The following is a 288,358-nucleotide window of genomic DNA, read 5'->3' as shown; positions in this document are numbered from 1 at the left end:
CTAGGATTGCCTTGGGCTAATGGAAACATATGCCCTATGGAGCAGGGACTGGATCCTAGATTCTAATCTAGCCTGGTACTTACAAACCATGCGTATGGAATTTCAGATCAAAGGTGCTAGTTAAAACTTCTGCTCTGGGTAGTTTTGGCATTCTCTTCACTGTTTCTAGGTTCTTTACCCATTCCTGTCCCATTGCTTATGATCTTACATTTAGAATCTATATTTCATCCAAGTTGAATCTTCCAATATTTTACTGAGTTTTAGTTAGACTATCTACATAGTAAGTTCAAAGTTCAAAAGGAGCATGATAAAACATGTAACAAATATGTTTTTTCAAAAGCTATTATAAGGTCAAATAGCAGCTCATTTTTTTCTCTGCTCAGGCTTTTTAAAACAGGGAAGCTACACGGTTCTATTTGTAGATCTATTCTGATTTCTATTCTAAAAATAAAAAAATGATAGGCATCACGCTGAAAACACGTAAATGAAAGAAAAAGTCAGGAGACTTACACCAAAGAAACAAAACCCAAGGTTATGAACATGACAGGCTCTGTGTGAACCCCAGCAGTGTTGGCAATAAACCCAAGAGGCACTCTGAATAAGCATGAACAAAATTAAGACTTGTGAGTTAACGGTTTTATTTGTTGGCTCTTGCTTAGGGTTCAGGTACTTTGAGTTCAAGGTCATGGACTTCAGATAATTTATTTTCAAAGTTCAGTCCTAAGTATGTGACAGTTGCCTTCATTGTGTGATTTGACAATTTTCCAAAATTGTTCGCCGCTGAAGAATACATCCCACTAGTCTGTCATGGAACCTCTCAACCCCCGGTACTTTGTTGCTTGCCATCTTCTCTGACAGTGGTTATTACGTGTCTGGGTCACAGATCTCTTTTGAGAATCTGACAAAAGCAATGGACCTCTCCTCCTTACTCCTACCACCAAAAACAATGCATAGGCCACATGCGCTAAGTATTAGGAGCAATTTCAGGAGTTTCAGGGGCTCTGCGCACCCCTCACCATGCCCAACTACAGGCAGATTAAGACTTTTGCTCCTTTAGGACTTCAAAAGAAATGTGTTTTTAAAATGTGCTAGGGATTTTGCCAAATTGAGGGCAATATGTTCATGGGTTAATTCTTTCATATAGTTAGGTAATATTTGTTAAACTATTATAGTATATTTTTAACTGATAATTAATAGCATCTTCAAAAATTAAGACACTGAAAATGTGAAAGGCAATAAAACTAAGAAAGTCTATATTTGTAAATAACTGAAATTACACTTTTCTTCATTCAATCAGTAATTATTAAGCATCAGCTATGTTTCAGACATTATGCTATGCCCTGGGAACAAAATGAAGAATAAGTTAACATATCACCTAACACTTACAATAAAATGGCAAAGGCTTTGGGGGGGAGAACTGATAAAAAATAAAGAAATAAACATTTATCAAGAGCTTGCTGTATGCCAGGCTATGTAGTCCATCTTTCTTTACAGCCAAACGCAGTATTTTTATTTTAAAATTATTTACAATGTTTTATAATGAAAACACTCTAACACAGAAAACCAAGGTCACTTTGCACTATCTAGATTTGTTTTTTTAAAAGTTAACTCTAGAAGGCAAGTAGAGGGTGCATAGACAAGAGAGACTTGAGGGAAAGAGGGTACTAGTTATAGGCTTGTCTGAGTTCTTGAAGGCTTGAACTAACTCAATCTTGATAAGGTTGGACAGGAAGTATATTTGAGAGATAGGGCTTAGTGACTAATTAGTCCAAAGACGTTAGAGGTAAGTAAAAATTGGGACTGACCCCTAGGTTTCTGATGTGAGTGGCATGGAGAAAGAAGGCATCTGAGATAGGAAATGAATAAGAAGCATCTAGATGGGAATTTTTACAGTCAAACCTAATAATTAGGGGTAACGGGGAGTAACACACAGTAAAGCTTCAGGAAATGTTTCTGTTAATCTTCCTGGTAAAAAATGCATCCATCTGCATGACCTCAGGTCTTAGATTCATTGAACTCCAGAGAAAACAATATTTCTACTGAAGCCAAGTATCTTTAGGCTTTTGTGAAGTTTTGTTATGTGTGAATGTGTGTACAAATGTGTGCTGTTTGTGAAGAATGGTTATCTCGTGAGTTTGCTCATCAAATTTAAAAATATATACAAAACCTCTCTTTTCTTCCATTTGGACACGTAGAATCTTAGGACCATGACGCATCACTGCTTCCTCCCTTGCATGCCAGACTATCCACATTATCCATTCAAGAGGCAAGACTGCCAGGCGATAAACCCTGTGTGGGAGCAGGTCATATACACCAAAACAGCTCAATGACACCCTCTAGTGGGGACTCTCCATGCTACAATTTTGAGGAGAGGGAAAAAAGTATGTCCTAGTTTCTGCTTCATCTTCTATTTTAATGTATGGCATTTTGAAAATTTGCACGTTTTGTAAGAAAAGAAGTTCTTTAATGCTGAATATGTTCTTATGGAAGATTGAACTAAAAAACAGAAACATAGTGTCTAAGATGGACTTAGAATCATATAAAATATATAAAAAAGCAAACTGACTTCAGAATGGCAAAAGGAACCTCTTACTCAGCTGTAATGACCCACTAAGATCCCCCAGAAGATGGTTTTGTCAATTCAGTCTGACTGCAATGACCAGAAACATCCTTCCTGCAGAGACATATTCAAAGCAAAAGTAAGGAAAAGTCTATTATAAGCACAACAAAGCCAAAAAGAGGCTATGTGAGAAAGAGAAAGAAGAGAAAAAAGGAAGGTATTTTTGTATGTCAATACATCTTTGCTGGGGCAAAAATCTCAGGTGAGCTTTCTTTGGTTAGGAAATAAGAGAATATACAGACAAGCTGAGGACAGAAAAGGGTCTGTAAATCATTCTATCTTGGGTAGAGGGTTAAAAGGGCATTTGTGAACATGAGCCTACACTATTTAGGGCATGATGGATAATAAGTGCATTTTGCCATTATGACACCATTGTGGGTGTCAATTGGTCAAGACCCAGTACTCAATTCTCTGCAGTTGGGTCCACTGCAAATGTCAATACTGAGGCTTAGTAAAATGCCTGAAGCCTTGCAAACTACCCTGCCAGGAGTGGAATTCCCTGAGGTACGCTGTGGAGGATCCCACAGGACCAGCTGCAGACAAATCTCAGCCGCAGGTGACGCATTTTCAGCAACCCCTTCATGAATAAAAACTGAAAACTGATATCATAACCCACTGCATGTTGTTCATTTTATGTCTGCTGATTATTTCTACTTCTCCTTAGTTAGTGCAGATGAAGGCACTCAAAAAAAGATCCTTTTGTAAAATGCTCAAGTTCATATAAATGTTTAAATTACATAGACCTGATCTGATCCTCCAGATAAAGCCTCTGGTCCCCAGGTAAAAATCATTTCTGCATCTCTTTCACTGGAGGCTTCTTTCAGCCAGGATGTTTCATAAACATTCTATATTCTAGATTAGTAGACAGAAGATCATCTCAATGCAGTTTAGCATAAAAGAGGCAACTGGTGACTACATGAGTCAGAAGATTTGGATTACGAGTTTGGACCCTGACCCTGCAAATAACAAGCTTTGCAGCCACAGCTGAGTCATTAAGCATCCCTGATGCTGTTTCCTTGACTGAAAAAACAGGGGAAATTGTCCATAATATTTGTATATCATGGGGTTTACCGAAGGATTAACAAGACCACATATGCAAAAGCACAAAGTATACAGTACCCAATTAGTGTTTGGTTTTCTAAATCATTTTTATGACTTTATCCTTTATAATAGTTATAGTTATCTTGAGTTTTATTTTTAGTCATTTTTTATTCAACAAACAGATGTTAAAGTGAAGGATATTTTTCCCAGTTATAAATGACAAAATATAAGCGAGGTTGGTCAAGTGCAGGGACTCAAACTTTTCAAACTGAGTGTCTCCTTGCAGGCGTGTGCCCACCATCCTTCTGCCCAACACATTCCTCTTTTCTCAGAGATAGGATCACACATTGATTCCTAACAGTAGCACATCTGCTACATCTTATTGTGTAGATGTTATTTGATGCCTAAGAATTCACATAAATGGTTTGAATCCTTTTATCTTGAAGCAGGAAGTCTTCCTTTGCCATTCTTAAATAAAAACGTAACGCACAGCATGGTGAAAATAGTTAATAATACTGTATTGCATATTTGAAAATTGCTGAGAGTCTTAAAAGTCTTCCTCCCAAAAAACACTGTAGCTATATTAAAAACAAAATGTAGTCCAGATGCACTCAGAACTATGACGTTAGAAATGCCTTTATACTAGGAAATGTTTTGCCTTCAAGAAAAATTTTTTAAGGAATATATGTATACTTCTTGGTTGTCCCCTATTAGGAGTTTATTGATATCATTACGGAAAAAGTGTAAAACTGGAAGAAGAAAATACCCGCTAGAGGAGAAAAATGCACTTTGTTGTTGATTTTTTTGTATCTGTATTTGTTTCCAAGGGCTTCAGGAACAAAGTACCACAAACTGGGTGGCATAAAACAACAGAAATTTATTCTTTTATAGTTCTGAGGCTGGAATTCCAAAATCAAGGTGTCAGCAATGCTGATTTCTGCTGGAGGCTTTAAGGGAGAATCTGTTCCATGTTTCTCTCCTAGATCGTGGTAGTTGCTGGCAATCCTTGGTGTCTCTTAGCTTACAGACACATCACTCTAATCTCTGCCTCTATCTTCACATGGCATTCTCCCCTATGTGTCTTTCTGCATCTGTGTCCAAATTTTCTTTTCTTTATAAACACACAGTCACTGTATTAAGGTCCATTGTAATCCAGTATGACCTCATCTTAATTTGATTTCATGCGCAATAACCCTATTTCCAAATAAAGTCACATTCGAAGGTTAGGATCTGAACATATATTTTAGGATGATACAATCCGGCCCACAACAAATGTCTGACTCAAATACACTAAACAGATCCAAATTTAAACTTTTTCATAATTCTTTTCAGAAAATAATTTTCCATAAATTTTTCAGAAGTTAACAGTAAACAGAAACAGCAAGCATATTTAAAAAGGAAAAATCTCTTTTTAAAAAAAGCATTGTAACTTGAGCTAAATGCTTTAGAATAATGTTTAGTACATCTAGCAATACTTATATCTAATAAAAGTGTCAATCACACTTTATGGGAACATAAGGAAGAATGGGAAACTTTCATTCCCTTAAAATGGTGACTTTAGATGCAAAGGTTTTACATTGTAAACTCCTGTTTTTGAGTCACAATTTTCTACATCAGAGAGAGAAGTTAAAAATTTAAAGTTACACAATTATACACTTCTAATTTGAGGCATTTGTTTCGACTTCTTCAGCAAAACTTTTTATGAGCTATACTAAGTAACAAGATTGATGAATTTTATATTCTACCTTTTTTCATTTTCCCTGGGGCAGCTAGCTAAGAAGCAGCTTGTAGGATGTCAAAAATTTGAGAAACTCGACGTCTAGATAATCAAGCATAGAAAAATCCAAGCAAAATTGAGTAATGGGTAAAAGGTGGGCTTCCACTCAGAGAGCTGAGTGCAAATCTCTGCTCATCCTTTCATTAACCACATAACCCCAGGCAAATTATTCAATCGATTTTAATGCCTACATCATGGTATTGTTGTGGAGAGATTAAAAAGCAGTCAAATACAAAGCAGTGGACACAAATTAGGTGCTTAGTTGGTAATTTTACTGATTTTCAAGTGTTAATTATTTTGCACCTGTTTGTACTTGCCTCAGTTAATGAGAATCTTAGTGTCTATGAGTGCAGGCCTTAAAAAAATATTGCCTACAAAGCAAAAGAATACACAATGCAATTTTGCTTCCAAAAAGCACATTCTTTTACCTAATCAGCATAGTTTAAGAAATGGATTTTATCGCAAAAAAAATAGAAGTATTATATTAACTTCGTGCAAAAATGGGGAGCAAAGTGATAATACATGGCATAGCCAGGATAGTGAGAAGCACAGAACCAATCCATGAACTCCAAATAGCAAAATGAACAAAACTTTCATAAAAGAAAGTGCTGACAAACAGATATAACTCTCTCAGATTGGACCTTCCTTGTTTGCATTAGAACCAAGATGTGTAGATACTTCAGCTATGTTCTCATTACTCCATCTTTCCTTCCTTCAAACTTCCTTCCAGAAAATAATCCTAGGGAACTCAATGCAGCTAACTCTACCTCCCTCAACTACCATTTTGATCTCATCACTGCAATAATCTCTTATCAAATAACAAGCAATGCTCACAAATTTTATTCCACCAACCAAACTGCCCCAATTCAAACCCGACTCAGGATCTAGCCTAAGTATTCATTCTTCTTAAAAGTCTTACATTTTTCATCTCTGGGATATTTTACATGCCATGCTCAGTAACTCTCAGCATAGTTTAGGAAATGGATTTTATTATAAAAAGGAAAGGATATTAGTAACACTGTGCAAAACTATAGAGTGCCAGAGTGATAACACATAGCCACAAGCAGAAGAGTAAACTACCCCCCCCCCGCAAAAACAAAAAACCCAGACACTCACATCTCTCCTTCCTTGCAATCTCTCCTTACAACTCCCTTCCACAGAGGTTTTCTAGACACCCTCCTGCTGGCTTCATTCTCAGACATGCCCTCACCTCTACAACAGCCTCTCAAATCCCTGTAATACTTAGCACTCACTCCACCTACACCTGTGGTTGGTGGAGTGTATGCTTGCGTGCGTCCGCCTCTCGCAAATGCTTTTCTGTTCTATCACTTCTGTACTATTTTTATGGACTTTTCTGTACCATCTCCCATTAAATAAAGAATATATATATATATATGACATTTACTTCTCGTCATTTTCCTAATACATAATAATTACAGATTCCTAGAGAACCTGTGGAAGAACGCACCTCTTCTACTGGTTGTCAATGTGCCCAGATAAATATTAAATACCTTCCTTAAAAGAAGTTTATAATCTAATGTGGTCAAATGAGTTTTAAACAATAGGTAGTTGTCAACAAAGTCACTGTATTTCAGTCATAAGTACAATGTTTCCTTGATTTGAAATAAATCTCTAGAAAGTAACGTCTCTAAGTGACAGAACAAAGGAACGTGGTATTTCCCCGATTTGTAGTTTTAAAAGCTGTGCACCATCCTTCTTTTTGAATTGCCACCCCGTCATGTTTGAGAAGCGTTGGCTGTTCTGTGCTTAGCCCCATTCATTACCCTGACATCCTTTGATTCTGCGCCCGCTCCCCAGCCACCATCCTTCCTTGTTGCCGAGGTCCTGCCAGTGTAGCTCATTCAGTAGCCATCATCACAGTGAACTATATCCCAGCAGCTCCAGATGGAAGATGGAGGTAAACAGCTCCCTTAAGAGCGCTCGCCGATGCAGTGCCATCAATCAGCCCACAGCTGGGACCAAACCACTCAGTAACTGAGCCAGCAACTTTCTGCCAAAAGCATAGCACATTTCTTAGTGCCCAGCTTCCTTCAAGAGGGAGATGTCACAACTACGTGTTTTAGCATTCAAGTCCTTAATACCTAATATTTATGCCTCACTTTCTGTAACTGTGACCAGTAATATTCTTCATCTAGGTTTAACTTTTTTCATTATTATTTCATTATTTCAACAGATACCTAAATTGGTAGCTGTATGCACTTTACTTCCCTCTGGAAAGGCAAAGTCTCTTGTTTGATTGTTTCTTTAATAAATCATAATACAAAAAATCAAATAATAGGTTATTTTACAATGTTAGTTGGTACATTAAATAATTTTTATGGATCATGCTCAGTTAAAGACAGTGGTAACATCCGCTGACTGGTGACATGCAGCAATGGAAAGTGGTTTATTTTTTTCTGCAAGTAGCGGATGGGGGGTGGTCCTTCTTTAAGCCAAGATCAAAATTGAGAGTTAACAGTGGGAACTCTGCAACACAAGAGCCTTCGCACCCACACAATGCAGGATAAACATCCTTATGATGACCGCCAGGGATGCCTTCCTCGCCACCGTAATGGTGAGCAGGAGGGTGCTGCAGTAAGACACCACCATGGGCTATTTGAGTGAAAAACAACAACGAGTGAGAAATAATAAACTGTATTTATAAGCATATATTCCATTATAAAAGTGTTAAACTTAAGTTATGGCACTTGCATCACTTAGCAACATATTTAGGTTAACTGGTAAATGTAATTTCCTTGGAATAAATAATGTTATTTGCATCACATTTTTTTTTTTTTTTTTTTTTTTAAGGAAGAGGTCCAGAGTGCTCTGGAGGGACTTACAGGTACTAGAGCTCTACAGCAACATGCTCCCCTGTGACCTCTCCTTTTCTTTTTTAATATTTATTTATTTATTTATTTATTCATTTATTTATTTATTGGCTGTGCAGGGTCTTAGTTGCAGCACGTGGGATCTTTTAGTTGTGGCATGCAGAATCTTTAGTTGTGGCATGTGGGATCTAGTTCCCTGACTAGGGATCGAACCCAGGCCTCTTGCATTGCGAGCACAGAGTCTTAGCCACTGGACCACCAGGGAAGTCCCTGCATCACATATTTTTAAGAAGGATACCCTCCCCCCTGCCAAATTGTACACAGTTTCCCTATTCTCTGCAACTATCTTCTCCAAGATGTTGGGGATCTCCCATGTCTGTGTCCTAATTTGCAGATAGTTGGAGAATTCTCAAGAGCTGCAAATCATCCTTTGCTGGTTCAACAAACTGATTTCCTTTTCTTCAATTAGTTAAGAAAACTCAGTCCACCTACAGACAACAAATACCTATTTTTGCAAACATTTTCCAATTTCTGTACACATACACTCACTTACACACTCCTGCTTCCACCTAATTTCTACTTCAAATGTGCAAGGAAGTTCTAAGGAAATATGACACAGATAGAATGATAAAGTCATTAATTCCATATGGTTACGTGTGTGCACTAATGCACACGAGAAATTCCAGGTAGGAGTAACAGCATCTAAATCAGGGAGCTGGCATTGAGTTGAGTGATAAGAAAAACAATGGAATCAGCTTCTGGTAACTTGGGAATTGCCCATGTCAGCATCTTCACTCTACAGGTGAGGAAACTGATACCTGGAGACATGAAATCACCTGCCTCATGAATTCACACTGAACAGGCCCAAGAGTTTAGATGGTTTAAGTCTGCCATAGTAAAGTGCTGAAAGGAAAAGATTATGAAAATCATTTAGGAAATCATTCTGTCAAGACAGTACAAAGTACAGTAATTCCTTCTACAAGTATCTATTCAGCAACTAATATATTCAAGTAATTATGTGACTTATGAAAACATGATTGAATACCCTGCACCAAAGAAAAGATAAGATAAGCTCAGAAGGGACTTCCCTGGCGGTCCAGTGGCTAAGACTCCGCACTTACAATGCAGTGCGGGGTTCGATCTCTGTTCAGGGAACTAAGATCCCACATGGTGCACGCACAGCCAAAAAAAAAAAAAGAAAGAAAAGATAAGCTCAGAAGTAACTATAAGGCAGACTATAAACGCTGTGTATGTAAGTTAAGCCTCTCTACTTACTATCCCCACCTCAAGGCAATAACCCATTTTGGTAAGGGAGATATTATAATATAAGAAATAAAGTTGGGAAATCTCTGAAACTATGTACAAAACATTTAGATGCAGGGCAATTAAACATACCAGAACATAAGATAATGCATTCAAATTTACATACAGTTGCCAGGATAGATACTTAGTGCTATGTATAAAAATAATCTACATGTAAAGTAAAATTCCAAATACACATTTTCAAGGTGGAAAGTATGTACCTCTTGGTGGATGCTAGATTTTTGTTTTATAAACCAAGACTTTAGATTATGCATAGAAGCTAACCTGCCCTGGAAATTAATCCCTAAACAAAAGCGCATGCTCTTTTATTTTAAAAATATCTACCAAAGACCTGTAAGTTTAAGGTTCTTCAGAAAAGTATATGCCTTTTAATGCCTCAGAATGAGAGTTTAGAAAAAGATGACCAGGCCTTGGTGTAGGGCATCCTTTTATTGGAAGGAAGTTAGCAGAAATGGTTTTCTCTTATCTAACACATTTCACACTCTCTGACACAAGACTGCACCAAACTGCACTCGCCATGCTACAGCTTTCTTGTTTGGGAGGCGTTTTCGCACTTCCAGAAGCCAGGAGGTTATGTTGCTTCTAATAAGCCCTGCCCACTTGGACTTGTGTTGACTCAGAGCACCAAGGCCTGGAAAGGTTGATACAAAGGGCAATATGTGGGAGAGCTCCAGACTCACAGAGTGAAAGGATCTGATTAAAGATCCTCTATTTATGAAACATTATAAATACAGCATCTCATTTTGTCCTCACACAGGTCCTGTGAGATGTCAGGCAAGTATTAGAATTCCCACCTCACAGATGAAGAAACAGAGATCCTTGACTATGATTCCAAAAAGGTTAGGTTAGGGGCAAAACTAGAACTTGATTCGAGGCCTCCTGGCTGCAAAGCCTTTGTCCTTTCCACCACACCATATGTAAACCAAAGGCAAATTTTGGTCATGATAATATTTTTTACATTTGAAAAATACTTGAGTCTAATGTGCCAGAGTTTAGATGAATAAATCAAATTGGCACAAAAGAAGCATGCACTCTCTTCTTAGCCAGGACATTTTCTTCAAGGTAAGGAACCAAGATATTTATGGATGGAACCCTTAATGAACAAGTTAATGTAAAATAAGTTGCTAATTACAAAGTACAGTTAATAAATCCAACAGGTAAAAACAAGTGTGAAACTTGAACCACAAAATGAACTTGAAACACAGCCCCTGTGTGAGAATGGACTGATGGTTCCTACTAGCCTGGAAAATGGAAATTGTTTGACTTTTTTATTTAAGAAGGAAAAAGTTGGACTCGAAGTGGACAAAGCTCTAGAGATAGATACGCTACCTAGAAGCCCTATTGCTGTCTGCTTTTTCACTGCTGAAACTTCACAGACACAAGAAGAAGTAGAGCAGAAACACCATGTAAATTATTGAAGGGATGCTGCCATTTCCTGAAGCAGCTGGGATAGTCTGTCCATAAAACATTAACATGACATTTCTGAGTTTTGACAGGTCATTTGGAAGAGAAAGGGTAAAGAATACACAAGCCCTTTGGTGGGAATGGAGACATTTGTTCTGATAAAAACAAACAAGCACCATGGCTGGTCTGCACGCCAGCTTCTACTGAAAAACAGAGAGAAAACATGAAAATTTAAAGCCCAACAGTGAAATGGATTAAACCTGATTTGTTCACTATAATATGAACAGGCAAGATTAGAAGCATCTAAAGCTTTTCTCTCTCCTTTTACTTCTTCAAGAAAGAAAGATGCTCTGCCTCCTGAACTATGCTCAGCATTTAATTTATGCCTCTAGTAAATAATTGAGCTGCATGCCCTTTGTACACAGTGAATTAATGTGTTTATCCATCGTGACCAGAGGGGAATAAAGGATAAAAAGTATTAGTTTCCTTAGCTGGCAAAAGGGCCATTCATTTTTCTAATAATGATTTTTCAGAGTACTGGCTTATAGGTAGGGCCCAACTTCCTTGCGTGAAGGCCATCATGAAGAATACTGGCAAAGAACCACCTGTCGAAACCAGAATCACCCCTAGAAACCAGAATCATTCCTTGGTTGTAGCCAATGAGGATCCAAAAAGTCCCCATCTTTAATAATAGCATATTTGTTGTGATAAACATACCACAATGCTCCGAGTATGAATTCATTATTCCCTAAGTCCATTTCTATATAAATAATCTTTGCACATATATACAAACCCAACCATGTTATACTTTCTCAAAAAAAGGTTAATTAATGCCACAATATCTTCCTTTAGAATACTGCCTATAAAAATACAAAATCAGGGCATTTATAAAAACAAACTTCAAGATATGGTGAAATAATTTTACAGATAAATGTCTTGCCATACTGGCATTAAACAAATGGGCACAGGGCAATGTGATTTTTCAAATTTTCTCCTTACACAAATATGAAAAGTAAGCCAAAGGAGAAAGATTACAAATAAGTGGGTTAGTAATGGTTATGGTATTAAAAACCAACATTCTATAGGGAAATTTTTTATTTTCCCTTTTGTAGTTTAACTCATTAATTAAAAACATAAATTGATAAACTCAATTAGGTTGATAGTTTCTCCATTTTAGTACACTTTTCTGAGAATGACCCCAAAATAGGTTCATGGGAGGTGGGATTATTCTGTAGATATTAACTTCCAAAAAGTCATCTATATACTCCAAGTAGCCTCAACTCTTTTAAATTACTTACTAAGAATCCAAAATTATTTACTTAGACTTTATGTAAAGTTATTTACATGATTTTTCTTTGCATAACACCTATTAATACACCAGCTTCGCAGGGTACGCCTTAGAAAGTGAAGCATTCAGAAGTTCTATAAGAAAGGAGATCTCATGAAAGTAGAGAGGAGAAGGACAGAGGAGGGGCCTCTAACTCTGACTGGTGGAGGTGGAGGGAGAGGGCAGGGTAGGGATGAACAAGGTACTTCACAGTGGAAGAAACTTCCATACAGAATTTTTGAACTTTGGTTAACTTTCCTTTCAGCTTGGCTGACCAAACTAAGCAATCTTAATCTTTTAAAGTCCACCTTCATATCCAGCCCTCTCTAGCTGTCCTTTTGTAATCCTTCCCCAATCTCCTTATGCTTTCTCAAGTTTTAATAACCAACATTACACACAAAATCCAGGGACAAATATCCCATATATGCATGGAAGATTATGTTCTCTATTATTCACAATTTATTCTTCGATGTTGCCAAGTATTTCATTGACATTATTTGTACTTAGCAGCACATCCATTCATCCAGCAAATATTTCCTAAGCACCTACCATGTGCCAGACCTTGTTCTCAGCACTCTGGATACTTCAGTGGGCAAAACAGACAGTGATCCCTGCCTTAGTAGAGCTGATATTTTATCAAAGAGAGACAGACAATAAGCATAATACAAAAGAAACTGTAGAGCAGTGAAAAAGTGATAAGCGCACAGAAAAAAAGAAAAGGTAGAACAGTGTAATGTGACTGAGACTGCTGAAAGTTGGAGAAGAAACACTGAGGGAATCAACCAGATTGATTATGATATATGTGTGTGTATATACATACATGAAATACACAAACTATACACACATATGTATAAATGGGATAATTTTTCTGATGTACTGCAGACTAAAGCTAGTATGGAAGCTCCAAGGTATAACTGATACCCTAGGCTCTTCTATCAGCCTGCCAGGCCCATGGCCCCAATTCTGAAGGTCACCTTGTGGTCACAAGATAGCCACTGTTCTCCATCTATCATGTCTACACACCAGGTAAAAGTAAAGATAAAGAGGCACAAAAAAGGCACTTGTCACTGAGTAAGTCCCCTTGGTAAAGATTCCTGCTTATAGCTCATTAACACCTATATCTAAAGGGAGGCTGAGAAGTGTTTTTTTTAGCTGGGTAGATAGACACCCATTGATATAACATTTCTTTTAATGAATTAAGAAAAGGGCAAGTGGATATTGGGTAGGCAACTAACAATTCCTGCCACAATAGTTTTAATATAAAGTTGTAATTAATCTTAGACCTCCTGTCTCTCTGAGAGTCTTAAACTAATAGTATAAATTTTAGTATTAAGTACTTAGGGTTTTTCCCTCCAGTTATTGCCTTAAACTTTCACACAAAGAACATAGTCATTTTTCCCACTCATATAGCCAGTTTACTTCTTGTTGAAGTCTTCTCCACTCTCAGCATTTTGCTCCCAGTCTTTCCTAATTGCTTGACTACCACAAATGTTTGATATTTTCCTTTAATAAAAAACATAGGAAAAGCTGTCATATTACTGTCTACTAAATTGATAACTGACTTTTAACAACAAATATCACTATGTAGTATGGAAATTTTCCATAAATTTCAGCATTAAATTTGTTAAAAGGAGGCAAAGTCTCAAGTTCAGTGACTCCCAGATATCTGGACCTTTATAATTAAGAATCTCCTCAGATGAATTTTGTCTAGCAGGAATCAGACATCTCCAGCCCAACTGTAACACTTTCTAATTTTCTTATTAAATGTTACTTTTTTATATCAACGTATTGGTTATAGGTATCATTACATTACTCTTATTTTACAAATCCTTGGGACAAATAAGAAAATAAATTTTTACTTAGATGTGTAAAACCAAAATATAACTGATAGTTTTCTCCTTTTCATTTTGGAGGAAGGAGAGAGAGAGCAAGGGAGTGAGTGAAAGAGAGAGAGCCATGGATACATAGATACATAGATGAAGATACAGAAATAGAGGAGAGGTGGAGATGCAGATGCAAATAGAGATGGAGATGGAGATAGAGAGCTATATCCTGACTACACTGCCCACTCTAGCTAAACGAGCTGTTGGTAAAAGGAAGAAGTACCACTGTTCATTAGAGTTTGACACAGACAAGCATGACGTGACATCGTGGCCACTAAGCTCTTGACTCCTTAACTATTTGTTAAACAGACCGAGATCCTTTGTTCTACCTACAGCCAATGTCATACCCTCTCCAGATACCACAGAAAGACTGAAAAGGAAAGGGAAAGGGCAAGAGATTCACAGAACCGATGAAGGTGAGAAATGGATATCAACACCGAAGGAAAGGGGAAAGAGAATTAAGAAAGAGATGAGAGAAGATGTAGAAGAGAAGATGGCAGAAGAGACCCAGGAAATTCTGGAGGGTTGAGTGATGTCTTCTTGTCACATTCCCCACTTCTTTTAGGAGGTGGGTTGTTTGATCTTTCAGTTTCTCCTGATCCTTTTTATTTCTTCTGGAGTAACCCCAAAAAACCAACTGTGAGAGAAATGGTGCTTCCAACTGAACAACAGTGACCAGAGCAATATTCCTGGGAGGCAGAAGAAATCAGTCAAGGACCAACCTCCCCAGATACTCGTCTAATTCCACCCTCCGCTTCTTCCCCCTGTTTTAAATAGCCGTACATGAAGCAGCCATAAACTGAGAGGAAAATGGCCGAAGGGTTCCTAGCAGCTGAGATAAATTTTCTCTCTCAGAAAAGCAAGAAAACGCAATGATCGAAGCCCTAAATTACAAATCAGAGACCACCTACCATCTGCCAACCTGCAAGTCACTCAACTTCCTACAAAATAGGACTAATTATTTTAATGAGCACATAACGTATGTCTGAAAAGCTCTTTAAAAGTATACACTATCGGTCCGTTTCTCCCCCAGTCTGGAAGGACATTGCTGTGGAGGTGAGAGGTGTCGCTTCCGAGTCCCTCGTTCGGATTCGCCTACCTGCCTCCGTCGCCTGCTCTCGGGTGGCCTTGGCGTTGAGTCGTCACCCTGCAACTCCGAGGTCGGCAGCTGGTAGCTCTCGCCCGCGTGCGGCCCAGCGCGGCCCCAAGGCGCGCCCTGCGGCCTCTGCGGGGAGGCGGGCTGCCGCGGGGCCCTCGACGAACCGCCTGGCTTCGGAGGCGGCCAGCCCGGCCCGTCCCCGCTGCCCTTGTCCCCGTTCAGTGTGACCTTGGCTAGTCACGGGACCTCTCTGGTCCCCGGGTTCCCACCTGCAAAAAGGCAGGGTAGGTTCTTCCTCCGCGGGTCTTGAGGCGTAAGGAGCAAGGTGGGCGCAGGCCCGGCGGGCGCCGTCTGTGTGGTGGCGTTAGGGCTTAGAGTCGGGAACCTGGACGAGGGTCACCGTGTCTGTGGCAGGAGGGCGGCCCACACGGCCGCGCTCGCCCCGCGTCTCCAGGCGGCCCGCTGGCCCGCGGGGGCCTTCAGGCCTGGGAGGCGAGGTCCGCCACCTGGAGGGTGGAGGAGGAGTGGGCGGGGGCCGGGCTGGCCCCGCCCAGTAGCAAAAAAAGTGTAAAGTGTTAACAGCAGTTTGACAAACGAGCAACAGTGAAACGAGGAGTCAAACAGTGGTTTCCAGGTGTGTTAAATTTAATGTCTTAGCAAGTGTACAAGGTCTTTGAGGTTAGACGTACAACAGAAGGTAAAACTGAATGTTATCATAATTACAGTCTTAGAAAAACTAAAAAAAGTTCTTGGAAAGTATTATGTTTCTCTTGGATTTTATTTGTAGGAGGAAGGTAGAAAACAGAAAATCATAGCTATGTGAAGGGAAACCAACTTTGTGGGTTTTATATTTGATTTTTCTTCTTGTTTGTTAGAGAAATGATGGCTACAGGGTTCCATTTGCTGCAGACTTTGCAAGCCAAATCGCTCAGGGAAGTAGGAAGGAAATAACATACAGAAGAGGAAAACGGCCAAAATTAGTTAAATTGTATTCTCGGTAATTCATTAATACAGGACCACACGTGTAGGGTGTTGTAGCTTCTCTTATGAGGTTAAAAAAAAAAGCATTCACCTCAGGTGTCTGGCTACAATGACACACCTTCAAAATGCTAGTAATTAGTATAAACACTTTTGCCAAAGAATGAAACATATGCAAGATTGTATCTAGTGCTTTTATAATTATTCACATCAAAAGGAGTGCCCGGGTGAGTCCAGCTGAGCAGTGTGAGAGGCAGCTTCCTGCTGTGAGGCGACAGTAGTTCAGATCCTTCTTTTTCAGGGACAGCGTGCCCCAGTTGGTATCGGAAGGGTTCCTCATTGTTATCGCTTGCTCCTGCCTCCAGGACAGCCCCTTCCACAGCCCCCCACTGTGGGACCCTCCATCCTGCAATGAGCCATCTGGAGAGGAAAGGCTGGCCCCAAATCCCTCTGGAAGTTGTTAGCTCTGTCCCACACTTGGCACCCAGGGACTCCAGGGAGACTACCTCTTAGCAGGCTTTCTTCCCATGTCAGGAAGCTGACTGTACCCTTTTCACTACACTGTCAGCTTCAACCATTCTCCAAATTACAAGACAAATCTCTAAAGCAGACACGGGCTCCCCGTGGAATGCAGGCTGCTACCCTGGGATTCCTTCTTAACAAGCACGAGGACCTTGTGGTGTAATTTAAGGGGAAAGAATCCCACCCTGTTTCCTTTGTGTAGCTTTTGAAAATTATTTAAAATCTAAGGAAACTGTAAACAAGACGAAAAGACAACCCTCAGAATGGGACAAAATATTTGCAAACGAATCAACAGACAAAGGATTAATCTCCAAAATATATAAACAGCTCATGCAGCTCAATATTAAAAAAACAAACAACCCAATCCAAAAGTGGGCAGAAGACCTAAATAGACATTTCTGCAAAGAAGACATACAGATGGGCAAGAGGCACATGAAAAGCTGGTCAACATCACTAATTATTAGAGAAGTGCAAATCAAAACTACAATGAGGTATCTCCTCACACTAGTCAGAATGGGCATCATCAGAAAATCTACAAACAATAAAGGCTGGAGAGGGTGTGGAGAAAAGGGAACCCTCTTGCACTGTTGGTGGGAATGTAAATTGATACAGCCCCTGTGGAGAACAGTATGGAGGTTCCTTAAAAAACTAAAAATAGAATTACCATATGACCCAGCAATCCCACTACTGGGCATATACCCAGCGAAAACCATAATTAAAAAAGACACACGCACCCCAATATTCATTGCAGCACTATTTACAATAGCCAGGTCATGGAAGCAACCTAAATGCCCATCGACAGATGAATGGATAAAGATGTCGTACATATATGCAATGGAATATTACTCAGCCATAAAGAGGAATGAAATTGGGTCATTTGTAGAGACATGGATGGACCTAGAGACTGTCATACAGAGTGAAGTAAGTCAGAAGGAGAAAAACAAATATCATATATTAATGCATATATGTGGAATCTAGAAAAATGGTACAGATGAACCGGTTTGCAAGGCAGAAATAGAGACACAGATGTAGAGAACAAAAGTATGGACACCAAGGGGGGAAAGCAGGGTGGTGGGGGGGGGGGTGGTGGGATGAACCGGGAGACTGGGATTGACATGTATACACTAATATGTATAAAATAGATAACTAATAAGAACGTGCTGTATAAAATAAATAAGTAAAATTTTTAAAAAATTAAAAAAATAAAATCTAAAATACATAGAAAAAGAATGAATAATAGAAGAAGCCAAATAAATCTGCCAGTACAGTAGTCTCTGACCATGAGCTTGGGAGTTAGTTAGAAAACCTTGTGTGTTCCATCATTGACTAGTTGTGTGATCTCAGGCAGATTACCTAACATTGCTGCTCCTCAGCTTTTGCATCTGAAAAAGATATGCATGTGTGTTTGTGTGTGTATTAAAAGATTTATAGAAGCTACTTAGCACATAGAACTGTTAGCCATTAGTATAAAGATAGAAGACATCGGAGAACTACTGGTGCTCCTATACCACATCCATTCATAAAAAGAACTTATTTAATGTCCCTACTAGGTAGCAAGCTTCTGTAGTAAGTTGTGGGAAGCAAAGGCAAACAAAAAACCTTCCTTCCTCTCAAAAAGATTTTTTCTCCGAATGATATGAGGCCAGACTGTGCTAAGGCAGGTTTTAACAGCGATCTTTCACATTCTGAACTCAAGACTGTAAAGTATCATAGATGACCATCTCGTGCAACCCCTTACACTATGCTTAGATTTCTTCTCTTTACTGTCTTTTCTGAAGAAAAAAAATCAGCTTCTCCATAATAAGACCGCTGTATATGAGAGTCCTTAGAGAAAGTTAAGCCTCAACAAAATGATAGCTGCTTAATGCTTTACTGCTTACAAGGTTTTTTCAAATGCATGTTATCAACACCCTTTGCAAACAACCTTTTTCAAGTTTACTCACTACAAGATCCACCTTCTCCCCACTGCTTAGTATCATGAGGTCTCCTCTCCTTTCCCTGAGTGTCATGACACCCTTCTCTCCTGCTACCCAGCAGGCAATGGTAGGTGTGATCTCAAGTAGCACTTGTGTAAAAGAAAACCTGCAATTCTGATGTGTCAGGGAACTCAAATGTAATCACCCCCACCCTCCTTTCTTCCTGCAAGGCAGTTCTTTTAAAAGACAAAAATCTACTTTAAATTCTGAGCCCATGCTCTTTTATTTTCTACAGCACTAGCAAGAGGTCGTGTAGCCTGCCTGGGCTTGAACATGAAAACCTCCACTGAGGATCATTTCCTGCTTTAGATGACGCAGCCTGCTAGAAATCTCTTTAATATACTGAGTTCAGGGTTGTTGGCGTCCCTTTCTTATCACATCTCCTGCCATCGCTGCTCTGGTCTCTATGCTCCCACCAAGATGAACTGGTTGATATTCCTCACAGCACACTCCGCTCTCCTCTGCCCTGAGTCTCTGCCCTTGCCTTCCCTCTCCCTGGATTATCCCTTCTTTCCCCTTTCCTTTCCCTCCCCTTCTTTATTTTAAGATGGAGCTTAGCCATGCCATTCTCCAGGAAGCTAATTATGACCACCCCAAACTCACACATACCCCTTCATCCCAGGTTTATTCAGCACTCTCCACACTTTCTATGCCTGCTTCTAGCATTGTGTCTGTTTTGTTATAATGTACTTATCTCTGAGCCTGACACCCTGATTCTAAACTGCGACCCTCTTGAAAGCTTAAGCCATATCTTATTCTGCTTGATAATTCTAGTACCCACTACAAAATAGTCTCTCAAAAATGGTTATTGAAAGAACAAACTGGTTTTTTTTCTCTTCCCATAACTCTCATTCATTCGTTCTAGTTTGATCACACAGAACTAAAAACAGGGCTAATTCTTATTTGACACAAGTCATTTGTACATTTGAGGAGAGTTGTCATCTCATGTCATACCATTCATGTACTCATTCATTTGTTCATTTGACTGGCAAATATTTAGTTGATAGCCTTCTACCTGACAAATATTATCGAAGACACTACAGAAGAAGAACAGATAAATGTAGTGCAGACCCCATCATTAGGAAGAATATAATTTTGGATAGGGTCCCTACCCAATTTGGACAGTGATGGTTCCTACCCTGTCATCGTCTACTGTATTCCCACTCAGCCTGCTATGTGTAACCACATTTTTTAATTCCTTTTTTATTATTTTGGAATTTTGTTATGTAAACTTTAAAAATATCATTACATATTCTTATTTTCTCCATTTCATAGACAAGAAGTAGCAGCTATATGTACTATCATGCACCCTCATCTTTTGCTTAACAATATATTCTGAAAATCGTTCCTAATTAGTACACAGAGAGCCTCCTTATTCTTTTTCATAACTACAGAGTATTCCATTATAAGGATATATCATAGTTTGTTTAATTAGTGCCCCAGTTATGGACTGCTCCTTCTGCCCCAATTTTAGACATTTCACATATCATAATTATAGACTCTCCTGAGGTGGACCCTATACTCTCCCAATTCATTAAACTTACGTTTGCATTAGCTTTGAAGCAATTATGTTACCCTTCTGCTATTACTAATACGTAAGCTTTTTATCAAGTAAAATGCTAATCTTTTCCACGTGAAATGGTATAAAGTCATTTATTCTCCTTTCTGTACTTTAAATGATTTATTTCAGTATAAAGGGAAAATTTTGCATTTATCATCACTAAACTTAATTTTGTTTCAATTCATCATTCCCACATTCCAACATGACTTCTTGAATCTTAACTCTATTATCAATCACATTAGCTATTCTTCACAGATTGGTGGAATGCACAGATTTGATAAGTGTGTTTTCTATTTTTATCCAAGTAATTGATCATCTCACTCTACCACAGTAAATCTCTTTTTCAGCGGATGAGATCTCCTTCCTCATTCCCATAACCTTCCCTTCATCCTGGACCCTTGGCTTAATCCTTTTCAAGTTCCCTGGTTCCATGTTCCTCAGTCCTGCCCTCCACAACATTTTCACTCTTCCCTTTCCACTCACATTACTCATATCCTACGCTCAGAATCCTTCCTTCCCACTTACATCCACCGTAAAGAAAATCCACTGGACCTTGCTAATATCCTAATTTATTTTCTTCCTTTCACAGGTAAATGCAAATGCACAATCTGCACTCAGGGTTTCTACTTCCCCCGACTCTTGTTCTGGCCACCACATGACTGAAACATGCCCACCAATGGTACCAGTCAGCCCCATGTCACCAGACTCCTCTGCATTCTGCACAGATGTTGAAATACCAGCAGTTTGAGAACACATGGCTCAAAGCCTCCCTGACAACACCTGGTGTTACTGAAGAGCAGCTGCCTGCTCTTGCCAGAGGCTCGTTCCTAAACTCACCACATTTCCTGCTGTCTTATTCCCAACCCAAGTCACTCAATGAGTTTGCAACCCTTGCTTTGAGTAACAAGACTGAGTTCTAATAAAATGCACCAAAGTCCTTCCATGGGACCCCTTCAGAGCAGCCATCTTTGCATAATATGCATTTATTCCAGTGATATGGCCATTGCTTAAAATATTTTAGCCACCTGTCTATGGTGCATTCTTTTATGTAGTCTTAGGGGTAGCAAATCTTTCTTTTTTTTTTTCTTGAGGGTATATTTAAATTCACCTTTTAACCAAAAGTTATTTGAAAAGGTGAATTTTTTAATTTGGCTGTTCATGTTTTTAGTCAAACACAAAGAGTAACTAATTTAATGTAGAAAATTTCCTTGTGAAATTGTTTTAAAAGGCAATTCTGAGAGAGGAATAAAAATATTATTTGAATAAATGGCAGAATCTTTATTTAAAAAGTATAATTTTTAAGGAGACTACCTTAAAGATCAACAACCCTTTTGATGTATATGGTTTGGTTTGCTTAAAAGTGAAGTCTCTTTACTTACCTAACTGGAATAATGAAACTCCATCCCCTGCTTCTCTAATACCTCCTCTAATGGGGACTAAGGAGGAAGAGGCCTCTGGTCTAAGAATTTACTAGTCCCAGTAAGCTTTGGCATGGGTTTTGTGTCACTAAGAGAACAGTCACTGACAAGTGTGTGGCCCATAAACGGGGTGGTTCTTATTCCTAGAAGGCCTTACAAAGATCTAAAAAAAGATCATTAAAAGCGAAAAGGAAGATTAATAAAATCACTAGCACTGTTCTACATACTAACTTGAAACCATATCTTCATTGTGAGATGCAATGAACTTTGAAAAGTGTGGAGCAGCTAAGAAATGTTTACCTGTTCTCTTACAGATTTAATATAAAGTCTGGGGCTTCCCTGGTGGCGCAGTGGTTGAGAATCTTCCTGCCAATGCAGGGGACACAGGTTCGAGCCCTGGTCTGGGAAGATCCCACATGCCGCGGAGCAACTGGGCCCGTGAGCCACAATTACTGAGCCTGCGCGTCTGGAGCCTGTGCTCCGCAACAAGAGAGGCCGCGATAGTGAGAGGCCCGCGCACCGCGATGAAGAGTGGCCCCCGCTCGCCGCAGGTAGAGAAAGCCCTCGCACAGAAACGAAGACCCAACACAGCCAAAAATAAATAAATAAAATATAAAGTCTGAAATGATGGCACTGGCTTTCAGGCATGTCATGAAGGACTTCATGCCATTGTTTTGTTTTATTTTATTTGAAACAAAACCAATAGGCACTATATGTATGTATGTATGAGTGTACACACATATATATATATATATGGAGAGAGACAGAGAGAGAGAGAGAGATATGGCGGGGGGAGAGAGGTTGGAATTGGCTGCTTACACAATTATGGAGACAAGCTGAAGACCCAGAAGAGCCAGTGGTGTAGTTCCAATCTAAGTTTAAAGGCCTGACAACCAGGAATGCTGATGGTGATGGTGTGAGTTCCAATTTTAAATCCAGCAGGTTTGAGGCCCAAGAAGAGCCAATTTTTCAGTTTGAATCCAAAGGCTAGAAGACATCAGTGCCCCAGCTCAACCCATCAGGCAGGAAGAATTCCTTCTTACTCAGTATTTTTGTTCTCTTCAGGTCTTTAATTGATGGGATGAGGCCTACCCATATTAGGGAGGGCAATCTGCTTTACTCAGACTACTTACTTAAATGTTCATCTCATCCATAAACACCCTCACAAACACATCCAGAATAATGTTTGACTAAATCCCTGGGCACCCAGTCAGGTGGACACATAAAATTTATCATCACAATACTTAAAAATTTATGTCTTTTTAATTTAAAAATATGGATTTCTAGCTCCTCTTGACATAATTCAAATTGTATGGCAACACTGAAGACTCTCATTCCCGTGTAGTAACACAAAGATGGGCGCAAGCAGAGGTTGTCACAGTGCCCATCTCTCCCTGTGACACTGTGTCCCTCCCACCTGGTTTTCCTAGCTGGCCTTAGCACACAGTTGAATTTAGGACCCCCTAGTTTAAGCTTATTGTCTGTAAGAGCTAATGTTTGTCTTTGGGAGTGACAATGTGTGTATGTTCCTATAGTTACTGTTTTAGACAATGAGAAAACTAAGAGGCATATATACAACTTATATTAATGGGGAGATTTCAAAGGAGAACTGAAATCGGGGTGCACATGGCCACCCCAAAGAGTTCTAAAGGATTTGAAATACTGAGACTCCTTCTCCTGTCCCCTAACTACCCTGAGGTACAGAGAACGACAAAAGCCACCACAGACTGGAACTCCTGAGGCGTTATTCTAGACCGAGTTATGCAGACACAAGAACATATCATGTTGGGGAAAAGGGACTAGCTCCTGAGGCAGGATAATAAATCCAGAGCTTTTGCATTGATTGAAATAGAAGTGATTCTGAAAGTGAGTAAATACCCTAGGAGATTGGTTATTATGGACTTTTTAAAAACATTGATTTCTCAGTTCTTAATTTCAGACAAATATTGGCAGTTTCTTAATGCTAAAAGGTATAAGTGAAGATTAAGCACTGAACCAGAGAGCAGCTTTGGGCTAAAGGGAAGTAAATTCAAACTCCATTACAAAGTGGTGAATCCAAGTACCGCGTCAATTAATGAGTGGTTTCTACCTACCTGGAGCCTGGGTTCCTCTAACAGCTCCTTCCACTATTCGCCAGTAACCCTCCAGGTGAACTTTTATAAGCTTCATTTTGAACTCTGGTGGTCTCTAAGGTCCTTTAGGGGGGAAAAGCATATCCTATTCTCCTATTCCCTATGGCTCCTAAAACAGAATTTTCACATAATAATGGCTCAGTAAATATACTATATTAAATGAATGGATTTAATTTCCTTAAATACATCCCTCATAGCTAAATACAACATTCAAGTTAGCAAAAGCACTGCTGACTAAAGAAAATGAAATTGTGATAATCACATGCACACACGCAAAAACAATTGAAACACACTACCTTGTTATTTAATCAGCATGGTGGATGCAGGAAGAGGGAGTCATTTCTCATATTTATAAATGTGTTCTCAGTCATATGTGTGTAATCTTTTTGTAATATATATTAATCGAATCTTCCAAATATTAATAGATTCCTAGATTAACACGTTTTCCCCTACAACTAACATGTTCACCTAATTTATGCTTGAAGACAGCAGTACACATGGAATTTCTGTTTCCTTCATGTTCAGAAAAGAGTAGAGAAATCAGAAAAGCAGGTACAGAAGACCCACGATGAAAGAACAGAGGATTAAGGATAAAGAGAACCAAGTTAGATTGCCACACACTCTAATGATGAGTCCGTTTGCTTGGAATTGGGAGGATTTTAGCGGGTTTTTTCCAGAAGGGGACTAACGTGATGAATTGATTTTTCTAGGAAGAAATAATCTGGTAGCTTCTTCAGACCCTCCCCTTCTGAGGCAGGGGGACAATCAGAGGATGCTACTGTAATCCAGTGATCTAGGGGGGAAGTGGCCTTGCATTAGGGCATTGCTGGTGATAATGGAAAGACAGTGACACATATAAGAGATGTGTTGAAGGAATAATTGACAAGGGCTCATGCCTGATAAAGGGAATGAGAAGACAGGAAAAAAAAAAAAAAAAGTCCAATATCAAAGTTTGTACTCCGTGGGCTTGAAATAGTGAGAATTCCATTGATATAAATAAGTCTGATAAAATGAGAAATAATAAAATTGGTCCTATGTATACACTACCAAATGTCAAATAGATAGCTAGTGGGAAGCAGCTGCATAGCACGGGGAGATCAGCTCGGTGGTTTGTGACCACCTAGAGGGGTGGGATAGGGAGGGTGGGAGGGAGGGAGACTCAGGAGGGGAGAGATATGAGAACATATGTATATGTATAATTGATTCACTTTGTTATAAAGCAGAAACTAACACACCATTGTAAAGCAATTATACTCCAATAAAGATGTTAAAAAAATAAAAGAAAATAAAATAGGTCCTGGATTGCCAAATCTGAGATGACAAGAGGACATATCTTCTCTATGCTACAGTTTCCACCTCTATAAAGTGGAGGAAATAGCATCTGTTTTTAAGATATTAATAAAGATTAAATGAGGTAATATAAAGCACTTAGAACAGTGTCTGGCACTTGGCAAGTACAATCTAAGTCTTTGTTTACTATATAAATATACATCTATAAACAGCTTAAGATGTAAGAAGAGATTTTAAATATGAGGTCCTCTACTTAGATATTGATTAAAGTATCACTAACCTCTTTTCTGCCTCAGGCTCTTTGTATTTGCTGATTTGTTTCTCCTGCCCTTCAAATGGCTAGCTTACCTCTAATCACTGATGTCTTACCTCATGTGTTAGCCCCACGGGAACATATTTCCATGTCTAAATTAGCTCACCCTCCAAATCCCCACATCTGTCTGTTGTTTACACCACCTTGTTCTTACCATAAATTTTACTATAAACGGTGGTTGTTGTTTTTACTTTTAGTTTGCTAGTTTATCAACTATGCCCACAGACTAGGATGTTAAATTCCACAAAGACAAAAATAGTACCTGTTTTGTTAACCATTTACCATGATTCCAGGTACCCAGTGAGAAGCTGCCTCTGTCAGGATACAAAGTGTGGCAGGATTAAGGGACTCAAAAGAGATAGTCACATAAACTAGCAACGGAAGGAAACTGCCCTTAACTCCAGGTACAAAGGAGCAAGCAGAGGAAATGATGTTACCCTGAGCCCACTGAGAGCTGGTGGTAGAGAAGGGACTGGCCAACAAGAGCTGAAGCCAGAACCGAGGTTCAGCAGTGAGGAGGGAAGATAAATAATAAACCTAATTCACTTTCCTCCCATCCTTCCATTGCCTAAATACAACCAGAGTGCAGGGCAAGGAGCTAGGGTAATGCAGTCTATGGAAATCAGCCTCTCATGGCACAAAGCAGGGCAGAGAAGAACTCAAGGGCAAGCAGAGAATAACCAGCACAGTGTCCAGTGAGACCTAGTAGTTGCTCAATCTACGTAGAGATGACAGTTAAAGCCGAAAGTGTAGACTGGAATTCTAGCAGAAGTATATTTAGAAATGAAAAGAAAATCCAGGAGCAAATCTTAAGAAATGCCCATATTTAGGGACCAAGAAAAGAAAGGGCATTTAAAGGAAGGAACATGCATGATATTTGCTTCTGGTCACCCATTTTTTCATATGCTGATTCTATAATTTTACCTGTGAATATTTTCAGTAACAAACTGTCACATCCCACATTTCAACTGAGACAAATTTCCCATCCATCATGAAGCTTGTGGTGTTTGACTTTATTAGAATGTAGAGTTCTGCCTTTGAGTCCACTGGTGAGGAAAAATGATAAATATAGTAAAAAGAGGGAGAAAATCAATTGATTGCAATCACCATGTCACTAAGCAAATTACTCTCACTAACTTTAAAAGCAAACTTGGAAAAGGTGAAGTAAGTAGATATCAAAATGTCCTGCTTTATCAGAGAAGTCTGAAAAGCAGGGGAGCAAAAATTCATGAAAAATGATATAAGGCCCTTTTCAGCTTTCGTCTACTGATCAGATGATTAAAAGAACACAGAGATATTGTTGTTTTTGTTACAGCTACAGAAACACTGCAACTGACAAAACTCAGATGGACCCTCATAGCAGAACTGAGTGAAATGCTTGTATTTGTATCAGTAATATTTGTATTTTCAGTTTCTCTTTTAAAAGACCTATAATTGCCAACAGTGCCCTGCTGTAGCTCCCCTAATGTAAACTATGATAATCTAAGCTTGAAATGTTACATTTTTTGCAAAAAAAAAAAATTTTAATGTAGGCACTTAAATCATTTCATATGAGTTCTACCAGAAACATTTCTAGAAATTTTATAGGATAAAAAAAAAAATCTGGTAATCTTTATTTAACCAGGAGATGGGATTGTCAATTCTGTTTTCCAAGCATAGGGCAGTTGAGACCAATTTTAATCATCAAGCCCTTGGAATTTGGTTTGGGGGAAAACTCAAACATCTATGGCAGTGTGAGTAGATAATTAGAGTCTTTTAGAACTTTGAAGATTAGCTACATAATCAGAAGCATTTTAGCTCCATTTCACCCTTATATACCCATAATATTGCCCTTCTGATTATGTAAACTGCAGGATTCAGGCAGGGATACTGGGTCATAGTAAGGTTAAGCATGAAATCATCCTTAGAATATGGGGCAGAGACTTGCTCTGTTTTCTTTGCCCCATTATCCCTAGAAAATACCTGGCACATAATAAGCACTCAATAAATAGTTGCTGGATGAAAATGAATGAAAGAATGATCACTTTAACCTTATCTAAAACATGTATCTTCAGAACGGAGAAAAGCACTAATAGTGAATCATCCTGGGAACTTGAGTAAAGACTTAGCCTGAGGGTACCTGAATTAGATAATAATGATAAATTTGTTTCACCTGAAATTTTCCTTTATGATTCAGGAGGCTCTTTTTAAGAACCAGCCCATAGTGTGGAAACTTCTCAGTCTACGATTTGATAGATCATTTCGTATCCTGACTTTCAAGTCGCTTCAAATTATTAAGTCACAAACCTGACAAACAGATATCACCCACAGCAGGTTCCATGTGTACTTAGTTTTCGTTCTTAGCATGGATGAAAATAGAAACAGCAAAAGTACTTCTTTTACCTAGTTTATGTAAATGAGATGATCCATCTTTATACTAAATTTGGATTCTATTGATCCCAACCACAGGTAACTTGTTTGAGAGAAGGGAATGGAGATAAAGAATCCTTGTAAAATTTAGCCCGGAACAAAGATGAATTTAATCCATTTGTTTCTATTTATCCTGGAAGCAGGTATTCTAATGAATGTATCAGGAACCCTATCCTGTGACTCTCTGTAGAAACATTTGAAGAAAAGATTTATTATCACCTGATTTTTTTATAGAACCAGAATTGTGAGTAGGCGAATACTGGAAAATGTCTTTTGACATGGAGCTTTTAGGCTCCATTATTCACATTTACTCTATGGTACCAACTGCATGATATCTTAACTGGAAGCAGAAAGTTTCACCACTTGACCACCAGACACCAGATGATCTAGGTGTAAGCAAACTACACCATCTCCAATATGTTCTTGGGGTATACCTGCAACCTGCTGAGAAGACAGAAGCTGTGCTTTAGTTGTGGAGATTTTGACTGTCTCACTTTTTAATTTATTCATGCAAATATTATATATTGGTTGCCTACTGTGTGCCAGTGCTATGCTAAGATTTGGTCATTTGTAGAGGAGGCCAGCTTCCTCTAGGACAAGAAAATAATTGTAAACTGCAAGGTGGGGTTCTATTCATGAACACGAACTAGATGCAACTTAGATTGTTCAGTATCTTTGGTGGGCTGGCCATTTTCATATTCATTATTCCATGTGATACACATATTTTTTAAGAGTTTTAAAAATGGAACTGAGAGTGATTAATTAGTCAGCTCAAGGTCACAGAGTTAGGGAACAGGCCTTCTCCTCCACATACTGAGTTCTCTCTACCAAACCTCATTACGTGCTGCATTGCTACCCTGGAGCCTCCTGTCCTAAATCAGTGTTTCCTCTTCCACAATATATTCCAGACTGGAAGGAAAATAAACAAGTAAACATATTTGTTTATTTGTGAGGCAAATAAACATATTTTATGAGGGCCAAGAAATTCCAAAATCCTCTAAAGAAAGAGATTACAGTTTTTAAATCGGAATAAAATGTAAAGAATAAATTGAGAAATATGGCTAATGAAGGTAGATAAAAATAGGTCAAACATAAAACTAATTTTTAAAATTCTGATCAGGTAAAGGGATCCCTAAAAATTAAATGAAATATCTGATGGACTAAAAGGGTCAAAAGCCAAAGATGTAAAACTAAGTTCTTTCATGTCTTAAGAGAGAGGTCACAGGTTGAAAACCTAGTCAGTTTTCAAATATCACCCAAGCTTGAAACTCATACTAGAAGCTTGTAAATTTTATACCAATATTTTTTCAGACTAGAATATAGGTCCTTAGCTTAGCATGCAATTCCCTTCAAAACCTGATGTTGACATCCTCTTCCAACTTGTATTAACCCTCTAGTCTGATTTCAGTGTGTCTCCTGAGCCTTCCTAATAGCCCATGCATGTCTGGGTGACACCACTTAGCACACTATGTTATAGTCATCAGTTACTTACCCAAATTCCCCATAGATGACTATCTTGGAGGACAGAGACCTGATCTTGACAGCTAACATGTATTGAGTGCACAGCCATGTGCCAGATACCACTCACTCCAAGTGCTTTTCTCACTTAATTTTCAAAACAACTCTCTGACCTAGGTACTATCCTCATTTTACAGATAACAGGTAAAAGAGATTCAGTACCATGTTCAAGGCTAAGGACTAGTAACCCAAATCTAGAATTCTATAAATCTAGCTCCAAAGCCTTAGCGCATAACCACACCAGCCTTCCTCTATTGTTCATACTTTTACTCCCAAACACTAACCGAGTCCCTCGCGTGGAGCAGATGCTCATTACATGTTGGACTGATGATTGAATGAAAGCCCAGATCAGCTCCTCCTCCACCACTCCCCCACCTCCTTATATCTCAACCTTCATTGCAGGAGATTTACTGCCCAGACTAAAATTAAATTAGATTGCTTTCCTTAACTACACACTGACTAACTTGTGAAGGGCGACAGCTCAGAAATATATATGTGGCAAGGGGATATCAGTCCAGAACTAAGTTCTCCACACATTACCCACTAAGTGATATTTGAGAGTTGGCTGTATTTGATAACACATACTTAGATCCAAATATCTCAAGATCGTCATGAAATATTCATGGCTTTATATTTATGAAATCCTCATTGCAATTCATAAATACTAACAATAATATTTTACCAAGAGCAAAAAAAAAAGGATTATAGAATTAAGTGATTTGATTTGGCAAAGATCTGTCAGTAAATCTCTGGCTGAGACTGAAATAGATACTATAAATCTGACTACTAAGTCTCAAGAGGGAAGAACTAGTTTTCTCCCACCAGCTCACCATCTTGCTGCTAACTACATTTTTTCTTCTTCCTAGTTCCCTTTTTCTCCTTTTCCCTCTTATCTCATTCCTACCCTTTGCCAAACACAGGAAGTATGTTGTAGGGAAAATAGGACAACCCCTGTGGGATCCATAAAGAAAAAAATCCCTGAATTCCTCAGAAAGCATCCACCCTTTCCCTTTCAGGAAGCTTTGCCTTTTCCTGAAACCACTTAGTAGTTATAAAGGTATTACTGAAAGCTTGTTCCATAGGTAAATCAAATGTTCTCTTAAATGGGCCCAAAGGCAAATTTTCTCTTAGCACAGCATTCTGTCAGGACCAGACTGGGGTTCTAACATTCTATGTTTTCTCACCCGTCTTACCCCAGAAACAATAAGACCAACAAGATGTAAAGTCAACCTTCCATTGGCATTTTTCCAGCATTAATCAAGCAGTGCCTCCCTTTCTTAAAACCTTCTCACCATGGAAGAGACTGCCAGAATTTAACCATGTAATGTCAAAAATGAGAAAGAAAATACAATTGAATCAGTTATTCAGAAAAAGTACGTGAATCTTCCTAAGTCTTTTACACAGTATTAAAAATTTTATTATCATAATAGAATGAACCTGAAGGATGTAATTCTTCTTTAGTCAACAAATTAACTTAAAATCATAATATTGAGTAGATAATAAAGTACAGATCAACTGGTTTTCGGACCCACCAAAAAGTATCTATGTAATTTAGATAGCCTTAAAAGGTTAACACAAAATCAATATTTGACTTATTAATACATTTAAATTTTATGCTGAAAATGCATTAAAGATTTAATGGAAGAAAATAAAATTATTCTAAGGTTCCAAATTAAGTAGAGTTAATGCCACAAACAATATATCATTTTCACTGTTTTGTGAACTAAAAGTTCTAAACCACAGTAGGAAAAATTGCACAATTTTTCACTGGTATAATAATAATTTAACTCTCCTATGGTTGAAAAAATGAACTATGATTAGCTGTCAGTTTTGCAAGTTGGTACTGAAAATGTTTTACTTTTTGTATTAATAACAAAATCCAAATGCCAGTAATTTTTTAAAATTAATTTTACAGAAGTCTATTCATACTTCTTTGTTAAAAGAGTGAATAAGCAAAGAAAGCAAGCAAAGATATATAAAAAAATTTCAGTGCTTTTGAAATATAATTGGGCATGTGGGAAGATATTGAGTGCATCATAAAAATATGTATAAAAATAAGAGCTGAAATATTAGAACCTATATATAGAAAAAGAAACATTCATGTGGGCTACGTACCAGTAACTCTACTTTGGTGAGGAGCACTCAGTTACTTTGATAATTAGAGTTTGGTGAGAAGTGAACTATGTAATTTTGCATTTCCCTAAAACTGGGAGCCCTGTGTTGTAATCTGTAATCAATGTCTTCATTGCAGTTCTGAGCATAGTTACCTACGATCAAGAGAGCTTACTTCCAGTAATTTTTTTCACATGGACTGAATATTACATGAGAATTTTAGATTATTTTAAGGTCCCTTTTCTTTTTTTCTTCCAATCAAAAGCTCTTTGGCAGCAATCTGGGCCCCCACCTGCTGGTCAGCTTGAGAATTTATGGAATTAATTTATCCTGCTGCTTTGACTTTTGGCTGTTACTTAAGATTGGCACCCATTCCCATTTGCACAACATAGCACAACTTGCATGCTTTAAAATATTTTTAATGTGCAGCCACAAAATCAACTCTTGAAGTTTATCTTTGCTGTTCTCTAAATTAAGTGCCATAAGTTTCTCCAAAATACAGGGAAGAGACAATTAACTTGAAACAATTTTATTTATGCCAAGTCTTTTCCTGAAGATTTGCAAATAATTCTGCAAGGATTTAAGGAGTCTATGAAGCAGTTTTATTTGAAGGAAAATCTCTCTCAAATGACTAAATACCTCTCTTTATTATTTTTGCTTCTGAGTTTTTATTACAAAAGAAGGAGAAGAACTCCTGAGAGACTGACAAATGATCTCCAAGGTTTCTACCAGCTCTAACATTCTGCAGTTCTATGAAAATAGATTGATGCTGATAATGCCCAGGAAAGATTTTACTACAAAATCACTTCTGTCTGACTCAGGTCCTAAAACTTAGAGTTTGAACTAAGGATATTTTAAAGGCAAATAAGAACGTTTCTGCATTATTCATAAGCCGATTAACCAAATAAAGGAAGAACAATTTCTCCTAAGACTTTGATGATATGTTTTCTTAAAATAGCTTTGCCTTTCTTTGCTTTATTTTCCTTTCTTTTTCCCTTTTATTCTTTCTTATAATTATATTCTTTGAGGTGGTTCATATGTCTTCTCCCTGAAATATTAAAACTCCAGCTTTCTTATCACCTCGTTGACACTATTTTAACATGCTCTTAAATGGATTTCATAATTCATCTGCAATAAGTCATATTGTTTCATTTTGAACAATTAGACCTGACATCCATATTGAAGGAAAATGAATAGATACTTTAGTTGGAATTACTTGAATTCTTTTTTTTTTTTTTTTTTTTTTGCCCTGTTTCTCTAATCCAGATAAAACTTACGTTTCCAAAGAAAAGCCACCTATCTACTCACAGAATATTAGGAAACTAGATCAATCTTGAACAAACAGGTAGGAAAATTTCCCCATGAAATTTTCATTAAAACTAAATGGTCCTGGAACAGAGACGTATTAGTTCAAAACATGTTTTTGTAGGTTCCAGGCCTTAGTTCCCCTAAGGCAAAGATATTTCGTTTAACAACGAAATATTCATATTATAAAATTCATACAAATTCAGTGAGCAAGACAGCAGTTGTTCTTTCAGATTTATTTGTTCCTACACTATGTACTCTACTCCTGCTAAAATAAATTCCAACAACCATCCTAACGGCATGCAAACAAGATGTCGTCTCCCTGATTCTTAGAAACACACCCTCCCGCCTCCCGAATCCCATATTCACGGTGAGCTGCTGCCTCTCTCTTACATTCACGACCACACATGGGGAAAGACTGCCAGGGCCATAGGCGTTGTCCCCCACTCATCTCTCGCTTCTGCCTCAGCCCACTACAGTCTCACTTTTGATCCCATTTCTCCAGTGAAAATGCACTTCCTCAGAACCGCCAAGTTGCTAAAAGCTAGTGGAAAACCTTCACTTTCCAAGGTCTTTGACCTGTCCTTAACATGCAATACAATTGTCTGTTCCTTAATTCTTAGCTTCTGTGAAAACACTCCTGATTTTTCATCCACTTCTCTGGCTTCTTCTTCTCCACCCAAATTTAAATGTCCCATCTCCTCAGGGACTAATGCTGAACCCTTCATGTTCCTCATTCTCCATTCTCTCCTTCAGTGGTCCCCTTCCCTTACGTGATTTTCTTATGCCAACTCCTCCCAAATTTACAGTTGGCTTCGTACTTCACTTCTAGGCTCCAGGTACAAAGACTCAACTCCTTAACATCTCAAGTTGGATGTCATGACAACTGATCAGCTAATTAGCTCCAATGATCATCGTCTCCCTCACCTGCTTCTTTTCTGTTATGTCGTATCTAGTTTCCCCTAGAGGACATGTGAGGTCATCCTTGATACCTAACTATTCCCCATCCACATAACCAAACAGTTATCAAATGCTGCTGGTTCTACCTCCGGTGTCTCACGTGTGTTCATTGTTTTCTCTGTCTCCTGCCATCCACTCACCTGACCCACTATCATCGCTCCCCCAATCAGTCTTCCTAGATTGTCTCCCCATATCCATTCTCCATACATTATGAAAATATTTTAAAAGTTCAAATTTGATTATGCTACCGATTTAAAGGCTATCAATGTCTGTCCAGGAAGATTAAGATGACTAACCAGGACTACACAGCCTCCCCCATACCTGACTGGCTAGCCCTAATTTGTGTCTTTCTCCCTCACTTCACACACTCCTAGAAGTCTTGCCAAACAACTTTCTCTTACATCTCCTAGGCACCCCTAGCTGCAAAAGAGGCTAAGAAATGTGATCTTTTAGCTGGGATCCAAGAAAACAGGTTCTGCTATTAAGGAGCAAGGAGAGAATGAATACTGGGTAGCAGCTTGCAGACAATGTTAATTCTTAGGAAGAAAATGAGAAAGTAAAATTGTGCTTATAGGTTTATGAGTTGAGATTCACATACCCCAATCTGCCTCTCTTGATAGATTGTAAACTTAGGAAAGCAGGGTCTATTTCTCTCGTGTTCACAATTTTATCTAAGCATCTAGCCCAATGTCTGCTACTTATAGGTAATCAAAATATGTTTGCTGAATAAGTGAATAAAATAATTAAGGAAAAGAAATGGATAAATGAGTATACATGGCCTTCCACCACACAATATCTCTTAAAACTTACTTGACGTGTTAATGCAGTATGATAGTGTTAGTGCTATTTACTGAGTATCTCTGGTGCCCTATATCTGGGTACATGGTAGGATTGCACATCCAGCACTCCTTGTGTCTGGGTGAAGCCCTGTGATTGTGGCCAATGAGTTGTAAGCCGAAGGATTTAATTGCCAACCTGAGACCCACCAGCACTCTCATTCCCACTGCCAGAGCAACCAACAACTTAAGAGCTGGTAGTTTCTCCATTTGCTTGGGTTTCTGAGAAAGGTGATATAAAGTAGCCAACCTTGGGCTTCCCTGATGGCGCAGTGGTTGAGAATCTGCCTGCCAATGCAGGGGACACGGGTTCGAGCCCTGGTCTGGGAAGATCCCACATGCCACGGAGCAACTAGGCCCGTGAGCCACAACTACTGAGCCTGCGCGTCTGGAGCCTGTGCTCTGCAACAAGAGAGGCCATGATAGTGAGAGGCCCGCGCACTGCGATGAAGAGTGGTCCCCGCTTGCTGCAACTAGAGAAAGCCCTCGCACAGAAACGAAGACCCAACACAGCCAAAAATAAATAAATAAATAAATAAATAAAAAGTTTTTAAAAAATTAAAAAAAAAAAAAAAAGTAGCCAACCTTTAGTGAATATGTGACATAAGCAAGACCATATTCCCAGGATTCACAGACTTTCCCCATCATACAAATGTAAATTCTTTTAATATAGTCAACTGAGGAAACATTTTACTTGCTATGAAATACATTAAATTTATGTAGTGGATTCACAACTAACTTGACCTCTGAAACAATAAAGTCAACTTTTAAAAGTCAAGTTAAAAATAATCAGTTTGAAATAACTAGCATAATAAACAAACCCAGTGTGAATGAAAAGAGAACACTTAAGGTAAAATATATTTTCAAGAAAAGCCTTTACCTTAGTATTTTAAAGAACACAGAAATAAAAATTTTTTAAAAATTAAATACTTGCATTTGAACCAAAGTAAGTAATAGCAGTATAACAAGTGGTACAATTAAAAGAGGTCTTTTTTATCCTTTTTGTTACACATATAAATTAAGCACGGGTAATACATTCATATGTAATTGTACCTAATAAATATTATTAAAGAGTACAATATAGAAATACACATTTTTTAGAGACAAAAATCTCACTGAGGTACCTTTAAAATATATTAATCTGGCTAATCTGCTTTGTTTCCCACTTTCTGAATCTATAATTAAATGTAGATTTTGAAAAATGATTAAAAGCTATCATATCTTTTATCCTGAAATTGTGTAGGCCATAAAAATTAAACATAATTTGGCTAATATCAAGCAATTTTATCCTTCACAAATAGTACAATTAAAGCCTCTATTCTAAAATTTCAAAAAATTATTACTAGACAATATTTAGCTTCTTCCAAACCAAGCGCTTTTAGTTGCTTTTAACCATTTTCCCCTAACATACGAGTCCATGGTTATTATATTATATGATGTGAATCTCCTGTACAGCAATACATTTAACTAGATACTCAAGGCATGTTCGAGATTTGCTACCCTTTTCTGGAAGAGCTGATTATTTTCTATGAGGATGAAAAAGATGTTACATTGCAGTCAGTTGCTTTAGATGACTAATAGATTAACCACCCAAGCAAGAAGTGTAAATGGAAATAATTGGGTGTCTCTTTCCTTATAACTTAATCTTATAACTCCTATGTAGATAGTGTCATCTGAGTGCAGATTGAAGCTAAACTTGTTAAAGGCTCTGAGATTCAGGGTTGTACACTATTTTTATTCTCCAGTTCATTTCTAAATATAATAAATAATTTAAGAGTTTTACTATCAGTTCCTTAATATAAAAAAGGAAAATCTGAAGGAGTTTAATGGGGCAATGTAGGCAGTGAAAAGATGACACTGTGAAAATTAAAATATTTCAAGGGTCATGGATTTAAAAGATTTGTAAGTATTCTCCATCAAACTTTCCAGCTTTTTTTTTTCTTTTTTTTTAGCCTACTCCATGGAATTTTGGAATCATGTTGAAGATTATAGATCAAAACTTCTCTGTAATGATGCCAGGAAATACAAGCACTGAACATTTCCAGATGAACCCACTGGCAATTCCAATACCCATGTGTAAAAGCCTCATTTACTTTTTTTAAAGTAGCCTTTCACACAATCTGAATAAGTATCCAAAGTATCACCATTGTAATTCACATAATATATCTTTGCAAAGAGTCCTGAAAAGTCAGCACAAAACACACTACCAACCAGGCCATTTGGACCAGAAACCATATGCTCAAGTACACCATGAAAAACAGTATTTCAGATAGGGCAGATGCTTGGCAAAGCCTTGGATCACCAGCTGAGCCCTGCTTCCTCCAGGAAACACCAGCTGGGTGACAGTCGGCATCCTTCCAGGGGCAATGGTTCCCATCGGGCCATCAGAGAATGTAAAGAGTTTGGGCCCCCTATAGTTCAGTCATCCATGCAGACACACATTGTGAGCAAAATGTGTGAGTGAATGTGCCCAGCCTGATATTTCCCAATGTCTTGTTCTTCGGTGTCCTTTAAGACGACCCATTGCCACAGCCCATTTTGCAGATTGCTGGTCACTTAGACTTTATCTTTGTTTTTGATGACACAATATTCAGTTTTCAAAACTATTAGAAGTTGTACTCTGTGTCTCTTTTGACCTTAGACAATGTAAAGCTATTTCCTTCATAACCTTCTTAAAAGAGCCTTAATGGAATTTTGAATTTTTTTCTATTGTAAAAATTCTTAGGTTTTTGTCAAAAGAGATTTGAAATACCACAGAAAATGATGTACTCACATCCCTCACCACCACCTCCAAATAACTGAATTACATAAATAAAACATTACATAGAAAGTGCTTTGCTACAATTTAGGGGACGTAAATTTAACAAGACCTGGCTCGTTGTAGGAAAATTCAACTTACCTTTTCCTAATCCTTTTATTCTATACAGGGAAAGAAATTTATGTCAGTTAAAAAAAAATCTATTCCTGCTTCTCGTAACTGAATCCATTATTTTTCTCTATGATCCATCAGGTAAAAACAAGAATAATAGATTGCTTTGACAGCAACTTGAACATAAATATCTCCAAGAATCAAATGTGGTAAGTCAAACGGGTTTCAGGTAGTATAAAAACAAGAAAGGATAACCTTCTTTTTACATTTCAAAATCAGATCTTACTAAAAAATTTATTGTTATTAGCTGCTACAAAAAAAGTAAATTATATAGTAGTTGAATTTTCACAATGAAATGGGAATATTTTAATTCATTTCTGTATATGTTCAAGCAGGACTGAACTCCAAGAAATAAACTCAAAGACAATGAGCTATTTTCCTTTAATTTTTAATAACTGGTTATTTATAATTTGCTCTTTGCATTAGATTCTATGACTTTAAATAAATAATTGAATTCGTCCTATACATAGTCAACTAATTAGAAAGATTAGTGTTGACCTTACCTTACAAATATTTGCTGTTCATAAAGGAATCAAGGGGCTCTATAATTGTTAGCTCCATATGATCCATTTTAGTTTCAAAAAAGTTTAAGTGTATATACACATACATACACCTATTTTATATGTATAGTATAGATACTTCATCTCAGGGGACTATCTCCTTAATAGACACCTACCCAGGATCCAATCTTCTCTAATTTTATTCAGATAAGCCAATCTCCCAACCTGTCTCCAGAAAAGGTAACCATATTCCCAGCTTCAGTGTGGCAGAATTTATTCTCAGTCAGCACATAGGAGTCTATTATTGGTCTAGGGTTAGGCACATGACCCCAGTTTGCCTGAACAGAAAAAGAATGATGAGAGTATTAACCAAGATGGCGGAGTAGAAGGACGTGCTCTCACTCCCTCTTGCGAGAGCGCCAGAATCACAACTGGCTGCTGGACAATCATTGACAGGATGACCCTGGACTTCACCAAGGAGGATATCCCACGTCCAAGGACAGAGGAGAAGCCACAGTGAGACGGTAGGAGGGGCGCAATCAGAGTAAAATCAAATCCCATAACTGCTGGGTGGGTGACTCAGAGACTGGCGAACACTTATACCACAGAAGTCCACCCACTGGAGTGAAGGTTCTGAGCCCCACGTCAGGCTTCCCAACCTGGGGGTCCGGAAACGGGAGGAGGAATTCCTAGAGAATCAGACTTTGAAGCCTAGTGGGAATTGATTGCAGGACTTTGACAGGACTTTGACTCTTCCAAAAAAATTGCAGAGGAAGGAACACTCCCAAACACATTCTATGAGGCCACCATCACCCTGATACCAAAACCAGACAAAGACACTACAAAAAAAGAAAATTACAGACCAATATCACTGATGAATATAGATGCAAAAATCCTCAACAAAATACTAGCAAACAGAATCCAACAACACATTAAAAGGATCATACACCACAATCAAGTGGGATTTATCCCAGAGATGCAAGGATTCTTCAATATACGCAAATCAATCAATGTGATACACCATATTAACAAATTGAAGAATAAAAACCATATGATCATCTCAATAGATGCAGAAAAAGCTTTTGACAAAATTCAACACCCATTTCTGATAAAAACTCTCCAGAAAGTGGGCATAGAGGGAACTTTGCTCAACATAATAAAGGCCATATATGACAAACCCACAGCAAACATCATTCTCAATGGTGAAAAACTGAAAGCATTTCCTCTAAGATCAGGAACGAGACAAGGATGTCTACTCTCACCACTATTATTCAACATAGTTCTGGAAGTCCTAGCCACGGCAATCAGAGAAGAAAAAGAAATAAAAGGAATACAAATTGGAAAAGAAGAAGTAAAACTGTCACTGTTTGCGGATGACATGATACTATACATAGAGAATCCTAAAACTGCCACCAGAAAACTGCTAGAGCTAATTAATGGATATGGTAAAGTTGCAGGATACAAAATTAATGCACAGAAATCTCTTGCATTCCTATACACTAATGATGAAAAATCTGAAAGAGAAATTATGGAAACACTCCCATTTACCATTGCAACAAAAAGAATAAAATACCTAGGAATAAACCTACCGAGGGAGACAAAAGACCTGTATGCAGAAAACTATAAGACACTGATGAAAGAAATTAAAGATGATACCAACAGATGGAGAGATATACCATGTTCTTGGATTGGAAGAACCAACATTGTGAAAATGAGTATACTACCCAAAGCAATCTACAGATTCAATGCAATCCCTATCAAATTACCAATGGCATTTTTTACGGAGCTAGAACAAATCATCTTAAAATTTGTATGGAGACACAAAAGACCCCGAATAGCCAAAGCAGTCTTGAGGGAAAAAAATGGAGCTGGAGGAATCAGACTCCCTGACTTCAGACTATACTACAAAGCTACAGTAATCAAGACAATATGGTACTGGCACAAAAACAGAAACATAGATCAATGGAACAAGATAGAAAGCCCAGAGATTAACCCACGCACCTATGGTCAACTAATCTATGACAAAGGAGGCAAAGATATACAATGGAGAAAAGACAGTCTCTTCAATAAGTGGTGCTGGGGAAACTGGATAGCTACATGGAAAAGAATGAAATTAGAATACTCCCTAACACCATACACAAAAATAAACTCAAAATGGATTAGAGACCTAAATATAAGACTGGACACTATAAAACTCTTAGAGGAAAACATAGGAAGAACACTCTTTGACATAAATCACAGCAAGATCTTTTTTGATCCACCTCCTAGAGTAATGGAAATAAAAACAAAAATAAACAAGTGGGACCTAATGAAACTTCAAAGCTTTTGCACAGCAAAGGAAACCATAAACAAGACGAAAAGACAACCCTCAGAATGGGAGAAAATATTTGCAAATGAATCAACGGACAAAGGATTAATCTCCAAAATATATAAACAGCTCATTCAGCTCAATATTAAAGAAACAAACACCCCAATTCAAAAATGGGCGGAAGACCTAAATAGACATTTCTCCAAAGAAGATATACAGACGGCCACAAAGCACATGAAAAGATGCTCAACATCACTAATTATTAGAGAAATGCAAATCAAAACTACAATGAGGTATCACCTCACTCCTGTTAGAATGGGCATCATCAGAAAATCTACAAACAACAAATGCTGGAGAGGGTGTGGAGAAAAGGGAAACCTCTTGCACTGTTGGTGGGAATGTAAATTGATACAGCCACTATGGAGAACAATATGGAGGTTCCTTAAAAAACTAAAAATAGAATTACCATATGACCCAGCAATCCCACTACTGGGCATATACCCAGAGAAAACCGTAATTCAAAAAGACACATGCACCCGAATGTTCATTGCAGCACTATTTACAATAGCCAGGTCATGGAAGCAACCTAAATGCCCATCAACAGACGAATGGATAAAGAAGTTGTGGTACATATATACAATGGAATATTACTCAGCCATAAAAAGGAACGAAATTGAGTCATTTGTTGAGACGTGGATGGATCTAGAGACTGTCATACAGAGTGAAGTAAGTCAGAAAGAGAAAAACAAATATCGTATATTAATGCATGTATGTGGAACCTAGAAAAATGGTACAGATGAGCCAGTTTGCAGGGCAGAAGTTGAGACACAGATGTAGAGAATGGACATATGGACACCAAGGGGGGAAAACTGCGGTGGGGTGGGGATGGTGGTGTGCTGAATTGGGCGATTGGGATTGACATGTATACACTGATGTGTATAAAATTGATGCCTAATAAGAATCTGCAGTATAAAAAAACAAACAAAACAACTAATACTAAACTTTCATTGGGTTATTTGTATGGAAATATGTTAATATAAATGTTTCAGACATTACATGAAATTTCTAAAAATCTTATATTTGTATTTGTATGGAAATATGTATGGAAATATGTTAATATAAATGTTTCAGACATTACATGAAATTTCTAAAAATCTTATATGTTCTGGTATAATGTTATAAGTAATAATCCTAGTTATTACTTTAAAATGTATATCTCAGAAATAACTAATTTTCTTGTCAACTGCATTATTATGAACTTTCATCAAATCTTTAACCATGGTCATTTTTAAGTCTTTTGTCATTTACAGACAGTTCTGGGTGTACTCTGATGATTTTGCAAATATGTTCCTATAAAAGGGTTTCATCTTCAAGAAATTCATGGAAAAGACTCTGACAAGTACAGGTTTCTGGTAACTGACTGTACTGCTGAACTGAATGAATAAGCATTTTCAGAACTCTAATGAAAAACTGATGAACTCATAAAAGTGCTAACAAAAGATCAAGATAAAAAAAAAAATTAATTACATGGGACTGAGTGAACTGATGAGGATGAGTATAATTTTTGTGACTTTCTGTCTGAATTAAAAAAAACAAAATCCCACAAGCACTCAGAGGCAAAGAATATACAAATCAATTTTCACTGCAAAGTAAAGGAGCTGTTGCAGTGGAGGATTACTGGACTGAATGTCAATATTATGACATAGTATGAGTGTGTTTCATGTTTGGTAATTGCAATCATTGTTGCTTTTGTTGTGGTCATCCATATACAATGCTTGGTGTCAGTCTATTTATCTCTTGTAAAAATAAAATACAGTGTGTGTGTGTGTGTGAAAAAAAAAATTTTAGAACTAAAAGAACAAACAAACAAAAAAAGAATATATATACATGTATACTGTATAACTGAATCACTTTGCTGTACACCTGAAACTAACACAACATTGTAAATCAGCTACACTTCAATTAAAGAAATAAAATTTTAAAAATCTTTAAAAAAAAAAATAAATAAATAAAATTTAAAAAAAAAAAAAAAAGAAAAAGAATGACTTTTATGTAAGCTGAAAATGCAAAGAGAGAGGCTTTCCATTTTCTCCTGCTGGGTGAAGAGAAGAGGGAACCCCAGTTTGTTCTGAGAGCCATCTGTGACCATAGGAATGAGGAATGAGGACAATGCTGATGGCTGGAGGGAAGGTTGGGAAAGGACTTTGGATCATTGAATTGTTAATGGTATTGTGCATGGAGTCCTCTCTATCTTGTTAAATAACAAAAATTCAACTGAGTAAATTTAAAGATCAAATTGGCTTTATTCAGTGATTCGTGAATTGGGCAGCATCCCATTTAACAAACAGAAAGGAGCTCGGCCATGCTGTAGAAAAGCAAGGGTTTTTAAAAGCAGAAAGGGGGTGGGAAAAGAACATCATTAGCAAATAATGCATTGTTTCTGACAAGGTCGCCCTCCTGCCCTCCTAAGTGGGATGGAAGGGGTCTATCATGCTGGCCAGGTAATTCCAGGTTGACTGGTTAAAGATTACATTTCTGGGAAATGCTGAAACTGCAATTAGTTTAAGTATTAAGTCTTGGTTTGCTGATATGGGGCTTAGCACAAATGACTCCATTTGGGGCCTGTTGTCTCCTTTTTAACAACTTCTGTCTTCCAGTTACAGAGTATACAGATTTACTTAGTGCTTAATCTACTTTGTGTTGAGGTTTCTGTAACCGCTTAGAAATGCTCTTCTTCCCCTTTAAAGAAAGATGAAAGAAGATACTCAAAATATTCTCAATATACTCAAAATTTTCTTATGAATTTTTTCATTCATATTGCTTTACATTAGAAGATCTTTGAATATATATTTGATTTTGAAACCCCCTTTGAGAGCTCTCCCTAATCATCTAATGAGGCACAGAACTTGATACACCCATTGCTTAAGAAGAAATAACATTCTTACAAAGGTTAATGAAAACTTAAGATGAGTAAAAACCCTCTTGTCCTATCAGACAAAAAATACAGTTTCATAACCAACGTTATGAAACCTTATTATTCCTTATTCCTACTCTCTAGATCTGAAACAGAGTTTGGCCTGTTTTGTAGCCTATATACCAAAGGTACATTTTAAAAATTATTCAGAAACACCAGGCCTTAGCAATCCTACTGCTCTCCTCTCATTTTCCTAAACTATTTTGATACTTATTTCTCAGATCTGGCAGGCTATTAGATGTTTCTTGCATATTTCCAAGATAATAACTCATCAGCTTTGCAAGCTGATTCTTAGCATTAAGGGATTAAAACTAATGTAGATGAATCTCAGATGACACATACCGAGGTAGAGAAAAATTCCATCATTTCCTTCTACAAAATGAGACAGATTTTAATTCTATTTCTCAACAGCTGCTTCATTTTTTTATGCATAGGAAAAAAATATGTGCAATTACTCCAAGTACAATCAAGTCATTTAACATGTCTTTGCGATCATTGTAGTTCCAGGATATTTTAAAAGAGAAAAAAAAGTCTCAAAGCACAGGTCCTGCTGTGCAGCAAAGCAATCAAATTCCTTCATAACAACAGCCTGATGGGATTCAGCAATCCGAGGAATAATGAATAACCACCTTAATCAGTAAACAGGAAAATGCTACAACAGTCACTGAGTAAAAATTCGCTATCATCTGTTGATCCTCTTGAACAGCATTTCAAACAATAAATAGAAATGTGTCTCTTTTAAGAAGAAAAATAACTTTGTGTAGTGCATTTGATTTTGCCAGGCAGTGGGGAGATGATATTTCATCTTAGACTGTCCTGCAGTATTGCCCAGTTGATAAAATGCGCATATAATCTTTTTTGTATTATATGGCCAAATTTACCTTATCACTTGAATACGTCAAGATAAATTTATTTTTACAGTTGGTTAATATGATTGTATTTCTGAACTGATTATTGAACTCTATTGCTACTTCATTATTTGATGTTCTTCAGTGTTCATCATGCAAAGTTATTTGTATCTGAATATGAAGACCCTGTTTCAAAATAATCTTCAAATTTCCAATGCAGTGTCTCAAATGTTGGCCGGTCCTTAGGCTCTGCATTCCAGCACTCCGACATGATGTTGTAGAATTGCAATGGACAGTTAGATGGTTGAGGGAGTCTATAGTTTTGACCCAACATCTGGATTACCTGAGCACCTGTCAAACCTAAAAAATATAAAATGGAACCAACAAAAAACAAGTTGGAAATCAGAGTCTTAAATTCATAGATACTGACACTCTAGAGGACAAAGCAAATTGACTTCCCCAGAGAAACTATGAAGTCTACCTTCCCAGGCTGCAGAGACTAAACTAAATCCTGCAGCAAGTAATGTCTATAAGACTGCAGTTCAAGAGCAAAGGAGAAGGAGGCAATAAACCACCTCATTAATGCAAATCATCATCATCAAATTTTATCTGTTATGCTCCCACAGGCACATGGTGTGGTCAGCCTCATAACTCTGCCCTCTAAGTCTGGGCAAAGCAGTTAAAGTCACACCTAAGTAAGTGACCTGCAGCAGAAAGGCCCACTTCAGAATTAATTACTCACCACTATAAGGCATTTTGCCATAAGTAATGATTTCATAAAGAAGGATTCCAAATGACCACACATCAGACTTAATGCTGAATTTATTAGTACGAATGGCTTCAGGCGCAGTCCACTTCACCGGCAGCTTTATTTCGTGTTTAGATTCATAGATGTCTTCATTATCTACCTGTTAATGCATTAAGGAATCAAGCTAAGTTAAAGTGGGGTTTTTTTTGGTCACCCTCATTCATCTGTAACTTGCTTTGCATTAAAATTTAGAGGGACAAGATTCAAAATGAGTTTAGTCCAGGGCTTCCCTGGTGGCGCAGTGGTTGAGAGTCTGCCTGCCAATGCAGGGGACACGGGTTCGAGCCCTGGTCTGGGAAGATCCCACATGCCGCAGAGCAACTAAGCCCGTGAGCCACAGCTACTGAGCCTGCGCGTCTGGAGCCTGTGCTCCGTAACAAGAGAGGCCGCGATAGGGAGAGGCCCGCGCACCGCGATGAAGAGTGGCCCCCGCTCACCACAACTAGAGAAAGCCCTCGCACAGAAACGAAGACCCAACACAGCCAATAAATAAATAAATAAATAAATAAATTAAATAATTAAAAAAAAAAATGAGTTTAGTTCAAATGATAATTACAGTAGCAAATTCCAAATCTGACACACAAGACTGAATAATCTGCGGGAATTCATTAATGAAATATTACTTGAGGGCCTACTATGTGCTAAAAGTAGCACTGCAAGGAGCACTGTAATACATACGGGAAATTCATCTGTGATGACACTGGCTTTACACCTGGTCTTTAGCAAATATAGAAAGTGAAAGCAAAGCCTGTTTTCTGATTTACTGCTGGTATTGAAGAGCCACTAACATTGATAATTACCATGTAACCATTTTCTAATACTGAAAAGTAGGATCCAAATGATTTAAATTAATATATCAACTCACTGGGGATCTAATTAATTTACAAAGAGAAAAGATGATAAATTCATAAAGATCAAAAGAGAATCATTTACTTGTGTTTCATGCCCCACACTCATATTTTTACGATACAATGCAGAAATAAAAAATTAAATTCAGATAAAAACACCTAACATTATATCTCCTATATTAGTGTCTTTTGGCCTAATGTCATAAAATGGGAGCGGAGGTGGCAGGATTTTAAAAGCCAATGTTTGCTGAAGAATTTTGGCAGCATGCATATTAGTCTGGCATAAAGTGAGCAACAACGGGTAGGGTAACTCTGTACAAAGTGTGCTGCCTTTTTTAAGGGAAACAGAGGCAGACAAACAGAGGCTACTGGTACTGAAAAACTGATCGTTTATTCAACTGCAAACTTAATTACATACTTTCCCATCTGGTTGATCATCGTTTTTTTCTGTTTCTTTCTCTTTGGTGAAGAAATAGAAATAAGAAGTAGTTTGTCTGTAGAGCCCTGGGATCCTGAAATGGTCTATGGACCAATAGAACTTGGAGAAATATGTCGAAAAATAACAGTAAATCTATTAGTATACTGGTCTAGCCTTTTGACCCATTACTAACTAATTAAAACAAAGCCAAATCTACCTTAAAAACTCTTGCAAGTCCAAAATCTGCCACTTTGTAGATACTATGTTCACCAACAAGGACATTTCTGGCAGCCAGATCTCTATGGATGTAGTTCTGGGACTCCAGATAGGCCATTCCAGAAGCAACCTGGGCTGCCATGTCTACCTGTTGCGTCAGATGGATTTTTGATCCAGCATCATCTAGGTAAAAAGAGAAAATAAGAGATTCACTTTGGAGAACATTTGAACTATTGAAGCAAATTCTAAGAATTTTGATGAATGAGCTATCAGTGGGATTAAGTGCCATAGCACTGAGAGAAAATAAATATAACAAGTACAAACCGTTCCATTCCCTGTGAAGGGTTAATGAGGCAACAATTTTCAGAGCTCAAACACATTTCAAAGCTGAGGCCCTCCTTTCCCTAAATGAGCATTATTGGGAGAAAGGAGCAACAGTACCACATGATCCAAACACAGCTATAAATATCTAAAAGAGTCCAGGTATTGCCATTTTTAATACCACATGTCACTGACTCATCTCTTCATGGAAATTGTTACTTGGTTGCCTCTGGATTTCTTTGAAACATTTCATAGTTGTTTTAGTCTTTAAACCTAAAAATAATACTAATTTGCATGGCTGAACCAATGAAAAGTTCTCATTCTTCCATCATATTGTTCTTAAAAACTAGCTCACAAAATAATGAAGGCTCTATATATGTAGTTATAAACTGTGTATATTACATTTGTACTCCATTAAGCTTGATGCATGCATTAAATTTTCCTTTCTTAGCCTGTTATTCTTAGAATAGGTTGCTCATCTCTCTATGAAGAGAGATATGAAGGTATAGGCATGATATACCTTTTGTAGACATAGTTTCTCCTCCTGCAGATTCTATATAACTAAGTATAGGAAATTTATGTAGTAGAGTCAGTTTGATCATTACTAGAGAGATTAGTATTATTTTGTGGTGACTTTGTGAAATGGGGTCAGCCATCCCTGGATAAGTGTTTAGCTGCCATACTGTTGGTAGATGTCTTCAAATTTCTGGAGAACTGAAGAGGTCTCATATAAATCCAAATTATCATTATCCCTATCTGAATAAGCCAAATATTACCAAAAATGCATTGAATTTATGGTCAAGAGTCCCAGACGCAATTCCTGACTTGAGCAACTACAGTACAGGAGTGAGGAAGATTGGTTTGAAGCTAGAGTGCCAGAATTTGAATCAGGGCTCTGCCTTATGTTTCTTCCTGACTTTGGGCAAGCTGCTTAACACTCCTGTGTCTTAGTTTCTCCATATATACAACAATAATTATCATAACCTTGTGGTTTTATTTGTTAAAATGAGAATTAAATGAGTTAGTACATGTAAAGCACTTAAAACAGTACCTGGCACCTAAGAAGAACTCAGTAAAGCCTACCTGTTCTTATTATCTATCATTGCTTCTGCCTGATCAGAATTAAACAGTTTAAGATTTGTTAAGCTAGAGATGCATAAGGATTACCCAAGAGGAAATGTCTAAAAGAAGACAAGCATATGGTTCTGAAGCTCAGAGGAAAGCATGCAGCTAGAAATATGGATTTAACAGTCATTGTTTAGGAGCAAGAGTTAAACATTAAAAGTGGGTAAGATTGCTAGAAAGTGATAGAATCATGAGAAATGCCAACATTTACAGTGCACATATAAAAATAAACCTGCAGGGGGCTTCCCTGGTAGCGCAGTGGTTGAGAATCTGCCTGCCAATGCAGGGGACACGGGTTCGAGCCCTGGTCTGGGAAGATTCCACATGCCGCAGAGCGACTAGGTCCGTGAGCCACAATTGCTGAGCCTGCGCGTCTGGAGCCTGTGCTCCGTAACAAGAGAGGCCGCGATAGTGAGAGGCCTGCGCACCGTGATGAAGAGTGGCCCCCACTTGCTACAACTAGAGAAAGTTCTCGCACAGAGATGAAGACCCAACACAGCCATAAATAAATAAATAAATAAAATTAAAAACCACTCTTTAAAATAAATAAATAAATAAATAAAATAAAATAAACCTGCAAGAAAACTGAGATGAATCAGCCTAAAGAATGAGAGAAGAACCAGAAGAGAACATCCTAACAGTCAAAGGTTTGAGTAGAGAAATCACCACCATTGTCAAATAAGTCCAGCAAGATAAGAACTAAAAAGCATTTCTAAAATATAATAATTAAGAAGTCACTGGAAACACTGGTTGCAGGAAGAGAGTCTTGCTGGAGATGCAGTATAAAGGGTTAAGGGCTGAAGGGGAGCTGAGGATGTGGAGATAGCAAGAGGAGATATCAATTTCCAAAAACCTAGTCAAGAAGGGAAGACAAGAAGAAGCTAGCAGAGAAAAATGTAAGTCAAGGAAGGGAAAGCAATTATCATGAAGTTCCTGATAGTGAGGGATTGTCATTGATAAGGTAGTAGAGGAGTTTCTGGGCTGCTGGTTATGTTGTCATTCTTGATTTGCATAGTGGCTACACAGTTGTTTACTTGCTCACTTCATAATTACATGATAAATATATATGTAGAAAGGACGTAAATCATGCATGTCCTTTCTACATGTATGTCATCTTTTACAGTTAAAAAAATGAAATAAATGGAGTCAAGGGAAGTTTTCAAATGGGAAAGACCTAAGCACAGTTTGTGTGTGAGTGTGTGTGTTTTTTTAATGCAAGCAGCATATTTAAATAGGCTCTGAGTAATAAAGGCCATTTATGACAAACTTGCAGGTAACATCATACTCAATAGTGAAAAGCTGAAAGCTTTTCCTCTAAGATCCAGAATAAGGCAAGGATGCCCACTCTCACCACTTCTATTTAACGTAGTATTGGAAGTCCTAGCCAGAGCAATCAACAAGAGAAAGAAATAAAAGGCATTCAGATTGGAAGAGAAGAAGTCAAACTTTTACTATTGGCAGATGACATGATACCATATACAGAAAATCCCAATAATAAATAAGATTCATTTATTATTAGAATAAATGAATTCAGTAAAATTTTAGGATACAAAATTAAGATACAGAAATCTGTTGTATTTCTATACACTAATAATGAACTATCAGAGAGACAAAACAATAAAACAATCCCATATACAAGCAAATAAAAAGAATAAAATACCTAGAAATAAATTTAACCGAGGAGGTAAAAGACCTGTACTCTGAAAATTGTAAGACATTGATGAAAAAAAGTGAAGATGATACAAATGAATACAAATGAATGGAAAGATGTTATGTGTTCATGGATTGGAAGAACTAATATTGTTAAAATGTCCATTTTAACTACCCAAAGCAATCTACACATTCAATGCAATCCCTATCAAAATACTCACAAAATACCGACAGAGCTAGAACAAATAATCCTAAAATTTGTATGGAACCACAAAGGACCCTGAATAGCCAAAGCAATCTTGAGAAAGAAAAATAAAACTGGAGGTATCACACTCCCTGACTTCTGACAAAGCTATAGTGATCAAAGCAGTATGGTACTGGCACAAAAACAGACACATAGCTCAATGGAACAGAATAAAGAGTCCATAAATAAACTCATGCTCACCTGGTCAATTATCTACAACAAAGGAGGCAAGAATATATAATGGGGAAAAGAAAGTCTCTTCAATAAGTAGCATTGGGAAAATTGGACAACTACATGTAAAAGAATGAAACGACCATTTTCTCATATACAAAAATAAATTCAAAATGGGTTAGAGACTTAAATGTAAGACCTGAAACCACAAAACTCCTAGAAGAAAACATAGGCAGTAATCTCTCTGACACTGGTCTTAGCAATATTTTTTTGGATCTGTCTCCTCAGGCAAGGGCAACAAAAGCAAAAATAAACAAATGGGACAAAATCAAACTAAAAGGCTTTTGCACAATGAAGGAAACCATCAATAAAATGGAAAGACCGTCTACTGAATGGGAGAAGATATTTGCAAATGATATATCCAATAGGGCGTTAATATCCAAAATACATAAAGAATTCATACAACTCAACATCAAAAACAGATAAACAATCTGATCAAAAATTGGGCAGAGGACGTGAATAGGCATTTTTCCAAAGAGGACATACAGATGGCCAACAGGCACATGAAAAGATGCTCAAATCACTAATCATCAGAGAAATGCAAATCAAAACCATGAGATATTACCTCACACCTGTAAGAATGGCTATCATCAAAAAGACAAGAAATAGGGGCTTCCCTGGTGGCGCAGTGGTTGGGAATCCGCCTGCCAATGCAGGGGACACGGGTTCGAGCCCTGGTCCGGGAAGATCCCACAGGCCACGGAGCAACTAGGCCCGTGCGCCACAACTACTGAGACCGTGAGCCATAACTCCTGAAGCCTGGCGCCTGGAGCCCGTGCTCCTCAACAAGAGAAGCCACCGCAATAAGAAGCCCGCTCATCACAACAAAGAATAGCCCCGACTCGCCGCAACTAGAGAAAGCCCGCGCACAGCAACAAAGACCCAACACAGCCAAAAACAAATTAAAAAAAAAAAAAAAAAAAAGACAAGAAATAACCAGTGTTGGTGAGGATGTGGAGAAAAGGGAACCCTAGTGTTTTGTTGGTGGGAATTTAAATTAGTGCAGCCACTATGGAAAACAGTATAAAGATTCCTCAAAATATTAAAAATAAAACTGCCACATGATCCACCAGTTCTACTCCTGAGTATTTACCTGAAGAAAATAAAAACACTAATTCGAAAGATATATGCACCTCAAAGTTCATAGCAGCATTATTTACAGTAACCATGATATGGAAGCAACCTAAGTGTCCATCAACAAATGAATGGATAAAGATGATTGGAACCCCGGCTGACACCGTGACTGCAGCCTTGTGAGAAACCCTGACCCAGAAGACCCGGCTCAGCTGCACCTGGATTCCTGACCACAGAAACTGTGAGATAATAAATGTTTGCTGCTTTAAGCCACTAAGTTTTGGGGTAATTTGTCGTGCAGCAATAAATAATAGGTGGATATTAGGAGAATAATATCAGTGCTACGTATATGGTTAAAAGCATGGACTATGGAGCCAGATTTCCTGGGTTTGAATTCTCATTCAACCACTTTGAATAAGTTACTTAATCTCTCCATACCTCAGCTTCTTCAACTGCAAAATGGGGATGATAGTAATAATACTTAGTTCATGAGGTTGTTAGAAGAATGAACTAAATTAATACTTGTATAGGACTTAGAAAAATTCCTGACACACAGTAAGTGCTATATAGTGTTTTTTAGAGGAAAAAAAAAATTAAAATATATATGCTCCTCTCCTACCACTATCCCATATGGTTGATTTTCCAGTAAATCACCTCATTTAATACTCAGAACAACTATAGGAAGTATTTTACCCTGTTTGATAGGGGTTCCTACCACTCAGAGGAACAGGTAATAATTTATAGAGTAGAGATTCAAATCCAGGATATGTTGGAGGCTGAAATGTCATGCGTCATAAATTTATTCTGTACTGCCTCCCTAAAATCCACCTTACACTCCTGAGCACCCAAAGTCAGGGGCTATGAAGAGACTTCCATTCATGCAGACAGCAAATAGTTATGGAGTTGTGTTCAGTTAAAGGGTATCTCAGTGAAAACATTCCTGTCTGCTTCAATCCACTTAACTGAACTGTCTGTGAGAATGATGAACAACATGCTAGGACTTGATTTGTAAAACAAAGAAAATATACTGACATATATTAGATGCTCTATAAGTATTTATTGGAAAGAAAACAAGCCCAGCTAAACTAAAAAATGCAGATATTTATCCTCTTTAAACTTCAGTAAGAAATACCAGGCATCAATTACCCTTAGTGCTAAAGTTTTTTGACAAGCCTTTTCCATTTTGGAGAAATTTATTACAAAAAGAGATTCAGCCAAGCTTAGGGACTACAAAGATGGTTCTATAGAAAAATGTGTGTTATTTCAGCTATCAAATACAACATCTAATCTTATTACAGTGGATATAAAAATGTTTTCACTGACAGGCACAATAGTGAAGGAAACTGAGTAGTAACATATTTCCTGCCCTGAAAAGTACAGTGGCCTAGGAACTGCATACAACCTCAGAGCACACTTCTAATACAGCAGCCAGATGTCAAAACTGATATAAACGTTCATAGACTTGTGACAATTTACATCTGCAGCAAGGAAATATTTTCAATTATGTTCCATTACTCAAGAGCATTTCAGCTTAATAATATTTATTATTATGGGATGTTTCAGAGCGGCAGATACACTTTAAGATCACTTTGCTGAAATCAAATCCTCTTGATTGGGAAGGGATTGTCTGTAATGAGCATGCCTTCATTACTCCCCCTGGCTGCTAAGTATCCGGGCAAAGGAAGGCCTTTGTAAACTTGACCCTGATAGTTCAACCCAGAAGATGACAGAGTTCGTGCTCAACCCTGAGTAAAACACATCAACAAGCCACAGAAATCCTCAATGTCAAAGGAGTTTGCAATATACTAAGCGTATCTTTGCAAGCTGATACCAAGCACAACAAAACAAGTCCCAACTGTATTAGGTTCAGGGTAGCCCTGACTTAATCTATCCATTAATTTATTCATTCACTTAGCCAACACACAATTAGTGCACACCTGCTGTGTGCCTGACACCGTTCTAGCACTAAAACAAAGAAAAATCTCTGTCATCTCCAAGTTGTATTTTAGAAGACACTAAAAATAAGCTACATAAATATGTCATGCATTATATGACGACTAACAGCTAGGAAGAGAAAACAAAAAGCAGGAAAGAGGAATACAGTGAGTCAGCAAAGGGAGATTAAATTTTAGAATTTAGAGGGTGACCCAGGAAGGACTCGCTGTAATGGGAATACCTAAGTAAAGACTTTAGGAAGTGAGAAAATGAGCTGTGCGGATAAGTAACGGGAAAATTTTTCAGGTAGAGGAAACGGCAAGTGCGCAGGGCCTGCAGCAGAGCACATCTGGAAGATACAAAGAGCAGCAAAGAAGGGCAGTGTAGTTGACAGAGTGAACCAGGGCAAAGCTGTGGGAGATGGGGTCGGAGAGGTAATGGAGAGCCAGGTCAGGCAGGACTTTATGGGTTACACAGAGAGAACAAAGGAGTCACTGAAGGTTTGGGGCTGAGGAGGGACGTGACCTGATTTACATTTTAACAGGATCTCTCCAGCTACTGTGTTGAGAAGAGACTGAAGGGGTCAAGAACCAAAAGAGGGAGACAAATTGGAAGGCTACTGCAGAATCCAGGAGAGAGGTGATGATGACTCGGACTGGAGTAGGAGAAGTGGTAAAATCCTGGATATATTTGGAAAGCAAGCCTGTGGGATTTGCTGGTTGGTCAGATATAGGATGTGAGAAGTAGAGGTGACTCCAAGATGTTAGGCCTGTGTGTTGACATTGTCAGAGAAGGAAAGACCACAAGAGGTGCAGATTACTGAGGATAATATCAGAGATCGGTTTTTGGACAAATTATTTTGAGACATCTAATAGACATATGTAGTAGAAATGAGGGCTGTTTGCAAACTTCTGTTTTTTCCTGCTTTTAAGCACTTTAGAGGGCTATACTCCTCTACTCCCTTTGAGTTGATTTAACCAAATGAAAAGGGCACAGAAATTACCTCTATCACTCCTGGTCAGAAGCTTTAAGAGCCAGAATGAGATTAGTCATATTCCCTGCTGCTGCCAAGGTGATCAAAAGACCTGAGTCACCAGCCAATCTATATCTCACATGTTGCATGAGCAAGAATAAACACCTGTGTTAAGACTCTGAGATTTGGAGGGGTTTGTTACTGCGTCATACCCATATTATCCAGACTGATACAGTGTTCACGTGGAAAAGTTAAGAAGGCAGTTGGATATATGATTCTGAAGTAATGGAGGGATATAATTTAGGCAATTGGTAATACATAAATGTTATTAAACAATAAGACTGGTTGAGATTAGCAAGGAATCTGGTGATGTTGCAAAAGAGTCTTGGGAAACTCCAAGATATTGAGAGGTGTGGGAGATGAGAGAAATCACATAGATTGAGAAGAACTGGCAAGAAAGGAAGAGAAAAGGACATTGGATGAAGTGTCCCAGAAGCCAAATGAAGGTAGTGTTTCCAGAAGGTAGTGTTACCAGAAGGAGACAGTGTCCATTGAATTGAATACTGCTGATAGATCTGAGTATTGAGAATTGACTGTGAGATTTAACAGCGCGAATGTTTATAATTTGACAAAGCATTTTCGTTAGAGATGACCTGAAATGGTTCCTGTACTTTTGTCCCTGGGAATAAGGCAAAAGGAGTCAATGGCTGAGGTTAGTCTCTCTATGGTGGGTAACACAATCTAATACTGTTAAATTTGATATCTTTATGCAAGGGAGCTAGGTATATTTTTGTTTTTAACAGCACTTAGCAAGTCTTATGTCCTTTGTTCCTATCTAGTCTTGCAATTTAATATCACCAGCTTCACAGGTCACTCTGAAATGAGAGAATACCCCTATCTTTCCGATATCTTTGTTCCATTATTCTCACCTCCCTTTACCTCTATACATTCTATCAGTCCTACTCTGACATTCCAAGAAAGTATAGAAAACGCCTCTTTTTAAAGCATGGATTATTCTCTCATTACTTGATCTCTACTTCTTTGAACATCTCATTTTAGTGCTTATAATATTGTTGCTTATTAAATTATTCATTTGTAATAAACGTCAAAATTCTACAGTGCCCTTAAGTCTTCTCAGACTACAGGAAGCAGATGTAAAAATAAAGTAATAGTATACTTCTGCTTCTTAGTCTGAATATTCTAATGTTGCCTAGCGGTTGGAAGTATTTTAAATTCCAACAAGCACAATGTTGTCCAAAACTGGCAAAGAGAAAAATGAGGGTGCCTGTCCCTCCCTTCCCCCGAAAGCATTCCATGTCCCCTAATTCTGGGCCATAGAAAATACTGGTCCATGACTGATAATGTTCAATTAGTTATTGTAGGAAACAAAGCATCGTGAAAAACATCTATTCTTCAATTTTCCACATGACATTTAAGTACTCTGATATGTCTATGGTGAACAATTTGTTCTTCCACTACATAAATATTTTTCCTCCCTTTGAGTACACAGTATATACCCTATTAAAGAGTAGTTGAGCAATTCAATGGTAAGACATTCATTGTCACAGATATACCATAGTAGATATCCTCTGGGTTATAGAAGCCTTGCTAAATTGACATTTATAGGACTAGCTAAACTAAATTCCTCTTTTTTCCTTTTATTAAGTATTTAGCTTACTTTGGAGATATTCTTGCAGACTTCCATGTCTCATCAACTCTGTAATAATATAAATAGGATCTTCTAAAGTGCAAACAGCATAAAGCTGGATAAGCTTTGGATGTCTTAGGTTCTTCATTATCTGTGCCTCCCTCAGGAAGTCATTTGGATCCATTGAACCTGAAACAAGAAGAGGGGAAATCACTTTATGTTACTGAGGCATTCCTATCCTCACAGCAGCCTGGTGGGAATCACCAAGATTGCTTCCTGCCTCTCAGTAAAGTAAGAGCATCAGTGTCACAAATCTTCAGATTTATCAAGGAAGAGAATCAGTTCAACCAGGGCAACCTAATAACTGATGTGTTGGTGCATCAGGGCTGTGCAGCTTATGTATTATGACCTGTAGGTGAAGAGAGGTTGATTCAGGTTCATGTGAAAAATGAAGGAAAAAGGAAACACTGACAGTCTAATTGATAAAACAAGGCAGGCATCTTAGGAACACAAAGAGAAGACATTCTATTAATATGAACACTGGAAGACACGGAATGTTTAATTACTGCAGCGAGTTTTTCTGTCCAGGATGCAGAGACTAATAGTTGCCCTGTCCTTGGTACCCACTGTGGGAAGAGCTGGATAACTTTCCTAAAAAGCAATGACATTCTGCCATATTTATGTCTTTAATTCTGCAAGGACATATATCCATAGTGTAGGCCAAGTAGAAAACATTCAAGGGCCACTCCCAAAACTTAGTGATTTTTTCCTCCTATTGAAGCTGATATTCAACATTTTCTCCTGTATTGATATCTCCACAGTTGGTTTTAATAGCTTGACCAAATGATAAGGGAGATATTGGAGCCTATTTTGAAGACTCATCTACAATTAAATTGCACTTAAATGGCTCAACTCTGACTCACCATGCAAAGTGCCAAGTATCAACAGTTAACATCAAATAAAACCTAAGAGAAAGAATACCTGGAGTTACCTTTCTTTAGTCATTTAAAAATCTTTTATTTCTTTTAGGATATGATGTTTCAGAGCCATTGTTGTAACTGAAGGAATACTGTCGCTTCACATCTCAGTATTCACTATGGATAGTGCAAATATCATTTTCACTGATGCTTAAAGAGTCTGTTTCGTTCCTCATTCTCTCATACAGAAGACTTCACAGCTAATATTTGAACCCCAGGCATGGATAAGCTTTGACATTCCAAGCTAACACTCTGTTTATTAATATGCAGTTAGAAAGAGTTACATGTGACCTGCAGATCATTTCACATAAAGCATTTAGGCAATCTATCCTTTGGTATGCCTTTTGAGAGTCTAGAAGTTCACTACCCAGGCTCGATCAAATCCTAGCTCACTGTGTGATCCTGAACAAGTTACCAAACGTCTCTGAACTTTAGTTTCTTCATCTGTAAAACATGGCTAATAATCCTACTGACATAAAATCATTGTCAGGATAATAGCATTGTCTGGTACATATGTGTTCAATGAGTGTTGACTATATTTGTATTATTATTAATAATATGCATATTCTTAGGAAAACCAGACAGATCAACTGTAAGCATTTCTTCACAGGCTGAGGGGAAGAGGCAAGGACTTACAGAGGGAGAATAGGGGGAAATGGCCTATTCTGTTCTCCATCAATTTTTGCTGAGCTCCCTCACTTCCATCTCTACCACTATTCTGCTCCACATAATCAAATAGGATTGAAGTCCTGAATCATTGTGGCAAAATGGAGCTAAGAATAAAAGAGGCATCCAAACCATAATAAAGGACCATTTTTGGTTATTATAATTAGTTTGGCCTATGGTTAGTTACGGATATAGTAGGATCATTCCCCCACCCCCAAATAATCTGATTGATGAAGTTTCCGGTGATAGCAGCAATTATGATCTCCATTCAGATGATTTATCTACAATATGTTTCTATGTTGATGCTTTGGGTGGCCGTCAGATTCATGGAATGCAGGACACTTAAATCATTGCCAAATCACACCATCCGCTAGAGCTGAAACCATGGTACGTCAGGAGCCTCTGCAGGGGAAGCCTGCTCAGAGCTCTCCTTGGCTACGCTGGTTACAGCTGACCAGCTGCACAGCAAAAGAGACCCAATCTCAACTCAGCTAGTAATGCTACATTAAATATTAATTTTTGCCTGTCAAAGCTACTGTGGGAGTTGATTTCAGGCTCGTCTTTATTGCGTGGTAGTCTGCTAAGCAATAAATAGCTGAGAAGATTGATTAATGGCCCCAGTGAAGTGAAGACATTTAAGCAATCACCAAAGCTGTTTGCTGCTATTACACTGTAAATCAATATTAATTATTCCTCTTGGAGAGAAAACTATCATGGCGCTATTTTTTAATACAAGAAATCTGATTTTTTTGTTCTCTTTTGACCTCCAAAAGGCCTTCCTTAGAGAGCAGTGTTAGGATGGATAGCTAGCTGCTTCTTTTTTTGGAAAAAAATGATCAGATTGGACAATAAAGTTTAGTCTCAGTTGTTAATAAGATTAGGATTCAAAATCATAATCATATCTGCAGTAATTCTGAAAATCTCAGGTGCTGGGATAGATCATTGTGGTCACTACAGAAAGTGATTATAACACTTGCTTGGTGCCCACACTGGCTGTCCCATGACCTCTTGGTCATTTACACTGGCAAGTTGAGCTTATAAGTATCAACATATGCCATTTAACCTTTGCCATTCTCGTTCTCGTACCTGGTTTTAATGTTTTTACTGCTACCGGAGTGGTATTGTTCCATAGGCCCTCCCACACTTCGCCGAACTGACCAGATCCTAATCTCTTCAGAAGCTGTATGGAGCTGCGGTCGATCTCCCACTGGTCCACGGTTTTATATGACAAATCAAAGGGAGCTGGGACTTGTATCTGCTTCACAGAATAATTAGAATACTGGTAAGAAAAAAGTTACATTCAACAACTTTTTGGTTGAAAATAACAGTCTAGGTACTTTTGAAAAGAGACATCATTTTTAAAAACAAAATATTGTAAATTTTATTCGAATTACTTTTAAATGGAAAGCAACTGTGGTAGAATCTGTATCTTTGCCTCTTCCAGCTGATCTCCCAAATCCTGCTAAGTCGGGCACCTTGCTGCCCATCTGTCCCACATGACACCCAAATACCTCCCTCCCACCTATGTGGTGGGAGTTCCCTTTGCCTCCTTGCCTACATAAATCAAGTTTCAAGGCTAAACTGAAGTTCCATCTCATCCACAATTATCTCCCCAACTCTTTGGCCTATAGCATTTACCATATGTATCACAAAATTTCTCATAATTAATTTCATCTTTTTTCAAATTCATTTACTTATTTGTTCACTCATTTACTCATTTATTTAATAAATAAATTTTTTTCAAGCACCAACTAGGTTCCATTCTGTAAATAAAATAGGTAAGGTCTCTGCTCTCCTAGAGTGCATAGTCTAGTTTGTCATCTGCCTTTAGAAATTTATCTTATCTCCTCCACTAAGTCATCAGCATCTTGAGTGCACAGAAAATCATCTACGCTTTGTAAACTCTTTTCCCTACCAGAATTCAACAATATTGGTTAAACTAAGAATTTTTAAGTCATATCTTTGTATCAGGCGAACTATTTCTTAGCATAAGCTCAGATACTCTTGTGAGGTCATTCCTGTACCATCTAAGATGTACATACTTATACCAAAATTGCCTATTCACGTCTCAGGATTTAACTCATAAATTCCCTGCATATGGGACAGAATTCTTCAGCTTCTAATTGTCTGTAGAGTTCTAATCAGGCATCACAAGGAAGCTTTCACCGGTCATCCAGGTATAAACCACAGGGTTGGCTATACCACTGACAGTACCTGAGACCTGAACTCTGATGCGAAACTGAGGGCTTGCCCCACTGAGGTGTATGATCACTACTTAACTTTAAACACATTTAGGTAAAACATGCAAACAACAGAATTTAATGACAGATGTAGATAAATTCTATAAATGCTACCTCCTCCCACTAAACAGCCAGGCCAAACAATCAAACTGTTAGAACAGTTAAATGATATCTATATGCAGACAACCAGATAATGAACCTGGTCATTTCATGTTAATAATCTTGAATACAGATCATCTAAGTAAGAATTGTATTCCAGAACTTCTTTCCCCCTCCAGCCATATCATTAAATGCTGCAATAACAAAGATACCAGATTAGTTTCTTAGTGCAAAGAATGAACATTTTCTGTGTTCAGTGGTTGCTTGAGGTTAGGACTTGGCAAACTTCTGAAAAGAATGAGACGGTAAATATGTTAGGCTTTGTGAGCCATATAGTCTCTGTTTCAGCTATTAAACTCTGCTATTATAGCAAAAAAGCAATGACAATCTGTAAATGAATGAGCATGTATGTTCCAATAAAGCTTATTTGTAAAAATAAGTGTGGGGCCGTATTGGCTTAGGGGCCACAGATTGCCTATCTGTGCCTTGGGTATTCAAGGACCTTTTTTTCTGAGCTGACATATCACATGACAAATAACTCCAACACCTGAAGGAAAAAAATTAACTTCAAAAATAAAGGAACACAGCTTGAAAGCATTTCACCTTTAAGCATGGTTTTCCCAGCTTGACACACAGGCCATCGCTTGTCTTGGTGTAGTGACTCACGAATTCACTCAGTGTTGAAAAGGTTCTTCTCCGGGTGAGGAAAAAGTCCCCTGCATCTAGTCTTCTGATTCTGTAGTGTTTCACAACCCCTTCGTCTAAAACTGGAACCCAAAATAAGTCCTTTTAATAAACTTCTTGCCAAAGCAAAGGAGATTTGCTTATTTTTTTTTTTTTTAGATTTGCTTATTTTGTGATGATAGTTTCAATGCATGGAATAAAATTTTAACAAATTCTATTTATTTCTCAACTTTGTTTCAGAAAAGACTTCAGGAAGCTTACAAAGGACATACAGCAGACTAAAAAGGAAAAAAGAATGTGGAATCATATTTTAAAGGAAATATAAAAATAAAAGAGTACAGTTAGCACTAAAAACAAAACTTTGATTTGAGGCCTAGTATACTTGTTTAAAACAGCTATAAAATGGACTCTATCATTCTAGCAATGTAAAGAAGGAAAGAGTTTCAGAAACCACAGTGTTCATAAGATAGAATCACTAAAGATGTTTAGAAACAGTTCTTTCTGGTACAGAGACAAAGGAGGATTTCCTCCCATGAAATTCTATAACATGGACACTAAAATAAAATAGTGTTCTCAGAAAGCAAAATCTATGTGTAGATATAGATATAAATACAGATAGAGATGGAGAGAGGGAGAGAGGGAGGAAGGGAGAGAGAAATATTATTGAGCCTTAAAAAAAGAAGGAAATCCTGTCATTTGCAGCAACATGGATGAACCTTGAGGCTATTGTGCTAAGTGAGATAAGATGGAGGAAGACAAATACTGCGTAGTATCACTTATATGTGGAATCTTTAAAAAAAAAATTAAACTCATAGAAACAGAGTAGAAAAATTGTTGCCTGGGAATGGGGTTGGGGGGAGCAGGATTAGGGAGAAGTTGGTAAAAGGGCATAAAACTTCAGCTATAAGATGAGTAAGTTCTAAGCATCTAGTATATAACATGGTGACTAAAGTTGATAACACTGTATTATACAGTTGAAATTTGCTAAGAGAGTAAAACTTACATGGTCTCACCAAAAACGGAGAGAAATATGTGAGGTGACAGATATGTTAATTAACTCGATGTGGGGAGGGGGAATCCTTTCACAATGTATATATATTTCAAATCATCATGTTGTACATTTTAAATACCTTTTTATTTTATTTGTCAATTATACCTCAGTAAAACTGAAAAAAATCATTTCATCTGCATACAGGAGAATATTTTATTTTTGGTTCTTTATAATAAAATGCAGAGAGCAGGCAAACATTTAGCTCCTCCAAAAGTAATATAAGGTTCTTAAATTACAATTTTTTAAGTGTCTGGAACACATCCTTGTACTCTCTGATCTGTCAAATTATCATTCCCACTGACTACAACTCTTGGGGCAATGTTAATTGCCTTATATAATCATCACCAAACAGAGGGGTTTTATTAGGATACAGAGCTAAGCTCATTACAGATTCCCATTTATGGATTAAAAGGCTAACAAAAAAATCAAAGAGAGATGTAAACAATTTTAGCCCCAATTCATTTCTCCACAAAGTAATAAAAATATTATAAGTAGAAAGGTAGCTAAGTATAAATTATACCTGCAATTTATATAAATTGTTGGCCTGAAAATTCATTTGCCATTTATCAAAAAGAAAAGTGCATAAAGTATGACTGAGATGTCTAGCAAGCCAACAGATCTATAATTGGAAATGATGGGAGGCAATAAAAAAATTCTCCTTTTTTAATCAAGATGGACCATATCTGGTTCCAAACTGAAGTGGACTACATGGAAATTAAACTTAGGAATTCCCTTTTAATGCATCACAAAAGACAATGATTTCTAAGCTAGAAACTAAAGTCAATAGACGACTGAAAGGTTAAAATACTCTTTGTGATTTTCTTAATAAGGGATGCAAATCCCAATGATTGATATGGCTTTGGCAATTGCCAATGATCGTAAAGGAAGCCTAAATAAATGTTTGCCAACTATTTGTAGATAAAGGTTTAAACTCTCAACTGTAAAAACCAATACTTTCAATACATCTAGAGTTGTCAAGCACAATAAAGGTAATTTTGTTTAATAGAAAAAAGCTATAGACAGGAAGATGGGAGACCCAGGTTACAATTTAACTAGTATGTGACCAAAACATGGCAATGTCACTGGGCCTCCATTTCTTCATCATTAAAAGAGCAGGCTTTAAGAAAACTCCAAATTTCCAAATGTTTCCACTCTAATGTTCCAACATTTCTAATGGCTGTTGCTTTCTCTCTCTGAATTCTCATTTCTTTCTGTAGTGCTTTCAGAAAACTACAAATTGTGAAAACTACACATTACCAAAAAAAAAGTAATTCTCACCTTGGAGCCTTGAACACCACTTGAATGCTTTTTCTATGAATTTTCTAGTAGCCAGCCCCTCTTCAGGTCTCAATTTAAATACTCAGAACCAGCCTTCCCCCATCACCCTGTTGCATGTACTCCTCCCAGCTCCTTTCTATCACATTACCCAGTTTAATTGTGACGGTGGATTTATCTCAGTGGAGGCGGCTCTGTGAAGGGCAGGGACTCTGTGTCTTGAACTAAAACCTACTCAGAGCCTGACACAGAGTAACAACTAACATAACCATCTGCTAGATGAATGAATGATGTCACTAACTCTTGGATTTGAAGAGAAATGTAAGCTTCTGAAATGTCTGCTGCAAAATTAAACAGGTAATTATACAAATACTTTTAAGTCAAGACTTCCCTGGAATTTTATTTTTAAATAGAGGAAAAAAACTTAGCCCCAGCATATAAATACTATTAGAGGACAGTCATTCATGTTTATATCTAATTTCTTGAGCTTTGCAACATAACACAGGAATAAGTATTCCATCTCTGACCAGCATCATAGATTACTTATATGCAGTTCATTTAAGTTTTCAGTCTAGCCAAGACTGAAATACATATACATATATATATGTATATATATATATATATATATATATATATATATATATATATATATATATATATATATATAATTTTTAAATTAGATCACAGAAGCTACATCAGGGAAATTCAATACACCATAGTCAGGATGAAGGCACTTTTAATATTGTATTCCTGAGTAATCAAATCCAAAATAAGTGTTTTTTTTAAGTGATTTTAATTTGTTAGTAGTGAGTCCACACATTTGAAAACTGTCATTCCTAATAAAGATTGAATTCAGAAGGTCTCAGAACTAAGGAGAAATGAATTTTCTATTCCTTTTCTGGTTTGCTTTGATCTTTATTATTGAACCAAACCTATTCCAAATTCTACAGGCTATAAGTGAATGATAATGCTTGTGCCATTCTTATTGTGAATTACTATGAGTTCAGATTAGTTAAGCATTTTAGTAGTTTAACTGCAAAACATGTAAACATTATATAAAATATAATGGAATCATCCATCAACAAACTCAGTAGCATCACAATTGAATGAATTGAGCTACGAAAAGCCAGGCATTCTGAGTATACATCTTGACTCTCATTTATGCTGTTTGACCTAGGGGAAAATGTTTCACCTGTCAACTGCTTAATCTACCAGAACATGTCCAAGAATTAGAATATATTGTAGAGATGAAGGTAAGTATGTATGAGGAGTACAATAAAGGTTTGTTGAACATTGAAAGGATTCAGCTATTTCTGCCCATGACCTTCTATAAGGACCATGGCACTGGTCACCTGATTATTTGGCCACCTTCACATCCAGGGTAACTAATTCTGCGAGAATGCATGTGATATAGATGGAGTCTTATGATTTCAGTCCTAAATGCCAGGCCCAAATGAATTTATAAGGAGTTGGTGGCAGACGTAGAAGCCCAGCTTTCTCCTAATGGTGAGATCTTATCGTATAGTCTCTGATGATAGAAAAGAGTTTGTCTACCACTGCACAAAGGAGTGAGATTTCATCAAAAAACACTTTAAAAGAGTTTTTTTCCTCAATTTACCACATGACTAACATATTATTCAGAACATATTAAATAATTATGATATTCCAAAATTAAGTTTTTAAAAGACAGAACCTCCAGAAATTAAAGTTAATTTTAGTACAATATAAACATTAAGTTAGAGGCTATGTCTGCAAGACATGAGACAACCTATTAGGCTTAGTGAAAAATATCAGTATAACAAGTAGTTTGGCATTTTACAGATAAACAAATGACTGAGCAGAGTTTCATTTTTCAGCTGGTCTTCCGGCATCATCTGGGCACAGCCTTATTCTTACTGACTGAAAATAATCTGGTCCCATACTGGGTAAAACAATATGACTTAGATGATTGAGCAAAGGATTGAAAATCAAGAACTCACTGCCCTAATCTAATTCTCCCAGTGATTTGTTCTTTGACCTTCGGCAAGGAATTTCATTTCAGTTTCCTTATCTAGAAAATGAAAATAATGATCTTATCTATATACTCTCACAGGGATAGTTTGAGTGTCATTATTCACAAAGGATGATAGACATTTCTAAATGTGCAATGTGTGAGTACTATACTAGAATATCAGTATTATCAAATAGCTTTGTCAACAAGAGAGCCACTTCCAAAGTAAAAGTTTCCACTCTTTGCACAATAAAGGCTACATAACATAGTGGCTACCAAACATATTAAGTGAAGAAACTGCCATTAATTCTGTGTGAGAGAACTCCTACACATGTAAACTCCTGTTTCTTTGATTTCTCTTTGGAAGGGTGGTTTGTACTTTTCAAAACTATTATAAAGAGAATCATGATAACACCTCCTATACCATTGCTTTAGAAATCATGCTAAGATAGTTCTACACCAGTAAGTAAATAACATTAAATTGAGTTATTACACTGTCTCCCCCATTAAAACAGAATCTAACACACACACCCATTTTACACTGTGTTTTGTTCTACAGCAAACAGAATAGAATTCCTGTATGAGTAGTTTTGAAAGAAGAAATTACACCTCTCTCAAAATATTAAAGTGGTATCATGTAGAAGACTTGTTCTTTTCTGATGAAGAAAAAATCCACTAAACCAAAAGGAACAAACTGATTTGACTCTCTTCATGCATAAAACTCAACTACTGGGTCCCCAAGGTCACCTGTCTCCCAGCCAGGCATATTCAGTGTGCTGTGGACATCAGTCAGTAAGTTTGACTACTAAACTGCTAGGTTAAGTGAAGACTCATTAAGAGAATGTCTACATTAGGTGACTCAAAAAACTTAAAAAATCTATTTGAAGATACATCTGATAGCTCTCATGTCCTGAGGTCTTCCAGCATTGTTACCGGTCCAGTAGACCAGCTGAGGTACTTTTATAGTCAAAGACAACATAATCAACTACCCTTACGTGCAAACATCAACTATCTCTTCCATATTATATAGCATGGAAATCCATGAGCCTGAACCACATATCTGTCCAAATACTTAGGATATTTTTGAGAAAACTGTTGGTCTTATCCTCAAGACCCCTATGGTCTAACTCCTTATTAAAACAGGCCAATCCCCAATCAAAGCTGGCTCTTAAATTTTCAGAACAAAATGTCAGTTTTGTTGTTTATACATATGATACCTTATGAAGATGAGCATCACTTTAATTAATACATAATATAACATTCAATATTTTGTCATATAATTTAATTAAAAAGCATCTACCACAGTTTTACATGAAAATAGCATTTGTAGCATCTGATATTGCACAGAAAGTCTCTGGGAAACAACTTGACTTTTTATTCCTCTCGGGACTCTTAACTTCTCATTCAGTATTATATCTGCAATAAATCATCAGGAATTTACATCCATGGATTATATTATCTCAGTTTCCTACAGAAAGGCTTTCACTGGACTAAGATTTAATGTGACATGAAAGCCAGTGCTTCTACTTTCCAAAACTTACCCTAAGGAAATAATCCAAGTATTTACATGCATTCATTTAGTTATATATCTGCTTTGTTCCAGAAAGATCCAAAGGCTTGCATACATTATCAAAATAAAATGAAATTTAAGATAAGTGGACAAAAAGGAAAGGAAAGGACGATGACTCCAGGAACAAGGCTGGTATGCTTTATGTAGGGTATTCTTTAGACTTCCATCCATGTTTGCTAGATGTGGGCCAAAGATTTGGCTCTCCGCATTTTTGACAGCTCAAAACCATGAGAGAAACTCATTCAGTTACCTGAGTCCCTGAATAAAATATTAATAAACTCTTACTCAAAAAAAAAAACCAAAACACTATTGCTGGTACTGAAATGAGAGAGAAATTTCTCACATAGGTCTTCATAAAACACACACACACACACACACACACACACACACACAGAGAAAATGTAATGAGCAATATCATCGTCAAGATTCTTAATAGTAAATACACTAACACATTGCAAAGGGCTGGTTCTTATAATGTCCACTAATGTGGGCCCATTTCCAACATGAAATTCAATGAAAACATTTGTATAGGAAACTAACTACTGTTCATCAGCCAAAACAGGGAAAGCAATATGTATAAGAATGTTCACTGCAGCATTTTTACAGCATTAAATGACTGGAAAATTGTAGCAAATCTGAAAATTAAGAGTTAAAACTATAATCATAAAAATTATGTAGTAACAAGAAAAAATAGATAATGTGTTAAGTGAAATAATTGGGATACAAAATTAAGAGAATAGTATTATTTTAAACATGAGGATACATCTGGCTGCTCAAACATCCTGGAGCCTTTTCCAGCTGAAGGAACCCAGCTGAGGTTCCTTGTGAAAACCATAACTGCATGAGGGCCAAGATGATTCAATTTGCCAACATGGTAACAGCTGAGTGAGATTGGCAGATTTGTGAGTATTTTACTCACTCTGTTTTTCCAAACCAACTGTAATGAAGGTATAGTGAATTTAAAATAAAAATATATACATAATGCTTCCCACTTTTTTAGAGAGGCAACGTAAGAATTAACTACCTAAGACAATGTCCACATATACTGCTCAAGACACTGACTATAATGATACTTGATATTCTTTATATAAAGACCCCCCCATGAACTCATTTCTCTTTGAACTTAACGCTTAAAATATAATGCACCTCTTCTTCCGTAACCCAGTGAGAAGCGCAATATGGTTCCCTTTCTGCCTTAACTGCCGGAGAACTCCCAGCTAAACTGATTTCTAAACTGTGATACTTATCTCCCACTTGAGGCTCAGCAAGATCTATTTCTTTGTTCTTTTTCATTGATTTGCCTTTTTTATGTTTAGCTGTATTTTGCACTGTGTTTCAGCAATGTAAGCCAACTTAAATCCTTTCGTAGAAGTAAATAAACACATTCACAAATGAAGTGATAAATAATCAAATAAAATGGCACATCTACTAAACATAAGAAAGAATTTCTAATGAAATGAACTGCCCAACACCAGAATAGGCTGGTTCTCTGGGGTTTCTGTTCATGGGAGGTTTGATGCTCCCCTTAGAAGTTTCAAATTATAAGAGATCTTAGAAAGAGCAATATGAGACTAGACAGTTTTTGCAAATCCTACTATTCTATCAACGAAAGGAGAATATGATATCTGAATGACAAGAAATTTTAAAGATGATTTCGTCTAAATGCCTCTTTTACTGATGAGCCTAGAGTTTCAAAATAAACTACTATTTGTTCGCAGGGTTGGAATCCAAGTCTAGTCATCTAGGGTGTCCTGTGAATGACAGTAGAAATAGTAGAAACCTTTAACTGTTTATTTCCTGTTTCCTATTTTGTTTAGTTGTTGTTGTTTTTTTTTCAAGTAATAATTTACTAACTTCTCAGGAGAATGTTTTAGGACTTTTAGAATGCCATCTTTCCCTTCCCTATCAAACTCTCCCCAAACCCTGAGGAAGCCTTCTCTATGATGAAGGAGAACTCAGTCCCTGAATCTCTCTTCTTCTCTGCACCCCATTTCGGTAATGAGGAGACATGTTAAACAGAGTGAACATGAAAGTCCTGGAGATATGTAATGGATGATAATTGAAATACCTTGAAATCAATTTTTATCTTCTTGTGAAAATACAGAGGACCTTCTCGTGTATTAGCTAATTGATTTTCACAGCAGAATACCGTCTCCTTCCTTTTTTTCATTGTTTTTACATATGCAAGACAACTTTTGGTAATTTGCTCATTATTCCTTCGTGTTTCCAAAAGCAGAGAGCTCTCATTCTTGGAAATTTCTTCATATTAAATGAGGACCCTTGATATAAGATATATTCCTGCTATTTATTTCAGACAAGTATTAGGCAAAGTTTACACAAGTCTGTTTAGATTTGGTTTCATTTGTCATAACTTCCGGCCAGCACAGTTCCGGTCACGTTAAGGTAACACTTCATATAAAGACAAACCATCTCCTAGTCACAGGCTACACTTTGAAGGCTGGCCAACCATCTTCCTAATGACTCTCACTAGTTCAGGGGTGAACCAGGTAAACAACCGTGGGTACTCAGGATGATTCATCACTACCCCAGAAAAACAGTTCAAAGTACATGTTCCAATGCAAGGTGGGCCAACACCTCCATCTTTCTGTGCAAAAGGTAATATTCTTGACGCATAAACATAAAAGCAATTGGATTTTTATTGAGCACCTGCCTTCAGCAAGCACTGTGCTAAGTGCTTTTTTGTGAAGTATTTTATTTAATTCTCATACCAACCCTGAGGGATATGGATATTATTTTCATCATTTTACAGAGGAGAAACTAAAGTCGAGGGAGATTTAAATACTTTTCCCCTGGATACAAAGCAGGTAAAATATTCACTCTGTGAGTCAAAACCAGGGAACGAGACTCTGAATCCCACGCCACACTCTTCATCCCTCCACTAGCTGTCTCCTTCTATTGCCAAACAGCAAGTATTTTTAGGCAACTCTCACAAGACACTGCTCACAGCTCCGGGAGCAAGTAGGCTTATTGGTACTATTTAATCTTGAGGTGAGGATAATGCTGCAGAGAAGGTCTATTTCTGCAACTGACACTTTTAAAGGGAAACACAGGTTGAACATTCCTCCATCTAACACAGTGATTCTACTTTTCTTATTCTTACTGGTTCTCAGGCTTCTCTGCCTCCATCTTCTCCTTCTATATTGGTTCTCACCTGGGCCACCATATCAGCTCTCACAACCATTCTTAGGAATATTGCAGACATTTGGCTTCTGATGACTGTACTGAATGTGCAATGACCCCCCAGTCTCTCTCTGCTAAGCTGCTCACTCAACTTCCCTGCCAGCACCTCAAATGTACAAAGTCAAAATTTTCATTCACATTATCTTACTCCCCAAGTTTCCTCCCCAGCTTGAATATTCTATCTCAGTGAAGGGCACTGCCATCCTGAAACCCAGACAGTAAAGCTAGAGATTTGGGGGTCATGCCGAATTCCTCCCTCTCCCTGACTTCTCATCTCTGGCCCAGCATTATGTCCTGTCAGCCCGTACTCCCCACTGCCATCACCTTGTGGCGCGCCCCTTAAAGCCTCTCTTCTGGACCACTGCAGTAAGCTCATACACTGGTTTCCCTGTGTCCTGCGTCACTGTCCAGCTTCCACAGTCACCAGAGTCATCTTCTATAACACAATGTGAATTTGTTATTCTCCTTTCTAAAGCTCTTCAAGTGCACCCCATTGCCTAAAGTTCACACGCCTTAACGGAATTCTCTCCTGCACCCTACCCTCAAGGTTTAAACACTTATCTGTAGTTTCCTGAATGCACCATGGTGTTTTGTTTCTGTGCATTTGCACAGACTATTTACTCCAACTACAATGCCACTCTATTTACGTGCTATAGACAAGTTCATTTTTCGAGGCCCATTTCAGGCGTCTCCTCCTCGATGAAGCCCCTAGACTCAAGCAAGCAGAGCAGCTCACTTGGCCCTTCATATCCCACTGCACATCGACTTCTGCTATGAAGTCATTCCACAGTATTGCTCCTGTAATTTATACTGTACCTCTCCTACTGGATTTTGAGCCCTTTGATTGCATTTACTTATATGAGACATGAGGTCAGTGAATCATTCTCTCTTGGCCTTTGCAATGGCTTGCAATAGGTGGCGCATCATTCCCCATCCCATAAACTTAGGATGCAGCTTTGTACTTGCTTTGGAGTGGGGGCAAACACAATATATGGCACATCCTAGCAGAAGCTTTAAAGAGTCTGAACAGTATGTCTTCCCCTTCCCCCCTTGCCCTTCCAAGGAGAGTGCCATACCCAGGCTGCAGAGTTTATTACTGTTTAGTGGGAGAATCCAACTGACACTCTGATGACCTCATCTTCCCAAACGAGATAATGCTAGCATAATATTCTGCTTCCAGATTTCTCTCAAATTTCCAGTGTAAGAAAGCAATCCTCATTTCTACTCCAACCCATCATGAGTCTGTATAGAAAATTAAAGTGTGGGACTTCTCTGGTGGCGCAGTGGGTAAGAATCTGCCTGCCAATGTAGGGGACACAGGTTCGACCCCTGGTCCAGGAAGATCCCACATGTCACAGAGCAACTAAGCCCGTGCGCCACAACTACTGAGCCTGTACTCTAGAGCCCGCGAGCCACAACTACTGAGCCCGAGCGCCACAACTACTGAAGCCCATGCTCCGCAACAAGAGAAGCCACCACAATGAGAAGCCTGCGCACCACAACGAAGAGTAGCCCCCACTCGTCGCAAGTAGAGAAAGCCCGCGTGCAGCAACAAAGACCCAATGCAGCCAAAAAATAAATAAAAATTTTTTAAAAAGAAAGAAAATCAAAATGCTTTCCTTGATTTCAACTATTTGCTTAGTCTTGTAAAAACCAGAGTAACACAACAAATAAGTAGATATCTTTCCTATACGAGTGTGTCTTTTCTATTTAGTTGGCATCTCCCCTCCACTGCCAACTAGAATATACACTTCACGAGGGCAGGGACTGTCTTGTTTACCATTGTAGCCCAGCCTTCTGAATACCAACTGCACATAGTATGCATTAAATAAGTATCTGATGAATGAATGAATGAATCCCAAGTTCTTTAAGGCCTGGATCATCATTTTGTTCAGGATTATACACATATGAGATATACAGAAAATGATGCTTACTAAAATTATATGAAAATAGGAAAATAATTTTTGCTTCTTTCCTTTTATGTTTTTGCTTCCTGCATATTTTATTTCTAGCAAAACATTTTTAAAAGCATCTGCAGGTGAAAGGGAGATAGCTATGAGAGAGGATTTAAGGAAAGTCCCTGCCCTGCTGAAACAAATAAGGAAATAAATTTAGTCTCTGCCATGCATAGGCTTTTAAGACAACAGAATACTTTCTTAAATTGTAATCCCTGTGCCAAAGCGCCTAATAGCTTAATGCAAAGCACGTTTCTAAAATGCATTAGAAATGACTTCATGATAGATGCAATGCTGACAAATAGAAAGTAGCTAATATACATATATCATTTTAAATACACAGTTTAAAATTAGAGCTACTCTTTTATTAAATTGGACTGTATTTATTTCATTCACTTTTTACATCATGAACACATCTTATGTAACTTTCACTACAAAGAAACTAGATACCTGAATCATTAAGAAAAATGTAAACCCTAGTCAATTTTTTGACATTAATAAAGTAAGATTACTGCCAGTCGGGTGTTTTTAATATTTATAGTACAAGTTGCTAGAGGTATCTTAAAATTACAAACTTCTTTTCAACTAAAATCAGATATTCTTCCCCTTCCTATAAATTAATGGGTCATGAAAACAGACAATCTAAACTACTGTATTGTTTCCATGATGGCATGCTATTTCTTGACATGCCACAAGAGGGGGCACATGTTTGACTGAAAGCCCTCAGTAGCTGCAGTTGTAAAGAGTGGGGAGCAGAAAGCAGAAGCCAGCATGGTGTTTTGGTTTTAAAATAAAGGTACACATATAGCATTCAGCATTGCAGACAATGTCCCTGTTTGTATAAACACTATGTGAAATATTCTGGTTAAGCTTAATTTTACAATTTTTTTTCAGTAACACGTATTTGCCACTCAGAGTAACAAAAAGAAATTGCTTAGATACTTTAAGAATCAGGTAACCTTGAAATGTAAACGTTTATTTAGCAATTATTTCCCTGAAGTATAAAATGGACTAAATTGCTCAAGCCTGGCGGTAAGGAGGAGGAATTGGAAGGCCTGCTGGTCTCTGACTTTCATTTCCAGAGCAGAGATGTCTTAGTTTTCTGTTCAATCCAAAATTCAGCACCATGCCTCAAATGTTCTTCCTTATCTATGCCTCCTTTTGTAATCCACTGCTCAACTCTGCTTTTAATCCTTCCCCCTTTTCCCAGTTTGAGATCATTAAATTTATATATTATCAAAGCCCAAGATCCAGAGAGAACTGGTCGGGCACCTCAGGTCTGGCAATGTCTTGCTATCCAAAAATATAACCCATATTGAATTTATCATGATCTCATTTATAATACATACAATCTAGCACCTTGTTAGTTATTAAAGCATACTGGTGGCAATGGATGAACAATTTACAGATCTCAATTTTATTTTTTAAAGGGTTCAAAAGTGCATCACAGAAAATGATTTATTTTTAATCTAAGGAGCACCTGATTTTTCAAAGGAAGAAAGATTCTTAAGAATGAACATTATCTAAAGAGAAAAATAAGTTTTATGCATGCTATTTTCCATTTACTCTTACTCACTATTTGGTATAGTGTTGACTGTTGTCTCATTTCCCTGTAATGCCCTCCTTTTTTAATCCCTTTCAGAAAATAACTGTTCTCTTTTCTGGATTCTTAAAGCACTTTGCATATTAGTGCTTTATATGCATAATAATCAAGTGCATGTTATAGTGTGAACTGCTTAGTTGTTTACACAATTATGCCATATAGCAAACACAAATGAAAGTTCTATGATGAACGGGTGAATGAATGAATCAATGAATACATGAATGGTTAAAAAATAATTCAAAATATTCTTGCCAATATTTTTGAAAATTGATTTTTTATATACAGAACCAAATGCAATGCATAATCCTTTATTGTATCAAAAAGCAAATAAATAAACAAAGGGTTAGCAAGGACATTTGGAGACATTTGAGTATGTACTCTATGCTAGATAATATTATTGCTTTAGTGTGAAAATTTGGGGGGTTAATAATAGGGTTGTAATAATGTAAGAGAGGTTCCTTATTCCTGGGACATACATACTAATACTAAAGTTTTTAAAGGTGAAGTGACATAATACCTGCAACTTACATATATGTTACATATATGAGACATATATAGATATGTGAATGATGGAAAGTAAATGTCACCATGTGTTAACAATTGATGAATTTAGGTGAAAGGACATAGTTATCTTTTCAACTTTAAAAATAAAGTTAGGGAGAAACAAAGACTCTATATGTTTATATGGAGTTTTGGTATTTAATGGTGTGGAGTTGTTTTGCAATTATTTTTTTTCCTGGATGCTCAGAGAATTTTTCCTTTATGCCTGATATTAAAGTATTTTGAAAAGATACCCTAGGTATGTATCTTTTCATTTATGCTACTTAGAACAACTAGGAGTACTTTTAATCTACAAGCACAGATTTTTTTTAGCTCAGGAAAGTTTTCTTCTACTACATATTTAACTGTTGCTTCCATTTAATTATCTACTAAATGTCAAAGAAATGTCTTCTGTTTGTGCATGATCTACCCTTACATATTTTCATTGATTTCTCTTCTCTCTCCAGAGAGCACTCAAGTCTGCCCTTTACATCCCTAAAGTGACAATTTTTCTGCTTCCTATCTCCCATCTATTGCCTTTTCATGCTCCTTTTGATGCCTAATTTCATAGAGTTTGTGTTTTCTTGTATTTTATAGTTTCAAATCAAATGCTTTCAATTTTTTTCTTCTGTTCCTTTTAGTGAATATGTTTCAAAAAATGAGTTTTCTCTACATCTTCAGGTTATTGTTTATCATCTATTATACAATTATTTTTTCCCAAATCATGTTTGAGAGAAAAAGAAATGGATCTATGATCAAGTAATTTGGAAAACTCTGGGTTGAAAAGCTAACTTTCTTGGCTGTAGGACTTCTGAGACTTTAATGTGCTTTTGTTGAGTCAGAGGATATAATATGAGGTGTTCTTCAAATGTATTTAACTCCTGAACCCTCTGTCCTATGGAACGCTTTTGACTTACCAAAGAATTCCTGTTCTAGAACATAAGTTGGAAAATTTTGTTATTGAGCATCCAGAATCTCATGACTTTTGTTTTTATTATACTCATCCTTGAATGCAAAGAAATTTGATGCTCAGGAAAAAAACATATGCAACCTGTCCTCCTTTCCATCCACTTAGATGAGTGTACATTTCCTTCTCTTAGCACACGCACAGCAGGGCAGCTAACACACCAAGCCTCTAAACATACTTCCGATGTCTAGCAAATGTTCAGCTCCTGTGGTTTTGCTGGAGGAAGGGTGGATATTCTCCTACTCACTTGGCATGCCTGCCATAAGAAATAGAATCCAGTCCTTTGTAATTGCTATGGACTGAATGTTTGTTTTCCCTTCAAATTCCTATGTTGAAGCCCTAATCCCCAATGTGATGGCATTAAGAGGTGGGTCTTTGGGAGGTAATTAAGATGAGGTCATGAGGGTGAAATCCTCATTATGGGATTAGTGCCCTTATAAGAAGAGAAAGAGACCAGAGCGCTCTTTCTCTCTGCCATGTGAAGATACAACAAGAAGGCAGATCAGGAAGAGATCCCTCACCGATATCAAATCTGCTGGCACCTTGATCTTGGACTTGTAGACTCTGGAACTGTGAGAAATAAATATTTGTTGTTTAAGCCACCCAGTCTGTGGCATTTTGTTATAGCAGCCCAAACTAAGGTAGCAATGTTGAGTTGTTTGTTTAACCAGAAGAATGTATGAAAAACACAATCACAGGAGAGCAGAGGTCTTATTTCCTTCTTTCTTTAAGGTTAACTTCACCTAATTTGCAACACAGTCATCATCTGTCATCTTCCGCCCTTATAACATTTACTATGCTGGAAGCTGCTGTTCCACTTGGATGTAGAAAAGGGGGGGGGGGGCTATGCACAGATGCCCAGGGAAGACCCAAAACACTAAGTCGGTTCCAAAACAGTGGCTGCCTGGTTTCCTGGTATCTGCACGTCCTGCCTCTCCAAGATAGGGGCACACACTGAGCAGGGGTCAAAGCATCCTCGCACCTTCTTTATGACTAGCCCTGACCGATGCAAAAGTCAAAGTCTGCTCCTATATGTCAGTTCACCTGTATTCACATTGAGGTTGGGAGAATATTAACCTAGAGTCTAACAAATCATTGATTGATAGACTCAGTTTACAGGGCTACTCTGATTCTGTATCTCTCATGTATATTCTTGAATAGAATGTAGTGGATGCTAACTTAAATGATTGTTAGCTAGCCGCTATCTTCATTTGAAGTACAACATTGGACAAAATGTAAATAAAGGATCAATTTAATTTGGCAGCCAATAAAATGGAAAAAAAATAAGAGAATGGAATATGTCATGAAGTATGAAAAGGTAGGAATTTCACCAACCTCCACATGACTTATCAACTTCTCATTTATTTAATATCTGGAATTGATTACTATAAAGTTACATTCAAAGGGCAATAATATGCATCAGCTCTTTGTTGTGCTTGCCTCCAAATAGCTCAAACTACTCATACAGAAAAGATATTTTTAATAAACAAAATAAGGTAAGCAGAAGAGAAGAGAAAACTTAGATGAGTCAACATGTGGTGTTCACAGAGAAGCAACAGAAAAAAAAATGCAAGCAACCTAAAGAATACTGCAACTTCTAGAAATGCTAGCCATGGATTTTCAGTAAAATAGAAGATTTCTCCATGAGCAGTGCCCTAGAGAAAAAAGTTCTTTGCCTGTGCATCTGTGTGTGTATGTTTGTATACACACACAAACACAGATATATGTACTACATAATAAAATGTTAATTTAACTTTATAGAGTATTTAAAACATCTGAAATATAATTTATCAGTAGTAACATTAAGAAAAGGCAGCATATACAATAACTGACCCAAAAAGCCACTTGCTATTATAGGCAATGATATTTGCAATTAAGTTGAACACAACTAAATTATGACTTTAATTAAAAGGCATTTTCTAAGATGGCACCAACATGTTTAAAATTCAATACATTTTATATGAGATACTGGAGTTATTAACAAAAATTTCTTTCTGCAGCTTGTGTATTTTTTAAAAAGCAAAACATCATCTCTAACCAATATCAAAATGCTCCCAGAATCCATAGACATTTCATTGCATAATAAATTCAAGGAGCAATTTTTTCCAACCATTTAATACTTGCCCCTCCTTGGGATATACAATTGTATTTACATCCATGGTTAATAGTAATAGAATTCCTGACACACTCTTGTGGCCACTATGTCCACATTAATTTTAAATGAAGAATAAATGGAGGCTCAGAGGACTGATAATGAAACACACACAGCCTTTTGCCATTGGTCAGCATTAGATTAGAATGAATCAGCAGGTCTTAAAAAATTTTGGGAGCAATAATGGTATCTCAGTGGCTGGTGGAAAGTGAGTTTGCGTCTGAACCCTGTGCCAGGCGGAGAGAGACAGGGCCACAATGCAAGTGACATCCTTTTCCAATTTTGTCTCCTCTACAAAAGTCTTGTTACCTGGAAACTACTAACCTGTTAAGGTGAGAAATTGTCTTTCTAAAATAAGTCTGAAACACAGCAAAGAAGAGGATTATTTGTGATCTTACATGGTCCAGACTTCAGAGGTTTAAGAATATGACAATGGCCTTGCTTATCTTTGCTCTTGGTAGATGACAGGGTAAAGACGTGAGTGTTTGAGCATCTACTGTCTTTACAAACTGTACTAGAAACTATGGAGCTAGAGAAGAAGCATGAAACAGAAGCAATAAAAGTATGTTGCTTCAGCTCAAGGACTGTATAAACTAGTTTGAGAAGCACATTTTTACCTACAGTGAAAGAGTTACTCATAAATATAAAAGACTCTTTGAATATGTAAGTTCAACATGAAGGATACACACAAGGTCAACATGAACAGATACACATCTTCCCTAATGAAGCTGCTGTTATTCTCATTACTTTTTGAATTGCCTTCAGAATTAATTTATAAGGCATGCAGAAATATTTACAAAGTTACAAGTCCATGGTTTCGCTCGGGTTAATCATCCATGTTATTCAGAAAGTGGCGTCAGATAATTCTGGCCACTTCCAAGTATCAAAGCTGCACTTAAAGAACATATAATTGCCCAGGTAAGGCCTTTAACATAAAGTGATATCCTTTCTGTAAAGGGAGTTCTACCATTTGTGCAATACTTTGAACAACAGCAGTCTATTCCTTTGAAGGATAAAACATTTATTTGGTTCTAAAAATTCTAGTATATTTATTTTAAAATTAAATTATGTTGCTACAGAGACCTACCTATATTCTCAAGAACAGACTTCATAGCAATCACAAAGTACTATTATAAAAGTCCTGCACGTTCCATGGGACCTACATGTTCACTGTAATGGAGATGTATTACAGTGAGTTCTCAGCTCAAAATCAGCAGTCACAAGTCAAAAAAGAGATAATGGCCCCTTGTATGTCCTCCTGCAATTACTTCAAACACCTCTGAACTTAATTCCTTTGGTCCCCTCTTCTCTCTTCCTGTAAGTATCTCCTCCCATGGACCTCATCTTGGCTCAATTGACCACTATCCCCCAATCACTCAAGTCAGAGATCTGCAAGTCATCCTGGATTCTGCATTCTCCCTTATTTTACCCCATTTCTGATCAACTACCAATTCCTGTAGGCTCTGTCTTCTAAATATTTCTCACCTCCATGCCCTACCCTCTATTTGCCAAAACTGCCCTGGTTCAAGCCATCACCTGTGGAGATAAACAAGACTCTCTAGCAAAGAGCCCCAGGAGCTCTTTCTAGATGGCATGGTAATGGGTCCACTGGGCCTGTCCCACCATCGCCCCCTATGGCCAGCAAGAAGGACTGCAGCTGAATTCAATTTCCAACAGGCCCTACGATTTCCTTTTCTACAAAAGAGAAGCAGCAATTTTGCATGGTGCCGAAGTCCAGAGGTACTGGGCTTTTCAAATTACCCTGCAAATAGTTGATGTCCAAACTCACTTCTTAGCACCAAAGCAAAGACTGCTATCAAGAGTCCTAAGGCCATTCCCACACTTGCCCCATAAAAAAAAGGAGGGCAACAGAGGGGTCGTGAGGCTTCTGGGGACAGAGGAGCATTAGTGCAGCCAGCTGAGTGTAGGTTCCCTGGCCCTACTCCGCGGAATGCTGACTGCCTCTGCTGTCTCACACCTGTGATTTCAGACAGCAGCAAGTGATGCCTCTGTGTTTGCCCCGTCACTCCTCCCCAGACTATTATCTATAAATCTTTCATCCGTTCTGTTCTCCACTCTGTCATCAAAGGTCAGACCAAGTCATTTTCTGCCTAAAGCTTCCCTCTATATTTGGACCTGTAGAAAAAGCTCCAAATTCCTCAGCATGGTATACAAGGCCCTGAACAGTCTAGTTCCAACTTTCCTTTCCAGGCTCACATTTGGCCATTCCTCCTCTCCTCCACCTCTGCTCCCCATCCACACACGCGCGCGCGCACACACACACACACACACACACACACACACACCTGCACTGTCCTCCCCACTCCCTACCCTCCACTCTGTGCATTTGCCTTGCCAGGAATAATCATTCCCACGCGGCTACCTTGTGACACAAACTGAACACAAGTGCTGCCTCCTCTGTGAAACCTTCCTAACTCCTCTCTGAGACTGGGCCCCTGCCCCCTCTCGTCTCACCAGACAGCTGTGTTATCACCCTCCTGGAGCCTGGGGCCAGGGGCTGTGCCTCACTCTCCCTGCTGCCCTAGACCTAGCAAAAGCCTGGCACAGACTAGGCACTCAAATATTTGTTCAAGAAATAGACAGTGTATAAATAAATGATATCAGCTACTAGATGCATCACCCTGAACACTGCTGATGAGCTTTTTTGCCTCATGTCCTCTGTCATTTTTCAACTATCTTCAATCTATTATCATTCGCTCTTAAAAAGCTTTCGCTGAGGATGAATCTGGAATTCCCTCTACTACCCTAGAGATTTTCCTATGCTGAGCTGCCTAAAGTAAAATTACAATGTGCAATGCAAAATCCTTTCTGAAAAAACTCGCCTGAAATTCAGTTTTATCCCTCAAGGTGTATTTTTCCGAAAGTGTACTTTAAGCGATAATACAAATGCTTATGGAATGCCAAACATCAAATTTATATTAATGGCAATAACAATAATACTTTCCTTTAAAGTAATTGACTGAAGTCAAGAAATAGCCAAACCAGTTGACATGCAGTCAGAATTTCATATTTTTCATCAGAAAAACAATTCTCTACCAATGACAAATAACAGTAAGGCCCCTAAAACTACCTGTCATGCATCTAATGAAGACGGATTCTCTGGCTACCACGTATAATACGTAATATCCAAAAGCACTGCTGTAATTCACAGCTAATTAGTGTCTTGCCGTTATGAGAGGTGTCATAGCCCTAACTCTCTCCTCAGCTCTCTACTCAGACCTCACAGGAGCTGACAGCCATGCAAGGATCCCAACAAGCCAATTAGCACCCACCCCAACCCTGGGTTGCTGTTTCTCAGCAGCCTGCCCCAGCATCAATAAATCATGCCCCGTCGTGAAGCACTTCTCTGACAGCTGCGAGCCACTGTCGCCTGAGGAATAAAGACAATACTTCTAAGGAAAACTCACGTGGGAAAGACAGAGATAGAAAAGGGATATTATTTGCCTTCCTTTAGCAGCATAACTGTCAGCAAAATTGAAGACCATCAATTCAGACTGAGTAGGAGACAACTGCCCTGAGAAATAAATCCATGACTGGTACACCTGAAGATCCTTAGTGGTAATCAACAGTCAGCAATTGGGTTGTTCACTTGTTTGTTCGTTTTAATGTATATTATATCGAAGACCCTTTTCTTTCCATTTTTCTCCTGTATAGTCCTCCTTCTGGCTAATAAGAAAATTATCCTTTCGGTAGAACATAATGGTCTGCATTTACTTTGCCCCCTAGTGAATACACAGCAATCAGATAATTTGTTTGAAAGACTCTAAATGGTTTGACTTCATTGAAAAGGAATCTGTAATGTTATGCTGGTCTCCAAGTAGGGCCTACAAAGCTTCCTAAATCCATAAGCAAGCATTACAGTATTCTCAGCACATAACAGCCAATATCCTTGTAACTTTGTTCTAAGCCTATAAAGCTGTTTTGCTCCCTAATATTCTACTAAGAAAGTGTTCAGAATAGTCACTGTAGCCTATTCAAAGATATGACTCAGTTAATTCTACTTTTTCTTTGTTTTCCTCATAGAAATATTCTTCTTCTATATTATTAATGCTAGAATCTAAAACATTTAATCTAGCTTTTGGCTAACTAATGACTACCTAATATATAAGCACCTGTAACACTTAAAGAAAATTCTCAGGTCTCCTGTGCTTTTTCTTTCCTAGGGTATTGTAAAGTAAACATGCACTTGACTTTCAGTTGGAAAACTACATTTGACCAAATGTTACATGTCATTGGTTAATTAAGCACATTTGCATTCAGCATTTCAATTCATTTTCTATTTACCAGGCAAAGACAAATGAAATGCAAAAAGAAAAAAAAAAAGGGTATTATGGCAAGATCAATTTTGACAACAGTTTAGATTTTGCTTCTTGTTTATCATTTCCCTAAACGGATAGGCTCCTAGATAATGCAAAAGTGAGAAAACACAGGCATATCCATATATTTTTCATCTCATACGTAGAGCGTGTGTATTTGAAACATTTATAGTCACATCTAGCCACAGACAGAAATTGTTTTGCTAATTTTTATATTACTCTTGAGTAGTTCAATAGATTTAATTTTGGTACTATTGTGAAGATAACAGATAAGGCAAATTTAAAATTAACATGTCCATGTTCACACAGAAGGTTCATGACTACAGACTCTCAAATCCACATTTAAATCACACAGAACAATGCCCATACCTGAAAGGGAGAAGTCGCCTTTCTGACTTTCACTTTCTCTGATTAGAAAAGCACCTGTCTGATTTTCTGAATATAATAGTTGTTTTTCAGCATCTGCCCTCTTGATTGCTCCAAAGAACCACCTAAAAAGAGAGATAAAAAAAAATAAAAAAAATAAAAAAATTAAAAAAGAGAGAGATATAAACTTTAATTAACCAGTCAACATTCATTTTTTTTAAGGAGCAAGAAGTTTGGCAAGAAAGTTCCAATATCAGAAGGGCTTATACTCTTTAGTGATACTGTAACAGGTATAAATGGTAGTTTTTGATACTTGACATGATTTTTCTGGATGTCTGCAACACTCACCAGGAGTCTTTAATATATTACAAAATAGGAATTTGGCTGATGCCTCTGCTACCACATGTCTTCTCACACCTGCATTCTGTCTGAGAAACCCTGTGTTCTCCTGTCAAATCCAAAGCTTCTAGGGCGGGCCCACCACACGGTAAGTTTGCCGTGTTCCACGCTCTAAAACTATTCACATCACCATCAGACTGTCCCACTGCCTCTCCTAACACCTTCTAGGTGTTAGGAGGCAAACATTCCAATCCAGGGATTCATATATTTCACATCAAAGTGTGAACAGTAAAAATGTAGTTCTCTGGGTTTTAATTCCCATCTTTCTCCCCTCCATCACTGCCCAACCCCCCGCCCCCCATAATATAAGATGATTTTGCATGTTTAAAAGGAAATTTTCATCAGTGGAGAGATTATGTGAAAAAGATTTCTGCCTGGGATGTATCTTCTTAGTGTCCCCTCCACTTCTCATCTTTACACTCTTATCCTTAACACTCCAGAACTACAAGAGTCAGTAAATGTGAATGTAATCAACCCCAACAAAGAATTACGGATTTTAATATCAGAACCAGTTTAAAACATATATCAAGTCAGCAGACACTAATGTGATAATAAGAGGAAACTGAGACAGTCAGCTTTGCGTTAATGACCTTTCACTATAGGATCAAAATGTCGATCTTTATCATTAAAGACTTCAGGTAAAACATTTATCTTTCTAGGCATCATCTTTAAAAATGTAAACACTCAAAGAGAAGAAATGTAGGCTTGAGGGAAGAAATACAGGTCAGGTGAGAAACTGCAGGCTGGGAGAGGTCCTCAAAAATTGGTTCCAATTGGTTTGACAGGTCATGGGTATTGGGGAATATGAGTGCACTAAGGGTGACACAATTGAAAGGAAGAGGGGAAGAAATTGAAAAAAAAGAGACATTAAAATATAATTACCTTCTAACAAAAGTAAGATGTTTGTTTACCATTTTCCCAATCATCAAATTGCAAATTACACAATATTAACTATATTAGCCAGGAAATGCCAGATTATGTTGGAACAATGAACAACTCCAAAAATCTCAGTGGTTTAAGACAATAAAGATTTGTTTTTCACTCAACTGCACGTCCACTGAAGGTCATCTGTGCTATGTCCATCCCTATGTCCACCAAAGAATTTCCATCTCCATGCTTCCACGATTGACTAGGCAGGCTGGATTGGAAAACGTGGCAAATCACAGGCTGGTTCCTGGAGCTTCTATTTAAACCTTCTGCTCAAGAATGAGCCCACTGAGAAATAAGTTGTATGTTCATACTAAATTCAAAGAGAGTAGAAAATGCAATCCTACTATTTCCCTGAAGGCAGAAAACTGGAAACATTTGGTAGACTACACTAATGACTACCATATTGATTCAATATCAGGAACCAAATTAATGTCCATAGGCTATTGTTTGTCCAAATGAAATTTTAAAAGGCTTGGAAACATTCCAAGGTGGCCATGGAATGAATTCACAGAAAAATAGAAACGTATGTTTTCCACTATTGCAGAAATAAGTAAATATCAATAGAATAATGGAACATAATAAAAAACTCAAACAGACCCAAACATACAAATTAGTGATGAAAGGATGGATTAGTCAATAAATGATGCTGGTACCATTCATAATCCATATAAAAAAATTAATTGCTGCTACCTATAGCATACACAACAATTTTACAGAGATTAAAAACCTAATGTAAAAGGCACATTCTAAAACTTTCTGAGACTATTGGACTAAGGAAGTTTTCTTCCACAATACAAAAAGAAAAAGAAGACATACAAGCCTTAAGGGAAAAGATTAATAATATTTATTATACCACAATTAAAAACTTGCAACACCAAGATTACCATGAAATAAAATTAAACTATAAGCCACAGACCTGGAGGAGTCTTTGCAGAGTTATTTGCAGAGCATATAAACAAGAATAAGATTAGTATTCAGGGGGCTTCCCTGGTGGCACAGTGGTTGAGAATCTGCCTGCCAATGCAGGGCACACGGGTTCGAGCCCTGGTCTGGGAGGATCCCCCATGACGCGGAGCAACTGGGCCCGTGAGCCACAATCCCTGAGCCTGCGCATCTGGAGCCTGTGCTCCGCAGCAAGAGAGGCCGCGATAATGAGAGGCCCACGCACCGTGATGAAGAGCGGCCCCCACATGCTGCAACTAGAGAAAGCCCTTGCACAGAAACGAAGACCCAACACAGCTATAAATAAAAATAAAATAAATAAACCCAAAAAGTTAAAAAAAAAAAAGATTAGTATTCAGGTTATATAGAGACCTATAATCACTAAAAACAGAAGACAACACAGTAGAAAAACTGACACAGTATTTAACTGGATAGATCACAGAAAAGAAAAACCCAATAACTAATAAAAATAAGGAAAGAAGTACAGCCTCTGTCTATTGCCAGTAATTAGGAATATTAAGAATATTAAATATAAAAAAATGAAATGCACTTTCACACTTTCCAGGCTGGACAAAATTTAAAACTCTCACATTCAGGCACTGGGAAAAACGTGAAACAAGAACCTTTATATAATACTAGTGGCAACGTAATTTGGTACAACTAATTCAGAGAACATTTGGCAATATCTAGTAAAGCTGAATATTTGTATGCTACTTAATTTCACTTCTAGATTGTATACTCTGTGTGCTCAAGGAAATATACCACAAGCACATTCACTGAAGAATTCTAGCATGGAAAATTGGAAACAACCTAAATGCCCACCGTAGGGGAATAAATAAACTTAATTATGGATATAAAATGGAATACTATATGGCAAGTTAAAGCAAATAAATTGTTGAGGGACAAAAGGAAGTTGAAGAATGATATATACCTTTATAATACTATTTATATAAAGTTTAAACAAACACATTAAAAACATTAGATATTTTTATGGATAGCATGCTTAGTGAAAGCTAATAGTTAAAGTACTCAGGCAATTTTTTTTTAGACTCCATTTCCAGCAATGGCAAAATTTCTTCACACAAATATTTCAAGCAAAGAAGCAACATGGATCAAATATACTTATCAACCCCATGCATTTTCCTGATTTCTAGTGCATTAATTATGCAGCAACATTAAAATGTTTGGTCCAAATATAAATATGTAAACCTTTACAAGAATTACAATTTATCTAACAGATTAAATTCTTAGAAGTACAATTATATCTCCTATATCTCATTATTCTAAAGAATAAATACTCCATTACATAAGCTTTACATACATACATTACATTTGTATTTTGGATAATCAAGTTTATAAAATGATGTCTTTTCTCTGCTTAATATATGTATAAGCAAGCAGGTTTTGTAAATCAAATGATTAAAGATATAGTAATTTTACTACATTTGTAGAGAGGAACTGTGTGGTGAATTTTTTTTAATTCTTTTTTGTCTCACCAATTCTGGATTCTTTTTTTTTTTTTAATTTTTTAATTTAATTTTATTTATTTTTTTATATAGCAGGTTCTTATTAGTCATCCATTTTATACACATCAGTGTATACATGTCAATCCCAATCGCCCAATTCATCACACCACCACACCCACCCCCCCAAATTCTGGATTCTTGTACAATCACTTTACAAGGCACATCACACCAGTAATGAATTGAAAATAACAATGAAATACATGTAACTATTTGACTGGATGCATCAGCTCACTTAATACCTGGAATTCTACTTGGCTGAGCTACCATCAAGAAGTGAAGAAAATAAATAATTGTTTTCTGGATGTAGTGGCATTATAATGCCATCTTTCATACTCAAAGATGATGCGTCTGCTATAGATTGTGATCGCTAGAGCATGTGCTGCTGTACAGACTAATGAGCAACCGATAGTTCGTTCTACCCTCTGCACAGGTGAAAATTGTTCCTTACTTTGTGGTCTGAGCCGTGGGCAGAACTGTCATTCTCCTCAGTTCTGCCTTTAGAGCCCCTGCTGGTCCCACTCTGGAAGGGCACATACACCCCAGGCCTCGCTGTCCACCACAGCCATTTTCAACGCTCTCTTTAAACTGTAGTTCTTATGTGCAGTAAACACTGAGTGCTGAGAAGAGATCAGGATATCCTAGGTGGTAGAAAGCATCAGGGGAGAGTCTTATAGATCGTGAACCTCGAAATGTGGATCAGCATCAGCATCACACGGAAGCTTGTTGGAAATCTGCAGGCTTCACGTCATACCTACTGAATCAGAAACTCTGAAGCTGGGGCCCGGAAATCTGGGTTTTAATAATTAGTCCCCCAGTAAATCCTATGCACACTAAAGATTGAGAACTACTGAGGTACAGAAATAGTAAAGAAGTTGGAAATTTACACAAGACATCTGAAAATAAGTTAGATTTGGCACTTATGTGTAAAAATTATCCAATAAAATGATACTACACACACCCACACATACACATTTTATTGATATTTAATGAAAATAATCTTTATTACTATGCCATACTGCCATGAAAGAGATCTTGCTTAAGAATAACCAAAAAGGAGAGGAGATCCATAATAACCTATAATCTTGGAGAAAAATGCTTCAGTTAGATGAAAATGGAGCAAAAAGTACACTGCCTGTTTTAGATGATAGGAGTATGTAATTGAAATCTAAGATTCATTCTGCAAACATTTGAGTGTCTATTGTGTGTAAATTCTGTAGCATGGACATAGGAAGATCTGCAAGACATACTGCTGAATGAAAAAGGGTAAATTGCAGAGTACTAGGAATATTATAGTTTTATTTATATTTTAAAAACCAACAAACCAAAAATTATATGTGCTTACTTCTCTGGAGATTAGGGAGAGATGACAAAATAGATGACAAAAGACTGTCACTTTTTACTCTGCATTCTTCTCTATAATTGGATGTTTACGATAAGATGTAGTTATATCATTTCACAATTTATTTATACACAAAAAAATGAAAGAAGTCAATCAGGTATATGCTACAAAAACCTACATGTCATAAAGATCTGGACTAGAGATTTTGGCAGTTAGAATTGATAGTTACAAGAAAAATCTCAAAGGAATATGGGATGGGTGATTATAGATGAGCAGTGAAACAGATGGAAGATCACACATGACACCAGGGTTTCAAATCTGCATGACTGGAGGACAATGTACTCAGCAGCGCATCAGAAGGCAGACTGTAATAACAAGTAAGAGCTACAGCAACTCCCTGGGAAAGTTATGCCTGGATTTCCTCATTTGTAAGTGGGACTAATAATCATTACCCTGTAGGCTTGTTTTGAGATGAAGAAAAATAACGTGTGTAAAGTGCTTGATGCCAGGCCACATTCATGCTTAATAAATAGCACCTATTTTAAGATAACTGATTTAAGGGAGAAATTATACATTTGGTTTTAGACATGATGGATTTGAGGTAAAGATAGAACATGAGTGAATATGTGAACATGATCTCACTTCTCTAACTGTATTTGTACTAACTTTGTCGTTCTGCCTGCCCAGTCTTGACTAGGTCATGCTGCCACCAGGTGGCAGTACACCATTTTACTAAACCAAAAAGGCTAACGAAAGCTATATGGTGATTAACTGGACTTTATTTTACAAAAAAAGGCACAATGCGTCTTTCAAAAACAAAAAATCGAAATTTATGCAGTGTTACTGAACATCAACATTTAAATAATATAGATCCACCAGAGGGCAAACAGCAGAAGCAAGAAGAACTACAATCCTGCAGCCTGTGGAACAAAAACCACATTCACAGAAAGATAGACAAGATGAAAAGGCAGAGGGCTTTGTACCAAATGAAGGAACAAGATAAAACCCCAAAAAACAAGTAAATGAGGTGGACATAGGCAACCTTCCAGAAAAAGAATTCAGAATAATGATAGTGAAGATGATCCAGGACCTCAGAAAAAGAATGGAGGCAAAGATCGAGAAGATGCGAGAAATGTTTAACAAAGATCTAGAAGAATTAAAGAACAAATAGAGATGAACAATACAATAACTGAAATGAAAAATACACTAGAAGGAATCAATAGCAGAATAACTGAGGCAGAAGAAAGGAAGTGACCTGGAAGACAGAATGGTGTAATTCACTGCTGCAAAACAGAATAAAGAAAAAAGTATGAAAAGAAATAAAGACAGCCTAAGAGACCTCTGGGACAACATTAAACGCAATAACATTCGCATTATAGGGGTTCCAGAAGGAGAAGAGAGAGAGAAAGGACCCGAGAAAATATTTGAAGAGATTATAGTTGAAAACTTCCCTAACATGGGAAAGGAAATAGCCACCCAAGTCCAGGAAGCGCAGAGGGTCCCATACAGGATAAACCCAAGGAGAAACATGCCGAGACACATAGTAATCAAATTGGCAAAAATTAAAGACAAAGAAAAATTATTGAAAGCAGCAAGGGAAAAACGATAAATAACATACAAGGGAACTCCCATAAGGTTAACAGCTGATTTCTCAGCAGAAACTCTACAAGCCAGAAGGGAGTGGCATGATATACTTAAAGTGATGAAAGGGAAGAACCTACAACAAAGATTATTCTACCTGGCAAGGATCTCATTCAGATTCGATGGAGAAATCAAAAGCTTTACAGACAAGCAAAAGTTAAGAGAATTGAGCATCACCAAACCAGCTCTACAACAAATGCTAAAGGAACTTCTCTAAATGAGAAACACAAGAGAAGAGAAGGACCTACAAAAACAAACCCAAAACAAGTAAGAAAACGGTAATAGGAACATACATATCGATAATTACCTTAAACGTGAATGGATTAAATGCTCCAACCAAAAGACACAGGCTTGCTGAATGGATACAAAAACAAGACTCATATATATGCTGTCTACAAGAGACACAATTCAGACCTAGGGACACATACAGACTGAAAGCAAGGGGACGGAAAAAGATATTCCATGCAAATGGAAATCAAAAGAAAGCTGGAATAGCAATGCTCATATCAGATAAAATAGACTTTAAAATAAAGAATGTTACAAGAGACAAGGAAGGACACTACATAATGATCAAGGGATCAATCCAAGAAGAAGATATGACAATTATAAATATATATGCACCCAACATAGGAGCACCTCAATACATAAGGCAACTGCTAACAGCTATAAAAGAGGAAATCGACAGTAACACAATAATAGTGGGTGACTTTAACACCTCACTTACACCAATGGACAGATCATCCAAACAGAAGATTAATAAGGAAACACAAGCTTTAAATGACACAACAGACCAGATAGATTTAATTGATATTTATAGGACATTCCATCCAAAAACAGCAGATTACACTTTCTTCTCAAGTGTGCATGGAACATTCTCCAGGATAGATCACATCTTGGGTCACAAATCAAGCCTCAGTAAATTTAAGAAAATTGAAACCTTACCAAGCATCTTTTCTGACCACAACGCTATGAGATTAGAAATGAATTACAGGGGAAAAAATGTAAAAAATACAAACACATGGAGGCCAAACAATACGTTACTAAACAACCAAGAGATCACTGAAGAAACCAGAGAGGAAATCAAGAAATACCTAGAGACAAATGACAATGAAAACACAATGATCCAAAACCTATGGGATGCAGCAAAAGCAGTTCTAAGAGGGAAGTTGATAGCTATACAAACCTATCTCAAGAAATAAGAAAAACTCAAATAAACAATCTAACCTTACACCTAAAGGAACTAGAGAAAGAAGAACAAACAAAACCCAAAGTGAGCAGAAGGAAAGAAATCATAAAGATCAGAGCAGAAACAAATGAAATAGAAACAAAGAAAACAATAGCAAAGATCAATAAAACTAAAAGTTGGTTCTTTGAGAAGATAAACAAAATTGATAAGCCATTAGCCAGACTCATCAAGAAAAAGAGGGAGAGGACTCAAATCAATAAAATCAGAAATGAAAAAGGAGAAGTTACAACAGACACCGCAGAAATACAAAGCATCCTAAGAGACTACTACAAGCAACTTTATGCCAATAAAATGGACAACCTGGAAGAAATGGACAAATTCTTAGAGAGGTATAACCTTCCAAGGCTGAACCAGGAAGAAATAGAAAATATGATCAGACCAATCACAAGTAATGAAATTGAAACTGTGATTAAAAATCTTCCAACAAACAAAAGTCCAGGACCAGATGGCTTCACAGGTGAATTCTATCAAACATTTAGAGAAGAGTTAACACCTATCCTTCTCAAACTCTTCCAAAAAATTGCTGAGGAAGGAACACTCCCAGACTCATTCTATGAGGCCACCATCACCCTGATACCAAAACCAGAGAAAGATACTACAAAAAAAGAAAATAATAGACCAATATCACTGATTAATATAGATGCAAAAATCCTTAACAAAATACTAGCAAACAGAATCCAACAACACATTAAAAGGATCATACACCATGATCAAGTGGGATTTACCCCAGGGATGCAAGGATTCTTCAATATACGCAAATCAATGTGATACACCATATTAACAAACTGAAGAATAAAAACCATATGATCATCTCAATAGATGCAGAAAAAGCTTCTAACAAAATTCAACACCCATTTATGATAAAAACTCTCCAGAAAGTGGGCATAGAGGGAACCTACCTCAACATAATAAAGGCCGTATATGACAAACCCACAGCAAACATCATTCTCAATGGTGAAAAACTGAAAGCATTTCTTCTAAGATCAGGAACAAGACAAGGATATCCACCCTCACCACTATTATTCAACATAGTTTTGGAAGTCCTAGCCACGGCAATCAGAGAAGAAAAAGAAATTAAAGGAATACAAATTGGAAAAGAAGAAGTAAAACTGTCACTGTTTGCAGATGACATGATACTATACATAGAGAATCCTAAAGATGCCCCCAGAAAACTACTAGAGCTAATCAATGAATTTGGTAAAGTTGCAGGATACAAAATTAATGCACAGAAATCTCTTGCATTCCTATACACTAATGATGAAAAATCTGAAAGAGAAATTAAGGAAACACTCCCATTTACCATTGCAACAAAAAGAATAAAATACCTAGGAATAAACCTACCTAGGGAGACAAAAGACCTGTATGCAGAAAACTATAAGATACTGATGAAAGAAATTAAAGATGATACCAACAGATGGAGAGATATACCATGTTCTTGGATTGGAAGAATCAATATTGTGAAAATGACTATACTACCCAAAGCAATCTACAGATTCAATGCAATCTCTATCAAATTACCAATGGCATTTTTTACAGAACTAGAACAAAAAATCTTAAAATTTGTATGGAGACACAAAAGACCCCGAATAGCCAAAGCAGTCTTGAGGGAAAAAAACGGAGTTGGAGGAATCAGACTCCCTGACTTCAGACTATACTACAAAGCTATAATAATCAAGACAATATGGTACTGGCACAAAAACAGAAACATAGATCAATGGAACAAGATAGAAAGCCCAGAGATAAACCCACGCACCTATGGTCAACTAATCTATGACAAAGGAGGCAAGGATATACAATGGAGAAAAGACAGTCTCTTCAATAAGTGGTGCTAGGAAAACTGGACAGCTACACATAAAAGAATGAAATTAGAACACTCCCTAACACCAAACACAAAAATAAACTCAAAATGGATTAGAGACCTAAATGTAAGACTGCACACTATAAAACTCCTAGAGGAAAACATAGGAAGAACACTCTTTGACATAAATCACAGCAAGATCTTTTTTGATCCACCTCCTAGAATAATGGAAATAAAAACAAAAATAAACAAATGGGACCTAATGAAACTTAAAAGCTTTTGCACAGCAAAGGAAACCATAAGCAAGACGAAAAGACGACCCTCAGAATGGGACAAAATATTTGCAAACGAATCAACGGACAAAGGATTAATCTCCAAAATATATAAACAGCTCATGCAGCTCAATATTAAAAAAACAAACAACCCAATCCAAAAATGGGCAGAAGACCTAAATAGACATTTCTCCAAAGAAGACATACAGATGGCCACGAAGCACGTGAATAGCTGCTCAACATCACTAATTATTAGAGAAATGCAAATCAAAACTACAATGAGGTATCGCCTCACACTAGTTAGAATGGGCATCATCAGAAAATCTACAAACAACAAATGCTGGAGAGGGTGTGGAGAAAAGGGAACCCTCTTGCACTGTTGGTGGGAATGTAAATTGATACAGCCACTATGGAGAAGAGTATGGAGGTTCCTTAAAAAACTAAAAATAGAATTACCCTGTGACCCAGCAATCCCACTACTGGGCATATAACCAGAGAAAACCATAATTCAAAAAGACACATGCACCCCAATGTTCACTGCAGCACTATTTACAATAGCCAGATCATGGAAGCAACCTAAATGCCCATCGACAGACGAATGGATAAAGAAGACGTCATACATATATACAATGGAGTATTACTTAGCCATAAAAAGGAACGAAATTGGGTCATTTGTACAGACGTGGATGGATCTAGAGACTGTCATACAGAGTGAAGTAAGTCAGAAAGAGAAAAACAAATATTGTATATTAACGCATATATGTGGAACCTAGAAAATGGTACAGATGAACCGGTTTGCAGGGCAGAAATTGAGACACAGATGTAGAGAACAAACGTATGGACACCAAGGTGGGAAAGCGGCAGGGGGTGGGGACGGTGGTGGGATGAATTGGGAGATGGGGATTGACATGTATACACTGATGTGCATAAAACTGATAACTAATAAGGACCTGCTGTATAAAAAAATTAATTAATTAAAAGAAGAAAAGCAGGATGTGTTTATACACACTCTTGAATATTTATAAAATATTTGTGGAATGTTACCCAACACTGTTTTGTACAGTTTTTTTTTTGATTGTGTGTATGTATTACATTTTTCCTTAAGAAAAAAAAAGCATTTAAATAATATAGATATCAATCAAAATTGAGGGAAATCAACCTGTTAATAGATGTGGTATCTCCATGAATGTTTCCTCATTTCATTTACTAAAGTCTTATTCTATCCACTCTGCTGCCTCACTGAGTGGCATGAAGTAGGACACTCATAATTCCAATCAGATGGAGGTAAATTCCTCCTACATTTTTTAAAAGGGAAAACCCATCCTCAGTAACTGCTGGCTAAGGTTTACAAAATTTAACAAACAATTTCTTTCCCCAATGTCTCCCTAAAATCCAAGACAGCTGACCTTAAACCACAGTAGACAGACCCTAAAAATATAAACTCCTAAAACCAGTCCCAGAAAAACACATGGATCTTCCCAGAAACGGCAAAAGGGAAAGTGGGTAGATCAACTTGACACATAGCCAACCCCGGGAAAGTACCCTGGGTGCCTCCCCTGGTGGAATGCAGGCTAGGGGTGTTTTTATTGTTGTCATCACAGTTACACACGTTATCAGGGATAAACCCACCTATTGTCCTCACCAGTGTGGTTTGGGAGGATCAGTGACACTAACATTTCTGCAAAATAACTACAGTTTGCAGGGTACACTCATAATCACATTTAGCCATTTATGGTACCTAAATGTAAGGCTTGGAGTCATGACCCCTTGAGCTATGGAAGTTCTATATGGCTCGCCTGCATTGATCTGTGTTTCAGCAACATTGCCAGGAAAGCCTCTACTGAAGTTCCTTACGGTCCAGGTAATCATGTCCCTTCCCCTCTATAAAAATCTCCTTAGGCTCAGCATCCCCCTTGGCTTGCAGTCAATGAACCCTGTCACTTTTCCCCGCTCCCCTACCATGATAAGGACAAAATAATAATAATAATACTGCTCCGTGTATTTTCTTATTCTTTCCTTCCTTTCCGTTTCCCCCACCACAAACTTTGTCCAATGCATCATCACCATTTGGACTTTGGTAATATTTTACTATCTCTTACCTTTAATCTTAACAGCTTCCACTTCCAGATCACACACAAGGAGCCAGGCACTGTTGCTACAAGTTGTATGTGCATCACCTCAGTCTCTCTCCCCCTTGCTTACACCACCACCACTAGATTAATCATCTGAAAATATGACCTGCTACATCTCACTGGTTCATACACATTAAAAAAGTTTTAAGGGTTCCCTTTGCTTATGGATGAAAACCCTTATTAACCTGGAATTCCAAGCCCACCTCCATCTAGACGCCAGCCATTTCTTCAATCTTATCTTCCCTACATCAACTGTGCTCCAGCTAAACACATCCCCTCACCGCTGTTGGTGGTAGCATTACTTAAACCTGCCTACCCACAATTCCCACAGTTCTCAGCCTCTACCCCTCTGGTTTGGAGTGCAGCACACAAAAGCTAGTGCTGCACAGTTTTACTTTTTATTTTTAGATTATTCCCTGTGTTCACTTGAGGCTGCAGACTTCCCTGGCACAGAGACTGAGTCTGATAACACCACATATGCCTTTTGGAGCAGTTAAATAAATACTTGTTGATGAACAGTTAACACATTGTACCTCAATGTGGGCATCTTATATAGTCTTTTGGTTTATACTGAATGTTGGACTTTAGATAACACCTGTGTTTTCATGTAATCTTTTATCTGTGCTTGCCACAGAGCGTGGAGGGTAAAGCACTTAAGAGAGAAGCCTTACCTGCTCTGGGCCAGTTGCAGCACAGATTCGAATGTTAATTGGCCTCAAACCACGGATACCAATCTGACCACTCTCTTCTCCCAAAGAGGAAAAACACTTCCACATGAATGTAGAGCCCAAAAATGAGGCTGACTCTTCTGTTCTCCAAAACACGAGCATGTCAGGGCTGCACACATGGAAACTGTGCGTGATAAAATGACAATGTCGGGCTTCCCTGGTGGCGCAGTGGTTGAGAGTCTGCCTGCCAATGCAGGGCACACGGGTTCGAGCCCTGGTCTGGGAAGATCCCACATGCCGCGGAGCAACTGGGCCCGTGAGCCACAACTACTGAGCCTGCGCGTCTGGAGCCTGTGCTCCGCAACAAGAGAGGCCGCGATAGTGAGAGGCCCGCGCACCGCGATGAAGAGTGGCCCCCGCTTGTCGCAACTAGAGAAAGCCCTCTCACAGAAACGAAGACCCAACACAGCCATAAATAAATAAATGAATGACTGAATGAATGAATGACAATGTCACAGCCAGTATCTGAAGTACGACTTGCAGTCACAGAGAAACCAGGAAATTCCTTGCGTGGGTCATTCGATAAAGCTATTTTGTTGCTATTATTCACCTTTATAGTCATCACAAAAGGGGACTTTTGAAGGAATTTTCTTAGGGAGGAAGTAAGGTGAACTAATTGGTACTTTCCCCACTGAGGAAGGTGTGTACCGTGTGTTTATGAAAGAATCTGATTGTAACCTGACTCCACTTCCCTGAGTCTAGTCATCAAAAGTATGCAATTCCTCACAAAAAGTTTACAGAGAATACAGCAAAGTTCAGATGGGCATTTAATCTCAAGGCAGTGTTTTTGCTTCACAACAATTCCCGATTTGTGTAAAAGGAAATAAAAGCTAATACTGATGTCTCTTTTAAAATAAAAAACAAGATGTGCACATATATTATGGTATTTCCAATCATCAAGCCTGAGATAAAAGTGTAAATTTAAATCTGTCTGCTTTGTTTTTGTACATTTGTGATAATGTTTGTCCTAGAAACTAGAGGAATATGGGTTAGAGTTGAAAGCATTAACCATTAAAGAGTTTCTATCTTTGTCCCATCCAAAGAAAGTATATGCAGTTGATTTTATAATTCCTGGGGAAATGCTTTACTTCACAAAACACCACAAATGTTCATTCGGATTCCTTATATCAATAAGCTTTGGGGTAGTAGCGCTTCTTTTTAATAGTTATATGGGTCACCAATTTCAGAGTGACAGCCTCACTTAGTTTCCTACCAAAAAAATAGTTATCTACTTTCATGAATCATTTCCTTTCTCACTCCAAGACAAAAATAAAATGAACTTTTAAATTCACTTAACTTTAAAGAATTTTAATTTCTGGTGTCATGAATGATATTATCTCATCCCACTTTATTTAAGCCGCTGAGTATCCTTTAAAACGCTACAAAATAACTTGTTCTTTGGGAACTACTTTCATGGAATAAACAAGACCAAACATTTGACTCTAATCAGCTGGTAGTCCCTGTGTGCACCTGCTCTGGATGGGTTAATAATGATATGCTTTGGACTTGCAGCCCAGTCTGCATTTACTGGATACAGGTTTCTCATACAAAAAGAAAAAATGAGGAGTATCTGTCTTCTTTTTTGCCAATATCGGAGGTGATATTCAAAGTATTTTATGACTGATACAGCACAGGTACCCACTATTAGGACAGACACCAGCAAAAGCAGAGGCTCACTTCCACGTTTCAGCCGTGGTACTTATCATTTTAACACTAAAGGATGCACTGTGCCATCCCTTACTTTCATTAAATCCTTTATCCAAATAAAAGATAGTAAACATCTTTAAAATATCTTAACCTTCTTATTACCCTACAGGGTAATATTGATATAATTTTCTATGTGCTTTATAAGCTGAAATATATCAGTAATATTTACTTCATAATAACTATATGGAGAACAGGTGAAAAAGCAAAAGAGGAAAAGAAGGGTGTATTTCCTTTCCTTTGAGAATCTTAGAGTATCGAGGGAGGGATAAAAGACGTTTTTGACTGAGTAATAACTCAAAAAAGAAAGTGATAAAACAAAAAGAACATTTAATCACCAAGGGTGTACCACCAGAGATATGAACAACTAACAGTGAGTCAACGATGGAAGCCTTCTTAAAGAAAATACGTTTCAAGTGTATTTTCTTAAGTGAATACGGATTTGGAAAAGATGAGAAATCCGAAGAAATGAAGGGCAAGGGCATGTGCACAAGTAAAGAACCAACAAGGTGTCTGTGAGCAGATAGGTTTGGTGGGCAACACCGGGGGAGAAGGGTCCATTAAAGGAAGAAACAAGAAAACCATTTCTTTGATGTTTATAGGTAATTCCATGTGGAAACTACTAACTCCATGGAAGAAGTAGATCTTCAGCAAAATTCAAAAAGTTCATTAGGAGGATAAGATATTGCATTTAAGATTTAGCATGGTAGAGAATATTAAGTTTGGGACACACCAGCAAAAATGATAGAAAATTTTGACTTGTTCTTTAAAAATTATTTAAACAATAAATTTAAGAGATGACAGTATGGAGGGTGGGAACAAGGAAGAATTCTTCTGTGGGAGGAACACAGGAGAGTTGGTCAGAAGTTTAGAGCTGGAAAGAAATTTTTATCTGGGCTCACGGGTAAATCTTTGAAACTCAATGTAAATGTGTTTTAAAGAGTACATGCATTTTTCTGGGAAAAGAATACATCATTTCATTAAATTCTCAGTGACGCCTGTGACAGAAAATACTCATCTTCTTCAGTAAGGCTAAGTGTTTTTTCCAGGTTCACACAAGAGCTGGTGACAAAGCTATAACCAGAGTCTACCACCAAAAAATTCATTCACTCATTCATTTTTCATTCAACAATTACAACAATTCATTCAAGCACCTACACTGAGCCAGGCACAGTTCTAGTTGGTAGAATTACAGCAGTCAATGAAAGAAACAAGAAGCCCCGCCTCTGTGGAGCTCACGTACTTGTGGGGAAAGACAGCAATAAACAAAATAAATGAGTAACTATATAGTGTGTTCGAAGGTGATAAGTGCAAAGGAGAAAGAAAAAAGAAGCAAAAGAAGGAAGAGGGAGAGTGCATTTTTAAAATCACTCTTAGTAGGCGGCAGTAATTCCAGAGGGTTTTCCTGTGTGTTCCTAAAGTCAAAGTAATCAGAATAAATAGAGCTGTGGAGAAAAACTGAATTGAATCTTTGAGAGAAGTAAATGAGTGAGGATCATAATCCACTCTAGGATTGAAGCCAATATCCAGGTTTTTCAACTGCAGTTTGGCCAAGATCTATCAGCAGGTTTTTTTTCTAATTAAGGAATAAACAGTGTCCATCAACTCCACTCATTTCTATCACTGATGTTTATGGAAATGCAAAACAACAGGAGCTACGAGTTTCCTCCAAGGGTCTTCTTGGAAGCAATGGCTCCTTAGCCAAAGAAAAGTGAGCAATCTGTTTAAAGGGAAGAGCACCATTTTATGAAAAATAACTATACACAGAATAGAAATAATATTTTTGATTATAATAAATAATGTAGGATTTGTTCATAGATATCTCTTAAATCCATATAAAAATCAAAATGTTTAAATGAAATTGTCTTTCACATTTGGCAAACATACAATGAAAAACAAAATCTCTACTGTCTAATCTTTATCCATATGTGGCACAGAGACACACATATATATGTGGATGTGGATGTGTAAGTGTGTGTGTGTATGCCTGCAGCTACCATCACAGATGTGCACTAATTTTACTGCCTTTTTAGGGGTTTAAATGAAGCAGGTGTTCCCAGGCAGACAAAGAGTGAGACAAAGAGTTCACTAAAGGTCAGAAAAAACAGTTTTTTTCTTTTTTAATAATTTGACCCTGTGCACCCAGCTACCCACTAAAGATGACATCATTAATAATTACCAATAATAATGTTAGCATAAATAACCAAAGTTTATAACCTATGTAAATGCCACCCACTGGACTTTGAAATGGTAGAAGCTGAACGCGTCCACAAAGCAGCTGGTTCTTGTCAAAACGAAAGCCAGAAGCAGTGCCAGAAAATACACCTTTTGTTTTCAGTGTCAACAAGCTATTTGTCAGGAAACAAAAGGAAGGCTCTGCCAACCCTGGAGGATTTTTCTGAACCTGAAAATTGGTTTTCTGCTTGTTTTTGCTTAGAGTTAGAGGAAAAGGCAGTTGCACAAGTATATTAAAGCTTCACTCCTGGGAACTGTTATGAGGAAAGGTTGTCTGTTAAAAGCAAAACTGTCCCTCACCTGCCCCACACACACCAGGGCCACTTAACTTCCTCCAGGGCCTCAGTTTCCAACCCCAGTTTGCCTAAGAAAGCCAGGAAGAATGTGTACAAGGCAAATGCCCCCAGGCCTGAGGTGGAGCTCCGGGTGCTGCAGGTTCCCAAGGGCAGCACACAATTCAGAGGCTTGGAACCAGGTACCATGGTCTGAGAAGTACAGCCCTGTTTTCTGAGTGGAAAGCCTTTCTCTTATGTCTTTATCATCGACCCCAAACCTTTGTTCTCTCGGGTCTACTCTGCCCCACACTGGACTTCACTCTCTCATTTTCAACCCATCCAACAAGATATAAATTCAGTCCAAACTTCATGCAAAATCTGTGAAGAGCAAAGATTTAAGTACAATCTAGAATAGAAAACAAGTTCAAACATGTATCAGAAGTCTCTGTTCTTAGAAATTTATATCCTCTCCCCTGAGGAGAAAATTTCCCATCACCTCTTTTCCCTCAGGTCCAGGGCCACCTGCTTTTACAACAAAATACCCTCTGCTTTTGTATGCAAGGCAGTTTGGTTCTGGGCCTCCTTCTGGATACTCCAATAGACATTAAATTATTCTGTCCAATAAAGGCCCATCCACTCCAGGTCTTGAGTCTCATCAGCACCAACAGTCAGAGTTTTGAAAATAGAATTTTTTTCAGCACATCAAATCCTTAGGCAGAGCATCTCTCACACCATAGTCCATATCAGAGGGCGTCGATGTAGTTATGCCGCCCTCTGATATGCATTCTCTTGCTGACAAGGACAAGGACACACCCAAGCATAAGGGTGAAGGGGCAAAGTTTCGTCCAGTTACAATTTATGCTTTAAATAATGCAACTTTATTAAAATAATGAATTACTTTAATTAGGTTAAAATATTTGTTCTCTCAGAGTGTCTTCATTAGGGGATAAACTCTAATGATACACAATGTAAATATTACTTATAAATAGCACATAACTATTTGTACACAAGTATGTGTTCTAAGAAGCTGAAATATGCCCTGCGTGGATGGCCACCTTACTAATTAGCCAATTGCAATTCAATAAGGTTTCATTTCATAATTTTGGTGATACAAAGACTTTTCCAGCTACTATAACAGTATGCTAACTTCTTGGCCTGGGATTAACTGAAGAACTCAGTGAAATACAGAGTACACTAAACTCTGACCTGTCAGTTGTGTCCCAGCAAAGAGATTTTTAAATCTTACACATTTGAAAAGACTTGCTGTTGGAATGAGAGCACAGGACAGGAGTACCCTAGAGCTTCAGGATTGGGACCCGCAATAAGAACGAGGGGCAGGTTTTGCAAGGCTGAGTGATGGTAGATTTATTATATAAGACACCTCCTTCCCATTCAACTCCTACTCCTCCTTTGGATTGCAGCTCAAGCCTCTTGGGCTAGGAAATCCTTGTCTCCGCACAATACTTGCAGGTGCCAAGAGAGCAAAACCCTATCTTTCTGCTCATCACTGCAATGCTCAGAGCCTAGCACAACACCTGGTATTAAATATAATCTCAATAAATACCATGAATGAATGAACAAATTATTATTTGGGGATATGAGTCTTACCAAGTTAAAGTGAGTGTTACAAAGTTAAAGCTGACCAAATAACTTCAAAAAACAGATCATTATTATAGAGAGAATTGTCTGAAGGTTTGGAACAGAGAGCAAAAGAATAAGTCAGATTTTATCAGTCTTGAATATCCTCGTAGCCAATCAGATGATCACAGTCCTATAAAAAGGGTGACAGTAACAACAATCACCATAAGGATAACATTTGGATTTCACTTTACAATTCACAGCGTCATCACCTATATCATGGCACTCATTCTCATGGCAAATCTTGGGGTAGTCAGAGCAGGCGCTTCAATATCCCCATTTTGTGGAGGGGGAAACTAGAGCCAGAAGAAATTGCATAACCTGATCAAGTCATGCAGAGAGCAACCAGTGCCAGTGTGTTGGTAGATGTCCGAAGCAGTTAGGTACGACCTCTCTAAAACTGCAGGAAATGTGTGTAGGAAATGTGGACTTGTCCTCAAATCAAAATTTTACTCTACAGAGTGGGTCAGAAATATAAAGAAACAATTGCATAAAGAGGAGCATCAGGTTGAAACTATTATAAAAAGACATTTTAAAAATTTTACCTAAATTCTTAGAAAACTGCCCCACAATGTGGTCTTAGTAAAAAACAGGATGTCTGGGGACACATCCCTTTCATTGTGAATAGATAAGTTCTTTTAGCTGTCTCCCAGAGAGAATGCTAAACAGAGTGAACCATTGCTTTGGACTATTGTAACAAATCATATACTTTCATTTTTCATTTTTTAAATTTCTCTTCAACTTCACTGATTTCCCACCAAAAAAAAAAAAAAAGAAAATCACATGAGGATACTTACCCTTTATTTTCTTTGACATTCTGCCTAAAAAAATATTATATGCAACACAAAGTATTGTTCACTTTCAATAGTTTTGACTTACTAAGAGCCAACTTATTAAAAATGTTCCCACAGGGACTTCCCTGGTGGTCTAGTGGTTGAGACTTTGCCTTCCAATGCAGGGTGTGCAGGTTCGATCCCTGGTCAGGGAACTAAGATCCCACATGCCTCGCGGCCAAAAAACCAAAACAGAAAACAGAAAAAATATTGTAACAAATTCAATGAAAGACTTTAAAAATGGTCCACACCAAAAAAATCTTTTAAAAAAATGTTCCCGCAGAATAACAGAGTATACTTTTTTAAAGTTAAACACTAATTCCTGTTTGTTGTTCAGAGGTAGGCTCGGTTGCATAAGGATCAAAATTTGAAAATGGAAAGCAAAATAAGATTCAAATACATATTTAAATAAGTAAAACAATCCTAAAATTATAGATGATATTGCAAATAATGAATTATGAAGCTTAAAGCAGCTTTTCTATACTATCAACCAAAAAATTGATTAAGCATCTCAAAAATAAAACCAAATTATCACTTATTCTTTCTATAGAAAATGATATTACAAAATCACTTTCACATGAAGAGCCAATCAAAGAAAATGAAGTCAAAAAAAGCAGGGGAAAAATTTATAGAGAATGTAGTTCATTAATATCTTACTATAGTTATAATGTTTATTATGTGTCAGCTTCTTTAAATAATTTGTAGTGATTTCACCTTCTGTTCTTGATAAATATTCCCCTTCTTACCAAATTTTGTCTACATAATTTTGAATTCTTTTTTTAAAGAGAACCTCCCCCTCCAGACTATATACGTTATAGGCCCATGAAACCTAGATCCACCCATGTTCAGAAATGTTTTCTTAGACAGAAAATCTCAATGACAAGACACAAGTTTCCCACCTCCTTTAGTTTCCATGTACATACTCATAACATTTTTAAACTTTGCATTATAGTAATTTTCAAACACAGTCCGAAGTGGAGAGAATAGTTTAATGACCCATTTTTACCCAATAGTCAACTTTAATAATTATCAACATTTTTAAAATCTTATTTCTTGTAGCACAGGCATACCTTGGAGATATTGAGGGTTTGGTTCCAGACCACTGAAATAAAGCGAATATCACAATAATAAAGTGAGTCACATGAATTTTTTGGTTTCCCAGTACATATAAAAGTTATATTTACACATATTGTAGCCTATTAAGTATGCGATAGCATTATGTGTACAAAAACAATGTAATACCTTAATTAGAAAATACTTTATTGCTTTAAAATGCTAACCATCATCTGAGCCTTCAGTGAGTTGTAATCTTTTTGCTGGGGGAGAGTCTTGCCCCCATGTTAATTGCTGCTGACTGATCAGGGTGGTGGTTACTGAAGGTTGGGGCAGTTGTAGCAATTTCTTAGAATAAGACAACAGTGAAGTTTGCCGCATCGATGGATTCTTCCTTTCATGAACAATTTCTCTGTAGCATGCAATGCTGTTTGATAGCATTTTACCCACAGAATTGCTTTCAAATTTGGAGTCAACCCTCTCAAACTCTGCTGCTGCTTTATCAACTAGGTTTATGTAATACTCTAAATCTTTTGTTGTCATTTCAACAATCTTCATAGCATCTTCACCAGAAGTAGATTCCACTTTCTTTGCTCATCCTTAGGAAGCAACCCCTCATCCGTTAATGTTTTATCATGAGATTGCAACAATTAAATCACATCTTCAGGCCCCACTTCTAATTCTGGTTCTCTTGTTATTTCTACCACATCTGCAGTTCCTTCCTCCGCTGAAGCCTTGAACCCCTCAAAGTCATCTATGAGGGTTGGAATCAACTTCTTTCCAACTCCTTTAATGTTGATTTCTTGATCTCTTCTCATGAATCACAAATGTTCTTGATGGCATCTAAAATGGTGAATCCTTTCCAGAAGGTTTTCAGTTTACTATGCCCAGATTCATCAGAGGAACCACTATCTATGGCAGCTATTGCCTTATGAAATGTAGTTCTTAAATAATAAGACTTGAAAGTAGAAATTACTCCTTGATCCATGGGCTGCAGGATTGATGTTGTGTTAGCAGACATGAAAACAAAATGAATCTCATTGTACATCTCCATCAGAGCTCTTGGGTGACCAGGTGCATTGTCAATGAGCAGTAATATTTTGAAAACAATCTTTTTTTCTGAGCAGCAGGTCTCTAAAGTGAGCTTTAAATATTCTGTAGGCCATGTTGTAAACAGATGTGCTGTCGTCCAGGCTTTGTTGTTCCACTTATAAAGCAAAGGCAGAGTAGATTTAGCATAATTCTTAAGGGCCCTAAGATATTTGCAATGGAAAATGAGCGCTGGCTTCAACTTAAAGTCACCAGCTACATTAGCCCCTACCTAACAAGACAGTCAGCCCATCCTTTAAAACCAATTCTCCTATCTAGCTATGAAAGTCCTAGATGGCATCTTCTTCCCACCTAAGGCTACTTCATCTTCATTGAAAATTTCTTGTTTAGTGCAGTCACCGTCATTAATTATCTTCGCTACATCTTCTGGACAACTTGCTACAGCTTCTACATCAGCACTTGCTGCTTCACTTTGCATTTTTAGGTTATGGAGATGGCTTCTTTCTTTAAGCCTCATGAATCAACCTGTGCTAGCTTCAAAGTTTTCTTCTGCAGTTTCCTCACCTCTTTCAGTCTTCGTAGAACTGAAGAGAGTTAGAACTTTGCTCTGGATTAGGCTTTGGTTTAAGGAAATGTTGTGGCTGGTTTGATCTCTGTCTAGACCACTAAAACTTTCTCCATATGAACAGTAAGGCTGTTTCGCTTTCTTATCATTTGTGTGTTCACTGAAGCAGTACCTTTAATTCCCTTCAAGAACTTTTTCTCTCTGTTCACAATTTGGCTAACTGTTTGGCACAAGACGCCCAGCTTTCAGACCATCTTGGCTTTCAACATGCCTTCCTCACTGAGCTTAATCATTTCTAGCTTTTTATTTAAAGCAAGAGACATGCAACTATTCCTTTCACTTGAACACGTAGAGGTTATTAACTGGCCTAACTTCAATATAGCTGTGTCTCAAGGAATAGGGATGCCTGCTGGTGGAGAGGGGAGAAATGAGGGAACAGCCGGTTGGTGGAGCAGTCAGAACACACACAAAGTTTATCAAGTTCTCTGTTTTATATGTGGTACGTGGAGCCCCCAACAATTACAATAGTAACATCAAAGATCACTGATCACAGATCACTGTAATAAATGTATTAATAACAATAAAGTTTGAAATGCAGCATGAATTACAAAAATGTGACACAGAGACACGAAGTGAGCAAATGCTATTAGAAAAATGGCACCAATAGACTTACTCAACACAGGGTTTCCACAAACCTACAATTTGTGAAAAATGCAATATCTGAGAAGTGCAATACAGCAAAGCAAAATAAAACAAGGTATGCCTGTATATATCTAATTGATCTGAATACAAAAATGGCACCAATAGACTTACTCAACACAGGGTTTCCAATATTTGGCGGGAAAATTGGAGTAAAATAAAAAGAACTACAAAAATTTCAAAGGTTTTATGTTAATTTTTAAAAATGACATTTTATGATCAACTAACTTTTAAAATCAGATTCTTCATATTCTTTAGAAACTAAAAAAATAAATTTTAGAATGTTTTAAATGCTGAGAAATATCTAGAAGGAAAAACGTTAAAATAAATAAACATTTACTGAGGCCTACTCTGAGACTATGCTTGCTTTTACAAATTTAAATTATAATTGGAAAAACATACATGTAGATCAGTATAAAAAGAAAAAAAAGTCAAAACATTTACACTACCTAACCATATCATATATCATTTTGATGTCAGATAATTGGAGAAATACATTTTAAAAGAAATGTATTGTGAAGTGTTTCATAATTGACATGTATGATCAATATGTCAACGGTGCAGAAAAAATTTCACATATAGTGGCTGATAAGGCAGAGACTATGAAAAAAAAAAGACTAATGCTGTATATTGCCTGAAATATATAACTATACTCCTACTTTCAAATTAAAGTGCTATTTTTAGGAGTTTGATTTGACAAATAAAAAATAAGGATTTTTCTGCCTTATAATTTCTCTATGCTGCCTACAATCTTCATGTCCATTGTATGTAATTAACTGAAATTAAATTACAGCAGTAATCATGTCACTTTAAAAGAAATCCCTGATAACAAAAATAAGATTGCAAAACTGTTTAACATAAATTTTCTAAGCAAACGTATACATATCTTCCTAGTGCTTTTTCAAAACCGTACCAGAGAGTCCCTTTAAGAATAATAGAAAAAAGAAGAACAAATTGAACCTAAGAGACAGACAGAAAGAAATAATAAAAACAACATTGGAAAAAACAAAAAACAGAAAAAATCCACAAGACAAAAATTGATTTTTTTCAAAGATTAATAAAAGGTATAAACCTCTAACAATATTGTTCAAGAAAAAAATCAAAAACAAATGATCAATATCTGCAGTTAAAGAACGGACCATCACAGATTCCTACAGACATTAAAATAAGAATAAAGGAATATTGTTAACAACTATATATCAATAAATTTGACAACTTGGATGAAATAGACATGTCCCTTGATAAATACATCTTACCCAACTAACACAAGGAGAAATATAAACTCTTAATAACCTTACATTCATTAAAGAAATTGTATTCATAATTTAAAACCTTCCCACAAAGGAAACTCCATGTCCCCAAGGCTTTACAGGTGAATTCTACCAAAATTTAAGGAAGAAATAATATCAATCTTACACACAAACCCTTTCAGAAAATACAAGAAGAAAGGATATTTTCCAATTTATTTTATAAGGCCAGAATTACTCTGATATTAAAATCAGACATTTCAAGAAAAGAAAACTACAGATAAATATCTCTTATTAGCCCAGATGCAAAACCTTTAAAATATATTAGTAAATTAGATCCAAATATATATATATATATATCTCACAAGTCAAGTGGGGCTTATCCCCACTTGGGGATAAAGAAAGTTGATTTATATTTAAAATTCAATGTAACTGACCATGTTAATGGACTAAAAATAATAACTACATAACCTAACCTAACCTAACATCACAGGATGGTGAAATAAGAACAGGATAGAGATACAAGTAGTTATATACCTTGTAAGAGGCAAAGTGTGCAGCTAAAGCCCAGTAAGTTTAACTAACTACTAAAATAGAATGCCACTAATTCTCAGAAGAATGTGACAGAGTCTAGAGTAGCTGCAAGAATGTCCTGTATTCAACCAAAAATTAGCAGTATTGCAAAGAAACAGGAAAGTGTGATCCACACTCAAGAAAAAAATGCAGTCAATAGAAATTAACTCCAAGTAGGCCCAGATATTGGGTTTAAAAATGGGCAAAAGACTTGAACAGACACTTCACAAAAGGAGGTATAAGACTGGCCAACATCCACAGGAAATGGTGCTCAACATCATTAGTCATTAAGGAAGTGCAAATTTAAACCACAGTGAGATATTTATACCCAGTAGAAGGGCTAATATGAAAAAGACCAAGAATATCAAACACTGGCAAGATACAAAGCATCCTTCATATGTTGTTGTAAGAGTGTGAAATAGTACAGCACTTTGAAAAACTATGTGGCAATATCTTATAAAGTTAAACATACATTGACCCTATGACACAGCCATTCCACTCTTGGGTATTGACTTAAGAAAATGAAATCATGTCCACAAATAGACTTGCACAAAAGTACTGATAGCAGCTTTACTCATGATGGCAAAAATGGGAAACAGCCCAAATATCCATCAAAGAGAAAATGAAAAGGCAAATTGTGGTACAGCATACAATGAACTAGGACTTAACACTAAAAATCAAACTAATGGTAATACAACAACATGGTTGAGTCCCAAAACCATTATGCTGAGCAAAAGAAGCAAGACACACAAAAATAAATGTAGGACTGCACTTATGTGAAGTGCCAGAAGAGGCAAAACTAAGAAATCACAACAGTGTTGGTCCAGGGGCAAGGGAAGAGGGAGTGTCTGGAAAAGGACTATGAGGGAACTTTCTGAGGTAATGGGAATGTTCTACATCTTAATTGTGTTGTTTGTATGGGCGTATGTATACATTTATCAAACTTCTTCTTAATGTAAGTTTAGGATCCATGCATTTTGCTGTGTGTAATCTGTACTTCATAAACTTACTTTTTAAAAAAACCACACTATGTAGTTTTTATAATGCCAATATTTCCTTAGTTATACTTGAAAATAAGTAGGTTGGCATTTGCAAAAAAGATTCACTTGGAAAGTTTGACCTCCTCAGAAATCTCCCTTTAATAAAATGTGTCTGTGCTGCCTTGGGCACCTACAAATGTCCACCCTTCCTTTTTAGATGCCCCATATGAATATAACTGTCCTGGCTTCTGCTTCTTTAGGATTCTATTCTCAGGTAAGGGATGGGTATGGAAATGTTAGTCTCTTGAGGATATTAATATCTACTTCCCTGGTAAGATATTTACCTTTTTAAAAAAGATCTTCTGCATAGAAGGCTTTAACTCAAAAGGACAGCAAAAATTCCAGGCTCCATGAAAAGGAGAAGCTGGGATTAGTGCAGCCTCATAACATCTGTCAAATGATACCACATAGGCTGCCACTGCTTCTTTGATTATGACAATATAGACATACTCACATTTTCAGGGGACTAACTGGTGCTCAAAGCCTGAAGTCAAGAAAGTAAATATCTAATCTTCAATATGTCATACAAAGCTATGCTTCTGGTTAGCTAGTTTTTTTTAGAAAGGAAATATTAAGACCAAGAAGTAAACAAAAATACATTGTTTGCTTTCACTTTTATTTGAAAAATGACTATAAACTTCATCTTAAAATCTATATATGGACTCTATGCTTATTTAACTGTAAAAAATTATTTTAATTTTCAGTTCTAAAAGGAAACTACCACTACTGATGAAGGCATTGTGAATTTATGCCTGAACCCTGAACATATTTTCAAAGTAATCAAGCCCTTTTCAGAAATAATAAAGCTTGAAGCCACACCCTTATAATTTTGACCTTTTTAAAAGACCAGGCTTATTAGAAGGCCCAAACACCCAAGGTATGTGATTATATCTTTCTCTGATAGTCTATTTTTCAGCAATGTTCTTACCTATTACTAACCTTTCATGGGTTATAATCTTTTGTTGTTATGAGTCATGTTACATAGATTCTGTAATACAGGACAGTAAACACACCTAGGAGAACAAGCTAAAAGTTCTCGGTTTATGCTTGAGTCCAAAGTCGGCCATTTACTCTCTGGAAATGAATATGTTTTACATGCTGCATGACCTCTGACCTCAGCTTCCTTCTCGACATTTCTATTGGATGCCTCTTATTCTGGTAATCTACCAATAACTCTATAAGGCACAGAGAGCAGGAGTCCTATCATTCCATGCTCTTCTTCCTTCATGACAGTACCTACAGTAGAGGCACTTTGTGTTTCTTCATAATGCTAAAACCATCAAAAATATTTTTTAAAGACTCCAGTGATATAGACTATGGCTAATTCATACATTTATTCATTTACATAGTTTTTGACTTTGGAATCAAGACTACTGATTTCACTTCAGAAGAGTGCAGCAAGTAAGTCTCCAATTAAAATGCACTAATGTAAAATAAAAATAAAAATCTTCAGAATCTAGGGTTATGCAAAGAGATCTTAAACTTTTCACCAGAAGTATGATACATAATAGGGAAACATGATAAAATGAACCTCAGCAAAATTAAAAACTTTTGCTCTGTGAAAGACCCCATTAAGGAGATAAAAAGACAACCTAAAGACTGAAAGAAAATATGTATATTACATGCAAACCACATATATGACAAAGGGTTAGTGTCTAGAATAAATAAAGAATTCTTAAAACTCAACAGTAGAAAAAAAAAAATCCTTTAAGAAAATGAGCAAAAGACATAAAGAGACACTTCATGGAAGAGGATATACAAAGGGCAAATAAACACATAAAAAGATCTTCAACATCATTAGCCACTAGGGAAATGCAAATTAAAATCAAAAGATATCATTACCACTTCTCAGAATGGCTAAAATAAAAAACGACAATACTAAATGTTGGTAAGGACGCAGAGCAGCTGGATCACTCATACATCGCTGGCGGGAATATAAAATGCTGCGGCCACTCTGGATAACAGTTTGGCTAATTTTTATAAAACTGAAATGCAACTATCATATACTTAGCAATTGTACTCTTGGGCATTCATCCTAGAGGAATGAAAACTTATGTTCACACAAAAACCTGAGTAAGAATGTTTATAGAAGCTTTACTTATAATACCCAAAACATGTAAATAACTCAAATGCCCTTCAGTGGGTGAATGGTTAAACTGTGTGCATCCACATCATGGAATACTATTCAGCAATGAAAAGGAACAAACTACTGATACCCACAACAACCTATATGAATTGCCAGAGCACTACACTGGGTGGGAAAAAAATCCAGTCTCAAAATGTATAATTCCATTTATGTAACATTCTTGAAATACAACTAAGAAATGGAGATTAATAGTTTTCAGGGGATGGGGCCAGGGGCTGGAAGGACCAGGAGTAGGGTGGTGAGAAGCAGGGCAGTGGCTGACTACAAAAGAGTAAGAAGAGGGATTCCTGTGGTGATGGAACTGCCTGAATCTTGACTACATCGATATCAATATTTTGGTTCTGATATTGCAGTATACTTTTGAAGGATGTTACCATTAGGGAAAAGAGGGGGAAAGATATACTGAATCTCTCTGTATTATTTCTATCAACTCCATGTGAACCTACCATTATCTCAAAATAAAATGTTTAACTTAAAAAACTGATGTTTACAGCTATTCCATTTAGAATGGATAAACAACAAGGTCCTACTATACAGCACAGGGAACTACATACAATCTTCTGGGAGAAACCATTATGGAAAAGAATATTTTTAAAAAATGTCTCTATGTGTATAACTGAGTCCCTTTGCTGTACAGCAGAGACTGGCACAGCATTGTAAATCAACTCTACTTCAATTAAAATAAAACTGATGTTTACAAATTGCCCAGTCTCTTAAAACTCAGAGTGCAATCAGTTATCCCACTTGTTTATAATTTAATATGCTTTCTTGTTTAATAAATAAAAGACCTACAAAGAAGAAACTGAGGTTTACTTTATCTATGCTTCAGGCATTAATGGTTGTAGCAATTATAAATTACTGTGGCACAAGATGTCAAAATATCAACTGTGTGATATATTTAAAGGTATCCAAATTATTAGTTGAAATTGAGTTGCTACTCTTTTCAAGGAACCAAATTTGAACAGCAAGCAAAAATAACATATACTGATAAAGTTAAAAAAAAATGTAAAGAAAAAGAACAAGGAGGAGATAAACATCCACTTCTAGAAAGATGACAGAGAAAAAGCCACAGGGCACCAATCCCTGTGCCCCAGTTTTCCAGTAAAATGTTTGAAGTCAGTGAGATGACAAACAAGACACACTGGTTAGTAAGGAAATTCTAAGTGACTGAAGAAGAGATGTACCTAGAGTAATTCTTGAGTAATAGTGCCCAGAAATTTGATGTTGTTGTTGTTGTCATTTAAGTAGTTCCCACATTCATGGCCAAAGCATAATACGGACAATAAAGGGGCCAGAGTAGATCAAACACCAGTTACCATAAGAAAATAATAGATGATAGATAGATAGATAGATAGATAAAGATTTGTTTTCACTGATGAAAAAGTGTCAGGTATGTGAATAATGGGTACTTCAAGGAGCCAAGTTCTTAGGGATTCAAGTTAGAGAAAACTGGCTACTCTTCCCACAAGAATAATCGAAAAGGAAAGATCTTGAGAACACAAAAGGTGAGTTATTAAAGAGATAATCCTCACAAATGATTTACCAGAAGAAGGGAAATGCAGCCTGTAAGTAAAGGATGCCATGACTTGGGACCTGGAGAAACAGAGAAAGGTGTCAATATGGGGCAAGAAATAAGTGTATGGAGTAGGGAAGAGATGATAAGGAGTTCATAACAAATCTCAAAAAGTATTGGACACGGCCATCATGTTTGCTTTATGCAGAGTGATATGCTCCCACAGGGTTAGGATCAGGCCTTAAAGAGTTGGCCATGGACCACCCTAAACTGACTGATGTGTCGAAGATAATAATTACTAATTACTTTACATGATGAAAGGACTAATGAGAAAACATATTTAAATCATCTAGTAGTGTTTAAACACTTCTACTCTTTAAGATGAAATAACTTCCATCCGTCATATTAGTAGAGCAAAATAAAAACAGTCCCAAATAAAGACCCTCGATAGAAAAGAGACAAGGAGCTATAATTTTTAAAGTGTCAAATAGGATGATAAATGACAATACTTATAACAATAAATATTATGTAAGCAAATGAATATTATATAATGAATAATGGATATAAGCAGCCTAAATGGTCCATCAGGTCATAGAATTTAAGACTGGTTTAAAAGACCAAATATAACTGCATGTTTTACTATTTGGGGCACCAAAGGTAAAAAGATACAGAAATAATAAAAGTAAAATGTTAGATAGATGGTTATCCACTTAATTTTTTTAATCTTGAAAAAACAATATCAATTTAGAAGAAGTAGAGTTTGGAGGTTTTTGAAAGCATCAGAATAAAAAGGTCATTGTAATTGATAATCATAATTAAAAATTAAAATATGTTAATATGTATAAAGTAGTATAAATCAAAATAACATAAAGCAAGAAGTAGTTGAAATTAAAAGGGAAAACAGAAGATTTTTAATCCAGTATTATAGGTCTACAAAAGATTCAGTAAGCAAAAAAATGTTAATGGCTTAAAGAAGAAAAAATATGATTAAAAAGGTTAAGATTTTAAAAAATTAGAAGAAAACTTCAAAGAGAAACAAGAACTTTTGAGGGTTTTGTTTGTTTGTTTGTTTAATGCTAATGTACAGGAGTGAGTCAGGATAGTTAGAGACACTGGTCAAAAAGAACTATTCAGAGGGAGGATCAGGGGTTGAGGGAGAAGCCAGCCAGTATCTACAAGAAAGGGAAACTGAAAATCATTATAATATTCATAAAAAGTGTCCAAGGCAGGGACTGTGCAACATAATGTCATGAGAGGATGGGCGGCTAAGGCACAAAGCCATTCTAGCCACAAGCTACTTGAATGAAAACTACCGGCGTAGACATTATAAGTGAACAGTATCCACAAATAGCACCACCTGGGGAATGCTTTTTTGCTGAGTTCTTGGATTCATTAGAAGTAAGTTAGCAATATCTTAAAGTGCCAGGCCTACCACACCAAAAGAAATAGCATTTTGCGGGACTCCTGAGGTATTATTCTCCCTCCTTTCTGCTTCCCCCCTCAACTCCCCTGTGCACTTTGGGACTTAAGAAAAATAAAATACTAGCATAACCAAAATCAAAAACAGAAGGCGGCTTTGCTTCTCCCAGAAGCACACCTCCAATCAGCCTCTCACTCTGCATACTCAGACAATGGAGCCTGTCCTCAACACCACACAGCCTCAGGAAGGAGTAGTATCTACGGAACAAATATAGCAGAAACTCAAGATTCATAGAGTAGGCAGAATAAACCTGTTTAATAATGCAGCATTCAAAAACAAATCTTTAATAAGCATGAAGTGTATTGATGAATGTGCCTAATCTACTCAGCATTGTTATTACACTTCATGCTTAAGGCACTTTACATTGTTAATTAATGTTGGTTAATATTCGAAGTCCTTTTAATTACAGCTAAAATGTCAAGTAGCATTACAGCAAGAACATATTTATTTATATTTTCATGTTTGTGTTTAATTTCTTAGGGGAAGGAGAAACATATTTGAGATGCAGAAGGTAATTTTACATGATGACAACACAGAATTACTCATTATTTTTGTGTGTTTAGAGCTATTTTTAGATGTGCATACATTGCATTGAATTCATTAAGAAAAATTCTCCTATAAAGACATAAATAAGAGAAAAGCAAATGCAATGTCAAGGATCTTAAAATGCCTGGGACTGAAATCTAAATACCTGTTTAGTAATAACACAGCCTTTTGCTGATGTTAGTACAAGAGACCAATTTGTTCAACTCCCAGATTTTCCCCTTTTGCCCTCAGCATCAATGAGCAAGAAAGGCTGTGTTCTCAAAACTATACAATGGCACATAGGCTGTCCCTTATTAAAGAGAATCAGTTTGAAATGCCAAACACAGATGAAACATCAGCACAAGCTAATTAAAAGGCCACTCTTCAATTCCAAAATCTAAGTGAAAATAATAGTCTTTCGTACCCGATCAATAGACCTGAAACTGGTTATGTTCTCCAATATTCTTAGGATAAATATACATATTCATGGACCAAGAAAGACTTCCTCTCCCTTAATATCAAAATTAATGATTTAGGAGTAATTTGGCCATACCTTGTATATCAACGGTTCAGGGTAGAGCAAGTTATTGCATCTATGAGAACACCTACAAAGTTCTTTATTTCTCCCTATGTCTTACAACTTTAATGAGCAATAATAATTCAAATTCCAGACTCTAAACAAAATTTTACAAAATCATTTTCAGCTAGATCTGCACTCCCCCTCCCCCCAAAAAAGTCAGGTGGCAGAGATAGAAGCCAAAGGGAAAGAAATGAGGAGTGAAGTCAGAGAGGTAATGGTAGAAATGGGGGGGGGGGGGGGGCGGTGGTCACTTCAAGGAGACTTGGGAGTTAGCTCTGAGTGAGATAGAAGCTGCTGGAGAGTTTCAAGCAGAGAAGTAATTTTAATTTTTTGGCATTTTAACAGAGTCATTCTGCCTGCTGGGTTGGGCATAGATTATATTTAAGGCAACAGTCAAATCAGAGAGGCCAGTTAGGATGCTATCACACTAAGCTATATTGAAAGATCAAGATGAGTTGGACCAGACAACGGCAGGGGCTGGTAAGGTACTGATTTGTGGATATTTATTGAGGATAGAGGCAAAATGATGTTCTGACTGATGAGAAGTGAGGTCTGAAAGGAAAATGGCAGTTGGTGATTCCAAGATATTTGGCCTGAGCAAATGGAGGCATAGTTGCTATTGACAGAGCTGGGGAAGACAGTGGGACAGGTTCATAGGAGGAATGTAGGAGCTCAGTTTTGGAAGTGTTGGAAATGCCTGGAATTTGGAAACTTCCATTAGGATATAGTGATGTCAAGTATATATGTCTCAAGTTGAACGAGGTGACCAAGAAAATGAGGCCAGATAGAGAAGAGGATTAAGGTCAGAGGACTGGGCACTCCGATATTTAATGGTCAGGGAGAAGAGAGGGTGCCAGCCCAAATGTCTCAGTCAGTTATGCAGGAGAAAACCAGGTGACTGGGTATCCTGGAGATCAATTAAAAGAAGTGTATTAAGGATGGTGGAGTTATCAAGTGTGTTAAATATTATAGTATTGGTAAGATAACTAAGATGAGGACTAAGAACTGACCGATGGATTTTGCAATGTGGAGTTTCTTGGTGACCTTTAATAAGAGCAGCTTCCTGGAGTGACAAAGTCTAACTGCAGTCAATTCAAGAGAGAATCAGTCAGCAAAATCCAGCTTGGGAAGCAAAGGAAATACATTTCAAGGAATGTATCAAGAATGAGCATAGGGGGCTTCCCTGGTGGCGCAGTGGTTGAGAATCTGCCTGCCAATGCAGGGGACACGGGTTCGAGCCCTGGTCTGGGAAGATCCCACATGCCGCGGAGCAACTAGGCCCGTGAGCCACAATTACTGAGCCTGCGCGTCTGGAGCTTGTGTTCCGCAACAAGAGAGGCAGCGACAGTGAGAGGCCCGCGCACCGTGATGAAGAGTGGCCCCCGCTCGCCGCAACTAGAGAAAGCCCTTGCACAGAAACGAAGCCCCAACACAGCCAAAAATCAATAAATAAAATAAATAAATTAAAAAAAAACCACATCAAATTAAAAAAAAAAAGAATGAGCATAGAAGAGGAATCCAAGTTAAGAGAGATTAAAAGGTACAAATAAACCAATTGTAATGTATGGGCTTTATTTAGATTCACAAACAAATCACAAAATAAATCCACAAAAATTTAGATTCAAACCAAATATTAAGAAAACGTTTATAAAATTATGGGAAGTTTCACACTGACTAGATATTTGATGATATTAGGGTTATTTTATATTTTTAGGAGTGATCATCATACTCTAATTATGTTTGTTTGTTTAAGAGTATTTCATGTATTTTAGAGATACTTACAAATGAATTTACAGATAGAATTATATGATGTCTAGGATTTGCTTCAAAATAACCCATGGTGGGGTGGGAGCAGAGGTGGGAAAAAGGAGTGTAAGGATATTTGTTGAAGTTGAGTGATGAGACAAGGGGTACTGTTTTCTACAGTTTTGTAAATGTTGGAAAATTTATATAGTAAAAACAAGTTTGTCTGACCAAATACTTGGTTTCTAAAAATAGAAAAGCAATTTAAGAAGAAATGACAAAGTTACCTTCTTTGCTTGGACAAAGCCTCTCTCCATGACAAATCCTCCAGTGATAAGGATAGTTTGCTCCCCTCTTTCAGCAGGGACTGAGATCCATCAGATAGGTTAAGCTCCAGGAATGCAGTAACCTTGCCAATTACTTGGGTTACCCTTAGCAAATATACTTACTTTCTGCTGGATCAAACTAAACTGTATGTTATTTATACTCCTATTTCTTTACAATGGCACAAAATTATAATAACCAAAAGTTACTAAAATATGTCAAATGGATAAGAACATAGGTTTGAAAAACAAGTTGGGATCATTTTTCTCACAACAACCCCTTACAAAACTAAACCACTCAGCATGTTCAGTGATCTCTGTCAGCTGCAACAATGCAGTTAGAATGTTAAAACGAAATGCTTTTTGAAATATTTTATCTTCCTAGAACTGTTAAGCAAAGATTCCTGGGAGATGTTCTTTCTTTGCATTTGAAGAAGATTAGCTTCTATTAAGTTAAATTCAAAGTCAAACTGAAAATGTTCCTTTGGAAAGGAAAAAAATAGTATTTTGTGCATTAAATAAATGAAATGAAAGCTTTACAAGATAAATATTAGTCTTCTTAATTGCAAATGTAAATGTATAGATAAGGTAAGCAAAGTAAGGGACCTCTGTCCTAGGAAAAGTCATCATTGGAACTGTGCAGAAGCTCATGTAAACCTTCCCTGATAAATGTTCAGCTATCTATTATTTCTTCATAAGAGATTTCATAGTCTACATGTGAACATGTCAGCAGAACAAAAGTTGGTTTTACTATTATGAACATAGTATTTCTTTGACAATTAAATCAGCAAATAATAAATCCTTCTTGTTTGCCCTAATGGAGTACTTTCTTTGTGAGACCTTCTCAACCAGTGGGAGCAAGCAAGGCTGTTAACTTCCTCTCATTCCCTACAGAAGTCTTCTGTTGTACCACTTTGCCTATACAGCCAATTTTCCATTAGTGAATGTAAAAGACTTCTTATATCACGATCAAGTTGCTTTAATCCGAATTGCCCACAGTCCAGGCAGGAGGCCAATTCATTGCTAGGTCCCTGAAGTCACTTGGTTTCATTCTCTGTATGATGAATATGCATATTTTTGTGGGTTCTTTTCTTTTTACATTGTGAAAGATGATGAACCCTAAAATGTAACATACCATTTGGGTGGTAGAAAGAGGGTATAGAATGAGGGAAGAAAAGGGTTTAACTCACTTTCAGTGACAATGATTAGCATTTTATTTTCTTCACTATGGACCCAACAGAAAGCCTGCCTTTGAAAAGTTACATTGGCTATAGTCTCCTTAGTATAAATGCTTATGTAACACAAATGCAAAAGCTCCAGGGATATTTATTTTAATGCAGTTAAATACTATAAGCCTAGAATCATGAACTTCCCTACAGAACACATGTGTCTGACATACTTCCATTCTTAGCATGGAAATGCTAGGTATCCTTACCTAGGCTTCCCTCAACTACAAACCAAGCCATATTGTCTGTCTGCTCCTCAATCCCCTTTCCTATCCTCTCTAATTTCTCACATACTCTCACTTTGTATTCCTTAAACATTAGCTTTATTTTATTTTATTTTATTTTATTTTAGCTTATGGGATCTTCGGTTTGTTCCTTACATCTCCTTTTCTGATGTTTATTAAAAATTCATCTGTCTTTTTTACCAACATTTTAAACTATGTCCCTTCCTTCCCTTTGTCTCTATTTTTTTTTTTCTTGGCTCCTTGTGTGTTTCTCCTCTAATGCATGTGGGTCTTACACAGGGCTGAAGCCTCTAGTGAGGGCACTTTTCTGCCTCACTCTGCAGATCAAGAGATAATCAGAATGAATCCTACACATGTGCACAAACACAAGCTGACTGCAATCCCGGAAACACGGAGAAATGGCGGGGAGGTTGTATCAAGTTCTCCAGCAGACAAAGATGTGTGCCCTTGGTTGAAATTGAAAAGAAATGAAACAAACAAGTAAGAGGCAGAGGAGACAGCACCAAACAGTGTTAGAGCCAGAAAAGCAAAGTGGGAGCCAAGTAAGGGAGTAGCGAGGTAGGTTTTTGGCCAACAGTCTTTAATTGTATTCTATCAAACAACCTGTCAGTTTGGCTTAGAACTAGTCGCTCAACAAAGCTCAGAAAGACAATCTTTTAAAGTACTCTTTAATTAGTATATAAAGATATAAAATTATTTTTATTTATAATTTAAGATCCTAAAACATAAGACACGTCTAGACTGATCATCATTATTTACGTATTAAAGTAGGTTATAACAACAGACCCCTACAAAACTCAATATTATGTTCTAGAAAGTACAAATAAAAAAGAATTCAAAAAAAAAGAAAGAGAGAGAGAAGGAAGAAAATAAGCTAGAATTAAGGTCAAATACAGTTATTGTGAACAAGCATTTAACTGGACTCTGAGCTTCCTCATAGCTAAGAATAAAAATGTGATGTATAATAAATTAAGAATTTATTACCTGCTATAAAGAAGTAAATCAATTTTTCAAGAGAAACAAACAAACTTTGCCTGTGCTAATTTTACAACAGGTTCTTACACTTTTTAAACACCATTCCTTTTAGAATATCATAAAACCTATAACCCCTTATCCTAAAAAATGCACAAACATACATCACACAAATTTTATATGCAATTTCAGAGGGTTCATAGACTGTCTCAAGCCCCTCTCTGGAACCTTTAGGAGTTCATGGTCTAAGGTTAAGAATTGTTATCACTGGAATTTGGGGAAGGAGTATCTTAAAAGTCAGAGTGGATAATGACAACAGTAATTGCAAAAGCTATAAGTTTTTTATTTTAAATAAATTTATTTATTTATTTATTTTTGGCTGCGTTGGGTCTTCGTTGCTGTGCGTGGGCTTTTTCTAGTTGTGGCGAGTGGGGGCTGCTCTTCTTTGAGGTGCGGGTGCTTCTCATTGCAGTGGCTTCTCTTGTTGCAAAGCACGGGCTCTAGAGCGCAGGCTCAGTAGTTGTGGCTCATGGGCTTAGTTACTCCGAGGCATGTGGGATCTTCCCGGATCAGGGCTCGAACTCGTGTGCCCTGCATTGGCAGGTGGATTCTTAACCAATGTGCCACCAGGGAAGTCCCAAAAGCTATAAGTTTTTATGTCTTTCTTATATTAGGAGGATAATATTCAAGGATAATTCAGTGAAAATAGTATTGTGAAGAGGGCAGAGTCATAAACAATATCTGATCAATCAATATCTACATTTGAACTTTTGGCCAGAATATTTGTAACCTTTACTTTTCATGATTGAATCATGAAAATCATTCTTTTAATCATTTCTTTCAATGTTCAACAGAAGCACAGAATCTACAATACTCAGATAAGTAAATCAAATAGCTGTTTATCATTCTCCTACTTTATTTTACAGTTTACTAATAAACATGCCTCAACAATATATTATTTGGTTTTATTTGCAGACTTCACAAACTAGAATCATATTATATGCCATCTCTTGAAATTTACTATCCACTCAACATATTTCAAAAACATACCCATGCTGTTGCATGCCACTCACTTCATCATTTTCACTATTGTATAATATTTCATTGAATAAATAAACCACAATTTATCCCTCTCCTACTAATGGACATTTGGATTGATTCCAGTCTTTCGCTATTAGAAATTGAATTGCTATCAACATTTCCTAGGAAAAGGTTTTACTATAGAGATGGGGGAAGGGAAGAACTCATAGGCTCATTGTTAGTAATAGTCTAGGTCATAGGCTAGCTGGTTAAATGGATGTTCATTTATCATCATGCTTTAAATCTTACCTTAAAGTTGCACATACTGTTTTGTATTTATCAAACATGTTTTTTTAAAAAATAAAGTTTTTTTTTTAAAAAAATTGGTAAACTAGAATATTTTCTAATATTAAAATTTTCAGAAAATGTACAATTATGCTTTAAAATATATCAGGGGTTTCAGTAAGCACCAAAATTATCATAAGAGAAAAATCATCTATTGGGATCCTTTGATCTCCATTAATTATTATGTAACTATTTTGCTTTCTACCATTTTACCAGGACCTGCTAAATCAATAGCACGACTTTCCATTTTCCTAAACTACTGCTTTTTAAAGTGAAGCTTTTAATAAGAGGTAGTACAGAGTTCAGAGTGATTCAGCATCAACACCAATATGTGCCTGATTCCTATAAACTACTGCCTAACACAGATACAAGATATTGAGTCACTGGGACTTCCCTGGTGGCGCAGTGGATAAGAATCTGCCTGCCAATGCAGGGGACACGGGTTCGAGCCCTGGTCCGGGAGGATCCCACATGCCACGGAGCAACTAAGCCCGTGCGCCACAACTACTGAGCCCACGAGGCACAACTACTGAAGCCCGCGCGTCTAGAGCCCATGCTCTGCAACAAGAGAAGCCACTGCAATGAGAAGCCTGCACACCGCAACGAAGAGTAGTCCCCGCTCGCCACAACTAGAGAAAGCCCGCGTGCAGCAACAAAGACCCAACGCAGCCAAAAAAAAAAAAAAAGATATTGAGTCACTTTTCTATTGTTTTTATCTGAAACATCATTGTATTCTCTGCATGATAATAGCCTGAAGTAAACTGAGGAATATCTTACAACTATAGTATATCATAGAAGACAACAGGGCTTACCTTCACAGACAAACTTCTTTAAAAGTTACATATATTTGCTGCCTGTACTTTAAGACCTTGAACTAAGCTCAGTCTTTCCACATGACCCCAAAACTTGGGAGTATAGCACTCAAGAGAAAAATTCTTTAATTTTGCCCACAATTTTGGGAAGGTCAAACTGCACTAAAGGTAAACCCTTGACTTATCCTCACTCTGCCCCAACTTCTAAATCTAAATATCTAAACTTATCAGAGGATGTTTAAAAGCTACCAACTTTGATGCCCTAGAGAAGGGGAAATTTTTGGTAAATCCCAACCAAACAGACATAGTCCTTAGGACCCTGCATACTCTGCTCAGAGACGAAGGCAGCTAAGTTCCACTGCCTCTTTTGATTTTGCTTTTCCTCGGCTCAGGTTCTCAGGATGGACCCAAGTCCAACGTGTAGAGCCTTATCATACAATACTTTTTCTATGGCTCAACCCAGCCTAAACCTCCCAGTGCAGAGTCCCAGGCAGAGTACGAAGTTCCTTGTTATAACTCGCTCATTCTCTTTACTGAATGACATCATCTGTATTTACATTATAAAACAGCTTTTTAGTGTCACCAGTAATCTTCCAGCAAATCTAATGGTCTCTACCTCTTCCTCATTACTCTGACCTTTGTTTAGCATCTGACCCAAAACCTCCTTCTTGACATTTTATCTTCTTATTTTGAGTAAGATGCTCATTGTTTCCTTCAGGGGCTCTTCTTCCCTGTATGAGTTAGGTTTTGCTTCATAACAACTACAGTATTCCCTGCTTATCTGAGGGGGATTGGTTCCAGGATACTGATATCTGTGGAGGCTCAAGGCCCCTATATAAAATGGTGTACTATTTGCATATAACCTACGCACATCCCTTAAAGATACTTTAAATCATCTCTGGATTACTTATAATACCTAATACAACATAAATGCTAGGTAAACTGTTGCCAACATGTGGCGAATTCAAGTTTCACTTTTTGGAACTTTCTGGATTTTTTTTTGTCCAAATAGTTTTTATCACATTTAGCTGAATACACAGATACAAAACCTATAGATATGAAGAGCTGACTGTGTTTGGTTAACTCAGGAATCTAAAGGTGAGCAATTTGGGATGGGCTCCACTGACCTTCGCTGGGCTTGATCATGAGTCTCCACTCAGCTGGTAAGTCAGCTGGGACAAAATAGGGCTTCTCTTCAAATGGTCTTCCCTCCTCCAGGAGGTTTGCTTGAGTTTTTTCGTAGTAGTTGCAGAACTCCAAGAGCAAAAAGAAAGCAAGCCCCAACATGCAAGCCCTTTTCAATCTCTATTTTTGTCAAGAAGGTGTGATTCTCCCCAAACCAGGACTTGTCTCTTCTACGTCTGCATACATTCAGCCACGTATTTGTTTCCTCATTCATCCATTAACATATTATTTTTAAGTGCATTCTATATGACAGAGAGTCGTGCGACTCTACAGCATTTTTCAGCATCTGTATTATGCTGGCTGAAAAAGAGAAAAGCAGACCCTAGCATCCAGGAGTTTGCCTGGCACTTATGACTAGGCCTGGGTGTTCTCCTCTTGAACACAAACAACATCACAGAATACCAACATCAGAAAAGGCCACTCTGTGACCATGACGGATCAGGACAAAAACAAGATCAGATTCTTTTTTTTTTTTTAACATCTTTACTGGAGTATAATTGCTTTACCATGTTATGTTAGTTTCCGCTGTATAACAAAGTGAATCAGCTATACGTATACGTGTATTCCCATATCCCCTCCCTCTTGCGTCTCCCTCCCACCCTCCCTATCCCACCCCTCTAGGTGGTCACAAAGCACGGAGCTGATCTCCCTGTGCTATGCGGCTGCTTCCCACTAGCTATCTATTTTACATTTGGTAGTGTATATATGTCAATGCCACTCTCTCACTTCGTCCCAGCTTACCCTTCCCCCTCCCCGTGTCCTCAAGTCCACTCTCTACATCTGCCTCTTTATTCCTGTCCTGCCACTAGGTTCTTCAGAGCCTTTTTTTTTTTTAGATTCCATATATATGTGTTAGGATATGTTATTTGTTTTACTCTTTCTGACTTATTTCACTCTGTATGACAGACTCTAGGTCCATCCACCTCACTACAAATAACTCAATTTCATTTCTTTTTATGGCTGACTAATATTCCATTGTATATATGTGCCACATCTTCTTTATCCATTCATCTGTCGATTGACACCTAGATTGCTTCCATGTCCTGGCTATTGTAAATAGTGCTGCAGTGAACATTGTGGTACATGACTCTTTTTGAATTATGGTTTTCTCAGGATATAGGCCCACTAGTGGGATTGCTGGGTCATATGGTAGTTCTACTTTTAGTTTTTTAAGGAAACTCCATACTGTTCTCCATAGTGGCTGTATCAATTTACATTCCCACCAACACTGCAAGAGGGTTCCCTTTTCTCCACACTCTCTCGAGCAATTATTGTTTGCAGATTTTTTTGATGATGGCCATTCTGACTGGCTTGAGGTGATATCTCACTGTACTTTTGATTTGCATTTCTCTAATGGTTAGTGCTGTTGAGCATCCTTTCATGTGTTTGTTGGGAATCTGTATATCTTCTTAGGAGAAATGTCTATTTAGGTCTTCTGCCCATTTTTGGATTGGGTTGTTTGTTATTTTGATATTGAGTTGCATGAGCTGCTTGTAAATTTTGAAGGTCAATCCTCTGTCAGTTGCTTCATTTGCAAATATTTTCTCCCATTCTGAGGGCTATCTTTTCGTCTTGTTTATGTTTTCCTTTGCTGTGGAAAAGCTTTTAAGTTTCATTAGGTCCCATTTGTTTATTTTTGTTTTTATTTCCATTCCTCTAGGAGGTGGGTCAAAAAGGATCTTGCTGTGAGTTACGTCATAGAGTTTTCTGCCTATGTTTTCCTCAAAGAGTTTTATAGTGTCTGGCCTTACATTTAGGTCTTTAATCCATTTTGAGTTTATTTCTGTGTATGGTGTTAGGGAGTGTTCTAATTTCATTCTTTTACATGTAGCTGTCCAGTTTTTGCAGCACCACTTATTGAAGAGTCTGTATTTTCTCCATTGTATATCCTTGCCTCCTTTATCAAAGATAAGATGACCATATGTGCGTGGGTTTATCTCTGGGCTGTCTATCCTGTTCCATTGATCTATATTTCTGTTTTTGGGCCAGTACCATACTGTCTTGATTACTGTAGCTTTGTAGTATAGTCTGAAGTCAGGGAGCCTGATTCCTCCAGCTCCATTTTTTTTTCTCAAGATTGCTTTGGCTATTCGGGGTCTTTTGTGTTTCCATACAAATTGTGAAATTTTTTGTTCTACTTCTGTGAAAAATGCCAGTGGTAGTTTGATAGGGATTGCATTGAATCTGTAGATTGCTTTGGGTAGTACAGTCATTTTCACAATGTTCATTCTTCCAATCCAAGAACATGATTTATCTCTCCATCTGTTTGTATCATCTTTAATTTCTTTCATCAGTGTCTTATCATTTTCTGCATACAGGTCTTTTGTCTCCTTGGGTAGGTTTATTCCTAGGTATTTTATTCTTTTTGCAGTGGTAAATGGGAGTGTTTCCTTAATTTCTCTTTCAGATTTTTCATTGTTAGTGTATAGAAATGCAAGAGATTTCTGTGCATTAATTTTGTATCCTGCTACTTTACTAAATTCATTGATTACCTCTAGTAGTTTTCTGGTAGCATCTTCAGGATTGTCTATGTATAGCATAATGTCATCTGCAAACAGTGACAGTTTTACTTCTTCTTTTCTGATGTGGATTCCTTTTATTTCTTTTTCTTCTCTGATTGCTGTGCCTAAAACTTCCAAAACTATGTTGAATAATAGCAGTGAGAGTGGGCAACCTTGTCTTGTTCCTGATCTTAGTGGAAATGGTTTCAGTTTTTCACCATTGAGAATGATGTTGCTTATAGGTTTCTCATATATGGCCTTTATTATGTTGAGGTAAATTCCCTCTATGCCTACTTTCAGGAGGGTTTTTATCATAAACGGGTGTTGAATTTTGTTGAAAGCTTTTTCTGCATCTATTGAGATTATCATATGGTTTTTATCCTTCAATTTGTTAATATGGTGTATCACATTGATTGATTTGCATATATAGAAGAATCCTTGCATTCCTGGGATAAAGCCCAGTTGATCATGGTGTATGATCCTTTTAATGAGCTGTTGGATTCTGTTTGCTAGTATTTTGTTGAGGATTTTTGCATCTATGTTCATCAGTGATACTGGCCTGTAGTTTTTTTTGTGACGCCTTTGTCTGGTTTTGGTATCAGGGTGATGGTGGCCTTGTAGAATGAGTTTGGGTGTGTTCCTCCCTCTGCAATATTTTGGAAGAATTTGAGAAGGATAGGTGTTAGCTCTTCTCTTAATGTTTGATAGAATTCGCCTGTGAAGCCATCTGGTCCTGAGCTTTTGTTTGTTGGAAGATTTTTAATCACAGTTTCAATTTCAGTGCTTGTTATTGGTCTGTTTATATTTTCTATTTCTTCCTGTTTCAGTCTCAGAAGGTTGTGCTTTTCTAAGAATTTGTCCATTTCTTCCAGGTGGTCCATCTTATTGGCATATAGTTGCTTGTAGTAATGCCTCATGATCCTTTGTATTTCTGCAGTGTCAGTTTTTACTTCTCCTTTTTCATTTCTAATTCTGTTGATTTGAGTCTTCTCCCTTCTTTTCTTGATTAGTCTGGCTAATTGTTTATTAATTTTGTTTATCTTCTCAAAGAACCAGCTTTTAGTTTTATTGATCTTTGCTATCATTTTCTTCATTTCTATTTCATTTACTTCTGATCTGATCTTTATGATTTCTTTCCTTCTGGCAACTTTCAATTTTTTTTATTGTTCTTCTTCCTCTCATTGCTTTAGGTGTGAAGTTAGGTTGTTTATTTCAGATTTTTCTTGTTTCTTGAGGTAAGACTGTATTGCTATAAACTTCCCTCTTAGAACTGCTTTTGCTGCATCCCATAGGTTTTGGGTCGTTGTGTTTTCATTGTCATTTGTTTCTAGGTATTTTTTGATTTCCTCTTTGATTTCTTCAGTGATCTCTTCGTTATTTAGTAGCATATTGTTTAGCCCCCATGTGTTTGTATTTTTTACAGTTTTTTTTCCTGTAATTGATATCTAGTCTCATAGTGTTGTGGTCAAAAAGATACTTGATACAATTTCAATTTTCTCAAATTTGCCAAGGCTTGATTTGTGACCCAAGATATGATCTATTCTGGAGAATGTTCCATGATCACTTAGGAAGAAAGTGTATTCTGTTGTTTTTGGATGGAATGTCCTATAAATATCAATTAAGTCCATCTTGTTTAATGTGTCATTTAAAGCTTGTGTTTCCTTATTTATTTTCAGTTTGGATGATCTGTCCATTGGTGAAAGTGGGGTGTGAAAGTCCCCTACTATTATTATGTTACTGTTGATTTTCCCTTTTATGGCTGTTAGCATTTGCCTTATGTATTCAGGTACTCCTAGGTTGGGTGCATAAGTATTTACAATTGTTGTATCTTCTTCTTGGATTGATCCCTTGATCATTATGTTGTGTCTCTCTTTGTCTCTTGTAATAGTCTTTATTTTAAAGTGTATTTTGTCTGATATGAGATTTGCTACTCCAGCTTTCTTTTGATTTCCATTTGCATGGAATATCTTTTTCCATCCCCTCACTTTCAGTCTGTATGTGTCCCTAGGTCTGAAGTGGGTCTCTTGTAGACAGCATACGTATGGGTCTTATTTTTGTATCCATTCAGCCAGTCTATGTCTTTTGGTTGGAGCATTTAATCCATTTACATTTAAGGTAGTTATTGATATGTATGTTCTTATTACCATTTTCTTAATTGTTTTGGGTTTGTTTTTGTAGGTCTTTTCCTTCTCTTGTGTTTCCTGCCTAGAGTTCCTTTAGCATTTGTTGTAAAGCTGGTTTGGTGGTACTGAATTCTCTTAGCTTTTGCTTGTCTGTAAAGGTTTAAATTTCTCTGTCAAATCTGAATGAGATCCTTGCTGGGTAGAGTAATGTTGGCTGTAGGTTTTTCCCTTTCCTCACTTTAAACATGTCCTGCCACTCCCTTCTGGCTTGCAGAGTTTCTGCTGAAAGATCAGCTGTTAACCTTATGGGGATTCCATTGTATGTTATTTGTTGCTTTTTCCTTGCTGCTTTTAATATTTTTTCTTTGTATTTAACTTTTGATAGTTTGATTAATAGGTGTCTTGGTGTGTTTCTCCTTGGATTTATCCTGTATGGGACTCTCTGTGTTTCCTGGACTTGATTGACTATTTTCTTTCCCATATTAGGGAAGTTTTCAACTATAATCTCCTCAAAAATTTTCTCAGTCACCTTCTTTATCTCTTCTTCTTCTGGGACCCCTATAATTAGAATGTTGGTGTGTTTAATGTTATCCCAAAGGTCTCTGAGACTGTCCTCAATTGTTTTCATTCTTTTTTCTTTATTCTGCTCTGCAGTAGTTATTTCCACTATTTTATCTTCCAGGTCATTTATCTGTTCTTCTGCCTCTGTTATTCTGCTACTGATTCCTTCTAGAGAATTTTTTATTTCATTTATTATGTTGTTCATCATTGTTTGCTTGCTGTTTAGTTCTTCTAGGTCCTTATTAAACATTTCTTGTATTTTCTCCCTTCTGTTTCCAAGATTTTGGATCATCTTTACTATCATTACTCTGAATTCTTTTTCAGGCAGACTGCCTATTTCCTCTTCATTTGTTTGGTCTATGGGTTTTTACTTTGCTCCTTCATATGCTGTGTATTTCTCTCTCTTCTCATTTTGCTTAACTTACTATGTTTGGGGTCTCCTTTTTGCAGGCTGCAGGCTTGTAGTTCCCACTGTTTTTGGTGTCTGCCCCCAGTGTGTAAGGTTGGTTCAGTGGGCTGTGTAGGCTTCCTGGTGGAGGGGACTGGTGCCTGTGTTCTGGTGGGTGGGGCTGGATCTTGTCTTTCTTGCAGGCAGGGCTGCATCCGGTGGTGTGTTTTGGGGTGTCTGTGAACGTAGTATGATTTTAGGCAGCCTCTCTGCTAATGGGTTGTGTTGTGTTACTATCTTGCTAGTTGTTTGGCATGAGGCATCCAGCACCAGAGCTTGCTGGTCGTTGAGTGGAGCTGGGTCTTAGCATTGAGATGGAGATCTCTGGGAGAGCTCTTGCCGACTGATATTACATGGGGCTGGGAGGTCTCTGGTGGTCCAATGTCCTGAACTCAGCTCTCCCACCTCAGAGGCTCAGGCCTGACAACTGACCGGAGCACCAAGACCCTGTCAGCCACATGGCTCAGAAGAAAAGTGAGAAAAAAAAGAAAGAAAGAAAAAATAATAGAATAAAATAAATAAAGTTATTAAAATAAAATGTTTTTAATTATTAAAATAAAAAAATTTTTAAAGTAAAAAAAAAAAAAAAGAGCGAGAGCAATCAAACCAATAAACAAATCCACCAATGATAACAAGTGCTAAAAACTATACTAAGATAAACATAAAAACCAGAAACTAGTCAGTCGCATACAGCAAACCCCAAGTCTACAGTTGCTCCCAAAGTCCACCGCCTCAATTTTGGGATGATTCGTTGTCTATTCATAGACAGGTATTCCACAGATGCAGGGTACATCAAGTTGACTGTGGAGATTTAATCCGCTGGTCCTGAGGCTGCTGGGAGAGACTTCCCTTTCTCTTCTTTGTTCGCACAGCTCCTGGAGTTCAGCTTTGGATTTGGCCCCGCCTCTGCGTGTAGGTCACCCTTTGTCGTCTGTTCTTTGCCCAGACAGGAGGCAGTTAAAGGAGCGGCTGATTAGGGGGCTCTGCCTCACTCAGGCTGGGGGGAGGGAGGGGTATGGAATGCGGGGTAAGCCTGAGGTGGCAGAGTCCGGTGAGAAGTTGCAGCAGCCTGAGGCACACCGTGCATTCTCCCGAGGAAGTTGTCCCTGGATCATGGGAATCTGGCAGTGGCGGGCTGCACAGGCTCCCAGGAGGGGAGGTGTGGATAGTGACCTGTGCTCGCACACAGGCTTCTTGGTGGCTCCAGCAGCAGCCTTAGTGTTTCATGCCCGTCTCTGGTGTCCGCACTGATAGCCGCGGCTTGCGCTCATTTCTGAAGCTCGTTTAGGCGGTGTTCTGAATCTCCTCTCCTCGCGCACCCTGAAACAATGGTCTCTTGCCTCTTAGGCAGATCCAGACTTTTTCCCGGACTCCCTCCCAGCTAGCCGCGGTGCACTAGCCCCCTTCAGGCTGTGTTCATGCCGCCAACCCCAGTCCTCTCCCTGGGATCCACCCGAAGCCCAAGCCTCAGCTCCCAGCCCCCGCCCGTCCCGGCGGGTGAACAGACAAGCCTCTCAGGCTGGTGAGTGCTGGTCGGCACCCATCCTCTGTGCGGGAATCTCTCCGCTTTGCCCTCCACACCCATGTCTGCACTCTCCTCCGTGGCTCTGAAGCTCCCTCCCTCCACCCACCCACAGTCTCCACCCGCGAAGGGGCTTCCTACTGTGTGAAAACCTTTCCTCCTTCACAGCTCCCTCCTAGAGGTGCATGTCCCGTCCCTATTCTTTTGTCTCTGTTTTTCCTTTTTTCTTTTGCCCTACCCAGGTACGTGGGGAGTTTCTTGCCTTTTGGGAGGTCTGAGGTCTTCTGCCAGCGTTCAGTAGGAGTTGTTCCACATGTAGATGTATTTTTGATGTATTTGTGGGGAGGAAGGTGATCTCCACGTCTTACTCCTCCGCCATCTTGAAGGTCGATCAAGATCGATCACTCTTAATCATATCTGAACACTCACAAAAGACTGGACATTGTCCAACAGCAAAAATAACCAAGCATCCCCCTATCTTAACTAATATAAGTGACTGCTGTTTCTTTCCCAATTATAGCTTTATATATAATATATATAATTATATATAATTATATTATATATATAATATATATATAATATATATATATTATATATATAATATATAATATATTATATTATATATTATATATTATATATATAATATTAATATATAATATAATATATATAATATATATAATATAATAATATTATAATAATATTATATTATTATAATATTATTATATTATATATATTATATATATAATTAATATATAATAGCTTTATATATAATATATATAATTATAGCTTTAATCTTGATCTAGTCTTCCCTCTTTCTCTATAAGATTAATTAAAATACACAATCATACAGTTACCCTCACTTCCTGACAGCAGTCAATCCAGAGCAAAGTCTTGCTTCCTTCAACTCTCCCCAGAGTCACAACCCCAAATCCTGTAATGTGTCCTAACACACTCTTACTGAGATGCTCCACTGTTGTCCGTGGTGTGTGTTCTCCTCTCCTGAAATGAACAATAAACTACTACAGGTGTGTTGCTGGTAGTCTTTGTCTAATAGGCATTGACATACATTCTTGGTTTAATAGTCTTACCTCCGGAAATTATAAAATTCTCTGGAGGAAAAGAATTGTCTTATTCATTTGGGGTCTCCTATTGCTCAAAAACAGTGCCTTTAACAAAGTAAATATAGACAAAAAGTTTATTGAATGGATACATGAATCCCATAGACTGTATCTTCTTCAATGACTAGAAATGCTGAAAAGATTTTGGAGAAAGTGTCCTGAGTCCTACTTCACAGAAATTACACAGGCACCCTCCTGAGATGACTTCCTGGCAGTGACTTTGCAAGCAGCACAATTCTGGGGATTGCAATAATGTCCTTCCTGTAATGGGAATCTTGGTATGTCATAACTGATTTTCAGAAATGGCTAAAAGTATATGTGATATTGGAACAGCATTAGAGTGACTTAAATCTATTGAATTACTGGCCTTTCATTGGAACTATATAGGATTCTTCTGAATCATCCAAATCATGCTGCCAACGTGCTATGCAACATTTGTGTTCGTGGCAATATTTATTTTGAAATAAGATTCTAAATGCCTTTCAAATTAGCAACCTAATAAAAAGTTCAAAAAAGTTCTCAGTAATACTATTTCTTGAATTACATTCTCATTTTACCCTTAAGAAGGCACAAAATTAATGGAAAAAAACCTCTAATTTAGAAATTTAGTCTGGATTTAAAGGCAGTATATAAGATGTCCTATCAATAAAAAAGCATGAATAAAACAATTAAAGAAGCTAACACTAAAATCAATTCAATTTTTAAATAGGAAAAAAAAAATCTAACTGAAAACCTTTGTAGAAAAAAATGATATTACAGAAGGGATAGTCTAGTGTAGTACCTGAAATTAGCCAAACAAGCAAGAAGTTGGGTAATACAGATCACACGTTCTATGTTTGCATCTATGCATTTTAGCAAAATTCTTCTGTTATGTTAATCTTCAAAGAAACATTCACATAAACTAACCGCTAAAGTTGCAGTCCCAAGAAAATAGCCATCAGGAGGTCTGAAATGTTATTCAAACTGCTATTAATCTGCATAACTATCTTCCCCAGAAAAACTGGCCCAATCTTTCCAGTGCTAAGAACTCCCATTAAAAATGGGAGTCAGAGAATGCTGCAGAGAAATTAGCAGCTAATCAGTAAGAAAACTAGTGAAAAGAACATGTAATTATTCTGTTCGGTAATGTTTTAGAATGTAACAGTGAAAATCTACTAATATTCAGTAAAAGAGTCAAACTTTCAGCATGCATGAACTGAAAAATATTTCATATACATAATAGTTTGAAATTATGTCTGTTCACCATAAAAACTGAAATTACAACTCTGGCCCCACAACAATAATTTTGCAAACTGGGTTTTGGTTTTCTGTCCATTAAAAGCTCAGGCCAATGATTCCTTTACTTTAAATTAACCACAGTATAGTTTACCGTGTATATATGTCATTTTTAGATATCACTTCAGTGAGATTCACAATCAGTTCCTGGCTTGATATTCATTCCACACTACAAAGAATATACAAATCAGTCTGTGACACCCTTAGTATTTCTCCCCCAGGGACAGATTGAAGCCACTAATTTCTAGAAGCCTGTAAATTATACTATTATGATTATGAGTCCAACCAGAAATTGAGGCATGAACAATTCACTGAGAAAAGAATGCAAAATGGCCTAATGCCTTTAACAAGGAAACTCAGTAGATTTTCCTGGTAGGTAAAAAAGCAACTCAGAGAGGAAAAGTTGAAGAAAAGAGGTGGCTCTGACAGCTGCTTTTTAAAAGACCTGAGATTGGTAGATAAGCGATCATCATTTAATTATTCATTTACTCAACCAACATTTGTGAGTGTTTATTAGGCACAGGCACCACACTAAGCTCCAGAGCCCATGGCAATAGCTCCTCTTCCCCCCTCCCCATCCAGAGCTTACAAGTCTTACAGAAAATAAATGAGAATAATGACAAATGATGCTAAAGGCTCTGAGCAGGAAGACCTAATGTAGTCTAGAATGTCAGGAAAGGCTTCAGGGAGAGAGGAATAGACACTGAGACCTGAAGGATGAATGAGAGTTGGTCAGAAAAAGAAGAGGAGGGAGAGTTGGCAAGCAGGAGAAGAGCCCACTCCTATAAGAAGCCCAAGACCACAGGTGAAGGAAAGTATGGAAGAAAGATGTAAAGACGCTCGGCATGTGAGTGCTGTTATAGGGAGAAAATATTGTGAGCTGAGGCTGGAGTGGAGGTGCGCAAAATATTATATACTTAGGCAGAGGTGAAGGAAGAATTGCCCAGCTAAATAACAGATAACATTTCTCAAACCCTTACTATGGTCAGGTTCTCTATGGTGCATGCTTTCTGCACAAATAATCACATTTATGCCACATATCGATCCTATGAGATAGGGGTCATTTTTATTCCTATTTAATATAAATTGCTCAAGGTCACACAGCTAAGTTATGACAGAGCCACATTCAAATTCAGATCTTTGGGGCCCATAGTCTGTGTTTTTAAGCACACCACAGGGCAGATCAAAAAGGGCGACCAGCATTATACCTCAGTCAAAACTCTGTACCACTAACGTTTGGACCTAGTTAAAATATCCACCAGAAAAACCCAAAAATTTATTTGATTTTTATTTACCATATAGATTCTCACTGTGGTATTGGCAGTTGGAAAATACAAAGGGAGTTTTCTGAGCTGAAAACCAGACAGTTAACTGAGGCAAAGTCTTGTTTGTTTTTCTTTGGGGACCCTCAAGACCTAGTACACAGGACATACTAGTTGCGTAACAACAGTCCTACTTTACTATATAGAAGGTTGTGTCTACTTAGATGTCAGTTTGGTGAAATGCTTGAAAAAGTTAACACTAGGATATATCTACAGAGACAAACCAAACATTTCAATAAATTCACTTGAACAAAAACAAACCAATTTGAAAAAACAAACCAATAGAATCTATCTTTTTTTTTTCAAAGAATGAATTCAATCAAGTTGGAATTTAGGTTCTAATCTTTAAGACTGAAGCAAAGTAGTTTATGTGAGTTTATTTCACTCACAAAATTTTTTCCACTACTAGTAATTTGTTAAAAACCTGAAAAGAAAAATAAGAGTGGTTCTGAATGGCATATTGCAGTTGAAATTTCCAGAGTATTATCAATTTTCCTAGAAAAGATTAAGAATGACTCCTGACTTATTTTAATGACTCCATACTATGGCACTTAATTGCTTCTCAAAGGTATTTTGAAATGCATGTAATCAAGTTTTACTTCTATTAATCAACTATTTTAAACTGTTATTAATTACACTTATACTTTAACTGTGACTTTAATGAAGTTCAGTTGGTTCCTCTTTCCCTCACTTCTGTGATTTTGCCATTGTTCTTATAAAGTGTATTTAATTTAGCAGTTAATTATCATTTTTCTTAAAAATGGTGACAATGTATATAAAAATGCATTAAATAACTGAGATAAACAGTTATATAAACATAAATGTAGTACAGTTATATTAATATAAAAAATCATATAACATTATACCTGAAATGTAATTTTTTACAAATTATTTTAGCAACCTATTTGTCATATTGTTATTTTATATCAAAGGATAAAGAAAGAAGACTACATCATAATTCTATAGATGAATTCATAATTCATCTATAATTCTATAATGCAGTCATTTAACAATAGAGTTTTCTAATCAATCTCGGTATATAAATATGCTTTTGTTGATTTAAATTATTTGCCTTAAAATTCTTATCTTGGGATTATCCAAAACATTTAATTTGATAAACAGCCATATATATTTTTATAATGCATTTAACTTATATACATAAACGTCTTTTTTAGTTTCTTAAACTATAGATCTAAGTATACTTTGTCTTAGAGGAAAGAAACTGAAAATGTATTGTTTTCAATTTCTACATATATGCATTTAGTCTTCCCTGAAAACTAGCACAAAGAAAAAGAAATAAATGATCTGGATTAAGAATATTTATAGGAGGGACTTCCCGGGTCCAGTGGTTAAGACTTCGTCTTCCAGTGCAGGGGGTGCGGGTTTGATCCCTGGTCGGGGAGCTAAGATCCCACATGCCTCGCGGCCAAAAAACCAAAACATAAAACAGAAACAATATTGTAACAAATTCAATAAAGACTTAAAAAATGGTCCACATCAAAAAAAATCTTAAAAAAAAAAAGAATATTTATGGGACTGCTTGCCGATAGGTGATTTTCTAGTGATTTAAACTACTCACTATTTTCTAGTGATTTAAACTACTCATATCTACCCAAGTAGATATGTTAGACTGGTTTGTGAATGTTCTGATGCCTTTTTCTTTCTTTCTTTCTTTATTAATAATAATTTTGATTTTTAAACCCCCTTGTTCCTCTATCTTTAAGATTCAAAAGCAGGCTTTATATCCCAGCAGAGAAAGAAATCCACTGACATCTAGGCTGAAGATGACTAGGAACACTGTGTACAACTTGTATTAGATAATTATTAAATTCCACAGTATTCAAATCACCAAATAGTAAAGTTGCAATTGTATTTTTACATGGTGGTATAAAAGAATTCTCTTTCTGAGCATATACTACTTTATTTCTCCATGCTACTCTCTTCAAGCCAGACAATGGCAATGACTTTAAATTAGATAAAATCTTGACAGCACTCTAGTCTGACACATTAAAGAGGCCCACGATCAGGAAAATATTCCCTAAACAAACGGAGAGAAATTCCATTACCTTCAAACTTCATAAAATTCTAACACTTTTATCCCGTAAGCATAAACTAACAACAAACTTACAAGTTACAAATATTTATTCTTGAGATCTTTTTCAAGGCAGCCCATAAAATGGTGAATAGGAGAGGAATTGGAAATAATCTACCTTTACATGGCAATAAGAGGAGTAGGAAAATCTTTCCACAAAGTAATTCTGAGCCTAGAGCAATTTAGCATAAAGCACACTTAAACAATTAGACAAACACCTTTTAAACTCTTTGTAGATGAATGATGCTTTGTGTAAATTATACAACTGCTGATCATTTTGCTTTTCATCAACATATTGCATTACTTGAATTTTTTTAATAATAAAAACAATGCAATTTAAAGCCATTGCTCTTGGCTCCATGATTCGTATGTAATTTCCATACCATTATTTTTTGGGTGAACTTTATATCTCTAAAAACACTATGAATTTAAAAAGTGTACAGAGAGTATTGAGTGATCAGAGCCTAAGAGTAAGATTTTTGAGGGATTCCATGTTGAAGATGTGGAAGGAAAACACTCATCTATGAAAGGATCTAGGAGTTCAAATTGAAGATAAAACAATTATTCTTCCTAGAAACAAAATAAATCATTAAGAATGGGTTTAATATATCACTTAATGTAAAATATTCAGAAAAGGTAAAGCATTTCTAGGTGGAATTTAATAGTCAATTATAAAATTGCTTTATCTTTTAATAATAGTCTAGTTCTTTTTTTTTAACATCTTTACTTCCTAGTGTTAAAAGAAACAAAGAAACAAACCAGGGTTTCCCTGGTGGCGCAGTGGTTGAGAGTCTGCCTGCTAATGCAGGGGACACGGGTTCGAGCCCTGGTCTGGGAGGATCCCACATGCCGCGGAGCAACTGGGCCCGTGAGCCACAACTACTGAGCCTGCGCGTCTGGAGCCTGTGCTCTGCAACAGGAGAGGCCGCGACAGTGAGAGGCCCGCGCACCGCGATGAAGAGTGGCCCCCGCTCACCGCAACTGGAGAAAGCCCTCGCACGGAAACGAAGACCCAGCACAGCCAAAAATAAATAAATAATAAAATAAATTAAAAAAAAAAAAACTATTTGGGAGATTATTAAAAATTAACTTTAAAAAAAAAAAAAAAAGAAACAAACCAAACACTGAAACTTATCTGATTTGCCCTGCCACTAATAACTCCAAAAGTATTTGCACTGTCTTCTTATTAATGTAAGTCAAGAATAAAGACATTAACAGATGAACACTAAAATACATTCACTAAACTAGTCTAATAAGGAACTAGATGACTCAACTTTCATTGGTTTCCCATTGCCTCTCATCTCACACATGTGAATATAAACAATAATCTTTACTTAATACTGTATACTGAGCTCATTGTAAAATAAACGTTAACTTTCATAGTATTCATAAGGAAAAAAATGAAGTACAAGTTTGAAAACTCATATAAGAAAGTTATTAAAAGAAGTTTTTTTTAATAATTCCCTGGGTATTAAGGCACTATGGGTCATTTGGACACCCTCACTTAGAAGACTAAGTTAAAACTGCTTCTACTTGAAATGGGGTGAAATTCTAGAGGCTACAGCCACCTGCACTAAAAGTATTGAAGCAATTTTGCCATTTGGTGGCAAGAAACCTCATTAGCAATCTGGGTTCACGGGTGAAAGCCATGGTGTACACTTAAAAGGAAACAAGTTGCTCATGCTGACCAGGAGACGTAACAGCAGCACCTGGGCAACAAGTTTTTATCCCAGTGGATGCGAAGATCCCAAGAAAAGCCCACCACAGAGACACCAGATGGTAGCGACGATCCCAAGAAAAGCCCACCACAGAGACACCAGATGGTAGCGACACAGGGGAACACTGCTGAGAACAAATTCCAAGAGGAAAGGTCAGGAGTTATATACAGAGGGAAAAGAGTATTCTTGGCTACAGACAGCCCCTGAGAATGAAAAAATATCCACAATACTTTAGTTGTCTTATTTTGTCTTTGGTAGGCAAAAAGAATCTAAATAAGTAAGGGTGCTGTGCTTGATCCTGTTACCCAAAACATTATCTCTTTTGAATTGCTTGTCTTGTATTAATTTACTTGCTCTCTTCAGCATTTGCTGTTCTGTCAGGTATGAATGTAGCTGAACCACTACACTTGAAACATAAGAAGTCATGTTCCCAGATAATCAAGGAATCTAGAGCGCTAGAAGACCCCAGAGACCTTACAGATGAGGAAACGGAGGCCCTAAGCAGTTAAATGAATTGAAAATATCCAAGACTAGTAGATTATGAATTCAAGGCACTAGTATTAATATTACAGCATTAATTTAATAGTATATGTTACACTGAATATAAAACATACATAATACCATACCTTACATGGAAATCATGTAGTAGTGAAAATCATATCATAAATGCACATAATTAAGCATTCAATGAATAAGTAAGGCTATTTCGTATAGATTATCACAGAAATAAATGTTCATACAGGTGATTTTCTCATTTGAGAATTGAATGATTCCATTTGTCAAAATTCTAGATTTCAGTTCATTTCTATCTAGGTGTAAAATAAGACGCTTCCTAACATTTATAGGCCCTTGGCGTTGGAAAGAATCTCAAAAGCCCCCCAACTCCCTTTTGTATTTGACTTTGAGTTTGGAAAGCAGCAACAATGCACCATGGCTCTTCCTACAATTTTATTCCCTGGGCCAGTAAGGGATGCTGCAGCTCACATCAAAAGAAAAAACACATGAGAAAATGAGTGAATCCCCAGAGGTTCCTCTACTAAGGACCCACTCTATAAAATGAGTCCTGAGAGACATTCCCAGTCTTAGGTTTCACTGGAACCAGGCAGCAAGAAGTTTAGGGCAAGTAGCAGTCTGTGCCTGCTTCTCAACACACCAGACCCCAAGTATCCATTGTCAAGACCTTGCTTTATTTACTTTATATTCAACTACCACTAGCATAACCTTGCCCCTTCTCCCCCCATGCCACTACTCCACCTGACACTTGCATAGATGGATGGATGGACGGATGGATATGTGCATAAGTACATAAAATTTTCTTCCTTGGTTCCACTATAACTCATAGGATTTATTCAAATATCAGGGTAAAGTCTTAATCTCCTTTTCTGGAGAAATAATGTCATTATTTTTCTTGTTAAAACTTCCTAAACATCTGTAGCTGGCTAGTTTCTAATCATAATAAAACCCAAAAAATATCATAATTTGGGTAGCATAACTCCATACCTGGGACTCAAAGAAAAATATCCAGTTATAATTTCACTGGGAAAATGTAGCATCTTCTAAATGTGACCTTCTACATTAGTTACCACTGTGTGTGCATATCAGAACTGGAGTTGATGCTTCCAAAAGTTTAAAAAAAGAGAGAGCTGGACTTTAGATTTGCAAGTGTAGTTTAAGGAAGATCTATGATATACCTGCAAATAAAATGCAGTTCTGTGTTAAAATGAGGCATGACTTATTTTACAGCCAAAGAAAAGATAGAGCATTAAATGCACCATTCATTTTTGTTGATGAAAATGCACCCAGGGCCTGTGGGTATACAAACTGTAATAGAAGTCATTTCAACAGTTACCTTCCAGTTTCACTCTCACCTAGCAGGGGAGGTGTGTTTCAATTAGAAGATTCTTGCCAGTACTTCCTTATACTTTCTAGGCAGTTCTTTGAAAATTAGTGGGTTTTGCAGATAGGTAAGAAGGAAACCTCATTACCCGCCCTCAGAGAGCTGAGAAATAAAATGTGTGTACTACTCACGGCTCTGCCTGGAGGCTCCTGTCCTCAGCCACATAGTTATTAGGAATATAGCCCTGCAGCTGCTGGCCGGAGCAGTCTGCCCTTTTCTCCAAGTGCCTGGCGAGCCACCAACCCTCGTGGGACGTGTCCAAGACTTGGAGCTTGTCGCCCGCGTGGAAGCTCAGGTCCTCTGCGGTCCGAGCCTGGTAATCAAACAGAGCCACAAAGTACTGGCCCTGGCTTCTCTCGGGCTCCGGACACGGCGGCCGGGGAGGATCGGGGGGGCAGACAGTCCATGGGTTCTGAATCACCACCGACTTGTCTGCCTCCCGAGACAAGCAGGGGAGACAGGGCTCCAGGTACGTCCGGAGCCTCAGGCAGATGTTACCCATGGCGCCCCCGTAGGCAGTGGGGGAGAGGGGTTTCTCCCTCTCCCCTTACTCTCTGCAGATCCACTTTCTCTTCCTCCACCTGGAAACTTTGAAATCAGCACCAGTCCTCCAGGTTTGGGGAGCGTGTACCAAGCCCTGGTTCACAGCAGTCCGGCCGACCTGCTTGGAGAGACTCACCGGCTTGCTCTCTGTGGCCGTAGCTGCTGCCCCAGAGAAAAACCGGGTGGGAGCTGGGCAGCTGCTCGGTGGGAGAGTGGCTTTTCTTCTTGTCTGCTTAGGAATCCCACCACAAAAATAAATATGGGAGGGCTTTACTTAGACAAACGTCTGAGAACAGAAAAGAGTCCTCTTGCCTCTCATCCCAAGAAAAAGTTACCAAGCGAAAGAGGTGAACTCCAGGTAAGATCTCCACCTCTTACCTTTGCCAGCAGCTCTTCTTCCGCGTCAGGTCTGTCTCTGTGGTTTGACCAGTCCTGACCCCCACGGCTCGCTCTTTTATGCCAATGAATAACCAACCGGCCCAGGCTACTGCCTTTAACATCCTGAGCTGGGAACAGACTGTAATAATTTCTTCTTACTTCCTGGTTCTTTTGTGTCTGTGATCTAAATGGGATTCCCGGCCTCTCTACCTCTCCCTTCTCCCACACCCAAGAGAGACTAGCGCCCTCACCAGGGAACCAAACTCTTAAGAGCAGCTGTCAAAATCCATGCTCCTGGACAGACGGGCTAGCCCAGGGAGCATTTTGTCCTGCTATGCTACCGGCACAGAAATTAAAGGCAGAGATATTTTTCTTCCATAAGGACGAGTAGGATAGTTTTGCCACCACTAAGGGAAATAAAATGGAAAATTAAAGTGTTTAGGTATTTGTTACTGGACAAAGGGCAATTGGGAAAGAGCCATTGAGTTCCTACCTTTTTTTTTTAATCACTGTGAATAGATTTTAATAGCCTCAAAATGCATTTACAGTCTGGAAAAATACAAGAGCAGCTGACTAAAATGGTGAGAAACCGAAACACTGCATTTTCCCACAAAGACATGTAATTTCCCATCCTTCAGAAACACATACACACACACACACACAGACTAGGTGACCAGCGGAGAGAAAGAGTAGGAGGGCTGCATGTGAGCTGCTGTGGAAGCTCCTTCTATTCAACGTTGACTCCAGGTCTGCACTAGTTCTTGCTAACTTCGTCGGCAGGAGCTCAGGAACTAATGAAGCCGACATCAGGGCAGCCATGGCGATAGGCAGTGAGTTTTGATCTACTTCCCCTAGTTCAGGGCAGCTGTCTCACAAATGGGTGCCTTGGATCCCAAGAACACCTAGGCAGTAAGTATGGGTGGGTCAACACAAGACCATTTTCACTAGTAGAGTACACTGCAGACTTGTTTATGTTGTGTCACTTCTTTTTGTATAAGGCCTTTATTACAAAGTTGCTCTCTTAAAAACAATTTCTCTAAATGTTGCTGGAGCCTTGAACCTGGTTAACCTAACCCCAGTACAAACTCAAAATTCCTGTTCTTTGTCAAATAGCAAGGCATTTTTAGTAATCGGAATAACTGAACTCAAGAAAAAGAAAAAAAAAAGAAAAGAAAGACAACCAGAGGACCATGGCCTTAGCCCCTCCTGCTATTTCCTTGTACTAAAATCAGGCATTCATGGCGGACAGATCATTTGGTTAAAACAAGATCTCATTTTCTAGGTTTCTCCAACCGTCTTCAGAGTCAGAGTAGAAAGTACTAATTTGGCAGGAAGAGAAAAGCCAAAAGCCAAGCCAGGTTTGTTTGTTTGTTTGTTTATTTGTGATATGGGACCGAAAAGATAATTCCAATATAAAACAGAAGAGAAAATAATGATTATATAATATTGAGAAGCCATAAGAATATTTGGTTCCAAACACAATATTAATTATAAAAAGTGTAGGATCCTATTAATGCCCCTAAACAGAGGCATAGATGCTAAAGTCCTTCCAGAGATATCTACATGATCTAGAATATGAAATAAGATTTGGAAGCAACTAGAGAGATGTATTCAAAACCAATTTGTAAGTGGAGTTTAAGACTTAAGAAATTTGAAGTTTCTAAATTCAAATATGCCTCCATTATGGTTATGACAAGGCATTCCAGAAAAAGACAGAGTGGTAGATCTGCACAGCACAGTCACTGAGCTAGTGAATGAAACTGAAAAAAGAAACCAGCCATCCAAAGACATCAGGTAAGTAATGGCCTGAGAAACCTGAGGCAAGGGGTGGGGAGAGAAAAGGTTTCCTTGTGTCGATAGCACCAGAATTCTACCGTCACCCAAGCTTGAAGCCTTGCAGTCATCTTTTACTCTTTCCCTGGTTTCTTTGAGCTAATCAATCACTAAATTCCACTTGTCTGTCTTTCCATTTATTCTACACTTTTTTTTATTCCTTCTGAATGACAGCTGGGTGTTGGACAAAACAAATATTCTTCCCTAGATTATTCCAGAGGGCTCGTAACTAATCCCCTTTCCTCCAGCTTATCTAGTATTTCTGACTCATCTTGCACACCACTCCCAGAGCAGTTTTTATAATAGCAACAATGCCAGAGGTGATATGAGTACTAGTAAAAGTAGCTATCAGTTTTGAGGGCTTTCTATGTGCCAGGCACTGTGCTAAGAATGTTACAAATGATACATCATTTAACTCTCAGAAAATAAAAAACAACAATACCTGTGAGGAAGGTAGTATTTTTTTAAATTTTAGTGAAGAAGAAACTGAAGCAGAGAGGTTAAGTAACTTGCCCAAGGTCACACAGCCCCCACGTGGCTGAACCATGAGTAACACCCTGGTCTCAATCTGACTCCAGAGTCTGAGATTTTAACTCCTGTGTTTCAATGACTCTAAAAAAAAGGCTAATATTCTTCGGTGTAAAATCCTTCACGGATCTCCAACATGTTTGGAATAGAACCTGCTGTCTTTATCAGGACACACAAGGCTCTGGTAACTTCTCGAACCTCACGGCCCTTTACTCCTACATATACACACTGTGATGCAGGCTCACCAAGCCACCAGCCGCCCCTGAAGCCCAAGGCCCTCTTTCCTGCTGCACCTTTGCTCCTTTCTGTACCTGCTCCCCTGGTGACTTCCTTGTGATTTTTCCAGGCAGGTTCAAGTAGCACCTTCTCTGCCATAATAGATTAGGGGCCTCTACTCTGTGTGCCCCTAAAACCTGGCACACAAACTTCTATTGGTCTCCTATTAAATTCCACTTGATGCCCTTACTTGTTTGCTTTCCCCAGGAGAATAAAATTTCCTTCTTGGAGTCTTCAGTGCCTTGTACAATGTCCAGTATGTAAGTAGTAAACACCCAATAAGTATTTGTTGAAGGAGGGAAGGATGGAAGGAAGGAAGGGAAGGGAAGGGAAGGAGCCACTGGGGTAAGATAAACACGTATACAAGTATTCACGAATGAGAGCAAAGAGTGTGAAAAGAGCTGGGACCACAAAGGATAGTGACGTTCTGTCTATTGCCTCTCAGTCCCCTTTTTTCCACGCATTGTTTCCCAAATGTTAGACTCCTTTGCCAGCCTCCTGCCTACAGCCACTCTCCTTCCATCCTTACCAAACACTGCCACCACATTAATCTTCTTAAATCACTCTCCTGCACAATAACCTTCAACAGATCCTCACATTGCCTGGAAGATACGGCTTGGAATTCAAGACGAAAGAATTTGTACTTTATCCCATCTTTATCAGACGTACCCTTTCAACATCCTCCTTCCATTACTGCCTTATGTTAACCCTCCCACTCAGCCAAATAGGTTTACTGTGTCTCCAATAGGTCTTGTTCATTCCCGCCTCTGATCCTGTCTCCTTTGCCATGCTTTTTCTTGGTATTCCTTCCCCTCCCAACAGACTTCTGCCTGCATTTTGAGGCCTGAATAAAAATCCCATACCTCCTTTAGAACCTCCTTGTCCATTTCTGCCAAAATGATTTTTCTCTTCCTTGAGTTTTACTAGCTCCTGCAACCCCACATCCAACACACACACAGCGTTAAATGAATTTAGCCATGCTCCTGTATCTGATTTGCTGAGCACTGCAACAGAAAAAATCCCACAGCTACTCAGTTTTATACCAGGACAAATTAATGATCTCCAACTCCTGCTAAGCCCTTTGCTCTGCTCAACATTCTTTTACATGCTGGTCCACTTAGATGCGCTTCTCCTCATTTTCTAGTAGCACTTTTCCAAATCATCCACCATTCTTCTTAGACTCTCTGCAGATATCCTTTTTCTCTAATGATGAACTTGTCACAGAAACTCCAAATCTGTTCAATATTAACCGATTCAATGTCCTTTTCTTGCATCAAAAAATATTATCTACATCGGCAAATCCTTGCACTTTCTTTCTCCCTGAGACAAAAACATCTACTTGCCTATCCAATATCCAGTTTGTTCTTCCTACTAACAGAACCTTACTTTTATAGAAGTGAAAGGCTGCAGATTTCTTACAACTAGAAGTGGCCAAGAAGAAAGTAAGCAGAAGTCATTGGGTGGGGGTTTCAGGAAAGTCCCTTAAAAAAGGCAGACTCACCTGGAGGATCTACTCTCTTTCCCTTCCCTCTCTTCTTTTTCCTCTTGCCTGAAACTCAGTTGAGATGGCTGGACCTCCAGCAGACACCTTAATTATTAGAAGCCAACATGGACTCAAAAATGAAAAAAAAAAAAAAAAGATGCTAAATTAACCTCAATTTTCTTTTGTCATAGGAACTGCTATTATAAAGGGGAAATTTTTCACTGACAGCAGCACTTAGGGAATATCAAAGCCAAATGCTGTTCAGCATTAGTTGAAACAAGCTAGAACTGTTGAAGGATATGAACTTTGAGGAGCCGTTGCACGTTAGATCCTTACTGTTCGTAACTGAAGTATTTTTCCTGACCAATGACAATGGACTACTTTAAACATCAGCCAACACGGGAATCAACCTTTCCTATCCAAAGGGTTGTTTTCAATACTTAAAGAGTATAACCAGGAAACTCCATTTCTAACGCTTCAGAAACCATGACATTTCCCCTCAGTGAACTAGGCAGTGGATTTCTTTACTGATATGAGTTCTCTTGCTTGCAAGTAAATCAGTTCAGCTTGGAAGAAAAAATTTTAAAAATCTTTAATTAAAAAAATGGTAAAACCTCTTTAAAGCTCTTTGCTTCTTTCTTTGGCACTATCAAAGACATGAAATAGGCATAGTATGTCTAGATTTCAGCATGATACTGAAAAAAATATTCTAGCGATATCTGTAAAGGGATAAAGAACTTGCTTTCTTTTTACTATTTTTTATTTTTATTTTTTATTTTAGGCCACACCGCACGTCATGCAGAATCTTAGTTCCCCGACCAGGGATCAAACCTGTGCCCACTGCAGTGGAAGCGCAGTCTTAACCACTGGACCACCAGGGAAGTCTCACTTGCTTTCAAAAAGGACTGAATATTCTCATGTATACAATCTCCTAGAAGCAGCTGATAAGCCTTTTCCAAAATGGAAATAAGTAAACATGTTTCACCCAGGTGGTTTGTCCTTGCCTGTTAAACAAATACTTCATTAATCAAGGTTCTCATCTATCTAGCAGCAAAATTATTTTAGTAATCTTGAGGACTCTCTCTAGTCTGTTAAAAACCATCACAATTCCCCCAAATGATAGAAAATGGAAACACCTAGAAGTCTGTTTGTTTGTTTGTTTGTTTTCCTTAAGCCCTTCTGATATTTTGACAAACCTGCGATAGAAAATTTGTGGCTGGGTAGACAGAGCATGAGCATATATAGTATTAAAGTATGATTCCTAGGGTTAATCTTTTAAGTTTCTTGGCTAATTCCAAACTCCATGTGCAAAATAAGATTAGCAGAGCCATGACTCTGCTGGGGTTTAACTCCTCTCAAAAGATTAATCCTTACTCAATATTGCTATGGAAAAGCCTTTTCTAATGTACATGAGATAACAGGAAAGTTAGATAGAATCACAACTGGCTGAAGAAATGAACCCAAATAGCATAGCTTGTTAATCGATGTTGTTTGAGTGGAGGTCTCTGGTGCACTATCTCAAGGAGGCAGCATGGCTTGGGGGTGAGAATTCCTGTTCCCTTGGCACTCTTTGGCTCTGTGGTCTTGGATAAATTATTGACCGCCTAGCCTCAGTTTCTTCATCTGTAAAATGCTGACAATTCCTAGACACTAACATTTACCTCGTAGAGTTATAAGAATTAAATGAGAAAATGCATTACAATATTTAGCCCGCAGTCCAGGACATGGTAGCTGCCCAATAAATATTAGCCGTTATTATGAAAATATGTAACTGGGCCACCCCTGGGGTACCTGTGCCCTCTCCTTGTACTACTAAAAATAGTTATAGGAAATTATCACATTCCCAGCTCACTCCCACTTCAAACAAAAGCAAAATGCAGGCAATATATCCAATTCCAAAAGCACTGCTACATACATAGCTAAAACTATGGATCTGTGAGGATGTGAAGGAGACAGTTACATTGCATGGGAAAACAACCTTTTTAAACCTCTTTTAAAATCTCTGGTTTTCCCCATAAATTCTCTCCATATGACTGCTATCCCACCCATCATTTCTTAGTTCTCACCCTCCGCAGCTGTATCCCTCTCCCCATCTCTCATCATCCTTTCATTCGCATATTTCTTTCAGGAAAATATCAACTTATAAGTTTGTATGAACTAAAATTAAAATTACAGGACTTCCCTGGTGGCACAGTGGTTGAGAATCTGCCTGCCAACGTAGGGGACATGGGTTTGATCCCTGGTCTGGGAAGATCCCACGTGCCACGGAGCAGCTAAGCCCCTTCGCCACAACTACTGAACCTGAGTTCTAGAGCCCGCGAGCCACAACAACTGAGCCCACGCACCACAACTACTGAAGCCTGCACACTCTAGGGCCCGCGTGTCACAACTACTGAGCCCACGTGCTGCAACTACTGAAGCCTGCAAGCATAGAGCCTGTGCTCCGCAACAAGAGAAACCACCGCAATGAGAGGCCTGAGCACTGCAATGAAGAGTAGCCCCTGCTCACCACAACTAGAGAAAGCCCACGTGCAGCAGTGAAGACCCAATACAGCCAAAAATAATAATAATAATAAATAAAATAAAATAAAATAAAATTACACCTGCATCGCCCCCAGTAGATCAACTAAAGTATGTTTCAATCTTATATTTTATGTTAAGATTTGGCATTAAAAGATTCCAAAATACCAACATTTATTATAAAATTTTAAATGATAAAATAATGTTATAGAACACTAGAATGCTTTTGTTCAATCTATTATGCCCTAGCCCCATGGATGGGGTGGAGTCTCTTTCTTGCTCTTGCTTTCAGCATGGAAGGACCTCTGAAAAGTCTGAGAATAGGTCTGTATGAGCCATGTAAGTTAACAGCGTCATTAGTAAATAGATGGTGTGTTTGTGTGTGTGCACGCATGCACGCACGCACCCCAATTTCTCTGTTAATGAGATAGGTTGGAACATATAGAAGAGGAATCTATCCCAGATAAGCATGTGGGAAAAGAGGGCAGTTAGAAACAAGAAATGATATCTAAACTGAGACTTGAAGAAAGAATAAGAGTTACCCAAGTGAAAAGGGGAGTGAAAGAAAGTGCTCCAGGTAGAGGCGAAGCAAGTGTAAAGATCCAGAAGAAACACAAGAGCTGGTGTCTTTTGAGAACTAAAGGCCACCCTCACCTGACATTTCCAGGAGGTCTTATCCAGGTACAGAGCAGACTCAACTCTGCTTAATTTGTCACATCAAACAAGAAAGGATTCAGGCTGGGAGACCTGCAGATGGTTAAGGGAAACTGGCTGGGGCTTTGGGCTACCTTCTCTCTCTCTCACCTTCGACACAAAGCAGAGCTGAGCAGGCATCAACATTCACAAACCTGATCTAGCCCAGCTGCTCATCAAACTTGAATGTGCTTGTGAACCATCTGAGGATCGTGTAAAAACGTAAATTCTGATTCCGTAGATCTGGGGTGAGGCCTGGGAGTCTGCATTTCCAACGAAGTCCCAGAGGATGCCCATGCTGCTGATTTCTAGACCACAGTTTGTGTAGCAGAATTTAGTGACAAATCACAGCTTGCTTCTCTGAGTGGGACATCAGCAAATGCTCAGCTGACAATCATTTACCTTTGAAAGTAATGCTATTGTCTAGTCTCTTTTTATCCTGAAAGAGATTTTAAAGACCATTTAGTCCAATTACCTCGTTTTAGAATGAAGGAAATAGCTCAGAAATGAGGAAGTGACTTGCTTCAGGTCACTGAGCTACTATATTGATGACAAAGGAATGAATACCCAGCACTCCTGCCCAGGAGGATCCTTCCTCTCCACCACACGGCCGTCCTCTTCAAGAAGTCCAGTCAAAAGAGGATTCCATACAATCTGTGGTTGTCATAGTTGGGGGAAAGAGGACTCAAGGAGTAGAAGATGAAAAGGACCAAGGATCATTTTGATGTGACCCTATCCAGGATCCCAGAAGAGGATTATGTGAGCTTTGGGGTAGGACTCCAATCTCCTGATTTTCAGTCTGGACAGCTTATTTTGTATCCTTCTAATTATGATGTCCACGAATCATGTAACCTGAACCCAGGCTTCCCTTTCTTATAATGCTGCATTTATGATACAATAAATCCCAGTAGTAATTTTTTTAGCATTCTTAGTATTTTTTAGTATTTGCAAAATTCCAAGAGTATTTACAAAATCCTAACCCAAGGGGTAAAAAGAATATTGCCATACGTCTAATAGGCATTCTCCAATTGAAAGAGATTGTAATAGATTTATTTCTGTTAGTCATTAGCAACAATAACAAATGTACTGGTTTTTACTTATACATACATGATTTTATATAAAATCAAAGAAAAAAATTATTATACAAAACTTCCCAGATTTAGAATTTTCCAATGTCCATGTCAAGTAATTGGGCAGAGCTTCAAGAATTTCCTGTTCAGCTAGGCCTTTTTTTGTGTCTCAATAAATAAGTAGTATATTTGGCATTCTTTATTTTGATATTGAACTATTCCTAAGTAACCACATTCAGGTTTCCACTGCTCATATAAATGGTTATTGTCTAATTGTCTCATGTTTTTAAGCATTTCTTTTCATTTGTTCCTTGATTTAAAAGAAAAACCAATCCTATTATCTTCATAAATTCCTACTATTTAAAGTCAAGGTTAAAAAAATATTTTGGTTGACTTCAGATAAATACCTCTAATAAATTTTCAAAAATAATAAAAGACTTTAGATGGTTAGATTTTTTTCAAGCTCTTGGAATTTTAATAACTAAGCTCATAATAATGATGTTTTAGCAATATTTATATTGAAACTCTCTTGTTAAACCATGTAATATGTAGAGGTTTGTATGGCACAACAATTTACAGACTTGTACGTGGTGTAATTGCTGTCCTGGACCTTGAAAAATGGTTGATGATCTTGGAAATGTAACCAAGTCTCAGAGGATTAATGCTCCTTGGAGAATCATCAAGGTAAATATGTTCAACATATTATAAAAGCCTATTAGAAGGTAGTTTGCATTTCCTCAATTGAATTTAAACCATAAGTAACATCTTGACCCCCATGTACAGAGTGATATATGCATTTGTTTCACGTTAGCATGAAAAGCCTATAATCTGTGTGCTATGCTCATCTTCAGAAAGGAGTTTTCATTACAGTATGGTTGACTGTACACATTTTTACATTTCCTCAGTTAAGAGAAATTACAGAATATCAAAACTTAAAAGAGTACATATGAATTGAGTTACAAATCCATGTTACAAACCTAGCCCCAAACGTATAGAGTGTGACAAACCTCCCTCTTATCACCCTTCACTCTGGCCTCCAGCAGAGGGTCTGTCTCCAGCCACTGGAGTCATCTGCTAAAGCTCCATTGCCCAGTTAGTGTTCGATGCAATCAGAATTTTGTTCAATTACAAAAACACTCATCTGCTGGCTTATCAGAAGCAATTGTGTGTAACACTCACACTTTAGAAGATTAAACCATATGTTACTAATGGACTGGTTGAAGGAAGTACACTCTAGTGACTGCTATAAAAATGTGGCTTGCCTATTGGCAATTATTTATTTCAGTCATCCTCAGGGCTTATCTCCTTTGCTTCACTGAGTCAACAAATATTTACTGAGCTCCTATCATGTATCAGGCACTGGGCTAGTGCTTGGGGTTATAACATTAAGTTAAAAAAAAGCATAGTCTGTCCTGTGTAAACCAAAAATGTGACCAGATCAATACTGTCAGTATAAAGGGAGATACAGATTTAAATAAGGAATAAGTTTGTTTGGAAGTAATGTCTCCCTCTTTGACTTCCACAAGAATTTTCCTCTTTGATAATATATTCAGTACATAATCATTGAAACATCACCTACTGGGTATCAGGCATGGTGGTGCTTGCTCTTGAGAATATAGACATGAAAAGAGATACAGCCCATATCCTATATAGAATTTATAATCTAGTGGAGGAGACAGCATTACACAAATAGTTATAGAAATAATTAATCACCACTTGCTAAGGACTATGAAGCAGAAGTACCAAGTGCTATTAAGAAGACTGTTGTACTCTATTATATACCAGTCTTTAGAGCTATACTTGCTTCATCTTTGTATCTTCCACAGAGCTTGGCAAAGTAGATTGAAAAAGTTGACACTTAAGTATTTGTTGAGTGACTGAGCCCTTAATTTGAGAACCAGGTCAGAAAACAGCACTCCTTAAAAATGGAACTATTAATCAAAATAACTCTATGTGGTATTTATTATTACTGTTCAAGGACATTTCTAGTCCTCCTCCTCCAAGCACATGGTAAAATTGTACTTTCCTATCCTCTTGAAGATAAGCATGACCATATGACTTGCTTTGACCAACGTTATTAGAACTAGTATGTATCACTTCCAAGTAGGAAGAATGTAGTTAATTGCACACTTAAGAGGAAGTGTGCAATTAACTACATTTCCTTTCCGTACCATGACAACAATGTTCCAGATGAAAGGTGATCTATTAGCCTGCATCCCTGGCTGAGCAAAACATGGAGCAGAGCCTCACTACCAGCCAGGTACATATAACCTAATGAAGAAATAACCTTGGTTGTTTTAGGCTTCAGAATTTTTAAGTATTGTTTCTTGTAGAGCTTAACCTAACGCTAACTGACTGATAAAAGTTAGACTTCTGCGGAAAGTGTACCAGGGATTGGGGGTTGGGCAGTGGGAAGACACCTAGAAGAATAGTAAATAAACTGCTGGTAAGATTAGAGTGATTCTCAAATCTCAGCAAAAGGCTTAGGGTACTCCCTGAAAAAGGAAGTATCCCTTTGAAATAGATCCTAGTAAACGTAATATGTTTGTCATGAGGAAATACGTTATGTAATTATGAAGGATTTTCTGTGTATATCACCAATAAGAAATATTGAAAGAGAAGAGCAGACAAAAAGAACATTTCAATATGTCTCTGCTGTATGTACTCTGCTTTTAGTTACCGGTTATAATTATAGAATTTTGGTAAGAATGAGAAAGGCTCCCATTCTAGGACATATTAGAGTGAAGTTCTCATCTGCTTGGTAACAATTTCCCTTTCCAAATTTTGTAGTCACTAAGCAATTTTCTCTGTTTGGGGCTCCTGAATGTACCTCACTAGTTCCACCAAGTATACCAGTTATTAGGAGTTAAAATTTTGACATATGTTTGACAAATCATTCTTCCATGAATTTAACTAGAATATATTTTATAAATGTAATCATTTGGGGTAATTTGATTTTTTAAAAGTTTCTAAATATATATTATTGAGGACCAGGTCCTGCATCATTGTTGATTCTACTAAAGTACTGATGCTCCAAGACACTCAGTCTGAAGTAGCTGTCACCCTTAGGTGACACAACATTTGGTGATTGGAGACAACATTGTCAGTGTCTTAACTAAATAGCAGCTGTGGCTAGAAAGAGTTATGTAGGTTGAAGTTATGAGAAATGAGAGAAACATTTACAATAATAACTTTGGTCTTAAACATGATACAGAAGTTAAACTGTTAAATGCTAAATTGTTAAAATGACTGCTACTTCCCTGCTGCCACAACACATGAGACAGAATTTTTTTAAATAATCTTTCTGAACTGGACTATCTTTTCACATTTAATGTATTTATTTTTTACCATTTGTAAAATACTATCAATACAAATATTTTGAGAATTGTTACTAATACGTGTTTTATGAGAAAGGTATTATTTCTCTATTTTACATAATTCATGAGCTTAACCAAATCCTTAAGTATAATTTTATTATGCTGAAAATCCCATTTTCTTCCAGTTAAATATACTTTTAATTTTATTCAGAAGAATGTAAGGATGGGGCAAGAATTCACGTAACAGAAATGTGATGCAATGATCTTGGCTAAAGAACTATCTATTCTTTTAAGCAGTGGGTTTCAATAGTTATTCTTAAGTAATGACAAATGTCCCTTGTATACTGGACAAATTTCAGTGGAGGAAAATCATAGTCAATGACTTAGAAAATCTTAACTGGAAATAAAGAGATATACTGAACTTAACAGGAAACAAAATGCATCAATACAATAATAATAAAAATAAATTTAGCAGAAATCACTGTTGAGAACACTAAATAACAAAACACTAAACTTATTAAAGATGAAAGGGGAAGTGACAGATAACTGATCATTATTTTAAAACTGTTCCGAGAAGACACTACAGTCCATGGCTTATTTTCCTTTGTGCATAATATTATATAGAAAACAATTTTTCAATTCATTCAGTAATATTTCTACTACACTTTTCCATTTTAATGTGTTCATAAATATTAATCAGTTCCCACAACAACACTGTGAGATAGCTAAGAATTATCCAGAGTTGACGGACTGAGAGCTTAAAATGATGTTTGGCTATGATGCCAAGGACTGCTTAGGGAATTAACAGAAGAGCTAACAACAAAGTCCAGAATCCTCGCTCCTGGCTGTTGCTAGGGCAAAGAAGACTGTCAGAGAATTTCTTGTCCTGTCCTGACTCATATCTTCCAGTGACACAGAAGTCAAAAGCACCTGCTCCCACATTACCCCTGCCTGGTCAGCAAAGCTATCACAGATGCTTCTTCTAGCCTAGTTCTTGGTGTTTCATAGAGTTAGGTATCTCACATCTCCCTAGAAAATATTAAAAAAAAATTTAAATCCACAATTCAGAGACCTGCTGACGACTCAAGAAATCCTCAGTGAGTCCGAATAAGGAAAGTCTACTTAGAGCTTAAGAAGGAATATTGTGCAGAGCTACAACCAGTCATACTGGGACTGACTCATCTGAATTCCTTTAAAGTTAGGGAGGTGTGGTCTGTATGCAGCTGCTGCTGACCAACAGTCCCGGTTTACCAAGGACTGAGGATCTCCTGGCACAAAATACTATCTGTGTTAAAACTGGGGAGGTCTCAGGCAAATCCAAATAATTAATGAGCTTACCTCTCGGTAATGAAATATGCTGGTTCTTCTTTGCTTATTTTATGTGACGAAGTGAATTTAACCAGTTGCTTTATTTCTGCAAGTAATCAGATATATAAGGGGCAAAATTAAATATGAGGAAAAATTTTAAAGTATTTTTTAAAATACTTTTTTATTGCATTATGGTCAAATTTTCATAGCAAAACTTCATATGTAGTATTCAAATTGCCATGGGGACCATCAGTAGGCATAAAAAGCCACATTGAAAACTTGTCTTAAGATTCTTTCCTTGTATGAGAGTCAGACTGGAGAGGTCTAAGTCCCCTTGTCCCATCCCAAGGCCTCTTCTCATCTGTAGCTCTCCGCAGTCTTACCTCAGAGCTCTATTCAGGGACAAAGGAAAGTTCCTACTCTTCTCCAGGATACAAGAGAATCTGAGCTGCTGCCCTGTTTCATCTGCAATGGCTCCTCCCTGCCGTGACTTGCTAGGTGAGGTCTTCTCTGGTTACAACCCGGGAAGCAAGGAACACTCACTGCACTGGGGTGCCCCCATCATCCTCTCCCTCGTGAGTGCTCAGCCAGAAGGGAAGGAGCAGAGATTAGGCTCATTTCAACCACCCACGGGGGTCTCTGCTCTCACCAAGGCCCCTCTGCTTCTCTTCTTCCACCTGCTTGCTGAACTCTTCTCTCCTTTTGAGAGAAAAACTGGCTGTTACATCATCATCCATTCATTTCTCTGCTTTGGATGGAAGAGACTGCTAGGTCACAAGGTTTTTGTTGCTTCTATGGCTACTTACTATCTCTGTGACTATGAGCAAGTTTGAGTTTTGTTTTTGTTTTTTTAATCTTGTGATGCCCAGTTCCTCATCTGTAAAAATGAGGATAATTATAGTATCTACACCATATGGATCATTGTGAAGATTAAATGAGATAATAGATGTAAAATGCTTATAAAATTTTTGACACAAAGCCCTCAATAAAAGATAGTTAATTATATTATTTATCTTCTTGTGATTGTTTAAATCCAAGCTTTAGAATTATGAAACTAATAGCTATGCTTTTCTTCTCACCTCTTACCTCATTCAGATTTGTAATTTGATCCTCGTAGTAGGTTCACAGTGCTATTTCAATATGATTTTTCTGTAAGTTATGGTCTCCTCTCCTCTGATTTAAACTGTAATTACTCCTTAACTTCTTTCCTGATTATTGTATTTATTTATACATTCCCTTACTCATTAAACAAACATTTTTTGACTACTTCCTATATTCCAGGGACTGTGCTGGCACTGGAGAAAGCCTGTGCTTCTTTCTTTCAAAGAAGATGGAGAATCACCTTCACTTGGTCGTAGATCTTGATGCAAATCCTGCCTATGACCAGATTCCTTCGTTTGTTCTGACCCTGCCAGATCAACTCATGCTCTTACAGCAGTTACACAAAGCTGGACACTGACATGTCTTACAAGACAATGTACATTGGAGAATGAAAACTGGAGGAGACGGCTTTTTGACCCAGGAGTAGACTATCCCATCTTCTGGACACCCTCAATATCTTCCAACAGTTATGAGCATGGCATCCAAGGATTTGTTAGACAGAGGTATTTAACTTGTTGGCTACCATTATTGTTTATTCCCAAGATCAAAGACAATAGAACACTCCCATAGGGACAGTCTTGTTCTGCTTCTAATGCCTCTTGACCAATCTGGAAAAATGAGTCTAACCAGGCTGGAATCCAGTTATTAGATATAGGAGGACTCATAAGAGGTTGGGATGGACACACAGACTCCTAAAAACAAATGTTGGTGAGGAATTTTTATGGTTCCAGGCTTTGTACTAGGTTTTTTTTTTTAACGTATTTTGCCTCTTGAGTTAGTTTGGATTGGGTCCTTAGTTTATTTTGTCTGATATGCTGTAGTCTCCCCTGCTTTCTCTTTTTTTTCTTTTAGCCATGCGCGTGGCTTGCGGGATCAAACCCATGCCCACTGCAGTGGAAGCCCGAACCACCGGACCACCAGGGAATGCCCTGTGTTATGTATTTTAATACACACAACACCCCATGTGAAATAAATGCCTTATTTAGTTAAACTTTCAAAACTGTGATGTACAGCAAACATACCGAAAAGTGCATAAAACTTAAACTTGCAGTTTAATGAATTGTTGCAAAATAATACTTATGTAACCCCTACTGAGACGGTCTTGCTCAGTTGTCTTTAGTTCATTGACTATAGGCTGGGATGGCTGGAGTGGCTAAGATAATGTCTCATCATCCAGCAGGGTAGCCCAGACTTATTGAAATGGCAGTAGCAGTGTTCCCCAAGAGTATGGAATCCCTCAAGGCCTCTTGTGACTCAGGCACAGAACTGAAAAAATGTCTTCCACTGCACACTGTTGGCTGAAGCAAGTCACAGGCCTAGACCAAATTCATGGAGTAGAGAAGGAGACCCTATTCCGTATGGGAGGGTTTGCAGAGTCATATTGCAAGGGGCATAGATACAAGGAAAAGAAGAATTATGGTTGTTTTTGAAATCTACCACAACCAGTGTTGTGATTTTTTTTTTTAAGAGGTGAAAACACAATATAGGAATTAAGGATGTATCAACTAAGTGATTATAATGATTCTCCACGAATATTCAGCTTGGCAAAAAGAAGCGAGAACATAATGGCAGCGAAGGACAGTGAAGAGGAGATGGGAATCATTGGATTGTAGATATCAGTGGACTCAAGGATTGTTGGAGCTGGAAACTTGAAGACGTGAGCTGGAAAATAGAAGCGGGTAGTAAGAGAGTGGGATGCTTGTTTTTGAGATTATAAAGAAGGTGGGAGTGGGCAACAGAAGTGGTGTGAGTGACAAGATCATTGTAGAAGAGAAGTTAAAGGAATTGAGAGGCTAGGGTATTGGAAACACTCAAAATTAAGAGAGAAGTGGAGATGGAAAAAATTACAATGAGCTAAGAACTAAAACCTTCAGGAATGGGAAATATGAAGGCAGGGACTGAGGTAGGTTGATAAATATATATATATTAAAATATACATATATATTTAAATATTAAAAATATATAATATTTACATTTTTGTATGTTGGAATAGGTCTGTCTGCAAGGACATTTATTCAACTTACAGCAGTTATTTCTAGGAAGATAAATTATAACTTGTTGAGTAATGATGAAAGACAATTTTCACTTTCATTCTATTTGCTTCATTTTTGTTTACAACACACATGTATTATGCATAAATAACTATAGTGAAATAGAGCTTTAAAAAAAGAAGTGGCTGACTTCTTGTCACACAGATCTGGATTTGAATCTCATCTGTAAAATGAATATGCTCTTACCTACCTCTATGTTGTGATGATCAAGTGAGGTCATTACTTAATGTTCTTAACACAGTGACTGGAGCATGGAAGAAGCTCAATATTGTTTGCTATTCCTCCACTCATTGACAAGCCCCCCTACCCACGTGCAAGTGCATTGTGTGAGTGTGTGCACGCCCATACACCACAGAGAGAGAGAGAGAGAGAGAGGACAGAGGTCATGTGTGCACCCAGACACTCTGTAGCACTTGTGTACTCTCCTTGGAGTACTGTCATATTTGGGGGCAAAAAGAAAAAAAAGAAAAAAAGGAAAAGATGGACATATTGTTTATATTGCTTACCTGGCTAATTTCCAGAAGAAACTAATAATAATAAATTATGCATATATTGACACTTCCACTGCAAGCCAAAAGCAGAATTTATTCAACCATTCTCATTAAGTACTGTTTGCATGTCCAAATGACATTTTTAAAATACAGCTTTAAGAACAAGAATAAATTACAGTGCATAAAAAATGCTGTTTTCCAAGGGTCAACAGTTCTAATGAAGAGTTTAATAGGCAGTATTATCTTAATATAGGCAGCATCTATTAATAGAAACTAGAAAAATTCTGTGAACCTCACAATAAAATATATAAACCAAAGTTTTTAAAATGAGTATTTTTCTACATGATGCACCGTTAAAAAGTGTGACTGGGGAAGTTAATTCTTAGGTTCCCAAAATGTTAGCATAGGCTATTTTTACCCTGTGATAATTTATACAGCCTGCATGAGAGCTCTTATGAAGACAGTGAAGAGTCTACCAAAGGTCAAATGAAAAATTAGTGCCTGATAGACTTATACTAGTATTTGACAGGACTAAAAATTAATGGTTGTCAGAACACTGCCTGAAACTGTGGCTCCAAGAGATTAAAATCTTTATTATAAATCTGTGAAATCCTGATTTATTGATTACTGAGAACATGGATTTAGAGTGTCAGTGAAATATAGTGTCTCCTGCCTCCAAGTAAAAGCTTCCTTGAACCCATTCAACAATTCACAATGGATGAAAATGGAAATTAGGAAATGGAAATTCATACATTCATTCAATGGGCATTATGTGCCAGGCTGTGTGCTACGGACTGAGATACAAAGATGCACAAGACACAGGTCCCACTCTGAACTAACTTACAGCTGGTAGAGAAGCCTGACACAAAAACAGGTAATAATAAAACAACCCTAAAGAAAAAATACTTAATGTACTTAACAGTAATGGGGAACGTGTACCTTACAGAAGTGGGAGGATTTCCTATTACTCACCTCCATTTCTAACTAGTGCTCCTATTATGAGGCAGAACTAGCTAATGTGGTCAAAATGAGTAGAGCTTTTCTTTATGCTAACAAAAATGGTGAAAGGATTAAGAAGCAGCAACCACAGAATGACCACAGAATTGCTCATTGTACCTCCCATCCCAGATCCTGACAAGCCCAGACACGTTTTTAAAGGACTGTAAGCCACTTGTGAGTGGGAATTGTGGTGATGGAGAAGGGGACAGGTGTGGCCTGGAAACCCACCTTAGCCAACCAGATGTGTTTGTGATTGTGTTTCCACAAATCCCAATACCAGTTTCTGTGGGTAGGTAGGCATGAAGAATAGAGAAAAGAGGTTAAAAGCAACTCAAAAACAAAGATAGGGGAGATAATACATGATTTACTTTTTGCTTCCTGCCTAACAAGTTTTTTGACTACTAAACTGATTTTGCTTTAAGATCCAGAAATTTAGAAATCTAAGCAACAGTCCTTCTTTGTTTATCTCTTTTATTTTTGTTTATAACAAGTCAATTTATATAGAAATATGTTAGAGAAAACTAATAAAGCAGATTACTATATTAAAGTCTTTCATGATGGCAGATACCTCATGGTGCATCTCCAATATTTTCCAATGGTATTTATAGCTTCATGTGTAAAGTTGGTTTCTTTAGATGGTGTACTCGGATCTTGCTTTTTGAACAAACCTGATAACCTCTGACTTTTAATTGCACTTTAGATAATTTACATTTAATATAATTATCATTATGCCTGTGTTTAAATCTACCATATTGTTACTTGCTTTCTATTGCTCCCAACTGTTCAGCATTCCTTTTATTTTTTTCTCTTTTTCTGCCTTCTTTTGTATTAATTGAATGCTTTTTAAGAATCCATTTTAGAGGAATAGTGGTTGGAATGTTTAGCTGAAACACAGGAGTGGGTCAAATTATGGAAAAGTATATCAGTACCATTACCCAGTTACCCTGTTACCTGAGGTTTTTCTGGGATAGAGATCTTAGGACGGATGTCTAGAATTGGATTAAAGATGTCAACACATATAAACCATTTCTAAGACTCTTGATACTCATTTGTATACTGCTTTTCAAAAGGGTTGGTGTGGAATATTTTTGTTACGAGGTGTTTACGAAAAAACATTGGTAGAGAAGGGTGGATGAGCAATAAAATAATCAATTTTGAAGGTTGTTTTCTAAAATAATAAATAGATACCATTATTAAAAAAAAAAAAATTTCAAATATCCGATTCTACAGATGAGGAAACCGGGGCAAAGTAAAGAATCAAACTATATTAAGTTATGAGAGGTGTTGTTACTCATTTAATGAAACTTTTTGTACATCTTAAAAAATGCATGATTGGAAGGAGATAAAAGGTCAAAAATGAAAATATACAGATAAGATGCATTCAGTATTTGTCATGAAAGTAAACATCCTGCTTAAGAGGTTTGGAGACAAAGAAGTTATGGATTCATGCCTGAGCCATGGGGAACTCCACATTGACTGGATCACACTTCATAAGGGGTTTCTGAGATATGTTCATATTTGGATGCCTTTGAAGAATCGAAACTTTTACTCACCTAAGTACTTGAAAGGCATTCTGTATCTTATCTGACAATGTGAGTCCCAGGGAAATAGGAGGGAGAGCATGAGAGCGAGCCATTTGTATGGGTCCCTGAGAAAGGGGCCCTACATTCTGTCCCACTGCAAGGTTAAATCCCCTGTATGGAAGGCAACAGAACCTTCCACATGAGCTTGAGAGTCCCAAAGAGAGAATCGAGTCTTAATTCTCATTTGAAACTCTGAGAGAAAAAAAGCTTTGCAGAATGTCCTATGACAGTACAGGACAATCACTAGAATAGGAATGGTGGGTCACAACTAGGTAGAAAAAGGGTCTGAGGTAGCCAGACTCCACCATAACGAAACCAAAAGTCTCCTGTGAAAGTTTCCTGGAACTGCTCAAGAGAGGAACAGAGGTTGGCTGAGTGTGGAATGGTTTCATGGTTTGGGTGAAACTAAACATTTTCCTGATGACACTGTAACTAGAGGTGTTTCAGAGTTTATGCAGCAGGGATGGTTGCTGATGGTGTGGCCAGTGTGACCAAAGGCAACCAAAGACTGACAGGGATGGTCTAGCTGAGGAAAAGCAGTTGTATGGATGCTATTAACCAAGGACCTAAAGTCTCTTCCCAGACTCCTTGACAACATGTTAGCCCTTGTACAATGTAGAACCTTCACACCCCAGAAAGACAGCCAAGGCAAAGGGAAGTATTGTGAAGTGACAGCCAATTAAAGAGAAACTGAGTTCAAATCATAACTAGCTGAGTTCATCTTGAGTTTATCCGTATTTTTTTCTGACTTAACTTCAGATAAATCAAAATGCTCCATAATATACTGATAAAGTTAATTATTTGACCCTAAGCCAAAACTCAACATTTGTCCCAATTAAATTTCAATCCATTGCTACATTGTTTGAGATCTTTTTGAATCACAATTTTGCCATTTGGTATTTTAGCTCTCTCTCCAAGAGGAGCTCATTTCACATTTTAAACATTTTGGTTTTTTATTCACACACACCTTAATAAGAAGTTTCCTACCAAAGGACTTCATCCCATCACATTTTCCCTCTCCACCATCAAAAATAAATAGACTCACAAAAAAACTGCACACTAAAATTTCTAAGTAGGCTTCTCTTCTTGTGGCAAGAGCAGAAATGGAGAGTAGAAAATGATGTATTTTTTAATTAAAAAATTAAAAAATTGTAAGGTTACTAAAGAAATCAAATGAAATATATTCCTAATGCAGAACTACTGCCATCTTAAGGCCACAGCCCAGTATTATAAATCAGCTTTCGGTTCTATTTAGCTAAATGGCTTAGAGAGATTAATTTTTAGGCATTTGTACATTTTATCATTTTTTTAAAGTACTAAATAGTCTTTATTATTCCCCCTTAAACAAATTATATGACCCAGAGAAGACGTGTAGATTGGCTTATATTATATAAAAGGTTGAACATTATGTTTACTTTGGGGTATTTAGAAAAGCACATTTGAAACTAATGAAAGATTAAACAATCAGGCCATTTCCCCCCCCCACCCCACCCCCCCGCCAAAATGTTTGGTAAATAACATTTACAATGTAGATGTTAAAATACGGTATTATAAATCCACAAAATATCACTTAGTGAGTTATTTTAGTGTCTAAAACTTAAGCTAGCTGATCACAAAGTTATTATTTAGGTAAATAACAAATTAAGTAAAAGCCAAACCTAAGGTTAAAGTTCCTAAATTATAGTATTATCTTTATTAAAATGTTGGTCAGTTATAATGATGAAATTCAATTCTAGAAAATCAGCAATAAAAATCATAACTTCTTATTTCTGAGCTTTTCAAAATTATTTTATAACTTCCTAACTATAAGAAAAAAATGTATACGTACAAGGAGTACTAAAGAAACCCTAAAACTTCACAGCATGATATTGATATTACACACAAAATTACGAATATTTTAAAAACTAACAAATAAGCAAAAGACTTAAGCAAAGATCTTTCAAACAACACATATTATTTGCTACATTGGACACAACAACATCTATATGTTAGTCTGCTGAGGCTGCCTTAACAGAGTACCACAGACTGAGAGGCTTAAATAACAGGAAATTATTTTCTCACAGTTCTGAAAGCTGGAAGACCAAGATCAAGGTGCAGCGGTCAGAATGGCCATCATCAAAAAATCTACAAACAGTAAATGCTGGAGAGGGTGTGGAAAAAAGGGAACCCTCCTGCACTGCTGGTGGGAATGTAAATTGATACAGCCACTATGGAGAGCAGTAAGAAGGTTCCTTAAAAAACTAAAAATAGAACTACCATATGACCCAGCAATCCCACTACTGGGCATATACCCTGAGAAAACCATAATTCAAAAAGAGTCATGTACCACGATGTTCATTGCAGCTCTATTTACCATAGCCAGGACATGGAAGCAACCTAAGTGTCCATCGACAGATGAATGGATAAAGAAGATGTGGCACATATATACAATGGAATATTACTCAGCCATAAAAAGGAACAAAATTCAGCTATTTGTAGTGAGGTGGATGGACCTATAGTCTGTCATACAGAGTGAAGTAAGTCAGAAAGAGAAAAACAAATACTGTATGCTAACACAGATATATGGAATCTAAAAGAAAAAAACGGTTCTGACAAACCTAGGGGCAGGACAGGAATAAAGACACAGACATAGCGAATGGACTTGAGGTCACGGGGAGGGGGAAGGGTAAGCTGGGACAAAGTGAGAGAGTGGCATTGATATATATACACTGCCAAATGTAAAGTAGCTAGTGGGAAGCAGCTGCATAGCACAGGGAGATCAGCTTGGTGCTCTGTGACTACCTAGAGGGGTGGGATAGGGAGGGTGGTGGGGAGATGCAAGAGGGAGGGGATATGGGGTTATATGTATACATATAGCTGATTCACTTTGTTATACAGCAGAAACTAACAAAACATTGTAAAGCAATTATACACCAATAAAGATGTTTAAAAAAAAAAAAAGCAAATCAACTTAGGTATAAAATAAGCTCCAAGGATGTATTGTACAACACAGGGAATATAAACAATATTTTATAATAACTATAAATGGAGTATAACCTTTAAAAATTGTGAATCACTATATTGTTCACCTGTAACTTATATAAGATTGTACATCTGCTATACTTCAATTAAAAAAAAGAATAAAAAAAAGAATTTGAAAGCTGTTGCAACAAAAAATAAGCCTAATTAAATTCTGGGAAAATAAATAAAAGAAAAAAAACCCCCAAAAAACAAATACCGTATGCTAACGCATATATATGGAATTTAAAAAAGGGGTAATGATGAACCTAGTGGCAGGGCAGCAATAAAGACGCAGACGTAGAGAAAGGACTTGAGGGGGGTGGGGGAGGGGAGGGGGAGGGGAGGGAGGCTGGGATGAAGTGAGAGGGTAGCATTGACGTATGTGCACTACTGGGTGTAGGGTGGGAGGCTGCTGCGTGATGCCGTGGGGATCAGCTCGGTGCTTTGTGAGGACCCAGAGGGATGGGGTAGGTAGGGTGTGGGGGTCGGGGGGTCAGGGATGTGAGGATGTATGTATGCGTGTGGCTGATTCACTTTGTTGTGCAGTAGAAACTGACGCAGTGTTGTGGAGCATTTATACTCCAATAGAGATGTGGAAAAAAAAAGAAAAGATCAAGGTGTAGGTAGGGCTGGTTTCCGGTGAAACCACTCCTCTTGCTTGCAGGCTGAACCTTCTTCATGTCCTCACGTGGCCTTCCTTTTGTGTATGTGCATCCCTTGTGTCTTTTCCTCCTCTTATAATCACACCAGCCATATTGATAGGTCCCCACTATCATGACCTTATTTAACCATACTTACCTCCTTAAGTCCATATACCCAAATGTAGTCACATTGGGGCTTAGGGCTTCAACATACGAACTTTGGGGGACACAATTCAGTCCCTAACACTGGCATATTTTATATATCACTCAAAGAAACAGAAATTAATTGGAATCTGAGTAGAACATTGAACTTTTGGTTGACAATAGAAGAGGTGTGATGTACCACTACATTTGATAAAAGTTTAATGTACAGAAAAAAAGAAAATATCTTCATTTGAAAATAAGCCTGTGAAACAAAGCAAATGTCTGTATTTAAGTTCAGGGTTATGTAAGGAGTGAAGGGAAAGAGGGAAACCATCCCACGTGTTCTTAGAGGAATTAGACTGAGCTTTGAGGTTAGTGGCCAAGAAATGCGAGTGGAGCTCCAGGAGGAGTGGCAGATCTTTCAGGATGATGGGATCCGATTATTTTCTAAACCCTCCTACAAAGTGTAAATGTTGTAGGCTGTCTAGCACAAGACCGTGAGGAATATAAGATGTATAACAGTTGTATCTCAGCAGAGATACAACTGTGGTTAAGCATGTTCAGGTCTAAGGGCCAACTCTCCAGTCCAAGGGACACTTACGCCATGAAAAAACCATCCTTTCATACTCTTCCTTCTAGCAATGAGTGCACTTGTACATTTACATTACTAAGGTTAAGTCCCTAAAGTACCTAATCCCACAATAAAACAAGATATCCTCCAAGGAGACTTATGGCCTTCAATGTGTAGTCTACCTGAAAGTTTGACCTTGGCAGGCACTCTACTGCAGGGGCCAAAGAGGAATGCTAAGGTCAGTTCTATGGCCAATAGACTCACAAAAGGGAAATAGGTACAAGCTATGATACAATCCAGCTTTTGTCTTTTTTGATTCACAGACATGAAAGACATGGTTGTTGGTCTCTAATCAGTGAACAGCTCAATCTTATTTTTTTTAATAATTTTTTTTTTTTTGGTTCCATTGGGTCTTCGTTGCTGCGCGTGGGCTTTCTCTAGTTGTGGCGAGCAGGGGCTACTTTTCGTTGCGGTGAGGGGGTTTCTCATTGCAGTGGCTTCTCTTGTTGTGGAGCATGGGCTCTAGGGCACCGGGCCTTCAGTAGTTGTGGCGCCCGGGCTTCAGTAGTTGTGGTGCACGGGCTTAGCTGCTCCGTGGCACATGGGATCTTCCCAGACTAGGGATCGAACCTGTGTCCCCTGCATTGGCAGGTGGATTCTTAACCACTGGGCCATCAGGGAAGTCCCCACTCAATCTTCTTGAGGATTCTTTCCTGTTCTTCTTCCAGAGAGATTTGTTTGGGGCTTTTACAAGTCATAATGAAACAAGTTATCAATTTATTCAAATGGGTCCACTAGGTATAATAAGTGTCCTACTAGATTGAACTATTTATTGTACTAAATCAATTCCTTGGTTGGTCTATTAGCCCCACAAGTGTTAATATTTGTAAGGGTTAAATGTAATTCTCAAACAATTATATTTTCATTATGTCATGACTACTGATTTTTTTCTATTGGGTAAAGTGTTCCTTTAAATTTAAAACAGAAGCAGTACAAAGATAATACATTTATATTTTCTCTTTTTAACGTCAATGTTTGTATTTTTCTCTTGTAAATGACTTGTATTTTCTCTTTTAAATAATTTGTATTTTCTCTTTTAAATTATTTTAAAGGTCTCAAAGTCCTAGCCCTTCATCCATCTAAAATGATACTAGCTATAAACAGTCCTTGAGAGAATTGAGAACGCTGTCACTCAAATTATTGTGTTCTATAAACTTTAAACCCTTCTGTTTGCATAAAGTTCTCTCTTCTGTAGTATGTTCTATGAAGTTTCTAATATCCTTTCATAGAAAAAATGCATTACAATAAAAAATAGGATAATCAAATAACCAATATTGGTTTCCTTAATCATTGTCATTTTGCAAAATGGTCCTTCACGATTTCTAATAAATTTATTTTCTAACGCGCTCCAGGGGGTGAAATGTTGAAAGGTCTCCCATTCTACTTACAAATACACTTAGGAATTTACTAAAGAATATAAAGTTTTTGATTGAATCCATAGTTAGAGATCTCATGGGCAAAAAAAAACCTTCCAAATTATAGGCTAATTGGGTCAGGGGAATATTAGTGGATAAAATTTTCTCCATAATCTTAACATTATTTCGCACACAAGAGTAAAGGGTCAGGTGTACCTTGACATTCGCTTGGTTTCCCTGTCGCCTTGAAAACCACGGGGAGGCCCGGTTAATTCTGCGGCGAAGGCTAGGCGCCAACAGGGGCTTAGTGCCGCCTCTAATTCCTGCAGCAGCGGCTCCGCTCCTGGTCACATCCCGCCTTCGGGACTTCGGGGCGGGGTTCAGGGTGGTGACAGTGAGGCAGGAGCCGGCCTGGGAGTGTCAGCGGAAAGCCGGGCGGCGAACCGGCCAGTCGGGGCGCGGGGAAGGTCGGCCGCGAGGGGCGGGCAGAAACGCGGCCGGGGGCGGGGCTGGCGGGCGCGGGAAGCGCGAGGGGCAGCGGTGCGGCGTCCAGGGGGCGGCCGCAGCCCCGCCCCGCCCCGCCGCGTCCTGCCCTGTAGTCCCGCAGCGTCCTGCCCGCGCGCTCTTCGCCGCCTCTCGGGGTCTAGGCGCTCGCTGGTGCTCCGCGCGCAACTATGGCTCAGCACTTCTCCCTGGCCGCCTGCGACGTGGTCGGCTTCGACCTGGACCACACTCTGTGTCGCTACAACCTGCCTGAGAGCGCCCGGGTGAGTGGCGCGGGCTGCCGGGGCGCACGGCGTGCAGCCTCCATGGCGGCTGGGGCTCGAGTTTCCTCCCGGCTTAGGCGGCGGCGAGCGTCGGCGGCGAGCGTCGGCGGGGCCCTGCAGCCGCCGCGCCTTAGCGCAGAACTCGGCCTCCCACGGCGAGGCGGGGCGGAAGGAAGTGTGCATCCCCCCCCATCCCCGCCCGTGCTGTGGGTACCGGCTTATTTAGCCCAGCCCTTAGCCAAGTTTGAGAGATGGGTAGGGAAGAAAAGGGGCGAAGGAGGGACAAGTTGTGCAAGATTGGGCTAGGGAAACGGTTCCTGGGGCAGAGGAAGGGCGGGGCTAGGGGAACTCGGGGTGTCCTTTGCATATCCCCGGCTTTGGAACTTCTCAGTAAATCGTTCTGGCCACCAGCAGAGCGCCGATACAGCCACCTGGTTAACGACTTGTATTTTCTTTGGCTGCGTTTTTCTTTTGCACGTCCATGAGACCGCCTGTCAGTTTTTAAACACTGCAGTCCAGGAGAAATTGTGTGGTGTATTGGAAGACTAACCGAAAAGCCATTAACATGTTAGCCCTAATTTTGCCTTTTGCCAAGAGAAGGAAGTAAATTTTGCTCACCTGTTGCGTGCTCCATGCACCTTGAGTAAGGTCTAATCCTGACAACAACCTGGGTCCTCACTGCACTTAGGGAGGGAGGGGGAAGTGGGGTGTGTATGATTCCACACCCGTACCCTGAAGTGAATTGTTCTCCCTCCCCCATTCCTTTGGTTTCACAAGGAAAGTAATTTTGAAAAATTAACTTTTTTTTTTTTTTAGTCAAATATGTAAGTATCCAAGCGAAATAAGCTGGTTATGGTAGTCAAAGCGAGGACTCTGCAGCCAGACTGCAGACAGAGGGCACCAGCTCCTCTGTTCCTAGCTCTATGACCTCCGGCAAGTTACTTAACCCGTGTCTATTCTGTTTCCCTATCTGTAAAATGGGGCTAATAATTGGATTTGCCTGGAAAGGTTGTTGAAAGGATTAAAAGGGTAAAGGATGTGTAATGCTTAGAGCTGTGTTGGACACATACAAGTGTTTGCTTTTATAGTCACCACCCATATCATTCCCCAGCCTGACCACTTACGAATAGAGCTCCTGGCCGCTGGTGCTGGCATCAGCCAGGGCTGCTCCTCAGTATGGTGAGGTCAGTGCTCCAATCAGCAGTTCAGGTACCCCTCAAAGGTCAAAACAGTGTCTGAATTACTCATGTTCTCTATGTACAGATGGTGGGAAAAAAAGTGTGGTGTTCCTTCTATTATACTTTCCTGCTTTCCTGCTGTACAGGTGTTTCCTTAGTCATGTTGAGAGTTGAGACTTCTTGATCCTTGGCCACTGGTTCCTCTAGGTCTTTGACTCATATTTTCCTTCCCTTTGCCTTTCAAATCTTTTCCTGATTAACATTTTCTTGCATTTCCTCCCTAGTCACCTTCATTTGAGGGAAATATTGTTAAAACCATTGTCATTAGAGCCAATTTTGTGCATGTGTGAGCATAAAATTGCAGAATACAGGATCCTTAAAAGACAAGATTTCTTTACTATAAGCCTCGAATATAAGTGATATTTAAAGGTTGAAAACATTAACCTAGTGCATTTTGTATCCTGTTTGGTTCAGAAATCTTTTATTAAGTACCAACAATGTGCTGAGCACCATAATAGAGTTAGGGATACAGAGATAACACAGGTCTTCAGGTGGCCTTTTAATGGGTAAAGATGTGGAAAGATTAGTTCTGGTCCCCTGTGCTGAGGGCAGCATTGCCTGGTCCTTGCTGCTGGCTGTTTGTTACCTGTGCCTGGGGCCCTCCTCCCTTCATCACACAAACTCCTCAGCTGGCAGGTCTCATCTTAAGTAGCCCGGCCCCCTAAAGTTTACCTTTCTGTCCCTATTCCATCTGCAGTTTTCCATAAAAACCTTAATTTCTCACAGGACTTACACACTGCATTAAATTTTCCTGTTTACTTGTTGGAATCTTTCCCTAGATCCTAGAGCCATGACCCCTTGACATCAGTATCTGTGACAGTTTATTGTGTGTTCTGTGTGCCAAGCTGACTACGTGCACGTACGGGATTCAATAAATAATTGTGGAACAATTACATAAATAATAGGTATTTTAGTAACTGAAAATAGCACTAACAGCCACTATTCTAATAAGCATTCTGCTGTATAAACTGGTTTGATCCTTACAACCATGTTAGATGTTATTATCATCATTTAGAGATGAGGACACTGAGTCACAGAAAGGATAAATAGCTTATCCAGGGTCACCCAGCAAGGTGGTCCAGCTGGCAGGTCTCTGCTACCTCCCACCAGGCTTTATGTGTGCTGCAAATCCCAGAGGAGAGTCCTTGGAGTGAGTGAGGCTTGGGTTCCCAGCACAGGAGTTACAAGTGGCAGGTCAGGAAGCAGAGAGGAGCATTTCCGGCAGAGGAAATACGGCCAGGGCAAGGACCTAAAGGTGCGAAACAGCGCCTGGATCTGCTGGGTGTCAAGCAGAAGGTGGGGCGTTGCAGGAGAAGATGCCGGAGATGGCAGTGGCGCTGCATCATGGATCACTGCGCGTGCCTCTCATATCTGTGTCATAGGCATTTAGTGAAGTGCAGAGTGTCGTGCAAACGTGAAACTGGGTGCGTCGCCTCGCCGGAGGGGCTCGGGAAAAGCATCGTAGAAATGATGACACCTGTGCTGTCCTGGAGTTGCTGACTCAGGAGCGTCTGGACCCAGGCAGTTAACTTAACCGTGCGGCTGGGAGAGTGCGCGCACGCCCCCTCCTCAGGCGCAGCTGTGCTCAGCTCCTGCCAGCGTTTGCCGTGGGGCGTAGAGGCTCAGTCTTGTCAGGTCTGATTCTCTCAAGACAAATTAGAAATCTAAGCTTGTATGAGAAGTCTTTCAATTTTTAAACGCCAGCTCATTTTCAAACACAGCAGGATCATAGGGTTGCCAGATGTAGCAAAGAAAAATACAGGACACCCGGTTCAATTTGAATTTCAAATAAAAAAAACATTTTTAGTATATGGGTGTTTCAGATATTTCATGGGATAAGCTCATACTATAAAATTATTTGTTGTTTAGCCGAAAATCAAATTGAGCTGGGTGTTTCATATTTTATCTGGCAGCCTTCAGTGGGAACCAAATATAATTTGTGGTCTGCGTAGGACCCACAGGGCACCAGTTTGCACCCGCTGTGGATTGTGTGTGATTATTAGTCAGGTGAGGCTGTTGAGAAAGTAAGTGGCAGTTAAGGCTGGGAGAGCAAGGGGGTGGGGGTGGTGGAGGCCCTGTGCCATGAAGGCTTCTGTGGTGACTCAACATAATTTGAGGAAGAGCTTCAAGGACCAAGGCCTTGGGACTAGAAGAGGGCTTTCAAAGGCACAGATTCCCTGCTTTTCTCAGCACCTCTGTTCTCTGCTCCTCTTTACACATTGACCCCATTCTCTCCTATTACAGAACCATCTCCTTGGAGAGGTAAGGAACACAGCTCTGGAGGCCTCTGTTGGCATCCCTACTAGAAAGGGCCCTTTCTCTTGGGAAGGAATCTGACCTCATTGGAATCACATGCCCATACGTTAATCAGTATTGCCAAGGGATGAGACCCTCCAGTTGTCCAAGGTTGAATAAATACTTTGACCAGAGGCAAGTCTGATGGTGTGCAGTAACCATTGGTAGCTTGAAACTGGCCATGGTGGGGGCAACTATACCATGGAAATGAGCAAATGCTACAAGTCAGGACCTTTTTTTTTTTTAACCAGCGCCCGACTGATAATAATAGCAGTACTTAAATTGAATTTACTTGTATGCCATGCACTGCTCTAAGCATCTGAGGATTTTCATTAACATGGGATTTACTTCTCTTAATCCCAGGGCACTGGTTCCTTGCAGGCAGGATCATGATGTGTATTTTTTGTTGTCCATAGTACTTTGTACCTCAGAGTGACTCAGTACATTTTATGTTTGAATGAAAATTCATATAATCTAGAAGTCAATGATTTTCAGTCATCTCGGGGTTTCAGGAATTTTGTCGGGGCCCGACCCTATCCTGTAGGCTTGGAATATCTGGGTGGCTTTAAGAACCATCATCTGTGGTTCTGACTACCACCAGGGTTGAGAACTGTGGATACATAGTGTTGACTTAATGTAGCTCTGTGGACAACTGACCTGGATCAGGGTCACATTGCATTGTATGGGGGTACATGTGTAGCCATTTTCATTAACTTTACGACAGAGGACAGCTCTGTTTGACAAGGAGCCTTTTGCTTTCTCCACGCTCATCTCCTAACACTCGAAACCCCAGTCCCCAACTTCAGCTGCGTGCCCCCTGGACTTGGATTGCCCTCTCCCCGCTGGACTCACCCAGCTGACTGCTCCATCTCGCAGGTGTCAGTGTGTACATCGCCTCCCCAGGGAGGCCTTCTCCTCCCCCTCCTCTTGCTGTATCTATTCTCGCTTCCTCCTTGTGCCATTCCAGTGCTATCAAAACCTGTCATGGGTTAACATCTCCAGAAGAAGGATGGGGTTGCTCAGTGTGTCTCCTTGGACACTCTTCCATCTCAGAAAACCCGGCATTTTGTTGTTGTTGAGAATGAAAAGATCTGTCAGCCATCAGAAGAGCATTTATCTTTGTGCTTGCTTCCAGAGGCTTCCTTTTTCCTGTTTCCTTAGCTTTTCTTATGGTGGGGGAAAAAAGATACTCACTTTGTCTGATGGAGGCACCATGATTCCTTCTTTAGAGTACCTGCCTGGTCCCTATGTGTATTTCTCTTTGAGACTCCCCTGTGTCAGATGACAAAACTAAAACAAGGTAGTAATGAGTTTGTTGTCCTTCCTTTGGAGAAGATAATCCACAGATTGGGAGAGTGCAGTGCCCCACAAGCAGTGGAGCACTCTTCCCCAGAGATTTTGGGCAAGACCGTGTTTTATAGAGTGTTAGAAGAGGCACCACAGAAATAGGGCATGATTGGCTAGGAGGTCGGGGATTTCCTGATAGGCACTGCAGGTCCTGTTTTCTAGGATGAGGTAAGCGAGCTTAAAGCTGATGTGGAGGATTGTGATTGGTGTATGTTAGGTCTCCGTGACAGGGGTTTTCTATAAGCGCACACTGTCTTAGGTTTAGATTTGTGACCAGAGCTGGGCCCGTGGGGCGGCCTCCGTTTTGTGGGGCCCAGTATATGCATTAGCATTATCAGCCGCCATGGGGCCTTTCTAGCAAGGGTGGATGGAGGATGGATGTGATGATAGAGTGGTCATTATGTTTATCCTCTGGCGATCTGTTAAATCAGTTTACAAAGCTTCGTCAAGTCTTAATGATCTCCAACCCGTTAGGCTTTGGGAGTAAGATTAATAATTGTCCTTGGTGGTATAATTGTATACTGATGGTATAAAAAAGACACAGCAGCTACCTGGGGCTCTCAGGAGTGGGTAAATTGCTTGGGATGGAGTGTTAACCTGCAGAGCTTCACAATTACAGATACTACAGATTCCCTCCCACCTGTCTTATGACTGATTCCATTAGGTTTTCAGGTCTGTGAAGCTAAGAATGAATAGTGAATTTTACATTTAATCTTTTTTCCTTCTTTTTATTAACAGCTCATTTATAATAGCTTTGCTCAGTTCCTGGTCAAGGAGAAAGGGTACGACAAGGAATTGCTCACTGTGACTCCAGAGGATTGGGATTTCTGGTAAGCAGCTTTTTTAAGGTCAGCACATTCCCTCTGATTTTTAATTATTGTGGATAAAATTTTAATGCTTCGTCTTCTATGGAAGCAGAAAGTGAAATGTGAAATTGAGTCAAAGGACAAAATGCCTTATGTACTAAAAAGTTTTATGTTTGATGAATTAAAGTCCTTTCTACTTTTAAGTTAAGACTTGTTTAATTAAGTATGAAAACAAGCTAAGAGCATATGTGACTAATTTGAGTATTTTTACATGGTTTAAGTCTGTCGTTATTAAGAGTTTGAGAGGTTATTAAGAACTGTCTAAAATTTACATCTTTTATTAAAAAATTTTCTTTTATTGCCCTTCAAATATAGAACTGTAAGAAAAGAGGAAATCATCATATTTTGAATAAGCGTCTGAATTGGGACATTTGTTTTTCTGTAATTGGGTAGATACCCCTATGCCTGAGACTCTGACTGCTTACTCCCTTCCTGGCTTAGGAGTCTCAACTTTGCAAGGCTTCCTTTGTCCTTCCTCATTTAAACAATAAAACAAACAAAAGTCCTATTAAACCACTTTAAATTGTTCGGTTGAAAAATAATAGTAGTCCTGAAACACGTGAAAAATACATACAGAAATAATTCTAGAACAACAGAGTTCATCTGTTATACATTCTTCCAATGTTTGGTTAGTCCTTTTTGATTTATCCCTTTTAGCAAACGAAGAAACAGAAATATTTTACTGTATGAAACCGCCGACTCTGGAAATTTTACTGTGGACCAAACTAAATAATGCTTCTAAAGTACCCTGTCGTTTTCTTTATAATTCTCTTGGTATTTGGTGGCCGTTTTACCTTCTTGCTTTTATTACTCACGATAATGAATCTGTACCCATTTTTCTTCCCAAATCCCATAAGTCTTTTACAGTGAAGAACCTAAAACTTAGTATTTGACTTTGTTTTAGTGGTTTTCAATAATATGCCTAGTCCAGAGGGCTAGTTCTTATAACCCAACCTAAATTGAGGCAGATTCTAAAGAGTACAGAAAAGATTCTGGCTAAGATCTTAACTTGTAGAATACAAATGTGTGTTTGTGTGTGTGTTTTATTTAATGGAAAGCATTTGTACATTTTAACAGAGGCATACAGTGGTGTTCATTTTTTGTTCTCTGGGAGTATTTTTATTCCTCTTTTTAAAAGCTCAAAGATTTTAGACACTGAATATGCTGTCCTTGGTTTGCCTATATAACAGTTTTCCTTATGTACTTGCTCTGAGGATGATATTTAATTTTAGAATTTATATTCTTACTTGTTTGATTAACATATCATTCACTTGGGTGGGAGAGTCCTTTTTTAGCATTGTGATTTTTTGAAAATATAAATTTTTATTTCTTGGGTTAGGTAACTATGTGAATTGACTGGTAATCAGAATTTTCTGTTTCAGTTGCAAGGGCTTGGCATTGGATCTGGAAGACGGGAACTTCATTAAACTTGCAGATAATGGCACCGTGCTCAGGTAATAAAATTTAGTTGTGAAGTCAAAACTTTACTCTTTCCAGGACATTTTATTACCGTATAGCATTTGATAGTTAAGGTATGGGTTAAAGAAGATTATTACTTTAGTCAATCAGATGGCAGATTATCTATGTGCCTGCATGTCTTTGTGTGAATCGTTTGAGCCATTTAAATATAAATCTGGAAGCATTAGATTGAAAGGTCTAATTCTTTAAATTTATCTCATCAGAAATATTTTCAGGAAATACAGTAGAATGTTAATAACTTGCTTTATCTCTTTGACCACCCATACTGCAAAAGAGCCTGGGAATTATATTGTGCTAACCTGGAGTAAAATTGAAGCTGTCTTTATTAAGGAAGGAGAGAATGGATGTTGGGTGGGGATTGGTGGTCTAGGCACACCGCTCTTTCTTCCGCCATTTCTCTAAATTCACCCCCATCATGCAGGGCCCATGGTGTGTCTCAGCTCCTTCTGGAAGTGTTTCTAGATTGTTCCAACCTTCATAAGTATCTCCCCCCTCCCAAACTTAGTGCTGACTCCCTTTCCTTCCCTCCTCTTAGGGTGAGTCCAACACTTTGAGTAGGGCGAGCAGTTGAGAAGCAGCTGCCATCCCTGCCCTTAGTCTTACAGAGGGTACCAAGGAGTGAGCATCTATTTTTCCCCCAGTACTGACAGTACAGGCAGTTAATGTGGCCGTGCAGCTGTACGATTTACTATTTATGCTGACGTGGTCAGAGTTCACGAAGAGGATGCTCAGCACAGGTTACCCCTTGTACATACTCTCCCTTTGGGTACATCATTCTTTTTGCACCGTGCAGACTCACACTCTACCCCAGACCGTCCCCTAAGGTGTAGGCCAGCCAGCCAGGTGTGGTTCCACTTCTGATTATTTTATAATTCATTTGCATGTTTTTTCTCAGGCAACTAGAGATAGGGTGTGTGTATTGATTTGTGTGTGTACACCACACACACACAGTGCAGCTTTGACCATGACCTTAAATGCCACTTTCAGATTCTTACAGTATAGTTGGCTGTCTTCAATCACGGTTAAAAGAATAGAAAACATTCCACAGTTTCGCTTCTTTCTTTTATTGTTATGTCTGTCTGTTGTTGGTCCCCACTTCCAACACCCTTTTCCCAAGGTCTGACCGTCTCCATTCAAGTTCTGGCCAACCTGCAGCTTCTCCTGAATTTACAAGGTTATGTCCTTGATGCCTGCTTTCAAACAATATAGTAGATTGCTTTTCTGATCGTATTTCTTGCTCAAGGTTCCTCCACCCTTACATACAGCTTTTATGTACATATTAACCTCTTTATAAATAGGATCCCGATTATGATTTTCCTCCATTTGCCCTTCTTATTTCATTTCCTTTTCCTCCATTTTGCTTTGCCACCACAATATAACACCAAGAGAAGACTAATAATACTCCCTAGCATTATAATTTCTCAAAGTAAACAACATAAAATATCAACTGTTTCTCTACAGGGTAAGATTCTCTTAACCAGGCCCAACGGATGCAAAAGCAGTATTTCGAGTACAAAAAATAGCTACTTTCTTGTCTTCCTGTTCTAAGTTTTGCCACATTCGTCTTGCTGTTTCCCATTGTGTTTTTAGCTATGTGGTGTCCTTGAGTGGCATGTTACTACCCCGTCTTCATCTTCGTAAGTCCCCTGTGCTCACAGCCGCCGGCCCTGGGTGCCAGGCGCCTCCCTGCTCCTGCAGGCCTGACGCAGCTCGTGCTCTGACTGCTGCCCTTTCTCTCCTGCTGCCGGACCAGCTTCCCACCCAGTCCCTGCCCTTGTTTCCTCATTGTTCCAGTCAGGCTAATCTTATCTGCATAGTTAATTGACAACTTCTCAGGCAAGAAGTCGTCATATTTCTCCCAGAGAAATTGTGGTTTCTAGTATTGGTCCAGGGCAACTACCACAGCATTGACCTCAGAGTGAGCTGCAACCACTTTGCTGGTTGATGGGTGAAATGGAGAAGAATAAGAACTGTCAAGAGAAATGCCTTATAGGATCCTAAATGGGGAAGTCATCCAGTTGAAAACCTTTTTTGTAAAAAACCTTTCATAGTATTAGGGTGAATTAACAATAACAAGGCTGCAGGAGGGGGTGTTCAGGAGAACCACTGATGAGTCACGTGCCTCATCTCCCCAAACCAGGGCAAGCCACGGCACGAAGATGCTGGCTCCGGAGCTGCTGGCGGAGGAGTACGGCAGGAAGGAGTGGAAGCACTTCATGCCAGACTCGGGAATGGCCTGCCGGTCAGGTATGGGTCATGTGTGGGGCCGCACTGCCATTCCCTCCCCTGTTGTTTTCGACCCTGAGCCTGTGACGTCAGAACACAAAGAAGACCCTCCTTGCACCCTGCTGGGCGGGACCCACGAAGGCCCTTGCTATGGTTTCATAGGAATAGGATGTATTCTTTCCCACGTGTCTGATTTTCTCTTTGGCAGTTGGTTCTGTTTTATTTAACGTTCTGTTGATTCACCTTTCTACTTGCACTTGTTCTGGAGTAAAGAGCAAGGAATAATACACTCCTTGTTCTGTATTTTTATCAATTGGTTACATGCACAATCCTTACTTTTGTCTCTCTGTCCCCCTACTTCTCCCCACATTACTCATCTCTCCTGTTTTCTAGAGTTCTTTTCTTTACTGCCATTTCTGGTACCTTCTGCCTTTGTTTTTTTTTTCCCCTTTATTTCAAGTGATTTTACACATTTTTCCAACTCTCTTTAAAGAGCTTCACCATGAGTAAACAAAAGATTTTTCAAAAATTATTTATAAACACAGATGTGCATAAATTAGTAGAGTCATTAAAACATTATTATAAACAGATGGACCTTATTAAAAGTCCTGATTGTTAGTTTTTCATTTGTTCTAATTTTTTTTTTGCCATTTTCTCCTACACTACAGTTTTGAAATGCACCTATGTTCATTTAGAAAATGTAGTAACCGGAAAACAGTTGGAGTTATTCCTTATTACTGTTGTGTTTTTGTTTGTTACATTTGCTATCTTTTGGGGTTTTTTTTTTTTTTTTTATTGTAGTGGGATGAAAATGTCAGGAAATGTGCGTTATCTTGATAAAATAAGTTGATAGGAAAAACTGAGGTTTCACCTTGGGGTTAGGTATAGAATACTTTCACACATCTCAACTCAGAATAGCGAGGAAGTTAAATGGATGGATTTCCTTTTTACTCAAGTGATAGGGAACGCCTGTTGTCTGTCCAGATGTAGGCAGTTGTAAATACATGTGAACAACACGGGTTTGAATTGCTCAGATCCACTTATATGCGGATTTTTTTTCCATAGTAAATACTGCAGTGCTACATGATCCACAGTTCATTGAACCCGTGGGTGCGGAATTGCGGGTAAGGAGGGCTAACTATAAATTATACTCAGATTTTGGACTGTGTGGAGGTCACAGCCACGAACCTCCCCTCCCTGCATTGTTCATGGGTTAACTATAAATTCTTCCCTTCTCCCAGAAAAGGTAGGCACCCAGCTAAGTGTTTTATTCTGACATCCATTCAGAAATCGGGAGTATTTTAAAGAACTAAAGTATTTCCCAGCTACGAAAGGAAGCATTCACCCAACACGACACGCCTGTTTACCCACTGCTCTGCCCGCTAGAGAGCACTGCCTCCTAGAATCCAAAGCTTCCTTGTGGTGCGTAATTTACCCAGGAGCGCTCGCTCAGAGGATGGTCTTGGAGTTTATTTACTCCTAATTGGGCTGGTTAGGGAAGTGTTTCCACTCCAGGTGCCCAGGGATGGGGCTGTGACACATGATAGAAGCCTACTGTTTCTGCAAAATAGTGAGAGAAAGCTAATGCCTTTGAAACCTAACACATTTTTTTTTAATGTAGAGACATAAAAGAAGGAAAAAATGGCCTGCGATTCCAGTTAAACTTTGTTTACACTAAAAAAAAAATAATGGGAGCATATGATCAGGAAATGTAAATATTATAGAAAGAAATAAAATGAAGAGTAATTGTTTCCCACCCCTGTCCCCCACAATCCCCTTTCCCCGAAGCTTATTTTCTTAAGTATACAAAAAGGATCATACTTTTTCTGTACCTTGCGTTTTCTCATTTACATCTTGGAGATTCCGTCACAATAGCACAAACACATGTACTTCATTCTTTTCAATGCAGGCATGCTCTGCCATCCAGTGCCTATATCATGATTTATTTCATCAGTGTCCTCACATTGGACATTTATGTTGCGAGTGGTGTTTGACCATTACAAACAAGCCTGCAGTGACGTTTTCGTACATGTATATTTTGCACTTTTGTAAATATATCCAGGGTAAGTTTTTAGAAATATAGTTGCTCTACGGATATGTGGGTTTAAAATACTGCCAAATAAGGCCTTTATTTTCAGGAACTCCAGTTGATTCTTTATGGGCTACTTCCTTCTACAATGAGTATATTCGTGTTCAGAGTTAAGTAGAGAGTTGTAAAGTACAAATCCCTACCAGTACACTTAGGGAATTTGAAGCATTGATGGACACAAACATTTTATTGACAAGTTATTTGATAAGCACTTTTCACGTGGTTGCCTTGGCATGAGTATGGTTTTTCTTACCATCCAATTTCCAGAGAGCAAGTCCTTTTGATCTTTTTCTTCCCATACTGGTAGATTATGCAGAAACAGCTTGGTCTAGTGGAAATCACAAGGGGCTTGGAGCCAGACAGCCCTGGATCGTAGTAACTCTGTTACTTGCTGGATAAAGTGATCTGGTCAATTACTAAGCCATTCTTAGCATCCCTTTCTTTATCGTTAAATGGAGATGATATCACTTGTCTGCAGGAGAAGTGGGGACTTACACTATCGTGAATTGTTCTCTTCCCCTCAGTCATTCATATGCCTTTGTTCCATCATCACTAAGAGTACACAGGTTTGCAAGGCTGAGGTGTTGGCAGTGGGTTTTGGTGGAACGGTTTTTCTGTGGGTAAAGCTTAATGATCATAGGACTCGATCTTGATTCAGAGGCTTGTTCTCTTGAACTAAACTCAGTAATCACCTCATTCCCAGTGAGCTGTCTGCCCTGTAAGGAGGTGGAGGGCCAAAGCTTTCATGAGCACAGTCTCTGAGTTTGATGTTGGGAGAGGCATTGAGAGCAGCCTGGCACTGTTAACATGTCACAGCTGCACAAACCCTGTTATGTCCACGCGTTGGTCATCTAGCCCATTTCTGATAGTCGAGTGACATCAGCCCCTTGCCTTGAGGGTGGAAGTCAATGAGTCCTTCTCATCCAACCCCTGAGCTATTTGATTAGCTTGGTTGATTAGCTCAACCAAGGCTCATAATCCATGTTTCAACTCATAAACTGAATTTCATCTATTAATGCCCACAAAAGGAGAAAAAGGGGACGGGAAAAGCAAGAGTACAACAATGACACACCTCCTGCTCCCACAGTGCCCAAGACAACTAGCTGTCTGGTTCAGGCAGGTCACTCTGGTGTCACAGGCCAAGAAATTAGATACAGTTCAGGTTAGTGAGCCTTGAGAACCTGTGCCCACTGTCCTGGTCCCTGCAGCCCTGGAGTGTTGTGTGGTCTCATAGCATAGCAGTGTGGGCAGAAGCGTACACGGAATAGCTTCTCCCTTTCCTCCAAATTCCTGCTTTTCCTCACGCTGACAAAGAGATCTTAACCTTTCTTAGGAATGAAAATGAGTCTGAGATGTTCCCACAACAATTTCAGCTGTGAAAGAGTAGAAAACAGGAAGACTATGCTAACCAGAATATTTTTAACTGAGGGAAAGGACATACAAACCTATGCAACCATTTTGTGAATTAACAGAACTTTGACTTTATTGCTTATATATCCTTAATAATTTGATATGAAGACGTGAGGGGCATTAAATAACATTTAAAGGGATAGACATCTGGCCCTTGCAGAGAGTTTTCTCCTAATTTACCCGTGACACTTCTTCATTCCAAAATATACTTGACTCTTGAACAACTCAGGGGTTGGGGACACTTACCCTCGTGAAGTCAAAAATCTGAGTATAACTTTATGGTCGCCCTCCCTACCTGGGGTTCCTCCCTATCTGAGGCTCTACATCTGTGGATTCAACCAACTGCAGATCACAGATCATGCACTGCTATAGTATTTACTATTGAAAAAATTACATGTGTAAGTGGACTCATGCAGCTCAAACCCATGTTGTTCAAGGGTTGACAGTAATCCACTCTATTTTTAGATCATTCATTCATTCAACAAACATTTATTGAGTGCCTACAATATGCTGGACATTGTGCTTAGTGGACACTAAGGAACAAGGCAGCTGTGTTGCATAACCTCATACACAGCTTACAAATGGGAGGAGTGGGGACTCAGAATCAGGCAGTTACCAATACTCTGCACAAGAGTAATTATGACCGTTTGAAAAGTACTTTCTTACATTAAACTGAAATCTGACTCCATGTATTGGTTCTGTTGGATTCCTCCTTGCACCAAGGGTTCTCTAGAGGACTCTGAGGTTACGTTCCCCCTCGGAGCAGAGTGGTCGCTCCTGATCCCAGTATGCGGGAGTGAGATAGTTGTGAGGGTGTGACGTGGAAGGAGAGGACAGCAGGAGCTGAATTCCACTGGGGCTTCTGAGGAGAAGTGCAGAGAACACCTCTCAGAGTTGTCAATCCAGGGGACAGGAGGCTGGGGCATTCGTTCACTGGCTCCTGACCCTGTTGATTGAGAGGCTTGCCATGTGGGCTCCAGAGGCGCTCAGAGAAAGGGAATGGCACAGGTGAGCTTGAGGTAGGATGCTGCTATTTAGCACAGCTGTGGCTGGGGTCAGCCACGGACCAAGGGGATGTGACATGGGTCCTCAAAAGTGTCTGCCCAGGGACAGCAGAGTCAAAAATGACATCGGTGCCAAGGAAGGGCTCAAGTTTAATTCTACCCTAGGGCCGAACAGGATAAATCAAATCCCTCTCCTCCCAGAGACCCTAGAGTGTGCCAGTCCTGTGCTTCCGAGTTTCTCTAAGATAAGCACACTGTGTCCTCACGTGATCTGATTTTTTTATTCTTCTCTTCACCCTGGCTGTACTGAAGTTTGTCTGAAATTGTATGAAGATTGAATGCGGGACTCTAGGGGACCAGAGCACAGATTTGCAAAGGCACTATCGTGTGGAGCACTTCATGGTATTCCAGTGTTAGGTTGATGGTTTTGAAATTCAGTGACATTGATAATTTAGATTGTGACTTTTTCATAATCTATTTCATATTTGGGATATGGTCTAATTTTCACATTTAAAAAAATAAATATTTTTTAATAAAGTGCTTAACTATGGATATCCTGTTTTCACTTTCTTGTAGTAGCCTTGTAGCTGAAGCCTTCTTTGAAAGGTGATGATAGGCTGTAGTGGAGTGATTCTGAATTGAAATAAAAGCCCCTTTGAGCAGCGAAACCAAAATCTAGTCTCTCTTCAGCCACGTTTCTGTGTATGTCACATAAACGAGGCATCAATTTCTTCCCAGTTTAAATTTTTGTTCTTTTTAGGAAAATATTATTTTTATGATAACTACTTTGACCTGCCTGGAGCTCTTCTGTGTGCCAGAGTGGTGGACTCTTTAACAAAGGTGAGTGGGGACTCATTTTTTAGAAACTGTGCAGTGTATTTAGCTATAAATCAGAGGACTTAATTATATATGTCTTCTGAGTTGAGATTTTACTTAGTTTCCTCTTTGTGGTTTCAGAGGTGACTGAGGAGGAAAAACATAGAGAATTTGGTCAAAATATTTTTGGAAAATTAAATAGCGACCATCCCTTCTCCCTCCCCGACCCCACCAATAATAAACCTGTTCTGCAGCAGGGAGTGCAATAGTCTAGAAAAAGAAAATACCAAACTTGCGTATGGAAAAAATATTTCTTGGTTTCATTAGCAGAATTTTTAAAAATAAAAGAAATTTAAGGAAATTCCGTGTGTCTTTTTAAGCATTGTAAATAGTATAAAACCAGAAAAATGAGAAGAAATTTTAAAATTCATCATTCTGGGCATAGTTTAATGCATATAGACTTTTTCCTTGTCCTATGTATCAGGATTAAATAGATTTCTGGTTATATCAGTTTATACCTAGAGTTTAGGACCTGTGAACATAAACTGGTTTTATGGCAGAATCACTTTCCTTTTTGCATATATTGTCTTTAAAAATCACAATGATAATGTTTCTGATAGGACTAGATAATGGTTTATTTTTGAATCAGAGTTAATTTGTATGTTTGTGAAAGTTTCTGTTGAGCAGTAGTTCTGGCTTATAGAAGTTATTATGAGATGGAGTCAGTTTCTCGTTTTATAGCGATTATATACAAATGCACCAGTCTTTAAATTGGACTTTATATAATTTAATAATATCTAGTATTTGGTCTTTGTTTAGATAGAAGGACACTGGTTAATGTTTCCAAGGAAGCACAGGGTTATTAACGTATAATTTCCTGTTTACTTGCTTTCTGGTTTAAAAAAAATCTTAGTAAAAATGATTTGAATTTTGGATTAGGAACCTCCTTAATAATAGAGACTTGCTCCTCTTTTATACTGAAACTCAAGTAAATGTGCACAGAATTCTACAGTAACCAGCTTTTGAGGTTTTAAGGCTTCAGGTCTCTTAGCTCCACTGATGCCATGGTACATGAAGTGACACATTCTGGTACCTCACAGGCTATAACATTGTAGATTTGCTCATGTGTTAAAAATATTCTGTAATGTTTAGACTTTATAATGAGTGGAAATTTTTATTTGAGTTATGTGAGTTATATTAATATTTAGTCATATGTATATATCTCTCTGTATCAGTGATTTTCATGGAAGATTTCTTTCTAAAATCACATTTAGAAAAATGAGAAGTTTTTATCTGTTATGTTTTCTAAAACATGAATCCCTATTTTAGAGTACAGTGATATTATAGTTGTTTGTCAGGTGTTTTCTGTTATGCTTAAAAACAAAATTATTACATGTATCACATTTGGATTTTTTATTTTCTTTAGCAGAACAATGGTCAAAAACCATTTGATTTTTGGAAGGACATAGTGGCTGGTATACAACATAATTATAAAATGTCAGCTTTTAAAGGTGAGTAACGTGAAGAGAGACTTTAGATGTTTGTTCAGTGCTGTGTATCTAATGAATTACTTAGAAGTTACCTATTTTTCTGTGTTCCTTAATTAAGATTTAATTTGGTTTTAAATATTGCCATAAAGTTGATACTGGTTATATTTTAAGAGGTTCTTTTATTCATGTCTGTTTCGTGGCTATAATGGCCAGTATTCTAAGATATGCAGTCTTTTACATGCTTACCAATAGGGTCATTTTGTGGGTTCCCCAGAATTTGCTGTTTCCTGGCTTGGGAATGAAGGTTGGTGATACTTGTAATCATTAGTATAGTAATTATAGACAGATAGGGAAAGTGAAACTTCTATTCTTATTGCTTAAAAACAGGAACGGCTCACCTAGAATGGCAGCAGAGATATCACCAACCCAAGCCTAGGGTTTTACGGTTCCGTCCACAGGTTTGTTTGGGTTACACAGGGAGATTGCTTCTAAGGAATTAAGAGATGCCTTTATAGTATGTTACCCTGATGACTTGAACCAGACTGCCCTAATTTAGCCAGTGGACTGGTGGATGCTCAAGAACAGTGTTTTTCAGCTGAGAAAAATGTTGCCTTTTGATTGACATAAAAATTGCTTGCCTTCCTTTTAATGTAGTGTAAGCCATCAAAATAATCCTAAATGTTATGACTAAAAACATGTCAAGGCAATAAATAGTAACTACAGAATATTTGTTCAGACTACATATTTCTCTGTTGCCTGCTTCTTTCCTTCCCAGAAGAACATCACTACGTTTGGGTGATTGTCTTACTTTTCTAATCCCAGCCACCAGCCCTTCACCCTGGCTTGTAGATCACATGTGGTTCTGTTTGATGGCTTTTCACAGTCCACACTGAGTGCTTGGGTGTGTGGGAATGCCCATCTCCAGTAGGAGGGCATAACCATGACACCTATAAAAGCTACCCACCACTTTATCATTTTACTATTTATTAGCTTTGTAAAATGAAAAGCCTTAAAAAAATGGTTGAGAATAGCAAATTGTTGGTGTCAGATAAATTCAGCATAATAATCTATTCATGTTATTTTATTGCATTGTAAATAAGGAGTAGATAAAACATTTCACGAGGCACAGCTTAAAAGTTTTAAACAGCAACATAAAAATACAGTACAGAGCATAAATAAATAACATCATTTCATTTCTAGTCACATTTTGAAATCCTTCACATCAGTTATAATTTCACTGGAATCGAAGGCCCAAGGTACATATGCTAATGCTCTGTAAACCCACAAAATCATATTACATTAGACTCAATAAGGAATTAAAGCACATTAATCACACTTCTGTCAAATAAATAGAATAGGTCAGACATCATTTGTTTGACCTATCCTATTCATCCAGACATCATCTGTATACCCTTCACTACCCAAGTTGTGAAGGGTATACAGAAAGCTTTCCTGCAATCACAGAAAAGTTTGAAAAGGTTCATGACTAAAGCACCTTGCGTTTCAGATTATTTTTAACATAATATTTTGGGTTTTTTATGAGAGCTGTAAAAAGTCTATATGCACCTGTATACTTGAATAGATATTGATGAAGGGGACCATGTAAGCCTTTGAGTAATGCACCATCAGAAAGATCTTAGGGTATACAATGCCTTTTAAATTTGGATATTCAAGTATTTAAGTCCCATAAAGATACATGACACCTGAATGTTTCCTAGAAGTTCTCCTGTTAATTGTTAGAAACAGGCTTATTTTAAAAGGAAATGCTGAATTTCTAAAATCAAATTTAACATGATTTAGCATCACATTTCAGGGTTTTTTGAGATCATTTTATTTTTTTAGCTTAGCAGTACTTTTATGGTAGAATTTTTAAATACTGAAGGAGTTCACAGAAAACTTTAAAGAGACTTAGGATTGCTGACTAGAAACTCGAGAGGGCCTTCACATGTTGTACACTATGTCTGAAAGCTCAGATCTGTATTTTGGAAAACTAAAATTAGTCATATTTTTTTCAGCCTACCTCCATATGCATTTTGTGGGGTGGGGTGGAGTTGGGGAATGCCTTTTCAAGCAGATTCATATTAGCTCGGTGGGAATATGCTCACATTGGAGCCACTAAGAATCCTGAGAAAGAGGAGTGGACATACTCAGAGGAGTATAGCCCATTCGACCCTGCGTTGGGCAGCTGGAGCCACACCTGGTCATTTTCTGTGAGATCGATTATGGCGCTCCCTGAAGCCTGATCTAGGTAGCCTTTGATGTACTCATCATAGGTGTACATTACAGGGGTGCCGTTCTTATACAGGCCCACCCAAGCATGGGTCCCTTTCACATGCACGTGGTAGGAGAAGTAATATATTCCTGGAATCCTACAGGTAAAGATTCCAGTTCTTGGGTCATAATGCTGTTGCCTGTTATATAAAATTTTATCAAATGGGATAGGAGTACCTATAGTTGGGTAAGCTTTGGAGAGAATAACAGTGAAAGCAGACACAGGCATTCCTGTTACTCCCTGGTTGGCACTAACAAAAGGCCTCTGGCCTGCCTTCACAAAGCCCTCGGGCAGGACTGCTTGGCCTGGGGGGCCTGGGGGGCCTGGGGGCCCCGGGCGCCCTGGGAGACCAGGCCCTCCAGCGTGCCCTCTTGGACCTGGTGGCCCAGTGGGTCCATTGAGACCTTTAGTTGCTATGCCAGCTGGACCAGGAGGACCTGGAGTTCCTGGATCCCCTTTGGATCCAGGGAATCCTGGAATGCCTGGTGGCCCGATGGGACCTCTAGTACCTGGCATTCCAGGGGCACCTCTTGGCCCAGCCTCACCATTGTGCCCAGGCACTCCCTTAGCTCCTGCTGGGCCCGCAGGGCCTGGGAGGCCAGGAGGTCCTCTAATTCCAGGGTCACCTTTTGGGCCCGGCAACCCTGGGTTACCCTTGGGACCACTGAGACCCGGTTCTCCTGGGTACCCTGGTTTTCCATCTAACCCAGAGGAGCCCCTTTCTCCCTTAGCCCCAGGGTATCCTGCAGGCCCGACTGGCCCCATCTCACCTTTAGGGCCTGGGATCCCGTGGTTGCCTGGAATGCCTTTTGGTCCTTGGGGTCCCATATTCCCAGGGGGTCCAGTCAGACCTGGTTCCCCGGGATGACCTGCTGGGCCTTGTTCCCCTTTGGCACCCGGACCCCCCGGAAGGCCTACAGGTCCTCTTTGTCCTTTCAGGCCTGGCAAGCCCGGTTTCCCAAAGCCAGGAGCCCCTGGGGGCCCAGCTATTCCTGGAGCCCCAGGGAGACCTTTTGTCCCTGGAACCCCTGGCTGGCCTGGTGCTCCAGGGGCTCCTGGCTTTCCAGTGCCTTCTGGTCCTTGTTCCCCAGGAGGACCTTGGGGGCCTGGTGGACCAGTTGGCCCCCTTTCACCTGGAAAGCCCCGATCACCTTTGATACCTGGCTGTCCTGGAAACCCATTTTCACCGCTTTTTCCCACTCCAGGAGGGCCAGGTGGTCCCATGGGACCCTGAGGACCTGGGAGGCCCCTGCCACCAGGGCGGCCAGGAGCACCATATCCCGTTTCCCCTTTCTGTCCATTCATACCAGGGACTCCTGGTGCACCCTTTTCTCCAGGAAAACCCCTGGGTCCCGGGGCTCCTGGAGGTCCCTGTGGCCCAGGTTTTCCTGAAACAGAAATTCCGGCTGGGCCGGGGATTCCAGGTGGCCCTGGCGGGCCCCGTAGTCCTGGTAAACCGGCTGGTCCAATATCTCCTTTTGGTCCGTATGGTCCTCTCTCTCCTGGTTTTCCTGGGAGTCCTGGCAAACCTGGCTTCCCAGTGGCTGATGGTCCTGGCGGTCCTGGCAACCCTGGCTCTCCTTGGGGTCCAGGACTTCCATAGCCTGGTTTTCCTGGTGGTCCAGATGGACCTGGGTGCCCTCGAGGTCCAGCAGGGCCTGGTGGACCAGGAATACCTTGCTCTCCTCTTACTGATACACCTACAAGACATGCCCAGTACACATACCGGGTCCGGGTGGGGGGTGGTTAGTAATGCTAAGGAATCATTGCTTCTCAAAATATAAATGAGGACAGGACATTGCAGTGTCAGTCAGACCATTTTGGCAGACTGGTCTTAAATGGTTTGACAATACATTTTATATTGTTTTAAAAAACACAGCTAGAGAAGATGATTGTACAAGATCATGGCTACCATAGTACTTTCATTGCATCCTAACGATCCATGAAAATAAGCTGGGATTGAAGAATTCATTTAGAGTAAGAGTGCATTGCAGGTAAATTTATCACATTTATTTTAGGAAAATCATCTACCTAGAAAGGAAGGGGGAAAAAACGGCATTTGACAGAAAAAGAAGAAAAAGGCAAGTACAGAATAAATGGGAACAAGTTTAAGAACTATAACAACTTCCCCTCAAAAAAGCTATCCTATAAGATAAGGGAGAAATGCAGTCTGTTTTAATTTACGTCTGCCATGACCCTGCTGAACAGTTTAGATTTAGGATGACTTTTTTTTTTTTTTACCTCAGTACATACCGTGAGCTCGTACATTCTCTGTTATTGACTTAACATTGAAACAAGGAATTAGAGAATTAATGGGCAAGGTACATACAGTAGTGTTAAAGTGCTTATATAAAGTTTTCTTTGATTAATGCAAATATTGTTGATTTCATAGATCTGTGGGTTCATTTGAGCTAAGTACTTATACTGATATAATAAATTTAAACTAAAAAATTACTTATTCAGTGCCTGTGATGTGAAGCATGCTATTGAGCAACAAGTATAGGAAAAGCACAAAACACCTCCTATAAGAGCTTTAATCACAAAGAGAATAAAACAGGTGTCCATCTGATAAGTGCTTTAAGAGGTGTCCAGGGTTTTAGTTTTAGTCAATCTAAGGTGGGATGTAACAGACATTGCTGGCATTAGGATATACCATTATGGAAGCATTACCATGTCAAAGAATCTTTAGGCAGCATTATCATAAGCCTCTAGATAAAATAGTCTTTTTTTCCTCAGAGAAATTCTTTGATAGCTAGCAAAGATGGTAATGAAATTGCTTACGTTTCTAAATATCTACTTGCAGGATTTATATTAAAATTAATTTTCTGTTTAATAAATTTTCAGAAATATAGTTAGAATGCCTGTGTATACTATTTAGATTCTTATGCTGTCCGAATAGTTCATAGTAATGATAGTTTTAATAGATGTCGCAGTAGTCAAATAGTTTGGTCAAAACCCTGAAAATGACTTATAACTGTGACTTTTGAGCTACATCTTTTTTGTACAGAAAGTATTAATATGCTTAAACTCCATTTAACTAAATCTTTTTTTTTTTTTTAATTTATTTATTTATTTTATTTATGGCTGTGTTGGGTCTTCGTTTCTCTGCGAGGGCTTTCTCTAGTTGTGGCAAGCGGGGGCCACTTTTAATCGTGGTGCGCGGGCCTCTCACTATCGCGGCCTCTCTTGTTGCGGAGCACAGGCTCCAGACACGCAGGCTCAGTAATTGTGGCTCACGGGCCCAGTTGCTCCGCGGCATGTGGGATCTTCCCAGACCAGGGCTCGAACCCCTGTCCCCTGCATTGGCAGACAGATTCTCAACCACTGCGCCACCAGGGAAGCCCCTTAACTAAATCTTTAATGGCTTTAAATATCAAAATGAAGACTAAAATGGAATTAATATTAAATGAATTGAATTGTAAATTGCCTTTGAAAATGTATTTTTATGGGTATAGTTTCTTTTAACTATTAGTTGTTGGTACATTTAAAATCTTTCATATTAATTAACTGGCATGTAAGAAGTAGTCAGCCAACAGTAGTTGAGAATATTATACTCTTGGGTAGAGGTGTTCCTGATATTTGCAAAACATTTGATAACAAACGAAACAAAATACAGAGCAGAATCATTAAAACAGATATACTGAAATAGGAAATTCATTTGGGTATCTATATATTTTGTACTAACTAGAAGTTATACTTCATTTTGCAAACAAATGTGTGGAGTTTTACTTACTCATAGATTTTAAGACAATGACGTCAGGAAAAAGACTATGAAAAAATTAATTTCTGGAAGAGATTTCCATGTATTTACACATGTATTGTTGGTTGACTTTAGTGTACATATATGATATGTCTGTATGTATAAATGAGCATTGATGCATTGCAAATAGAATAAATGAATAAGTAAAGGATTTCTTTTAATGATTTGGAATAAAATAGGACATTTTTAAAAATGCAAACCATATTAAATTGGGGTTTGCTTCAGAATCTTATAAAGATCATGTCTGTACTAAAAATAATTGTCTTGGTCTGGTTGGAAATCTGTTTAACTGTTAAAGTAGAGAGGAAAAGCAAGTCTTACTGAGAATGACTGCATTGAGCACCATTTGAGACTGGAACTCCGAAGACAGTGATCTCTATCACTTAGAATGTTACCCTAATAGGTTCTCCACCTCTCCAGTACGTGAAAGAATGTGATTTCTGTTGTATCCTTGAGGGACACAAGCCCTTGTTTGTAGCTTGATAGGGTGGCGCCATCCTCAAGGAATAACGATTACCCAGTAGAGAAGTCTCTTAAATGCCGACAAAGTGGTTGATTGTGTCAGAATGTGGCACTTGTGTGCCCACCAGTTGTGGAACCCTCTGCAGCATACTTTAGTATGTTTTGGACTGAGTTCTCTTTTAACCTGTTTGAATAGATGTGCCTAGGAATTGCACAGGAGTTCTTTGTGCATCTGTTATCAACTCTGTGTTTTGCTTGTGTAAATTGTGGGCTTTTATCTTCGTTTGACTGCCAGGGGATAATAATGTTTTTGAGTTTCCACCTTGTATTGTCAAGTAGACTAAAGTGGATTTAATAGTTCAAATACAGCTTCTAAACTTTTCATTTGTTAACAAGATATATATTTTCATTTTTTCTACAAAAAAAACAAAATGATGCCGTACATTATGGTGAAAAGATAGAAAATATTTTAACCTTCTAAAACTGGTGGTGCATTTTATTTTAATTCACAACTGTTCCTTATGGTCTTGTAAGCTACAAAGAGTCTGAATTTGTGATCATAGAGTGTATGTTTGTCATAGCATTTCAAATTTCATTTGTTGCTTCGAGTAAAGTATCATGTTTTCTTGTTTTTTATTCTTTTTTCCTAACTTTTTTCTTTCTTATGTTTTATTTGTATTTTGAGACATTCAGGAGAATCTGTTGAGTACTTGTGCATTTATTTTTGATCATTAAGCTACCTTTCATGAAACATTTAAAATTTCATCTTTCTTTTTTAAAAAGACAATCCTATACATTGAATTTGCTAAAAATGGTTGTTTCCAAAAGCATAAAAATTTTTATGGCAAATAGCTTTATTTACAGTATAAAATATGTAAGCATAATGAAAAAATACTATGGAAAAGAAATTTGAATCCTACAATCAGTTCATATTACTCAGTGTAATTCTGTAGTGTAATGGGCAGTTTGTGCCAGATAGCTATTAAATGGAATTAGTGAATATGAAACCTAATAGTTGCCCTTCTTTGAGGACCTGTTAGTACTTTACATACATTATATCAGTACTCTTCATAGTAGCCAAGAAAGCTGAGCAGATGAAGGATAGATTCAAGAACAGAGTTAAAACTTGTCTAAGGCTATACCACCAGTATACTATAGTAGTAGTAAGAGGAGGAGGAGGAGAGAAGTAGAAATAGAAGTAGAAGTAATGGAAGTAGTATGAGAAGTAGAAGTAGTAGTAATAGTAGTAGTAGAAGTAATAGCTAACACTTAAGCACTTTACATATTAACTCATTTAAGTTTCAGAACAGCCCTTGAAAGAGGTGCTCCTTGTTTTACAAATGAGGGAACTAAAGCACAGAGAGCATAAATAACTTACTCAAGGTTGCGTAGCTAGTTTGAAGCAGTTAGATCTGTGCACTTAACTACTAAACTAAACAAAAATGCATTTAAAAATTATGAGAATTGCTACTTCGTTTGCCTATTAAATTTCTTTGGAGAGCATCTCATTTTATTTGATAATTAAGACTCAATTTTGTATGTATTTGTAAGCTAGCAAAATAAATTTTAAAAGTAAATATGTGTAAGCGTTTAGATATATAAACCTGCTACTCTTTTTGTATACAATTGGCAATTATTTTTAGTTAAAACATCTTAAACATTAATTTGATTGGATTAATATGTCTAGATTATGGGTAGTTATTTGTGCAAAAGCATCATTGAGGGAAAAACTTTCTGTACCTAAAATTTCCTAATATTCTTCAGGTATATCTTTCTGCTATACTTGTGTGAAGGATATGAATGTTCTTGAATAGACCTACTTTTTCCATAAATCCTTTTGGGCTAATTGAGGAGTTTGAAGATAAATTTAACGCCAAATAAAATTTAAAACTTTTTGTTAAAGAGATCATTATGATTGTAGAAGGCAAAAACCCACTAGTTAATAGAGCAAAATATATAGTTCAGTTTACCTTTACTCTTTATGGCATAAGGGATGAAGAACTGTGTCTTGGTGTTGGATGGTGGGCCTTTTATGCCTGTAGGTGTTTGGTATCGCTCAGTATAAAATACTCCATGGACCAAGTTCAAGGGTATTAGCAGCAGAAGGGCTATTTGTGGCAGCATGTTCTCAGATGGATTCTGAAAAACAATAATTTCATATAGCTTCATTATTGACCTGTTTCGTTTTTCTGATGTTTCACAGATAAATTCTTTAAATAGTTATCTACTTTTTTTAACCTTATCCTATATATTCTGAATATATTCCATAAATTAATGAGAGTTATAATTTTGTTAATTATACAGATATATGTCTTAGTTGTTTTTGAAAACCACATTCAGGTAATCAAGTGAAAATAAAGTTATTTAAATAAAAGAAACACAGAAACTGTAATTGGATGTCTGTATTAAATAATTCAAGATCTTTGATATAGACTGAAGTTACCAATAGTCTCAAATACACTGAAATTCAGATTAGGACATGTTTTTACAAATATAGTTTAATTAGGACTATTTTTTATAGACTGATTCAAATTAAACTTTCTGAGTGCACTTTAGTGGAAAGCCATTTTTTTAAATCACAAAAAACAAATAATGAATTGAAGCTTGTTTCCAAATAAGCTAACATGGAAGTCCACCAGTCATAGACTTACCTGGATGCTGGAAGTTCCTGGAGTTGGTTTCTTACCAGCTCTCTGTGCCTTCCTCTGTGCCTGGGTGAGCTGCCCTGCAGTATTTATACTGCTTTTCCCTTACTACATGAGGTTACCCAGAGTTTAAGCTCCTCCCACTGCCCCAGAGGTGAAAAGCACAAATTATGGTGGAAAGTTCTATTGGGTGGGCAGGCATACAAGATCAGGTTGGGCTCTCTTTTTCCTTGTTTTCTTATTGAAAAATAAACTCTTTGTCTTAAATATATATTAATAGTTTTAACCATGCACCATATTTTTCTGTGATTTTATTTTAGAAGTTATTACTCAGATGTTTAGGTTAGTTCATAACGGGATGATCCTATCCCCTTTATATTTTTAGAAAGCACATTCTTGTGTTAGTTGGTTGAAAATACTTGGTAGTATATAAAAGTAGGGGAAGAAGTCTTTTGGAGGGGAGTGTGGATTTAAACCATCATCTAAATTTACTTTGGTTATTACATGAAGCCATTAATGTGTCCATGAATGTTTCTAAATTTTTATGAAAATAGCTTACTCCAATTCTTACTTTTAGGCTTGAGAGAAACACAATGGTGAAAATGTAGATACGCGGTCCTGTATTTCAGAATTTTAATATAAGTCCTCAGCTGTTAATAAGAGAAATTTTAAATGTTAGCATATAAATGTTTCAGTGTTTGCATACTATTTAAAATTTTTTAGACAGAGGCAAGATATCCATGAATTTGATAGTAGAGTTAGCAATAATTACCCTGAAGAATTTATTTATTATTCTGAATGTGTGACTTTTTTTTTTATTGGAGTATAATTGCTTTACAATGTTGTGTTAGTTTCTGCTGTAGAACAAAGTGAATCAGCTATATGTATACATATATCCCCTCCCTCTTGAGCCTCCTTTCCCCCCGCCCCCCGACCCCCATCCCACCCCTCTAGGTCATCACAGAGCACCAAGCTGAGTGGACTTGTAGACACGGGGAAAAGGGGAGGGTAGGATGAATTGAGAGAGTAGCATTGACATATATACACTACCATGTGTAAAATAGATAGCTAGTGGGAAGCTGCTGTATTGCACCCTGAAGGATTTAAATTCATTGTTTACAACACTATACTGTGTTCAGTAAATGGCTTCAGATTTTATTGCTTAATTTTGGGTTTTACTTTAGAGTTGCAGTGGAGATTACAAAAACCCTTAACTTGATAAGGTCATATCATGTCCATTTAAATAAGGTTGCTGTATTCATTTCATAAGAAAAATAATCTTTATACTTTGCTTTTGGCTTTTTAAAAGTATTATTGGTTTACCTTGCAGTTTCCTTCAGGGATCTTGAATCAGCCCAATTAGAAACGTTTTTTCCCCCAAAGATGAAAGTAAATGTTATCATTGTAATTTTCAGTGGTTAGTATTCTCTTTAACAATGTTAGGAGACTCTTTAAATCAGTTTTCAGGATCCTAAAGAGTCTAATAACAGGAAGTTGAGAGGCCAAATTCTGATTCCTACTAAATTTCATCATTTTGGAGCTAAATCACATCAACTGTACACGTAAAGTAGGTGAGAAGGAAAATTCCATAATAGGTATAGATACATCTTTTTTAAAAATCTCTGCAGAATTAAAGTGGTACGGATTCAGGATTGATCAGTAATTGAAATAATTGAATGTTTGACCAGTAGGTGAAATAAGGGTTTGTTCTTTTTCTTCCCTTCCTCCTCCCCTGCATATAATTTTCCGTATATATTTTGAACTAAGCCTTGTATAGCACCTTGTAGAAATGTAAGTGGATAACTCATCTCACTGCCTTCCTTTCTTCTCTCACTTTTAGACCTTTTATTGGTTGCCATATTTAAAAATTTACAATGTTATTGGTTACCATATTTAAAAATTTTACAATGTCCTATATGTCTCTATATAATATTCACAGATATATATGAAATATGGCTTTTATATCAGTTCAGATTTACAGAAGAATTGGAAAGATTATATTTTCTGATCATTCTTTTTTTATTGAAGTATAGTTGATTTCCTGTGTTGTGTTAGTTTCTGCTGTACAGCAAAGTGATTCAGCTATACACATATATACATTCTTTTTTTATATTCTTTTCCATTATGGTTTATCACAAGATATTGAATATGGTTCCCTGTGCTATACAGTAGGAACTTGTTGTTTATCCATTCTATATATTCTGATCATTCTTTCATCATTGAAAATGATCTATGCAATAGTTTTTGTAATTATATGATTACTCTACTACATCTGTAAGAGACCACAAAGATAATTGAGAGAAGTGGCTGCCTTCCATCTACTATGGTTCATTTGGAAAAGATTTTGAAAAAGTAGGTGAGGTAACATTATGGATGCCCTTGAATACTAGGCTGTAGAATTTGTTTTAAAAGTATTTATTAGAAGTGCATATTCTAGTATTTTTGTGTGTATATATGGTGACACACGCATACACTTATTTGTTTGTAATCGAGACTGATACCCTGTTAGACATCACTCATGTGAAAGTTCAAAGATTAATTCTTGGTGCTTCATTCTGTGCACCTGTGTAGACCAAGTGTTCCTCTGTGGCTACTCTGACTATTTCCAGAACTTTTCACCTTAACCTCTCTAGGTGTCTGTTTTTTCATCAACACAATGAAAAGGTTGTATTAGGTTTCTAAACTCCTCCCAGCTTTAAAATTAGATTATTCTTGTGCTTGAGGTATTTTGCTGTTTCCTGTGGTGAGACAGTGGGCTTGGCTCCATTTAGTAATTATGAGACAAAATCCATACCAAGTGGTCATATGCCTTCTTTTGGGGGTATGTAAATATATGTGGGTATTTGTCATTCTATATTCCCATTTAACTTTGGAAAATGTGGTGTCTTTATTGAATAAGCCTTGGATGCTCAACCCTTTTTTGCAAATAGTGTACTTATTTCAGCACAAGGAATCTGACTACTGTTTGCTTTGTTAGTCACATAAGAAACACTGTCTTGTCCAAAACAGATTGTAGAATCAGAATATTTGCTAGCCTCACCCCACCCAATTGTGTATTTAAAACTATTTTTATTCTAGGAGTTTACTTGTAGCTGTTGGAAGTGACTAGTCTGTGGCTTTATGATGAAAACCCATTCTACTTAAAGAAAGTCTTTTTAAGCTCAGTAACCTAAGTGGTTTTTTAATGTCAAATATCAGTGTTTTTTGCACATCTAGCGTTTAGCTGCTATTAAGCTCACATGTTCATTTTCACTTCCCCAGGGTATCATTAATTCACCAAATATTTCTTGAGTACCTTCTACATGTCAGGCATGGAGATAAAAAACTGGACGAATGATGTACAGCCGCCCCCCCTTACAGTGTTTAGACAGTGGTTCTCAACCTTCTTTCCACAGTCCTGTGGTACATGACACAGTTCCTTCTGTCTTTGGGGTTCATTAAGATCATGGTGGTTCAGAGACGATATTTAGAAAAAGCTTCTCAGGTGATCATGAGGGACTTCTAAGTTGGAATGTCTTAGTCTGCTATCAGTGTTCTATTACCAGCTTGTTAATATTAGATACATAATTTTTGTTGTTTTTGTTCATATGGTTTTTAACTTTACTATAGAAAAATTTAGTCTTATCCATAGAAGTAGAGAGAATGGTTACAGTGAATGCCTTTGTGCCCACTACCCAACTTAAACTAATCTCAAGTCACTGTCACTCAATCCTTCTTCCATTCATCACCCCCCATATTTTTAAATCCCATATATTGTACCAATTCACCTGTGAAATGTCAGTATATTTCTCCAGAAGATAAGTTCTTTTTCTTTAAAATAGTATGTTCATCATACATAAAAAATTAGTTATTTCTTAATTTTATCAGATGCTTTATAGTTCACTTCAGATTCCCCCAATTATGTGTGTACACACACACACACGTAAGTATATATACACACACGTATATACACACAAACATATATATACATATATATACTCACAAATATATGTAGAGATACACAAGCACATGTGTAGCATACATACATATTCATACTTTTTTACTGATTGTTTATTGTTTGTTCAACTTAAATTCATGAATTTCCCCTAATTGATATGTCCCTGTTAATGTAGGTTTCTTATCCATGTCTCTTTTCTCCCTTTACAGCTTATTTGTTGAGAAACTGGGTCATCTTTCCTGTACAGTTTCCTACAATGTGGATTTTGTTGTCACTTAACATGCTTCTCTGTATCCTGTTTTTCCTGTAAATTGGTAGTTAGATCTAGAGGTTTAATCTGATTCAGGTTTGAGACACACACACACAAATACTTTTTGGCCAAGAATACTTTATAGACAGTGGTATGGTGTATTTCAATCAGGAGACCTTTTATTGCTGGTTGTTTCTCTTTGTGATATTACTAGGAATGATCATTACCTAGGTATCCTAATTCTATCATTGCTCCTTTGCTTATTAGCTAGAATACTTCTGTAAAGAAAAATACTCCAACTATTTGGTTACCCTGAAGTACAGTTTGTATAGAAAAAGCAGGATAGATACCTTTACCAGTGTCTAAAACAATAAGCTTATTTCCTAACATTCTCCAGAGGTGGTACAGTGAGGTGTTTGAGTATCATTATAAACTCATGGATTTAAATGTATTTTATGTTTTTCAGTCCATGGCAGTTGTTATTCTTATTATTGCTCAGATTTTTCCTCCATCTTTGGTCAGCAGGAGCCTCTTCATGTTGGCTTCTGAAACCTTTTGGTATGATCGAGGAGTCTTTTATAGCTTCTTTCCTTCCAATAGTTTGTACTTTCCCTGACCCAGAACTGTAGTTGGGGAGTCTTGGTTCCTTTTGTGGGAAATAGAAGTTGGAGACCACAATCTGGGTGCCTGGGTCCTAAGGGTGTGCATTGTTCCTGGTTTGATGATTGTTTCTGGGCTTTTTCAGTGCAGAGAGCTAGGGGATTCATTCATGTAATGTTAATTAAATATAAGACATCATAACTTCATACTAATACATCTAATTCACATTGAGGACCACAGGGTGTTTTCTTAATGACCTACAACCTGTATGTCTAGCTCCTTAGTACTACACTAAAAATCTCATTCTCGTGACAGTAATGTAGTTATTTATTTGCTTTTTATTCCTTAACACTCTGACTTCTCAGAATGGCAATACCAGCATTCACACCACAGTATTGAAAAAGGTTTAGGATTATTTTTTAATTCTTTTGGTATTTCCACTATAGCTGTATAGTCAAATCACTATGCCTTACAGTCCCTTGAAATGGCTCATTTCAATGTAGTAATGCTACCCGGTCAATTCACTGTTAGGTTTGTTTTGTTTTGCTTTCAATCTTTAGGAATGCTCTTTATTTATTTATTTATTTATTTATTTATTTATGGCTGTGTTGGGTCTTCGTTTCTGTGCGAGGGCTTTCTCCAGTTGCGGCAAGCGGGGGCCACTCTTCATCGCGGTGCGCGGGCCTCTCACTGTCGCGGCCTCTCTTGTTGCGGAGCACAGGCTCCAGACGCACAGGCTCAGTACTTGTGGCTCACGGGCCTAGTTGCCCCGCGGCGTATGGGATCTTCCCAGACCAGGGCTTGAACCCGTGTCCCCCTGCATTGGCAGGCAGATTCTCAACCACTGCGCCACCAGGGAAGCCCCAGGAATGCTCTTTTTAAATTTAATTTTGTTTGATAATTTCCTGACGTTCCTGTAATGTGCTGATAAATGTTTCTTGGGGGTTAGAGGTCTGTGTGCTGTAATCAGTGGTGTAGATACTCCCACCATGGCCAATTGCAAGCTGCAAGGGTAAAGACAACCAGCTCACAAAACACCTGAACCTTTACCAAGAGCCAGTACAAGCCAGCTCCAACATGCATTACATATCTCCCAAGTCAAATTTACAAAACAAGGAATATTCAGAGAAATCTGGTCTCCGTTACTGACCTATTACCCACACTGTGTTTCACCTTCCTTCTGTAAGTAAGCTTTTTTTAAAAAAAAAAGTTTTTGGTTTATCTTTCAATTGTTTTTAAAAGTAAGTACTCATTCATATCCCCTTCCAATTTCTTTGATAAGTCACATCCTAATATATATACTTTATTTAACCTCTTTTTATGTAACAGTTTATCTTGAAGATCATTGACTGACGTTACAGAAAGATGGTCCACATTCCTTTCTACAGCTGCGTAGTACTCTATTATATGAATGTACTGTAGTATTTTCAGTCATTTCCCTATTGATGGGCATCTGTGTTATTTCCTCTTTTTTGTCTAATACAGTTACTTCTGCTTTGTGTGTATGTATGTGTAGACACACACACACACACACACACACTCACACATATATATTTGCCTGAATCTTTGGGAGAGATTCTTGGAACTGGGATTCATGAGTCAAAAGGTAAATACATATATGATTCTGTTACATATTATTAAATCCCCCTCCATAGGTGTTGCATCATTTTGCATTTCCACCAGCACTGTGAGAGAGTGCCTGTCCCTGCAGCCTTGCCAACAAGATGTGTTGTTTAGATTTTGTTGAATTTTCAGATTTTTGCTCATTTTTGTTGAACATTTAGATTTTTGCTCATTTTAGAAGTGAAAATTGGAATCTTGGTTTACTCGTAATTTTCATTCCTCTTACTAAGCGTGTGGTTGAGCATCTTTTCATATAGTTAAGACTTTATGTCTAGCCCCCTTCTCCTAGAAGTGTTCTGTATCCTATAAACAAACCTCTTTTCTATGGTATAGTTTGCATATGTTTTTCCCAGTTTGTCATTTGTCTTTTTAGTTTACCCATGAGGGTTTTTTTAACATTTAAAATTTTCTCTTAAGGTACATAAACTATTGCTTCAGAATGTTATTGTTCTTTCAGACTCAGAGCTCTAAGGAACATTAAAGGTTATCTGGATCAATCATTTCATTCTTCAGAGGAGGAAACTAGTTCCTCTGTTATGAATGTCTCATTTCCTAATGTTTAATTGAGTTAAATTTCTGAAGTAAAGAGCTGTTGGTGAGGGAGCCCATTGAGGGAAAACTCCACAGACTAAGCTGATGTGTTCATCTCCTTACCCTAGCAGGATACTGACTTTCCTGTTCCAATCATCCTTCAGTCTTTTAGCAGTGGAAATGAGGAAGGTGCCCAGAAATTTAGTTAGGGCACTTGGAGGCCCACAGCTTCCACCACCACCTAGCTGCACCTCATTCCTCTTGAAAAGGTTTTAAAAGAACATTTGTAGGTGCTATTACAGAACCCAAGAGCTAAAAATGATCTATTTGTGTAAATAACCTAATGTGGTTTAGTGGTTAGATACCTGCTGAGGGCTTGAAAGGAGAAATTCATGCAAAAAACAGGTGTTGATGAAAACCCCTGAAACTTCAGGCCAGGTCAAGAAAAACAGTCATTTAGAAAGTTCGAACAAGGGCTTTATATTCTATTTTCTATTGCACAATAAATTGCCACATTACTTAAAGAATTCATAGTTTTGTGCTTCAGGTGCTTAATGACATCACCGTCTTTCCATAGTAACCTGCCAAGTTAAAAATATAGAGCTTCTTGGCTCTTTGACCTAAGGTCTTCAAGGATCTTGGCCACCCAGCAGAGTCTCGGCCGTTCAAACACATTCCTACTTTATTAACAAATTCAGCTTTTCACGTGCAGTCTGCTAAGTTGGAAGGAGAAATTAGAGAATTAAAGTATTAATTGGAGTAGTCATGGGGTGATGCTTTTTATTTAAATCTCTTTGCCCCCCCTGCTTATTATCATACATAGAACAACTCCACGATCACTACCTACTTAGAGGGTATGAAGCACAGTTTCTGTGGGTGGCAACCAGACCACCAAGAAACCTTCCTTCAAGACTGATGCCCTGTAGCTGTGTAACTTACTCATATTAACAATTAAAATACATCCTGGAGTTTTTGGTTTAAGTAATGCTGGGCCCCAGTCTACTTACCTTTAATCAATCAACTTTGTTACCTGGCCGGCAGACCTCTGCCCCTGACTGTGGACCAGTGCTAAAGGGTTACTCTTCCTGCCATCTCTGGCTCCTGCCTTCTTACACCTGGTTTCTTCATTAGTAAAATCCCTAAAGTCTGCTTACTTGCTTTGAGAATTTTAAAGTAATTACTATTTAGAGAAAGTGTAGGAAATAGAAAATAACGTTTATATACCACAGAGGTATAATAACCATTAATAGTGGTATTTTCCCCACAAATGATCTGTTTAGTGCTAAGCTTCTATCAATTATCTTTAATCACCTATGTCAAAATAAATCTTGCCACTTCTGATACCAGTAAGGCTGAAATGTAGACATGCTATGGTCCTGTCCTGTTTTCTCTTATTTGTATTTGTTAGGAACCTTGGAAGATGAAATAAGATATATGTGAAGTGGTAGAACAGTGTCGGGGAATGCTCAGTAAGTGTGAGTGATGGCGGTGACCACCATGATCATGATCATGAAGAAGTAAACACCGCTGGCGTTACACTTGAATCTCTTTATAGCGCCAGTCTTCCCAAATGTGTGTCGAACTTTGAGTCTCTACTGTGTGCCATTTGCTGGGTTAGCTGCTGCTAACCTGCTACTGGTGATCTTAGTGAAATGGAGGAGACAGATACCAAACACTCTGGCTTCTTCAGAATGCAGAAGTCGCGGATTCTGCCGTGAAACCATCTTTCAACTCATCAATGGTGTCCTCTTAACACACTTTTTAATTGTTCCTGAATATAATTCAAGGACTGTTGGTTATTTACCACTGAAACTCCACTCTGTACAGGTAGTGCCTAGTACAAAGCATGGACCTTGTAAATATTTGCTGAATGAACGAATCAAGAGCTTTAGGAGACCAGATTTCAATATTTATTGAGTGTGGGCATTTTGCCTCACACCTGTGGGCACTCAGGGGCGGGTCCTTTTGCGCAGTGTTGGTTTGAATTGGGGTCTTTTCAGTCTGTGTGTTACCTTAAAATAACTGAATTCTTGCAGAAGTCACAGCATCAACAACTGCTTCCCAAAGCCATTTCACAAAAGAGACTATGGCTCCTGTTCTAGTGACTGTGTACCTTCCAGTGTCCTATTGGTAATCGAGTTAGAATTTCAGAGTAAGATTTTCCAAAGACAGTGTTTCTCAAGGTAGCCATGGTTGGAGGCGTAGAGTTAAGTGGATAGGTCAGGAGAGGGGCTGAATGGAGAGAGAAAGAAAAAGAAGAGGAGCCCGTACTCTCGAGAATTTAAAGGGGTTTCTTTAAATGTCTCAGAAACTCGAACTGTACAGTTTTAGAGCAACGAATAACTTTTTAGACAAGCCTGTGTTTCATTTTCCTAATTTCTTCACCCATCCATACCTCATTTACTTGGTGATATATCAGTTCATTCAAATCCTCAATGTATTAAACACATATGCCAGGAAATACAAATGGGCTCATAGACTACTGACAGCATTGATTAATTCTTTCCCTGCCCAAACTACCTGTTAACATCGTCTCTCCTGAATGGAAATATGTGACCTTTAAAGGGAAAATAAGTTATTATTTGGAAGGTGGGTACTGGATAGATATTTTAGAACATTAGAGTTTATAAGATGAAAAATTTGAGAATCACATTCAGTCTCACAAAAGAATGAATATTTGAGCTGCAAGAAATGCTAATCTTAGTAAGTACCAGAAACTGATATTTAAATTTTGTCTGAAGCAGACGTAAACCCATTTTTTATGACTCTAATTAAGTCCTCTGGGTAACAATAACATACACACGTACATGCACACACACACCTGTATTTAGCAAAGGTATGTTTGAGCAGAATTCACTTTTTTCCATTAAAACCATAGGTAATGTATCACTCCATTATTTAATGAACAATGTAATATAATTTTGGTAATATATCTTATATTATCAAACATATTTTCCACAAGTTATACTTAATATTTACTCTAGCTTCATTATACTTTAATTCAGTTGAAAGATATTTTTTAGCTATGCTTCAGGAACTGCTTCAGCTCTATGCTCATCCCTGGTCATGTTTTTACAAATACTCTTATTTACTGCACCTGAAATTTGTATGGAGCATCAAGTGTCTTTTAGAATTTTGAAATCTGTTAGAAAGTGTCCACCTGAATAGCTAACATATATTAAGCTTTTATCATGTGCTAGATACAGTTCTAAGAACCTTGCATTATTTATCTCATTTACTCCTTGTAGCAGCCCCATGAAGTAGGTACTGTTATTATCCCCATCTTTAGACATGAAGAATTGAGGCCCAGAGAGGTTAAGCATCCTAGCCAAGATCACACAGTAGGTGATGGTAAAGTTATTATTGTCTATGGATATATTTCTTAAGGATTTACAAGGGACCCAGTATAATTTTAAGTATAGCACTGTTTAATTCAGAAATACTGTGTTGGCTGTTCTTTGTCAAGAATTTGTATGACAGTGTAATCCCATTATGCTTGCTTTCCAGATCAGCTTCTCAAATTTAAGGAAACTGTTTTCATTCTTTGCCATTGAAAGAGCATGTTGTTTCAGTTCTAGAATTGGTTAGTTTAGAATGTGCTAATTAAAAAAGAAGCTAATTAAAAAGCAAATAGTGCTAATGTTAATATGTTTGCTTTTATCCTGAAGAAGTGTCTAATATGGTTGTTTTTAGCCCATCATGGTCTTTTATAATGGTTGAAAGGCAGGGTGGCATTACTAAAAATTTCTCAATGTTTTGGGAGATTTTTGAATTATTACTAATATTTTAATCCTAACAATGGATAAACTGTAGTAAAAGTTATGAGGGCTTTTTGTTCTGTAAAAAGAGATCCCTAAATGGGGAAACCTTAGTGTGGGATTCTCAACTTCAGAGAGTTTGATGGTTTTTAACAGAAAAGGCAGAGAGCTTTTTATGGATTGACTTACTATTTGAATTCTCTTGTTGATATATCCTAGGTGACTGTTGACCTACTTCTTCAAGTGCTGTTATTTCTTTAGATTTAATATGCTCAAAATAATTCAACTCTGAGCTAAAGCTTAACCGAAGTCCTGTCTTTAGTTCACTCCTGCCCTTCAAATGGAAAAATTATTTTTGAGTTGTCAAATACAACATAAAGAACTCAAGTGTCCTGTGATTGTATTGGTGCCAGAAACCTTAAAATACATTTTAAATTTAGTATTACCCTATTTTGAACTGGGACTAACATGCTTATCAAATAATCTTTTTTTCTTCAAATTTAGGTAAGTTCATTATTGTGTATATAGAAAGTTGTATTCCAGTATACAGTTTCATTGATATAACACCTCTTCTTAATTTTGAGTTCATAGCAGTTTCACTATTTGTGTTTAATATTTAGATATGATTTTTGAGTGGGGCTGGTGGAGTAGCATTAGAATCTATGCTTGGTTTTGCGAAGAGCACACTAATTTACATACTCTAATGGGATACGTTTAGAATTTCATTTTTTGATCTTCATATTTGTATAAAATATTTTTATTTAGCCTGAGGTAAAAATGACGGGGAATTGCACTTGACTACAAGTATGATGTTAAGAGAATAAGAATAGATACTGGGATATTTTCTGTTTTGCCTCCAGTTCTACTTTTCACTTGATTTCCCCATAAACCTTTCTTTCTCACATTGGTAAATTTAGTTTATAATTGCTTTTTAACTTTGCAACCAGTAGGATTTGTGTATTGTAACCAAGAAAAGCTTTTAAAGATTAATTTAGTAAAAGGCATATTGATCATAGATGGCAGATAAAATAGTACAGTTACAAAAAATAGATGTATGCTTATGTAGCACAACTATAAAAAATACAGGTATAATGAGAAAAGAATTATTTGGCAAAAATTCTGGTAGGAGAATTTAAAGGGGAAATGTTAAGAGTTTTGTGGCCTGTGGGAAACAACCAACCTTACGAAATACTGTATGTTTTTTGGTGGGGGGAAAAGTGCTCGGTCTACTAGTAACAATGTGTGAGTGATTAACTTAAAGACTTAAAATTTTGTTATCTGGTACAAATGTTGATTAAACTCATGTAGATTTTGGGTAATGCAATTATTATGTTTTGAATAATACCAATTAAAAGCTGACTTCACAGTAATGTTGAGAAATAATTGTATTTGAGAGTCATCTATACTTAGACTTTATTTTACTCTCAGTACTGATACATCAAAATTCTCGTACATTTTAATGCATATTGTGTGCTACAGTATAACAGTGTTGAACTGCTTTTAAAATGTACTTGACTTGCAGTGTCGATAAATTTATCATAATTTTTTAAAACATTGCATATGACAGTAAAGAGCCCGTATGTCTTTTTAAATTTAACTTCATAGCACTTTAGTCTAGGATCTGATTTTTCAACTGAAAAGTGCATATGTGGCACACTTTAATGAGCTGTGGTTCTTTAGATATTTCTTGTCATGGGAGGAAAGTGAGAAATAAGAATTTAACTTTGTTTTTCTTAAGAGACGTTATAAATATTAAGTCGTCTTCTTCAAGGTAAGGGCCATTTGTATAAATGTTGTCTGTCTGTGAGACCCTAGTAAGGCCCTAGAGTTTGTCAGTCCCTTTTGAAATAGCATTCCGTGATCAACACTCTAATTAGATCTGATTCAGCTTTGTCTTCAGATTGGCCTTGAATTTGTTTTGTATCTTATGTGTGTCATGTACTTCGCTTTTCTCATTTGACCCATGGAACCTCATGTGACAGATATTATCACTCTTTCTTTCAATGTAAGGAAACTGAAGCCCAGTAGGTAAAGGAATTGCACAGGTTCAATGAGCCAGTAGGTGGCAGAGCAGAGAGTTTAGACGCCAGGTTCAGATGCTACATTGGCATTTTCCACAAGAGCATGCAATCGTGTAGTTTTAAATACTCCTCTTTTGTTTAATTTCCTCTGATGGTTACTTAAATCAATCAACTTATGCTAAAGTTCCATCCCTTATAAGCTAGCTGAAATGCTAATGTAGCAGTTTTACATCATTTGGCTGCTGTACTTTCTCAGAGTAGAAGCAACTCTTTTGCTCTTCTGGCCACATTATGCCTGTCTCCCTTTTCTGCCTTACATCATTGCTTTCCACAGTTTTCAGGAACAAGGACCCCTTTTTTTTAATATTTAAAATTGGGAAAATTTTGTTGTATATATAGTATATATAATTCTTTTATACAAAAAGCAAAGAATATTAACAAAGTGAACATGTATGTATCTGCCACCCACCTAAAGAAACCTACATTTTCGCTACTTTTGAAGCACCTGTGCCTCCCTTCCTGACTTATTCCCTGTGTTCCCCCTGTAGGTAACTCTGCTGAATTATGTGTCTATTATTCCTCTGTCGTCATAGAAAGGATAGCCTCCCACATCCCACCCCCCAAAACACACACATACATAGCCCACAATAACTTTTTTCATTGCATGTTTTTAGATTCTGTTTAAAAGGAACTATACTGTGTTTGAGCCTCTGCAACTTGATTTTCTGATGCAACATTATGATTTTTGAGATTTGTCTGTATTATGTGTGTGGCTGTTGTTTGTTCATGTTCTACTGCTGTATAGTTTCCCATGGTATATCAGAATTTATTTGTTCGTCTGCTCATGGATATTTAGCTTATTTTTATTTGCTTGCTGTTAAAAATCATGCTGCTTTAAACATTCTTTTACATATTTCCTAGCTACCCACAAAAGAATTTTTCTAGGGAGTACACCTAGGAGCGGAATACTGAATATACGTATTTTCTCTTTTACTAGATAATGCCGGATTGTTTGCTAAAGTCACTTTAGTTTTACCAGTAGAGCATAAGAATCACAACCACATGGTGTCATCTAAATTTTAAGGTTTATCAATCAGTAGTTGTAAAATGCTGTCTCATTAGATTTTTATTTGCATGTTCCTGATTTCTAATGAGGGTGAGCATATTTTCTTGTGTTTATTGGCCAGTTGTGTTTACTCATCTCTCAAATGCCTGTTGTTTGTATCTTTGCCCACATTTTTTATTGAGTTGTCTATTGTTGTCATTGGTTTTTTTTGACATTCCTCCCATATTTTGAATATTGATTTTCATTAGTTATGTGTTTTGCAGATATATGGCATCTTATATACTGTCTACAGCTATCTAGCCAAGAAAAACTCTATTTTAAAAAATAGCTCATTGAGATCTAGTGAGTTATTGTTGTTGTTCTTTTCCCAACTTTCCAGTGGGACTCTATGCCATCGTATATTCAAGAAAAGACCTGGCACCTCTTTGAATGATGGTAGAGAAGGTTTCACTAAATTTTTCTTTTGATGACTTTCTTTTCTGTAATAGAGATAGGTGATCATTCTTTTTACAGAATTTGAAATTCTAGGCTTACTTGAAAAAGTTCTACATAAATCATTAACAAAAGTTTATATTCGACATTTGAATTCAAGGAAAAGTTATTTTCATGCAATAATAACTAGTACCACATTTGTGTTATCAGAATTTCCAGCAGGAAAATGTTTCCGATTGAGGATTATGATCAGCATTTAATTACCGAAAATCCTCATACAGGTCCTAATTGTGTTAGTAAGTGATTTTCTGAGAAAAATACTGTAAATGTGGTATATCTATAGTCTAGAAAAATAAAGAGGAATTCCTTTTACAGGAAAATTTTGAAGTTACTTGGATTAAAAATCAAAAAAAAATTTGTTACCTTATTTTCACTTCATAGCTGATTTGTAATGCATGATACAAATAGAATTATAAAACATTTTAAGGGAGCTAAATGGATATCCGTTCAAAATATGAAACTAATGTTGGTACAGTTCACAGGTGTTCCATTTTATTTTTTAGAATTTTGGGCACCGATTTTAGCAATTTAATTTTAAAAGACAAGAATACCACAAACTCTGTTTTATTAAACATCATTTTTGCTTTTTTTTTAACCTAAAAAAATCATTACCTGGAAAATTCTTAGGAAAAAGTAGTAGAGGTTGCATTGAGTTGAAAAAAAAATTTACTAACATAAAAATCAAAACCACAACCGAATTTGTCTACTGAAAAAGTATCTCCTGCTTAGTTTCAGGTTTCATATTTTATATTTAAGGATTTTATATATCATCAATGCCAGTTCCACTCTCAAATTCATTTTTTACTCTTAAAACATGTTCGATGAGCTTGTAACTTCTTTCCAGTAATTTTGTTGAAATCTGTTGGAATCTGAAAACAAACATGTACAGGAAAATGAGATTATAGTGTGGTGAAAACTAAGTTTTGTGCATATAGTAAGAAATGTCTTTAGCGATCTGGGCATCTTGATAGAATGATAACTCAGAGAGGCTCATGACAGTAGAATCAGTGAAATAAATGTATAGTGTTCTTCAAACCTTGAAAAATAATTTGGCACTGCTTGTCTTGTTTCTTTTCATTTCTTGTCACCTGTCTTCTTCAGATGCTGAAGATGCAAGGTTCTGTATTTACTAGCTCTAGGAGATATTTTCTTATTCAAAGGCCTTTGTTCCAGATGCTTCAGCTCTTCACACATGTGTCAGTCTGAATACATGGAAATCAAGCAAATGCCTCAAAAAATCTGGGTTAACTATTCTCTATTTATGTTTTATGGTGGGAAAATTGGTAGATAAAAACATAGATATTATGGTTTTATCTTATTTGGAAGAAGGCTGTGGTTCTGTCATACACATTTTGCTATTACTGTGAAATTCCCAGAGACATGATTTTGTTATTTTGTATAATATTTAGGAGTAATATCAAAATGCCTGATACTTTACTCATACTAAATTTGCCTCTGGCATAGATAATAATTAAAGGAATTTCCACCAACATAAATAACATTAGAAGGAATAGTGCTACATTTTTCTGCTATATTTTTTCTGATTTTTTTGTTTAGAATGAATTAATTCTACTACTTACAGTTTTTTTCTCCCTATGAAAACTGCCAACAAGTTACACTATCCTTGTTAGCCGTACATAAGGAATGGGAGTGTGCCCTTTTTTCTAAGACAAGTGATCATTTTATGGATAAGCCTATAAGGAAGCAAAAGTCATTTACTTAAAAAATTAACTATAATTATTTGTTTTGTTGTAATCAAATCAAGAAGGATTATTACTGTGTCATTAATTGCAGCATGGGTGAATTTATATCAGTGTTTGGTTGTGATGTATTTTCTCTACTAGATTTTTATCTATAACAATAAGAAGTTTTTAACCCTTTATAAAAATGCAGGTGTGAATGGGATGTCTTAAGCCTTTTTTACAACTTGGGGAAAATTTTAGAGAGATTGGAGCTTTTTCATTATGATTTTTCACAGTCATTGCCAAATAAGTATGGTCGTTGATTTTTTTAATGATGAGGATATCCAGAGCTAATTTATTCCTGGTATTGGCCATTCTGCATTTGAACATTATTGAACCTCTAGGGTTTTATATCATTGGAATCCATTTTTATAACAGAAAATATGAAAATGAACATTTATTCTTGTTACAATGTTAAAATGTAAACTTACAGAACACCAACTTCCATTCACATACACTGAGCTGCTAAATATGTTTGTTGAACTTGTCTTTTCTAGTTTTCTATATTACTTTAAATATAGGATTCTAAGTTTAGAACTCAAATATTTGGGTGTATTTGAATTAACATTGATTTCCAATAAGCTAGTAAATGGACTCTTAGAGCTAATTTTAATCCATACCGGACTTTGGAACACACCAGACTATTTCTTAGACTTCACGGCAGTAATACAGTCTTTAGAGGGACTGGGTGTGATTGCAGTTGTCTCTGACAGCTTTGAGCTAGTTCACCATATCCCAGCCACAAATATGCATGATAGGAGAATAAGACCTCTCTTCGGCATATAGTTCAAAATGAGACTTCTTTTAACCCAGGGATCTTAGACTGACAGCGTTGACTTGTCTGCACAACTCTGTTGAAAGTTACTGGATTTATTTTAAAATGTGCTAGTTGCCAGCAGTGGGGACGTGATCTAAGGGAAAAGGATTCAGCTGGAGTATGATGTTGAAATATTCTCAGAGTGAATGAACAAACCAATCTTAGGTTTGATTCTTGTATCAGAGTGACACATGAGAAATGGAGTGCCTTTTAAATCTAGTATATGAGCAAAGTAATAGGACATAAAAGCTTCCTATGGGTTTGAAGCTTTGTAATAGACTGGAAGCTTCTTTAGGATCTTCCCCTCCCTCTGCAGAGTGTGTTATAATACAAAGGATACTGATAACTGCTCACCATTAAATGTCTCCAAATGAATTTGTTTTGAAAGATGATATATGATGAAATGAGTCGGCAACAAAATATTTGGATTATCTACATCATAAGATCTGAGTTCAATAACTCTCCATTGTGAGATTCTAAGAAAAATTAAACAATAGTATTAAATTGATGGTTAAAAAGGAATGCTGATTTTCAAAATGCAGTTTTCTCTGTTCTTTATTATTTCTTAGTAAGGAGACTGGTTACATCATTGCTTGAGAATAAATCCACAAGCTTCACATTCATTTAAGACATTAAAATGGGTTCTTTGTTATTTTATTACAAGTCCTGTCATTGTCATCTTACTATTTTCTCTTCATCTCTTACCCAATATTTATTTATTTACCATTTTATACGTTCTTCTACTCTTAATGTTTCAGAGCTTTCTCTTAGGTATTGCCAGAGATCTAAAAATCAAATTTGTGTCTTCCATCCAATAAAATATGAAAATGGTTTGTTTCTTTTCTTCCCACTTTATATTTTATTTTCTAAATAACATTCTGTTATTTAGAATACGATTTCATTTTTACCAGTAGTTGTTATGTGGCTGAGTTGAAAATTCTATTTGTAAACCAACCAAATAGAATTTTTGGTACCTTCTCACCTTCTTTTAACATGTATTCAACAGTATTTAAGAGGAGCGAACACTAGCACAGAATTTTGTGTTTGGTAATTATCTTAATTTAGTATGCAATCTAGGCTTTTCACAGAGCACTGTACCAGGCAGAAGTCTTCTCTTATTTCTGGAGAGCAGCACAAAAGTGGAGAGAAGCCCTGCTCCTCCTCCTGACTCTGCACAGGTACCAGCCACATGTGGCACAGCCCAGCTTGTTGGTTATGGTTATAGTTAGTGCTGATTAGGAAGAACTTCATACTTTGTAGTGGACAGAAGTTGAGGTGGGTGTGGGTGGATAGAATTTGGGGCAGAGAGAGTCCCTAAGGTATGGTAAAGCAGTGTGGATATTCTGAGATTCCAGTCCAGTATATGATTAAAAAGAAATAAAGCAAATAAAAAGTTATCCAGGCTGTAGAAAAAAATTTTTTATTTGTGGCATCATCCTGTGATTCTAGATAGCTTCCTAAATGGACTTGATCATACTTCGACCTTTCAATTCAAAAAAAGGGGGGAAAGGGAATATCTCTGCAGCTATATGGCATAAGTAAATAATTGGAGTTGCTTCACTCAAGATGGGGAAAAGAAATCCCTTTGGGTTAAAGCCAGGAACATTCTCAGATGGCCACTTGGAAATTTTCTCCTTAAATAAAGAATTGCCGGGGGGAGAAGAAAGATAAATGAATTAACAAGTAAGAATTAAGGTTAAGGAGAATATTTATATTATCTGTATCTTATAGTTTCCTGTAATTATGATACAACATAGCATATTTCTTAAGCTTTAGTGTACTATAAATTCTTCCTGATCTATATTTTTTTAAGAATCATAGTATTATTAAAACTGAATAGATAGTCCAGAAATAGACCCAAAAGAATTAGGAAATTTAGTATACGATCAAAGCAGTTCAAATCAGTGGAAAATGGTTTACTCTATAAATGCTGTTTAACCCATGGGTAGCTTTCTGAAAAGTAAAGTTGTGCCCTACCTCCAAATATATCTAACACCAAAATATATTCCAGAGATCAAAGGTCTGACCATTAAAAAGAAATCATTAAATTGCCATTAAAAAATGTAAGACCAATGTGTATTTTTTTAAATCCTGGAGTCAGAAAACCTTTCTAAGTGTAGCCATAAAAGAAAAGATGTATGAATCTGATAACATTTAAAAAACATTCTGCATATGAAGAAAAATACAAGCAAAATTAAAGACAAATGACAAACTAGGAGAAAAATTTACAACTCATGTAATGGACGAGGTGCTAATAGTCTTAAAATATAAAAGTTTCTTTAAAAACATACTAAAAAAAAAAAAGTTCAATAATGGACAAAAGATATAAACAGTTAACAGAAAAGGAAATATAAATGGCTTTAAACTTGTGCAAAGATACTCAGTTTCATTCATAACAAGAAGTTGCAAATAGAAACTGCTGCACAAAGTGTAAATTAATACAAACTTAAAAATTTTTAAATGCACGTGACCTTCACTCAAGAATTCCATCTCTAAGAATTTATCCTACAGATATAATTGCATGTGTGCAGAGGACTTGTATATTTAAGGTTACTTGTTACACCATTTGTTTGTAATAGCAAAAGAAGGAAACTACTCAAATATTCATTAATAAAGACTAGCTACAATTTCATACATCTGTATGGAATTGCAATGGAACATTAAGTAGTCATTGAAAAGATGGAGCCACCTTGTTAGGGACTGATATGGAAGGACCTCCAGAATATATTTAGTGGAAAAAAGTGTGTATAGAATAGAGTATACTGTAAACAGCCCTTGTGTAAAATACATATAATTGTTGTATATGTATCACGGACTCTCACGCTTTATGTAAGGTGGACAAGAAACCAGTAAGAGTGGTTGCCTTTTGGGAGGGGAATTGCATGGGGTAGGAGAGAGACTGACTTTCCATTGTATGCCCATTTTTACCTTTTGAATGTTGTAACATGTAAAAGTATAATATATTCCAAAATACATCTTTTAAAAAGACAAAAAGCAAAAGAGAAAAGAATGAAGCATTTGTTTTCATTGAATTTACTATACATGCCATCCAAAGAGTTCCTGCATCTCTGAGCATTTGAATACAGTAGTAGATAACAATAATCCTAAAGTTTTAGTTAATTTTTTTTTTTTTACTAATACTACTGAATCTTACATTGCCTTAGGACCATCCTTGTGAATATCAGTTTTCATTGTACTCTCAAAATATGGACATGTTAATTAATAGAAGTATTAATGATGATAACAGAATTTTATATGTATTTTGTCCGTACATTAGTTTTTTTGTTAAGGAAGAAATGGCTAAAAGTTAGATGGTTCGTATAACAAAGTCATTATTAACTAAATTTTGAGATTTTTTTGTTTGTTTTTCTCTGTGGGAAAACTGAGCAAATAATTAGGAAAATAATCTTTACTATTAAGATATACTTAAATGTACTGACTTTTTAAACTCATATTTTGAGTGGGTACCTTTATAGGCAGTCATTTCTATAAGTAAATCAAACTGAAAGCATAACAGGGAAAATAAGAATCTAGCCAAAGAAATATTTTCAATAAATATATATTATATGACATGGATTTATAAGTTACAGCTTATTTAAAGGAGCCAATCCTTCTTATCACTAGAACATACTGAAAATTTAAGTGATGGAAATTGACCATTCTTCTCAGACTTTCCTAGACATTTGGATTTTTAGTCTATTTCACAAGTTTCTTAAATTTTTCTTTATTATAAGACAGGTACATAGCCCATGGACAAACACAGGTGGACAGCAAACCAACAAAGTTCTGAAAATATTTTTTTCCTGGCAGGACATTTTAGGGTAATTACACATTTGGGTCAGAATTTGAAGGTGTAGGTGATATTATTAGCATATTCAACACAATTTAAATTACTCAGTGACTTCTAAAATATTAAATTAAGAACTTTTTCATAATTAAAAGCGTAAATAGCTGTGTTCGTCACTGCAAAATTTCAGAGCTTTATAAGCCATTTCTATATACTAACTTATGTTTCTTCCCACTATGTGTGACAGGAAATCGAATAGACAGTGTGTTTCTATACTAGACTGGCTTTGCATTTTAGGATTATAATCTTCTAAATTATTTCCTTGCCAATATTAACAGAATACTGACCTAGTCAAAGCCTGCTCTAGTAGGATAAGTAAGTTGAGTCTGAGATGGAGCTCTGCAAACAGAGTGCTATTTGAATAGTGAAAAATATAGCACTGTTGCTTTTAACAAAAGTGAACCAAAGGACAGCTGTCAAAAAGGGTGGCTAGACTTGTAACTGGAGAGAGAGCTGTTTTCCAAAAGAGTCCCATTGCTTAGTACAGTCACTGAATTAAAAAGGAAATAGTTGAACTTAATCTCAATGCACCAAATCAGTATAGAGATTGGGGTAGAACCTTAGAGTCTGCAATCTCTCTGTAAAATAAGTGGTGAAAGAGTTATGGAATTGGGGAGCTTGAAGATTCTTAGAGATCTTTTTGACCAATCTCCTTTCTTTAGAGATGAGGAAATTGAGAAGGAATCTGATTTATACAGAGAATCAGGATTAGGACTCATGGCTTTTTATCTAAAGTCTGGCATCCCCCTCACAGGGATATTATTTCCTAGGATAGCTCCCTTTGAGGATTGCCCCCAAACTACTGTTGAGGACCTGAAAGAAGGCTTGTGGGCCATGAATGATGAGACTGGAAGCAAAGGAGCTAGATCATGTAGTTGTGAAGACCCAAAGAGCTTGGTCTTTGACAAAGACCGTGAGAGGCCAAGGCTTGAAGGATTTTTTTGCAGAAAAGTGACCTATTAAATATGTGTGTTTAAAAGATTACTCTGGCTACAATATGCGGAACTTTGGGGAGTCAGTGGTCACTGGGAGGTCATTAAGAAAATGGGGTCTTGGACTAGAATGGTGTGGTGTGTGTGGCTGGAGTGAAGTAGCTGGGTAAAAGTGATATTTAAATGCTGATTTTGAGAGATTGGAGCGTCATCTTGCAGTATTTGATAAGCTTATTTTTATTCATGTTGCTTGCTATTGTAGTTCTCTGTCATATATTCTTGTCATTTAATATAATATCAGTAGGGAAACTGGAGAGTCTTGGAATATTATATTTAGTAAACATCAAATTTGGTGAGTTTGGGAATATCACTTAAAATTATATGTAATGTATACAGAGTTCACATTTAAATATTACATAAATTAATTTAGGTACTATGATTGGCACTTAAATTTTATGAATAGAAACAGTTTCAGGTTATATGTGATTTTAGGATTTTTGATAAGGTGACATTTGACAACTTTTTACGGTGTTTAAAAATGTTATCTTTTGTCAACAGAAGTCTTGGCATCTCTGGATTTACCTGTGTTTCTGAATTTGATCAGGGAGTAGGGTTTGCATCTCCTAATTGTAATTTGTATCACTTGCTCATCCCTTTTTTTTGCTTCTGTACAGTATCCTGCCCATCTTCCCACTGCCCTGAGTGCCTGCACCATCCCTCTTCTCTCTCCCCTCCCCCTACACAGTGAAGGATTGTCGTGTCAGAATGTGTGCACCTTTCAGTGAGTGTATCAGCCATCATAAACCCCATTCATATGTGCAAGTACACTTTTACTATGCATATTTTTCCTGGCTAATTTTTTCTCAAAATAAATTACACAAGAAGGAAAATCCTAAATGTTTTCAACTTACACTGTTTTGAGCTTATGCCCTCCAGAATTATCATATGATTAAAAGCCTTGTAGAACAGGCTTTTATTCCATTAATTTGCTTATTCACTTGAAATATATTGAGCATTTGCATGTTGTTCCTTTTTATCATTTTATAGTGTCCTTCTTTATCTTTCTTCATAGCCTTTGTTTTAAAGTCTGTTTTGTCTCTTATGAGTATTATGACCTCCGCTTTTTAGTCATTTCCATTTGCATGAGAGATCTTTTTCCATCACCTTACTTTCTTGCATGCTGTTCATTATTTAAGTTTGTTAATATAGGGCTATGAAATGTAAATAATTTATATGTGGTCTCTTGGTATGCTTTTAGAATTCACAGTGTTAATCAAGAAAACAGTACGTGTAAATATTGAAAAATGTGACATTAGGTTGTTAAATTTAGGGTTAGGTATATAGATAGTGTAAATGTTAGAAAACATTACTTTTTATTTCTACTTCCCATTTATAATAGGAATAAAGTCTGGCCATTTTAGCTTTTCTGTAATAAATACCAGTTTAGTCTAGCACAGCAAATAAAACTTTAAATAATAAAAAAGCAGCAATAAAATACTTCACTGTAGCCTGTGAATAATAACAGCTCTTTTCTTGATTATTGAAACATTCATAATCTGATCATTTTGTCTCATCAAATATTCTTTTGTTTCTGGAGCACTGAGGAGTTTTTGTCTTGTGAAGCTTTATAAGGACATGTTATTTGGAGAGTAATTGATGCCAACTTAATCGAAAACACCTATTTTATTTTACTAAGCTACTTCTTTGACTAAGATGAGGGATTACCGTGACCTGGTTTATTCTGGTACACTATTCCTTACAAAGGAGAAGGAGAAATGGAAATTTTGGAGGAGATAGAGTTTCTGAGGTTTGTGTTTCATAGTCTTCTTTAAAAGGAAACACTGTCTTCATTTTCATTATACTTTCAGTTCAGTTAATTTCTGAAATGCAAATGTTAAACTAGTTTGATGATTCAGAACTTGAAATGGGCATATATGATTGGCAAATATAGGAACTGTTTGATTCTTCTCTGTCTGTGAATGATTTGGGTTTTATCACCTTAAAGTTACAGACAGGAGTTGACTCTTAGCTTCTTTTACTACTTACCTTCCATCCCTTTTATCCTGGCCCCTGCTTCTACACCATGAGATAGATCCCTTTGCCTCTTGTCTCAAAAATAAGAGAAAACATTAGGTAACAACTTTTTCAACTCTTCTACCTTTAATTTCTTCTATTATGTTAATAACCCATACTACCATGTCAGAGAATGAGGTGCCTTGCTTTTTCTCCAGGGCAGTCCAACTCCTATATATACTGGATTCATCTCCCTCTATCTCAATGGGACTTTTATTTTGCCAGTTATTCTTTGTAGTCTTACGGAAGCCCCTTAACATATTCAAGATTTTGAATGCTAAGAAATAAAAAGAGAAACCTTCCCACAGCCTACAATTTTTTCTCTTCTCTTCCCTTCTCTCCGTTCACAGCTGTACTTCTTGGATAATTGTTCTATACTTTTCTGTTTCCTTTTACACCGCATACAATTCTTGGCCCCATTCCACTGTTCTTAATAAGATCAACCAGAAACTCCCACTTGCTGAGTCCAGTGATCTATTTTCAGTAGTCGTATTACCTTCTAAACATCTGACTTTTTATAAATCACCCTTTCTCAAAACCCTCTCCTCTTGACTTTCTTACTACCTCTCTCCCTGGTTCCCCCATCAATTCTGACTTTCTTCTTTGCTTTATTACTTAATTTTTTTCTTTTGCTTTGCTTAACCCATGAATGTTGGGATTCCTAAAGATTCTATGTTTAGTCCTCTTCTTTATACTGCAGGGGCTACCTGGATGGCCACACTCATTGTCATAACTTCACCATTTATTTGGATGCTTATTTCTCCCTTTTCTGGTCTCTACTTAAGATCTCTGGCCTCTTCTCCAGACTCATTTCCAACATCCTTGTTGGAAACTTACTAGGTACAGAGAGTTAGGAATCAGGAGACTTGTAATCATCCTGATAGATGTTATGAAACAAAACTCAAGAATCTCAGAGGGGATACAGAAGTGAGGTGTTTACAAAATATAGTAGGGAGGTGGAATCTATGGGATCTTATGTTCCATTTGATTGGGATAGTGGGAGTGAAAGAATGACTCTGAGGTTTTAGGCTTGGTCACTTAAAGGTTTGTGGCTCCATTCATTAAGACCTGAAATACAAGAAAATGAGCAAGACTTTCAAAGATGATAGTTGTATCTTTGAACATGTAGAGTTGGAAGTATCTGTTGGGCGTCAGTTATTCGTTTGACTTATGTGAATATGGAGTTCCAGAGGTAGATCTGATATGGACGTAGTGGACTTGGAAGGAGCCCATCTGTAGGTGGACATTGAAGACATGAGAGAGGACACAGAGCACAGAAGGTGAAGAGAAGGCTAATGTCACTTGTGCCCATCAAGTGAATTCCAGTTTTAACCTCCAAAATTCAGCTTGAGTAACCTCTCTGCAAAGAAACTGTAGTCAAGTTTAAAAGCATTTCTCCCTTCTTGTTCCCACAGAGCCTCACATTAGCACTTACTACATTTTCCTGTGACTTACACATATATCCCATTCCCACTAGACTGTATCTTCTGTAGCCTTAAGACTTGTGTCAGCAAGTTTAGGGCCAAATCTACTTGTCAAAGTAATAGAATTTTTGGTAGAATATTTTATAAAGGATGTGGCTCATTATAGTACAATAAAAAATAAAAGTTGATGCTTTGCCATGTTAATGTTTAAACGTAATTTTAAAGGTCTACAAAGAAAATGCTTCTGACTTCTTGATTAGGCTATGTGGCCTCGCCAGAGGAAAGAAACAGCAAATCTAAATAACCTATAATCCCCCTCCATACTGCTGGTCTTATTTTCATAGCATAATAAAATACAGAGAAATGATTGCTTTATACTTTACCACTAGATGGCTGAATTACATTACTTTTGTAAAAGGAGTAAAATCTTAATCCCTTGAAGTAGCCTAATATGTAACATTTAACAAAATGTGTCTGGTACATAAATATGTATATGTGCTTACACATATGCACACATACATACATATATATACACATAAATAATTTAATCTTGAATAGTCCACCTAATTAGAATTAAGGATTGTTTCTTAAAAACTTGTAAAAATGATGACCTTGTATGATTTTAGCTTTAATTTATAAAATGTTATATTTTGGTAAGACATTTAAAAAGCCAGTATATTTTAAAATCATATTCTTGCACAGAATATCCACAAACATCAGCTCTAAAAGTTTCACAAATACCTTGAAAGTGAATTTAACTCTGTTAGAGAAATATTCAATAATATCTGTTGTCAGATGAGTATATTCAGTTTATGTTTAAGCATAGTGTTTTGTAGAGTCTGTGTTCAACTAGAGTTCAAAATGAAACAAAAAGTAATACTCCATGTCTTCATTTAAATTTTAAGTTGTAAAACACTTTGTTCCAATTTTTAAGTCTCCTTGAATCAAGTCTTAGTCTCTCTTTTTGGTCAGGGTTCAGGAATATATTAAGTTGAACCACATGAAGTTACCATTTTTGTATATCAAAAGCAGTCAAATATCACCAGTTTCATGTAGTTCAATCTAATTTTTTTTTCTTTTTCTTTTTTTTTGGCCACGCCACATGGCTTTCAGGATCTTAGTTCCCCAACCAGGGGTCGAACCCCGGCCCCCTGCAGGGGAAGCGTGGAGCCCTAACCACTGGACCACCAGGGAATTCCCAGTAATTTTTATTTCTTACGTTTCATGCAATGACCTGAATAGTTCCTGTCATTGGGGGCTGTTAAGCCTTGGTAAATGAAAGGTGTGACCTTGACAGGATTATTTCTTCACCTTCTCTGTGGGACTTTGCGGAAGATACATGCACAGAAATGCAGTTTGGCACAGACCTTCAGGATGACAGTAGATCTTACTAAATGCCAAAGAGAGTTTCCAAGGACCATTTTAGTGCAAAGTTATATTTATTGCACTCAGAAAGTGCTGGGTGCATCTTTGAAATTAGGATGTGCAATACATGTCTAAAGGGACTATTTCTAGGTTTGTTTTGGTTATATGCTAGTTGAAGTGATTAACCAAAAAGATATTAAAGCATGGGTCTCAGATCAACATTGATTTGCAATGTATTTTCTCCCTATTCCCTTGGAATAGAATTAATATAATACTCTAATGATTTTATTTTTGGTTACCTAGTGGTAGTGTTAACATTTAAAATATAGGAAATTTTTAAGTAGTTGGTAAATACATTTAATACTTTAACAAAAGAGCAAAACATCTGAAGTGCTGTTTTGGGCTTAATTAAGTTGCTGTCACTGAGGCCTTGAATCTCTTCCTATTCCTATATCCCAACACTGTCCATGGTAACCCAATTTCCTCCCAGGGCAGGCATGCTTGTGACTTGTTTTCTTCCCTGAACTCTGACACCAGATTCACCCAAACATGTTGTACTCCTTGCTACAGGTGATCTGACTGGTGTTTTGGAATTTTTATGTCAACCTTATTTTAAGTCTTCCAGCAAAATGTTGATTTAAAAAATACACAAAACTTTGTATTTGCTTTTTTAAAAAATGCTAGGATAGTGAGGCAGTGTTATAACCATTTGAAAGTACCCTGTTCATGGTGTTTATTTGGTAAACTTACAGGTTAATTTAATTATGAAAGGGAGAGATCCTCCCTGAGAAATATTTGGATGTTTTTGATTATGGAATTAAATAATTCCATATTTGTTCTGTTTTATTTTAGCCATCAAACTAAAAATAAAGCAATGTTTGATATGCTTTATTAAATCAGGATTAATAATTAAGCAGTACTTCTTAGCAGGGGCATCTTATTACATTTCTTAATTTGGCTATAATGTCCTGTAAATGAGGAAAAATAATGAATTGTTTTGAGAATAAAATATAATATTTCTTTATGAGATAAAAATATAAAACATCATTCAGGATTAAAAAAAGAAACTTACAGTCACATCATACTTTATCTGTTTTGTTTTTACTCCCTGTGCAGGTTTGAAGTGAGGCTGTTATGATAGAATAGAACTTCATTTAGATAGGGATTATACAGACTTTATATGTGGCCAACTTAATATGGCACTGAAATATTTCTCCATCTGGATTAGTTAAGGGTACAAATATTTAACATATAAGCTTCAGCGCTATAGGAAACATACAGTCATGATGGCTATATATTATGGAGTTTCCTAACTTCTCCAAACCTCTCCATGCAGTCTGGGACAATCTGAGAAAGATAACAGTCTTTCATTTAGTGCTTTATAGTGGTAGTTTTCATTTTATAGTGTTTGTCACTTACCAGCACATTTATAGTTCTTGTCACTTATCAGCACAGACACCTCTTCTGGAAATCAGTGGCACTTGCTTAGGTCACCTAAAAGACTATTGTAAGTCAACCTTTGCCCAAGACCATATTTGGGGATTAAATAATATACATTAAATCCAGTTTAAGAAGTTTGAATATGTCCTTTAAAGGCTAAAGTGAACAGTTTAAAGTGATTTTGAATCAATCAAAAATTACCAATGTATTTACCTATCAGTATCCTACACATCAATGAAAGGACATACAAATGAGGTTTTCCATTACAACATTGGTCATAAAAGCAGAAGATTGGAAGCAAGGCATGTATCCATAAAAGGGACGGGTTAAATAAGCTACAGTGCATCCACACAGAGAAATAATGTGCTTCTCCTTAAAAAAAAGACAGGGAGAGAGAGGGAAAGAAGGAAGATGCTCTACATGTACTCAAATGGAAGGATTTCCAGGATACCTAAGTTTTTTAAAAGCCAGGTACAGAGTTGTATATATTTTATGCTATCTTTTGTATAAACATAAGTAGAGGGTGGACAAGTGAGTATTTATTTTTTAAAAAACTGGAAGAATATGCAAGAAACTAAAATAAGCAATTACCTACAGGCACTAGGGTTGGGAATAGGCTAGAAAAAAATTACATTGACTTAAATCAAGTTGAGTAATGAACTATCTCCTGTAATGAAATTTCATGATAGTGGCCAATATACTTTTCTGATTATGCCATTGCATAAAAATCTTGAAGTTATGTTAAGGTCAGTAATACAATTTTGTTTGAAATTTGAAACAATTTTCAAAATTTGTTTACTTTGAAAAAGCAATATTATTGGCCTCTTGTTCCCCATTGTCCTTTATTTTGGGGAGGAATAAGTAAAATAAAGAGTATTTTCCATTTGCCTCTTGCTTTCCTTTTTCACACTTACTTTCTGTAGTGTTTTCCTTGGTCCCTGTCCCTCTAAGTTTCTGACAAAGTTAATGAGCTTTGATTTGGGGGTTTGAAAAGAAGTATTATGTGATCTCTGCTTTTTAATCCCGAAGTATTAAATCAGCTTATTATAGTCTGTCTGTTAAAGGAGTATCATGCTATGTATATAATACAAAGCAGAAAGGAACCTGTCATAAAGAAGATGTGGGTAAAGTGAGAGAGGGAGAGATTACTATTTCCTAATTGGGGATGGATGAGGATGGCATAAGGAAGCCTTCCTGGAAGCAGTGGTAATTTAAAGTTGCCTTGAGAGATGAATTTGATCAACTAGAGAGGCGTGGGGTGAGTCAGGTAGGATGACACTAAAGATATTCTTATGACCCTTTGATAGTATTTGCTTTTAACAGTCAGTATATCTTGAGTAAAAACTACATTTGAATTTGTTATCAAAGATGACTATGGATATGAAGATAATACAGGTTAGATGACAGTGACTTTGTGCTTCCAGGCCTCTCCCCACCCTACCCCACTCCAGTCTCCTATCACAACACAGTTCCTTGTGTTCTCAGGACCCCGGTCTATGCATCTAGCCCCTGGTCCACGGAGGAGCCATTTACTCCCTGAGAAGACAGTTGCTGCATCTCTCCTCATTACACCTTGTTCATTCTGCTTTGTTTTGTTTTTTTCTCTTTGCCTAAGTATACTCACTCCATAACACCACTTCCCCTCTAACCAAATAAGAGAGGGAAGGGAGGAGATTAACCTTGGGCTGCAATTACCTGGATTATTTGGGGTGAGGTGGGAAAGACAAAATGAAACTTTACTTATTTGTATCCCAGATTTTGCCCCTTTTCCCTTTGTCTCATGGTTTCTTGATTAATTTGGTCTAAGAATGAGGATCCCCCCACTCCATCTCTTGAATTAATTGCAGTGCCCTAAGGTTCTGTAGAAGTGTCAGATTGTGTGGGGCCAGTCAGTTATTAGTGTAACTTGTGTAGGGGAACCCTAGACAAATAACTTTCATGGGCATCCACACTCAGTTAAATCCTTTAGTCACTGCTATCTTGGAAGCCCAGACAGTGGAAGTGAACTCTGGGGACAGGTTCAGAGAGTCAAAACCATGTTGAAAAGCTGTCTGCCAAAAACCACTGTTGAAGTCTTAAAACTAAATAGTTTTTCACATTTGAAAAGTACTGACGTGAATTGTTGGAGAGATTTGACTCCAAAGGGAGATCAAGTGTATGTGAAACTGCAGGGTTTTTTTAAGTTACTCTTTTTCAATAGACCACAACAAAAAAGCATATGGAACCACAAGAGAGGGTATCTCCCTCTCCTCCCCTTATTAGGGCCCATTTTTTAACAAAACAAGACAAAAAAGTCAAACTGCATTAGGATGTTGAAGTGAACACGGGTGGAGAGATGAAAGGCACATTTTACTTCAGAGGCTTTAAGAGGGAAATCATAAAGACCAGTAGCTGACCTGACCCATCTATTAAGGCTCCTTCTGAAAGCCTTAGCGTCCCTGAGTTGTACATCTTGTAGACACTAAAAGCATTCTTAAAGTACAAAAGAAAAATGCCTTACAGATATTAAAAGAACAGTTAGAAAAATGAAAAGCATATATTTCAATTAGATCTTTTTGTACTTTTCAGTCTCCCATCTTCTCTTTGACGCTTTACCTTTTTAGAGAGAAAAAGCATCACATGTTGGCAGCTTGAGCTCAAAACAAGGCAGTTCCTCTGAACTCCCAAGAACTTTATAGTTTTGATAGCTGTGATAAGTGCAAATTGCTCTACTGAAGTTTTTGTTGCATAATAAACTCTGTAATTAACAATACTAATTGTCTCTCATTGTCAAGAGATTTTTTAGTATCACTAAAGTGAGTGCAGAAGGTTACAAAGGATCTCGGAGTACCTTAAAGATGATACCTCATTTGAAGATACATGAAATTTCAAACACTAGCTTTCATGTTAGTTCTGTGCCTCTGTATGGATGCTTTCCTCCTGTTTAAATTGCCTATTCCGGGCTTCCCTGGTGGCGCAGTGGTTGAGAGTCTGCCTGCCAATGCAGGGGACGCGGGTTCGAGCCCTGGTCTGGGAAGATCCCACATGCCGCGGAGCAACTGGGCCCGTGAGCCACAATTACTGAGCCTGCGCGTCTGGAGCCTGTGCTCCGCAACAAGAGAGGCCGCGATAATGAGAGGCCCGCGCACCGCGATGAAGAGTGGCCCCCGCTCGCCGCAACTGGAGAAAGCCCTCGCATGGAAACAAAGACCCAACACAGCCAAAAATAAAATAAAATAAATTGCCTATTCCAACATGTCTTCAAATGCATAAAAAAAATATTGAGTTTGGAAATGGTTTGCTTTTTGTTTAGCCATTGCTAAGTGAAGACAATAAGTTATGAAGAGCAATCTTATGAGACTCAGAAAAAAGTATTATATTTTCTGTAAATACATTTTATTATCTCTTCAGAGAAACTATTTGAATAGTCACAGGCAATGTTCATACCCATTTTTCATTTAATCACATTACTGGGCTTATAAACCTATTATCATACATTTGCATTTCTCCTACTTGTATTTGCTGAAATGGTCCCTAAGTGCTTGTTGTTGGCCACTCTTTAAAAGTCACTACTCGGTCATCCTGGTGTATTCTTCAGTTACACACAGTCAGAAGTTCATAGGTGCTGTCAGCAGTGATTCCAGGAAGAGTAAAAACAGTCCACTACTTCCAAGTCCCTTTTGGGTCGTTTTGAACTTTATACTTTTTATACAGAGCTCTGCTGAATCATATTCTGGCTACCAAATGATGGTCTGCCTTCTGATCCATTTCCAGGAGAGAATAAATTTCTGTTGTTTTCCAGCAATTGGTGACTTTTTGAGATGTGGATGGGGACTGGGGAATTCCATTTATTTGATCCCTTATCTTAATGCAAGAAACACTTGCACTGGGATGGCTCAAAAAACAAATCCTTCAGTAGCTTTAATTAATAAATCTAAATGATGTGTGCATTTTAGAAGGAAAATTATTTTGTATGTACTTATTAACCAGCAATGTTAGGGATTTACACAGAAGACTGTCGTCTTATGCCATTCTTTTGGGATCAGCAGTATTTTTAAAAATATACAATTATATGTGACTATTTTGTAGCTTTATTTTATTTATTTTTTTAAGGAATTCCTTTATTTTTATTATTTATTTATTTATTCATTTATTTTTGGCTGTGTTGGATCTTCGTTTCGGTGCGAGGGCTTTCTCTAGTTGCGGCGAGTGGGGGCCACTCTTCATCGCGGTGCGCGGGCCTCTCACTATCGCGGCCTCTCTTGTTGCGCAGCACAGGCTCCAGACACGCAGGCTCAGTAGTTGTGGCTCACGGGCCTAGTTGCTTCGCGGCATGTGGGATCTTCCCAGACCAGGGCTCGAACCCGTGTCCCCTGCATTGGCAGGCAGATTCTCAACCACTGCACCACCAGGGAAGCCCATGTAGCTTTATTGATTTTTATTCTTATTCCTTTTTAAAATTGACTCAGCTGTGTGTTTATTCTTATCAAAAGCCAGAGAAACATAACCATTTTATATAAAGAGAAAAAAGAGACAACTTACCAAATCACTAATCCTATTCTTTTTTTACTCACATGCTTCTGCCTAATTATCCAAATTGGACAATTTGCATCTATATGATTGTTCATTTTCATGCCTATTCCTTTGTTTTTTATTTCCCCCAAGTAGTATGAATTATAGAAGGTCCTAATTGTTGGAGACTCTTTTTCACCATCATGACTGTCAGATTTTCTTGACATCATCATGTAAATAATTTACCAACTTAACCTTTGCTGTAGCTATGGCCTGTATTTTCTTTATGTTCCCTGGAGCACACATAACACTGGGGTGCTGTTAAAGACAAAACACTCTTGAAAGCAGGTCAGTAATATATTTGGAGAGTAGTTCAGTTATAATCTAAATTCATGGGAAACTTATACTAAGTTTTCAAAGGAACTTTCTTTCATCTTATGTATAGTTTTACTTAAATATATATAAAAGATGAAAATGATTCCCTGAAGTCATCACAGTGGTTTCTATTTAAAGATGAAAGGACTGCAATTCTTAAGTATGCCTGTTCTAACCTTGGAATGAGAATAATATTTTTTCTCATTCAGAATTGAGCTGGTAAGGTATCTTGCCTTTCTTGTCTTTCTGAATTTTGTTTATTAAGTAGATTACTTTGGGAAGCCTACTGTATGCAAAGTTGTGCGCTAGGCACACTCTCGGAGTTATAAAGATAGTTGAGAAATATGTCTTGCCCTCAAGAAAATCAAATCACATTCAGACTGTCCAGACCATTCAACTGCTTTAGAATCTTTCATAGGCTTTTATCACTGATGATTTGTGTATGTGTAATGAAATGCGTCAGATGTAAAAGTGATATACTTTGTACTTTAAAAGCATTTATAAAATTAGTTCAAATAAAACAACTTTCTAAGGCAATAAAAATAAATAATTTTGGCAGTGATTATACTGATTTCATTTGATGAAATTCACATATTTTATAAGTTGATGAGTGTTGTTCTTTCCTTCTTCTCTTAGCTCTTGTACCTCCCATCAGTTTCTAAATTGATTTGAATTGTTTATAAACAATATTTGTCTTCAGTATCTTGAAAATAGAGCTTTTTAAGAAAAGACAATATCTGTGGCCATTGTTGAGTAATTACCTTGCATAGCCCTTAAGTTGTGATGAGTAGATATGATTATTTAACTCAGCTGAAATGTAAAAAAAAATTACTCTATGTATTTGGTGTTTGTTCTCTAAAAATGTTTTTATTTCACCTTCTTTGGAAGGATGTTTTCTCTAGGAACAGAAGTCTAAATAAGTTAGTGGTTATTTTCTGAACTATCTTCTCGTTTCTGTTGTTTATGTTGGGTTCTAATCTAGTTCTTTAAAGGGTAATCTGTTTTGCTTAGACTACTGTGAAAAATTTCTGTCTTGGGTTTTTAGCCTTTTATTATGGTGTACCTTTGTGTAGTTTTTCTTTATCCCCCTTGGGACTTGCAGGGTTTCTCAAATGTATGCTTAATACCATTGTTTGGTTTTTGGAAAATTCTGAGCCATCATCTCTAAAAAATATTGCTTCTGCCCTTTTTCTTTGCTTCTCTCTTTCTGAAATTTCAGTTACACATATTTTAGAAGATGTTTTTACTGATTCTTTATGTTTCTTACCTTCTTTCCCGTATTTTCTCTTCTGTTATCTGTTAGTTTTCTTTGTATCTCACTCCTAATTCTCCCTTTAACTGTGTCTAATCTGCTTTTAAACCTATCCATTGAACTGTTAGTTTTGGTTACTGTATTTTTCAGATCTAGAACTCCATTTACTTCCTTTTATGTTTTCTAGTTCCCTGACAAAATCTTAATTTTTATCTTGTAGCTCCTTGAATTTATATGCATAGTTGGTTTTTTTTCAAGTTTTTTTTTAAAGTCTGTCTCATCATACCATTGGAGCCCCTGTGGATCTTGTTCTGTGATGTGTTTTCCCTCTTGGTTTTTAATTTTTATTTTATTTTGTTTCATGTTATATTGTCTCTTTGTATATCTGATAATTTTTAATTGATATCAGCTACTGTATTTTTTTTAACAGCCTATTATGATTATGTTAACTTTCTACAGAGAGAACTTACTTTTGCTTCTGGAAGGCAGCTAGGGTACTAGTAATCCTAGATCACCTTCAGTTCATTTTTCAAAGATAGAGATAATTTAAAGTTGTGCTTCAGGCCATTGAGAACTGTACTGTGTCTGGTTCACACTAACTCCTATAGTGTGTAGCCCTTTGGGTCACTCTACCTTGATAAGCACTAGACTCAATTTTTTTGTCTCCCAAGCTTCTTGAGGCTTCTTAGGCTTTCCTTTACTTCTTTTGGAATTGGCATTGCCCCTAATTCTGGAAAGAGGCCCCAGGTATCAGGCTCACCTCTCTGGTCTTTCTCATCTTGCCCCCTTAAATCTTCATTGATTTTTTTGACTTTCCAGTGCCTTTCAGCATATATTTTTTAAACTTTGTCCTATTTTTCTAGTTATCCTCTTGGTTCAAATTGCATAGTCTTCCACCATGAGCAGCAGGAGACCAATTTTCTCAACATTTAAAAAAAATAAAACATGTTATAATTTCCAGTTTAAGATTATTGATATATAGCCATTGCTTATTAAATTTCTACTTCTGTAAGTACAATAAGCAAAGTGATTATCCAGAGTATCGTGATAGGCACCCTAAGTCCTATATGAAAGTATACATGATAGGAACATACATACCTAAACACAGTTGTGGGGATTCTGGCTATTCACATTGCATACTGATGGAATACATGCAGCACTGCATAACCTCTTTAGCCATGGGGAAGTGTATAGTATCCTTGTATGCTACGCTTTATTTTTTTCCACTGGGAAATTTTTTTTAAATGGACAAACCATGAGGATTGAAGGGTTCTTTTAAGTTCTTTTGAGGTTCAGATACCCATTTGATGTCCTAGAAATGATGCTGAGTGGACAATTGGACAAATAGTTGGAGCTCAGGGTTAAAGATAAAATGTATTGATTAGGGCTTCCCTGGTGGTGCAGTGGTTAAGAATCCGCCTGCCAATGCAGGGGACATGGGCTCGAGCCCTGGTCCGTGAAGATCCCACATGCCACGGAGCAACTAAGCCCGTGTGCCACAAATACTGAGCCTGCGTGCCACAACTACTGAAGCCTGTGCTCCACAACAAGAGAAGCCACCACAATGAGGAGCCCGCACACAGCAACGAAGACCCAATGCAGCCAAAAATAAATAAATGAATTTTTTTAAAAATGTATTGATTATCAGCATATAGATGGTATTTAACTTCATAAAAGGAGGGAAAAAATGCAGGGCTGAGCAAGGGACAGTCCAACATTTAGAGTTCCTGAGGGCAGAAGAGCTGCTGAGAAGAGGGCAGATAAGGTAAGGAGAAAAGGAAAACAACAAAAATAGTGGAGAATGGTGTCCAGGAGCTAAGAGAAGAAAAATAATCACCTGCTGAGCTGTGGGGTAATAGGAGGACAGTCAGTTGGCCATTGAATTAGCAATATGGAGGCTGTAGCTGGCATTGTCCAGAACAGGTTCCTACTTTCTTCAGCAAGAAGACTACTTTGAAAGGAGAACAGGAAGTGAGAAAATGGATATGACCAGTGTAGACAACTCTTTATTGGTTTTGCTATGAAGCGGTAAAAGGGAGTGGTAGCTAAAGGAAGATGTGAAATCAAAGGAGATTATCTCACTCCCCTGCCCCATGATTGGGAGTTCAGTCTGAATGTGAAGAAGAAAATAATGGTGTAGATACATGTGCTTTTTAAAAAGTGTTATTCAGAGAGAGTGTCCCAAGAGCACAAAGAGCACAGGCTTAAGTTAAACTGAGGTTGAAGTCCATCCTGCCACTTAATTGGGTGCTTGGGGGCGAATTACCTAGCCGTCATTAATGACAGAAATAATTCCTGTTCCTATGGTTGTTGTGAATATAAAATTAAATAAATGTATGTCAAGTACCTGACCCATAGTAAGTAATAAATACACTATGACTATTAGTTTTATTGTTGTTGTTACCTTTAAATGCTGAAAAATATCTGTGTTCAAAAACAATTAAATCATTCCTATTCCTAGGATTGTTGAGAATATAATATTAAATGAGAAATGTGTATAAAATGCCTGACTCATAGTAAGTGATCAGTACGCTTTAGCTCTTGAGTTTTGTTGTTGTTGGTTTTTTATTTACCTTTAAATTCTGGAAAGGATCTGTGTCCAGAAACAATTAAGAACAATTTATGGATAGAGTTATATTTCTTTGCAAGAGCTAAGCCTTGGATATTGCTGGACCTCACTCCCTCAAATTCCAGCCTTGCCGAGTTGCTTGCTTGCTGTTTTCCAGTGTGTTTCATAGAACTCTACGCTGTACTTCAGTGCACCAGCTCGGAAGGTCAGCATCCCACCCCCACCCTCCAGGTATCCCATCTTCATTATCTACCAGGGCCAACTGATCTTTCAGACTTCAGCTCCAGGGTCACCCCCTCCCTGAGGCTTTTCCCGACACTTATCCTATCCCACGTAATTCTGTGATTGACCCCTACCCTTTCTCCTCGACGGCCTCCTTCTACCCACTGGTTACCCTACCACTCTTCTTTGAACTTGTTGGTTCCCACAGCTGTCTCTCTTTACTGCCCTGTAATATCCTTGAAAGTAGTGAACATTCATCGTCTTTTATCCCTAGCACAATCCTTGAGCCATAGTAAGTGCTCAGTGAATGATTGTTGAATAAATTAATAGATGTGTGAGTGAACCATTAAAATATAGTTGTCACCACTTTTATGGTTTTGCATATTTTAGTGTTTTCATCACTTGTTTTGTTAATTACTTGCCAAGATTATTATTTTACAAAGAATACAAGTCATGAAATCAAATAAAGATGTGTTTTTTTTTGCTCTGGCTTAGAAGAGCATTTTGTGAAAGGGAATTACAAATAGACCCTGTTCCAAAAGGCCATTTATGCTCTAGCTATCAGAAATTTGGAATATGCTTTCAAAACCAAGTCATTCTATGCAAGTGTTAGTGGTGGTGAAGATGATAATTATCATAATAATCAGATTTTAGACCTGTACTTACAAAATACTTGTTTAAATCATAAATGTCATGTAACTTGAGAACTAGCTTTTGGGAGGCACCTGGAATGGGGCAGGCAGTGAGGTGGAAGGAGGGCAAAGCAAGAAGAAAGCTTATTCCACATTTGATTTGGCTGAATTTTCTTTTAGCGATCCTCTGTACCCCTCTGCTTTTCTCTGCTATTTTCTATTCTGCTTTTGATTTTAAAGATCATTTCGGAACTCTGAGTTTTTAGCTTTCCTCCCATGGTGGGAATAGTGGGGCTGTGTTGGGCAGTTGGGGTTCAGTGAGAAGCCTTGGGATAGCCATTGGTATGAGTGTATATTTTCTAAGCCTTGTGTTTTGATGTTGGCGATGTGCTTAAAGAGTTTTTAAATCCAGTTCCGACGCACAGAGAAGTCCAAGGATGGGAGAGTTTTCTGACTCACTTTGCTTAGCGGTGAGGATCTTGTTGATGGATGGCAGCCAGATGAAAGCTGCAGTTTCTTAAAGGAGAAGTTATTTGTGGAAAGATTGTGAGGAACAGAGAGAAGTCAGTTCTTGCCTGAACACTATCACTTTCTTCCAAACTCTATAGGAATTTAAACAAATGTTGGATGTTAATTTTTTCCATCTGTAAATCAAGATAATTGAACTTGTTGAACATTTTGTAGTCTTTTGTGTATTTGTGAACCCTTTCCTAAGTAATACGATTCCTTGATTCCCTCATAGAAATTTTGAAAATTATGTTTTCATTTTTACATGGTGTAGGATATGATTTAAAGTTAAAAATTATATTAGATTAGCATACTATTAAATATTATACTGTAAAGTTCATTTTAAGATAATCCTTGGTAATATTTATACTATAAGAAAAATTATTTGTTGAGAATTTTTAAAGTGTTTATTATATTTTTTATGTGTTAAGACATCAAAAATAGTCAAAAACTGTTTTCATACCTGGATGTTTGGAATTCTTGAATTTTGACCTTTAGGAAAATCTCTTTGTTCCTATTTGGTTTCTAAATGATGAGATAAGAAAGAATGTTTCAGGATTCTATTTGCAAGCACTTTTCTACAGTTTCTCATGCAGGTGTGGATAACCAGTTAGGGTAAAATCATCTTTATATTGTTTCTTTTAACATTTTTTTACTGAAATACCAGAGATATTTTGATTTGTTACATAAGAAATTTGACCAGATGACTGTAGTTCATAGATATTATTATTTTGGGGTGAGCCTGTAGAACTAGTCATTTTTACAGTCTTCCATAATTTGTTAAAGTTCAAAATTTGTGGTCTTTATGCTTCTGATCTTTTTTCAGTGGCCCATTATGTGAGTAAATTAAACACAGTGTATTAAAAATAACTAAAGACACTATGTAAGTGTCACACCATAGCCCTTAGCAGTGCCATCTGAGTGATAAACTGATTATGTAACTGTGTTCAAGGCTGCTCATTACCACTCACTTGAAATACACATTGAAGCTCTCAAAATTTTGTTTTTTTGTTTTTTTGTTTGTTTGTTTGTTTTTTAATTATTTATTTATTTATTTTATGGCTGTGTTGAGTCTTTGTTTCTGTGCGAGGGCTTTCTCTAGTTGTGGCAAGTGGAGGCCACTCTTCATCGCGGTGCGGGGGCCTCTCACTATCGCAGCCTCTCCTGTTGCGGAGCACAGGCTCCAGACGCGCAGGCTCAGTAATTGTGGCTCAGGGGCCTAGTTGCTCCGCGGCATGTGGAATCTTCCCAGACCAGGGCTCGAACCCGTGTCCCCTGCATTGGCAGGCAGATTCTCAACCACTGCGCCACCAGGGAAGCCCTCAAAATTTTGTTTTAAAGGGCAACAAAATTGAAACTTTAAAAATTATGATTAAAAAATAGGAAGAAATTGGTGCATTTGCCTTTACCAGCCTGAAACCAAAATACCTGCACCCATCTGGGATGGTGGTGGAAAGATGTGGCGCATTAGTGAAAACACTGAAGGTGTCTTCTACTTCTATGCTTTTTAGATAACAGAAAAGAATATTCTAGTGCTGTGGTATGAGGGGATAGGCAGTCTGTCAGTCCACTTTAGAGAAGTGAGCTTCATTCACGTGGAGTGTTCCATTCCAGCAACAGTGACAGGAAAGGTGTATGAGGGCAAGTGTGCTCCTGGAAACAAGGCACAGGTCAGAGAAATCCCCTTGGTCTTCTCTTTTCCTAGACATACTACTTTTTGTGGGTTTTTTTAAAAATTTTTTTGTTTTATACACTTTTAAAAATAATCCCTAGATTTACAGAAAAGTGTCAAAGATAATATGAAGAGATGCCGTATAGCCCTCATCCATTTTCCTCTAATATTAGCTTCTTACATTGCCACGATGCATTTGTCAAAACTGGGAAAACAACATTGATACAATACTACAAACTAAACTCCAGACTTCATTTGGATTCCACCAGCTTTTCCACTGATATCCTTTTTCTGTTCCAGGATCCCATCCGGGATACCACATTACATTTAGTCATCATGTCTTATTATTAGTCTTTTCTGGCTGTGACATTTTCTCAGTCTTTCCTTATTTCCCATGACCGTGACAATCTTGAGGAGTACTAGCCAAGTATTTTGTAAAGTGTTCTTCCATTTGGGTTTGTTTGATTTTTTTTTTTTCCCCATGACTAGACTGGGGTTGCAGGTTTGGAAGAAACTCCCATAGAGGTGAAAAGGTATTCTCATCACATCATAGCCGGGATATATACTATCAATGTAATATCACTGATGATATTAACCTTGATAGCCAACATAGCATTTTCCAGGTTTCTCTACTGTAAAATTGCTATTTTTCCCCATTTTATACTATGTTCTTTGGAAACAAGTCACTAAGTCCAGCCCACACGCAAGGTTGGGAGACAGGAATTAAACTCCCCTGCTTGGAACGGGGAAAATATACTTATTCGGAATTCTTCTGTAAGAACATTATAAACAGACTCTTTTGACCCTACTAATAGGACTCTTCTCCAATGTTAATTTTTTCCCTCTCTCCTGATGCAAAACATGGTATGCATGTTCAGTGAAACATTTAACTCAAATTATGCCCATGACCAGATACAAATGTTTAGTGAATAAAGTATTCCTTATTCTTGCTTGCTTTCATGATAGAAGTGATGGAACTTGTATGACGAATAGACACACTAGAGAATTCTGGCTTCTTCCCTTTATGACTTTCAGTAAGCTTTTTTTTGTCTTTCTTTTTGTTTTTAATGAAAACCATCTTGAATTTTTATCCAGATAAATTTGGACTGCTTCTAGCTCCCATAACTTTTTTGCTTTGTATTTTGCTTTTGTTGTACCAAAGCTCTGTCAGGTCTCCTGCCCTACCCCCAGTCTTGTCATGAGTACCTGGTGGAGGCCTGTGGAAAGACTTGTGAGTGAATCCAGAGACCCCTGCTGTCAGGTGCTCTGAGCTATTTCAGGCTGACATGCTGTCCCACACTTAGCTAGGGCAGCTTTTTAAAATTATAGCCAGTGTCTTCTTACCACCTTTCGTTGTGGCTGACCCCTTTCGTCCAATGCGGTGCCACAAGGAGCTAGTTTATGTGTCCTATGCCCCACCTCTACTGATTCTTCAAATCCCCGTGTGTAGGACAGTGACTTAGCAGAGAGGATTATCTTTGCATTTGGAGCCCCTACAGATTTAAAACCTAACAGTAAGTCCACAGATACATCCATATTCTGTCTGGTTTCTTCTTGCCTGACAAACTGTCCTTCTGTGGTGGGCTCACCTCTCCAAGCTCAGCGATGGGTCCAAGATATGAAAGTGCCCTCTTCCCGTTTAATTCTTTAACATTTCTTTTTACATTCTGTGTGTTCGCAGCTCTTCTATGGAAAAAAATGTGTTGAGGTTTATCTGGGGATTTGTTGTGCTTTCAGCAGGAGCAAAGGTCTTCCACATCCTTCTTCATCCAAACCAGAAGCAGAGCTTGCATGTTGATTTTTCAGCTACTCCATATTTTGCCTAAAGTTTTCTGCTAAATAAAGATACTCATTTGCAAATTATGTGGATTCTTAGAAAATGCCTACTCAGTGTTTATGATGCAACATAAAATTAGTTTTCTTATTAAAATTGGATAGGAGCTCTCTAATGAATAAGTATTGCAAGATTTATAGTGTTTTGAGGAAGAGCAAGAATTTTGCAGATTTAAGCACAGTAGGCTTAGTGAAAGAAGAGGATTTACTCCCTCTCATGTGTGCTGTTTTTTGAAACTTCCCTGTAGTTTCTGCCTCCATATTTTACTGATCATCAGTATCTCTCAGGTATGTCATGAGGAAAATTAATTTATTATACTGTACTTATTCTAAACTATTCTATTATTTTTAGTTTTTGCTTACTTTTTATCAACTAAAGTAGTATTTAAGAGGGAGTGGCTTTTTTTTAAGGTAGATCCTTTTTTTCTGGTCATTTCATTCTTAATCTTTGGATATTAACAGAATCATTGTTTTATTTGAATTCTTCCTTGGATATTTTCTTAAGAACTACTTATTATAGGAAAATTATATATATTAGAATCTCCTTAGATCTATACTAAATATTATAGTGCAGCTGTAAGATAGAACTTCCACCATGAAGTTCTCTCACCATGCAATATAAGACAAAGCTAATATCTTTTGCTAACAGGTTTACCATAGTGTTAATGACTTTCTCAAGTTTAATAATATTTTTTATACATCTTAGTATCATTCATGGGATTTCTTTTGGGAAATATTTATGTAATTACAAGTGTAGAAAAGTGATATCTCTTTTGGAGGAAGAATTTGTTATAACAAAGAAATCATAACCATAATTTAATTCACATAACCAAGTTAAGACATGTGGTATACTTTGAACAGAAGACATTCTAAACTAGTTATTTTGGCTCCCAGTTTGAATTCTTGAAATAAATATGTAATCAGAACAAAACTGTTTCTCATTTTGTTCTGTTTTTATTTGTTTAAAATTAATTAAATAGCTCTATCATTTTAAAGTATGGAGTCTAAGTTTGTAATTGCAATGGATAAATAAAACATTAACATTGATTCAGACAGTAGAACTTTACTGTATTTAAAACAGACCTTATAAATCCTAGAAGTTGTAGCCTTGCATATTCTCAACTTACAGCAAAGTCTTCACCTGTCAATTTACTCATCATTACAATGACTCTTCCAAAGATTCATTGAATCTGGTTGAAATAGGATGTTTAGGAATATCTCTTCTACTTAAATTTATTTTTATTTTTTATTTTTTATTGGAATATAGTGTTTTACAATATTGTGTTAGTTTATATTGTACAGCAGAGTGAATCAGCTGTATGTATACATATATCCCCTTCTACTTAAATTTTGCTCTCTTTTTTAGTTTCACTTTTGAGAAATTTCTTTCAGGTGTAAATTGTGGTAAAAGATTAACCTCGATTAACTAGAAGTTTTCTCTCTCATAGACAGTTAGAATTGTGTGTTTGTAATTTTCCCCATTTTGAGTGCCAGTAAGTTCAGAGTCCAGTTGGTGACTTATATGTAGTCCAGTATTGTTGTATGTGTGCGTTTTATTTTTTGTCTTTCTGGTATTGACATTTTACTCTGATTGTCTCTGGTTGTGATGTTTATTCTGTCTTCTGTATCTTTATCTTATTCCTAAACATTTTGTGCAAGTAGCTGAGATCCTTTTTACGTTAAGGAGGACACATGAATGTACATACAAACAGGTGAACTCATGTTGGATGACATTGAGTTGTGCTCGTGAGACTGCTGGTTCTCTATAATTCTTGTGGATGAAATCGAGTTCAAAAGTTTAAACTAGCTGTGCAGACTATTTTTCTCTCCTTTGGAAAGCCTCTTGCTTGTCAAGTGAGAGTAAATATTTATAGTTGGCTATGGTAAAATGTTTTGAGGGTGAATAAAATGATTCTAATAAAACTGTATCCTTAAAGAGATGGATACAAAAATCCCTTCATATGCAGAAGGTAGGGAAAATGAAGTAATGGTAGGCAGAGCAGATACTTAATTAAATGCCAAGTGCTTATTAGCACCCCTTCAAAGGAAGTACATAATTATTTTATTGTATACTTTGCTGTATCTATGCATTTGCCTTTCAAGATTTTTAAACTGACTTCACAAGCGAAATGAAATATAAGCTTTTCTTTTAATAGTTTTCAGAGAGTGTCAGAGTAATATGTGCCACATGATACGGTGAAAACTGCACGGCCTCTGTTTAAATATGGGCAAATTGTTTCATCCCACTGACTCAACCTCAGGGCTTTTTTCAGCTGTGACAAGAGTGTAACAATATCTATCACAGAGCTGGTAGTGGATGTTAAATGAGATGAGGTATATAAAGTGCCTGGCACGTAGTAGATAGTATATGTTTATTTTCTTTTCCATTTTCAGTGAGGGAAATCCAGCACTCCCTGAGCCAAAACAGTATTTTGAAAAATTATCTTCCTATTTTTTCTTTCATTATTAGGTGAAATACTAGGGATTTTTCTTTGAAAAGTGAGGTTGTCGCCACAAGATAAAAGGAAGTAATTTCTGATGGTTCTTATATTGGTGGATGTAGCAAGGGGGAGCTATGGATAGTTACTTGGAGGAAGGGTGAGAGTTAAGGGAGACAGTAGGTAGGATAAAGGAGCTAATAGCATTGCATCTTGAGAAAACAAAACAAACAAACCCCCCATCACATTAGCTGCTGTTTTTACATGCTAAATTTAAGAGCAATAAAAGTGACAGTGGTTATGGAGATACACACCCAGCGCAGAAAGCATCGACTTTGCACAATTCTTTGCTTTACTGGGTCTTGAATAAAACCAAATAGGAAAGATTTTAGGCCTGCAAAGCTGCCAAAAATGTGGTGGTCTCTGAAGTGCCAGAATCATGTGGTGTGGAAAGAATCGTTCTGCTGAGGAGCAAGTGACAGGTCTGCTGGATTTCAGTAATCCGAGAAGGTGCCAGAGACGCGTTCTCGGTTTCATTGGGTTGGGTTCTGTGTGCGGCTTCTACATGGGTCCTCATTAGTAGTTTACCCCTATTTATAAAAACCGTTACAAGGAAATGCTAGGATTACAGAGCTGGAATGGAGTTGAGAAATTATCCAACTCCAGTTCCTTGTTTTAAACGAGGAAACTGAGGTTGAGAGGCCTTAAGGTGACTTCCCCAAAGCTGCATAGTGAGTAAGTGTTAGAACTAGGGCCAGGACCTGTCTCTGAACTCCTGGGCTAAATGCTAATAATAGGAGAAAACATTCTTTAGAAATGTAATGTGTGCTTCTACCCATTTAATGTTACTCAGTCCTGAAAGTCAATATGGTAAAGAAAAAAAAAAAAAGAAAGAAAGAAAATAAAGAACTCCTGCTCTTCCTTCTGTAGTTCAGCAAGAATTTATACCTATGACCTGAAACAAGACCAGTTGCTTCAAGATACAAAACAAGGAAGAGCATCTGAGGTCTTCAAAAAATGTTAACCATAAGTAAACCAAAAACCCTGCTGTACTTACTGTCATAGCTCCTGTTTCTCTGCGGAAGGAAAGAAAAAGGTCTTACGGTGCAAGTGATTTCCACTTCATAGGTGCTTCATAAATATTTACTGATAGATTATAGTTTATTGATAAGATGAAATAGCCTTCAGCAATCACTGTCTAACTCAAAAAGATTTTTATGTATTTGATTAATTATACATAAGAATAACCATGTCTTGATTATTCAGTTTGCACGGCACATGGAATGAAGGGCAGTAGGAAAATAGTCTGTCTACGAGGGGTTCCCAAGCCCTGCGCCGTGGACCGTTACCGCGCCGCGGGCTGTGGCCTGTTAGGAGCTGGGTTGCACAGCAGGAGGTGAGCGGCGAGCCAGCGAAGCTTCACCTGCCGCTCCCGCTTCACCTGCCGCTCCCCCATCACTGGCATCACCGCCTGAACCATCCCCCCTCCCCGACCCCGGTCCGTGGAAAAATTGTCCTCTATGAAACCAGTCCCTGGTGCCAAAAAGGTTGGGGACTGCTGGTCTAAACTATCTGTAAAGAAAATCTTCCTATTGCTGAAAATATTCTACAGAATGTCTAACTATTATGTAGTAATGTAGGTTAGATAAGTTTCTGCAGTCAACATCAAAATTTGACATGTTTCTCCTAAGACCTATCTCTTAAAAGTGTGTATATCATCAATATGCAGTATTTGTATACTTGAACTCCCTAGACCTTAAGGCTGCCAGATTCTCATTGTTTATTAATGTCCTCACCAGCAAGGGAGAGTGAAACATTATCAGAGATGAATTCAAATTAGTTGTGCTACTCTTGAGCTATATTGATTTTCCTTTTTTTTTTGGACAGAATAAACATAATAGAAATTATCAACAAACATGAGAATGAGAATTTGGGCTTATGAAATGCATCTGATTAATCTCCCTTTTGCCCATTACTCAGATGAAAATTGATAATCATTAATATCATGGTAAGAATTTATCGCATGGACTTCCAATCCACTGAATTAGGTAGTTAGTGGTAGTGTATGTGATGTTTAAGAGATGGATGTGAGCTTGGACTTAAGTCTTTGACTTTGGCAAGTTAACCCCTATAAATCTTCATTTGCAAATATTTAAAATTGGGATAAATTGTATTATTATTAGTGAGATGATGCATATGATGTGTTAAACACAGTGCCTAACATGTAGTGAGCTCTCAATAAATATCAGCTAATACTATTATTGACGAAAGGGATGATTCCCTTTTTTGTATGTAATCAAATATTCTTATGAAATATATTTCTGCTTTGGAGAGTTACACTCGTTTCCCCCTATCATTTGAATTTTTTCTTCCAGCTTTATTGAGATATAATTGACATATAGCACTGTATAAGTTCAAGGTGTACAGCATAATGATTTGACTTACAAACATCATGAAGTGATTATCACAGTGAGTTTAGTGAACATCCTTCATCTCCTATAGATACAAAATAAAAGAAAAAACTATTTTTCCTTGTGATGAGAACTCCTAGGATTTACTCTCTTAACAACTTTCATAGATAACATACAACAGTGTTCATTATATTTATCACGTTGTGCATTATATTCTTAGTATATCCTTAGTACTTACTTATAACTGGAAGTTGTACCTTTTGACCCCCTTCCTCCAATTCCCCCTCCCCCCAACCCCCACCTCTGATAACCACAAATCTGACCTCTTTTTCTATGAGTTTGTTTTTGAAGTATAATTGACCTGCAACACTGTGTAACTTCCTGGTGCACAGTGTAGTGATTTGGTATTTTTATACATTTCAAACTGATCACCACAAAAAAAAGAATCTAGTTATAGCGTGTCACCATACAAAGATATTACATAGTTAATGACTATATTCCCTACACTGTACATTTCATACCTGTAACTCATTTATACTGGAAATTTGTCCTTCACCTGCTTCTTTCATCCCCCCCAAACCCCTGTATATTTCATATATAGATATATATATATGTGTGTGTGTGTGTGTGTGTGTGTGTGTGTGTGTGTGTGTGTGTGTATATATATATATATATATATATATATATATATCACATCTTCTTTATTCATCTATTGATGGGCACTTAGGTTGCTTCCATATCTTGGCTATTGTAAATAATGCTGTAATGAACATAGGAGCGCATATATCTTTTCAAATTAGTGTTTTCATTTTCTTTGGGTAAATACCCAGTAGTGGAATTGCTGGATAATATGGTAGTTCTAGTTTTAATTTTTTGAGGAATCTCCATACCGTTTCCATAGTGGCTGCACCAGTTTACATTCCCACCAACAGTGCACAAGGGTTCCCTTTTTTCCACGTCCTTGCCAATGCATGTTATTTGTCATCTTTTTGATAATAGCCCTTCTGACAGGTGTGAGGTAGTATCTCATTGTGGTTTTGATTTGTATTTTCCTGATGATTAGTGATGTTGAGCATCTTTTCCTGTGCCTGTTGGATATCTGTATGTCTTCTTTGGAAAAATGTTTAGGTCCTCTGTCCATTTTTTAATCTGGTTGTTTGTTTTTGTTCTTGTTTTTTTGATGTTGAGTTGTATGAGTTCTCTGTGTATTTTGGGTTATTAACCCCTTATAAGATATATCATTTGCAAATATCTTCTCCCATTCAGTAGGCAGCCTTTTCATTTTGTTGATACTTTCCTTCACTGTGCAAAAGCTTTTTAGTTTGACGTAGTCCCATTTGTTTGTTTGTGCTCTTGTTTCCCTTGCCTGAGGAGACATATCCAAAAAACTACTGCTAAGACTAACAGAGAGCATACTGCCTATGCTTTCTTCTAGAAGTTTTATTGTTTCAGACATTACATTTAAGTCTTTAATCCATTTTGAGTTTATATGGATTTATTCTAAAGATGCAAGTATGGTTCAGTGTCCGCAAATCAGTGAACGTGGTACACCACATTAACAAAGCAAAGAATAAAAATCATATGATAATCTCAATAGATGCAGAAAAAGCTTTTGACAAAATTTAACATTTATTTATGATAAAAACTCTCAACAAATTGGGTATAGAAGGAACTTAACCTCAACATAATAAAGGCCATATGACAAGCCCACAGCTAACATCATACTCAATGGTGAAGAGCTGAAAGCATTTCCTCTAAGATCAGGAACAAGATAAAGATGCCCACTCTCACTCTTTTATTCAAAATAGTACTGGAAGTCCTAGCCATAGCAGTCAGACAAAAAAATAAATAAATAAAAGAAATCCAAATTGGAAAGGAAGAAGTAAAACCATCACTGTTTGCACATGACATGATACTATATATAGAAAATGCTAAATATGCCACCAAAAAACTACTAGAACGCATCAATGGATTTGGTAAAATTGCAGGATACATTATTGATGTACAGAAATCTGTTGCATTTCTATATACTAACAGTGAGCTATCAGAAAGAGAAACTAAGAAAACTATCCCATTTATAATCGAATCAAAAAGAATAAAATATCCAGGAATAAATCTAATGAAGGAAGTGAAAGACCTGTACTCAGAAAACTATAAGACACTGATGAAATAAATTGAAGATGACACAAACAAATGGAAAGTTAGTTCATGCTTATGAATGAGAAGAGTTAATATTGTTAAAATGACCATAGTAACCAAGACATTCTGCAGGTTCAGTACAATCCCTATCAAAATACCAATGGCATTTTTCACAGAATTAGGACAAATAATTCTAAAATTTGTATGGAAACACAAAAGACCCCAAACAGCCAAAACAATCTTAAGAAAGAAGAACAAAGCTGGGGGTATCATGCTTCCTGATTTCAAACTATACTGCAGAGCTACAGTAATCAAAACCATGTGGTACTGACACAGAAACAGAAATGTAGATCAATGGAGCAGAATAGAGAGTCTCAGAAATGAACTCACACTTATATGGTCAGTTAATCTACAACAAAGAAGACAAGAACATATAATGGGGAGAAGACTGTCACATCATAAACTGTGTTGGGAAAACTGGACAGCTACATACAAAAGAATCAAACTGGACTACTTTCCCCCATCAGTTTGAAAAAAGAAAGTTGACATATTAGAGTTTAAGCATATACAGATGAAAGCCTGGACATTTCTTCTTGCTCACATTGCATTCTGTGTTTCTGTTAATCTTTAAGTAGGTTCTTGTTTTAAGAAACTTTTTTTTCCTGAACTATTTTCTTTTGATGTAAAGTCAAAAATAAGATCTTAAGTAACATTAAAGAATATTTATTTTGTTTATTATAAAAGGTAAACATGAAATTCAAAATTCTGAAATTGAATTTTCAGCTTTTGCCTTATACCTGTGTAGAGAGTCTAAAGCTTCAACTAACAGAAGTCCACCTGGTCCAAATGCTAATATTTTGTCTGTTTCTGAGGGCACGTTTCCTCTGTTGGAATCTTCCTGGTGTTAAGCTGAAACCTGCTTCTTTGTGCTCATATGACTGTAACATGAGCCTACTTCTCTATGCTCAGCTTCCCCCGGTTCCTCACACGGCATCTTCTCCATACCGCAGTTCTCTTCCTTGGTTGCCCTTGATCTTTCCGAATCAGTACCCAGAGTTGTTCCTAGGAAGCTATTTGTGTGAGATATACTTGGTTTGTCTGAGTATGATTGGGATCAATGTCCATTTTTATATCAATGCTATATTGCTGGAGTAGTAACTCCAGTGCCTTATAGACGCTCATTTATTACTTGAGAAAGCTAGTGCTTATGAATCTTTGGCCTTCCTTGACTATTCAGTTTGTTATTGTAGCATCTCTTTATGTAATGTGCTTTTGGTTTATTTGTGTTTTTCTCCTAGTTCTGCCAGCTTTTCAACTGTTTATTTACAAAATTCCTGCCCCAAAAATCTAGTAATAAGTAAGGAGTGAAAGTACTGTGTTGCTTTCCATAGGAGTGCTCTAACTGATAACAAAACTTCTAAACCAAAAATCATGATGTTTTATTTCTAAACAAAAGGCAGAAAGAGCCCATGTGGTAGGCAGCTGTGGTAGAAGCAAAAAACATTGGACTTTGAAAAGAAAAAGAAACAAAACTTGTTTTCAAATTTGGAACTTGCAGCTTACTTGCTGTCCAATCTTAGCTAAATCTCTCAGTCTCTCTGATGTTAAATTGCTGTGTTTGTGAAATAGAGAAGATATTGCCTCCTTCATGGGTTGAGAGCATAAAATAATATGTGCAAGCAGTGTTTTATAAACTGACAGTACCATATAAATGGAGCTTATTAATATACATAGAATATATCTCATCTTCATGTTAAGGGATGCATAAGCAAAAGGTTATCTTTAAGTATTTAAAAACAAAATAGTGTTTTCAAAAGTTTATTTTCATTTTAAGTCTGCTATAATAAACTTTGAAATTTTAATCTTTATGTGTTGGACCCAAACATAATTTTGCTGTAAAAATTTGATGATTTGATGAACAATAGAAAAGTAAAGGCAATTAGAAACTCCAGATAAAAAGTGTACAATAAGGTCATTGTCCAATCACAGTTCCACAAAAATGTGGCTTGAATTTGAGCAATTATTAAAACTAAGAAAAAGAAATCTATTTGACCTTTATTCTAGTAACTTGTTCTTTTGAATGACAGGTCATAAAAATGGATCTCTGGAAATAGAAATGTAATTCTAAAACATTACTTGTTTCTGCTATGAATAATATTTATAGATCACAATACAGTAAACACAGATTATTTAACTTTAATTTTTAGAAACAACTCATAAACAAAGCATAGAAAGGTTTGTTGGTAATTTGAAAAAAATAAGATGATGGTCAGAAGTTAGGATGTAGAAGGAGGTTAGAGAGTTGGTGGGAAGCAGAGTCACTAATAGCCTGTTTTACGTTGTGGGGAGTTAAAATTTGATGGAACAACAAATAAGAGCTTGAAGTGCAGTATTTAAAAAGTGACCAGTAAAAGAATAAAACTAAATATAACTATAAATATTGTAGAGAGGAAGGAGAAGGATAATAAAGGATAATGTGAGTTAAGTAAATCCTCATTTCTTAGTAGGAAGTCAGTGGATATTGTCTAAAGCTTATGAACTAAGAACTTAAGTATATTACTTAGAGTTGTGAATGTAAATTATCAGAAGAGTTAAGAACAAATGGCTAAAGATGGTGACCTTTGAGCACAGGACTGAAGAGGGGCATGTATAGGGTTAGAACCTTTTGTTGTTGTTGTTGTTTTTCCAGTTTTATTGAGATATAATTGACATACAGCACTGTATAAGTTTTAAGGTGTACAGCATAATTTGACTTACATCCATCATGAAATGATTATCACAGTTTGGTGAATATGCATCATCTCATAGATACGAAATTAAAGAAATGGAAAAAACTTTTTTCCTTGTGATGAGAACTCCTAGGATTTACTCTCTTAACACCTTTCATATATAACATAGAGCATCATTAGATTTATCATACTGTACATTACATCCCTAGTACTTATTTATCTTATAACTGGAAGTTTGTACCTTTTGACTGCCTTCATCCGATTCCCCATCCTCTATTCCCCACCTCTGTTAACTACTAATCTGATCGCTTTTCTGTGAGTTTGTTTGTTTGTCGGTTGGTTTTGAAGTATAATTGACCTATAACACTATGTTAGTTCCTGGTGCACAACATAGTGATTTGTTATTTTTATACATTTCAAAATGATCACCGTAGTAAGTCTAGTTATGATATATCACCATACAAAGAGATTACATAGTTGTTGACTGTATTCCCCACACTGTACATTTCATACCTGTGACTCATTTATTTTCCAACTGGAAGTTTGTACCTCTTAGTCTCCCTCACCTATTTCTTTCCTCTCCCCACCCCCCTTCCCTCTGGCAACCATCTGTTTGTTCTCTGTATCTGTAACCCTGTTTCTGTTTTGTTACGTTTGTTCATTTGTTTTGTTGTTTAGATTCCACATATAAGTGAAATCATACAGTATTTGTCTTTTGCTAGCTGACTTATTTCAGTTAGCAAATAACTCACTACTAGGTCCAGGATTTCATTCTTTTTTATGGCTAATATTCCACTAGATAAATCGATAGATCTATCAATCGATAGATATACCACATCTTTATCCACTTATCTATTTTGGGGCACTTAGGTTGCTTCCATATCTTAGCTACAATGAATAAATAATGCTACAGTGAACATAGGGGTGCATATATCTTTTCTAATTAGTGTTTTTGACCATGTCCATGTTTGATTAAAGCATTTTTAAAAATACAGTGATAGCAAAAAGCTGTGTGTGGATGCTGTGGCATATCTCATTTTCACCCTCAAATCTAGAAGATATACTGTAATTCTTCAAGCCTGAAGTCATCTTTCTTCCCTGTTATTCCTGCTCACCACTCCTTCTAAACTTTCTATGTCCTGCTCTTATACCTGGGTAGCATGGAGTGTTTTTGCTTTACAACCTAGAGTTAGCCTATGTCATACTATATGTTATATCATCAGTGGAAATTCTTAGCTATCTTGTTCACTGAAGTGCCAGGATAGTAAGTTTCTGTAAAACAGAGCAGATTCAATGCACAATGCAAGTATATGTTAGTAAGTGAAACGGTATATCTGCTGCTTAGAAAATGGCTTGCCAGGATTTTATACTAAGATTTCACTATAAAAATCTTGCAGAAGAGGAGTAGGTTGATTGTCCAAAATATTAGCAGTTTTATGGAAGCACTTTTTAAATTTTTCTAGTATATTTCTATTGTTTATCTTAAATTTTTATTAAATTCACATTTTTTTCTATTAAAGAAGTAGTGGTAGCGTACTAGATTGGCTTGAACATGGCCAGATTGTGACCAAATCATTCCAGAAATATTTATTTTTAAGAACAGTTCACTATAGGGATGCCAGATATAATCCAAATATTCTGCCTTTAGATATGAGCACACTTGAAATTATTGCTTAGATTTTTCCCTGCCACTTCCTCCAAATAATCAGGGGTTAGAGAGATGGATGTCAGAACTATCTTCCAGATTTCTGGTTGAAGAAGGCACATCTTTAGCAAACAATAAACTCTGTTGTTAATCAGCCAAATGTATTCATTGACTGAGATTGAAAGTGTAGGTAGATTTAGAGCAGCAGTAGCAAGTAGTAGTGATCAAACAAATGTGATGTGCACAGAGCAGACTCTGACATCATGGATGAAGACCAAAGAGAGTTCTTTTCTAGCACTAACTTTCAGAGAGACTGGGAAGAGTCATTTTGAACCGTAATTTGAGAAGGGGGAAGTTGAGATGGGGAGAGAGTCTCTCCTCTATAACCATATTTAATAACAAGCATTTTGGTCACTTATTCATTCATCCTTCCATCCGTCCATCCAGTGTTTGTTTCAGCACCTACTGTAAGACTGTGGTTGGTAGTGTGGGGATGTTAAAGAGCTAAACCCGACATTTGTTATCCCTGTGATCTCCTGACCTCATGTCATCTCCAGGAGTCAGATTGTCTCACGAAAGGACAGTTTCAGCCTCTCCTTACCCATCATATATTCCATAAGCATTTGACTTCCTTGATGGCTTAGGTAGTAATAGTGATCATGGTACTTATCTCATAGGGTAGTTATGAGTATTCAATGAGATAACGTGTAAAGTACTTTGCACAGGGCCTGACACTTAGAAAACATTAAGTAAACATTTGGTCTTTTATTGTTGCTACCACTGACAAACAGTTAATATGTACCAGACATTATGGTGCATTGAGTATTTTTACATATACATGTCTGCATTATCAGGATCTCCCCAAATAGGATCACCCCAAATTATACTGCCCCTGTAAGCTGTCTGTATGTTTTCATAGAGGGCAGTGGCAGTTTGTGGTCCCAGGGCACACCTAGCTCTGCTCAGAAAATGTCCATCATTGACTTGTTAGTACCAAAAGTGAGCAAGCATTTCTAAAGCTTGCAAGAGAGGTCCTGGTAAACAAAAAGTGTTCTTTCTTCTGTCAGACTGCTGGGTGGTCACTGGGACTCAGTCACTTACTTCCTCTCCAAACTGAGGTCACTGAGCAGTGGACAACAGTTTCTGGGTAACCGCCATCTACTTAGTAAGGCTGACCAATTCACTGGCAGATTTTCCAAGCCACCTTATTGTTCTGCACAACTCATTCCTGAACTAGAAGACGGCAGATGCGTGGCCAGTAAATGGTGGCATATATGGAGATAGGCCTTCCCTTTTCTGGCTGATTACATATAACTATGCTCACCCTTGCGGAAATGATTGCTCTGTTCATGCCCTGCTTGATTCAGGCAGCTTACTTTAAAGAACGCCCCTTCTTGCTATTTGGCCCACACATAAGGACCAGGCGAGTCTCTTTTATCTGATTGTGAGCCACACTCCTTAATCAAAATGGGGGGCTTTTTCTTCTAATAGACCAGCTCATGAGGTCACAGAATCCCCCAGAATCTTCCATGATTATCCCTCATAGCCACCAAAGGGAAAAAAATTCAGCAAGAGTAGAAACAGCATAAAATTGGATGAAGTTCTTCAGTGGTCTCTGGCTATAAGGTCTCTCAGTGTGAGCACTGCTGTCGTTTTGAAGTGAATAATTCTTTGTTGTGGGCACTCTTCTGTGGGATATAGGATGTTTGGCAACATCTCTTCACTAGATGCCAGTTACAGCACGCCCCGTACCCAACGAAATGTGTCCAGACATTGCCAAATGTCTCGGGGGGGCGGTGGGGGGGGGAAATCACCCCCAGTTGAGAACCACTGCTGTAATATAGTTAGAGACCTCTTTCCATAGAAGACAGAATCTGCAGTTGTTTCTTCTGGATAGATAGAATCTGTCACATACCTCTGTTATATTTTCCCTCCTGGAAAGACTGTGTTCTAGAAATGCCTGTTTCCTTTTTCCTTTTTCCTACAAGTTGTGAATCTGGTCTTTGAGGCTAGGTCCTCATCCAAAAACCACCCATAATGGAAAAGACACTGAACTGTCATCAGAAGACTGAATTTTATCCCACCACTGCCATTATTAGTCTTGATCTTGAGCAAATCCTTCAGCTACTCTGAACCTTAGTTTACCCATCTGTCAGAGAGGCTGTGGATGTGAGAGAAGTGTGTGTATGAAAACATCTTTAAAAACTTTTTAAAAGGTGCCCAGATCATTCTCCAGTAATCTGAACCAGAGCTCTTTGGAGAAATGTCTGACTCTAGGACTGGGGTAGGAAATATACAAGATGAACCTGGAGCATCTTGTAGTGCCAGAAAGTAGGGAAGTGGTCCAAAAAAAAAAAACAACATAATGACAGGGTATGTCAAAAGGACACAGGAATCAAATAATAGAGCTCCCAATGGCCAAAATAAAGTAGTGTTGGATTATAACCCAAAGACCCAAAGTATAAAATAAATATCAATGAGTCTATTGATATAAATAAATGATTGAACAAATAAATAAATGGGGAGAAGAGACTACTTTCCTGTGCAGATGAATTCCAAATAATTTTTGCAGACGCTTCGTCCTCAAGGAGATGGAGTAACTCCCCACTCCTTCATCGAGGGCTGCACGTAGTGACTTCCTTCCAAAGAGCACAGTATGGAAAGGCGGAAAAGAGAGTAACTTGACAGTGGAGAAACCTGACGAGCACTGCCTCAGCCAGGTGATCCAGATCAACATCAACAGTGACAAGTCATGTTGATAGTATGTACCCTTGATATGATATGAGAATGGCACCTGTACTCTGGGCTCTTTCTCCTAAAAATACGTAACTCCAGTCTCGCCAGAAAAATCTCAGTTGAGGGACATTCTACAAAATAGCTGACCAGTACTCCTCAAAACTGTCACGGTCATCAGAAACAAGGACAGTCTGAGAAACTGTCACGGCCAAGAGGAGACTAAGGAAACATGACCACTAAATGTAATATGGGATCCTGGATGGGGTCCTGGAACAGGAAAAAGACATTAAATAAAAACTAAGGAAATATAAATAAAGTATGGACTTTAGTTAGTAATAATGTATCAACATTGGTTCATTAATTGTGACAAATGTATCATAATGTTGTAAAGTGTTAATAATAGGGGAAACTGAGTGTAAAGGATGGGAATTCTCTGTACTGTCTTTACAGTTTTTCTGTAGATTTAAAATTATTCTGAAGTTTAAAGTTTATTTTAAAAAGTATAGCTAAATAGAGTTAAGGCACTATTATAAACAATGGTTATTTTATCCAGAAGGATATTATCAGGCTCTAGTATATGATTTTCTTAGTTTTAAAAGTCTGTTCATGAAGTCTCTCCCTGACATCATTCTCACAGTGATGTTTAATGTGCTCATCAGTCATACTTATGTATCACATAACGGTCTTCAGTGTGTTGGCATAAATCCTGTGGCAGACCAGGTTTACTTTCTGTTGTGAGGAAATCCACATGTGCTCCCTTCTTCCCTCACCTTGTCAGAGATACAGCTGCCTTTACAGCTTACAGGTTCTTTCTTCTAACCGAGGTCTGGAAGTTTCCCTATGTGGTTTCTATTTTCTCAAAGGGGAATGGGAAAAGTAGGTCCATGGCAGCACCCCTTCACAGCTATGGGGTGAAGCACAGACCTGCTCAGCAGGTAATGTACCTGGATGTGTGCAGAATAAGAATGGAAGATGGAGAGATCCTTCAGAATAGTAAAACCTTGGAGAGACACTATATTACAAGATAAAAGAGTTTAATGTAGGTGCCTAGTTTCTCTGTGATACTCACCTTTCCAGCTTTAGCCATGATACTTAACTGTGTAATTGGAAGTTACTCCACCATCTTTATTTCCGTGAACAGTATTGTTTACTCATTCTGGGCGTGTAGCACTGTGTAGAGGTATATATATGAACGTGGTTCATTATAAATACTGAATTCAGAATCATTCCATTATGTAGAGAGCAGTGTTCTGTAATCTCTTAGTATTAAATAATTGATCCATCAGGTTTCCCTAATATGACCACTGACTTATGAAATCACCCCAGTAATCCTTCTTGGTTTCAAGTACCTCAGTGAGCTAAACATTTGCCGTAGTCAAGTTTACTGCTGATAAAAAAAAATAGTGTCGTTTAACATAAAAATAACAATAAAACAACAAGTGTTTACCACTCTCCAAAGCACCCCCATCATTTAGGTTTGTTTGTCATCCATCCCACCCAGGAAGTAGGGAAGGTAACATATGGCTGCCATCTGACAGGTGAGGACAAGGACACACAGCTGAAATGCAGGTATAAAGCCTGAGCCACCTGATTCTGGGCAGACTGTTACCCCTACAAGCCCACACTGCAGCCTTGGCATGGTTTCATGATTATAATTATTATTTCTGCTTTTTTAAATGCTCTGTTTCTGGACCAGATCATGTTTGCTTGCTGTTTTGATCCGAATGCCACACCGTAGCTTTATGCAGCCACGGCTGATAATTTTAGGCATCATGGGCTGAAGTTAACCTAGAGGAGTGCTGACCAATAGAACTTTCCCAGTGATAAAATGTTCTATATCCGTGCTGTCCAGTGTGGCAGCCGCTAGCCACATGCTGCTGTCAAGCGCTTGAAATGTGGTGAGGGTGTTGCAGGAATTGATTTTTAAATTTTATTTTATTTAACTTTAAATAGTCACATGTGGCTAATGACCATATTAGACAACACAGGTCTAGACAGTATAGGAATCCTCCATTCTGATGCAGGCTCTTCTCGCGTGTTAGCTCTCAGAGTTGCTTGTGCACATTTGACCCTTCTTTTAGAGAAAAATTATTTTTTGAGAAACTTTTTTTTCTTGTGCTTAGGATGTTTGGAATATATAACCATTGGCAGAACAAAGTTCCTACTAAATTTTGACCCATTTAAATTGAAAGTTATGAGATCTTAAATCAACCCTAAAAAAGTAAAAGTCACTGAGTTTTAGTTTACCATATTCTTTTGGGGGAAATGAGAGAGTGAGCCCATATGTCCTTGATTCTACCTTTAAGAGTCTGGACCTTTAGAAAATTATTATTGGCAAGAGGTTTATTTCTTTAATTCTAAAAACAAAGAACTATTTTCTTTTACAGATACAAATCTGTTATTTGAAACCTGCAAAGTTCAGTGGCTTTAAATCAGGATTGAGTGATATTTACAGAGCCAGACAAAAATCCAGTGACATGATGTTTCCCTTAAGCTAAGAATGGAATTCTGAGATTATAGTCTGGGAAAGGGGGAACTGTTGTTTATAAATTCAAAATGCACTTCAGATAAACATTAAAATATTAAAACAGTGACAGCTGTTTTCATTACTACTGTTGTTGAATTGAACAAGTAAATTCAGAAGCTCCGTATAGAAAATTAGAAAGGTTGACAATTCTTGATTACCTGACAGTTCCTTGGCTGGAAATTCTCAAAGAGTGAGGAAAGTACAAAGGTAACAGATATTATTAGGAGTAATATAAAATGCCCAAAAAAGTGGGGTCCTATCTTATTAGAAGTTTTTTTCCTTATAACATAGCTTTTGACTTCTTAATACAACGCTTTTTAATTAAGTTTAATAAACAACTGTCTCCCACAGATTATGATATTAGAAAAACACTTCTTGTGCTGGGAGACAGGAAATAGTAAAGTTAATCTAAAATGTTATTTAATGAAAATTTAAACAAACTAATTTACCAAATGCTTGCTTTTCTATACTGAACTGTCTTGCAATGTTGGGTTACATAGATTCTCATTTGATGTGACTCTTGAATTTCTGATTTAGCACTTATCTCTACTTAATTTCTTGGATTAATTTTTATGGCCATGAAAATATTGTGTCAGTTCTTTATAATTACTGTTGTTAAACACTGTTAAACATGAACATATTTTCAGCTAATAGAACCATTTCCAGTCCCCTAGAAGCCCTCGTCATTCTCCCTTCCAGCCAATATCCCTTGCCTGGAGGGATATCTAACATCATAGATTAATTTTGCCTGATTTTAAATTTTATATAAATAGAATTAGGCTGTATGTATGTTCTTATATCTGGCTTTTTTTTCCTTCAACATTATGTTTCTATAGTTCATCCCTGTTGTTGAATGTAACAGTAATTCATTCCTTTTCATTACAGTATGCAATTATATGGTTCTATCACAATTTATTTATCTATTCTACATAGTTGATAGACACTTGGGTAAATTTAAATTGGGGACTATCACAAATAATGCTTCACGAACATCATGTACATGTGTTTTGTGTACCTGTTTACATGCTCCTGTTAGATCTATCCCTAGAAGTGGAATTGCTGCATTATAGGGTACGTGTGTGTGTGTGTGTGTGTGTGTGTGTGTGTGTGTTCAGTTTTGGTAGATCTACCAAACAATTTTCCAAAATACTTGTACAGTGTAGGAGAGTTCCAGATACTTTATATTCTCAATATCCTCACCAATACATGATACTGTCAGGATTTGGTGGGACCACTTAATATCTATAATGATGATCATAATTTAACTTTTGGAAGAAGCCAGTAGGGAGCAGCTGGCTCAATAGGTTTATGCCACAGATACGCCTAGATTCACACACACACACACGCGCACACACACACAGAGTGATCATCAAATGTACCCACTTCCAACTTTCTGTGGGCCCATCCAGAAAACACCTTGAAGACAGTGGCCTTTGGTCCTGCGGGGAAACAGTTGGATAAGAGAGAATGATGCACTGATGTGAGCCTACAGGCTTTTGGTGGAGTAAGACATACTTGAGTTAATAATACTCGAATTTGCCAAGTGCTCTCCAGGTGGGTTTGCTGAATTTTTTTTTTTTTTTTTTAATGAAAGCTTCTTTCTTTATTTATTTTTGGCTGTGTTGGGTCTTCGTTTCTGTGCGAGGGCTTTCTCTAGTTGCGGCAAGCGGGGGCCAGTCTTCATCGCGGTGCGCGAGCCTCTCACTGTCACGGCCTCTCTTGTTGCGGAGCACAGGCTCCAGACGCGCAGGCTCAGTAGTTGTGCCTCACGGGCCCAGTTGCTCTGCGGCATGTGGGATCTTCCCAGAGCAGGGCTCGAACCCGTGTCCCCTGCATTGGCAGGCAGATTCTCAACCACTGCGCCACCAGGGAAGCCCCCTGAATTTTTATAATAAAGTAATTTGACATAAATTGCCCTCAGTTCACCCAGTTGGATTCAACAAACTTTCTTCTCCTTCGGTGAGTGCTTCATTCCCAACTTTGTATATTATAGAACTGCAAAAGGAATGAAAGATGGTGACTAATAAAGATGCTCTACTTTATTAGTGGACCAGGGACATGCAAGGTGTAATAACGTCATTGTGTGATGATAGGTAACTCAACCTGTCTAGGCCTCACGTTCATGTCTGCACAGTGAGGAGATGGGGCTTTGTGGTCCCCAAGGTTCTCTGCCCAGTGCTGTGAGAAACATTAAATAATGGAGCAGTAGGCAATCCAGCCCTGCGTTTTTCCCTGGAAGCGGCAAGAAGAGACACTTCCCTGCATTCCCCTCAGTGGAACTTTTGAAGTTTTTCCAAATATGTTTTGAAGGTAAGTGCCATTTTGATAAAGTGAAGCCTTGCATTTTGACCCCTTGCAGGGCAATTTCCTGAGGCAGTGTAGCCCATAGGGTGATTTCACCGTTGATTAACTGTGTATGTTTAAGCCAGGGCGACTCACAGAGAGTGTTTACTGTGTGCCAAGCACTGTGCAAGTGTTTCACATATATTATTGTGTCTAATCCACACAATAATCTTATCGGGTGGGTTCTATTATCATCATTTCACAGATAAGCCAACGAAGTGTCTGAATGACTGAGAGACTTGCCCAAGCAAATTGCACAACTGAGACTTGAATCAGGACTGTTTGATCCAGATTCAGGCCACCCAGGATCACCCAGGACTGCATCCTGTAATGTGCTTATGTATGTATATGTGCTCCACACAGAACTGCTCTATTTATTTATTTATTTAAGCCGCACCGCGGCATGTGGGATTTTAGGTCCCCGGCCAGGGATTGAACCTGTGCCCCCTGAATTGGAAGAGCAGAGTCTTAACCACTGGACCGCTCGACCACCAGGGAAGTCCCCTTCTCTGTCCTTTGAAGGTTTTTCAGCATGAATGGAGTAGCCACTCTCCTCACATCAGTAGCAACCCCATTACTTAATGAAGTCGTCTGCAAATCATGAATTCCTTTCTCCCTTCCCTCCTCTGCTCTATAATGATTTAACTTGCTGGCATGAGACATTTAGATTAACTAACTCCTTTTGAAGTTTTAAATGGAGTTCTTATCTGGAGGGAAAAACATTTTCTTTGTCTCGGTTTTCAGATAAATGGAGCTGTTATTGGGCATCTATAAGGTCTAGTGCAATTTCCTTTTCATTCACATTTTTCTTCATTGAGTACACATAGCTCATTTTGGTGTTTATTGCTAACATTTGCTAAACACTGTGAGTAAAGTGCAGATATTTGCCTCACTTAAATTGAATTTTGAATGTTTCCTTCTTGGTTATTGAGTAATTCCAAGCTTTCAGCTTCTCTGGATTTATGTTGCCAGCTCCTTTCCTTTAGAAAGAAACAGTCTGATCATTTGTGCCATGTGCTTTCTTAACAGATGTTTTCTTAGGGCAAAAGAAAGTCAGAATATAATTTTTCATAATGAATAGTTTGATTATGACAGTGTTGTTTTATTCAGGTCTTACGGGAACTTGCAGGATCCTTGCCTTAATAACTAGAACTGTTGTATGCATGTAGCGGGTTTGTTGTGCTTTATTCTGAAAAACTGAAGATATTCACTAAATATACACCAACAATCAGATGTGCACTACTGCTCCTAAGAACTTTAGCCTTGAGGTTCCATTTAATTAAAATTTACACGTAGGCCTCATTTAGATTGAGCAGAAATAAAGTTCACCTTTGACTACAGAAGAGATGGTTTATTTCATTAAACCATGTAGTACTTTATCGTCACCGAGATTTCAAGCAAGTATGTTTAACATCCTTAAGAGAAAGTTTAATTACATCACCTTTTTTGAATGTGTTCTATGCCCAGAATCTAATCGTTGTAATGCTGATCACTATAATGGCACAAAGAAATTTGATTTATAGAGCTTAAGTAGAAGATAAAAATCTCTTATGCAATTAATAAACTATATAGAAAAATATATGAACAGGAGTTGGCGTATGTGAACTAGCATATAGTAGTTGGCATATTCAAAAGGAGAGAGAAAACTAGAAAAAATGGAAATTATGCTGACCCCTGAAAGCAGGGTGGAATTTAGAAAAGCAGAGAGGGAATCGGTTTTGAGGTAATGGCTTAAGATTGACAGTGGGATGGAGAAAGCAGAAAAATACCTTCCTTTCAAAATCTTTAATTTTATATATATATTACTGAATTTTTAACATTATTTTTAAGATTTTTCATGTTAACCCGGCAGAGTTGTTTTTTGATTTTTGGTTTTAGAAGTCTTTCATATTTAAGTATTTTACAAATGCCTACGATTGTCATCTTAATATGACTGTATGTTTATCAGTTCAGAAAAATACCCAAGATATGTAAACTTATTGTATTAGCAGATTGGAAGGAGGCAGAGTGAAAGAGGTGAAAGGAATCAGGCCAAAGAAGAAAAAAGAGAAACTGAGAAGATTAAAAGCCCTGCTTAGCATAGAATATTCTCTGGAAGCCAGCTGAACGTAGCATTATTCAGCTGGGAACACTTCCTGCCCATTCCCACCGTTTTCTACCTGAGACCTGGCCTCTGGGACAGCTGTACCCGCCCCCCTCCCCACCCCGCCCCGGCTTTCTCCACTTTCTGCCTCGTAATGGATTATTGTCGAATGAGGACTGGGTTCCCATAATGGATCTTTTTAGTTTATGTTCTTTTGGGAGCTGAATTGAGCATAGTGTGTACATGCTAAAATGCTGTCTTGGCATTCTGTTAAGCTACGGACTCCGGAAGAAAAACCAGGTTGGTAGAAACTCGGTGAAAGTTCTACTCCAGGTTTTTTGTTTTTTAAAGAATTGTTAAATAACTGAGCATTTGAGTCTTCAGTAGGAGGCAGGTTTCCTTCAGACATTTATAGTAAACGAACCCTAATGTCCGGCGTTTGACTGCTTTGTTCGTGTTGTTGTTTCTGATCTCTGTGCCTTGGAGCTAGAGAAGTCAACTATAACTTTCTTTTAAAGGAGTAAGCAATGGCACCTCTCTGAGCCTGCTTTGCCCCAAACTATCCCGTTTTAGTTCTTCTAATTTTTTCCAGCTTCTTTCTTCTGGAGGAGGTGGGAGGCTTCAAGTCAGGATAATATGTGGGCCCACTTCCTCTGGTGAAAACAAAGCCTTGCAAGATGGTTTTCTGCCTGGCAAATACATTTAAAAACTATTTTGAGACGAAATTTACAGTGCATCTCTTTGAAGCTAACCCCTAAAATTTGTCTGAGGTTTTACCTGGAGGCATCTTTGATTTGCTATACCAAGGAAAACATTCCTGTTTCTTGTGCAGCTAATATGTAAGAGTGTGTTTAGGCAATAGTGCCTTTATTCATCCCAAGCTACAAGCTCTTTAGGTCCTTCTGATGATGTCATCATGTGCATTTTTTGGATCTTTCTACTTCCTCTGACCTTAAGAGAAAATATTACCAGCTGTTAGCTTTCAGCCTGGACTTGCAGTGTCTTGCTGTGGCCCCTGCTATTATTGCTCTATCAGCAAGCAGAGCAAATGAGCCTGGAAACATTTTATTCAGAGGCTAAAAATGATGTGTATCAGAGTCATAAAGGCAATGGCAAAAGCAGATTCAGATTTGTTTTAACAAGGTGGCAAAGTGACGAGAACCCTCTTCTGGCTCCGTAGAATAGACTGTTAGAAGACCCGGGCCAGAGAATAGCTGAGGGGCAAGTATATCATGGCTGGGGACTCACTGTGATGAAAAAAATACATAAAAGTATTTATATTGTCTTTCAAAAAGCAGTTTTATCACAAATGATCTTCTAATATTCACTCTGCTGAGAGACTGTGTAACCTTTAAACAGAATCTCTCAAATGAACAATTTCATTAATCTTGTTGGCACTTTTTTCTAAAACTGAGTTATAACTGTTGCTTATTATTACTGTCCTATAATTATGAAATACTGTGTTTATATCAGGAATCAACAAACTTTTTTCAAAGGACCAGATCATAAGGATTATGTAGATACTTGTATAACCATTTTAAGATGTAAAAACCTTTCTTAGCTTGCGGGCTGTGGTTTGCCAACCTCTGGTTTTAATTTTTTTTATATTCATTTTAAATTATTTATTTATTTTTATTTTTGGCTGTGTTGGGTCTTCGTTTCTGTGCGAGGGCTTTCTCTAGTTGTGGCAAGCGGGGGCCACTCCTCATCGCGGTGCGCGGGCCTCTCACTGTCGCGGCCTCTCTTGTTGCGGAGCACAGGCTCCAGACGTGCAGGCTCAGTAGTTGTGGCTCACGGGCCTAGTTGCTCCGCGGCATGTGGGATCTTCCCAGACCAGGGCTCGAACCCGTGTCCCCCGCATCGGCAGGCAGATTCTCAACCACTGCGCCACCAGGGAATCACCGGGTAAAATCTTGTTTCGTAGCTCTCCGCTCACACTTACTTCTGCAATTATTAATCCTCTGCCGTTTGCCTGACATCAAGAATGTAAATACGAACGTAAAGACAGTTCTTTTCCTAAAAGATCTCAGTCTCAGGAGAGAGAAAAATACATAAACACACTTATTACGAGTGTTTATTATCGTGTAGTGTGATGAATGATGTTCAGAGGTGGTGTGACTGGGCAAGGGGGTTGGAGAGGTCTCCACAGACGAGCCGCAAACATTTCTAAGCAGCAAAGAGAGGACAGTGCATTCCAGGAAGGAAGATAATATTTACACCTTAATGTGAGACACTTATTCTGGGTTTTTTGCCTGTCTCAATATAAAAGCTCTGTTCCCAGATAATAGCGTATATAACATCAGCTCAGTCACTACAAAAAACTTCTATAGACATTCTGAGGAAAAGCACATTATTCAATAATTACAGAGCAAAATAGGGATACCATTTAAAGCATTTGACTTCTGCTTCTTCTGAATGCATTATTTTTCTTTAACAGACACTGATCACCAGATAAGTTAGATTTAAACACAAAGATTTAGACATGTAAACAATGAGGTTACATATCTCGTGTAACTGCTAAGGTTACATATGAGGTTATGTAAGGTTTAGCGGGGTAGGATTCTTGAGCACTCTATTCCATTCCCAAGTTTATTACTAACTTTATAGTTTCGTGCAAAATCTGTGGTCTCTACAAATTCATCTTTAATAGGACAGCATTGAAGTGGATGATTTCTAAAGCTGTGACTAGAAAAGTAGACAGAGTGCATATCGATACTTTTTCCTCTGCAGAAATCTAATTTGATTTGTCCAAATTTCAAACTCTCACTTGTTCTAATTCCAATCAGTCCTGAAGTCCCTGAACTATGATACTATTTGGTAATGCACCATACGGCAAAAAAAAAAAAAAAAAAGTAAGGATTTATGGTATCCTTGAAGTTGTTCTACGGTACCCAAATGCTGTATCAGTAGAGAGGTGGTATTGCACAGGCTCTGAAAGCAGACGGGCTGCGTTCAAATCCTGTCTCTGCTACATTCTCTCTCTGCGACTTTGGGCAAGTTCCTCAGCCTCTTTGTATCTCAGTTTCCTCAACTGCAAAATGGGAATAATGCGGGACCCGCCTCTCAGGGTTGTTAGAAGGATTAAATACATTAATAGTTGTAAAGGTCTTATAGTTGCGTTGGCAATTCTGTTATTGGCAAAAATAAGCACTCAAAGTATGTCAGTTATTACTATAAGTAAAGATAATTATTATAAATAATCCTTTCAAAATACTAAGTCAAATTTATCAAAATGTTTTAAAATTACTGTTAATGCTTAGGAAATTGCTCAAATATGGCACTGAACAAAATGCACAGGTAAAAATCTGTATGTGGTATACTTAAAATTCCCATATAGTTATATATGAATAGAAAATATACTGGCAAGGATCACACCAAAGTATTAGTGTGTTGGGTAGCTAGTCTGAAAAGATAATAGTTCTTAATGAAGTGTGCCTCCCAGAATTTATACCCTTCTGTTTTCTTTTCCTTGAAAATGAAATGGCCCCATATAATCAGTAAAATGCAGCAGAAGTGACTCTATAGACTTCTAAGACAAGGTTGTAAGAATCCTTGCAACTTTTGCCTTAGTATCTTGGAACACTTGCTTTGGAGGGAAACTCACTGCCATTTAAGAAATCAAGCTACCTTGAAACCATCATGTCATGGGGAAGCCCAAGCTAGCAAAGTGGAGAGATGTTTTATCAGCCCTCACTGTTCCAGCCATCCCAGCCCCAGGTGCCACACTGTGACATCTGACTGGCACACCCCAAGGGAGAACCGCCCAGCTAAATTCAGTCAAACCTCAGAATTATGAGATACGATAATATACTGTTTTAAGCCTGTCTGTGTGAGGTGGTTTATTATCCAGAAATAGTAAACCCAATACAATGAATTTTCTATAGCAAGAATGTATCATATTTGTTAAGAAAAGCAGTAATTTAATCTCTTTAAATAATGTTATTTCAAAATAGTTTCAATGTTAAGAGTGTTTATGTTTTATATATGTTTTTAAGTTTTGTATTTGGTAATTTTCAATTAACCTATAAATTAAATTGACAAGAGCAACCATTCATTAGCCATCCTAAATAAATGTTAATTTATCGGACTTAGGGTGATGTATAGGTGTACAAAATCACAGAGTAGTCCAGGAATTATATTTATTTGTGTAAAAATTCTATGTCACCTGTTGTAGAGAATCACCTTTGTCTAAAACATATTTATAAGATTTTTTTTTGACAGTGACAAAGAGGGTATATTGGAATGTGTTTTTGTTTTGTCTGTTTTGGTTTTTGGGTTTTCTTTTTTTTTTTTTTTTTTTGACCATGCCACGTGGCTTGTGGGATCTTAGTTCCCAACCAGGGATGGAACCCAGGTCCCCAGCAGTGGAAGCTTGGAGTCCTAACCACTGGACCGCCAGGGTGGAATGTGTTTTTAATTGGCCTGTCCTAACCTGGAAAATCAAAATCTATGGTTCTTAACCCCTTGGGAGTCATGTGACCGCAGACCCGGGAATCTGATGGAAACTAGAAGGTGTGCACCTGCTCTCCTCCCAGAGAAATGCACAAATACATTGATAACAAAATGTTGTAAACAGTGTTGGGTTTCCATTCACCCACTGAGACCCATGTATGTACTTTAGGTAAAGAATTCTGGTTTAGGGCATTACCGTTCCTCAAACAATGTTACAGGGCATTACACACATAGATTCTATAATTTCTATGTCTATTACGTCAAAGAGAAATTAACACTTTTCTATTTTATCGAGTCCATAATTTCAAATTTTATATTACAAAATTAAAACCTCTGCCAAAACAATTAATGGAATTAAAATATCAGTAATTTAAAACTTCAGTATTTTTTTTTTATTGTCAACATGGGGTAACTGGCCAGGTGGTGTTTTACCAAAAAAAAAAAAAAAAAACCCAAAACATATAGAGGGTCAATTGTATACTGATATGTTACAGATTTGGGTGGAAAAGTGTGGTGAAAAACAGAGTAATGCCTCATTAAAATAACTGCTTCACTAAATTCTGTGTCCTAGGTGTAGATGTGACACAGACCTAATAGCTAAATAGGGCTTTCCTGTTTATATTTTACACTGTGAGACCAGATATTGGATAAATAATCCTTTGTGACGATAATCTTTGTGTGTGTTCCGAAGTTGATTTCTTCCAAGTTAGTCCTAGTTCTGCATACTTTGGCTTTATTAGTAAGAAAAGATATTTCTGGAGACACTGAGGACATTTCAACTAAAGTAATTAAGGAAAAAGTACACTCTTGTGATGAAGTGTTATGTTTAAAATGCATGTTTTTTTGAAGACCAATTTATTTTTTGAAGAAATCTCAAGTTTTGAGTTGAAGTTAATGGGAGATAAACATCTCAAAAGATTCATTTCTTCCGCTGTAATCACTGTGTATTTCAGCAGCTGGTTATTATTATCTCCATTTCTAAGTAACTCACATTTGAAGTAGGTGAGAGGTCGGAAGTACTGTGTAGAATTTACCTTCAATAACTTGTTAATTTGGGTTTTCTTTAAACTGTAACTGTTGAAAAGATTTATGTTGTCATAAGCTATACATATGTTTATGTTCTGTAAATGTATATACAGTAGAAACCTTGGAGTTATTCTTCGGAGGTGAACAACAACAATTTAAAGCCTATTTACTTTTATTTCAGGTGTTTCTGGAAGCATTTACAAACGTTTTCTTAATTTATTTTGAATTGCATAGAGATAATAACTGGAATTGTGACTCCATTCCAAAGCATCTTGTTTCAGTTATCTATTGCTCCATAAGAAACCACCACAAAACTTGGTAGCTTCAAGCCACAATTTATTGTCACTTATATTCTGGACTCTCTGAGTGCTTCTCACTTGGCGTCTCCCATGTGGTTGAAGTCAGGTGTCATTGGGGGCACGGTCACCTGAAGGCTTGACTGGGCTTGATATCTACAGGGGCTCACTCACGGGTCTTGCAGTTGAAGCTGTCAGCTCAGCGCTCAGCTGGAGCTGGCAATTGGAGCACCTGCACCTAAGTTCATCTGAATTGCTCCTCACAGCATGGTGGTCTCAGATTGGTTGCACTTTTTCGTGGGATCAGCTTCCTAGAGACAGGAAATTGAAGTTTCCGGGCCAGTTAAGGGTAACATGTGGAACTTACACAATGTCACTTGCACCACATTCTATTTGCAAAGCAATAAAAGGGCCTGCCCAGATTCAAAGGAGTGAGGCAGTAGACTGACTCCAGACACATGTGCGATGGGAGATAGTATTGTGACCATCTTGGGAGCTCCCCATACATTTTTCCTATACTGTAATATGTATAATAAATTGAACATGTGTTCTGTATACAAATCACATGCAGAAGAAGGTGAAAATGTCCCTCCAATTACAGTGAGCGTTACTAAAAATTAACTCTGTTTCTAGACTTCCTCAAGAATCATATAACCAATATAGTTAGTGGCAAACCTAGATTTCAAACTTAGGTCAGTTTAACTCCAAAACCTGGGCTTTTTCTGCTTTACCTACAAAATTACTGCTCTCAGGACTGATAAATTAAAATGAATGTAAAATAATACTATGAAAAACATTCCATTACATCTTCACCCTCACATATATTCTTCCCTTATAAAGTAAAAATAATTTTTTAAAACTTAAAACCTTGTTGGTTTAAATCCATTTTAACATAAGACATAAGTTTGAGAATTTTCATCAGATAACATTAAACATGCTTAATCTGGTTTTGCATTTCTAGCCAAAATAGGATCAAGTTTTTCTAGGGGGGAAAAAAAAAAAAAGGTTTTCAGAAAGCTATCTGGTTTTATAGGGGTATTCTATAGCAATGTTTCTCAAAGTGTGGTCCTTGGACTAATCACCTAACCTGGGAAACTGTTAGAAATGCACATATTCAGGCCCCACCCCTAATCTACTTGAATCCGAAACTCTCAGAGTATTTTAACAACCACTACTCTACAGAAATTCTGTTTTGGAGAGATTGCATACATGCATACCTCGGAGATATTGTGGGTTCAGTTCCAGACCACAGCAATAAAGCAAATATCACAGTAAACCAAGTCACACGAATTTCTTGGTCTCCCAGTGCATATAAAAGTTATGTTTACGCTTTACTGTGGTCTGTTAAGGAGGAGAAACACTGTGGAAATGTGTGTTCATTGTGACTAAAGAGTTATCTGCCTGTGACCTCACCATGAGGTGTAGACTCAGGCAATCCTAAGATTATAAAATCTAAGCCATCTGTCTCACAGGTTTGTAGGTGTCTTATTGGCCAGGTGTGAATCTCTGGAGCCCCAGAGCCCCACCAGAGATCTCGCGGGTGGGGCACAGTAGTTGATATTTGTTAGAAGTGCTACACCAGATTCATATTGCTCTCAGTCTGGGAATCATGGATTCAGGCATCATAACTTACTTCCTCCCCCTAGTTCCTCTGTCAGGTCTTGTGGACCAAGCCAGTGTCCCTTAGCTGTCAGTGCTCTTGCATTTGAATGTTTAACTTTCATATGCTTTCTCTTCTCTCCAATCTCATCTCCAACACAAGTCTTCTCTTTATCAGGCAACGTTCTTCATTCAGTGTTCATGCCCATGTGTGACATCGCACATCAGCAATAATTAATATGTATGGGTTGCCTCTTATGTATAAAGCTGTATGTTAGGTAATCAGATACTGTAAAATTAAGAAATCCCTGCTCTCTGAGAGCCAGTGATATACAATGACGCATGCAAGATATACAGATAATAATAGCAAAAGTTCTATTCCTTATGGCTTAGAGCCATAATTCTTAATCCTGACTGTACATTGAAATTACTTGGGGAGCTTTAAAAAAATATCAGTGGCATCACCCCAGCCCAGACCAATTAAATCAGAACCTTTGGGGTAGATAACAGATACAGAGATAGAAGTCAAATACTATTAATGTAAAATTTTATAAATTATGTTTTTTAGTACATTTTATACTTCATTTCTCAATTCTTATTTGTTGTCCTTTTCCAAGCATTATATTTAGCACAGATACTCACTTTACCCAATCTAGACATTCAAGATTTCTTAATTTACAAATATATTAGATAGAAACAAATCATACAGGAACCATAAACGAGAAATCTGTTTTAATATTAAATTTCAGTTTCATCTTTTGCCTTCTATAAATAAATGAAATCTAGAACATATTTAATCTATTGTTTATCTCCTTCATCCTTCAAAAACTATTTCAGTATCTCTTGGCCAAAATAATCATATAGTATATGTATATTTCAGAAAATTAATTATATCATCTCTTACAGCAAGTACATTTGAACAGTTCATGGCTAAACATTTTAGCTATTCACTAGCATGCTCTTCTATAACCTATAAAGGTTGTAAATATTTCAATCTCTCTTAAATTATGTTCTGCAATGGAAATAACAACAGACCTTATTTGGAGGCTGATGGTGGAGGTGTTATTAGCATCCTGGCATCTGTAATCCCCCTGCACAACAACGTTGAGAACTGTAGCCACAAATCACGCAAACTGTAGTGATACAGTAAGTGAGGAAAATGCTTACTAACGCCGTGATGATAGAAATCGTGATGTGGCACGATTACCTATTAAACTAAAAAAGGTATTTTTATTATTCAAGTTGTACTTTTTTTTTTTACTACTAGAGGTCCCTCAATCCTTAATCATGTTTGATACATGCAGGCCATTTTCAGTGCCCGTCAGACTGTCGGAACACTTTGCTGTTATTTCCATGACTCTATATTAACCCAACTTTTAATATAAAAGGACGAAACTTTTATTTTTGGAACTAGCTTTTTAAAAATTATACTTTTAATCCCATCTGGATACAGAAAATACCAGCATCTGAGGAGAGAAGAGGGATGGAAAGGCCAGGAAAATGAGTTACATAAAATGGCAGTGAGATAGAATTCCTTTGAGGTTAAGTGAAAACACAGTCTGCTTTGTGAGTTGGGAACAAACAAGACCATTCCTTTCTTTCCACCTTAGGTCTCAATTCCTTGTCTTGTCTATTCAGTGTTACTCTATCAGTATAAAAATATAATTAACACGATTATTTTTATCAATAGGGGTAAAAAAAAGAAGGTACTTTAGATAGCATGACTTTGATAGGACATGAATGATACAGTTTTTTGTCACAGTTAGGTAATATGTTACAAATCATACTATTACTTTGATTTTAAATAAACATAAATGTTCCTGTGTCTGTCCCTGAACTAATTCAAGTATTCATTCATTGAATGGTTGCTCCCTGCTGAACAAAAAGGCAGACTCCCTACCTTTAGGGGAATAATTTAATAGGCAGTTATTATTCCAGTGTAGTATGTTTAACATAAATTCCTTTGGTTTAATGGCTTGATTTATTTCAACAAAATATGAGCGTGTATTAGAGACAACAATACTAAATTATAAACTTCAAAATTGCTAAGAGACCAGATCTTTTTGTCCCCACCACAAAAAAAGAAATGATAATTATGTGACATTAATAGAGGTGTTAGCTCATGCTATAGTAGTAATCATATTGCAATATGTGTGTGTCAAATCAACACGTTGTACACCTTAGACTTACACAGTATGTAAGTTTATATGTCAGTTATATCAATAAAAATAAAATTTGAAAAGATGAGTATATTTATATTAATATACCTCCTATTTCTTTAATGATTTAAGGTTACATGGGAATTAAAATATTTTACCCAGCAACAGTTTGTGATCTTTTATAGCAAGAACAACCCATAAATTGCCATGGGGTATCTATTTGTACAGGACTTGTCTTTTTTAGTTTGTTCATTTCACTCTGGCTTGTGAACAAAAGGAGGACATCCCCATTATTTCCTCAGAGAGTAATTTTCTCCAACTCGGCTATTATGTTTGCACTCTTTTAGATTAGGCTTATTAAGGGAAATTAATACTAATCTAGGCAAGAATTTTTAAATATAGTATTTAAATGTATATGTTTTATTTTATTCATTTGGAAATGAAATAGTAGCTTTTTAACAGTAACTTATATTTTGATCACTAGATGGCACTAAGCACATATAGCTAAGGAAAAAATAGCCTTTTCTCAGCAATTGTTTTTGAATACAGATGCTTAAGTATATAAATGTTCTCAGCATTACATACTACAAATCTTTTGTTATCCAGCGCATAATATTACTGTTGCTACAAAAGCTTTGTTTTTCTGGGTGAAAAAATCTTACATATGATTCCTTTAGATAAATTCTGGGAAAGACACAGCTTCTGCCATTGCTTTGATAGCCACTCACTCATCAAACTATTCTATTTTTAGTTATTTAATTTTATTCTTTTGTCTTCCTTAAATTAGTCCTCTACTACTAGTACCTCCTCTTCCCTGAAAAACAAGGTATATTTTAATTTTTTAAAGGGCTATTACATAGCTTCTGGGATATTAAGAGATCCTAGAGATTCACACATGTGTTCTCTTTAGGGCAAAATACAAGAAGAGCACAAACTTTGTTTTTGTTCTTGGTGTTCTGATGTCTGAATATTATTCTTATTTTGTAACATATTCTTTATTTTGTTAAGTAATTTTTTTAATCTGGTTATGATTAATTCTTACAATGTATTATTTTCTGAACAGAGATGCTGTAGGCTGCAAATAATAGATATCCTTAAAGTTTAAGCTCATTAAATTGGGTTGTTTTACATGACCAGGACATGGGAAGGAATTATCCTGTTAGGTTAGACTGGTAGACACCCACCCTCACTGAGCACCTAGCCCCTCAGAGGAGGATGAAACCTCAAACAAAATCAGAATACTCTTTAGCAAAGAAGAAGGGGAGTGGATTTGGGCAGTCAGACAACAGTATTTGCTACCATTTCTGCTTTTGTTTCTTTTTTTTTTTTTCCTAAGAGACTCTTCTGTCCTGTCCTGACATTCTTGATATATAACTTTCATTTCATTTATTTCAAGTGCATGACATTGTACAGAATTACAGTTATAGCCTATATCTATTGCAGAGTTTATAATTCACTACAAGCTCGTTCACTTCTTGTTTTGTTTATGCATGTGTTTTTTTCCTAGCAGTTAAGGAAAGTAGGAACTCAGGTTCTCTTTATTTGCTTACTATTGCTATCATGCCCAAAGAACAGTATCTCTAAATTGCTTTATGAATCTAGTAGCGTTTCAACCAAATCTGCAATTATGTGCCTAAGTACTCATAACTTTTAAATAATCATATCAAACATAGTGGGTGCATCTGACCAGGACTTCTGGAAATGTTGGTACCAGCTGCTTCGGGGCTCAGGCTGACCCCCTGGACTCTGCTAAAGACCCAAAGGGACAGAGCTGGCAATCCCAGCTCAGTGACTCAGGTTCTTTGGCTTTCACTGTCACCTGCACTGCCTTCCTGCCTTTTCTTTTTCTTTTTTTTTTTTTAATGATTTTTTAATAATTTTTATTTATTTTTTTGATGCGCTGGGTCTTCATTGCTTTGTGTGGGCTTTCTCTAGTTGCAGTGAGCGGGGGCTACTCTTCGTTGTGGTGCTCAGGCTTCTCATTGCGGTGGCTTCTCTTGTTGTGGAGCACAGGCTCTAGGCACGCAGGCTTCAGTAGTTGCAGCATGCAGGCTCGGTAGTTGCGTCACGGGGGCTCTAGAGCACAGGTTCAGTAGTTGTGGCGCACGGGCTTAGTTGCTCCACGGCATATGGGATCTTCCTGGACCAGGGCTCCAACCCGTGTCCCCTGCTTTGGCAGATAGATTCTTAACCGCTGCGCCACCAGGGAAGTCCCCTTCCTGCCTTTTATGACTTGTTTTTCCATTTAACATCACAGCACCTCCCAGGGGCTGTAATAGACCAGGGTCTCTAGTCTCAGTTTCATCTGAAACAACACTGACTCAGGAACCCAGCTCCCTTCTCCACTGCTTCATGCCAAAGACGTGTTCCTAGTGCATTATCTGAATATGTATTTGTTTGTTATCTGTATTCAGCAAATATTTGTTGAATGATTGAAAGAATATTTATTAATTGACATTTCAAATGCAGTAAGGTTTTCTTTGATTTGAAAATACTGATGTATTTATCGTGTTATCTGTTTTAACACTTTATCAGTCCTGGTCAAATAACCAAAAAATATTTTCAACTGACATTCTCAATCATCATGTTTTTAAGAACAAGAAATATTCTTAAAAAGCAATTAGTAATGGCGTCGTTGCTGGATTATTCGAACCTAGTTTTTATCCTTTTAGTTTTATCTATAGCTTTGAGAGAGAGGAACTTGTTTGAGAATGCACTGAGTCAAAAAATTTTAAAAAGAAAAACCTCCTTGATATTTTTATTTTTCAGAAAACTGTGGAATATATTTTCCAGAAATAAAAAGAGATCCAGGCAGGTATTTACACACTTGTCCGGAATCTGTTAAAAAGTGGCTTCGACAGCTAAAAAATGCTGGGAAAATTCTTATGTTAATTACCAGTTCTCACAGTGATTACTGTAGACTCCTCTGTGAATATATCCTGGGGTAAGTGACGAGTCATTTCGTTTTCATGATCTTATAAAATGCTGATAACAAATTAGACCAGTGCTTTTTTAAAAGTGTTAGCCATGACCATATCATTATATTAAACAATGCTGAGTGACAAGTGGTTGTTTCTCATAACAGCCCTTAACATCTGCTGACAGAAACACACCCCAAGTACATTGTAGCAGAGCGGTATTACCGGGCCAGTATGCTCATAGCCCGTTCATAGTCTGGGCTTGAGCTTTTCTGAAAGGTGGATGGACCGCATGTCCTTCGGGCCGTCCTCCATGAATTTGGTTTCTCGGCTTTGGATGATTATTGAGGGACACTGAGTTGTAGATTATAGCCCCTGACACTTACCTGGAATACAGTCCCTCTGTAGCCATTTCCATGTGGAGCCTGGCACTTCCCCATTTACACGGCCAGGGGTGGGATTGACATCCATGAACATTGAGGCAGCATAAATGAATAGACTTAAAAATAAGACAGCCGTGGGCTCAAGCCCTGCCTTGCAACTCACCCCGTGACCTAGGGTAGGTTCTATGACCTCTCTAAGCCTCTATTTCACCATCTTAAAGATGGGACAGTAATATCTCATAGGTGTGGCGGGAAGTTTAAATAGCGCAATACAGGTACAAGTATGAGAGTAGTTGGTAAGCCTCAGCAAGTGTTAATACTTATCTATGGCATTCTTACGGGCAATGCCAGGGAATATCCATGGTCAGAGCTAGATTCTAAAATGACCTGTTAGATCTCCCCTACTGTTTCCTCAAATTTTAGCAGATACTGTACTGAATTGCCGTGAGTATGAAGCAAATTTTAGCCTCAAAACTGACCTCTTGCCAACCTGTTTAGCTTCCTGATTTCCATGTTCCTCAGCACATGTGGATTCAGATTGGTCTATGGTGTACTTACAGTCTGTCGGTGGTTTTCCGCTTTCTGATTAATGTATAGGTTTGGGATCCTTGAAGTGAATTAAGGCTGCAGCCCTGGATGCTTTGGAAAGTGCCTTTGTAGAGACATTTGCTGTCCTGGTAGTGGGACCATGCTTCAGAATAAACACTTGGGAGTCTTAATTTCTTTTTCATTAGCATAGATTACCAAACTTTTTCTTCATGTCTTAATTCCTCTGCAGTGTCGTTTTGCTGTGTAAAAGTATTCTGGAATGTTGGGTAAATATTATCTCCCCAATGTAATAGTGAGTCTGTCAGGAGCAAGGACTATCTTTCCTTTGCTGTCCCAAATAATCCTTAATATAGTGTTAAATACAGACTAAAAAACAATTATTATTGTTGCCTAAAAATTACCATATTATACTACTACCCTGATTTTCAAAATAAGGTATCTTCACATTTTGAACACTCTCTGAAAGATGTCACCTGATTTGTTATAATGCTAGCTTTCTGTAGGACCCATGTAACACACAAAATTATTAATAACTCTTGATGCTAATAAATCCAGAAAAATTTCAGGCCCCAAATTTGAAAACATAGCTCGTGAATATTTTAGGTGTTAGAAACTGTTGAATTTACACACTATAATTATTGCCATAGTGAGAAAACCAGCTTAGCACCTAGAGTTAATGAGTTAATGTGCTTTTTTCCCCCCTTATGTTTGTATTGATACTTCAGGGTGGTGTCAGGATGATTAGTGCTTGACTACCTTCTATTTCCAGTGTTAAGGTTCACCTTAGAATGTATAGAAAGCGTAGAAAAGTTAATCAAAAGACCAGAAATGATGCTGTGGTCAAATAGGCAAAGATTAAGTTCTGTTTTATATGGACCTTTTCTAATTCCTTAAAATAAATTTATGAAAAATATCATTGCTTTTTAGGAATGATTTTGAATATCTTTTTGACATTGTGATTACAAATGCATTGAAGCCTGGTTTCTTCTCCCATTTACCAAGTCAGAGGCCTTTCCGGACACTTGGTAAGTTAACATTTTGTATCTTTACTCTCCTATTTAAGATTTGTTCATTCACTTACTCAATAAATACCTGTTGGCTGACAGCCATGTACAAAGCTCTGTGTTAGATGCAACAAGGGGAATAAAAAAGATACCAGGTGTTCTTTTCCCTCATTGGGATGCATAAAGAAGCACATAAGCAAGTTGGTAAATGCCTGGGATATGATTACAGGTCACGTTACCTGTTGAGATGGAAATGACTGCGTGGTGAGGTAGGGTAAACTGGGAGGCCACCTTAGAGTGCCTGGCCAGGGGACGCCTGTCTGAAAAGGTTAGGTGAGGTGACTTGCCAGGCGGGACCTGGGGGATGAGTAATGAGAGGAGCAGAGGAAGTGTGTCCCTGGCAATGGGACAAACAAATGCAAAGGCTCCGTGTGAGGGTAGTTTGGGCTCGTTCCTGTGACAGAGAAGGGACCTGTGATTCTGGCACACAGTCATGGGCAGAGAAGGGGTGAAATTAGGGAGGCAGGCAGCCTCATACACTGTGGAAATGGTTTTGATTTTTATTCCAAAAGCAACCTGAAGCTATTCAGTTGAGATGTATGAATGACATAGAGACCTTTTTGGCTGCTGGGTGGGGAATGGATTGGATGTGGGGAAGGATAGAGAGAAAGAGGGAGACCAGGCAATTGAGTGTCGCAAGTGAGACATTGCGGTGTCTTGGTCTGAGGCAGTAGTACTGGAAATGGAGAGAGGTAGACATATTTAAGATACGTTGTGCAGATGGAAAACACAAGACTTGGTGATGTTTTAGAAGCAGCAGATGAAAAGGGAGTTAATCAAAAATGACTTCAGGTTGCTGATTTTTCTTTTTTCTGAATTGAGCAAATGGGTAAATGGTGGGACCATTTACAGCCATGAGGAGAGATAGAGAGGAAAAGTTTGTGCAGGGTGGTTCTTAATATAACTATTAAGAACTCATTTTTCAACATATTAATTTTGAAATGACTGTGAATTATCTAACTGGAGCTCTCAATTAGGAAATTTATATAAATGAGCCTGAAGTCCAAGAGAACAGGTGTAGGTTCAGGATATAAATTTGGGATTCATCAGCTCATAGACGGGTATTTAAAGCCTTGGGCTTACATGAGATCACATAGAGGGAGAATACAGATAGGCAGAAGGCCCAGACCAAGCTCTGACACACTCTAACATTAAGGATAGAGAAGAAAGAGTGTGATGTAGGAGCAGACAGATTATAGTGGGGGAAATAGAGTACAACATTCATAAACCAGCAAGGAGAGGAGAGAGTGGTCACCTAAGGCAAATGCTACTGAAAGTCAATTGGAAAAGGAAAGAGAAATGTCCATTGTAGTGGACAAGACAGAGATCACTGGTGTCTTGAGCACTGATAGATATAGAACCAGACTGCAGTATCTTGAAGAGTTCATTGGAGGTAGTGGAACCCATGAGTGTAAACAACTCTTTCTAGAATTTTAGCTATGAAAATAGTCAAACAATTGAGGTTTTAGCTGGAAGACAATGTAGGATCGAGGGCATACAGATGGTCCCCGATTTACAGTGCTTCAACTTAGAATTTTTGACTTCATGATGGTACGAAAGCAATACACATTCAGTAGAAACTGTACTTCAAATTTAGAATTTTAATCTTTTCCCAGGCTAGCAATATGCCTTTTGATACTCTCTCTTGATGCTGGGAATGGGCAACAAGCCACAGCTCCAGTCAGTCAGTACCTCAGATCATGAGGTTAAACAGCCAGTACACTTACAACCATGCTGTACCCATACTGATTCAGTAAATTCCATGAAGTATGCAGTACTTTGTTGTAAAATAGGCTTTGTGATAGATGACTTTCCCCAGTTGTAGGCTAATGTAAGTGTTCTGAGCATGTTTAAGGTAGGCTAGGCTAATGTTCGGTAGGTTAGGTATATTAAAGGCATTTTTTGACTTAAGATATTTTCAACTTATGCTGGGTTTATCGGGTTGTAACTCCGTCGTAAATCAAGGAAGACCTGTAGTTTATTTTTTTTAACTGAAATACTCGAATATGCATATATGCTGATGAGAATGGTCTAGTACAGTTGTTTTCAACTGTGGCAGTTTTGCTCCTCAGGGCAAGTTTGGCAACGTGTGGAGACATTTGGTTGTCACAACTTTGGAGGAGGGATACTCCTGGCATCTAGTGGGTAGAGGCCAGAGATGCTGCTGACCAACGTACAGCACACAGGACAGCACCCCTACCGCCACCAGCAAAGAATTATCTGGCCCCACATCTCAGTAGTGCCAAGGTTAAGAAACCCTGGCCTAGTAGAAAGGCAGGGATCAATGGTGTTTTTTATATATTGGTTTAATGTCTTATATAAATCCTTGATGTTAAAAAATAATCAGGGATTCAGTCACTTTGCTGTGTACCTGAAACTAACACAACGTTGTAAATCAACTATATTCCAATGTAAAATAAAAATTAAATTTAAAAAAAAGAAATAATCAAGGAGTCAAATAGGACTCTTTGTATTAAACCAGGAAAAAAAATTTCAATGTTTTTCCCTTCTTCACAAACTTATATTTAAATACATTAAGTACTCATTAGATGTTTATTTTTACTTTTATTTTCAAGGTTTTCATATTTTGTTCCAAGAAAATCTGTGTCTATTCTATACCTACAGTAGTACTTATGCCGTTTCACCAAGATTTTTATTAAAATTTTACTCAGACACACAAACACCAGTAACAGAAAACAATGCACATTAAAAATATACCAAATTTTTTAACATATTGGAGACCACAAATGCATTAACTTATGCTGACAAGTTACTGTACTTTGTGCAGTATTTCTATTTAATTGAAGAGTATTCAGAGATATAAGGGTAAGCTTTTAAAAACTACAGCCATGTAGAGGTATCTATCTTATAACCTCTGTGCGGTATTTTCTTTTGGTTTTACACTATCAAATTGGATTTGAGGACTGACATAATAATGGTTATCCAAACTATATTTTCAGATATTATATTCATTAAAAGACTTGATAGTCATCTTGGCTGAATTTATAATATGAAAATGTTATAAGTCTTAACTTTAAGAGTTGAAAAGTCTGAATGGATGAAATAGGACCCAAAGTCCTGTCACCATTGTCTATAATGATTAGAATAAAATGCCTATGGACCTCAGAATGTATGGGATTTCATGCTTTTATATAGATATAGAGCTTGTCTCAGTTTTTTCACATCCAGAAGGGATTAGACTAGAAGATCTCTAAAGTACTTTCCAGCTTTAGTTTTCTGGTCCTCTGATTTAAAATATTTTGGTGTAAGACACAGTGAATCCTGCAGTTTCTGGAGCTGATACAAAATAGTTTATTCACATTTAGAGGGCAAAAGGATTGCCAGAACTATTATTAATAAGAGGTTCATACTGCTCGTATTAAAGAATCTCTAATACATTGTGTTCTGTTACAGTGTTTATTTTGCTGCTGATTCTGATTCTTCTACCTCTAACTGCTCTATCTCCGTTTCCACTGCTGGTTTCCCTTCACCTTTCTCGTTAAATGTCACTACTCTATAGCGTTCTGCATTGACCCTCCTTTCTTCTCCTGCTGTTGTCAGCTCTCTACCACCCTCTGGTTTTAACTGTCACCTGTTCGCTAATGACTCCTAGTTCCTTAATTCTTGGTTTCCCTTTTCCCTGACTTACAGAGACCTGTTTCTATCTGTCTTCTAAGCTTTCCATGCCCCAGAGCCCTGGCATCACATGAAACTTGACATACCTATAACAACTCATTAATTTCCCATATTCCATAACTCTGTTATAACTTTTCGAACCACAGATCTTGCCCAAGCTAGGGAAATCTGTCATCTTCAGCTCCTCTCTCCCCTTAACAACTAACCTATCCTCCAGTTGTTTGTCACCTGCCACTCCCTTATCATCCCTTGTATGAATTGGCACAGTGTTACATCAGGTCTGGGTGATTACAGTACTTAACTGATCTCTCAGCCTTGTAACCCGCCAGCCATCCCACATACGGCAGTTAATGTTATTGTACAATACAAGTCACGTCAGTTGGCCCTTACGTGACAGTCCAGTGTCTCGTAAATCAAATCATTGCTCCAAATGATTAAAGTCAGAAGTAAAATTAAGGCAAAGAAGCTTGTTGGGATGGAAGGCACGGTGAGCCAATCCCAGAGACCCCAGCGCTGCAGCATCCTCTGCGCAGTCGCACAGGACTGATGGCAGCCGTTGTCACGGAGGCGCGGAAAGGGAGGGTGGGGACTCGGCAGGTGGGGGGCTGAGCCCCGTTCAGCTTGATCCCTACAGGGGCTTAAGGACTGTTTGGGGGCGGGGAACCTCTTCTAGGCAAAATCTGTTATCTCACGACTCGGCTCCTCACCAGAGCTAAGGCTTGGTGGGGGGAGGGAGTCCGTCCACCTTGCAAGATTGTAAATTCAGTGGGGAGAGGGACCACGTCAGTCTCCGGCTACCACCTACCCCTCCCCCGCGCTGCCCAATTTGGGAATCATGACCCAACTTGCTGTCTTTGGTGTCTTGGCCTCAGCTTCCACCTATCCACTGACCCCCAAATGCCTCCCCAGCTGTCTTTGCCAGAACCTCACACCGTATTTTGTCTTGTACACCAGACACCTCCACCCACTATTCTGAAATCAAACTTGATTCTCCTTCCACCTTGAAAGCAAACAACAATCAAACATGCTGGTCACCTTGTATATTCCTTATCTTCGTTACTTGACCAGCCGCTGAATAAACCCAGCTGGAAACCTTCATCATCTTCACACTTTCACATCCAGGAGGCTGTGCATCAAGTCCTGGGGGTTTTTGTATGTTTCTTGTTTTGTCTTGTTTTTTTTTTCATAAAGTCCTGTTTAATCTACCTCAGAAATATCTCATCTCTGCCGTCCCCTCCCTTCCCGTTAAGCTTTTATCATTCTTCCCCATTCTACCTCGTCCCTCTGCCTCCCTTTATACCTCTATTTCTATCTCTTGCCCACTGCCCTCAAATACTTTTCATTGGCATAGATTTCTATTTGCCACTTGCTTTTAATTTCAGTATATTTTGTATTGCTCACTTATTACTGTTAGACTTACAATATATTTAATATATTTATCACACACTGAATCTCATTGGCTCCCCACTCCATATAGCACCCTAAGGCTAAATCTGGTTGCTAGGTTACCTTTTCATCTTCATTCTCACTGCTCCCCACAGGTGCCCATTACTCTCCCCTTGGTGAAATGAATGCCTTTTATTGTTCTATCAGGTTTTTGTTTTGTTTTCCTGCTATTCTTTCTATATCAGTGTTTCTCAAACTTTACACTCAAATCACATAGGGATCTTGTTAAAATGGAGATTCTGATCCAGTGGGGCTGGGCAAAAGGCTTCGATTTGCATTTCTAAACAGATTTTCTGTTGAAACAGATGCTACTGGTCAGATCACCAAGACGGACTTTAGTAAGACCAAGAGAATGTCTTAGTGAGTACATTTAATTGAAGGTTGTTATTCTGAAAAGAAATAAACTTCCTATCATTTTAGGTGTGGAAATGAGCTAGGTAGTTAAGCATATTTAACTAAACGACCAAAGCCAAAGTAGATAGAGGGTAAGAGTAAGAGTTTCACTTTCTGTTCTATGAAATTTGCTCCAGCTCACTGGTAAAGTATTTATTTCCTTTAATAGTATAATTTCCATTTTATAGTCCCCAACACAGGCAGGCATTTTAGGAGGTATTTTACTTGAAAAGTATCTTACTGCCTATTCCAAAAACAATGGAGAAAGTGTGTATGAAAATGCATAATTGGTGGGAAATTTTTCTAGCTCAAAATTGAAGAAGGGATTTGTATATAAGTAAATATGAACTGTTCAGTGAAGTTCATATACGAAGGAGTCCTAGAATTCAAAACAATTATAAATATATTTTAATCATAAATCACTGTTAAGTAAACCCCTAGCAAGTCAGAGATTGCTCCTAGAAAATAAACATTCTGAGCTCAAGAACTCAGACCATCTAGTTCACTGCCATATCCCTCATATCTAAATTGGTTTGTAAAAGATTGCTGAAACAAAGAGTGAAAGAAGAAAAGAAAGAAATCCTGGTGGGATTTTGTTTGACCCCACCAGGCGAATTCTGTCATGTTTGTAACTTTTTCCTTGTAACAACATTTCACATGTCTATCAAAAAAGGACTATTAAATAAATCATGGAATTTTAAAAAAACAGGCAGATCACAATGTATTATCAATAAAATAAAGTAAAAAAAATCAAGTTGCAGAACAGTGTGCCGAATATGCTGATATTTGCATTTAAAAGGGAGGAGGGGTCACGGGTGTTGTATTAGTTTGCTAGGGCTACTGTAACAAAATACCACAGACTGAGTGGCTGAAACAATGGAAATTTCTTTTTTCACAGTTCTGGAGGCTAGAAGTCTGAGGTCAAGGTGTCAAAAAGATTGGTTTCTTCTGAGGCCTTTCTTCTTGGCTTGTAGATGGCCATCTTCTCCCTGTAGCATCACATTGTCTTTCTTCTGTGTCCTAATTGCCTATGTGTCCTAATATCCTCTTTTTATGAGGACACCAATAGTATTGGATTAGGGCCCACTCTGTGGCCTCATTTTAACTCAGTCACCTCTTTAAAGGCCCTGTCTCCAAGTACAGTCCCATTCTGGGGAACAGGGTTAGTGCTTCAGCATATGAATTTGAGGGGACCACAGTTCAGCTCATAATAGATATATACATGTGCCCAAACTAATCAAATTGTATGCTTTATGCCCAGTTTATTGTATGTCGATTATACCTCAATAAATGTATTTCAAAAGTGGAGAAAAAGAATATATATTTATATTTGCTTTTATATGCGTAAAAGAATGATTACCTTTTGCAGAAGAGGTGAGCACATAGCAGGTAGAGTTCAAAAAAGAGTCTTTTAAAAAAACTTAAATGTATTACTGATTCAAAAACATCACACAAATACATACTTTTAAAACACTGGTAAGGTAGTAACACCAAAGGCTCTGGGAATTGGGAGAAGCTGCTGGGAGCTGCCGCAGGAGCCAGTTCTGACATCACATCAGTCAGGCCCAGGCACGTGAGTTCTCTGGCTCTCTGTCTTATCTGAGTCGTGGAGCTTGCTTTCTTCAAGGCTGTCAGCCATAGCCTTGACTGTATCATTTCCCCATATTAATTTTGTAACTATTATGCTGACTAAAAACGTACTGTTTTGCTTTTTTGTTTTTACTTGTTCATATGGTCTTACAGTTAAAAAATGAGAAGATTTACGTTGTTATTGTAAAACACAGCTGTATCCAGAAGTAAATTATAGTTTTCAAAAGAGTTTTAGTTTGATTTACTATTTGCTTTAATTGATTGTTGTCTTACTCCTTGTCTTCTAGCCCTAATTTGAAGTCCTTTGAGGGGTGATTGTAGCAGTTTGGTAACTTTGGGCAGATTCCTTAGCTTCTCCAGATATCAGTTTCTGCGCCTGTGAATTGAAGGGATAGCAGCTAAGACTTCTTCAACACTATGTGGCCCACACTCTTCCACATGCTCCATCTGTATTAATTCACTTATACACTCACTCTATGAGGGAAGTACTGTTACTATCCCCATTTCAAAACTGAGGAAACAAATCACAGTCACTCTCTTATCCCCTTTGTCCTCCTCTGTTTTTTTTCTATTGTATTTATTATCTTCTAATATACTTTTTTTTTTTTTAATTGATTTATTTATTTTTGGCTGTGTTGGGTCTTTGTTTCTGTGCGAGGGCTTTCTCTAGTTGCGGCAAGCGGGGGCCACTCTTCATTGCGGTGCGCGGGCCTCTCACTATCGCGGCCTCTCTTGTTGCGGAGCACAGGCTCCAGACGCGCAGGCTCAGTAGTTGTGGCTCACGGGCCCAGTTGCTCCGCGGCATGTGGGATCTTCCCAGACCAGGGCTCGAACCCGTGTCCCCTGCATTGGCAGGCAGACTCTCAACCACTGCGCCACCAGGGAAGCCCCTCTTCTAATATACTTTTTAAGTGCACTTTTTCAAATCAGTGTCATCATTGTACTGCTTGCAGGGCACATTTATTTATATTATGTGAAAATGAAAGTTCATATAACTGTTTCCCATAGACCATGAAAAGAAGTGTGAAAATATTTGGGTTTATAAAGATTGTGCTTGAAGCTTCCTTGAGTTTGTTCCCTTGGATTGTATCGCTTCCACTTCATCTCTGATGCTTTCACAGCCCACATTGGCTCCCTGCTGCTGGAATTAATAGCTTTCTGAGTCCCACAGCTTCCCAGTTATGGAGGTTCTACCAGAGCCCTGGAAGCTGCCTGGCATGAATTAGTACCCTGCAGAGCAGCTTCCAGTGTGGCAGCTGGAAACGGGGAGGGGGAGGGAGGGGTTTGTGTAAAGTGAGTATTTTGTTTTGGTCTTTGTATAAAGAAAGGTTTTTTCCTTTTCGTTAATTACTGAGTCCCAATATGTGAGAACTTACGATTCTGTAGATTTGTTTTGTTTTTAATAAGCAATGGAAAGATGCCCTTCCCACTGTTCCTGTACAGTGGGCCTCTACATATCAAATGTACATTTGCTTTCAAAAATATTTGCGTAAATTACTCATTTCCCAGTTGCCATCAAACCCACATTATTTACATGGTAAGACATTCTGTGCTAAGTACAGACAGACAGACAGACATGAGAAATAATTGGTTTTCACTGTGTTTCTCCAGGAATATGCTGAGTCTTCTTAGACTCTTAATGTTAGGCTAATACATGGTTGGTTTTTTAACTACTCTTTAGAGAATAGTAGGGTTTTCATTTGATTGTGTAGAAGAATTAGAAAATGGCTGCTGAAATGTCAACCAAATAGGCATAAATATCTCTTGACCTTAAGCTGGCGGTTGCTGTGATATGGCCTTAATTATCTGTAAATGTGTTTTTAGAATTCCTTGTTCTGGAGGAATTCACCTCATATCACTGTGATATGTTGGACTCATTTCTTATCACCAACAATGGGGGAGACTCTGCCTTTGTGAGGGAAGAGGGTGTTTGGATATCTCTGTACCTTCCTCTCAATTTTGCTGTGAACTTAAAACTGCTCTTAAAAAAAAATCTTTAAAAAGTATATATATTTATGTCCGTGAAGTGGTTATGATATATAGGTGATCACTGAATGCTAGCGCCCATCCCCACATGGTTCCTTCTTGTACGTGTCCTACAGCCATGCCAGAGTGTGGTCTGTCCAACTGGGTGCTATCACTTGATTAAAAAGTATATGATTGTCAAACTGTGTTTTCAGAGAATGATGAGGAGCAGGAGGCACTGCCATCTCTGGATAAACCTGGCTGGTACTCCCAAGGGAATGCTGTCCACCTTTATGAACTTCTGAAGAAAATGACTGGCAAACCTGAACCCAAGGTATTTTCTGACTGAGCCCAGTTTACAAGGGCTTGGAGATATAAGCCCTTGTAAACTAAAACCATAACTCTAAACGCATTCAGCATAATTATCTGTGAGGGAATCATCTGCCTCTGCCTGTCTGCCAACCTCCTTGTCTACCTCTTCTGCTTAAATAAGCCTTTCCTTTGTTGATGTACATTGAGTCTTTCTCTGTAACAGAGAAAAGCAGATATTCCAAGCAGGAGGCCACAGACCTGAGAGATACAGTGGAATACTGTGTGGGTTACCTGAGGAATGTTATCCTGATAACTGTCCATCAGGAACATTTTTATGTGTAAAACAAGCAGTAACTGATTATACTATAGACTGAAGACACATTTGCTTTTAACATCCTGGCCACACTGTTGATGTTGGACATTGGTATATTTTTAACAGCAGGATGCTTTCTTCTAAAAAACGTTTGCCAGGAGCCCCATGAGAAGGAGGGTCAGTGGGTCACTGAGCCCTACTCCACTGGCTCGTACACTGTCACAGCCCCCTGGGGACTCCTGCCTTGGAGGTTCTAGTTCATGTTCCCTTAACCTTGTTTTCTCATCTGTAAATTGAGAGACATGGACTAGATCAATGAGGCTTTGCCTCAGAACGCCTGGGAAGTGTCCCAGAGTCCACCTGCCCACGCCCACCCACTCTCAGAGATTCTGTTTCAGCAGGTCTGGGTGGCGCCCAGAAACTGGTCGATTGGTTGTGTTGTGCATTCCTGCTAATCTAACCCTCTGTAACAGGTTGTCTCCAATATCTCACCAGCTCTTCAATTCCAGGGGCAGGTTTAACTGTAAACATATGGGCTCTTTCATTTTCATTTCAGAAAATTGAATTCACTTATCTTCTGCCTTTCTTCTATCTGCAAATGAATTGTGTAACTTCTTAAACCTGACACCTTGTGAATCAAATAGGACAGGTCACCTGTGAAGTTATTCAAGGAAATTTAAGACGTCTATGCAACTTGTACATCACTTACTCTAATACCTGTTGAGGGATTTTCTTCTGCCTTCTATAAAATGAACACTACTCTTTCACAATTCTCATGTCTCAAACAGAATTTGCCATCTGACTTACAGGTTGTTTACTTTGGTGACAGCATGCATTCAGATATTTTCCCAGCCTGTCATTATAGTAATTGGGAGACAGTCCTCATCCTGGAAGAGCTCAGAGGGGACAGAGACGGGAAGCCTGAGGACTCAGAGCCTCTAGAGAAGAAAGGAAAATATGAGGTAAGGGTCTCCTTTGGTTCTTTCCTTGAAAGAAAAACCTTGTGTTTCACATATCTTAGAAAGTGCTTGTTGGTGCCAAGAGAGATGAAATCTATTGGCACTTATTGTGATCTTCATGCCATCTCAGCTCTACAGTTGATCTTGTGGATAGTTTTTAAATGATGCCAAGATAAATGCTGTTGACCATTAATGTAATGGTCTGTAATGTCTGTCTTCCGAGTTCTCTACTTTCATCCAGTGCTGTGGCGCCGTGGCCGTGTTTTGGCTGATGATGAGGCGGCCAGATCCTGACACTGCGGTTATACTCTACCTCTTTTGCTTGGCCATGAAAGCCCTTGTGCTCTCGCTTCATGGGTCTAACTTAACAAAATTGGTAGCTCCCTTAAACTTACTCCTGAGCCACCCAAAATGAACTTAGGTAAAGACTTGAGGGAAAGAAAAGTAAAATATGTCATAAATCTAGAAAGGGAAAATAGTGTATAAAAGCAAAAATAAGCAGAAAAGAAGAAAGGTCAGAAAATAAAATGCATTTTCCTAAATTCATTCCAGTGGAACAATCTAAAAAGAAGGTAAAACACAAGTCAAAAAACAAATATCCAATCAAAAAATAACAATAAAAAGAAACTATCAAGCCATGGAAAAACATGGAGTAACCTTAAGTGCATATTACTAAGTGAAAGAAGCCAGTTCCAAGAAGGCTGCGTACTGTATACAACTATATGACATTCTGGAAAAGACCAGTGGGTGCCCCGGGGCTCAGGGGGGAAGGAGATGCTCTATTTATCTGGAAACCTAAAACTGTTCTAAGAAATAAAGTCTATTTATTAAAAAAAAAAAAAAAGATAGCTATAAGTAGATGCAACTGAATGTTAGAATAAAAGGGTCAGGTTTCTACAAGGTTTCCACTGAGTAGCATTTGGTCTTCAGTGTGACATTGGAAGTTCTGTGGACTGAGTTAAAAAGAGCTTTAAAATAACCTTCCAGGAGGTGGGCATTCTAACCCGAGGGATTTGGGAGGAGGTTTCCCCTAAAGAGAAATAAGGAGATTTGGTTTCTTCAAAATGATTTGAGAATGCACAGACAGTAATAAGGAAATGAAGAATCAGTGGGAATGTTTCCTTTAGCACTACATAGACAGTAGCTCCATCCTTCTCCCACAGACCCCTTTTCTTGTTAATTAGTTATAAACACATCATGAACAAAGAGTTAATAATTGGCTCTTTGACAGGAAACAGTGAGTCAACAGCTTTAAGATTTTATTTCCCAAGATAGAATTGAAATAATGTTCCTTTATCATCAGACTCCACCTCCCCACCCCAGCCCTGCTCCATTGAACATATATGTCCTTAATTAATCCACCCACTGTGACTGAAGAGACAGGATTTGGTAGCTGTCTGTTGGGCGTACACACACATACACATATTTCAGAACAATACTCAAAACTTTCATCGCAACTATCAGACATAAGTAAGAGCTTATTGGATTAGCAGAGATATCTTAATAAGGCCACTCATTATTAAATGATGAGTCTGACACCATTGTCTTGTTCAACATATACTAAGTTTTTAATTTGTGCAAGCCTCCCTACTATGAATATCAGGGACTTATAATTGAATCATACACAGATCCTTTTTACAGAACATGTTAGTCTGTGGATAAAAGGGGTCAGGGAGCTTGAGTATACAAATAAAGCATAACTGCCTCCAGAGGGTACGAATTATAAAAGAATTACAAACAAGACAGGATGGATACTTCATTGAGGAGAATTAGGGAAAATTTTATAAAAAATGTAGAATGTGAGGTAAACATTGAAGGACAGGTACATTTTCAACTGATGGAAATAACATTCTTGGTTCAGGAAGTAACATGAATAAGTGTACAGAGATTGTAATGTACAGGCCACAGTACACAGTCTTGACCGTAAAATAGCAGATGTGTAGGTTTGTCAGCCAAAGGCATCACTAGCAGCTTTTGGATGTGCAGGCAACAGGGGCGAAGCTTTCATTTAGCAGCTGTGTGAAGGATGGGCTCAGCACGTGGGACGGGATGCTGTGGCGGGCTGTCCCAGCAGCCCAGACTAGAGGTGATACAAACATGAACAGTGGGCGCTAGTGAGACAGAGATGGAGAGAGTACGTGGCGGATGTTCTGGAGGCACAACTGATAAGCTGGGTGCTGGTGGTAGGAGCTGAGACGCAAAACATCAATGGTTTTCAAGCGCAGCCAACTGGAATTGATGGGTTTTATTCATATAAATATGGAAGTCACGAGAAAGACCTGGTTTTGTGAGGAGAGAGATGTGATTGGTTTAATGTTGAATCCCATTTCTTTGAAACAGCTGGAGGATGAGATCAAACTGGTTTGGGAGATAGGTTAGGATAAGCGAGGAAAATTGAGAGATGTCTAAGGGAGAGAGACAAGAGAGAAAGAGAAGAAGAGAAGATAGAAACTTGGTAAGAACACTTACCTTTAAGGGATGAAATCTATAAGATATAAAGGCTCAATGAAAATGGGAGTGCTCCTTGTTGATATATTCAAGAAATGGCATGATTCTTTTGATTAGTGATATATATATTTTATATTTGAGAAAATGAGTCATTAAAACTTCAGCATCAGAATAAACAAAGATTAGCATCTGTCCATTTTGGCTGCTGTAACAAAATACCATAGACTGGCTGGCTTATAAACAACAAACATGTATTTCTCAGAGTTCTAGAGACTGGGAAGTCCAAGATCATGGTGCCAGCTGATTCAGTGTCTGGTGAGGGCCCACTTCCTCATAGACCACCATCTTCTCCCTGTACACTCACATGGCAGAAGGGAGAAGCTAGCTTTCTGGGATCTCTTTTACAAGGACACTAATCATGAGGGCTTCATGAGGGCTCCACCCTCATGACCTAAGCACCTCTTCAAGGCCTCACCTCATAATTCCATCATCTTGGGGGTTAGGATTTCAACATATGAATTTTGGAAGGGCACAAACATTTAGAGAATAACAGCATCCGTAGTACATTGAACCAGAAAGGGTGAACAGGTCTGTTTTCCTCTTTTCAGAGGAATAATGTGCAGCCCAGATTACCACTCAGTGTTGGCAGAACCATTATCTACATATAGCCTGTGTGATGTGAGTCATTTCTTCTCACACTCATTATTTTAGAAAAGACAATGAACTAAATAAAGAAAAGTGACACTATAAACTTCTCTTTACACCTTGAGAAATTATATCTAAATACACCTTAAATGTACACACAGAAGCATAGATATTTATATTCCATACTGCTTTTAAATGTCTTTGGTGAAATCCAGATAGATCCTTGCTAAGTGATTTCTAAACACAATCATCTGAAAAACACATATTTTCATCTTGCTTCACAAAGTGAGTTCCAGCGCAAAGAATCATGAATCTAAAGGCGTATTTGGGACTCTTTGCTGCTCCAAAATGAAGTTTTCATCAGAAAAGGTTGACAGATTTTATAATCCAAATTCTATGGACGCGATAGGATTTTTTTCAATTCTTAGTTTTATACTACACCCATAAAACACTGTGAAGTATTTTTTGAATGAGTCTTATTTAGCCTACAACTTTTCTGTGCCTGCTATATGCTAGGCACTAAGCCTTAAGGATACACTAATACATGAGATAGTTCCTAACCTTCTGTAGTTCATAATCTGTCCAGGGCGAAAAGTAAATAGTATGATAATTGCAAGATAGTATGAGAAGTACCATATTAGGGCTAAACTCAGAGTGTGAGAAAATGGAGGAGACCTAATCCAACCCAACTGTGGGAAATCAAGGAAAATATCCTGGGCGTCCAAGCGAGATCCCAAAGGATGAGAAAGGGGTTCCCAAACAAAGCCAGAGGAGAATACATTAAAGGACTACAAAGCTTTGTTTTACTTTTTATATAGTATATAGTCTGGTTAAAGTTAAACAACTGAAATTCCTACAGAGTTGTTCTATTTTGATTTACTTATTGGTGGAAAAAACTTATAATGAGGTTGAACACTAATTAATCACAGTTTTGTTATTCTATTTCTTGTTTCAGGGACCGAAGGCAAAGCCTCTAAATAGATTATCTAAAAAATGGGGCTCTTTTTTTATTGATTCAGTTTCCGGACTGGAAAATACAGAAGATTCCTTGGTTTATACATGGTCTTGTAAGAGAATCAGTGCTTACAGCACTATTGCAATTCCAAGTATTGAAGCAATAGCAGGTAAGGGGGATAATACTTATAAAGCTTTACCTGTTGCTGGACAGTAATGACCTGAAGTACTAGAATTCTTTTCTTTCTTTTTTTTAATTTTATTTATTTTTTTATAAATTTATTTTTTTTGGCTGTGTTGGGTCTTTGTTGCTGCGCACGTTCTTTTCTCTAGTTGTGGCGATTGGGGGCTACTCTTCATTGCGATGCACGGGCTTCTCATTGCGGTGGCTTCTCCTGTTGTGGAGCACGGGCTCTGGGCGCGCGAGCTTCAGTAGTTGCGGCACGTGGGCTCAGTAGTTGTGGCTTGCGGGCTCTAGAGCGCAGGCTCAGTAGTTGTGGCGCACAGGCTTAGTTGCTCCGCAGCATGTGGGATCTTCCCGGACCAGGGCTCGAACCTGTGTCTCCTGCATTGGCAGGTGGATTCTTAACCACTGCACCACCAGGGAAGCCCTAGAATTCTTTTCTTTAAAAGAAGAAAATTTTCCCATGGCATTTATAGATTTTTCTTGGGTAACACCTAGATATGGCAGTTTAGGTAATTAAGACCTGCCTGTCTGCTGGAGCCAACTACAAATGCTGTACTTTTTTTTTTTTTTAAGTCTGCCTGGAGTCATAGGAGAAGGCTAGGGAAGAGTTACCAGGACAGGATGCTAAGGAGGCCAAGTAAGGTGAATCTGACTTTGCGGGCTGCTTTTCCCCCCGTTTGCTAACTCAGGAGAAGGCACTCAAAGAAGTGAGTGGCCTTTTCATAGTTTCATGAACCTACAGGGGTAGAAAGTGGAAGGTATGGCCTGCCAAAGGAGGGGTGGGCCTGGTGGACTCTCTCAATCTCTGTTGAGACTCTGAAGGATGAATTAGAAGTAGGCATTCACAGGAACTGAAGCTCAGCTTTAAATCAGCTGAATCCCTAAAACTGGATTGAGAAGATTCTAGATTGGTAGTGCCCCAAGGCACCTGGTAAGAATTAATGACTGTTCTCTTTTGAGGAAGATAACATCATTCTAGGACTCAAATTATTTCCAAAAACAATTAATACAAGGTTCAGCACATAATGAAAAATAACCAGGTACACAAGGGTATGAGACAACACTAACAGAAATAACCAAGTTCAAGTACAGAAAAGAAAGGAATGAGAAATTTGGTAGCTATATAAAAACTAATAAAAAGTAGAAATTCTAAAATTGAAATATTAAAAAGTAAAAATTAAGAACTTAATGGATGGATTTAACAGAAGATTAGACACAGGAAAAGTGAATTCAAAAGACTGACTTTTTTTTTCATTTTGTTCCATGCTTACACACATAAAATTAAAGAATATATTTCTTCCTTTCACATACAATTTTCCTATTAAAGAAATGGACCCTGTAACTTGAAGGGAGGGACTGGCCCAGGACTAAACTATTATTTTCAATTTTTTATATTTCACTCTTTCTTTCCTTCAAAGTGACTCAAATTTATAGTGAGAGAGTAGGGTTGTGTGATAATGGAAGTCACTGAATTATTCTAAAGTACCTGGATAGAAACTGTTCAGTGGGATATGGTTGTGAAATAGTAAGAGAGTCAAGGAAAAGTGACTCTCCATTATTCCAGGATTTAAATATTTCTCAAAAAATGGGAAAATAATCCCCCGTCTGTCTTCTGGGGTAATCACTTCTCCTTAAGGAAGCAGTAATAACATCAGTGTGGCTCCCATTTTCATTTTCCAAAAGCTTTCTTCCTCAGCACCCTGGAAAAGAATTTGGCAGAGCCTTTGTCTTCTAACTTTTCTTAGGAGAAAATACTTAGACTCACCAGTAGTCAAACAAAGCTAAAGAAGTCGATTTGGGGTGAGGGGAAGGAGAATTAGAGAGTTGGTAAGTTATATTTGATTGTCGATTTTGATGTCCAAGACATTGCCTCAAAAAGCAAAGTGTTAGTCTCTCTTTAACTTAGCACTCATTGCTTATGATCACATTCTCATAAGGAAATTATATCTCACACAGAATTTGAAATTTAGTATTTCAGTAACATATTCAGTAAATTTGGATGGTACTGTGTAATTGACCTCCAAGTAAGAAAAATGGCTGAAAGAAAAATGGTGTGGTGGTCATGGCTTTAGACATGTTGAAGATAGGATCTTTATATAAATGTTATCCTGCCAGTATCTTTAAAAAAAGTCCCAGGAGTTCTGTTTCTGTCTGTGTTGTTGTACATTGAACTTACTGTTTAAGAATCTTTGTTCATTTTGGTTCACTTCATTTAATTATTACATAATGTGGTTGATATTATGGTGTATTTAGTACACAGAGTTTAATAGAACATCATTGTGGTAAACAAGAATTTGGTTGTCTACCATTCTCTTTTCTTCCAAAAAGCACCCAACAATGACTTTTCTAAGACATGCAAACGTCTCCCTCTTGTTGAATCCCCAATCTGGACGTACTTGTTTTAACACAGTAGTCATCTGATCTCAGTTTGGCTATTCCATACCCAGATTTCTTAACCTTAGTAGACTTTTTCTGCTACCTGGGAGAGAGAATAAAATTTTTGTTTTAAATGAGATAGGAAATGAGAAACAAACCTGATATTCCCCCTTTGTCTCTTAAAACCTTTTTTGTATTCATGTAATGTTTCTTTATTCGTCAATATTCTGTTAGATGTGGTTCTCTCATTGACATTTAAATGCTTAGAAGGTATTTTTATAGATGTTATGAAAGTTTGCAATATACATTACCATGATGGTTGGTTTATAAGCATTTTGATAATGTAATCATTTTAACCTTGTAATAGCTTTTAAAACATTTACTTTAGGAAGTGTATAGGAAAGACAGAGAGAGAGGTGGCTGGGTCAGCTCGCAGCCTGTATCATTTTTGTGGCTTATAAGAAATCCAGGACCTCAGATGCACTATTTTAGAAACTCAGTTTTATCAATGTACTTTCCAATGCCTTTTAATGAGCCTTTTTAATGGCTCAAAATATGCTCCAGCTAATTTGAAGCAGTCAAGACCAGTGAAATTCACTAATACGAATGTTTTTCTGTTTATAGTAATCTTAGCTTTCTCTGGCCTCAGAAAGGCAGTGTTCCTTCTGCCCAATCTTTAGCACTAGTTTTCTCCTCATAAGGATTAACTATTTGGGTCTTAATAATTCTCACTGGCATTTAATATAAAGTATAATTTTTATGTTAGTATCATTTTCAAAATACTGAGTACTACCAAATAATGTTTTGTGATATTTGTGAAATAAGGATGACTACGCAGTATCTGCATGTGGAATGACTATCATTACATGACATATAACGTTTCACTTGTAATATTTCTGGTAATGGTTCTTTGAAGAAGCTTGGGAAGAAAATATCTGAAGGCTAGCTTTTGAGATACTTATATTGAAGATGTCACAATGTCCCACCATCAATAAAGTATGAATTTTATGTTCTCTCCCCCCTCTTGTGGCTGTGTGTGTGTGTGCGTGCATGTGTGTGTGATGCTTATCATATGGAAAAAGTTGCCATATTGTGCATATTAGAATTCTTATTTAGCTAAGCATTCAAAGATTATTCTTAGTAACTATTACTAAGGGCTATGAAGATTATTAGTTCTCATTTACCAGTTACATAATGCAACCTGTCCAGGTGACAAAAGAAATATTAAAATTATGAAACAAAATGTTTTATTATCAATGACTATCAAATTTTGATTTATGAAAGTTCTTTTGAAATCTGCAGAATCTTTTTTTTTTTTTCCCCCAGAATTACCCCTGGACTACAAATTTACAAGTTTCTCTTCAAACAGTTCAAAAACGGCAGGCTATTATCCAAACCCTCCATTGGTCTTATCAAATGATGGGAAACTGACAACCAAATAAACCATGTTTACTGAAAAATGAAGTGAAGAACCATATATGCAGCAAATGTACTGTAAAAATGTTAATTTTCAAAAACTACTGTAAAATGCTTTATAGAAACAAATTCTTAATGAAGTGACCAAGAAATTGGTATGTTTTTCCATAGGTCTCCTTTCTATAGAGATCATCTTGATACCCAACAACTCTCATTATGTTAAAATCTCAATATCTTAGAACTGAAAAGAATCTTATTAATACTTTCTATACTAGTAGTTCTGAGATTAGAATCACCTGGGGATATATATATACACAAATACATATATACATACACATGCATATTTACACATTTGCCTAGACCAGTGGTTCTCAAAGTGTGTTCCCCAAACCACTAGCATAGCAGCACCTGCAAACTTGATAGAAATGCAAATTTACAGGCCCCATCCCAGACATACAGAATCAGAAACTCTGGGAATGAGACCCAGCAATCTGTGCTTAATTATAGTGTGATTCACACTAAAGTTTAAGAACCACTGACTAGACCATAACCTCCAGACATTGGTTTAATTGGTCTGGGGATACAGATGAGCATTGATGTCTTTAACATGTCCCAGGAAAATGCAGCCAGAATTGAGAATAACTGATCTACACCTGTTGTTTCAACTTACAGTTCAGAACACCAAGTCTAGTAAGATTAAATTATTTTAACTATGCTATTTTTGTGGTTACCAAAGCAAGGAAGTAGACATGATGTCTTCTGAGACCACACAGCCATAATGGGACAGGGATGATAGAGAAGCCAACTATTTTAGCCTCCAATGTTACCCATTAGGGTTTTTTTCCTCCCTAATAATGTTAAAGGCTGTTTACTTCACTCTAAGGCATGTATTCTCAGTGGGGCAAAAATTGGTTCTTGGGGTGAAAAAAATCTTAGTATAATGCAATGGATTATGGTCCTCCATATCTCAACCCTACTTAATAAAATCTTATTCCTTAGTATTAATTTCTCTCATTAGGGAGAAATGTAATTTAAAGTTAAATTTATTAATTAAATATTTTTCTCCTAGGGCCGGGGGTGGGGCTGATAATGAAAAGAGAGGTTGAGAAAAATTGCTTTAAGAGATTTTATAGTTATACTACAATCCAGGATTATTGTGTTCAGTGTGCTAATGTATAGTCATATTAGTAGCTGTTTGTTGCAAGATGTTTGAACCCAGATAATGTTTACAATATAAATTCTTGGCTACTCTTTATGCTGTAATTTTACCCTGTCCATCATGGACATATCAGAAAACACTGGTCACCATCATTTTACTTGGATTGTAGCAGAGAATTTAACGTACTGATGGATGCAATGAAAAGATAAATATTTTGTTAAATTTTTAAGTGCTCAAATAATCCCAAATATATTGTGGGGATGAGTATCTCAGGGTAGGTAAACAGTTACTGATTTTCTTTCCTCAAAGTCAGTAGCTTTCTTCAATATCTACTAATAAATGTGATTGTCTTTGAAATTGAATTCCAAAATCTTATTGGAATATAATAAAGAACATACATAATCAAGCTTAGGGCTTAAGTGAAAGATGCTGTTTCATGTATACTTTCAGTAGACATTTGATTTCTTTTAAAAATAAAGCTGTTTTTCCTTATGCATGTTTATTTTTTCAATGGCAAAGAATAATACATCTTTAAATGCTCATAAACTGCTCTTGTTAATATGAAAAATGCGAACTCCAGGGTAAGAAGTTAATTGCATTTTTTTGGCCACTGAAGAGTGAAAAAAATTCACTTAAGTCAGAAGTTCTAGTCCTACTTTTACCAGTAGCTACCAAAGAAATCTGAACAAGTTACCACCTAATCTGACCTTAGTTTTTTCCATCTTGTCAAAAAGATGGTTAAGAGTTTATATCCGAGCTTCCTCCCACTTTTCTAGCAGAGTCAGTCAGTGCTTCTAATGAATGTTTTTCTGTTGGACTGTAATTAGACTTTAAAAATTTTTTATTTGTTTCTAAAAAGTGTTTCTAATTGTATATGAAGAGTAAAAATAATCATCAAAAATGGTATATTTAAAATTTAAAAGAGGATATTAGAGAAGAAAAGCTGTATATTCTTTAATAAAGTTACATGAAATAAGAAAGCAGGAAAATTGTGTTAACGGACAGAGGACTTAAATTTAATATTAGCATACAGGCCTATGAAGCCACCATCGCCCTGATACCAAAATAAGACAAAGACCTTACTGAAAAAGAAAATTACAGGCCAATATCTTTGAAGAATATAGATGCAAAAATTCTCAACAAAATATTAGCATACCGGGCTTCCCTGGTGGCACAGTGGTTGGGAGTCCGCCTGCCAATGCAGGGGACACGGGTTCGGGCCCTGGTCTGGGAAGATCCCACATGCCGCGGAGCAACTAAGCCCATGAGCCACGACTACTGCGCCTGCGCGTCTGGAGCCTGTGCTCCGCAACGGGAGAGGCCACGGCAGTGAGAGGCCCGCGCACCGCAATGAAGAGTGGCCCCCGCTCGCCGCAACTGGAGAAAGCCCTCGCACAGAAACGAAGACCCAACACAGCCAAAAATAAATATAAAATAAATAAATTAAAAGAAACGTTTAAAAAAAATTTTTTTTTAAATATTAGCATACCAAATCCAACAACACAGAAAAAGGATCCTACACCACGACCAAGTTGGATTCATCCCAGGGTCACAAGGTTGGTTCA

The 288,358-nt window shown here is 37.6% G+C and overlaps 3 protein-coding genes and 1 non-coding gene across 6 annotated transcripts; 1 reads left to right on the top strand and 3 right to left on the bottom strand.

Moving 5' to 3' along the window:
• Positions 1–8,461: 8,461 nt before the first annotated feature.
• On the bottom strand, positions 8,462–8,534 carry TRNAA-CGC (transfer RNA alanine (anticodon CGC)). Its single transcript has one exon. It is a non-coding gene; the product is annotated as a tRNA-Ala (tRNA).
• A 35,777-nt stretch (positions 8,535–44,311) lies between these two features.
• Positions 44,312–138,680, bottom strand: FRK (fyn related Src family tyrosine kinase). Its single transcript, XM_059941988.1, has 8 exons — positions 138,047–138,680; positions 81,362–81,483; positions 60,271–60,434; positions 58,415–58,583; positions 55,716–55,874; positions 46,486–46,667; positions 44,937–45,102; positions 44,312–44,554 (listed from the first exon to the last, which is right to left on the bottom strand). The coding sequence occupies exons 1-8, from the start codon at positions 138,415–138,417 to the stop codon at positions 44,346–44,348; spliced, it is 1,542 nt and encodes a 513-aa protein (XP_059797971.1). The 5' UTR covers positions 138,418–138,680; the 3' UTR covers positions 44,312–44,345.
• A 25,700-nt stretch (positions 138,681–164,380) lies between these two features.
• NT5DC1 (5'-nucleotidase domain containing 1) lies at positions 164,381–287,269 on the top strand. Of its 3 annotated transcripts, none has more exons than XM_059941368.1 (12): positions 164,381–164,627; positions 170,246–170,337; positions 171,756–171,827; positions 173,993–174,099; positions 179,342–179,421; positions 180,827–180,908; positions 264,850–265,024; positions 266,858–266,955; positions 276,240–276,358; positions 277,459–277,611; positions 281,657–281,825; positions 285,545–287,269. In XM_059941368.1, exons 1-12 carry the CDS (start codon positions 164,535–164,537, stop codon positions 285,658–285,660), a joined length of 1,356 nt encoding a protein of 451 aa, XP_059797351.1. In that variant the 5' UTR covers positions 164,381–164,534; the 3' UTR covers positions 285,661–287,269. The 3 variants fall into 3 exon arrangements, with proteins under 3 accessions (XP_059797351.1, XP_059797350.1, XP_059797352.1); XM_059941367.1 differs by having other exon boundaries at positions 180,824–180,908; XM_059941369.1 differs by lacking the exon at positions 285,545–287,269 and adding an exon at positions 282,416–282,528 and having other exon boundaries at positions 180,824–180,908.
• COL10A1 (collagen type X alpha 1 chain) lies at positions 182,989–189,505 on the bottom strand. Its single transcript, XM_059941987.1, has 2 exons — positions 189,352–189,505; positions 182,989–184,859 (listed from the first exon to the last, which is right to left on the bottom strand). Exons 1-2 carry the CDS (start codon positions 189,503–189,505, stop codon positions 182,989–182,991), a joined length of 2,025 nt encoding a protein of 674 aa, XP_059797970.1.
• Positions 287,270–288,358: the final 1,089 nt, after the last annotated feature.

The sequence above is a fragment of the Balaenoptera ricei genome, chromosome 12 (genome assembly GCF_028023285.1).
Source record: "Balaenoptera ricei isolate mBalRic1 chromosome 12, mBalRic1.hap2, whole genome shotgun sequence".
In the NCBI taxonomy this organism is placed as follows: domain Eukaryota; kingdom Metazoa; phylum Chordata; class Mammalia; order Artiodactyla; family Balaenopteridae; genus Balaenoptera; species Balaenoptera ricei.
Note: the sequence above shows the minus strand (reverse complement) of the source record. Positions and strands in the feature narration are given on the sequence as shown.

What these genes read in the sequence shown, in the direction of transcription:
- FRK (XM_059941988.1), bottom strand. Translation starts at nt 138,417, where the DNA reads ATGGGTAACATCTGCCTGAGGCTCCGGACGTACCTGGAGCCCTGTCTC. An exon ending in AGGAGCCTCCAGGCAGAGCC is followed by an intron (nt 81,484 to 138,046) that starts GTGAGTAGTACA and finishes CTCTCTTTTTAG; the next exon opens with GTGGTTCTTTGGAGCAATCA. An exon ending in TGGCAAAATGCCTTATAGTG is followed by an intron (nt 44,555 to 44,936) that starts GTGAGTAATTAA and finishes TATATTTTTTAG; the next exon opens with GTTTGACAGGTGCTCAGGTA.
- NT5DC1 (XM_059941367.1), top strand. Translation starts at nt 164,535, where the DNA reads ATGGCTCAGCACTTCTCCCTGGCCGCCTGCGACGTGGTCGGCTTCGAC. An exon ending in ACCTGCCTGAGAGCGCCCGG is followed by an intron (nt 164,628 to 170,245) that starts GTGAGTGGCGCG and finishes TTTTATTAACAG; the next exon opens with CTCATTTATAATAGCTTTGC. An exon ending in GAGGCCTTTCCGGACACTTG is followed by an intron (nt 266,956 to 276,239) that starts GTAAGTTAACAT and finishes CTGTGTTTTCAG; the next exon opens with AGAATGATGAGGAGCAGGAG.
- COL10A1 (XM_059941987.1), bottom strand. Translation starts at nt 189,505, where the DNA reads ATGCTGCCACAAATAGCCCTTCTGCTGCTAATACCCTTGAACTTGGTC. An exon ending in TTATGCCATAAAGAGTAAAG is followed by an intron (nt 184,860 to 189,351) that starts GTAAACTGAACT and finishes CATGTCTTGTAG; the next exon opens with GTGTATCAGTAAGAGGAGAG.